Source organism: Cetorhinus maximus, chromosome 9 (genome assembly GCF_964194155.1).
Source record: "Cetorhinus maximus chromosome 9, sCetMax3.hap1.1, whole genome shotgun sequence".
NCBI classification, from domain to species: Eukaryota; Metazoa; Chordata; class Chondrichthyes; order Lamniformes; family Cetorhinidae; genus Cetorhinus; species Cetorhinus maximus.
This window is the reverse complement of record NC_135887.1, coordinates 10,928,242-11,175,589: the sequence shown is the minus strand read 5'-3', so window position 1 is coordinate 11,175,589 and position 247,348 is coordinate 10,928,242. Positions and strand designations below refer to the sequence as shown.

Sequence of the window (247,348 nt, the reverse complement as noted above, 5' to 3'; positions counted from 1 at the left end):
AAATGATGGGCAAGAACAACTTTCCACTTCCAGAAAGCCAGTTGGTGTAGATCTAGAGCCAATCTTTAAACACTTTTATATTTATTTACAGAGTTACACATGACAAGCATACACTTCCAAACCCAACAAACATAACTTTAATAAAAACAAAAGGCTAAAAGCTACTGCGGATGCTGGAAATCCAAAACAAAAACAGAATTACCTGGAAAAACTCAGCAGGTCTGGCAGCATCGGTGGAGAAGAAAACAGTTGACGTTTCGAGTCCTCATGACCCTTCGGCAGAACTGAAGTATAGTTAGGAGAGAGGTGAAATATAAGCTGGTCTAAGGTGGGGGGCGGGGGGAGAGAGAAGTTGAGGGTGGGGTGGTTGTAGGGACAAGCAAGCAGTGATAGGAGCAGATAATCAAAAGATGTCACAGACAAAAGGATCAAAGAGGTGTTGAAGGTGGTGATATTATCTAAGAAAAGTGCTAATTAAGAATGGATGGCAGGATACTCAAGGTAAAGCAGGTTTTAGTAAACACCTTGTCAAACACCAGGAGAGAAATGGAAAGCAATGAAGGTGAACAGGGCAGAAGAGACAGGCGGAAATCCTGTCGGAGAACAGAGCAGTACTTCTTCAGGGAGGGCATTTCTTGAAGAGAGGTGGCAGTCAATTAAACACAGATAAAAACAAAAAGAAAACAAAAAAAAAACAAAAACAAAAGCATAACTTTAGTCTGTGACTATTCACAGGGATCAAGTAAATCTCCAATGTCCACCATCTACACACAGCAAATATAGAATTAACAGCTATTATTACCTCTCTGAAACTGACCACAACCTCAGGATGTCAGGCATGCACAGATTAGTGAGGAAATCCTGGAGTACGGCCCTTAGGGGCTCCAACACAGGCTGTGGTGTGCACTCATCACCCCTCTCTCCTCCAAGGCTGCTAATCATGAAATCAATGATAACTTTGACTTTCCCACTCCCTCAGCATTGTTAGATACTCCATAAAAAGTTCCACCTTGTTCAATTAGATGTAACTAGTTTTTTAATATGATTAATAAAATCAGATGAACAGAATTTCCACAAAAAATAATTCAATGTTTGTGGAGTACTGTTAAATGATTAAATAGTTGATTTTTTTTAAAGCTTAATTTATTTAAAAAATATTCTTTCAGAATATTTTACCTTCTACCTTCACTCCAATCTTTAATTTGCTCTATGTAAAAATTTTTTTTTTTTTTTTACAGTTATAGTGCTTTTTATTTGTGGAAGGGGGTGTCCCCTTAAATGCAGGAACAGGCTTGGCAGCAAAGCTTTGTTGCAAATCTACTTTATTGAGCAACTGTCTGTGAAAGTTCTTTAATGTGATTGGCTATTAGAACAGCCTGATGACCTCACTGTTGTGAATTTCCAGTAAAGAACAGCCATCAGCTGTGGTACCATTGCATGACGGTGGAGCTGGAATTCCCACCAGAGACCACACAAGATGTCTCAGTGAGACTTACGTCATGGTCAATAGCAAGCTTCACCCCTGTCCTCAAACTCAATACTTCCAACAGGACTGCACTGAAGTGTCAGCCTAGATTGTGCTCAACTCTCTCAATTTGGAGTAAGAGGCAGGGGTGCTAGCAATGAGCCAGGACACACATATGGTACTGCAATAATGCATAGTGCGATTTCTTCTTAAATATTTATGTTATGTGCTAAACATACTTTTGATTGGTCATTTAGTGTATGGAAATTACAATATCACAATATAGGTACAGCCATGGCGAGGAATTTGGTGGGTGGAGAGAGGGCAAAGAGGCAAACACGTCCCTTTCCATTTTTGCACAGAAAATGCCACCTAGTGCCCCATTCCAAATACCTGAATTACCCTGAATGTTAATCCCCTTCTGATTGTAACTCTATGCCAAACAAACAAAATAAAAATCTGCTGATAATATCATTGAGGGGAAACATGAGAAATGAATTAGAGGAAGCCAAAGATGGAACCTGAGGTCATTCCTGAGATCTGCTTGTTTTCATTCTTTAGTAAGTCATGCTAAAAATGCGCCACCTAGAGTGAAATCTCTAAGCCCCTCAACAAGCGTATGGAATATCAACACCTATATTAATTACAATGACGATTAAAAACATCAAACATGCATGAGCCAAAATTAAACAGAAACGTTGGAAATATACAAAAGGTCAGGCTCTTTGCTGTTTATTGTCTTTTCCTGGGACTTGGCTGCCATCTGCTGGCTATCACATTTGGTGAATGATTCACCTTGATGCCTTTTGAACTTGAGACAATTTTCCAACTTTGTATTCCAGTGTTCAACTTTGTCCAAGAGTGCACCATCAGAAATTTGGGTGCACACTGCATGTGGTTTTCAGATCTTCAATTTAAATGATCCATAAATTGTGAGCAGCACTTGCCAGATTTCTTGACAACATGTTTCCAGTGAGGGTCTCAGAGGAGGACAAAGTCAGAAATTACCCCAATAATTTCAAGCCTGCAGTACCCAGAGCCATCCCTAGGGTACTATGTATTGGGGTGACTGCCCTGGGCCCCGCACTTTGACATCAAGGCTTCGACATCACGGTGTCAGATGTAATACAGCCTGTGGTACATACCAGCTGATTCGCTGTCTCTTGCACTCTTAAGCTCAAAACGAGTGTTTACTGGTGGATATAAGTGAATAAACGAAGCAGGTATCCCCTCTCCAAAACTCATTAAAGGGTAGAAGAAGAAGCAGATTAAAGCCACATGAACTAGGATAAATCCCTGCTAAGGTAGTGGGCCGGGGCGACTGGAAGGGCGGTGCATGCTTAGAACTGTCTGTCATCCTTGGAGATGGCAGTGCTGACCTTGGCGGCAGTGCTGACCTTGGCGGCAGCGGCGGAGCAGCTTTTATTCCAACTCTCATTCACTGCAGAGCGGCAAGATGAACTATTCCGAACAAGTTAATGTCTTTAAGGCCAGTCTATAGCGAGCGAATACCGTCCGCCCTGCGGGGTAAGTCACTCACTTGCTGTGTTTATTTTCAGTCCCGGGCAATTGAAACCCTCTGCTTCTTATTTTATTTTTCTTCCAGTATGCATTTGCAACTAACATTTGCCTAATGTTGGAAGGTGGACAGTCATTTTTAAAAAAAAATCGAACCATTTATTGCATCATGTTTGTAATTTTAAAAAAACGTTGAACACAGTAAATGTCCTCACTCCGACGTTTAGACTGGAATTTTCCAGCCCCCCAACGCGGTGGGTTCCCCCATGGCAGGCCCGGTGAGCCACTGAAATCTCCATTCACATTGGTGGGACCGGAAGATCTCGCCGGTGAGGGGCTGGAAAATTCCAGCCTTAAAAGTTTTCTCCAGTTGGGGTGTGTTAGAAACCTATAGAGATCATGGATTTCTCCTTAAAAGGAGAGCAAAAAATTATGTTCAGTCTTGGAAGCAAGGTGTTGTTTTACGTGCAACAGTTATTACAGTCAACAGTGCAGTACGTGCTTGTAACCAAGTGCTCAGTAGCTTGGACGCTGCTGGCGCTCCTTTTTACACACACACTCAGGGGCCCAGGCATCAGAGGAAACTTGTCTAAAAATGTTATGGGGGGCCTACAGCGTGATTTGCCTCAGGCCCCCCCATCCCCCTAGGAACAGCCCTGGCAGTACCACATTTTTTTTTATCATACTATTTTAAATTAATTGACTGAAGCAGACCTCGGCAACACTCCCGAAAATGGTAGCTGTGACAAACACCTGGCTATCTCTGTACAGAACTATAAACTGGAGAGGACTGTGACAGACAATGTAAGCTTTGTTGTCAGTCTAATCCATAACTCAGCAGTAACATGTCATTGACCTGCTGAAGTTAGTAATGACTCAGGAAATATTCCTTTATATGCCTTGGACCATCAAGGCATGAAGAATAAGGATTGCGGGCAAACCATTGGACTGATTTTCAGAAGTCACCACATGAGAAAATAGTGCATTTGAAGTCCGTAAGAGTGAAATCTGGGGCACTGCACTAACCACTAGACAGGTGTGGAGGGCTAGTAGGATCTGAATTTTCTTGCTTTGCATCTGAGACATTTGCCGGAATTCTCCAGCCCTGTTGGCGTTGGGTGTCATGGTGGGCGGTGGGAGCAACATGGCGAGAAGACCAAAAATCGGTTTCACACCGTTGTGAAACCAGTTTGTGATCATCCGCTCCACCTGTCAATGACAGGCCGCATTTCCCGCCGAATGTCGGGAACCTAATTTCAATATTTTAGCATCTCATTTTAAGCCCCGCTCACCAGTATCATCCCCACACTGGATCATCCAGGCACGTTGGCGTGCTTTCACAAGTGAACATAAGCGATGTGCACTGGCGAGCTGCATGTCGTTCGGGATTTTTGAGGTTTGTTTGCCTACCTTGCTTCAGGCAGCACTCTCAGTTATCAGCACCAGGCTTCACAGGCCGCACATCACTTTTAAGGGGGTTCACGTGCAGGTCTCTACTTACCAGACCAGCCGTCAAGTGGGGTTGGTGTTTCAACGGTTGCAGGGCTAGGGCCTGCTTGGGGAAAGAGGAGAAGTGGCCTCAGGCAAGGGAAGAGGCTGCAGAGCTCGGGCAGTACTGGGGAGGGAGAGTATCCCAGGGTGTGTGTGGGTGCATGTTGATCTGTGCAAGTGTCCCCAAGATGGTGAGGGCTGAGGAGGCAGTCTCCAGAGGAGATGAAGCCAGATGGAGATGTGAGGGTGTGTGTGAGAGAGTGAGTGGTGATGTCCCTTGAGCTGGCAGTGAGTGAGATGCCAGTGAATGTCTGAGGGGCTTGTGAGTTTAGAGTAATGAGATGGTTGCCTTACCCTAGTGGCATGGATGAGGTCATTCATCCTCTTTCTGCACTGGATAGCAAACCTCTTCTGTGCAGCGTTGGCATTGACCACCGCTGCCACCTCCTCCCAAGCTGGAGTGGTAACACTGATGGGCCTCCTGCCGCCAAAGCATGTGTACTTTCGAATGTATACTTTCAATTTACAAGATGACATCGTGGTGGCCCAACATGGCATCCAAAAGGTGTTCCAGGGATGTGTCAGAAAATCAGGGGATGCAGTCTTCTTGCCTTTTGGGGCCATATTTTCTGTGCAGCAGTCCTGGGCTGCAAGCATTGAGAGCTATGTGTGCGGTTGCAGTTCAAATATAGCGCCCAGCGTGAGGAAGCAGCGAGGGGACGGCGCGGCGGGCAAATTGGAGCAAGCCCACCAGGGAAAATGGTGCGTTTCCCGTGTCTCCATAAATAATGAGGTGAGAAGGCGACGAAATGGCGCGAAAACCCGCCACTGTGGTTGGTGGATAAAACGTCGTTTTACACACCTGCTACCGCACCTAGTGCAATTCTAGGATGATTCCACCCATCATGGCTGAAACTCATCCTACTAGACAGCAATGCCAACAAGGAACATCTTGGAAAGACCAATCAACAGCATTTTAATAACTCATCCAAAACACAGCTCATTCAACCTTGCAGCACTCTCTCCATTTTGCACTGGAATGTCAGCCTAGACTATTGTGCTAAAGTCTGAACCCACAACCTCTGACATAGAGAGATCAGTGCTACCGACTGAGCCATTGCTGCACCTAAGCGGCCAGTTGGATGAGCTATTGAATGGTGGCTTATGGAATTCTACCCAACCAGAAATGAATGATTTGAGGTGAAAAGGAGAGAAAATTGGCAGAAAAGAGGAAAGAAAATTCTATGGCTACTGTAACTTATGAGTTTTTTTTTGTTGAAACATATTCAACATAACCATATACAAATCAGTATAAACAATGCAGGTGTTTAATTCTCCTGCGGGCTAACATAGTGTTTCGATATGAAAACAAAATTGAGGTTTTCACATTTCTGACTGCTGCGGCTGAGCCAGTAGGGAAAACAGATGACAATACCCAGGAAAAGTAGCCTTTTAAATAGATATACAAGAAAATGAGGGGAGATCACATGAGCAATCTTTCCAATGTCAAAACATTTTAAAGGAGTGTCACCTTTGCAAATTTCCCTTTGGGTGAGCTGGGCCTATTCTTAGTGATATGTGAAGGATATGGAAATAAGTGTTATTTGGCCTATGATCTCACGTATTGTTGGTTAGAACAATTAGCGTTTGAAATGAAAATGAACTATTTATAGCTTTTGCATGATAGAAATCAGATGCACTGAATTCAGAAATCAAAAATTTAAGTACCATACTACAAATTTTAATGTGAAGACACACATATCAAGCTTCCTTTTAATTTTTATTACACTTAAAACATATATATGCAATGTTAAACTACGTACAGAAATAAAAAAAATGCATGAGTTTGATAACAATCAGAATTCAATGCTCTCTGTTCTACAGGGCCAAATTTTATAATGTTAATATATGAAAAAAGTCTAGCATGACAGAAAACTGTATCATGCAACTTCCATTCACCAACCTAAAAAAAGATCCAAAGTACAAAGAGAACAAAACCAGTTTTTTATGCAGCAGTGAACCACAACTTGCAGTATGTGGATATTATTCTGTTTCTCTGTAGGGCACGCTGATTGTTCATTAGCCACTCATAGTGTGATCACCTAAAAGTTTGACTTAAAAAAAAACAATGGCCAGTGCTGTGTATTTTTTGTTTTGCTGATTTATTTTAAATGTAAATTACATTCTCCACAGCACACACCAATTACTGTCTTAAAATCCACAGGAATCATGCTAATTTATGCCACTAAATATTGACAAAGTACATTTTCCTTCACAAGGCAGATTATAATTCAAATTTTAACTGGTAATGAAGACCATATTGCTAGGATAATTCCCATGGGTTACAAGGAAAAAACTGATGGTATGACCCATCATACCCTGAAGTTAAAATCTTTAACATAACTATCATAACTGCAGTCAAGTGTCATAATTCAAATGTCTGCTACTAAAAAATGAACTATTTAATGAGGACAAGATTGAATTTGTTGCTCCATTTTGCTAGAATCTTAAACACAACTAACAAAAATGCAGGCACATTTTCACAAGCAATTCTTACTGCTAAATACTGACTGCACTGCCTTCCCATGAGTGTTTGTTAGCGTACACTCCACAGCCAGGACTGTAGATATCGCCTTCGGGGATTACTACACTGAGGTGTTGAGCTGTAACCTACAGAACAAAGAGAAAAGATTAATTAAGAATCAGCTTCCTGTTTTAGTGTACATTCTATACAACTGCGTCTTATTTTCTTTTGACAGGATAGGTTTTAATTTATAACTGATTTACCAAGGTTATAATACTATTCGAATTTCATTTTGATCAGCTCATTCATGTTTTGCATTTATCTTTATATTCTTCCTGTCTACTGAACTTCTCTCTTTACCTAATCTATTTCCATATCCATTTTAAAATATTAAAAACCTTACATCTACTTCCAATTCTGTTAACTTTTCTATTATAAACTTCTGTGCTCATTTCTATATTGTAAACAGCCTTTGTGAACACATGATGCTGTAATTACACTGAGGCAGAAATTGATTCCCCATGTTCAGCGGCAGTAAAGACTACCACACCAAAACTGATATGCACGAGGAACATGCTAAAGCATTCCTCTCAGGTCTTCAGGAAGCCAGTCACGCCTCAGAAGGCAGTGCATCAGTCCTCAAGAGGATAAAAGTTGACCGGCAGGATGCTGTTAATACCATGATGAATCAAAGAGAGGGGCAGTGAAAGGGATTGGGAGAAAGGCAAGTAGTGGTCCATAGTTTCAATGTGCTCCTCCAAACTCCATATTCAGCCTTCAGTGCTACTTTAAAGGTTTGGCTCTTTTTGGTCTGAGGAAGTTGAATGCAGCAAGCAGTTTAAACCCACTTCACCTGAAGACGACATTTGGTTTTGGCTCTCTGTGTACAATTCTATGGAAATCAACTAGTCGTATATCTACTTTTTATGTTAAGGGTCAGTTAAACTTAGTTAGAAACAGTCTCTCTTCTGTCTCAGAAGATTATAGGTTCATGTTCTTTAAGTTGATATTTCAATGCCTTTTTTTCCAACAAAAAACATTAAGCCAAGGTCCATTCCATCTAATCAGATCCCATGAATAGCAGAGTTCTCCTGGTGACCTCGCCAACATTTCTCCTTCAACTAAACATCTACAGGAACTGGATATACATCTATTTTGTATTGATCTTGTGCAAAAATTGTCTGTTGCATTTGTCCACATAACAGAGACTATACTTCAAAGTAAATTACTGGCAGTGAAACATTGGGACATCCCAATAATGTGATAAGACACTATCAAAATGTAAGTTTTTTCTTTTTTTATACAGGATATAGAATTTCTTGGCAATTAGCTGACATACTTCTCAATAAATCTGCTGTAAGGATATCCCAAGCTGCTAATCACCTTGTGAAGATGATGTATAAAGAACATAGGAGTGCCTTGTTTGATTGAATTCTCATTTGATCCCACTTCTGACAGAAAACAAATCTGTCCAAAACTAAATGTAACCCCTACATAAAAATGAAATGGTACATGTTTATTGTTCGTGACATTATCTGATCCCTTTAATTGTCACATTGAAATCACTCAGCTATCAATTGATCTCTCTAAAATATTTGAACAAAACCATCCACTTTTTCATTCTTTTATTACTAGACTTATTCATTGTAATTTATGTGAAGATATCAATGTTACAGTGTTAAAGTAATTTTGCTGCCTTTTTCTACTTCGCCATTTTACATTTCAGCATCTAATTCATCTGCATATATTTTTATAAAGATCACAATGGCTGATACTTTGCATTGTTTGTTAATTTTAGCAACAAAAAAAATTAGCAACATAACCAGTGGAGTGATAGAAAGCACTGACTCCACATTTGTGTTTAATGCGGCTCTGGGAACATAATAAATAGGAGCAGGAGTAGGCCATTTGGCCCCTCAAGCCTGCCCCACCATTCAATAAGATCATGGCTGATCTGCCCAGGCCTCAACTCCTCTTTCGTGCCAACTCCTCACAGCCCTCATATCCCCGATATTTCAAAAATCTATCTACCTCCTATTTAAATACTTCCAGTGATCTAGCCTCCACAGATCTCTGAGGTAGAGAAATCCAGACATTCACTACCCTCTGGGAGAAGAAATTCCTTTGCATCTCAGTTTTAAATGAGTGTCCCCTTATTCTGTAACTATGTTCCGTAGTTTGAGATTGCCCCGCTAGTGGCAACATCTCAACATCTACCCTGTCAAACCCCCTCAGAATCTTGTACATTTCAATAAGATCACTCCTCATTCTTCTAAACTCTAATGAATAAAGGCCTAACCTGTTTAGACATTCTTGATAAGTCAACCCCTTCAACCCAGGAATCAGCCTAGTGAATCTCTTTTGAACTGCCTCCAATGCCAGTATATCCTTTCTTAAATACAGGGACCAAATTCCAACCCAAAAAGATGTTAATGGAAGATAGTTCCATTAATGGATAGTTAATGGACAGCAGAGAGAGAACATGAATTTTGTTTAATGCACAGCAGGCATTCTGGATGAGTGTCTTCTCTGTCTTGTCATTTGTATGTATAGAGTAAGGGTGCAGAGTCCTTGAGAAGTGTGCAGCAATTTGTACACATGAATTGTTATAGTACCTTGCCTCATCTTCAACACATTCCAAATTTCTTCACAACCAATGAAATATTTAAGTTATTATAACCAAATATGACACCAAATTTGCACATTGCAATGTATCACAAACAGAAAATGAGATGAACAATCAGTTGTGTTCTCGATTGCATCGGGCACAGGATTCATCCTGGAAGGTGCTAAGAGGCCTAAAAAGGTCCATTATGTGGGACTGCCTTAGTATGTAAGCGCCGTGACAACCTCTCGGGCACACATCCATCTTCTCTGGTTGTAGATCAGTTGTACATTGAGTGAATGGAAGCCCTTCCTGTTGATGAGAGCCATTGCCTGATCTGTGGGAGCCTTGATGGCCAACATGCATTCAGTCAATGATATGCTGCATCTGGTGGAGTCCATTGATGGCCCCAAATCCTATAGCCCTCTCAGTAATCTTGATGTAGCAATGAGCTGTGGACAGGGAAATGCCACAGACATTCCTAGAAGATATGTGGAGTGATCCTGAGACATAGAAATTCAGGGCCATGGAAATGTGTTATCACCACTTCCCATTGGGCTCAGGTGCTCCATCATAGCTCAGTGAAATCCTCAGTGACACTGCTACTCCAATGTTTACAGGAAGTAGAGCCTCTAATGATAGACCCTCTCTAGTAGGTAACATCTTTTGAACATGAGAAGCTGGCTGCCTGCCTGTCTATACCCTCCTTGTCCATGCCCCCCCATCATGATCCTGGTGTTTCTGGGTGCTGCATCCCTGCTCTCAGTAGCTGTGGTTCTCTCCCTCTCGGATGCTCCTCCTTATTGGAGGTCTCATAGCCTGTCTGAATGAGGTCCACAACAAATTGCTGCACACTTTTCAAGGACTCTGCCCCCTTGTTCTATACATACAAGTATCAAGTCAGAGAGGACACTCATCCACAATGCCCTCTGGGTTAGCCAAGTTCAACTTGCCTCCAGATTACTACTGCTGCTGCTGTCTATTCAGTATCATCCTCCCTACCAGGCCATACTACTTCTCTCAATGGTTGCTGACTGCAGCCAAGACTGACCTGCTTCCATTTAACCTGCGAGGCTCTGAAGTTCCGTTGTTTTTGGCACCCTTCACAAAATTGAAAAACAATGCTAAACTCTCCGTTAATTGCCTGCTTAATAGGCTTAATTACCTCTCCGCTGTTTTCGAGCATGGCCTCCTTCTGCCATCCCAGTCGCCTCTGGGAATATCCCCTAGTAGCGTGAATAGGCTTCCCGCCCACTGTCATTCAGTGCCATTTTTCCATCCCATCTACCTCCCAACCTGTTTCCAGTGTGCTGACAAAATCCCAGCCAACACTTCAAGCCAGTGATCTTTGATCAGAACTGGGAAACGTTGAACTGTAATTGGTTTTAAGAAAGTGAAAGAGAGGAGGATTCAAAAAAATGTGATAAGATGGAAGAAAGGAAAATTTGAGGACCGAATGTTTAGGCCCCAGTGTGGGCAGGCATGGAGGTGGACATATGCAGAATGGTGTGCTGGTTCCTCGGTCCTGTCCTGCCGTTGGGCCACTTTCCAGAGGCGTAAGGGGGAGGATAGGGCGGGCAATGGCAGATAATCGATTTATAAGTGCCTCAGTTGGCTAAGTTCTATTGCCGGAGGCTGACTGGAATTTTCTAGTCAGCCTCCAGGGCCCTGGTGGTGTCAGGAAACCGCCCAGCTGCCTGGAGGTGCACTCCTGGTGGCAGTATGGGGGCCAGACTTACAGGCCCTTCTTGTCTGCCTGGCTTCAGCTGCAGCCACACTGTGGAAGGGGTTCTCATCCTCAATGATAGCCTGGCTTTTTAAAAAAAAAAGCAGCTGGAGAAAAGCACCTGCTAAGGGCACCCTCTCCCTCTCTCTTACCTTGAAAGGCCAGCTTTTCTTCATTGCTAGATGGCTTTCTGTTGACCCTCTGGCTTCAAGAGCCCGTTTGTATTTCTTAATTGGACAACAATCCTGCCCTCTAACTACAGATTAGCCAATTCATGGAAAATCACTGATGAGTGGCTGTTCCTCATACAGTACAGATTTCCGATCCCCATCCGAGGCTAACAGTGGGGTCTTGAAGCCTGTGGGGAAAATTCTGTCCCAAGTGACAAAAGAGTTGGTGGTGCAAGGCCAAAGGGAATGGTAATGGGACAAATAAAGAAACAAAAGATGTGTCTAGAGGAGGTGGGAAGATAATCAAAGATTGAGTATTGAACACCTGGTCAGACCTGCTGTTAGTGAGCTTAGTGAACAATATGATTCTGAAGTATTAACATAGCAAGGCAGAACTGAATACTCAAAGTGGAACAAATCAATTTTACCTGTCCTATCCATTTCATGTAGGCATATGCTCAGTTTACAGATTGCAGCTATTGATGACAATTCAGCAATAAAACCTCAATCAGAACAATATTATGGTACATACAAGAGAATAATCTGGTTTAATGAATTGTATTGCATGGTAAATATTGCCCCTTCTTTAAAACACAGTTGTTTTCAATGCTTCAATCTATTTTTTTAAAACAAGTACGACACAAAAATTGTTTGCATAGATAACATCCATTACAGTGAAATCATTTGGTGCATTAAATATCAGGGTCTTTCTCCGATGTCAGGGCAAGTTCTACATGAACAGTGATGGGAATGGTCAGTACAAGTGGGCCATTGTTGAATACAATCCTGTAAAGTAAGTGGGGTATAACACAGTGGCAGCTGTGGAGTAGGCTAGTGCTAATCACACCTTCACACTATTTGCAGATGGTTTTGGTACTGCTCTACAGTGCATCTCACCCAAACCAAAAATAAAACTGCAGTTGTACACTACACATGGCACAAGCACAAGTTAAAATCTACTTTCTTGTTTGACAAACTCCAGAATGAATATTTGATCAGTGTGACCAAAGTCTCAGCAATAAACTGAATCACGATAACTATTGCTGAAACTTTCTACACTTACCTGCCTGTGATGATGTAGAAACATAAATTACAGGGATAGTCTGTATCCTCGTCAAGAAGGCATTATAAGCTACAAGACAAAAATAAGTTGTAGTCATCACTCCTTTTTCACAACTACAGTCTATTAATTTCTTCTTATTATCATCATCTTAATGCTTTGTATTCCAGCATTGAAGAACTTTATTAAAAATTCTGTATCTTTGGAACAAAATCATTGAAACCCATAATAATACAGTATAACTAATTGTTTGCAGTTCCCAATATCAACACATGGAATTTAAGAGGTTCTACAAGAATTATAAAATCCCATATAGGTGTGGGTTTTGGATGGTTAAGGCATTTCTAGAAGCTTACTAGTTGGCTGCTCAGGCAATCCAGCATCTAGAGCATTGAATTATTGCTTCATTTCTCATTTTAAGCCTTCCTATATTATGCATTGTTATCCATGCATAACACACCAATGACAGGACATATATTTAACCTGCTCCCTGGCACTTGGTAATGCTGCTCTTGATTCATTCATGAAGTATGTATGAGTCAGCCGAGAGATGTATGTCTCCTTCTAACTTCCTCTAAATTAGAGGAGCTATCTCCCTAAGCTTGGCCCCAGTCCAATTTGGCACTCTCCTTGTTCAGTTTGGACCAGGAATTCTCCTCCCTGTCATCTCAGTTTGACACGCTTCCCCTTCAGTTTGTGATGACACTTTTCATTTTTCTTCAGCTCATGTTGGCATCTTTCAATGGCCCTCTCAGTTCGCATGGCAAACTTTCACTCCTCACTTTCCTCAGTTCATGCTGGGACCATTCACCCCCCAACAGACCTCAGTTTATACTGGCAGATTTTATCCCTCCCCGTCACTGCAACAGTACTCCTTCCACTTTAACCACAGTGCTACTCCAGGAATGAAAGACTACTATCAGCAAGAGTTCTTGCCATTGTTTTTTGTGACTGGAATTTCTGATCTCATGAAACAATCATGAGAGTTGACATTCACTGCAGTATATCATTCCTATGACAGCAAAAATAGCAATGAGAGGCATAGTGGGGAGTGCAGCTAATTTTAATACTTCAAGGGAGTTAACAATGTGCATTAATACATACATTATTTATACTAGGCTACACTCATGTCCTTTCCCTAAAGAGAGGATCAGAAAACTAAAATATGAGTTTATACAAATCACTCTTGGCTCTATCTTACTGTTCAGCACAAAAGTTGCAGCAATTGGATTTGGTGGTTCATTGACTTTTTATTCCTGACACCTGGGGCAGAATTTTTCGCTGAGTGGGCAGGCACGTGCCCGACCCACTCGAGTGTAAAATGACATGCAATGACGTCAGGCGAGTGTCCCGCTGTCTTTGCACACTCGTGCGGTGGTCACATGCGGGAGTTGGAGTCACGCACACCATTAATTAACAGGCCAGTTAAGGCCCTTGACAACGCAATCGATGGTGATTTAACGTTGCCTGTGTGAGTTTTCGCTCGTCACACGGGCAGGCCACAATTTGCAAAACTTCATCCACAGGTGGGCTAAGAAGGGTCAGCAGCATTGTCAATGTGAGTAGTGAGGAGTTGTGGAGGTAACTTGCTGCTGGCGGCTTATTGAGACTTGGCAGCTTATTCTCTGATTGGTGCTTCATTCTTCCCATTTCCAGGCTTCAATTCTGGTTTCATTGGTGTCCTCCAGGCCCCTTGAGGATTCGGACCTTGAGGACCCTTCCAATTATCAGACAGCCTTCCCTTACCCTGGGATTATGGTCTCTGCTGACGGCAGCTCCTCCTCTGAGGAAGAGAGGGGCCGAAGGGAGAGGAGACCAGGTGTCCCAATGCAGCTTCCAGGGGAGGGACCTGTGGGAGAGGCGCAGGCACAAGGGGCACAGGGCCAGCAGGAAGTCCAAGGAAGAATGGGCTGCAGTAGACGCCACTATCTTGCTGCCAGGGTTTACAGGTGGCAACAGAGCTACCTCAATATGTCCAAGGCGCAATGCTGAAGGAGGCTCTGCCTCTCAAGGGAGACCGTGACCTCCATTGCCAGATGATCGGGCCTGAGATCAGCTCTGACTGTGTGGGTGGACACCCATGCCAGTGGCTCTGAAGGTCACAGTGGCCCTCAACTTCTATGCCTCCAGCTTTTTCCAGGGGTCAGTGGTGGATTTGTGTGGAGTCTCCCAATCAGCTGTCCACAGTTGCATCAAGCTGATGGCAGAAGCTCTGTTCAGGTGGGTATTAAGCTTCCTTCATTTCCATATGGATGAGGCCAGTCAGGCTGAGTGAGCCAGAGGCTTTGCAACAATTGCTGGCTTCCCCCGCATCCAGGGTGAAATCGACTGCACACATGTGGCCATCAAGGTGCCAGTGGGTGAGCCCGGTGCCTTTGTCAACAGGAAGGGATTCCATTCCATGAACGGGCAGATAGTGTGTGACCACAGGATGCAGATTCTGCAAGTCTGTGCAAGGTACCCAGGCAGCTCCCATGACGCTTACATCCTCAGACACTCCCAGGTGCCAAGGCTCTTCAGTGCTCCAACCCGACTGGATGGATGGCTTCTGGGTGACAAGGGCTATCTCTTGAAAAGGTGGCTAATGACACCTCTCCGCCACCCAAGAACACAGGCAGAGCAGGGGTACAACAGGAGCCATGGCTCCACAAGGGCAGTGGTAGGGAGAAACATAGGTCTTCCCAAGATGCGATTCCAATGCCTGGACCGTTCAGTGGGTGCACTGCAATACCCCCCCAGAGCGAATGTCACTGATAATGATTACGTGCTGCGCTCTCCACAATCCGGCACTGGCAAGGGAGGGACCCACTGGAGGAAGAGGATGTTGACACAGCTGCACAGGCCACAGAGGATGAATCCAGTAGTGAGTCAGAAGAGGAGCACTGTGAGGAGAACGCTGAAGGCATGCAGTCAGACCTCGGTAACCTTCATGGGGCAGGGACACCTTGATCCAATGGTCCTTCAGTTAGGCTGCCGCATAAGAACTACCAGCTCATGCCAGGGCTGCTTCCTCCATTGTGGATCGCAGAAATGACCCTTTCCTTGGCCCCCAAGATACACTCAGTGCCCGTGCAATAAAGGTTCGAGCCACCCATGTCCAGCGTTACATACTGGCCTACCATGCACCTACAAAATAAATGAAGCATTCTCAGGCCAATAACACAAAAGCAAACTTAATTTTATGTTGGAACTCACATAGTCTTGAACAGAAAAAAACCGGTGTTGGTAGTCACACCATTTAAAAAAACAAAATGGGGGAACAAAAGATCACCCATGACCAGTCCCCCTTGGCGGTTGTCCTCTGGCCAGTGGGGTCTGTGCTGGCTCCGCCTGGGAGGGAACAGCCAGTGCCACGGCTGGCATCTCCCCAGTCACCGCAGCCTCATCAGATGCCATGGTCCCTGGCAGAGGGGCGGAGGAGCTGCTGCCGTCATCCAGAGCGCCCTGAGAGGAGCCCGCAGAGACGACAAGCAGCTTGTGTGCCAACGTGAGGTCACTCTGGACCTCCCTGCTCACCACTGATGGATGGGCAGCTAGCTGGAATACAGGGTGCCCCATCCATCTCACACATGGACACTGATCAGCTGAGGTCAGTGCCTGTGTGAGGACTTGCAGGTCTGAGCGCAACCCCAGGAAACCCTGATTCTGTTCCTGGAGCAGCCTCTCCATGAGAGTTGCCACTCTCTCCATGGAGGAGGCATTGCGCTCAGCCATGAGGGTCAACGCAGTGCTCATGCTCTGCAGGGACACCTCCACAATGGAGAACATGGCATGTATACCCTCTTGGATTTCCACCAGACCCTCTCGCAAACCCTGCTGGATGTCCAGCACCTGCTGCCTAATGGACGACTCCAGTGTCCCATCATTAGCCGTCGACTGAGCATCGCCCTGGTCCCCAGCAGTCCTCCGACTGCCGGCGCCCACGGCACTCTCTGCCTCCGCCTGCACCTCAAACGAGTGTGAAGTGCCCTCACCAATGTGCACCGAGATACTATCCACCGGACTAATGCCCACCGAGGTGTTGGTATCTGCGCTGGTGCCTGCTTCAGAGAGCGGGTGTGACGAAGGTGCTTGGGGAGCATGGTGCTCCTCCAGTGTCGGGGGTGGCCCTTCAGGGTCCGGAGAGCAAACGCCTACTGGTGAACCTAAAAGGGAGAAGGAGGACATGTCATTAGTTAAAGTCATCACACTGTTACTGTGCATGCCAGGCGCCCTGGCGAGACCATGGAGATCTGCATCATGGTGCCCTCACCGTTTAATGATAAATGGGGACTCCAGGTTCGAGGCTCACATCAATGAAGAGATTACACTAGTATGGCTGTACAAGCCGAAATTCTCACCTCAGTGCACTGCACTCTTATCTTCGTATGACACCCCAGCCTCATCCACTTGACCGAGATGCATGATGCCTCTTGAGCTCCAAGGCCTCCTGCTCATAGCGGGAGAGGATGAGTAGGTGTGGGGGTCCTCCGCCAGTCCACAACCTCTCAATATTGTTATAGGATGTCTTCTCCTGAAAGGACAGAGGAGCACTGATTCGTCCACTCTGTACCTGCAGCGCCATTGCAGCCTGGCCAAACCCAGCTGAGGAACACCTTGCGGGGCACATCTGGGTTGTGGCCAAGACAAGGCACTGAGTCAAAGCAGCCAGGGCTCATCCCCTTGGCCAGCTCTGGAGAGATTGACAGTTGGCACTCACTCTTTAACACCCCTGAGCTCCACGGTGGTGGACGGCCAGCCCAGAACAACTGAACACGCTGACCCATGCCAACATGGTACTCACCCTTCCTGAGCGCAGCAGGTCATTGAAGTGCTTCTGGCACTGCACCCAGGTGCGCCGAACCACATTGTGGCTGCTCACCTGGGCTGCCACCTCCTCCTATACGCTCTTGGTCAGGTGCGGTGGCCTCCTCCTCCCATCTCTGGGGAAAAGGGTGTCCCTTCTGGCAGCCACCTCCTCTAGGAGGGCAGCGAGGCACTCATCAGAAAAACAGTGAGCTGAGTGCCCCTCCCGACCTGCCCTCAGCCTGGCATTTGTTGACACACTGGGCTCCATTCCTTGCAGCGGTAGACAGACATCCTTCCCTGGCAGCATTTCTGGGGCTGCCTGGGCCATTTTTAAACAGGCTGCCGGGCCACCATTGGACCTGGCGGCTGACATGCCTCCACTCCCGCTCAGCCCTTCCCGGCTAGTGACGGGACGCGTTTCACACTGGGCGGGCCTTAATTGGCCCGCCAGCGTGAAGTTGCGGTCAGATTTCTGACCACACCCGCCAAGGGCAAATTCTGCCCCTGTGTATAAATTCAGGTCAGATTGATGGGGTGAATACTTTTGCCAGCTAGAAGGATCCAATGAAATGCAATTTTGACCTAGGCCAATCAAGTTCTCAGTGGGAGAGGACCACCTCACACCAGTAATCTCAACCAAAGGGTCATAAGGATGGGTGATATGGTAAGTGAAAAAATTTGACACTGGCATCTTGGGGAAAGCCTTTCTGAGATTAGGGATTGGAAGTAAAATAGGGAGATCTTTGCTATCCATCTACTTCACACTACATCTGATAGTTGCAGCCATTACTCAGAATCTTTCAAATGAAGCAAGTTCTTTGTAATACTAATTAACACAATGCAATGAAGAAAATTTTGTAATTTTATAATGTAGCAGTGCACATCTGTCATCTGGGGATGTTTAGCAATTGAGGTTCTTCTGAAAGTACTTTTCCAAACTATGGAAGAATTTTGTGCAGGGCATTGATGTAAATGTCAAGAGTGATCACAATGTAACAGTTGCTATTTTGATGGCGCTATCAGTAACAAACTGCAATACGTTAAGATTAAAAAGTACCATGTTACATTATGTTTTTTGCAACAATTGGAAGTGGCCCTTTTTCAGTTTTTTAAAACAAGGTGCAAAGACCAAATGCAGGAAGACTTTGTACTATCCCAGATCAGCGTGGGAGCCTGTCACCCCTATATTCTAATGCTCAGCTACACAGCAACACTGTTGGAGGGCTGAGAAGAAATGTCTAATTTTCCTGTGTGACAGTGAGAGAAAGTAAGATGCTACATATTAGGTATTTACCAATAAAGATAATGGCAGTTGTAGCCAGGACTGCAAACAAGGTGAACATCAGCACCTGGTAGGATTCCACTAGCTGGTCAAAGAAACTTGATTCCTCATAAAGTAACTCTCCTGTAATAAAAAGTAAAGAAGTTTCCTATTTCAATTAGGCTGAGATTATTAAACTGATCTATATGGGATTGTAAATTACAATCTGTATTTGGTTAAATCACATTCTGGTGATGGAAATGGCACAAATTAGAAACGGATATTTCAAGTGAGTTTCTAAACCACATAAAAATTAAGTTGGGAAAAATGCATCTTATATCCAGGTTGCCTGGCTACATTCAATAAATCCAAAATTACATACACATTAAATAACATTTAGAACTATACTCATTTTAAACCTGGAGCGTCTGGAAAAGTACTTTGCCTTGGCATCTATAGCAAAATGTTTGGATTTCACTATCAGGACCACTTATCGGGCAGAATTTTCCATTTATGAGACAAAGTGGAGTGGCGGCTGGTTTTGGCAGCACCCACCCTGCTGGCTGGAATGGTGGGAACTCACGCCTGATTCCACGCTTGGAAGCTCATTAATTACACACGGGCGAGTATTGGGCCGAATCATCTGGCACGCGGGAGCTGATTCGTCTGCCCACCGTCAGCTGATGGGGGTCGAAGGTCCTGGCGCCACGTTTAAATGCCAGTCCCAACACGTACATCTCTCTCCAGCCCACCTGTCTTCAGGACACGTACAGAGATGTCTTCCAGCCACAAGAAGGCGGCTGAAAGCCTCAAGAAAAAGGAGGCTTCATCCACCAGGCCCTGAACAGAGGAGTGCGGGCGCACAGGCATGTCCTGTATCCCAGACGTGGCTCCAGAAAGCACAGCAGCCTCACGTCTCCAGTCTGGGAGGCTGTCGCAGGGCAGGTGGGCGTGGCTGGCAACCGCGCCTAAAACGCCATCCAGTGCAGGAAGAGGATGAATCATTTCATCTGCTCCGCCAGGTTAAGTCATCCTTCAACTCCCTCCAATTACACACTCTCATCATGGCATCATGCACTCAAATGTCTACTCTCCTCAGGGATCTCACATGACCATTAGCAGGGGATAAATATCTACACTCATTCTCTCACAGAGACTTTCACATCACCACCATCCCATCTATCATGTTGCTCACACTCTGTCCTCTGGCCCTTCTGGGGAAGGCTCACCACATACAGAAGACATGCATCTTACCCAGCCTGTGCTCCATTTCTTCTCATCACATGCCTTTCTCCCTTCTTCATACAAGCCAAGGAGGCACACAACATGCGCAAAAGATCGCAGACCAGGGGAGGGACGGCTGACATTGTTGCTGTTATGGCAGGTGGATGGTAAATGCCAAGCTGCCTAAATCCCAGAAGTAAACTTGAAGCAGCTGCCATGACTATTTGCTATCTGTACTTATTTCGAGATGAGGGCTTTGAATTCAGTAAAAGAAGGCCATCGAGTCTTATAGGTTTCTTACAAAACTAAATTAAACCTTTATTAATAGAAGAAATTATTTTGAGCACATACATAGATCTACAAATTACTACTATGATAACTTCTAAATCCCCTAATTAATCTAAACCCAGTTACACCTCCGTTAGGGCAACCGTGAGACACAGATTTTAAAAGACCCAGGCAAAGGAGCACACAATACCCTGAACAGTCAAATTCAAAGTGAGTTTTTCTCAGCTTCAGTTCCTTGTAGACAGCAGCTTGAGGCTTAGATGCTGGAGGCTTTTCACACTCGTGCTAGATCTTGGAACGCCTGCCCTTACACACAACCTTCGCTCCTTTATACATATTTTCCCCATTGAAGGCAAATTCCCATTGTTTCATGATGTCTTTAGACTTTACCTAATAATAAAATCTATCATAGTACCAATTTTACCAGTAATCTTTGGGAAAAATAAACACACCGTTTCTTAACTTCTCCTGGCTAGGTGTAACATTTCACTCTCTCTTTTGAATTCAAGCTAGTCTGGTTTATTTAAAAATGCAAGGGCAGAATTTTTCATCCCGCAGGTGGACATGCGCCAGACCCAATCAGGAGTAAAATAATGCGCGATGATGTCGGGCGAGCTTCCCAACGTCATTGCCCACTCGCGAGAGTCTGCCGCGCGCCTTCCGACAATTAAGAGGCCTATTAAGGCCCTTAAGCTAGTAATTGAAAGCTATTTTTAGCTGCCCGTCCACCCTTATGGTTGGCGTCAGGCAAATAGGCTTGGCGGCCTTTGCACTTTTTTACGAAACCTCACCCAATGGGCGCGATGAGGTTTCCAACAGTAAATAAAAAAATGTTAAAAATGATGTGAAAACATTTTTATTATGTCCCTCTTCATGTGACTGAGTCACATGGGAGGACATGTTTATATAATTTGTAAAATCTTTATTTTTTCTTTTTCAAATTCTTCAGCTTCCTGAGGCAGCTCTGTGCCTTCAGGGAACTTTCAGTGCATGCTACCCTGTGCTTGCGCCGACTTCAGCGTTCGCGCGTCTCCTGCCCCCGCCCTGGTCATGCTGAGGCTCTCAGCGCGCGTTTCACAAGGCTGCCGTTAATTGGCCAGCCAGCGTGAAATTGCAGTGGGAGCCCAATCGTAGGCAGTGGTCCATTTCGCAGCCATTCCTGGGCTGCCCAACGAAGGGACAATCCTGCTCCAAATGTTTCCTTTACACCCGTTTTAAAACTCCCCCCATGTTTACCTACGTAACCTAGCTTATCTTCTGATACATCAAAGCCTTCAGACCAGCTGCCTTTAATTCAATTAAGTCCCATGCACACACACCCTCCCCCCCATAGACACAGACCCCACTATTACTCTACTTTACAAAGAATTCTAATAATATTGTGAAAATTATTATATCTTCCTGACAATTGCCCTCACTGAGTTTGAGGGGTTGCAGCCAAGCTGGCTGGGGAGGACAGGAATTACTCCAGTGGGGAGGAGGAGATGGGCCTCTTGCAGCAACCTAGCACAGATCACAGTTCTAGCACTTCATGAAATCCTGACAATCACAGTGACTCACATGCAGTCTTATAACCTCATGCTCATCAACTGAAACTCTAGACGGAATCGTCCCAGATTTGCACTAAGTGCGGTAGCAGGTGGAGATAAGGACCTTTTCTCCAATTACCAGAATTACCAGCCTTGCGGCAATGGCGGCTTCTCACGCCGTTTCATCTCAAACCTGCCACATTAATTATGCATTCCTGGGAAACACGCCGTTTCGATGGCAGACAGGCTCTCATTCATCCACCACTTCACATGCCGGGCGTCATATTTAAAGTGCAGCCGTGCGCACACCTCTCAGTGCTTCCAGCCCAGGGCTGCTGCATGGAAGACAAAATCGCCTCAAAAGGCAAAAAGACTGCAGCCACCCTGGTTTAGTGACGCATCTCTCAAGCATCTTTTGGACACCATGGAGGCCTGCCCCCACTCTGGCTGCAGGAGGGGGCAGCAGCATCACCATTCTGGCTTGGGAAGCAGTGGTAGGCAGCACCAACGCCCTGAAAAAGAGGACAGCCACTCAGTGCAGAAAGATGAATGATCTCATCCGTTCTGCCAGGGTAAGTCACTCTTCTCATCACTCTCAACTCACAAACCCATCACACATCCACAGGGATCTCACACCTCAAGGGACAACACCACTAACTCTCACACACCTTCACATCTTCATCAGGCTCATATCCTCTGAAGCCCACGTCCTCATCCTGTCCATGGCTCTGCTCACCATGCAAATATTCCACGCAGTGCCATGTGTCCTGCTCACACTCTCTCCATCTGTTTCCATGCAGGAGAAGCCTGCTCACATCAGCAGAGGTCCCAGACCGGGGGTGGAGTGGTGCACTCCTTCCTCCCTCTGAACTCCTTCCCTTCTTCCTTCCACCTCCCTTACACCTGCCTCCCCAGTTGCCATCTTCTCCCCTGTTACCCCGATCACACTATGGAGGAAGGAAGACGTGGGAGACGTACCCATAATGCTTTAATTGCTGAGGGGTTCCAGGAAGAGTAAAGTTAAATGAGGGCATTGGCTACATCTCTCCTAGCCCTCAGTGCCATTTACTTTCATCTCGGGATATCCAACCACTTGCAGTGAGAACAAGTTCTGCATTCACATTTGCATGTTCTGGCCTCATGAATTGTCATGCCATGATCTTTGCTTTGTCTGTAGTGCCCTGTGAGTGAGTTCAATGTGGGAACTGGGAGTCCACGAGGAACAAGAGCGATGTGAGAGAAGACTTAAAGCTTATGCCACCATCTAATAATGCTAACACTGATGTGACTGAGATGTGGACACGCTTTGGGATCCCCTCCTCCCGTGCATGTCCTGTCTTCTGCCGCTACCACTGAGAAGACACAAATGCCGCTAGAATATCAATGCTGATGAGCTTCCCTCACTCAATGGTGTTGCTTGAGAAAGAAGGGTTAGAAATGCTTGCATCACAAACTTCAAATAAAGATTTAAACACATCTCCCTGACTTCACACAAGGGTGCGGAGACTAGTTCAACTGAGGTTGACATCACAGGAATGTTAATCTCACAGTGGGACACTATCACTGAGTGGGAGGATGGCTAAACATCAACGCAAGAGGATTCTAAGGTACAAAATCACAACACCTTCAGTTGCCCAAAACCTTCACATAACCATCAAATGTATTCATAGAAGTACAATTTCTTTACATGTATAGCACACCCATGAACCAAAAGTGACATAATTTTTTTCTTAACTTTCCTAACTCTATCGCTATGCCTGGGTGCAGCCCTAACATCCTCAGCAGAGGTGGAGGCAGCCTGCTGACTGCTAGGTCCTGATGTCCTTGATGGTGACCTTGGCAGACGTCCTCTGGCGGTCTGAAACCTGAAGGGCCCGATATGGGTTACCTGCTCAGGTGCAGAAGCACCCTCAGCGGCCTGAGCAGCTGGGTGGATGGTGTCAGGTAGAGGGGGCTGTGAGCAGCTGCATAACCTTGGAGTGTCCTGAGAGGAGGCCCCTGGAGTGTCTGGATGATGCTCATCCTTCCTGTGAGTACCTGAGGGCCCTGCCTGACTCCTGCAGGAGATGGTGCACCTGGAGGGAGGTCACGGTACCTCATCTCCATGTCACCTACATCTTGATGGTGCCCACCAGGGTGCATGGCCATGGAGTGCAGGGTCAAGCTCAAATCTCAAGACCTGCTGGACCAAGGTCTCCATGGTGGTCGCCAGCCTTCCCATGGCGACCTCGAGGCGCTCGCATGTCAGAGCCATGACGTGAGACAGAATGTGGATAGGCTCTTCCATCATTCACTCTAGTCTGCTGAGTGGCTGTCAAATCTATGCCTGATGTTCTGCTGCCTGTCGTTGCATCTCCAACATTGAGTTGGCGGTAATTTCCAGAGGCTCATCTTCTGACTCTGACTGTGTGGGTGGCTGGTCTCCAGCAGCCCTCCGAGTGGCGGGAGACCTGAGCTGTCCCTGCGTCCAACTGCTGCAGGGATGAATCAGTGGGGTGTTCTCCAGAAAGTGAGCCTGAACCTAATCTATGACTATGCTCCACCGATGTGTGTGTCTCTGAGCTGGTGGAGGGTGCATGCGAATGCCATGACGGTTCTACTAGAGCTTCCTCTTCGGACGTGGTCTGGGGGCTCGGACTGGTGCTTGACTGGCTTGGGAGCTTTGATCTGCTGGTGCTTAGAAAATAGAGTTTTAGTTAATGAGCATGAGCTGTATAAGACTGCATGTGAATCACTGTGATTGTCAGAGTTTGATGAAGTGATGGAGCTGTGATCCATACTAGGTTGCTGGGAGAGTCCGATCTCCCGTTCCCCACAGGAGCAATTCCTGTCCTTCCCAGTCAACTCGGCTGCAACCTCCTTGAACTCACTGAGGGCAATGATGTCAGCCGTCCCTCCCCTGGTCTGCGATCTTTTGCACCTGTTGCGTGCCAGCTTCGTCTGTATGAAGAAGAAAGAAAGTCATGTGATGAGAAGGGATGGAGCAGAGGTTGGGTGAGACGCATGTCTCCTCTGTGTGGTGAGCCCTCCCCAGAAGGGCCAGAACATGGTGCATGATGGGAGTCTCCGTGAGAGAATGAGTGTTGCTTTGTATTCCCCGCTAATAGTTGTCTGAGCTCCCTGAAGAGAGTAGCCGTTTGAGTGCACGATGCTTTGATGAGAGTTTGATATTGGAGGGAGCTGAAGGATGACTTATCCTGGCGGGGTGGATGAGATCATTCATCCTCTTCCTGCACTGGATGGCATTTTGGGCTTGGTTGCCAGCCATGCTGACCTGTTCTGCAACAGCCTCCCTGGTTGGAGATGTGAGGCTGCTGTGCTTCCTACAGCCATCCCTGGGATACAGGACTTGCCTGTGCGCCTGCATTCCTCTGATCAAGGCCTGGAGGGCCTGGTGGGTGAAGCGGGATGCTGCCTTCTTTTTAAGGCTTTTGGCCTTCTTCACATGGCTGCAAGACATCTCTCCATGTGTCCGGAAGACAGGTGGGCTGGAGGGAGTGAGATTATGTGTTGGACTGGTGTTTAAATATGGCTCCCTTCGACCTGACAGCAGGCAGACAAATCAGCTCCTGACCTGCCCGGTGATTTGGCCCGATACTCACCTGTGCATAATTAATGAGCTTCCAAGCGCAGAATCGAGTGCAAGTTCCCACCATTCTGGTCAGCAGGGTGGGCACCGCTGAAGCTGCCCACCACCGCACTTAGTCTACTTAATGGAAAATTCCACCCTTTCTATTAAAGATTATTCAAGTAAGCCTCAAGAACTTCAGTTGCAAGATTGAAAAAAATATGAATTGGATACATTCATTAAAGGAAAGTTGCACATAAAAAAATGTTGTTGAAGGAAAAGACAATATTGCACTATCTGTGCTAAGTCTTGCCTGATGTGCCACCATTGCCACCGCTCCGCAGAACTATGACTGTCACATGCATCAACTGCCTTGTCAAGGGGCTGGATACACTGATATTGGTGCATGGTAATCCCTGCTGAAGAAGGCTAAAATTCGCAGTACTTAGTGAGTAAACAATGTTGGGCACAGAGTATAACTGGATAGGTTGACTCACCACAATTGCAGGTGATTGAGATCGGACCTAAGGATTGAATTAAATAAGGTAATTTAAATGCTTTTATACATTAAAAAAACTCAATTTCAAATGAAACTCACCAGGAGATCTTATACAACATTGTCTAATTAAGTTTCATTCATCCCTGATTTGTGCAAAGCTAGTTGATCTCATGGCAGGAGAGGCAATACAATTTACCTCAGTGTCACAGGTTAGGGACAGGAAAACTGGGAAGAGTTGTGCTTCTGATCACAATACAGGGATTCTTGCTGTGATAGTGCATGCGTGCAGATATCAAATGAAGGCAGGGTCAAACACAGCTATGACACAGGAATAATGTCCACTTTTGTTAGGTACTGGAGGGCGACCAGTGCTTGAAAAACTATGCCCTAGCAAAGAGTAAATGCTTTTGTGAAACAAGGCAAGGAGGAGAGAAGACAAGGAGGAATATGACTTATTTAAATATAGCACATCTAATGTAACACTAATTTAGATAAACATTTTTAAAAATAGGCAGCAGTATTGTAAACAGGTGTACTGCAAAACCTTGCCAGTTCCACTCTGGTTACAAATTGTTCTCAATGCACAAGGATTCTGGAAGATCAGTAAAATTCCTCAGGATTTTAACTTCATAAATCCCTAATAATACAATACTTTGAAACAATTACCTAGCTAACATTTACCTTTAATATGGAAAAACTTGCATGCAATTTAAAACACAGTTCACGGGCTGGGGATTTGCTTAAAACTGTTTTCATTCTGTTGCCAGACCTCACCAGAAATATGGCAGAAGCTCTGTTATTCTTGTAAATGGGGTATCTGCCATGCTTCTGGCAAGTTGCATTGATGAAGCAGGAGAAGCTCAGAGCAAATTTGTGGTCATGCATGGTGTCTTATAAATCTGATATATTTAGTACTGCACTCGAAAGCTTATAATGCCCAAAAGCCAAGGCTTTGTTCAGGAAACCTTTTGCAGTCTGAAAGTTCAATTCAACTGTGTCTCATCAATAGTTCTCTGATTGCTTACCTGCAGTTCATTCAATACTTTAACTGTACCAAAAACAGTGATGTTAACTGTTGGCTCTTTGCAACTAAGAGTCACAGCTGATTGGTTCATATAAAATCCAGGAATGAAAGGAATCTCTGTTCTTCCAACCTGTCCTGCATAATGGCCTCCCAGAACAGAAGCCTTTATAGATACATAGGTGTCTCCGCCTATACTTAACTCCCTCTGCACAGAGTCTGGTAGTTCTTTAATAGTGACGGTGCAGCTGTATTGGCCTAAAAATTGAAAAAGTTACTTTGTAAGTCTGATAGCGAAGTAAAGGACACTTGTTATAGACATCTACAGTTGCAGATTTTAATTAGTAGAATTTAAAAATTCAAAGTCAGGATTTTTCTTCTGACACACTTGATTTTAATTATTTAAAAAAATTTTCCATAAGGTTGTGGACCGTGCTTCAAGAACCTAATGGAACTTGGATCACTCATGTTCCTCTGTATTGAAGAAGAAGAAAAGGATCAGTCGATCCATCACAGAAATGCCAAACTGAAAAGTCATGTTAGTTGGCCACTATCATTGTCCACTGGTTCTTATTGCTCCCACTATACAGACAGAGGTGGTCTACTTCATCATAACCCTCGCCAATACAATAGAAAGTTTGCCTCCCTCATGCAGTAATAACTGAGTTGTGTCTGTTGCCAGGCAGTTGTGGGCACAACTCACAAGGGAGATCTTCAGCTGACTAAGATCTAAGGCCATTTACAAACCAGTCTTGCCATCCCTTTTGACAACAAACTCATCTCAGTTGATGGCTGACATGTACCTCTCAGTATGCTACTTTTACATAGACATTCCATTATATTGCTTCAAATCATTTTGAACAAGTCCCGTCATTAATAGAAAACACTGCACTGAAAATAAATCTGACCAGCGTCCTATTGCCTTTAGTGGGCATTAGGGGGAAAAAGCTAGTCATAGCTTCTGTTCTGTGGTCCCCATAACTAAAGCAGAAATCCTGAGAAGAATTTTTCCCCTGTCGGGGGGAAGTGCAGGGGCGGGTGCAGGCGCAGGCAGGCTGCCATTTTAAGTGCCAATTAAGGTCCGCCTAGCGTGATGTCCACCAGGAAGCGCTATGCGCGCCCTGTGCGGGGGGGTGGGGTTCCCTCAGCCGGGAGTGCGCTCTTTCACGCATGCGCGCAAAAGAGTGCACTGATCTCCCTGAGGCTAAGTGTTGTCTCAGGGAGAACGGCTCAGAATTAAAACTTTGAAGGTAAATGTTTAAAAAATTTCCCTGACATGTCCCCTTATGTGACACTGTCACGTGAGTTGGGACATGTCCATCACTTTAACTCAAACCTTTATTAAATATTTAAAAACCCTCATGAAACCTCATCCCGCCCGTGGATGAGGTTTCATGCTTTTTCTTAAGCTCGCCAGGGCTCCTGGCCTGCCTGCCAACCCTAAGGTTGGACGGGCAGCCCTGTCAATAACCTAATTTCTTTTATTAATGGCCTCAATAGGCCGTTGAGAGGTCGGCGGACACACAGCTGACCCGGCTGCGCCCCTGCTGACCTGAAAATGGAAATGACATGGTGTGACATCGGGAGTGCCACCTGACGTCATTTTATGCGTCGGCAAGCGGGCCCCGCCCCCCGCCCTAAAGGTCCTGCCCCTTATAATCTTTTGTTGTGTATGTCCAGGAAGTTCATTACCAGGTAATCTCTGTTACAGAAGCTGTTATTGTCCATGAAGATCATTGCTGGAACGAAGCTCAACTTCTAGATATTTGCTATGTAATTGTCTGTGTGATATTTTGTTGATTTGAGTCCATGACCAAAATTTGTACAAATTTATTAAGTTTTACAATAATATCCTTCATCATTTTCTGGTAACAATAAAGAATTAATATTGGATTCGTTTGGTCCAATATATAATATGGCTTCACACGAACAATTCCAGGATCCATAGCAATGTAAGAAAATCAGGTAACCAGCTTCTTTATGTACACATACTAACTTGTGTATAAATAAGTCAGTTAGTTTATGGCTGTCATAGTTTATTATGGAAGGAAATAATTAGCCATACTATGAGACATTGCCTGCATGAAACAGTAAGAGAGATCACATCACTCTGCAAGAGCTACGTTACTCACTTACCTCTATCAGCCAAGAATTCAGGTTCCACAGAGAAAACGGAGACAGCTAGGAACTGTAATACAATATTACTAAATCGCACAGAGCAGGCAAGGTTTGATTCAGGTTTTAGTCTTGACATAGCTTTCATTTGAGCAAAACTGCAGTCTCCTGGATGAATACAAAATAAACTGATGTCACACTGTTCAGTTGACTTCATGGACACATTAAGTGATTATTCACATGCATTTAATAGGCAAATACATAGGTTGCCTGATTGCACAGTTGAAATGGAGTGCTGCAGCCAAAAGCTGCAGGACAAATGTTCCTGCCTGTGATTCAGCATGAGCTCCTGATTTCAACCAAATCACTGGAAGAGAGGGAGGAATGTTAGTTCTATCAGGAAGGGAAATAAACTAGAACTGAAATCAACATAGGCTCTCTGCTATGCATTAACTTTTTGCATAACTCACTGAAATGTGTGGCTAGTACCAAAGTCAGACAGACATTCCTGTTGGGGATGCGTGCTAATTCTAAGGGCAGAATTTTACCTCCTGCGGGTGGGCATGCACCCGACCCGATTAGGTGTAAAATCGTGCGAGATGATGTTGGGGAAGTGTCCCAACATCATTGTGCACTTGCGCAATATTTCGCTTGGCGGGCACCTGCAAAAGTCGGAAGCGCACCCGCTGACAATTAAGAGGGCAATTAAGCCCATTAACGCCGCAATTGTCTCTGATTTTTCGTGGCCCATCCAACCTTACGGTTGGCGGATGGGCGAATCGGCCAGGCGGCCTTTGCATTTTTCATCAAACTTCATCCAAGGGCGGGATGAAATTTCCGTTATGAAATAAAATAACAATAAATATCTGGGGACTGCATTTTTATCAGCTATATTTTCAGGTGATTGATTGTGATGCATGAACCTTTTTCTGCAGCTTCTAAAACCTTTACTTGAGCATTTTCAGGTCTGGAGCTCCCTGAGGCAGCGGTCTGATTTCAGGGAGCTTTCTCGAACGCTCACCTGTGCCCATGGAAATGTTATCGCCCGGTCTCTTCCTGCCCCCACCCTGGTAGCACTGAGCCTTTCAGCGCGCGTTTCACGCAGGCTGGCTGTTAATTGATCAGCCAGTGTGAAATTGCGGTTGGCCATCCGTTTCCTGATCGTTTCCGGGCCGCCGATCACGCGGGCCTGCCAAGGGTAAAGTTCTGGCCTAATGGTTTCTTTTAAAAGGGCTCACTTGTGGTGATTTAATGGAATAACTTTGTTCATTCAACTGATATGAACAGGCATGTTTTCATGGAGAGGGACAGAAGAAAAAACTCATTAAAATTCATTTATAAACTGCAGAGTTTGAATGCATAAAATGCAGCGTATGAAAGGAGGAATTTGGGATGTATCAATGATTAATATATAAGGTTTTGTACTGAATATTGTGACCACGTCTGTTGTGAATAACCAGGTTGAAAATTTTAAAGAAGAAAGAACATTTTAGTGTAGCATGGCTAGTGGCATAACAAAATGTGGAAAATATTAAATTAGAAAGCAGAGGAAAACAGGGCTATTCACACAACCAGTGATGGAATAAGAAAATTCAGTGAACAACATACTTATCCAGAACAATACACCCACAATTGCTTCATTAAATATTCTCTTAAATGATTCTCATAATAGTTCCCATCTCTATCATTCTGTCCGGAAGTCCATTCCAAGTGTTGATCACCTTCTGTGTGATGGAAACCCTCCAGATGGCAGTCCTAAAGTTACTTTTTAAAAAAAACTAGTTTAAACCTAAACCCATGTCCTTTGTTCTACTTCTACTGCTTAATTTAAAGTAGTATGCTGGATTAATCTTCTGCACACCAATTGCAATTTATATATTCTATGGCACTTATTTCGAGTGGTGGCACAAAAGGGGCACTATCAGATAAGACAGCTCGTTATACAGAGTGTGTGATATTTGTTTCCATTGACTGCAAAAGAACTGAATATCAGATGCCACGTTTAATACTGCCTGTTTTACATTACTGCCCGAGATGAATTTCTACACCCATAAGTCCTCAATAGATATTTTGCTCAATAGAAAGGCGCCAAACTAATCATGTACTGTCAATTTCCCATGGTATTTCACATCAAGATGCAGTGCAGTCTTCTGGTGAAACAGGGTTAGAGGATGGGGGAATAACTGGACTAGGGTACACAAACATAATTCAGTTCTCATTTTAAAGTCATCTATTCAGTAATTTTATTTTATCTGATATAATTCCTATGTTCACATTTATAATGAAACATCCTAGATTAAGTTGTCACACTGTAATGGTGCCCTTTTGTAGTGCAGGAAATGCAGTTCGGCAAGCGTCTCTTAAGTCTCTTTTCACGACTTTAGTTTTCCACCTATATTTAGAAGCAATGAGCACTCACCCCTCAAACTGCTATCTTTGTTCATGGTAGTCACAAGAAATCTGTACACATGAAAATTAGGAAGACCAACTATGCATGTGAAACCATGAAAGGAAACAGTGGCTTTTCCTACACCTGTAACTGTGATCTGAAAAGGAAAAAGGATAATTATTACACAATGCAACCTATCCAAGGCATAAATATCAAAGGCTCCTGCGAAAATACTGCATGTAGTATATGATAAAAATAACTAAGGCCAGGATTTCCCGTCGGCGAATGGGCCCCGCTCGCCGATGCGTAAAATGACGCGCGGTGAAGTTGGGCAACTCCCGATGTCACCACACCCCATTTAAATTTTCAAGTCGGTGGGGGGGTCAGAAAAATCAGCTGTGCGCCCGCTGACCTGTCAATGGCCAATTGAGGTCATTGACAGAGACATTTAAGTAATTAATGGACCTGCCCGTCCAACCTTAAGGTTGGCGGGCAGGCCAGGAGCCCAGGCGGGAATTAGAACAAGCATGAAACCTCATCCACAGGCGGGAAGAGGTTTCATGTTGGTTTTAAAAAATTTAATTAAAGTCTTTTTAAAAGGTATGGACATGTCCCAACTCATGTGACAGTGTCACATGAGGGGACATGTCAGGGATTTTTTTTTCTATTTTTAGTATTTTTTTTTTACAGTAGAACTGATCTTCCTGAGGCAGCACTTAGCCTCAGGGAGATGAGTGCGCTCTTTCGTGCGCGTGCGTGAAAGAGTGCACTCTCGGGTTTAGGGATTCCCTCCCGCTTGCACAGGGAGCACATAGTGCTTCAGTGCGGACGTCACGCTGGGCGGGCCTTAATTGGCCCGCCCACGTAAAATGGCGGCAGGCACCCAATTGGGGACGCCGATCGGAGGCGTGCCTCCGCGCGCCCACTCTTCAACCTCCCCCACAACGGGGGGAAAATTCTGCATTTAAATTTTTTGCAAGTTTTGGTTATAATGGTCATTATACTACAGATACTTCACAACTGGAAATCCGAGGAGAAAGTTTAACTTCTACGTAATGAGAATGTGGTAAGGGAAGGAAAGAATTATCCCTGAAATAATGCCACTTTGTACTTATTGGTGAACCCTCATTCAATAGAGAGAATCCTCTGTGTACAACTGATTTAAACAAGGTAAACATATTGCAGTAGATTTCCACTAAATTCTATATCTTATCAACCATGATTATATAAAATATATAAATTAAATGATGGAAATCTTACGTCTCTGTAGGTTCTCACAATTCCTGGGACTTCGTAATAGACCATGGTTGATCCTGTGCTTCTCGTAACTCCCAATCCTGTGGTAGGATCGATCTGGAGAATTTCACTTGATAACAAATACCAGTTCCCAGGTTCACCTAAATAAATACTTCAGTTTTGATTACTACCTAAATAACCTAGCATTTTGAAAGACAACTGAAGCGCTCTTTCAGAACATATCAGATGCAGAAGCAATTTCATGTGTATGTAACATTCAGAATGTATTCAAATATCATTATTACCAAGAAAAAAATTAAAAGAAAATCATTATTTTCAAATTAACATCCTTCAGTGCCTTAAGGTTATAAACAGAAAAGATTTGAAAAGATGTAAAATTATACAACTAAATGTTAACTGGGACTGGGTGGTACGACACTGCAGCTGGGATTTTCTGGCCACTGTGCGACGGGTCCCGCTGTGGCGGGCCATTCAAATTCTCATTCATTTCGGCGGGACCGAAAGATCCTGCCGGTGGGAAGGCCCAGAAAATCCCAGCCACTATCTCTTGCACCATTTGGAGTGAAAACTTACTTTCTCGTATTGTTATAAGGATCATAGGTAAATTGAGTTTAAGCAATTTCAATGCAGCTCCCACCATACAAAAGACAACATCACAGAACTATTAAAAGAGCAAGAAACGGCAATAGAATAGACAGCTCTGATATGGAGTAGCTGAGGCACAAGTCTGGTGAACCAAATGGCCTCTGTCTTTGCTTAAATTCCTATTATCCTAAAAAACACAAATATAAATTGAGCAATCCTTGGCATAGCAAGGGAAAGCAGGTTGAAATTCACACTACCAAATCCACTTCTGCTTACAGCTCAAATAAAATCAGTTCTACTGGGAAGTCTATCCACATATTTTACTTAGGTATGAACTTTGGCTCTTGCTTCTGAGGACGTCAAGAGTTCAAGCTCTCCTCCAGTGGCTTGAGCATATAATTCTAGACTGATGCTCCAGTGCAGTATGGAGGGAGTGCTGAAAAATTAGAGTTGTTGTCTTTGGATGATACATTAAACTGAGGCCCCATCTTCCCTCTTCAGAGAGAATGCGTCTTGGGGGAGGTGGGGAGGGAATAATTGATAACCAATGGAGGTTGGCGACCTGTATTCTTTATTGTGTGAGATTTAGAAGAGAACTCCTGCTCATCTTAGCTCCACATTCAGGGAACTACGGGACCTTTCTTGCTGATTAGTGCCACAATGTGTTGTGTTAGCTCACCATGTGGTGGGTGAAACACCAGGGCATATGACCTTAGGGCCAACAGTTAGACAGCTGCAACCACAATTAATTGCAGCAGAAAAACACTTTTTTGTTATTGTAATGTTTCCAGCAAATTATCATGCTGTGCTGTTTTAAACCTTTAAAGTGATGAAGCGAAAATCTGTGGTTTCTTTTCTGTCACATAACTAACCTTCCTGGTTCACCAGCACGCTGCTGAAACATATTACATCACTCAGTATCACGTTCTCTGATATGTTAGGCCATATCGCATATTGGGTAGGTATTGGGATATAGTCTGCAATGCCAGGATGCTTGTTATCCCAAACTGCTAATAGGGTCAATCCTACATTGGCAGCCTGTGCCACATAAGTGTTATTCCTGGTACCAGGTCCAATCAGCAGCAGATCGTCCCTAAAGTGGTTAAAAAAAAATCTGTTAATCTCTTAGGCAATGAAAATAAATTGACTTTCCTTGTGTCACTCTAAAAATTCTGTGCTTCTCACATTATTTTTGCAGTAATCATTCCTAAGATGTAATGAAAGCTGTACCTATGAAGGCTAACTATAGAACTTGACATAACATTTTTACCTTTAGAAAACAATTTGTTACCAATAACAATTGTATACATTTGTTGGAGGCTTAGAGATCAGCAAAAATTATTTGTTGCATAATTCCTTCTTTCAGCTCAAAGGGTTGTAAACAATGTTCCTTTTAAGCTGTGCAGCAACCAGAAGACCTTATGCAGGCTGCATGCAAGTCAACCCCTTTAAATTAAAAAGTATGCATGCCAGCGCCAAAAAATTTGAAGGGGCCATACACTTAAATAAATCCCCAGCGCACTCCAAAATAATTAGAGGGAACATTGGTTGTATGTAGAATTATTTCATTCAGTTGATATGAATTTGTCTCACAAAAGGAATGAAAATTTGTTCCAGACTGGCATTAAGTTCATACCTTTGTTCCTGCAGAAATTTATTTTATTTTAAACTGTCATGATGGCATTCCTGAGGTACTTGATACCAGGTGGCACCAATATTTCCTTGGTGTCATTTATTGCCGATCGTGCCAACAAAATACCTATGATGTTCAGTCCCAAAGAAGATTAGACACCATCACAGTTCAGATCACAGCCTCTAGTCCTTTATTTGGAGTGTTTATTTTCTTTTCTGTATACTTTTTGTGCACTTAAGGCCTCCGCAGGAATTGGGGCAGCTATATTTTACACTGATAAACAGATTGGAAATCTGAAGACAAAACCAATCTTCCCATTCATATTCTATTATTTTTTACTCTTTTCCTTGTTAATGACAGGCTAAAATATTAGTGATTTACCTAAGGGAGAAAGCTTAAACTATGGACGGAACCGTCCCAGATTTGCGCTAAGTGTGGTAGTGGGTGGGAAAAGGGATGTTTTATCTGCCGGCCACAATGGCGGCTTTTCACGTCGTATCGTTCCATTCCTGCCTCATTAATTATGCATTCCCGGGAAACATGCTGGGTCGTTGGCGGGGCGGCCTCTGATTTGACCGCACTGCAGTCACCTCAGGCCTTCAGTAAACCGGTGCCACATTTAAAGGCTGACCCTGCAAAGAGCTCGCACTCTTCAAGAGATAGGAAACTGCTGGTGGCTGCCAATGGGAGGAAACATGCTGCCCCCAGATTTAGCGACACCTCCCTCGAGCGCCTACTGGATGCAGTGGAGGGCCGCTGCAAAGTCCTCTACCCCCGCACTGGGCGAAGACCAACAAGTAAGGTCACCAAACCAGCATGGGAAGCGGTGGCTGCGGTGGTCAGTGCCATGGCCTGCAAAAGAGGACTGCCAACCAGTGCAGGAACAGGGTGAATGATCTCATCCATTCTGTCAGAGAAGTCACTCTTCTCATCACTCTCTACTCTCAAAAGCCCATTACACATCCACAATGATCTCACACCTCAAGGGACGACACCAATAACTCTCACACATACCCTCAGATCTCATCCTCTGGAGCTCGGGTCCTCATCTCGGCCACAGCTCCGCTCACCACTGGAACATTCCATGCAGTGCCATGAGTCCTGCTCACACTCTCTCCATTAGTTTTCATGCAGGAGAAGCTGGTTGACAATAGCAGGGAGAGGTTCCAGACCCCTCTGAACTCCCTCTTCCCCCAACCCCCCAGACTCATTCTTTCATCCAAACTCCTCGACTCCACTCCCTGGACTCCTTCCTACCCCAAGACACCTTCCCCATCCGAACTCCCTCCTCCCGCCGGACTCCTTCCTTCCCCCTCCCCCTGACTCCTTCTTCCCCTTGTACTCCTCCCTCCCGCCGAACTCCTTCCCCTACACCTTTCTCCCCCCCTTACACCTACCTCCTCAGTTGCCCCATTCCCCCCGTTACACCCTCCTCTCCCAGTACTCCCAACCTCACCCCCACCACCCCAGTACACCTTCCTCTCCCACTCAAACCTAGAACTTCCTCTCCATCCTCTCAACGATCATCCATAGCAGGCCTTGGTCCAGACATTGACGTCCCGAAGCAGGCCCCAAGCATCAACGGTGACCTTCCACCTTCTGTGAGCTGCTTCGTGGTGGAGCCATGTCCATATAAGTCCACCCAGCATGTGATACATGTGTTCCTCCAGTGTCTGGTAGCTGTAGGGCTCCAGCATCTTCTGCTCCTCGGATGTCTGCGATGCAAGCAAGGCCCTAACGGTAAGTCCCATCGCACTTGTCAAGACGTGTTCTGGGCTGGCGTGTTTTCCCGCCAACATGGGCGGTAAATTTGACATGGGGGGGATGATTCTGACGAGCTGGGCTTATAATTAGATACAGGTGTATTAAAGTTAGTTCCCGATGTGTGGCGGGAATTGTCGCCATTGACAAGTGGAGTGGACGATCACAAACTGGTTTCACGACAGTGTGAAACCGATTTGTGGCCTTCCCGCCATGTTGTCCGCTCATGCCCGCCATGATGCCCTAGGCCAATGGGGGCGGAAAATTCTGGCTTATCTATTTGTCACAGTCAAGTCCAAGAATTGAGAAGTAAATGAGTCTGATACAGCAAACTCAATGATGGAGCTAAGGGAAGTGATGTGGAATCACAATGTTTGTCTTTATAAGGAAAGGGAATGGCAAGTTATGGAATCAATAATGCAATTCTTTCTATCCTTGCACTGACACTTACAAATGGAAAGCCACTGTTTCATTGCTGCTGTGCTCAACAATGCACCATCCCACCACACTATGGGGCTCCTGGGCATTATGTGCTAAGCTCCAGGCATACCAATAGGTAACGTAGATAATCTAAGCCCTGCATCATTATGTAATTCCCTTTAGACACATAAATGGTAAATTTGGACTGTATGAATTGACTCTGGGACAGATGTTGCTTTTATTTGCATGTGGAACATATGTTCTTCAGGAGGTGAATGTGGAATGAGGAAGGATATTAATTACTCATTCTTGATAAGTCTTTAACAAGAGTATCACCCTCTACCTGGCACTAATCAGTGATTATCACCAGATTTCCTTAATTTAACAAGAACACAACACGTGCTTAGATAAAGCTTTAAACAATTTTGTATCAATATAGACTCCTTTCACCTTTCCTTCAAGATATACTATCAGTCTATATATTCAAAAGTATTGCTCACCTGTTAAGGGCTAAATATAGTTCTGTGTTGTGTGCATGGAACTGGTCTCCACTGAGGTCATAAAAACTAACTGTAAAAGTCAATGTCATTCCAAGAGGAAGGGCAGCCAGCTCTTCGTTTTTGGCTACAAACAACTTTGGACTGGTGTTAATACTGAGATATGCCACTGGAGCCACCTAATATCAATAGAGTAATTCATTTCTATGTTGACTCAATGTTAATAAGCACTTAAGACTAATGTTAGCCAAGAATAATGACTGTTAAAAACAAGTACAGCAATTTTTCACAACTTTCAGCTTTGTGTAGAGACAACCAGAAGATTTAAGGTTTATTTGTTGTGGTACATTACCAATTAACAATTGTGGGCCGCCATAAACAATTACCATTGACAAATCTTCCTGCTATTGCTGGAGGGTGTATATCTTTCTAGCTGTTCACAGATACCAAATTTGAAAATAAACCGTTTATACACTGGTTATACACTGACTTTTTCCAATAGTTTTATGCATGGAGTGGATTATTGTTAGCTTCAAAATCCAGGAACAGAATTTTTCACATGGCGGGCGGGCTGGGCGGGAGCGGAGCAGATCGCCGCCCACGATGGGCTCCACACTACCATTTTACGCGGGGTGGGCCAATTAAGGCCCGCCCAGCGTGATACGTGACCAGTGGCACTCAGCACTATCTGTGCGGACGGGCGGAGTCGGGGCCAGCGCGAAAGAGCGCAAATCTCCCTGAGGCACGGAGCTGCCTCAGGGAGATTGAATGGATATTAAAATAATGAAATAAATAATTTGAAAATTTATTTAAACATGTCCCCTTGTGTGACTGTGTGACATGAGATGGGACATGTTTTTATTTTTATGAAAACTTTTAAATTTATTTAATAAAAGCTTTAGGAAACCTCATCCCGCTCGTGGCTGCCTAAAAAACACGAAGGTTGCTTGGGCTTTTCGCCTGCCTGCCAACCTTAAGGTTGGACGAGCAGTATTACTAATTACATGAATTGCTTTTTTAATGGCCTTAATAGGCCGTTTACATATTGGTGCGCGTGCGCCCGCCAAACGAAATATCATGGGGCTGCCCCCGCACACCAACTGAAAAATTCTGCCCCAAGTGTAAGGAGTGTAATGGTTGCCTCGGTCCTCAGGAAGTAGCTGAATAAAAACAAACACTGAAAGTTCTAAGTCTGGCCCTCAGTCAGTGCTAGATTAGCTGTTCTTGACCTGAATGATATATACCTGGCTTCAGTAATTCTGGGGAGGGGTGGGAAATTGACCAAATTACTTACTTCTGTTTGCTTTATATTGATTCCTACTAGACATATGGGCATCTGACGATAGCAGAATAACTTGGCTGTGACACACCAACAGTCAAATAGCCTGCTGACACTAAGGGCTGAATTTTATGAGGGGCATCAGGACCCTGATGTTAGGGTCAAAAACAGGTCCCTAGCCCGCACATGCAGAGAGTGGGTCCTCCTCAATAATTCTACACAGGAGGCCTCCTAATTGGCTGCCTGTGGATTCGTTGTATGGTGGATGGGCTCCTGATGCTGCCAGCCCAATCACAGGGTCACCAGGTCTGAAGCCTTAGCAGCGCCACCAGGAGAGGTGGTGGTTGCTGAGGAATGCTAGAGACTCCAAGAGGTAAGTACATTCCTGAAGGGATTGTCAGGGCTGAGTACTGCCTACAGCTGGCCCATGAGTCTTCCCCACCCCACCTCCATGGGCTGTTTAGCTAGCGTCATTCCGCCATTGGTAACAACATAAAATGACCCTTAATTGGGCCTTTAATTATTTAAATCCCGCAGCCTGTCCCACCTGTGGGACTGTGTTGGGGCGCCGAACTGACCCAGCTCCTGCACTCTTATGTCACCTCAGAGGCTGGTAAAATTCTGGTCTAACACTCCATCTCACTCTTGCACAAACAATTACTACTCAGATAAGGTATTGGCGGGTAGGTGTCACCTTTGGACTCCCATCATCAGTTTTCTAAGCACTCCAAATGTCTTGGATTTTGATAGCAAGATTTGTATGGGGAACAGGTCTACTACATGTCCTTAAGATAACGTTAATTGGCCAGCCAGCATGAAATCGCGGTTGGGGGCCAATCGCAGGCGGCGGTCCGTTCCCCGGCCCGCCCACCACGCGCGCCTGACCACCCGAAAATCCTGCCCATGATCTCCAGTTTGCACATCCACATTATAGCACAGTTGCGATCAGGACCACACTGTGCACATTATCGCTTTTCATTTTTGGGATCCAGTGAACCACACCATTTGGTAAAGCCATTTCTAATTTCACTACTAGAGTTAATATTCTGTCATGATGCTGGTTTAAAATGACTGTTCACACTTACATTGTAACTCACAAGACAAAATGGGGAAGTACTTACCCTCACTCCTATTACAATAGTTTGGTTCAGTCCAAAGTATTCGAGTGATGTTACTGTGAGTGCAGAAGAGCCAGTTCTGGGTCCAGATGTCAAGACACCATGTCCATCCTCCATTATGACAGACTTATTATGAGGACATTTGCGCACTTCATAGTTGACATAGGCTTTGCCAACCCTGTTGATTCCAAAAAGAGAACTTCAAAACTATAGTTTTAGTATAGGTATATAGGTTTACTACAGGTACATGTATATCTGCTTCCGTGCTATACTAAACATCTTATTGGGGTAAAAGGCTGATGTCAATTCAATTGATTTGTCAAGAGACACAGGGCAGAATTTTCATGGCCTTGTGAACTCTGTGATCAAGGTTAATTGGGGATCAAAAGCCCATACTACAGTGGGATTTTATGGAGCCTGCAAGGGCAGGAAACATGGCGTGCGGGGTGCTTGAATTAGGCAGGTGCCAAAATTTTGATTTGAAGATGGCGGGCTGAAATGCAGAGATTAAGTCAATGCTGGGCCTCATGCCGTCTTGGGGTGCATTCCCACTTGTAATACATTTGTATACCATGAATGCTCATTAGCGTGAAAACTTTTGTAATTACATCCTGCCTTCAAGTTAAAGTCAGCAGCACACAAGAATCTCGTGGCACTTGGTTCACGTTCATTTAAAAGTAGCGTGTGTCTAAGATCAGCAGTTTTCCTTGTTGAACTCTGTGGCACAAGGGAGGTGAGCAGGAGAATGGCAGCTTGCATGAAGGCTTGGAACTGGCAAGGGCGAGTCAAGGGCCATTTGTTGGGGGGGGAAGGGTGGTGGTGAAAGTTTGGGGTTTGGGTACAGGGAGGTGCAGAGAAGGGATGCAAGGGCAGTCAGAGGGTGAGGTTTGGGTGCAGGGAGGCATCACGGTCTATTGTGATGCTTGGACACCATGGAGAGAGACAATTTGGAGGGGACTGACACGGAGGTGGAGTTTAGTTTTGCAATAACAGTAGTAAGGGGTGGGGGAATGATGGTGGAGGGGTGTCTAAGGACCCTTCCAATAGGGGGAGGTGGTGGTGTAGTGGTATCGTCACTGGACTAGTAATCCAGAGACCCAGGGTAATGCTCTGTGTTCAAATCCCACCATGACAGATGGTGAAATTTGAATTCAATAAAAAAGATCTGGAATTTAAAGTTTAATGATGACCACGTTGATCCTCGTTAAAAACCTATCTGGTTCACTGATGTTCTTTAGGGAAGGAAATCTGCTGTCCTTACCTGGTCTGGCCTACATGTGACTCCAGATCCAGACCCATTGCAATGTGGTTGACTCTTAAATGCCCTCTGAAATGGCCTAGCAAGCCACTCAGTTCTCAAGGGCAATTAGGGATGGGCAATAAATGCTGATCTAGCCAGCGAAACCCCGATCCTAAGAATGAATAAAAAATAAAAGACCTGTGATGAATCTCGGACTTTGGGTGACCACTGGGGCATTCTGGCAGCGAGGCAGAGCCCCCCTGTAGCCTGTCCATAGCTGCAGCATGGTGGGTCCGTCATTAGGAACGGTGTGCCATAGTTGAAATTCTGCCCTATGGGGCTAACAGTCAAAGGGCTGTAATTTTCCCTGGTTTGATTAATTAGTGGCCAGAGGGCAGGCTTACTGTCCAATCAAGGATGGCGGGTGAATAGGAGGCCCACCAGCCCTGAAAAAGCAGCAGGCTTCCTGGGAGGGTGCCCCAAAATAAACAATTAAAATAAAAAGTGCCCTTAGCGTCTGGGCCACCATCGTGCATAGGGAACCCAAAATGGCCACCTGGGCTGCCACCAAGAGGCTGCCTTCAGGAAGCTACGCTGTTCTCTTGATGCCTCTGAAGGCTGACTGGAAAATTCCATTCAGCCTCTGACCATATAGGCCTCAACAGGTCCTGAATGAGCCTTAATTGGTCATCGGCTGCATAGGCCATGTCCCACATTCCGCCTCTCGGAAAGTGGTCTGTGGGCGAGATGGTGCCAGAAAACTGGCGTGCAATTCCGTGCCCACTGCCTCCGTGCTCACTTCCTCGAGGCCTAAAAACTCATCCCAAAAAAAAGCGATTTTCAATATTCCAGATACTTACATATTAAATATTGCCTTAGCATTCAATGTATGGGAGCTCTTAGCCAGTGTTTGGTGTAGGTTTGCAGCTTCTTTTTGTGGTCAGTTTAGCACATAATCCTACATAGGGTCATAACAAAATCCCATACGTGGGCTGGATTTTAATATGCTGTGGCATTAGGTGTTGCATTTGCAACTGTGCCACTCTGAAAATAGCAAATCTTAAAAGAAATCCCATGCTTTGCTTCATTGAGCCCACTTTATTTGCAAGTTTTTAAGCAACCACAGAAATAACATTTTATATACAATTTTAAATCGACAAGAAATGTAAGGAGGAAAACATTAAATTGTGCTGCTTTATGGGAAACCCAATTAAGAAAGAAAGCAAATGAGTAACCATATTGATGTGTTTTAATACATTTGTTGTCTGGTTTGGTCAACCCTGACATGGCCATGTTTATTGCCTTTAGAAGGCAGTTGTGAGCAATCACATTGAACTGTTGCAGCCCTTGAAATGATTATGGAAGGGAATTCTAGAATATTGATTCATTGTCAATGTAGGTATGGCGATGTCTAAGTCAGGATGGTGTTTGCCTTGGAGGGGAACCTGGAAGTTGTGGTATTCCCATGACATTACTCCACTTGTCCTTCTTGCTGGTAGACGGCATGGAAGGGAAGCGCTGTCAAAGCACTTCATCACTCCCATGATTCTTGTAGATGGTGGACAGGCTTTGAAAGGTCAGGTGGTGAGCCACTTGCTGCAAAGTACCCAATCTCTGTCTGGTTCCCATGGTGTTGATATTATGAGTCCACTTCAACTTTGGGTCAGTTAGTGATTCCCAGGGTGTTGATGGTGGATGGCTCAGCAATGTTAGTACTGTTGGTCACAGGGAAATGGCTGGGCTTTTTCTTGTTCAAGATGGTTCAAGAAGTGTCACTGATCATTTGTCAGTCAGTCCCAGCCTGACATGTGGCAGGATACAAGCATACCACATAAGTGCCTGTTAATGATGAGGTTATCCAGGTCCTGCTATAAGCTGCACTTGCTGCTTCAAGTGAAAGGAGCTGAACACTGGAATTGTTAGTGAGCAGCCTCCCACTTGAGCTTATAGACAGAAGATCATTGATAAAATAGCTGAAGATGGTTGCGTTGAGGATACTTCCCTGACAATAAATTGTTAATATCATGGTTTAGAATATATAGAAACTTGGTCATCATTACTCCAAGAAACAAACCAACTCGCCTAGAGGTCTCTAACTTTAGGTAGGAGTTTGGTGACATCAGCACTTCCTTTGCTGGTAGAGAGAGAGGCAAAAGTTGCAATATTCCAAAAACCTGCAGTGAGTAAAGGAAATTTCATTATTGTAAAAGTATCCTCATTAATCCGATCAACATGTATCCTCATTAGAACATAGAACCATAGAACACTACAGCACAGAAAACAGGCCATTCGGCCCTTCTAGTCTGTGCCAAAATATTATTCCGCTAGTCCCATTGACCTGCACCTAGTCCATAGCCCTCCAGACCTCTCCCATCCATGTATCTATTAATTTATTCTTAAAACTTAAGAGTGAGCCCGCATTTACCACGTCAGATGGTAGCTCGTTCCACACTCTCACCACTTTCTGAGTGAAGAAGTTCCCCCTAATGTTCCCCCTAAACCTTTCCCCTTTCACCCTAAAGCCATTAATCTGATCAACATGTACTTGTATTCTTGCATCACTCTGATGAGGCCAGAAAACACAATTCAGATTACAAGTGATGTGGTCAATTCTGAACAAAAAAAATGCAAAGGAACACGAAATTGCAATTATTTTTGAGCTTTTGTAAGAATCCTTTCCAATAAAATACATTAGCATTAAATAACTAACTGGATTCATGCCAGTAAGTGTGATAGAAACTATGTTCCGTTATTAATTATTTATCTTAACTATACTTATAGATTTTACTGAAGAAAATACATGGAATATGTAAAAATGCAATGTGCATAAGTGTGCTAGATTGCACTAATACTTCAGCAAAGATACATCAAAATGGGCCATCAGTTCTGCATCTTTTATGTTAGAAACTCACTTTTATCAGAATATAAAGTGTTGTTGGTCAATGGACTTTCTTTGCATACATTTTTTGATAACATTTATATCATAAATATATATTTAAAAAAACATAAAGCTATGTAAAAACATAAAAATCACACCCCTAGGCCATTGACCTTTGCAATATGGAATTAGTAAAAAAGCATCCGAGTTGATATGCTTTCTTATTCCTCTCTGGGATTCTAATAATCAACCTGAAATCAGAAATGGAGCCAAACTGCAAGCATAACCACACATTTAAGATCTCTTGTAATTCAGCATGCAAAACAACTAATGTATTTCACCACTTGAGAGTTGATCCCAAGTGGAGTCCAATTATTATTAAATTACAAAATCAATGTAAATGAAAACACAACATACAGAATTACCATAATCTGAATCTCATCAGAAAATCTGTCAGCATATCCTGCAAACTGTCCAGAAGATGGATTCTGTGCCTTTATAGTGACTTTCAAACCTGTTTTCCCTTCTGCTTTGCTGTACAGTAGCATGGCAAAGTTATGTTCTGCGGAAAGCTGTAAGGAAATCTATAAAACAAGCAGACGTGCTTCACAATGCAAAAATTCTTCATTGATAACAAAACGCTTATGAACTGTCATTCCTGTTGTAATATAGTCAATGAACACTTTTAGGACAATATTTTAAGATTCTTTCTTAAATACAAGCCAGAGAAGAAAACAGTTTCACTTGAAGGCTATAGAAGATGAAGAGAATTTAAATTTTGCCTATAAGGAGAACCAAACTTGTTTAGTATGTTCAATACTGAGTTGAGGTTTAAAAAGTAAAGAAAAACACTTGAGGGCAGCAGAGTGCTGCACCATATTAATGATCCATTGCAATACTCCTGTGCACCAAAGAGCAGGGATGGAAAGAAACTTTGGTGAAAGAGTCATCCAGGCTGCTCTTGTGCAAGCCCAAGTGTCTAGATCAATAATAGTAAATGTCTTCAGGCAGGTCACTAGTTTCTCCAGTCTAGGAAATGGTGTTTGGCCCAACAAAAGCTTGAGTGGGATGAAATTAAATGCATTTATAAATGAGGGAAAGTTAAAAGTCTGTCGCCAGGGACTAGAAGATAAAGCTACCTAATTTATATGGCCAGTCATATTACCAATGACCAAAACAAATGTTATTCTTTTTCTACTGCTGTTAGGTTCCATACCAAGGGTAGTTAAATATCCAGGTATTTTATGTCAGCAAAAAGAATCTGTATAAATAAAGACAACTTCAAAATTTAGAAATAAGTGGAGCTGCGATTTGACAAGAATGTTAGATATTCTGATTAATTATAAATACTGAATAACAATTTATACTTGACTGATCATTTAAGCCAAAACATTTGTTTTACAAATGAGGAAATAACAATTACCTCTGAGTGTCTGCTGACAAGCTCAATCACCTCCCGCTTTGTTGTTGTCCAGTGAAATGTCAGACCCGGTACTGCATTACCGAAGGAAAATGGAGTCTGGCAACTGGTGACCCCTATTGCATACACTGGCAACTGAAAAATTCAAATGTACCACATTTTACAACGTATGTATCAAACCATGTTAAGAATAAGGATTCATACATTCACCCAATTAGCTATTTATCCATAATGCTAATGAATAAAGAATTGATTTTGCAATAAAAGTGGTTAAATATTTAAAACTTAAAGGACAAGTACATCTTATTCCAATATTTTCATCAAAATATAATTTAGAATTCTTCTCTGTTTGTAAGATATTGTTGAGCAAAACATAGAATAGCTTTATGGTTATCTAATGTTCTCCTGTGCATTGTGGAACATTCTAGAGCTCTGGTCAAGGAAAATTACAAAATGACTCTGAGCAGTGTAAGTATGAAGCAATCTATTTAAGTTTGAATTATTCTGATCAAAAAATGTTAACATTGAAAAAGGTAATATATGTTGGACCCAAATTTCCTTGCTGTTTTTAATGGAATTGTGTATAGTGGCAGGGAAACCTCTACAGGACTGAAATGTGCAGACAGGTTTCCACTCAGTTCTGGCCACAAGGAAATGTTCAGGATCAGCATGTACCTTCAGGTTCTTCAACTGGTGATGTTGATTACCCACAGACTTGACAAGGGGGTTTGGCATTATAGTCACCTTGCCAGAGTGAATAACATCATGGAACCTTTTCCCGCGCTGAACAAAGTTCCGCCTCACCACACTTCATATATTCATGTTTTCAGCCGCCTCTATTCATGCCTGCTTGGTTTGGGCAGATGGTATTTTCCTATCATCTTCTGGAAAGAGGACCTCATTCCTCTTCCTCATTGCCTCAACCATCCAAGTCAATGTTTGCGAAGCACAGGTCAGCCCCGCCCTGAGTGCCAGCCCTCAGCAGCTCCTGAGATCCCTGGTACTTGCATTCTTGTAGATAAAACAAAAACAAAAATTGCTGGAAAAACTCAGCAGGTCTGACAGCATCTGTGGAGAGAAAGACAGAATTAACATTTCGAGTCCAGATGACTCTTCTTCAGAACTAAAGAGAAGTAAAAATATGGTGAAATATATACTGTTTAAGGTGGGTGGGACGGGTGAAGCTGGATAGAAGGCCAGTGATAGGTGGAGGCAAAGGAGAGATTGCAAAAGATGGCATTAACAAAAGGTCAAAGGGGTGTTGATGGTGGTGATACTGGCTAAAGGGGGTGCTAATGGTGACATTAAGAGTAGAAAACAGGATGAGCAAGTGCCAGATGGCCCTAGTGGGGGTGGGGTGGAGGGAGGGGAAGGTGTGGGAGAAAAGATCGAAATAGGCTAAAAGATGGGGATATAACAATGAATGGAAATAAATTTCAAAAATAAAAGTAATAGAAATAGGTGGGGAAAAAAAATATAAATTTAAAAAGTAAATATTTCAAAAAAGGGGATCAAAAAGGTGTGAGAATGGAGGAGAGAGTTCATGGTCTGAAGTTGTTGAACTAAATGTTAAGTCCGGAAGGCTGTAAAGTGCCTAATTGGAAGATGAGGTGCTGTTCCTCCAGTTTGCATTGAGCTTCACTGGAACATTACAGCAGGCCAAGGGCGGACATGTGGACAAGAGAGCAGGGTGGTGTGTTGAAATGGCAAGCGACAGGAAGGTCTGGGTCATGCTTGCGGACAGATGGAAGGTGTTCTGCAAAGTGGTCACCCAGTCTGCGTTTGGTCTCTCCAATGTAGAGGAGACCGCATTGGGAGCAGCGAATGCAGTAGACCAAATTGAGGGAAGTGCAAGTGAAGCGCTGCTTCACTTGAAAGGAGTGTTGGGGCTCTTGGATGGTGAGGAGGAGGGAAGTAAAGGGGCAGGTGCTGCACCTTCTGCGATTGCGTGGGAAAGTGCCATGGGAGGGGGTTGAGGTGTTGGGGTGATGGAGGAGTGGACCAGGGTGTCCCGGAGGGAACAGTCCCTATGGAATGCCGACAGGGGGAGTGAAGGGAAGGTATGTTTGGTGGTGGCATCATGCTGGAGTTGGCAGAAATGGCAGAGAATGATCCTTTGAATGTGGAGGCTGGTGGGGTGAAAAGTGGGGACAAAGGGGGCGCTATCATGGTTCTGGGAGGGAGAGGAAGGTGTGAGGACAGAGGCGTGGGAGATGGGTCGGACACAGTTGAGGGCCCTGTCAACCACCGTGGTTGGGAAACCTTGGTTAAGGAAGAAATGTCAGAAGCACTGTTATGGAAGGTGGCATCATCGGAACAAGTGCGATGGAGGCGAAGGAACTGAGAGAATGGGACGGAGTCCTTACAGAAAGCAGGGTGTGAGGAGTTGTAGTTGAGGTAGCTATGGGGATCAGTGGGCTTGTAACAAATATTGGTGGATAGTCTATCACCAGAAATTGAGACAGAGAGGTCAAGGAAGAGAAGGGAAGTGTCTGTGATGGACCATGTGAAAGTGATGGAGGGGTGGAAAGCAAAATTAATGCATTTTTCCAAGTCCAGACGAGAGTATGAAGCAGCACCGAAACAGTCATCGATGTACTGGAGAAAGAATTGTGGAAGGGGGCCTGAGTAGGACTGGAACAAGGAATGTTCCACATACCCCATAAAGAGACAGGCATAACTGGGGCCCATGCAGGTACCCATAGCATGGCTACCATGGTCTGTTTAAATTAGCCTGCACTTCAGCAGTCCCGCCTTCATTTTCCAGCCTATGCTTCAGCCAATTAAGAGCCTGTGCATTCAGGTGAGAATCCAATAAGTTTTGGTGCTGCAGTGCAGTGGTCTTAATTGCCACCTGATCTTTATATAGCCCTGTGAAAAGGGATGTAAGCTCAAACAATCAAGGGCCACATCTGCTGCACAGAAGTAAGATGGATCCTACAAGCCTCAATGTTCCCAGTATACTGGTCATGGCATTCAAGGCACCACTGCTAACAGTCATGACATAAATATAAGGATTGGGTATCGGTAGTTAGTGTCTAGGATACTGGAGGAGAACTGACAATAGCCAAACTGAGGGCTATAGCTCATGGGTCTATGAGCTGAATTAAGACCCTTGTTGTGAATACACATTCACTTCTGAAGGAGATGCTCAGCCACCATTCTGCATGACATGGAAGATGTTCCCGTGACAGCCTCATAGCTACAAGATTCCAGGTGGAATAATTTGAGACAAATTTTCACTAAGTTCTTTTCAGCTTTTGATGCAGGGGATGCTACAACACTTTCATTCTCAGCGTGAACATCTCATGAAAGGTGAGAAATCTCACAATGATCACGAGAGCAGCATAAGTTATCTTATGCCCTAATGACGAGGTCATCCTTGGAAGGCATAGTAGCCTTGGCAACATGTGGCTGCTGTGGAATGTGATTAACACTCCATTAGCACACATCCTCAAGCAATACCACATGTTGTAGTCCTTTCAACCATGGCTTCACCAAGTCAGTGAGCATGCCTGCTCTCAAGTGGCTGAAAAGCCAATGCATTCTTGGATGTACTCATGTCAGCATGACACTAGCTTAGCAAGGCAGCCCAAACAAAAAAAAGAAATCATCAATGGTTTGCGCATGGACGTCTCAGGAGGAAGCAGCATCTGGAGAACTCCATCTCTCCAACTGCCAGCTCTCATGGATGAATAATGCTAATAATGCAGAGGTATCATCTTGCCAGTGACCCCTAATAGACCTGTGCACATCAGGATGCAGTGTCCTTTGATTCTACATCATGCACCTAAAGCTGCGAGGTTTGTTTACATTGTCCTCAGAGAGTGCCTCACCAGGACCATGGTTTGATTAGTTACAAACAACTCGGGGCCCTGCATTTGTCGAAAACCTGCCAAGTTTCTGTCCTGGATTATCTTTGCATTAGGGAGAAACGTGGCCCAGTCAGTATTGACACAGCAGTCAACGACAACTTCTTCCCTTCATAGACCCTGCTGACGACTTAGGAGATGTGCAAAAGCATTGCTTTAAGAGCATGAGAGTCCTCGACATTGTCCAGCTCACAAAAGCCGATCTTTCTATACATCCTCTGTCGATGAGTGCACTGACTTCAGGCAATGACTTCCATATTGAGTTGTGTGTTGTGCCTTTACACCATGATCATGTAAAGCATTCTAAGCAGCCATCCAGGAGCAATGTCAGATCCTCACAGGTAAGGAGGCGGTTTCATCAAGATGAGTACACATCTCTGACATCACACATTCATACCCATCTTGTAGACAATTGTAATGTTCCCGGTTGATCCTTACTGCCCTAGTTCAGCGTCATACATGGGCAGAGTGGGAACAATGAATGGAATAACGTTTAGCCTTAAACGCGGAAATGATAGCCAGCTGCAGAAAGGCATAAAAGCCTATGGTCCTCGACATTTGATACTACTTTTTCCAAAAACTCACAGAATAAACGCTGTTGCAAAGAACACTTTGGAGAAACGGCTATAACGTTAGTCACAACAAATACTTGTGCCTTCCACAAACAGACATCAGTGCGACAGCAACAGGATAATCAATAATCTTGATGAGCAATTTTCCTGGGCCCAAATAATGTCTGCTGAGATTTAAGGGTGACAGGTGTACTATCATTGCCACACATGATGTACCTTTGCTGGTGTTGCAGCTGCTGAAATAAAGGCTGTGAGATTGTGAGAGAATTAATGCAACTGAAGATCCAGATGGGAGTTCACTGGTTGGACGGACACGGGGTGTGGTGGCACATGTTTGACTTTTGAATAAGCGCGGGACCTTCAATCACATAAATTAGCCATTGAAACTATCAGACTTGGAGACAGATTAATGCAAAATATATTGACAGAAGTGAAAAGTATACACAATGAGTGAACACCTGGGCCACCAGTGCGCATTCAAAACTTCTTAATTTTTCTAACCCTACTGCTAGATTAGATGTAGCCTCAACATCTGCAGCAGAGGTGCAGGCAACTTGCTGACTGCTATGCCCTGTTGTCTGAGATGACTTTGGCAGGCATTCTCTGGTGGCCCGAGGCCTTGAGGGCCCTGGTCTGCTAAGGGTCTCCTGCTCTGGGGCAGGTGCGTTCTCCTTGGCTTGACCTGCTAGTGTGGATGGGGTCACTGGCAAGGGGAATTGGAGCAGCAGGGCACCCTTGGAGTGTCCTGGGTGGATGCCCACAGAGTGCCTGACTAGCGTTCTCCTTTTAAGTGCCCAGCTGCCACCCTTCCAAAGAGACTTCGATGCACTTGCATGCCAGAGCCATGACATCAGACAGAAAATGGATGGACTCGTCCATCCTTCACTCCAATCTGCAGATGACTTCTGGCAATGCTGCCTGATATTCCCCTGCCTGCCTCTGCATCTCCAACGTTTCTTTTAGGGCCGATTCCAGAGGCTCGTCATCAGACTCAGCAGGGGCCTGGTTTCCAGCAGTCCTGAGTGTCAGAGACCTTGACTGTCATTGCCTCCACCAGTTGTGGACCCTTGTCAGTTGATCACCAGACTGTGAACCCAAACCTACTCTAGAACATGGTCCCACCCAGGTGCGTATATTTGCGCTGGTGGAGGGTGCAGTTGAACGCTGTGACGGTTCTTCATCAGATGGTAGGTCTGCTTTCTCATCAGAGGAAATCTGAGGGCTGGGGTTGAGTTGTCTGGAGAAGGATGTCCTTCCCCTTTTCTTCCTGGTACCTGGAATGGAGAGAAGAGAAAATTAGTGATTGACTAGGCAGCCTCATACATTATAGATTGTTGTATAGGTTTGTTCACTAGGTCTCACTAAGAGGTTCAGGGACTTGTAAGGTTGAACAGTAGTGTTTATTGGTAACATATAACTACTTACATATGTAGAAAATATAGCCCAGACTATGAGCTAACTCCATGATTATCTCTATACAGGTCTCTGCATAGTCTTTGACTGACTCAGGTCCATTGTCATGTGACCCTTTACATCGCACTGTGGGTGTTCTCCGATCCCACATTAACCTTTGCTACGTCAAACACTCTTATCGATCACTTACAGTCATTGTCCGCAAGCATTCAGTCATTATCCGCATGTTGTCGATGTATACTAGATGTACCCTTACTGGCTTGTTGGGGAAGGCCGATCTTGCGTTCTGCGCAAGAACGATCCCTATCCTCTCCAGCCAACTCTGCCGCCTGTTCCTTGAACAGTCGAACAAGGAACAGGAGTAGGTCAATCGGCCCATTGAGCCTGCTCCGCCATTTAATAAGGTCATGGTTGATTTGATAGTAACCTCAAATCTGCATCCTGCTTACCCCATTAACCTATCATCCCCTTGCATGCCAAGGATCTATCCACCTCTGCCTTAAAAATATTCAAAGACTCTGCTTCCACCACCTTTTCAGGAAGAGAGTTCCAAAGATTCACGACCCTCTGGGAGAAAAAGTTTCGCCTCATCTCCGTTTTAAATGACCGATGCTTTATTTTTAAACAGTGACCCCTAGTTCTAGATTTTCCCACAAAAGGAAACATCCTCTTCGCATCAACCCTGTTAAGACCCCTCAGGATCTTATATGTTTCAATCAAATTGCCTATTACTCTTCTAAACTCCAGCGGATACAAACCTAGCCTGTCCAACTTTTCCTCATAAGACAACATGCCCATTCCAGGTATTAGTCTGGTAAACTTTCTCTGAACTGCTTCCAACGCATTTACATTCTTCCTTAAATAAGGTGACCAATACTGTACACAGTACTCCAGATATGGTCTCATTAGTGCTCTAGATAACTGAATCATAACCTCACTACTTTTGTATTCAATTCCCCTCATAAGAAGTGATAACATTCTATTAGCTTTCCTAAGTACTTGCTGTACCTGCATACTAGCCTTTTGCGATACATGCACCCAGATCCCTTTGCACCTCAGAGTTCTGAAATCTCTCACCATTTAGATAATATGCTTCTTTTATTCTTCCTGCCAAAATGGACAATTTCACATTTTCCCACATTATACTCCATTTGCCAGATCTTTGCCCACTCACTTAACCTATATCTTTTTGTAGCCTCCTTATGTCCTCTTCACAATTTACTTTCATGCCTATCTTTGTGTCATCAGCAAATTTGGCAACCATCCCTTCATCCAAGTCATTTATGTAAATTGTCAGTTGAGGTCCTAGTACTGACCCCTGTGGCACATCACTCATTACGTCTTGTCAACCTGGAAAAGACCCATTTATGCCTACTCTTTGCATCCTGTTAGCCAGCCAATCTTCTATACATGCCAATATGTTACCCCCTATATCATGAGCTTTTATTTTCCGCAAAAACCAATGCATCAACTATCTCACTAGCCACTTCTCTTAAGACCCTAGAATGAAGTCGATCAGGACTCGGGCACTTGTCAGCCCGCAGCTTCAACAATTAACTCAGTCCCACTTCTCTGGTGATTGTAATTTTCCTGAGTTCCTCCCTCCCTTCCATTTCCTGATTTATTTAGCTGCTTCTGGGATGTTATTCGTATCCTCTATAGTGAAGACTGATGCAAAATACCTATTCAATTCATCTGCCATCTCCTTGTTTTCCATGTGTTGAAGAGTCATACGGACCCGAAACGTTAACTGTGTTCCTCTCCGCAGATGCTGTCAGACCTGCTGAGTTTTTCCAGGTATTTTTATTTTTGTTTTGAATTTCCAGCATCCACTGTTTTTTGCTTTTATCCTTGTTTTCCATTATCAATTCTCCAGACTCACTTTCTATAGTGCCAGTACTCACTTTGTTAACTCGTTTCTTTTAAAAAAATATTTGAAGAAACCCTTACTATCTGTTTTTATATTTCTGGTTAGCTTTCTCTCGTACTCTAATTTTTCCCTCCTTATTAATCTTTTAGTCATCCTTTGCTGTACCTTATATTCTGTCCAATCTTCTGACCTTGAGAGTCCTCAACTCCAGGGTCCCCTCTCCGGTTTGGGCTCTCTCCCTTTTGTCACGGGAGATCTTGTCCTGCATAAAGGCAGATGGATTGACTGTGAGCACTATGGATGAAAGAGCAGTTCAGAAGCATGCATACCTGTTGTGACTGCTGAGCCCTCCCCAGTAAGAGATTAAGGCGCCGTTTGTGCAGGATTTTACATGAGTTGGTGAGCTTAAAGTGGCTGGCAGTCAATCAGTGCTGATGTCCCATCTGCTGGTAGTGTGTGACATCCCTCTGGGCTCTAGCCCTTAGACTGCCTGATGCCCTTATGAGAATGAGTAGAATTTTCACTTACCCTGGCACAGCGGAGCAGATCATCATTTTGTGGCACTATAGGATAGTCATTTTTTGTTTGCCATGGGTGTCAACCTTCTTTGCAACCTCCTCCCAGGTCAGGTGGAAGGACCTCCTGCTCCCATCCCAAGGAAAGAGGACCTCCTGCTTTTCCTGGATAGCCAGGAGGAGAAACCCCAGGGAGGCTTTGCTGAAACGTGGTACTGGCAGTTTGGTAGTTCTCAATACCTTGGATTTCTTGTGCAACTGAACCCCTGGGCTGCTCCGAGTGCCTTCCTGAGTGCTGTTTAAATTGAGATAATGGCGGGGTGGACAAATCCCTGCCCGCACCCCCACGAGATTCGCCGAGCTCCTCATGGATGTATAATTAATAAGCTGAAAGTGGAAGATCGTGCAAGTTCAGCTGCCCTGCTGCCCAGCAGAAATCATGCCGACTTTCCTGCCCGCCACTGCACTTAGTCTCTGGAATGGAAAATTCCACCCTATGATTCAAATTATACATATATAATATGTTGTGTTCCGTGTTGTTTTGCCGTGAAAAATTAGTCATTCCTGCATTGAGCTATTTTTATAGAACTATACCTTATGAAAAATGCCATTTTATTTATAGTACAATCTTGATTTACGTGAAACATATAAAATGATTGCATTCTGTACCTGAGTTCCAGTCCTCAATCTAGTTACTGGAGCATGGATTTTTATCCCTTTTAGCTGAATCACGTTTACAGTCACTTCATCCTTTTGTCAAAACATAAAACTCAAGTTATTCTTAAGAGTGAATGTCACATTTATGTAGCCCTTTGGAAACTGTTGATCGACCTACGCAGCTTTGCAGCACACATACATCCCTGCCTTCTTAACAAAAATGCTTGTACACTATTTGAAAAACCAGTGCATGAAATGGGCACAGAATGACCACAGCACTCATAGGAGTTAGTCGCCTTTACTTATGTAATTTTTAGGTCTTCATTAAAAATCTACGGAATTTAAATAATAGCAGTCTGGTTTTTTAAATAAAACCTGCAAAGAAACTATGGAACACAAAGGGCACGATTTTAAGTGCGCCCACTGCCGGGTTTGCAGGCAGGGTGGCCCGTAAAATTCCCTGGGTTTCCTTCCCACCGCCTCCCACCCAGACCTGTCTGCAATTTCACAGGGGCTAATGGGCAAAGCTTAAAATGGTCCGGCCACCCTCACCCGAATTGAGGTCATTAAGTGGCCAATTAAAGGCAGGTTCCAGGACAGCCTCAATTATGAGGCAGGCAGGTTATCCCCTCTCCATCACCCTCCCCGCCCCCAACCACACTGGGGCCTGCCTTCTAGTCTCCATCACGGACCCTCTGCAATTACCTCCATCCTGACTCCAGAACTGACTTGCGAGACTGCTTGTAGTCTCAGCAGTGGCCACTGCTTCTGGTGGCACAACTGGGACTACAGACCTGCCAGACAATCAAACTGGCCAGTAACACTCTGCTACGGGACATCCTCCACAGTGAGGGGTGGGTGTCTCTTCGGGTGGCCAGGTGGGAAACCCCATCATCCTTTAAATTCTCCTTTTACAGCAGATCTCCGCTAAAAATTAGATGATGTGTTTATAATGTAGGTCTACCAAATCTGCCGTTCCTTCACTGTCGCTAGGTCAAAATCCTGGAACTCCCTCCCTAAAAGCACTGTGGGTGTACCTACACCACATGGACTGCAGCAATTCAAGAAGGCAGCTCACCACCACCTTCTCAAGGGCAATTAGGGATCGACAATAAATGCTGGCCTAGCCAATAATGAATAATAAAAAAAATGAGTTTCACATATTTCTTATTTCCTACTCATTAGAAATTACTGTACAAAGGCTTTACACCAAGGTAGAATAGGCTTAGCACGATAAGTGAAACACAGAAACGGATGTGAAGGTTGAACATATTCCTAATTCAAATTCAGACATCCTATCTCTGCCAAGTTTGCCAGAAGGACTGCTCCAAAACACTGACTGCCTTTCCCCACCCCAGGCATTTCTGACGCCTACCAGTGACATTCTTAAAACCACTGGAGGGAAGATCAAAACAACAGAAAACTGTTTTATTAAATATTAAATGTGTAATTTTGCCAGAATAAATAATGAAAATTAGTTATTTAAACAAATTGTACTTATTCTTGATATGAAACTGCAAGATGTGTGTACAGAAACACTGAACAATGCTTCAAGAATCACTAGTTAGATCATCTTTCTACAGTTACTGATATTTTTTTGGTAGTAGTATACAAAATCAAACGCAAACCTTCCAGTCACAGGTAACAGTAAAAATAAACGACACTCATTTGCTTTCGTTTGGGGAAAATTACAACAAGCCTCTGAATCATAAAATAAACTGATAATCCTCATCATCCATTCATGAGCCAAATTAGAAGTTGAGTCTTTGGGTGGAAATGTAATTTATAGCATACTCAATGGAAAAAAGTGGCATTACCTGAGAGAAAACAACCACTCTTCCTGTGTCATCGTCGACAGCTTGGACAATACCAGTCACTTTTGCCGTTCCCACCACCAGGGCAGTCAGCTGCCCTAATTCATTTACCTTGGCTATGGTGCAATTATTAATAGAGAAATAAATATTTGACTGTGGTTGTGGACCACCTTCAGACATCACCTGCAATCAATTGCAACACATGGATTAGAAAATGCCCATTTTCTTTATAGGACAAAGCTTGAAATCAACGCCGTGTCAAAATAAAACAGAATTTTTATTACTTTTCAGGTGAAAGTACTTTTTTCCAGATATCTTCCCAGCAGATTTAGCTTATTGTGTTCTCATATTTGCAATTGGCTCTGGGATGTGCATATGTGAAAAACACCAATTTAAAGGATACAGGAACCAATCCCTCACAATTTTATATTTGCTCTTCATGAATGTATTTTCCTCCCTATCTTTAAATCTTATTGACAACAAATCCATTTCCAGCCCATTTGGAGGGAGCGGAATTGATCCCAGAATGCTGCCATTCTTGATTTTTACTTTGATTTCCCTTCCCTGTTTAAATGACTAGTTTCCATTTGGTGCTGTTTTTTGATAGCACAAGATTAGAAATAAATGGAAAGGTGGGCATGAATCAATGTTGTGCTGCTCCATGGATCACTGCCATTTTTTTGCTTTAATAATATAGTACACTGGGTGGGAAAAGTTACCTTTCCACACTTGTATGTTCAGTGCAAGGGGGTCTTGTGGTGCAGTGGGTGTATCCCTGCCTCTGAGCCAGAAGCTCTGGGTTCAAATCCCACTCCAGGACTTTATGGCTAAGGAAGGTGTCTACATAATGTGGCCAAACAAGTTGACTATCAATCTACAAATCCCTCCAACATACGGTAAGAGTGGGAGTGATTCCAGGTCAGCTATGTAATGGAAAGAAATTGGAGCCTCTACCATCGCTATCCATAGCTCCAAGCTACAACATGCATGTAAAGGTGTATGTTGCCATATCAACTTGGACCCCCTTGGGGGGCTGGTTGGCTCAGTAGGCTAGATGGCCAGTGTGGATCAGATTGCTGCCAACAGCACAGTGTTTGATCCTTGCTCCAGGTGGAATGGATTTAGGACCTGCCTCCTTGTGCTACCCGTGGTGGAGATAATGGCGCTGTGCCTGAGACCTGCCTTTTGAACTCAAGATGATGAAGAATGTTCTGTATGCACATCAGAAACGCTTCAATAACTCCTGATACCTTTTTTACACAGAAAAATGTAAAATTTAAATGTTCTTCCCTTCTGATCAAATTTAGAACTATAAGTGTGTGATAAACTGTATTCACTAATTTAAATAATGGATATTGTTCTACAACAGGACATTCATCTTACACAGCACAGACAATAGCATTGCACACAATTATCAATGGAGGAATGAATGATCTGATGATTGTTAGAAAAATAAATTTGTATATATTTTCCACATATGTTAAGAATATTACCTGTGGTCACCCCAGTGGTTCAGCAGTCAACATGCTTACTTCAGAATTGCATGTTTGGTCTCAGAACCTTAACACTTGTAATGGGTTTCCCTGAGTCTTAGCTGACTTCTAATTTGAACTACCTTACAAGAAAGGCATTTAGCACTAATGGAGGAAGTTTTGTGAATGGTAAGTTACAGTCCACTATTTCAATGAGGAAACAAATGCATGGGAGGCACAAAGGTCATCTGGAAACACTTTGGGCCATCTTGAGGCATTTGCACTAAACAAATGCAAGTTCTTTCTTTTCCTGCAGGCCATTTCAGCTATCTCAATTAAGGTCAGTAATTTACTCAATGACGAAATGGAGGTCAGCCCAAACTATTCTTCTAGTGGCCCCAAGAAGATATAAAGCACAGTTCTGAACCTACTAACATCAGTTTCCTCATTTAATAAAACAAAAATAAGGCCAGTACAGTGTGATGGAAAACCAACATATAATGTTGCAGTTTATCGAGAGCATATTTTTAATATTTTATACAATTTACACAGTACATTCCAAGTTCACCATAAAGTTCCCAATTATAACACCATATCTATCAGAAATGTACATTGGCTCCTGATCCTTTTTATGTTAATTTTATGCTATAATTCTGAAAATGCTTGGCTCCATCGCAGGGTGTTTATAAATCCTGTATTCAAGCAATAAGTAGGCATGTCTGAATATTTTCTTTTTCTACATTCATTTTTATCCACTTATTTTTATTCATTTATCCACGGTTTTATCCCCCTTCTATCCCATTTTTTTCCCCCACCACTGTCCCCTCACCCCACCCCATCCCCTACAGAGCCATCTGTTACTTGTTCCATGTTGTTCTTTCACAAAATGCTACCCTTGTTCTGCTATTACCACATTCCTTTATGCCACTATCAGCACCCTTTTTTTTAGCACTAACCACTACCATTAACACTCCCTTTGTCTTTTGGTTCATGACATCTTTGTCAATCCCTCCTATGTCCCCACCTATCATTGGCTTCTATCTAGCTCCACCCACCCCCACCCCCCTTAAACAGTATAAATTTAATCACATTTCCACTTCTCTTTAGCTCTGAAGAAGAGTCATACGGACTTGAAACGTTAACTCTGTTTCTCTCTCCACAGATGCTGCCAGTCCTGCTGAGTTTTTCCAGCATTTTCTGTTTTTATGTCATGTCTGAATTTACTTACGTCTACTAACCTGCATCATACCGCCAATGATCAAAGTCACTTTCTGTGGGATTAGTCTAAAAGGTGGGAATACCTGAAGCCAATGCAAATTATAGGTTAGCATCACAAGAGCAATCAATTACAAAGCCTCATTCATCTTCTAATTTTTGCACACAAAAAACCTGTACACAACATGTACAAGTGTATTAACCTATGTTTATTTAGAAAACAACATGACTCTATGGTTCTAAGAACAAAGGGACAAATGTCAAATAAGAGACACAAAAAGCAAAATACTGCAAATGCTCAACATTTGAAATGAAAACAAAAAATGTTGGAAATATTCATCAGGTTGAGCAGCATCAGTAGACAGAAACATAATTAATGTTTCAGGTTGGGATGACTTCTCATCAGAATGTGACCTGAAAAGTTAAATCTGTTTCTCTCACAGATGCTGCCTGAACTGCTGAATGTTTCCAGCATTTTTTTGTCAAATAATTGGTGTTGTCACAAACTTCATGTGGCATGAAACAACAACAAATCAATAGGACAATTTTCTTCAGGTAACCAGGAAGTCTCCATTAGCTCCAAAATTGGTACTTCCACAAATATACTTTGGGCTGGATTCACCTCAAACTGCTAACAAAGGGTTTTGGTGGAATTTCTGCCTACTGTAACCTCAGCCCAGTTTCCTCTCTGGGACATGTTTACTAATGCAGGACAGTGAAATTTCCAATGTAAAGGCGTAAGTGTGACCAGTGCTGCAGTTGAACACCTCTTGCAGCACCAGAAGAGGCAAGAGCTGCTATTAATGAAGCAGGGAAGCCCCAAAGATTTACTTTACTTCTGGCGAATTCTCCCTAATAACCATGGGATCTCTGTAAAGAGGTAAGGGGCCCTGAACAGGGAGAGGAGTCCACTAATAAAGCTCCATTCTCCAACATGTTACTCAGCAAAATTACTGTCCCTGTCCCATGGCCTATGGTCAATATCCCCCCAAGCAAGGAAACCGGATGCAGCATTGAGCCCCAATTCCCACCATTATTACATGACATAGGCCAGGATTCTACAGTTGGCGTGCAGGGGTGGGCCCGACACATAAAATGACGCGCGATGATGTCGGGTGTGTGCCCCGATGTCATTGCGCTGTCTTGCGATGTTTCGTTCAGCAGGTGCACACCGGAGTCGGCTGTGCGTCCGCCGATACTTGATAGGTCTATTAAGGCCAATAACGAAGTAATTAATGTCAAGTTTACGCTGCTCGTCCAAACTTATGGTTGGCGGGTAGGCGAAAAGGCCAAGTGGCCTTCACGTTTTTTAGGAAACCTCATCCACGAGCAGGATGAGGTTTCCTAAAACTTTAAGGAATTAAATTAAAAGATTTTCTGAAAAATGAAAACATGTCTCATCTCATGTGACACAGTCACATGAGGGGACGTTTCATTAAATTTTTATTACATTCATTTATATTTTTCAAAAGCGCTTCAATCTCCCGGAGGCAGCTCCGTGCCTCAGGGAGATTGATGCGCTCTTTCGCGTGCATGCGTGGAAGAGCACAGGACCCGACATTCCCTCCTCCCCCTGCCCGCACAGGCAGCGCTACCGCTTGCGTATTACGCTGGGTGGGCCTTAATTGGCCAGCCCGCGTAAAATGGCGGCGTGGAGTCAATCGTGGGCGCTGGTCGGCTCCGCGACTGCCCCTGCCGAGCTCGCCCGATGCAGGTAAAATTCAGGCCATGGGGTTGTGAAGGAGCAACCAGCAGTGTTTGTACTAGAAGGAAAATTTAAGTGGGTGGTATGCCTCCTTGTTCCATTTTCCCAAAACCTCTATATTCCACCCAACTTGGGATGGAATGGTGAAGGAAAACCCACACCTTTTTCTTTGGAAGTAATTACCACAAATATTTCCCTTACACACAGGCAGTTACTTTGCTGTTCAGGGAAAGTGTCATTCTACTGAAATTGTGCAAAACATTCTCAAGGTCTTCAAATCCATTACTGTTTACACTGTGGTTAAACTAGATATGGTGATGCCAAAGCTAGCTAACTCGTATTCATGGGAACAAAAGGAAGCACACTCACTTCGATCTGACGTGGGGCAGAGCTCAACTTTCGACCATTTTTGTCTCTGACAGTTGCCACAAGGGTGGTTTGACCCAAAGCCACGGCTCTTACTAAGTAACTTGCAGCATGTTTATCTAAGTCAGTAATTGCTCTGAAAATTGAAAAGTTTATGAAAATGCTGTGATTTACAAAGTATCTCATAACCTGCCCATATATTCTCCTAGAAAAATGCTCAACACCAAACATTCTTCTTCAGTTTAGACAATTTGAGAGTTTGGATCTCTCCATAACTAATGTCAGCACAACTGGTATTAAACAGTGTCAACAGCATACAAGATTCCAAAGCTAAGAAAATCAGTTGGTTTGCTGGTTCTATGCAAAACTATGCTTATTCCTTCCCATGCCAATATGATTTCCACCTTTCAATCGATTGCAAGTTGAGGGACGCGAGGCGGAATCTTGTTGAGGTGTCAGGGGTCTCACCTGCTGGTGAAAGACCTGCGCTGCCTCTTTTTGGCAAGGTTCCGCCGAACTACAAGGCAGTAGTAAGGCCAGCTGTGGGCCTTCCCCTGGGTGGAAGACCCCCTACTGAGAGCTGCCAGCCTCCTTGTGCTCAGCAGCGCCACTTTGGAGGCTGCTGCAGGAAAAACACCTACCACAGTCCCAGGGTCACGGATTGACTCAGGCCACAAGTAAGTAATGTGGGAGGAGGGGGTTTTGTATAGTAGGGATCGCAGGGAGAGCGGAGTTGGAGCTTTGGCAGCAAGGATAGGGGTAGGCTTTCAGCAGGGCCCCCATTCCTTAGGTCAAGACCAATGATCAGGCACTGAAAGCCTTTGATGCAGGACACCTCTCCCCCCATATGAAGGTGACAAGCTGGCTGCACAGTTTTACCTGTTGTGCACACCACATGTCCACAGGTCCAACCCACACTGGCTTAATACCAGCATCGACAGGGTTAGGTCCTTAAGTGATCATCAATGGCCACTTGAGGGACTCAATAGGCAGCGGAGAAGGAAGGTCAACCATGGGCCTTCCCACCCAGGACTCAATTATGGCAGAGGTGGAGGGGTTCTGGTTCCCCATTGTCCTGCCTAATTACATGCTCTTCCTGACTCCATACTCACCACCAGGGTGGTGCAAACCTCTTAAGGTTGGACTCCGCCAAAAAATTATTAGATTGTACCCAATAAGCAGTGAGGAAAAAAATATCTATCGACCACACACATTGGAATTGAGAGCAGGATGCACATAATTTTTAAAAATTTTTGTTAATGGGATGTGGGTAACGCAACCTAGCCCAGCATTTATTGCCCATCCGCAATTTCTCTTGAGAAGGCGCTAGTGAGCTGCCTTCTTGAACTGCTGCAGTCCATGCGGTGTAGGTATACCCACAATGCTGTTACGGAGGGAGTTCTAGGATTTTGACCCAGCGACAGTGAAGGAATGGCAATATATTTCCAAGTCACAATGGTGTGTGGCTTGGAGGAGAACTTGCAGGTGGTGGTATTCTAGGTATCTGCTTCCCTTGTCCTTCTAGGTGTTATTGGTTATAGGTTTGGTAGGTGCTGTCTGAGGAGTCTTGGTGAATTGCTGCAGTGCATCTTGTAGATGGTACACACTGCTGCCACTCTGCACTGGTGCAGGAGGGAATGAATGTTTGTGGATGGGGTGCCAATCAAGTGGGCTGCTTTGTCCTGGATGATGTTGAGATTCTTGAGTGCTGTTGGAGTTGCGCTCATCCAGGCAAGTGGAAAGTATTCCATCACTCCCGACTTGTGCTTGTGGATAGTGGACAGGCTTTGGGGAGTCAGGAGGTGAGTTACTCATCTCAGGATTCCTAGCCTCCGAGATGCCCTCGTAGCTACAGTATTTATATGGCTATTCCAGTTCAGTTTCTGGTCAATGGTAAACCCCTGGATGTTGATAGTGGGGCATTCAGTGATGATAATGCCATTGAGTGGGGCGATGGTTATATTCTCTCTTGTTGGAGATGGTCATTGCCTGGCACTTGTGTGGCACATATATTACTTGCCACTTGTCAGCCCAAGCCTTGACATTGTCTAGGTCTTGCTGCATTTGGACATGGACTGCTTCAGTATCTGAGGAGTCGCAAATGGTGCTGAACATTGTGTAGTCATCTCCGAACATCCCCACTTCTGACCTTATGATGGAAGGAAGGTCATTGATGAAGCAGCTGAAGGTGGTCGGGCCTAGGACACTACCCTAAGGAACTGCTGCAGTGATGTCTTGGAACTGAGATGAGTGACCTCCAACAGCCACAACCATCTTCGTCTGCGTTAAGTATGAATCCAACCAGTGGAGAGTTTTCCCCGATCCACACTTGGTCAAATGCAGCCTTGATGCCAAGGGCAGTCACTCACACCTCAGGGAGCTCAGCTCTTTGGTCCATGTTTGAACCAAGGCTGTAATGAGGTCAGAACCTGAGTGGACCTGGCAGAACCCAAACTGGGTGCCAGTGAGCAGGTTATTGCCAAGCAAGTGCCGGTTTTTAGCACTGTTGATGACCCCTTCCGTCACTTTACTGATGATGGAGAGTAGACTGATGGGGCGGTAATTGGCCGTGTTGGATTCCTCTTGCTTTTTGTGTACAGGACATAAGTGGGCAATTTCCCACATAGCCGGGCAGATGCCAGTGTTGTAGCTGTACTGGAACAGCTTGGCTAGGGGCATGGCAAGTTCTGGAGCACAAGTCTTCAGTACTATTGCCGGAATATTGTCTGGGCCTATAACCTTTGCATATCCAGTGCCTTCAGCCGTTTCTTTATATTGCGTGGAGTGAATCAAATTGGCTGAAGACTGGCATCTGTGATCTCCGGAGGAGGCTGAGATGGATCATCCACTCGACACTTCCGGCTGAAGATGGTAGCAAATGTTTCTGCCTTATCTTTTGCACTGATGTGCTGGGCTCCCCCATAATTAGGAGAGGGATATTTGTGGAGACTCCTCCTCCACTGAGTTGTTTAATTGTCCACCACCATTCACGACTGGATGTGGCAGGACTGCAGAGCTTAGATCTGATCCATTGGTTGTGGGAAGGCTTAGCTCTGTCTATCACTTGCTGCTTATGCTGTTTGGCAATTGGTAGTCCTGCACTATAGCTTCACCAGGTTGACACCTAATTTTTAGGTATGCCTGGTGCTGCTCCTGGAATGCCCTCCTGCTCTCTTCATTGAACCAGGATTGACCCCCTGGCTTGATGGTAATGGTAGAGTGGGAGATATGTCGGGTCATGAGTTTACAGATTGTATTTGAGTACAATTCTGCTGCTACTGATGGCCCACAGCACCTCATGGATGCCCAGTCTTGAGTTGCTAGATCTGTTCGAAATCTATCCTATTTAGCACAGTGGTAGTGCCACATAACACGATGGAGGGTATCCTCAATGTGAAGGCGGGTCTTCATCTCTGTGCGGTGATCACTTCTACTGACACTGTCATGGACAGATGTATCTGCAGCAGGCAGGTTGGTGAGGATAAGGTCAAGTACATTTTTCCCTCTTTGGTTCCCTTGCTACCTGCCACAGACCCAGTCTAGCAGCTATGTCCTTTAGGACTCAGCCAGCTCAGTCAGTGGCGATGCTGCCAAGCCGCACTTGGTGATGGACATTGAGGTCCCGCACCCAGAGTACATTCTGCACCCTTGCCACCTTCAGTGCTTCCTTCAAGTGGTGTTCAACATGGAGGAGCACTGATTCATCAGCTGAGGGGTGGACAGTACGTGGTAATCAGCAGGAGGTTTCTGTGCCCATGTTGGTCCTGATGCCACGAGACTAAATGGTGTCCGGAGCTGATGTTGAAGACTCCCAGGGCAACTCCCTCCCGACTGTACACCACTGTGCCGACACCTCTGCTGGTTCTGCTCTGTCGGTGGGACAGGACATACCCAAGGATGGTGATGGTGGAGTCTGGGACATTATTGGTAAGGTATGATTCCGTGAGTATGACTATGTCAGGCTCTATTAGGCTGTGAGACAGCTCTCCCAATTCTGGCGCTAGCCCCAGATGTTAATAAGGAGGGCTCGGCAGGGTCGACAGGGCTGAGTTTGCCATTGTCGTTTCTGGTGCCTAGGTCGATGCCGGGTGGTCCATCTGGTTTCATTCCTTTTTTGTGACTTTGTAGCAGTTTGATACAACTGAGTGGCTTGCTAGGCCATTGCAGAGGACATTTAAGAGTCAACCACATTGCTGTGGGTCTGGAGTCACATGTAGGCCAGGCCAGCTAAGGACAGCAGATTTCCTTCCCTAAAGGACATTATTCAACCAGATGGGTCTTTACAACATCAACAATGGTTTAATGGTCATCATTAGACTTTTATTTTCAGATTTTTATTGAATTCAAATTCCAACATCTGCCGTGGTGGGATGCGAACCTGGGTCCCCAGCGCATTACCTCTGGGTCTCTGGATTACTAGTCCAGCGACAATAAAACTATGCCATCGCCTCCCTTTATAGCAAAAAGTGAGTCCAGACAGCTGTGTTGCCTGCCCAGTGCCAGGGTTCAGGACATCTGTTCAGGGCTGGAGAGGAGCTTGCAGTGAGAGGGGGAAGATCCAGTGGTCGTGGTCTATGTAGGTACCAATGCCATAGGCAGAATGAGGAAGGAGGCTCTGCATGGTCAGTATGAGGAGCTAGGTACCAAATTAAGATGCAGAACCTCAAAGGTAATAATTTCTGGATTATTACCTGAACCGCATACAAATTGACATTGGACAAATAAGATTAGAGAAATGAATGTGTGGCTCAAAGACTGGTGTGGGAGAAGTGGGTTCTGGTTTGTGGGGCACTGGCAGCAGTATCGGAGAAAGTGGGATCTGTACCATTGGGATAGTCTATACCTGAACCGTGCTGGGGCTGGTGTCCTTGTTGAGTTGCATAACTAGGGAAGTAGAGAGGGTTTTAAACTGAATAGTGGGGGCAAGCGATCAAGTTTGGGAAAATGTAAACCAAAGAATAGAGAGAAGGCAAGGGAGAAAGGTGTTTATATGGGAAATGATAAACAGACCATGACAGGAAGAGACAAAGAATACAAATCTAACAGTAAATCAATAGATAAGGCCAGATGCAAATAGAAATGAATAAATACGATCTGATAGCCATTATAGAGACATGGCTACAGGATTTCATAGATTGGGACCTGAATATTGAAGGGTACATGACATTTAGAAAGGACAGGAAGCTAGGAAAAGGTGGAGGGATGGCTTTATTGATTAATGATGGTATCAGCACATTAGAGAGGGGTGACCTAAGTTCAGGAAACCAGGATGTAGAAGCAGTTTGGGTTGAGATGAGCAATGATAAAGGCAAGAAGTCGCTTGTGGAAGTGGTGTACAGGCCCCCTAATTGTAACTACATGGTAGGACAGAGTATAAAAGAAGAGATAATGGGAGCTTGTCAGAAAGTTACAGCAATAATCATGGAGGATTATAATCTACATATCGATTGGAAAAATCAGATGGGCAAAAGTAGCCTAGATGAGGAGTTCATAGAATGTTTTTGGGATAGTTTCTTAGAACAGCAAGTTCTGGAGCCAACCAGAGAGCAGGCTATTCTAGACCTGGTATTGAGCAATGCGATAGGATAAATTGATAACCTCATGGTGAAGTCAATCCTAGGTAGCAGCAATCATATGATTGAATTTTACAATCATTTTGAGGGAGAAACGAGTGCAGCCAAAACTAGTATTTTAAACTTAAATAAGGGCAATTTTGAGGGTATGAAGGCAGAGCTAGCTAAAGTGAACTGGCAAATGAGGTTAAGGGATAGGTCAATAGAGATTCAGTGGCAAACATTTAAAGGGGTATTTCAAAATATACAAACTGTATACATTCCAATGAGAAAGAAAAATTCCATCTGTGGTTAACTAAAAAAGTTAAAGACAGTATCGAACTTTAAGAAAAAGCATATACACAAAGACGGATGGCAGGTCAGAACATTGGAAAGAATATAAAGAACAGCAAAGAATGACAAAAAGATTAATAAGGAGGAAAAAATTAGGGTACGAGAGAAAGCCAGCTAGTAATATAAAAATGGATAGTAAGTGTTTCTATACATATTTAAATAAGAAAAGTTAACAAAGTGAGCGTTGGTCCTATAGAAACTATGCCTGGGGGATTGATTATGGAAATTAGAGATATGGCAGATGAATTAAACAGGTATTTTACTTCAGTCTTCACTATAGAGGACACAAGTAAATCCTGGAAATAGCTGTAAATCAGGAAATGGAAGGGAGGGAGGAACTCGGGAAACTTACTCACCAGGGAAGTGGTATTGAGCAAATTGTTGGGGCTGTGGGCTGACAAATCCCCAGGTCTGGATGGCTAGTGAGATAGCTGCTGCATTGGTTTTAATTTTCCAAAATTCCCTTGATTCGGGGAAGGTTCCAGTAGATTGGAAAATGGCAAAATTCGATATTCAAAATGGGAGGGAGACAGAAAGCAGGAAACTACAGGCCAGTTAGCCTAACATCTGTCACAGGAAAATGTTAGAAGCTATTATTAAAGAAGTAAGGCACTTAGAAAAATTCAGGCAATGAGGCAGAGTTAACATGGTTTTGTGAAGGGGAGATCATGTTTAACTAATTTATTGGAGGTCTTTGAAGGAGTCACATGTGCTGTGGATAAAGGGGAACCGGTGGATGTCCTGCACTTAGATTTCCAGAAGGCATTTGATAAGGTGCCACATCAAAGGTTATTGCGGAAAATAAAAGCTCATGGTGTAAGGGGTAACATATTGGCATGGATAGAAGATCAGCTAGCTAACAGGAAACAGAGAGTTTGCATAAATGGGTCTTTTTCTGGTTGGCAGGATGTGGCAAGTGGTGTGCCACAGGGATCAGTGCTGGGGCCTCAACTTTTTACAATTTACATAAATGACTTGGATGAAGGGGCCAAAGGAATGGTTGCTAAATTTGCTGACGCCACAAAGATAGGCAGGAAAGTAAATTGTGAAGAGGACATAAGGAGGCTACGAAGTGACATAGATAGGTTAAGTGAGTGGACAAAGATCAGGCAAATGGAGTATAATGTGGGCAAATGTGAAACTGTTCATTTTGGCAGGAAGAATAGAAAAGAAGCTTATTACCTAAATGGTGAGAGATTGCAGAGCTCTGAGATTCAGAGGGATCTGGTTGTCCTGTTGCATGAATCATAAAAGGCTAGTATGCAGTTACAGCAAGTAATTAGGAAAGCTAATAGAATGTTATCATTTATTGTGAGGGGAATATATTACAAGATTAGGGAGGTTATGCTTCAGCTGTACAAGGCACAGGTGAGACCACATCTGGAGTAGTGTGTACAGTACTGGTCTTCTTATTTAAGGAAAGATGTAGATGCGTTAGCGGGGACAGTACGTAGTAATCAGCAGGAGGTTTCCTTGCCCATGTTTGACCTGATGCCTTGAGACTTCATGGGGTTCGGAGTCAATGTTGAGGACTCCCAGGGCAACTCCCTCCCGACTATATACCACTGTGCTGCCACCTCTGCTGGGGTTGCTCTGCCATTGGGAGAGGACATACCCAGGAATGGTGATGGTGGTGTCTGGGACATTATCTGTAAGGTCTGATTCTGTGAAGATGTTGCTTGACTCATCTCCCAATTTTGGCATTAGCCCCCAGACGTTAGTAAGGAGGACTTTGCAGGGTCAACAGGGCTGATTTTGCCATTTCCAGTGCCTATATCGATGCTGGGTGGTCCGTCTGGTTTCATTCCTTTGAGACCTTGTAGTGGTTTGATACAACTGAGTGGCTTGCTAGGCCATTTCCGCGGCTAGTTAAGAGTCAGCCACATTTTTGTGCATCTGGAGTCATATGTAGGCCAGGCCAGGTAAGGCCGGCAAATCTCCTTCCCTAAAGGACAATAGTGAACCAGGTGGTTTAATGGTCATCATTAGACTTTTAATTCCACATTTCTATTGAATTCAAATTCCACCATCTGCCATGATGGGATTCGAGCCCAGATCCCAGAGCATTATCCTTGGTCTCTGGATTACTAGTCCAGTGATAATACCACTACACCACCACCTCTCAATAAACACAATCAATAGGTAAAGCTTCCCACTGGCACAATGAATTCAGAGAATTTCCTCAATGTTATCATTATTCTTACCCGTTAGCCCTGCTTCTCTTTCTCATCTTTATCTTTTATTTCTGGATCCCTTCAGTTCCATTTCTCTACCTCTCCTTTTCACTTATTTTTCTTTCTCATTTCCTTTCACTTGTTTTTTTTTCTCTCATCTGTTTCTCCTGTTTTCTCCCCCTCCCCATAGGTTCCTTTATTTCTGTCCTCTCTCACTTTAAACTTTAGTTTTAGATTTTCCCTTTTGTACCTGAAATGAGATAGACTGGTCACCCTGTAACTCTTTTGAGTAAACAAAATAAATTAAATTAACAAAATTGGGGACAAATTAAAAAGCAGCCCCTTAAAGGGAAACTGCAAAAACAAAGACAAAATTTAAAGGAAACTCTGGTCACCCTGTATTAGTACCAACCCTTGACAATGGGTGAATTGGGTGAGAGTCAGTGGGCTGAATTTTACTTGTCCCTGGTCTCCAGCAGGCATTTCCCATGGTGGGGGGCACGCAAAATTGGGTGGGCGTCCATCCCACCATCTTCCCGCTCACCCCCATAATAGAGGGGGAAGGTGGGCACTGAAATCAGCAGCTTGCCCACTATATTAAAATGACCAATTAAGGGTCAATTAGGCTTGTTATCAAGCCCATTGGCCCTAATGATAGGCTGCCCACACCATAATACATTTGGTGTGGGCAGCAGGATGGGAAGGAAGTGGGGCAGCTCGCTCTTCAGGGGTTGCGCTTTGCCAATCACCCATACACTAAACCTCCACTTCCTTTCTGCCTGTTCCCCCTCTTAAACACAACCCCTCCCCACCACTGCCCCTCTCCCTCAGGCTCCCAAACCCTCCCAGTCCAAGATCCCGACTTACAGGTTCTGGGGATCCTCAACCTTGGCTTCCTCTCTTCAGCTGCAGTCCTGGCAGCTGCCACTGATGCCTTCCTGGCGCTGCTGGGACTGATGGAGCTGCTAGCCAATCGGATTGGCTGGCAGCTCCAGAGGGTGGGACTTCTGCCAAATTAGGGTGGAAGTCCCACTCAGCCCATAAGGCAGACCAGGAGATGGATGAGAGGTACTGGGACAAGACAGGTTTTAGGCCCTCAAGTTTGAGAACCCCAGCAGTAGTAAGTAATGAAAGCTTATATCAAACTATATAGCTTGTGCTGCAAATGAATGTATTTTGCAACAAAAACAAGTTGTAGTCTTTGAAAGAAATATGAATTTCAGTTCTGATATTTTTAGTTGGTCTTTCTAAAATGCCTTTCTCAAGCAACTACACCTTCTGAATCTTGTTCGATACTTACTCTAAGGTGACAATTGGGGAAGCTGCCTGTAAGCTCATGTTCATGTAACGAAAGTATCTGTTCAACAAGGGTTTCTTGAAGAAATCCAGGACTCTGACATTAACTGGAACAGACCTTCCAATTTCAACCTGTAGGTTCGGATATTGAAATAGATAATTTAGTTACAACTTCTGGCTCATTTTCCAACCATTGTCTCAATTAGATTTCTTTGCACCATTCGTTGGGTGAGAGATTTGTCCTCGAAAACCTCCACCCATCAAAGTGCTATTGATCTAAATACAGGCATCAGGAGTACTAGTTTAATATTAGGTCACTAAAATTTGTTCCCAAGAAAGTTAATGCATGGAGCTTTAATTTCTCTGATGTTACAGGTAGGGGAATGTAACTTTTATTCCATCAGAAATGAATTTAAACTGCTCAGTAGTAGAAATCGCTTAGCATGACACTTTTCATCGCATTTGTATATCTACAATAATGTATTTACCTTGTGAATAAGGTCTAGCTCAAAATCTGATATATCTGAAACATAGATCTCTGCTCTGGCTGGACCTTTGCATGTCAGGCATAGGTCATATGCTTTCATTGTCACAATTCCAGTTTGTAGTGGCCTTATCTGTAGCAACAAAGGTAGGGGTGTCAATGCAAGCAAAAAAAAATGTAGAAAGACTTTTTGAGAACTTGATACTAACTTGTACATAGTTTTTGGCCTCAAGATATGTGCTAGTCAAAATCTCAGTGTCAGTAGTGTTAACGAAAAAATATCCAGAGCCCTCAGTTAAATAAATTATTTCCTAAAGAAAAATAAAACACAAGTTACTGGCATTATTTTGTTTACAAATACACAAATTCAGTCCATAACTCATCACAAAAGAAGGAACAAACTTAATTTATATTGTGCTTTATTATGTCCTCAGGATGCCCCAAAGTGCTCTTTCAAGCATAATCACTGTTGTTATACAGGCATATGCAGGGTAGCTAATTGGCACAAAGCTAGGACCTGTAAACAGCAAATAGTTTAATGTCCAAAACAAAAACAGAATTACCTGGAAAAACTCAGCAGGTCTGGCAGCATCGGTGGAGAAGAAAAGAGTCGACGTTTCGAGTCCACATGACCCTTCAACAGAACTGAGTATAGTTAGGAGAGGGGTGAAATATAAGCTGGTTTAAGGTGGGGGGCAGGGGGAGAGAAGTTGAGGGTGGGGTGGTTGTAGGGACAAGCAAGCAGTGATAGGAGCAGATAATCAAAAGATGTCACAGACAAAAGGATCAAAGAGGTGTTGAAGGTGGTGATATTATCTAAGAAAAGTGCTAATTAAGAATGGATGGCAGGACACTCAAGGTACAGCTCTAGTGGGGGTGGGGTGGAAAGACTGACAAGGTATTAGTTGTAGATTTAAAAATAATGGAAATAGGTGAGAAAAGAAAAATCTATATAAATTATTGAAAAAAACAAAAGGGAGGGGGAAGAAACAGGGTGGGGATGGGGGGAGGGAGTTTAAGATCTGAAGTTGTTGAATTCAATATTCAGCCCGGAAGGCTGTAAAGTGCTTAGTCGGAAGATGAGGTGCTGTTCCTCCAGTTTGCGTTGGGCTTCACTGGAACAATGCAGCAAGCCAAGGACAGACATGTGGGCAAGAGAGCAGGGTGGAGTGTTAAAATGGCAAGCGACAGGGAGGTTTGGGTCTTTCTTGCGGACAGACTGCAGGTGTTCTGCAAAGCGGTCGCCCAGTTTGCGTTTGGTCTCTCCAATGTAGAGGAGACCGCATTGGGAGTAACGAATGCAGTAGACTAAGTTAGGGGAAATGCAAGTGAAATGCTGCTTCACTTGAAAGGAGTGTTTGGGCCCTTGGACGGTGAGGAGAGAGGAAGTGAAGGGGCAGGTGTTGCATCTTCTGTGTGGGCATGGGGAGGTTAGTCTGCTTATGGTGGTGTCAGCTGAGGGAAGAATGCTATCTGAGCCTTTGCTGGGATCTTTACGACCACTTGAACAAGCAGATGTGATCTCAAGTTAATGTCTCATCTGAAAAAAAACAGGAAACAAGTCCCCTTCCTTGCCCCTATCATTTTTTGGGATACAGGCATTGCTGGCAAAGCCAATATTTATTCCCCATTCCTAACTTCCCTTGAGAAATGTTATGGTGAGCCACCTCCTTGATTATGACTGAGTGACTTGCTAGACCATTTAAGAAGCAACTTAAGAGACAGCCACATAGCTGTGGGTCAAGAATATCAGCCAGACCAGGTAAGGATGACAGAGTTCCATCTCTAGAGGACATTAGTGAACCAAAGGGCTTTTGTAGCAATCCAGTAGCTTCATGATTACCACTACTGATGCTAGCCTTTTATTCCAAATTTATTTAATTGAATGAATTTAACTTCTCCAGCTACCCCACTGTACGATTTTAACTTGTGTTTTGGGATCATTAGTCCAGGCTCCTGGATTACTAATCCAGTAACATAACCACTATACTACCACATGCTTTTAGACCTTCCGCTTGCAAAAAAATCTACTGATCTCAGATTAAAAATGATTAGAAATAAAAACTTGCATTTATATAGGGCTTTTCATGACAACCAGATTTGTCTCAAAGTGCTTTACAGTCAATGAAATACTTTTGAAGTGTAGTCACTGTTGTAATGTAGGAAATGCAGCAGCCAATACGTGTACAGCAAACTCCCAAAAACAACAATGTGACAATGGCCTGATAATTTGTTTGCGTGATGTTGGTTGAGGGATAAACATTGGCCAGGGCGCTGAGGATAACACCCCTGCTCTTTTACAAAATAGTGCAAACTGAGCTAGCATCTTTTGCTTTTTGTGGGAGGTGGGAGGAGTTCCACAGTTCTACCAGCCTTTGCGTGAAGAAGTGTCTTAACTTTTCTTCTAAATGGTCTGGCTCTGATTTTAAAGTTATATTCCTGTATCCTAGATTTCCTGACTAGCAAAATAAGTTTCTCCAGCTACCCTATCAATTTCTTTCAAAATTCTAAAAGCCTCAAACGGATCCATACTTAACCTTCTCTATGTCAGGCCATATGAGCCAATCTCTCCTTATAATCTATCCCTTAGAGCCTGGTAATAGTCTGGTGATGCTGCACTTCATAACTTCCAATTCCTAATAATATGTCCTTTTGAAGGTTGGATGCCTAGAAATGTATACAATACTCCAGGTGAGGCCCAACCAGAACTTTGTATACCTTTGTAGCAAAATGTCATCCTCTTTCTATTCTAACGTTCCAGTTCTAAAGATTAATATTCTATCAGTTTTTATGATTTTCTCTTGTACCTGAATACTACATTTTCGTGATTGGTGCACGTAGGGCTCTTTTGATCTCCACTCTCCCTAACCATTTAAATAATATATAATAGTCATCTATCCTTTTTTGGTCCAAAAATAGATTATCCTATATATACACCTGTGTTGAAATCCATTTGCCACAGTTTCGCCCAGTTAATTCATCAATGCCTCTTTGTAATTTTATATTCTGAAGTACACTACTTATTATACAACACCAATTTTTGCGTTAGCGGCAAACTTGGAGAACTCCACAATGCAGCTTACCAAAGAAATTAGAAGCTAGATTGTGTGTTCAAGTCCTGATGAGGCAACAATCGGTGGCTTTCTGACTTAGAGGTAACACTGCTATAAACCAAGTAAGATTGACACTCAGCTTTATGATGAAATATGAGGCTGAATTTTCATCTGGGTGGACAGGTGCATTTCAGTGCGCGAATGGCCAAACTTTGATTTTTTTGGGGGGAAGAAATCCGATTTTCATCTGTATTCCTGACCCCATACCATTTTCCTCTGACCTTTTGTTTTAATCATTTTTGGGATGTGGCGTTGCTGGCTAGGCCAACGTTTATTGCCATCCCTAATTGCCCTTGAGAAGGTGGTGGTTTTGAACCACTGCAGTCCATGTGATGTAGGTACACCCACAGTGCTGTTAAGGAGGGAGTTCAGGATTTTGACCCAGCGAGTGAAGGAAGGGCGATATATTTCCAAATCAGGTTGGTGAGTGGCTTGGAGGGGAACTTCTAGGTAGTGGTGTTCCCATGTATCTGCTGCCCTTGTCCTTCTAGATGGTAGCAGTTGTGGGTTTGGAAGGTGCTGCCTAAGGAGTCTTGGTGAGTTTCTGCAGTGTAGATGGTACACACTGCTGCAACTGTTCATTGGTGGTAGAGGGAATGAATGTTTGTGGAAGGGGTGCCAATCAAGCAGGCTGCTTTGTCTTGGATGGTGTCAAGCTTCTTGAGTGTTGTTGGAGCTGCACTCATCTAGGCAAGTGGAGAGTATTCCATCAAGTGGAAAGTATTCTGTTTTGAAGATGAGTCATATGGACTCAAAACGTTAACTCTGTCTTTCTCTTCAGAGATGCTGTTGGACCTGCTGAGCTTTTCCAGCACATTTTGTTTTTGTTTCAGTAGTCCATCACACTCTGACTTGTGCCTTGTAGACAGGCTTTGGGGAGTCAGGAGGTGAGTTACTCGCCGCAGGATTCCTAGCCCCTGACCTGCTCCTGTCGCCACTGTATTTATATGGTTGGTCAGGAATGCCTATTTTGCAAAACACACACACCCGCCCTTGCTGAGTTCGAGTACCCCATTTTAAATGAAACACGAAAATCAGATTTCCATCTGCATGGTTTAATTTATGATGATCAAATAAGTAAACTTCTGTCTTTTCCTACATGAGTTTCAGGAATCATTATCAGAGTATTGTGCATTGCATTCCAAAATTTTATTTGCTTAGAATTTGAGCCACTGGTTTATGATCACGAATTATTCAGTTTCTACAAATGGGAGTCAAGGATTTATACAACCATTTTTTGAACTGTATTCCTTCAATATTACCTATCGTCCATTTAATCTATTGGATTTTACAAAGATCTTTATTATTCTATAATTTTATAATATATTCTTGGACAATTAAAGTGCATCTTACCAAAATATTAGGATGATTGTACACAGTGAGATTTTTGGGTACTAAAGACACATCATCCACCAGCAACAAATCAATAGTAGCTGTTATTGGCAAAAACAAAACATCCTGCAGTACAAAACAAAAATACACTTATTGTGACATGCATATACAGGTGATATGGATTCAGCATTACTTAAAACAAAAATGCACTGCCAGAATTCATTTACTCTACAGGTACAAAGGATGCATGTTACACCACTGTAAGGAATTTTAAACCAAGAACTATTTCAGATCTACCTCAGATCTATCTGTCTGTGGATCTATCCCAGTATCTTGTAACCCAAAGGTGAAAACATCTGTTTTACTTTTGTTCTTTCTACAATAAATTAAATGTTTGTTTGATAAATTACCTTAAAAAATGTAATTCTTTAATGCCTGAAGTGAGGTGAGAGTGGCTGCCCTTTACATCACGGCAGCACTTGATAGAGTGTGGCATCAAGGGGCCCTAGTAAAATTGAAGTCAATGGGGAAAGCTGTCTACTGGCTGGAGTCATACCCCTCACAAAGGAAGAGGGTTGTGGCTGTTGGAGTCCAATCATCTCAGCACCAGGACATTGCAGTAGAAGTCTGTCAGGGCAGAGTCCTAGGTTCAACTACCTTCAGCTTAAGCCGGAGATAGCTGGAGCTGTTGAGAAGTCTTGGGCTGCAGCAAGCAGTTTTATTGTGAAGTGAATTCCATAGTAAAGTGGAAGAGGGTACAGGTGATGTTGGACACCTTTACTGAAGCTACAGCAGTCTGCCTTGTGTGATATTACTGGATTCCATATTTAAATATTTATAAGGGTGTGTTGCCTAGAAAGTGTTTACTTGTGGATTTGAACAAGTAGGGAGATTTTGGTGAATTATTTTGTAAGAGCAAGCTTAATTGTGTAACTTTAATCTTGTGTGCTTAAGTTTTCTTTTTTTTTGTTAATCAAACTTTTACTTTTAAGTTTTAAAAACCCAAAAGTCTTACTGGATCTCTTACTACTGAGATTGGTATGTCGTCTTCTCGTTCATAGAATACAAAAAAAAGGTTGTGGCCCCTAAGCCAAGTTTCCCTCTGAGATTTGGTTTGCACAGCAATTAACACTGGCTGCGGTCATAACAATGGTTAAAAAGGCTGCAACTTATCTCTTCCAATATTACCTCCTTCCTCACAATCTACTTTCTTTATTCATTCAAAGGATGTGGGCGTTGCTGGCTAGGCCAGCATTTATTGCCCATTCCTAATTGCCATTCAGAAGGTGGTGATGGTGAGCTGCCCTTCTGCAACTGCTGCAGTCCATGTGGTGTAGGTACACGCACAGTGCTGTTAGGGAAGAAGTTCCAGTATTTTGACCCAATGCCAGTGAAGGAACGGCGATATATTTCCAAGTCAGGATGATGTGCAGCTTGGAGGGGAACTCCCAGGCGGTGCTGTTCCCATGTATCTGCTGCCCTTGTGCTTCTAGATGGGAGTAGTCCTGCATTTGGAAGCTCCTGTCTAAGGAGGCTTGATGAGCTCCTGCAGTGCATTTTGTAGATGGTACACACTGCTGCCACTATGCAGGGAGGGAGTGTATGTTGTGGATGGGGTGCCAATAAAGCAGGCTGCTTTGTACTGGATGGTGTCAAGCTGCTTGTACTGTTGGAGCTGCACTTACCCAGACAAGTGGAGAGTATTCCATCACATTCCTGACTTGTGTTTTGCACATGGTGGACAGGCCTGGGGGAGCCAGGAGGTGAGTTACTTACCGCAGGATTCCTAGCCTCTGACTGCTCTTGTAGCCACAGAATTTGTATGGCTAGTCCAGTTCAGTTTCTGGTCAATCCTGATAACCCCCAGGATGTTGATAGTGGGGAATTCAGTGGTGGTAATGCCATTGAACGTCAAGGGGCCATGGTTAGATTCTCTCTTGTTGGAGATGGTTATTGCCTGGTACTTGTGTGGCATGAATGTTACTTGCCACTTGTCAGCCCAAGCCTGGATATTGTCCAGGTCTTGCTGCATTTGGACATGGATTACTTCAGTGTCTGAGTAGTGGCGAATGGTGCTGAACATTGTGCAATCATCAGTGAACATCTCCACTTTTGACCTTATGATGGAAGGTAGGTCATTGATGAAGCAGCTGAAGATGGTTGGGTCTAGGACACTACCCTGAGGAACTCCTGAAACTGAGATAATTGATCTCCAATAAACACAACCATCTTCCTTTGTGCTAGGTATGACTCCAACTAGCCGGGAGTTTTCCCTGATTCCCATTGACTCCAGTTTTGCTAGGGCTCCTTGATGCCACACTCGTTCAAATGCTGCCTTGATGTCAACGGCAGTCACTCTCACCTCACCTCTGGAGTTCAGCTCTTTTGTGCATGTTTGAACCAAGGCTGCAATGAAGTCAGGAGCTGAGTGGCCCTGGCAGAACCTAAACTGAGTGTCAGTGAGCAGGTCAGTTCTAAGCACTGTTGATGACACCTTCCATCACTTTACTGATGATGGTGAGTAGACTGATGGAGTGATAATTGGCAGGGTTGGATTTCTCCTGCTTTGTGTGTCCAGGACATACCTGGGCAATTTTCCACATTGCCGGGTAGATGCCAGTGTTACAGTTGTAGTGGAATAACTTGGCTAGGGGTATGGCAAGTTCTGGAGCACAAGTCTTCGTTACTATTGTGGGATATTATCAGGGCCCATAGCCTTTGCAGTATCTAGTGCCTTCAGCCATGTCTTGATATCACATGGAGTGAATCGAATTGGCTGAAGACAGGCATTTGTGATGCTGGGGACCTTGGAAGGAGGCCAAAATGGAACATTCACTCGGCATTTCAGCCTTATCTTTTGCCCTGATGTGCTGAGTTCCTCATCATTGAGGATGGGGATATTTGTGGAGCCCCATCCTTCAGTGAGTTGTTTAACTGTCCACGATTCACGGCTGGATATTGCAGGACTGCAGAGCTTAGATCTGATCTGTTGGTTGTGGAATCGCTTAGTTCTTTCTATCACTTGTTGCTTATGCTGTTTGGCACGAAGGTTGTAGCTTCACCAGGTTGACACCTAATTTTTAGGTATGCCTGGTGCTGCCCCTGGTGTAGCCTTCAGCACTCTTCATTGAACCAGGGTTGATCCCCGGGCTTGGTGGTAATGGTGGAGTGGGGGATATGCCGGGCCATTAGGTTACAGATTGTGATTGAGAACAATTCTGCTGCTACTGATGGCCCACAGCGCCTCATGGTTGCCCAGTCTTAAGTTGCGAGATCTGTTCGAAATCTAACCCACTTAAAAGGTGGTAGTGCCACACAACACAATGAAAGGTATCCTCACTATGAAGACGGGACTTCATTTCCACAAGGACTGTGTGGAGGTCACTACTACTGATACTGTCATGGACAGATGTATCTGCAGCAGGCAGATTGGTGAGGATGAGGTCAAGTATGATTTTTTAACTCTTGTTGGTTCTCTCACCACCTGCTGCAGATGCAGTCTAGCAGCTATGTCCTTTAGGACTTGGCCAGCTCGGTCTGCAGTGGTGCTACTGAGCTACACTTGGTGATGGACATTGAAGACCCCCACCCAGAGTATATTCTGCACCCTTGCCACCCTCAGTGCTTCCTTCAAGTAGTGTTAAACATGGAGGAGTACTGATTCATCAGTTGAGGGGGTACGGTAATCAGCAGGAGGCTTCCTTGCCCATGTTTGACTTGATGCCATCAGACTTCATGGGATCCAGAGTCGATGTTGAGGACTCCCAGGGGAACTCCCTCCCGACTGTATACCATTTTGCCGCTACCTCTGCTGGGTCTGTACTTCTGGCGGGACAGGATATACCTAGGGTTGGTGATGGTGGTGTGTGGGACATGATCTGTAAGGTATGGTTCCATGAGTATGACTATGTCAGGCTGTTGCTTGACTATTCTGTGAGACAGCTCTCCCAATTTTGGCACTAGCCCCCACATTTTGGTAAGGAGGACTTTGGAGGGTTGACAGAGCTGAGTTTGCCACAGTCGTTTCCGATGCCTAGGTCAATTCCGGGTGGTCTGTCTGGTTTCATTCCTTTTAGACTTTTTAGCAGTTTGATGCAACTGAGTGGGTTGCTAGGCCATTTCAAAGAGCAGTTAAGAGTCAACCACATTGCTGTGGGTCTGGAGTCACATGTAGGCAGACCAGGGAAGGATGACAGATTTTCTTCCCTAAAAAACATCAGTGAACCAGATGGATTTTTATGACAATTGAAAAAGGTTTCATGGTTGTCAATCATCTATTAATTCCAGATTTTTATTGAATTTAAATTCCACCAGCTGCCGTAGTGGGATTTGAACCCATTTCCCCACAGCATTAGCCTGGACCTCTGGATTACTAGCCCAGTGACATTACCACAATGCTCTTTTCAACTGGCCAGGGAGGCATCCAAAGTTAGGAGTTGGGCCTGTAAAGTCCATGAAAGGATTATTTTTTTGTTAGCTTCTTTGTGGGCTAAGAGAGCTTTAGTGTTTCCGCTTCTCTTCACCCCACAGCTTTGGGTGAGCCGACTTGGGCTTCCCCGTTCCACCTCCCCGACTGCAAAACTTAGCCGAACGTCAAGGACTGTTCCTTTAAGTTCTTGGCTAAGACTGCCTGCAACAGTAAATCCAACTCCTGCCAGTTATGCTTCCTACTGAGTTTGGGTGGCAAACTAACCTATGAGACAAAGGTTATAATCTCCTAGGTCTCATCCTGCAAAGAGCCAGATATTTTGGCATCAGCTTTAGCCCCTGTCTGCTTGATTCCTGCCAGGGAGTTTCAAATCAGGGTTCAAGTAACCCTTTCCTTCAGGTTGTATATTTTCTTACTGATTTTCTTTTCTCCCCTTATCTTGCTGAAGTACAGTATTGTGGTCACACATTGCCCACTTGTACTTTGTTCAAGTAGTCATTCACCCTGTGAGAACTTTGACAATAAGCAGACTATTTGACTGCAAGGGGTATCACTAACAATACTGGTTCTCTCCTGATGGGCTGTACACTTTCAGCAGAGGTTGCTGGATAGGGAATAGAAATGCAGAATTCTGCATTAATCAGGCAATATAATTTTAAAAGAATAGACAAGTTTTATAGTCAGAGAAATACACTCCAAATTTTCAAAGCAATTCCAATTCACTTAGGGATATTATTGATTTCATTGTGAAAATACAATTTACTCTGAGCACACATGATAAGAGTACAGAAACATTCTTTTCAAATTCTTCCAATGTACCTATTATAAGATTGACCAAAAAAATTCAAATCATTTGAGTTTACTGCACCACTTAAGTGGAAATGATTTTTAAAATGTACATTATTCAGGTATTTAAATATACTGATGGATTAGCATAGTTCAAAGCTACTTTATCATTAACTTACAACAGGTCTTTGGGCCATGTCAATACCAGTCTTTCGATAGCCGACCAAACATACTGAAATGGACACTGTTCCTTTCCTCTTGTAAACTATAACCATGCGATGACCTGTTGGCCAAAAAGAATGTACTATGGTAAATCTCTGAGTATAATATGCACTCAATTTGGGCCGTGAAGCTTAGGAAAATAAGTATAATATACATCCCCCACTTTTGAATTTCTTTAGGAGAAAACATTGCCATGTTGGATCAGATTTTCATTCTAGGATCCTGATTCCGATGCTGGACTGAATTCCAGGTCATGAACACGGAATTGCCAGCAGCAAGATTCTGGAAGTGATTGCTGAGGAGGCAGCCAAATAAGTGGCCGCCTCTGGGAGCCCCATTCAATTAAGGATGGCCGGCAGGCTCCCGAGGCTGGAGAATCAATAGGAGGCTCTCTAGCACTGGAAAATTGGCAGCCCCACTGTCAAAGGTAGGAGTTGTCGATGTAGCTCGGAAAAATAAGGGGTACCTCAAAATGGAGGTGCCCACTGAATACCTCATAAGAAGATAAAATAAAAATTGGTCACAGCTGCCAGACCATTATTGTGGAAGGCAAACCTGTCCAGCAGCAGCAGCCACGCCCATCTCGCAATCATGGTCACAGCTTGCTGGGGGCGGGGTGCCATGGAGTTCAGAAACAATTTATTCACATCCAGTGACAGTGCATGACTGAGATTTCTGCGATCTCATTATTACATTATGTGCTGACCCCCTGGTCTAATGCTAGGAGGTTGCCTCCATTCGCTGGCCTGGATGCGGCTTCAGCAGGGAGCTCAACTGCCGACTGAAAAATTCTAGTCACGGTCTGCACAGTGGTTTTCATAAGGGGCACAACTGGCTAACTGCCACTTGCAGGCGGGCAGATGTCTCATTCACATTTCCCTGTTTCCCAAAGCAGCCTCTTCAAAAATGGCCCTGAGGCAGGAGAACATGCCAGTAAATCGACACACCAGCTGGCAGTGGGAAATTGCAGTGTGCTTGTGCTGCTGAGAACTCATTAGACTATATTAAAATTAAAAACGAAAAGGATTTTCCAAAACCTGTGATTTGTAGACCCATGTTCCAAGTGTAATGGGGCTCACGCTATATTTTTATGAAACATATATATATATATATATATATATATATCATCATGGCTATTTGCTAAAATTTTAAAACTGCACAATGACCTTTTAAAATGACTGAAGCCATGTCTGGCTGTGACCTTCGAACAATAAGAGCTAATCTAGCAGTACTGAATAAATTTGTGCCTCGTTATCTCTGAAGAGATGCTACCAACCTTGTGGACTGCAAAGACCAGATTCAAAGGGAATTATACAAAGGCCATCTACGTTTCATAAACCAGGCCTGGCCACTGGAATCTACTAGTCTGTTAGGGCAAAGAGCCCTGCAACGTTCCTTTTTAATTATTCATGGTTGGAACATTAACAATCTCAGGGATACAGACAAAGAAATATACACTCTTTGTCAAAGCCAAAGTGGAGAGGAAGAAGTCAGGTGACATGACCCCCTAGCTGGAGGAAACTGTAATATTGCTTGTGGAGCTGCAAAACTCAGTCTGCCATCTTCCATCTAGCAAGTAGCAGCTCAGTAGAAGGAATCAGTCCAGGTTTGAATGCGTACTCTCATCTTTACTGTTTCTACTGGGACTTCTGATCTATCCAGCATCAGTTCAGCCTGCTGACCTCTGTGAGGGAATTCACCATTGGACTTTTGACTCTGAACTCACATGAAATAATAATTCTTTGCTCTGTGCCCTGTAAATCTTTCTTTCTCTCTCCCTCTTTTATTGTCGGAATGTACAGGGGGTAACGTAGCGATACCACCCCCAACTCCTAGGTTTTAAGTGTGTGTGAATAAACTAACCCTATCTCGGGTTTGCTGTGGGGTTATTAATAAAATTGGGTCACACCAAAACTGAGAGGTTGGGAAATGCGCCACTGCTTATTAAGGGGGAAATCAAAATCAAAACATTTTTCTGTTTACGAAAGTGGTGAGAGGAGAAATCTGGGCTGTTTAAATTAAACTTCCTCCTGTCTGCAACACAAGAGTAATTTATGACAAAGTAAGAGGTATGTCTCTTGCCAGAATTTGCGGATACTGTTGAGTATGCTTTAGAGTCTGTAACCTGAAAGTATAAAGTTTAATTTTTTTAAGTTACAAGAGCTTTTTGAGCATTTTCCTCACTTTGTGTCTTGGTAGTTTTGATTTCCCGCTGACAGCCCAAGGAGCTATAAGACCATTGGAAGTGTTTTCTCTCCAGCCAAAAATATCCCGTTAAAGTTATGGTATTTCCAAAGGGCATGCTTTTGTTCTCTATTTTAACAGAGTATGAACAGACACTATACTGAATGTAGGAAAGGAGAATGAGGCAGTATTTAAAGATCTACCTCATAAGAAAACAAACCGCTCTTCCACAGTATATGGGGGTTTGCTGTAAAATGGACTGTTTAAGTCAGTCCAACCACATCTCCACCTCACTGGTTGACACAATGCAACTCATTTATTGACATGCTGATGTCAATAAGCATTCTGGTATTCCACGATAACCCTTCACATTGGGCATCAACTTCGGTGGAGTGGCACTCAGAGTCGGATTGCCACGCTGCTCCTAGTTTTACTTGGAAATACAGCCGCTCTTTTCTTGCCTGATCTTCCGACTCAGGCCGGGTGAGAACTATTTAGTGCAGCGCTTTCCTGAGATCTTGTGTTGAGGGCTGGAGAGTTGGAGGTAAGGAAGCCACACCCCCTTTTTTATGGCTAGCTGCCGTAAAGCAAATAAGTTTAAAGGTCCAGCCACTTTCAGAAACCAGGGAGAAGCTACGGGATTGGAGGGTAGGTTCGGTTGGTCAGTTGGGGGAGTGGGGGCGGTGGGGGGCGTTGTCGGGTGGTGAGCGGGGGGAGGGGAGTCGGGTGGTAAGGGGATGGGGGTGCAGTACAAGAGTTACCCAGGAGTTAGAAGTGGTTTTAATTCTTCTAACTTTTCCTGGGTCATTATTCTGGTAAGACAGTTGGAACCATCCAAAGTTTGCGAATTATGTACTTTCGGATGGTTCCAATTCCAGGGTGATTGCCCAACAGAAGTTTGAACTTCCCAGGCAATTGCTGTGCAATCCTTACCTGGGGACTTCCTGGAGGGTCTCCCCAGCGCATCTTTGGGGTACCCCCCAGTTACGACACTCCTGGAGCTCAGAAGTTCCAGGCCAATATCTTTATATTTTAAAGTGGTTGTACTCAGTATACATCACCATGTAGCCTCTTCTGTCCGCTCCCGTCATCTCTTAAGAACATTTCCATTTGTATCGCTGGATGAAAACTGCCCAGAGAAAAGTTGGATGATTTCCAGTTAATTTGCAGTGAGGTAAAGTTATCAAATTTCCGACCATAATGATCAAATGCTGTCAGCTCCAAAATGGTGTTCCTGCAGAAAGAAACTGGTACCTATTCAAACAAAAAAAACCAAAAGTAAATATAAAGGTATGTATCACCTAAGAAACAAAGACTTGTAGTTCTTTAAGAAATTTTTGAAATGCACAATAACAAGTTGCTTATCTAGAATTTCTATAAGAGTTAGAAAAATACACTTCTTTATTAGAAATTATAAAACTAAAATATTGGACAGGTGAAAACTTCTTGACACTCATATAATCAACAATTCTTGTTTTACGTGAATCTACTTGGATAGCTTTTTAACTGAATCATATTAGGTACTTGCTTAATTTTACCAATAAATGTACAATATTTAAATGTCATTGTACGTAAATGTTGTGGGAACATTGCATGTTGTTAAATAAAAAACATTTGGCTGCTAAATTAAAGCTACCAGAATTCTGGTGTGTAACATAGTAACAATTGTGAATAGTGATGCTTCAATCTCTTCGATTTCCTACTACAATGAATGGAGATTAAAGGAAGTGCCGTTGGCATGAAAGTAAGAACATTGAAACAAAATTTTTATAATTTAAGTTAAATAGTAAATAGTATTCTGTCCAAAATTTTGCTTAAAGGTTTCCAATTTTCCTCGCATAAATTTAGGCCATAAACAATCAAAAACCACTAAACCTAACTTTCCTGAAATCAGTTTATACAATAATTCAATACATAAAGTAAATATAAAGGTATGTATGTATCACCTAAGAAACAAAGACCTATAGTCCTTTAATAAATTTTTGAAATGAACAGTAACAAGTTGCTTATCTAGAATTTCTATAAGAGTTAGAAAAATACACTTCTTACAATTATCAGAAATTATAAAACTAAAATATTGGACAGGTGAAAAGGTGACAGGTGATACATACCCTTATATTTACTTTATATATTGAATTATTGTATAAACTGATTTCAGGAAAGTTAGATTTAGTGGGTTTTGATCGTTTATGGCTTAAATTTATGGGAGGAAAATTGAAAACCTTTAAGCAAAATTTTGGACAGAATACTATTTACTATATTTACTTTATATATCCTTGATATATAGACCAGTTAGGCCAGACTGCTTTTGTGCTGCAAATTCTATGCAATACAATTATAGCTTTACATTTATATTCGTTGCTTGGAACGTTTCAATTGCGCTGGTTATATAATCTTGCATTCTGTTTTATTTTAGATTACTGTTTTTCATCACCAAATGTATTTGAATTATACCTCGCAACTTAAGCTTTACAAACAAAATTCTGTTGAACCTTACCAGCTGTTTGTTGTGTTGCAACAGAGGGCATGGAAGACCGAGTTCACGTGACTTGTAAACAGGAGCCAAAGTGACACTGGTAGGCACAGCGCAAACAAACTTCACTTTAACAGGCTCAACGGCTGGGTAAGGGTTCATTAAACTTGGATGATTACCAACTTTAAATGTCAAAAACTAAGGAGGAAAAATTGAAATGACAATATTCAGAAACCAATTATGCTTGAGATTTATTTTTAATTTAGGAAAAATAGTTTACACTCTAAATCTATTCACTTTATCTGGCAAAAATGACCAAGGAAATAAAGACATTAGCTTCATTTGTTTTATTGCCCCAATTCTACAGTCTAAAAACCTCAAAATTGAAAAACTTAAGTCCAACTCCAGTTCTATCATTAAAACAAAACTTTGAACTACTGCTTTCACAAGCTGTAAGGATGAACGATGAAACATATGGGGCAGAATTTTACATTCTCCCGAAGGTGGGTTGGCAGACAGGTGTAAAATTAGGTGAAATGCTATGGGCACAGTTCCCAATGCCTACCTGCTCATTCCTGATCCCACTGCAATTTTGTGAGAGTAGGGGAGATGTTTGGCAGCCCACCAGCCCTTGGACCAACTGAGGCTTTTAAGTGGTCAATTCAGGGCTACTTAAGGGCCTCTTTGTGCCCCGGTGCAAGATTTCCCATGACAGCAGAGGCCAGAGCCAAGTTTGAAGTCTGCCTGGTCTCAATCCTTCGGCTATTGGCAGGACTGGAGGTTCGTTCCTCGTTTACAACCCCCCCGGGCCCATCAGAGTGTTCCACCACTCTCCCCCCACACCTCGGGTTTCCCCTCCACCCTGGCCAGTGCAACCCGGTCACCACCCGCTTCACCCGGCTCCTAGTCTAGCCCTGCCAAAATACCCCCCCTCCCCCCGACAATATACCTCTCCATCTGGCTCCTGTGGATGATGTCCCAGTAGTGGCCACTGTTATGACCGATGCAGTTTGTAAAGTGGAGTTATTTTAAAAAATCCCAGGGGGAAACTTTAAACAACTGTCATAACCAATAATTTTAAGTGTTATGTTTGAGATGCGACTCTAAACTCAGGAATCGGACCACTAGTTCTCGAGGTTTTACATTAAACTAAATGAAACATTTTATTAAGTTACACATGGCTACAAATTACTACTGTCGTAACTTTCAACAAATTCCCAAACTAATCTCCTTGAAAGCAACAGCAATCCATAGACTTAACCAAACACCAGGCAAAGCATTTTCACCGTGCGAATTCAAAATGAGGTTCTTTTCACTGGAGTCAGTTGAAGGCTTGCAGCTGCCTTTTGATCTTACACTGCCTTTGCTCTGCACACCTGAAAACTACTGAAGTTATATCCTACCGCCACTGATTGAATTCAAATTCTCATTGTCTCACCAGCCTCTTTGAACTCCACCTTTTAACAATGAAACCCCTGTCATAGAACCAATTTTATTAGTAATATAAACATATGGCTTGGTATCTGGTAGAAAGGCGTCAAGTTTTCACCCCACTTCTTGAATGCTCTATTCAAAAAATGCAAATGCACACTATCTCCCTTACAAATCAAAACTAGTACATATCAAAGCACCCAGACTAGCTGGCTTTAATCCAATTAAGACAGGCCCACAGACTAAACCTCTATTTTAAATGAAAAATATTTTCCAAAATATTATATACATTAATAGCTTCATGACACCACTGCTTTTGATGGCACTGCAGGGACAAGAAATCTGTCAGCTATTTGATTGGCTGGCAACTCAGGAGATGGGACTTTCTCCCCAGATAGGGGTGAAAGTCTCGCCTGAGCCAACGAATGCCCCTCCAAGCGTCAAATGGCTAAGGGGCAACATCCTGGAGAGGGGCAGGCATGCCACCACCTTTGTCATGGGGGCTTGGGCAAGAGCCCCAGCACAATGTGAAGGAATAGGAAACAGAAATCTCAAGTTTTGCATTCAGCAAAATGAACAAGGGCTGATACAAGATCAAAGAAAAGAATATATTGCACTCCACGTAAACTAAAAAAAATGCCACTCTTCCCTGCCAGATAACAGCCAGAGGAAATATAGCTAGACACGCTTCTGTATACATGCTGATTATGCCTCTGCATCAACCATTCTGATCAGTGGACCAGGAAGATGTAAGGATCATAACTAGTTTCACAATAAATAGAATGCTGGAAATATACTGAAAGTCTGACAGCATCTGAAAGGCAAAAGGCAGATTCACATTTTGGACTGAGACAGAACAAGAACGAACTCCGATAAGTGTCGCAAACCAAAATGTCAGCCTTTTCCATGAAGGCCACCATCTACTCCCTCAACCTCACCCCCTCTCAACTCTTGATTACCCAACTTGCACTTCTATGCCCCAAGCTTGGTGATTTTGTCATTTTATTCTTAACCTATGCCATTACCGTCACTCATTTCAGACCACTCCATAACTTCCTTCCTATAAAGTCCACCCTTAGCCAATCTAATTTCTCTAATTACACAATTCATCTACAGCTTTCTTTTGCTTCCTGCAATCCTTAAACATGCAGTTGGGTAGCAATAACATGTTCACCTCTTTCATCATTAGCTGTTTGATTCACTTCAATACCATTGGCAGTACAGTATTGTAAGGTGACAAGTCAAGGTCACCCCCAACATCCTGTGCAACCTTGGCTGTGATTCAGAGTTGATTGCCCTCTCCATGATTTTATTTATTGCCTTTGACCCCACTGATCATTCTGTTCTCATCCACTGATTATTTACCACGGTCCAACTTCATTTTCATAGTCCAATTTGTCCCAACAAAGCTACTAAACATCATCAAAAGGTTTCTATCTTCATGTCTTCTACACTGTCCTAGGTCTCCACATTTTGTTCCATCCTATTCAACGCTTACATGCTACTGCTCAGCAACATTCTCTGTAAGCACAGGACCAGATCACCATCCAAATGGATGCTGATGACATTCAATTTAACTCTGCCATGCCCACTGACTTCAGGGCTGTTACACTTTCTGACTGCTTGTAACACTAAATGCAGAAAAACTCAAAATTTTCCTCAACTCTATGTCTCCCCATTAAATTTCTTCTACTTGATTTCTACATCATCACCTTTCTAAACATTCGTGTTCTTTTATGTGAACAGCACTAAATTAACCCGTTATGTTTAGGATTGGGGAATGACAGTCAATCTGGAACCTCTTCATGGAAGCCAGTGCTAAACAGCGTCATACCACCTTTAAACATACAAACAAAGGATAAAAATTCTTCCAGAAGCCGGGGAAGATTCAACCTAACAACCTCAACTCATCAAGATCCCCAAATGTACCCCATAGTCTATGAACAATTAAATTCCCATGAACCATAAATGTACATGGTCCTCAGCACACTATGGAAACAAACATAGCATGCACACTATGGAAACAAACATAATTCACAACTATTCACTTACAAGCACCATGTGATCAATAGAATGTTTATTTGTAAGTCAAATTTATAAAATAGTGTAATCACCAGCTTTGTTTGTAAAATTATATGGTTTAATTTTTATTTGACAATCCAAGTTCTTGTGTTGCTACTATTACAATCTCGGTAGAGACCAATGACTTTTGAAAAGAAATTTGAGCTCTTAGTTATTAACTAAAGAACAACACTACAAAATTTTACATTTTAAACAAAAACCTTTACTGTATAAGAATTAAACAAAGCAAGCATTACTAAGTTAACACTACATTTTGTAAAGATGTATACTTTAAACTGGAAAATCTCAACAGAAAGTAAACAATTATATTTTAAACCTTGTTCTATTTTTACTTCAACACAACAGTTCTCCTATAATTTCCAGGATCTTGAAGGTTCATTCTCATCTCTGGGACCAAACCAAGATACTCCATAGCTCTCAGAAATTCACTTTGATTCTCTTTAGTGTTTCAGCTACACTCCAAGATTTCTTGACATTCCACTAACATTCGGCTAAGCGCCCCCCCTCACGATTATGGACTCCCCAGCTCAAGCATGGGCCCCAATGACAACTCCTGTGTGGTGACTTCAAAGCAGAAAGCACTCTTGGGTTCTGATAACCCTCTGCTACTGGTTACACTTACTTTAAACCCTCACCCCCTTGCTGGCAGGCTTCTAGCATCTGACCCCAGTGGCTTCTAAGCACCAACTGACTCTTTCTGTGAGAAATCACGAAGATAAACCCAAAACAAAAAGGTACTTCCCTGCATAGCCTATTTCCATAGCAACGTGGCACACCTGGGATTTTCTAGACAGAAAGTTAAACTAATTATTTTCATTTCCCAAATCTCCCCTTTATCCTGGGAAATCATATGAATAATTTAAATCCTTTATCGAGAGCTGTAGACATCCCACATTCATCAAAAAGCTCAGAGGTTGTCTACTGTTTAGCTTCCAACAATTCCATTACGGCCTTAATAAATAAACATGGGGCTACCCTTTAATTTGTAATGACCCTAGGTTTGTCTGTTAGCATCTCAAACCAGATGTTCTTTCATTTATCCTATATTTAAAAATTACAATTTCCAAACTTAAAGTTACATTCCTAAACCATGTGAATCATAAATCAGATACTTGTAACATTGTGATTCATTTAATAACACCAGAAAACTGAATTTTACACCATTCTTGCAAAATAGCTCTTACCTGTTCTCCCACGGTTATACAAATTACTCTAAACCCGTGGTGATTTTTCTTTTTCACCAATGGAGCTCGCTGCTGTTTGATGATTATTGTTTCCCCCTTTTCACCATTCAAATCAGCAAAGAATCCTGATGGCTCCAATACCCAAGGTCTAGGACCCCCTTCGAACAGCATTTCTTTTGAAGAAGTCAGTGTCACTATAGCAACGGCAACTGGATCAATAGCCTGACATTAAGAGAATAGTAAACACCACTGAGCTACTCTCTTTGGATGAAATTTAAATCATTAACAAAAATAGACTCATTCTTGTTAGTAGAATCTTTATATCATGAAAATAATTTGTGAAATCGTAGCATTATAATTTGCACGAAGTGGCACTTGTCACACATTGTAGAAATAAACTTTGAAAACTATATTGGTCGACTGCAACAAAAATAAGCAGCATCATTGGCGGGGGATCAACAATGGAGAGCTAATATGCTGGATGATAGAAAACAGTTTGGTTAACCAAGTGTTAACCTCTGTTGCAACGAACAGCAGGTTGAGATGTACTAAAACATTTTATAGAAAGACATTGGTCGGAATCGTCCCAGATTTGCACTAAGGCTCTAGAAGGCTGGTAAGATGATGTTTTACCCGTCGGCTGCAATGGCGGCTTCTCACGTCATACCATCCCAAACCTGACGCATTAATTATGCATTCCCGGGAAACATGCCGTTTCCATGGCATTTCTCATTCGCTTACCATGCCATCTTCTCACCTCTTCATTATGCCGGGCGCCATATTTCAAGTGCAGCCGTGCACACACCTCTCAGTGCTTCCAGCCCACGACTGCTGTAAAGAAGACATGGCTCTGAAAGGCAAAAAGACTGCAGTCCCCATGTTCAATGACACATCCCTCGAGTGCCTTTTTGGCGCAATGGAGGCTTGCCGTGATGTCCTCTACCCCAGCTCTGGCTACAGGATGGGCAGCGACCTCACTAATCCAGCTTGGGAGGCAGTGGCAGCGGGTGTTCAGCACCAGTGCCCTGCAAAAGAGGAAAGCCACCCAGTGCCTCAAGAGGATGAATGATCTCTGTTCAGCCAGGGTAAGTCACTCTTCTCATCACTCTCAACTCTCACACTCACAAACCCATCACACAACCACAGGGATCTCACTCACTGCCACTTCAAGGGACATCACCATTCACTCTCTCACACACACCTTCATTGTCCTCAAGTCATCCATGGGCCCACTCACCACCCACACATGCCAGGCATACTTATCATCTGGCCTGGCAGGCATCCTGCTTACACTCCCCCATCTCTACTTATGCAGGACAAGCTGGCGCACAAGCGGGAGAGGTCACCTATTGGTGGAGGAATGCCTAAAATCAACGTCCTCACGGACTTTGAAAACAGAGCCATCCAGCTGGCCGGTGAGGATCTGGACCGTCGGTGGCGCTCTACCAAGTGAGGATCCAGCAGTGCAACATCTGTCAGACAACCATGCTTTGAGTGATGTGTCCTGTTTCACAGGCCTTTGCCATGCACTAATTATCTCTCCTTGCTTTCACAGGCACATCTAGGAAACAGCCAAGACAGTCCACAACCCAGGGCCTCCAATCAAGCCCCGAAGGAAGCTCAGAAGAGGAATCCGTTGAAACCCTCCCTGAAGACCCATCACAGCGCTCACCCACACCCTACACCAGTGCAGAAATACACACCTTGGTGGGACATAGCTTTATAGTAGCCTCGGGATCATAATCTGGTGAGCACATCGTACTTTCTGATCCACAGCAGGCGGCAGCAAGGACTTCCCAGATTCCGGCGGGCTTGACTTATAATGATACATAGATGTATTACAACGAGGTTCCCGATGGCCAATGGTGGGGAGCATGGCCCACCATCAACGGGCTGATCGGATGATCGCAAACTGATTTCACGACGTTGTGAAACCGATTACTGGCCTTCTCGCCATTTGTCTGCTCACGCCGCTGAGCATACATGATGCCGCCCATTGGCTGGAATTTTCTACTCCCATTGACAGCAGGTGTCATGGTGGGTGGGGGGAGAATTCGGCGGGAGGGGCAGAAATTGGTTTCACGCCAGCATGAAATCATTGCGGGATTATTCGATGGTGTCTGCCCATGGTGGATTGCGAATCCCACTGGAGGCTGGCGTGAACTCATTTTGCATCTTGCTAAAGGGATGCAAAATAAGGCCTGATCGGAATTGTCCCCCCCATGCGCAATTTACCGTTACACTGGCAGGAAAACACACCATCCCAGAACATGTCTGGAAAAGCATGACACGCACAAATCAGGACTTACCTTGAGGGCCTTGCTCAGATCGTGGCGAGCTGGGGAGATGATGCTGGAGAGCTACAGCTACTGGACCCTGGAGGAACACGTGCATCACATGCTGGGATGGATCCTCATGCACATGGCTCTGCCACAAAGCAGTTCTCAGGAGGTGAGAGGTCTCCACTCATCAGTTTTGACTTCGCCGAGGCTTCAGGACTTCACCATCTTCCAGGGTCTCCGTTGATGGTTTTGACCTGCTTTTGGAACTTCGCCATGGGCTGGTACGGATATCAACTAAGGAAGGGATTGGTGGGGAGAGAGGAAGGCCTAGGTGTGAGTGGGAGAGGAAGGTGTACGTGGGGGTGGGGGGAGTGCGGGGTTGAGGTTGGAAGTGGGGGCGCGCACAAAGGTGTCGTGGGAGATGAGGTTAGGAGGGAGTGAAGGTGTTGGGTGGTGGGGGGGGGATGAGGTTGGGAGAGTAAGGAGGGAGTATAGGGGAGGAGGGTGTAACTGGGAGAATGGTGCAAGTAGGGAGGTAAGTGTAACGGGGGGGAGGTTTAAGGGAGGGTTTGGAGGGGGGTAGGTGTATGGGGAGAGGAGGGAGTAAGGGGGGAGGAAGGAGTAAGGGAGCAGGGTGGAATGCCTGTGGGACGTGGAGTCAATGACTACCTCCTGGGGAGTGAACTCAGGGTGGGCCTGGTAGGTTGGAATGGTGAATGTAAGAGGGGGCAGAGGGAGTTGCTGGATGGGAGAGTGAGATTACGTTGGTACCAGTAGAAGGGACGGTGAGGGTGGTTGCTGGGGACATGAAGGCAAACACGGACCCTAGAGGTCGGAAGGACGAGGTCCGGGAGGTTAATGTGGATGTGGGTGTGATTTTCAGGAAGGTAGGGAATGTTCATGTTCACCTGCACATCCTGGAATGACAAGGGTTCGGGCTGTAGGGTAACGGTGGGGAGGTGGAAGGTGATGCTGGGGGAGGTGTAGACTGTGAAGGGGGAAAGAACATGTGTGACTGGGGGAGGGGAAAGGATGGGGGAGCTAATCAAAAACTTAACTACCTTGCTGTGCAAATCGAAAGTGAGCGGAGCTTCATGTTGGATGGGCAGGGGTGCTGCATGGGAGTGCAATCAGTGGGTGGGCGAAGATGCAGGTCCGCTCAGATGGACAACTGAAAGAGAACCCCAGTAGGCAGCACCGAAAATGCACGGGACAGTGAGATTAGTGTGAGGGATGAAGGCTCCGCATGCGTGGGAAAGTGTTTGCATCAGGCCCCAAAAGGCCCTGCCACATACACACACTTCTCCCTCCAGAATCACTCACGGTCCGAAAGCATGCAGCTGAACTGCTGCTAGTGGGGGTGATGCAGAGGGAGGACTCACAAAGCCTGTAAATGAAGCTGAAAGACAACATTGCACTTATTCAGTGAAAGTGAATTTATTTTCAGATTGTAAAGTGACAAAATGTGTTCACCCGTACAATCACTTGTGATCAGAATTTCTTAAGTTTTCTAGGTCTACCACTACTTTTAAGTGCTCCCCCGACATTCGCAGCAGGGGTGGATAGCATGTGCAATGGCTGACCCTGTTGCCACTGATGAGTTTGGCGTTATTCCTCTGGAGACCAGAGGCCTTGAGGGCCCCAGCTTGCTTTAGCTGTCCTCCTGTGGGCCAATTGCTCCCTCTGCACTGACAGAGAACGAGGTTATGGGGTGGGGGTGAATCACAGGCAAAGGGGATTTGGAGGGAACGAACAGCCTCTGAAATTCTTAAGTGGATGGTCAAGGGGTGTCCAGCTGCTGCTCCTCCTCTCTTGTCTTGGGGTGCCCTGAGCGCCCAACCTGACATCCTTGGAGGGATGTCGAGGTACCCCGTTTCCCTCTCGCGTTGTCACTGCAGGAATGCGCCTATGGCGACCACAATGACGTGCAGGTCTGCGCGCATCTCCTTGCTCTGCTGGATCAGGATCTCCATGGCAACTGCCATCCTTTCAATGGAGACCTCCATGTGAGCACATGGGCACCACTTCATCAGAGAGCAGGCAGATGCACTCCGCCGACTCATGTGCCATCTGTTGAGGGCTTCCAATAGCTCTGCGTAAAGCTCCCCCTCCTTCTGCTGACTCTCCACGATGAGTTGGTAGGCCAAATCCAGAAGCTAATCATCAGTGATGAGGTGGTTGAATTACCCTGGCGGAATGAATTTATATTCATCCTCTTCCTGCACCGGATGGCTGAAATCCTCTGTTCTCCGGTGGTGCTGACTGCCAGTGCCTCCCAGGCCGGATTGGTGACTGGGATGGACTTCCTGCAGCCGGAGCAGGGGTAGAGGGGGTTCACAGCAGCCTTCCACTGCGTCCAGCAGGTACCCCAAGAGGCATCACTAAGTTTGAGGGCTGCCATCGCCTTTGCTTTCTGGCTGTTTGTCGCCTGGAGCAGTCCTGGTGTGTAGACACAAAGTAGGCTGCACTCTGGTGTGCTTTAAATATGGCGCCTGGAACGAGGAAGCACTGAGGTCATGGCGTGACGGGCAAATCTGAGCCCACCCGCCAACGATCCAGTGTTTCCCATGAATGCATTATTAACGAAACAGGATGCGTCAGGAAGGGGACAATACAGTGTAAAAATCCACCATTGCAGCCGGCGGGTAAAACATCGTTTTTCACACCCAGTACCGCACTTAGTGCAAATCTGGGACAATTTCAGCCATTGTTATAATTTTCCCAATTCTCCAACTCCCAACCTCTTCATCCTCCACTGAAGCCACTAATTCCTTGCTGGATACAGTTTCATATGCATCAGTCGCCCTTTAGCACCTTGCCCATGTGGCTATTCTTTATAACCCACTTTAGCATTGCAAGCATTTGGACCAAAGGGGACACTGTGAGTGGAAGCCCTGGATGATTTCCCTAACTGTAGTGCCTCTTGGTTGAGAACAATTAACAGCACAGTCTGGGATCCTCCTGGTCTGTACCATTCAATAATCATTGCCATTTAAGTGAACAGCTGGGGAGCTATATGTCACTTTTTTCATGGCTAGGTTAAGTAATGTAGAGATATTTTGGCGCAGCATTTAATGGTAAGACTAATACAGCCCCTTACCCTTGTTGTAGGTGGGAGGATAATAAATAAGCCTTCCTCTTGCACAATAATGGAACTTTTAGTATGGATATTAATAATAAACAAATTTACTTAAAAACACTTTTACTTTTAAGAATCTGTACCAATATTAGGTTTTAAAACACCTAAGAATGTGTTATAAAATTATGTATAAAACATAATTGGTTTATATATAAACTGAAAAAAAATTATCCATTCAGACCATATGACACTAATGACAATGATTACCCTAATTAATATTCCACAAGACTTGTGAATATGAATTTGAACAGGTTAAAAAAAAAAGTAAATACACAGCCAAATACTCTACAAATTGATCTTCAAAGGAACAGAACAGGAAATACTGAATGGGGAGTGCGCTTTTAAGATGGTAATTATATACACTTGTGTTATTCCCATGTCCTGGTCACTAAAGTGCATATTTGAATCTATCATTAGTTTTTTGGTGTCTTGAACTGTATTTCAGCATTATTTCTTGTCTCAACCAATATGAATCACTGATTTGGAAGAGCTAAGAGTACCACTATCTCCCAAGTTAGTTCTTAAGATCTGCTATAGCGATAACAAAAATACCTGACCTGAGACTATGTTAAGTGATAGATTTAAAGAATGGTAGAATTTTACAGAGTTTTTCATGGTTTGGAACTTTCTACCTATAACCATGTTGCTTATAAGAATTGGACTTCAGTCTTCCAGTCAAAATTATTGATTTGTTTTCTTAGGCCAAAGGATAACATATTAGGATAATTTTACAGAGTCCTTACACTTTGTAGTGCATGAGATGTCAACAAACAGAAATTGTAGACAGCGGGCCCATGATTTTGTGTTTTATGCCTGTTGCATGCAAGCTATCTCAACCTTTGCAATGATTTTGGAAAAAAACATATTTTTTCCACTCCCTGTCCATTCTGTTTATATCTACATCCAGGAATACGGTTACAATGTGTCCTTCAGATGGGGGAGATAACCACTCTGTAAAGATTGGTGTCGCCAGCAAAATAACGTTACTTTTGATGACGTCTATCAAGTTGCAAAGGAGAAGAAACAGTGCAGCCAAGAATATTTTCCCAATGAACCCTTGTCTGAGAATGTGGCAAGACAAATGACCATTTATCACAGATCCAATATGTTCGTGTGTTCTTGGAGCAAGCTGAGGATCCAGCACAGCAGATAATTCAGAAAGGGCCAGAATGCCATACTCTATTAAAGCTCTAGAAGCTTTTATCCTTGTAACTCTGTGCTAAGCAGTGCAAAAACCCTGTGGATTTCAAAGCTGAGCACAAACCTTGCCTAGCTATGCTTTCCTCAGCTTATGACAGCTCGTCAAAAAAATGCATAACTTAAAGACGGGATCTCAATGTGAGTGCTCTTAATTAAGTAAATCTGACAAGAATTGTTCTTGAGCTATAAACTGGAGAATGCCTTTTTTATTGTAATTAACAATGTGCCAGGAGTAAAACTGTGCACTCAGAAGCCAGACTACGTTTGTGGGTCATTATGTTTAACTAAGGAATTTCTGGCCCTCGAATTTAACTAAATATTTTTTCTCAGTGTATCAAGATGACTCAAAAGAAGCAGCTATGTTCAAAGAGAAAATCAGTGAAATGGAGAATAATCTTCAGCATTAAATGCAGAATTTAAAATCTTTTTTTAAAAAATTCATTTTACGGGATGCAGGTATTGCTGGCTAGGCCAGTGTTTATTGCCCATCCCCAATTGCCCTTGAGCAGGTGCTGGTGAGCTGTATTCTTGAACCGCTGCAGTCCATGAGGTGTAGGTACACCCACAGTGCTGTTAGGGAGGGGATTGCAGGATTTTGACCCAGCGGCAGCGAAGGAACGACAATACGTTTCCAAGTCAGGATGGTGAGTGGCTTGGAGGGGAACTTCCATGGTGGTGTTCCCATGTATCTGCTGCCCTTGCCCTTCTAGATGGTAGCGGCTGTGGGTTTGGAAGATGCTGCCTAAGGAGCCTTGGTGAGTTTCTGCAGTGCGTCATGCAAATGTACACTCTGCTGCCACTGTTTGTCAGTGGTGGAGGGAGTGAATGTTGCTGGGACGGGTGCCAATCAAGCAGGCTGCTTTGTCCTGGATGGTGTCAAGCTGCATGAGTGTTGTTGGAGCTGCACTCATCCGGGCACGTGGAAAGTATTCCATCACACTTGTGCCTTGTAGATGGTGGACAAGCTTTGTTGCCGTGCATCTAACAGACTATATAACTTATAGGAATTGGTGAAATGCTGAGGAAAAATCAGAAATTTAAGTCTAAGAAGCAAAATAAAAGTACCATATTTTCTTACAGCACGTATGATCGGTAAGTGGCAACAGGAGAAAAGCTATTTAAATCAAACATTTTTGCATAATACAAAAAAGGAAAGATTATGTGGTTCTGTAAGATTCTTGATGACAAAGGACTATTTCTGGTTGGATTGGCAATCTTTCCAAGTACATTGAGAATGACAAAAGAAAACATGCACTATCACCAGCTAGTTATTTCCATCTTAAAAGACAATCATATGTAACCAGTATACTCAATTAAACTTTGGTTTGGTATAAGCATATCTATGTTGACTGCAATATTACGGTGTGGGGGCAAATTCTATCTTGGCTAGGATTGTGTCATAGATGCTTACTCTAAGCCGATGGTAAGAAGCAATTGTGATACTGCTGCTAAAATGGACCTCCAGAAATCCAGCACTAGCTGTTAGTACCGTATGGCCTGGTGTCTCTGCTTGAATGAATATCCCAGTACAGTGTGTAACATCTGGCTCCAATCTCCCTGGGAGAAAATTGTTGACAATTAGTGATAAGACTTTGATTGAGTAAAGATATGACCAAACAAGAGTAGAATTAAGAATATTGTGCAATATTAATTAATTTGAAATGCTTTTCATATTAAACATTATGCAGTAAAATGCTGCTTTAAACATAACAACATGAAACTATTTTGGTATCAATGTCTACTCAGTATGCCACAAAAACAAAGTGCCTTTAGTTTTTTTTTGGTTTTAATATTCTTTATAGTTGACCTAATATTTGGTTATTGTAAAGATGCATTAACCCACTTGTGTAAGCTCCTCACAGCACACTCAGAATAAACACCATAAAAATTATTAGCAGATCCTTCAAGGTTACCCAGGTGATAAACAACAGCAGAGATACTGAGCAAGCCCATAATTAATCTATTGTTAAAAAATGCCAATGTTACAACAGGCTTTACTTAGTAAAGCGTGCGCCCTTTTTTAAAAAATGAGCCAGCATTGATTTGTAATGGCTAAGTCATGTCTAGAAGAACTTTTTGAGGTGCTCACTATGGTAGATAATGGCATGTCAATGGATTTATTTATATGTACTCTGTCGGGATAAATGGAAGTGTTTGAAATTGGAGGCAACTATTTCACATGGCTTGGGAATTGGTTGAGATGTGGAGTAGGCTTAATGGGCGTGTAATCCAAATGGCAGGATATGATTCATGGCTCATCCCAATGTACTGGGACCTCAGCTTCTCACTAGGTTTATGAATGTCTTAGAAATAGACAGGTATGTATCCATGTTTATTGACAATATCACGTTAGGTGGCACAATGAGTAGTGTAGATGAGAGCAGAAAGATATACTACTAGGCTAACTGAGTGGGCAAAACTGTGGGAGATGTAGTTCAACATGAGGAAATGGGCAGTCATTGACTTTGGGCCCAACATAGATCAAGGTAAAGGCAAAAACTGCAGATGCTGGAAATCTGAAACAAAAACAGAAAATGCTGAAAAAACTCAGCAGGTCTGACAGTATCAGTGGAGAGAGAAAGAGAGTTGACGTTTCGAGTCCGTATGACCCTTCTTCAGAGCTTGACCTTCTTCGGAGCAAGGTATTTTCTAAATGGTAAGAAGCTGGGAACCATGGCGGAGTAGAGAGATTTTTCTTTATTCATTGTGAGGGAGGTCAGCATATATTGCCCATCCCTAACTGCCCTTGAGAAAGTGATGGTGAGCTGCCTGCCTGAACTGCTGTAGTTCATGTGGTGTAGGTACACTAACAGTGCTGTTAGGAAGGGAGTTTTAGGTTTTTGATCCAGCCATAGTGAACGAACAGCGATATAGTTCCAAGTCAGGTGTGTGGCACAGAGGGCAACATGCAGGTCGTGGTGTTCCCATGCACCTGCTGCTCTTATCCTTCTAGGCGGTAGAAATCGTGGGTTTGGAAGGTGCTGTCGAAGAGGCTTGGTGAGTTGCTGCAATGCATTTTGCAGATGATACACAGTGCCACCACTATGCGACGGTGGTGAATGTTTAAGGTGGTCCATGTACAGAAATTAAAAACTAATGGGCAGATGTAACAAAATAATTAAAAAGAGAATGGAATGTGAGCCTTCATCTCAAGGGGACTGGAATTCAAAGGGTGGAAGTTAAGCTACAGTTGTAAAGCTCTGGTTAGATTGCATCTGCAGTATTGCATTCAGCTCTGGGTATTGCATCTTAGGAATGGTATACGGGCCTTGAAAGCTGCTGTGCAAATTCATCAGAATGAAACCGGGGGTAAAATAATTCAATTCTGAGGACAGATGACATAGATTTGTATTTCCTTGAGTATAGAAGATTGGGGTGTGATACAACAGGTGTTTAAGATGATTAAAGGATTTAATAGAGTACATAGAGAAAAGCTACTTGCTTTGGTGGGAAAGTGCAGAACAAAGGGCGTACATAATCTTGAAATTAGAGCTAAGTCTTTCAGGGTATATCAGGAAGTACTTCTTCACACAAAGGGTAGAAGAAATCTGGGTGTCTCGCCTCAAAAAAAACTGTTGAGGTTAGGTCAATTAATGATTCAAAACTGAAATTGATAGATTTTTGTTAAGTAAGGATATTAAGGAAAATGGAACCAAGGAAAGTAAATGGATTCAGATCAGCCATAATTTAAATGAATGATGGAACAGGCTCGAGGGGTTAAATAACCTAGCCCTAACCCTGTGTTCCTGCTTAGTGCCCATACATTTACATAGGTACCACTTTCACCATCTTGTATTCGGGGAAATAACCCACCAGGTGAAAGGACTGCACTCTATCCAACTGATCCACAGGGAAAGCGATAACAATGTTATCCCTTATGCATATAGTATTTGATTAATACATGTGTGCACTGCACACCATCTGTTTTGGCAGGTGTCCCCTACGATAGTTTAGAAGGATCAAGCGCAACAAAGCCATAATGCTGTGGTAGCGTTCAGTTCTACACTAATTGTCATTCGCCTTGAATAGATGTTGCCTGGAGGTCACTGTGAAATTGATGTACAACTCTGCCACCTTACATCATGAAGCAGAAAATGGGACGGAAGCTTCTATTTTATATGTTCTGGCATAGGCAGAGAGATCGACAAACAGAAGTGCCAGTATTGTGATGGGTGCAAGCATAGAGATTCATGTGTCAGTTCAGCTGGAGAGGTAAAAGAGAGGGAGGAACTTGAAACAATTACAATCACCAGGGAAAGAGTACTGATAAGATTATTAGAACTAAAACCTGACAATTCGCCTGGTCTTGATGGACTTCATCCTAGGGTCTTATAAGAAGTAGCTGCCGACATAGCAGATGCATTGGTTTTAATTTTACAAAATTCCTTAGATTCTACAAAGGTCCCATCAAATTGGAAAATAGTGAATGTAACTCCTCTATTCAAACTAGGTGGGAGACAGAAAGCTTAACATGTCATGCAAAAATGCTGGAACCTATTATTAAGGGGGTTATCGCAGGGCAATTAGAAAATCTCAATGCAATCAGGCAGAGTCAACATGTTTTTGTGAAAGGGAAGTAGTGTTTGACCAATTTATTAGAGTTCTTTGAGGAAGTAACAAGCAACGTAGATAAAGGAGAACCTGTGGGTGTGGTGTACTTCGATTTCCAGAAGACATTTGACAAGGTGCCACATCAAAGGTTAGTACACAAAATAAGAGCTGATAGTGTATCGGGTAACATATTAGCATGGATTGGTTAGCTAACAGGAAACAGAGTAGTGGTAAATGGGTCATTTTTGTGTTGGCAAGATGTAATGAGTGGAGTGCCACAGGGATCAGTGCTGGGTCATCAACTATTTACAATCTATATTAATAGCTATGATGACAAGAACAAATGTATGGTTGCTAAATTTGCTGATTACATAAAGATAGTAGTAAAGCAATTTGTGAAGAGGACATATGGAGTCTGCAAAGGTATATTGATAGGTTAAGTGAGTGGGCAAAAATTTGGCAAATGGAGTATAATGTAGGAAAATGTGAACTTGTCCACATTGGCAGGAAGAATAGAAGAGCAGCATATTATTTAAATGGGGAGAGATTGCAGAACTCCAAGGTACAGAGGGATCTGGATGTCCTGGTAGAGGGATCAGGAAAAGTTAGTATGCAGGTACAGCAAGAGATTAGGAAGGCAAATGGAATGTTGTCGTTTATTGCAAGGGGAATAGAATATAAAACTGGGCATGTTTTGCTACAGTTGTATAGAGTATTGGTGAGACCATGTCTAGAGTATTGTGTACAGTTTTGGTCTCCTTATTTAAGAAAGGACTTAACTGCATTAGAAGAAATTTCATTCGACTGATTTCTGAGATGAGAGCATCATCTTATGAGGAAAGGTTGGGCCTATATCCATTGGAGATTAGAAGAATGAGAGGCGATCTTATTGAAACGTTTAAGATCCTGAGGGGACTTGACAGGTTGGATACTGAAAGGATGTTTCTTCCACCTTGTGGGAAGAGACTGGAGCTAGAGGACACAATTTAAAAATAAGGGGTCTCCTATTTAAGATGGAGATGAGGAGAAATTGTTTCTCTCAGAGAGTCTTGAGTCTGTGGAACTCTCTTCCCCAGAGAGCAGTGGAGGTAGGATCACTGAACATTTTTAAGGCTGATTTAAATGGATTCTTGACTGACAAGGGAATCAAAGGGGAAAGGAAATAGGAAGGAAGGTGGAGTTGAGGCCACAATTAAATCAGCCATGATCTTATTGAATGGCAGCGTATTCTCAAGGGACCGAATGGCCTACTACTGTTCCTAATTCATATATTCATATTTACTGCTCCTTCAAGAATTTGCCTTAATCATCCAAACTGCAACGAGAAACATTTACTGTATTTAAACAGCAACAACAGCAAGGAATAATAAAGCAAAGTGCAGGAAAAAGAAGATGCAGAAAGTGCAAACATGGCAAACTATCCATAAAAACCAAATGCATGCAGCCAAATGTGTTTTGGAACAAAATAAGCAATTTTAACATGAGTTCAAGAACCAGTCTGCCTTTAAGCAGTCTGCTTTACTCAGGCTGGTTCAGATTTTCTGACTTGCCCATTTATTGTGAAAAAATAGGTATTCCAGGCAGAACCTTACCTGACGACACACTGAAATTCAGTGTGGGACTAAATGTAACTAAATATCCCATGCTAGTAAGACTCACACCAGATTGTAGCTAAGTATTATTCTCAAATCATACATGGCAAAAGGCCAGGGTTTTCAATCTGAGCCTGCCAATGATGAGGCTCCATGCAATTAGTAGCGCCTTGGATAATTGTTTTAATGTCTAACTGTTTAAATAATATTAATAAATACAAATTATCCAGATTACAATTACTAAAGATCAAATAAAGCAATGCTTTTCTATTGTACCTTGAATGACTTCGAATACCCCTTGCTTGTCCATCTCCACTGCCAAGTTCATTAATGTGCAGTCATTCACTGGAACTGTTTCCATGGCATCTGTATCCAAGAGTCCATAAACCATGATAGGTAGGTCAAGGGTCTGACCAACCTCTATTTCTACTCGGGATTGGACAAACTCTATACTGACTGGCCTCAGAACGTTGACCTAAGGATCAGCCAAAACACTGATTTAAATCTATAACATAAACTAGAGTACATATAACTTCAGGTTAACTCATTTATACATCCCATATGGGGATGCATTCCTCCGTCTGAGCTCAGGCAACTATTAATTTAACTAGAAGGGAAATTAGGTGGGTTATTTTACAGGCACATGTCAAATATTCCAAAACCTGTTGTGCCCAGACAATCTAGTGCAACGATTTACAAACCCAGGAAAATCTCTTCAAGTTACTTTGGATAACAGAATAGTGGTGCACTATCGTTTCACTCCTTATCTAAACATCTGTATTTTTAATTTCAAGACTAAACATTAGGAAAATTCTTCACAATTCTCTAATTCCTGTAGCAAACTGAACGCCAGTTTTATTCAATTGATTAATAATACGTCAACCTTTAAAATGACCGGCTGGAGTGCACACAAATTGGAAAGGATTTCACTTACTGAATGCCCAATTAGTGTGTGATAACATATAATGCATTGTGCAGGTTTATGCCATGTTTCCTGCCAACTGCCAGGATGCCTTCATTCAGTTCTTAATCCCTCCTTTCTTTCACTCTGACTATCCGGTTTGAGGATAGCTGCTTGGGGACAATGGTTATTCTCTTCAGACCTGGCTAATGGTATCTCTCAGGAACCAAAGCACAGATGCAGCATTGTGGTACAGTCAGTGCCATGCCTCCACTTGAGCCACGATGGAACAGACTACAAGCACCCTGAAGCAATGCTTCTGCTGTCGAGATGGGTGAGATAGATGTCCTGTAGCATAGCCCCCCAAAGAGTCTTTAGAATCATCAATGTCTGCTCTTTGCTACACAACTTTGCTGCTTAGAAAAGCCAAGCTATTCAGCCAGCTGCAGAGGAAGATGTGGCAGAGAACTGCATGGGCGGCAGAAAGAAACTCACAATCATGAGGAAGAGCAAAGCCTTCTTATTCTTACAGCAGCCCATTAGGAGAAGCACTTTGGTTTTAAGGATATTATTCCCTGCACCAGATGTCCCTCCCAACATCAGTCCAGTCCTTCCAACATCCTTATGACTGCAGTCACTAGCCATAGCTGTATTACGTTCCCTCATTGGAAGCCCTGCAGTCTTCCATATCACAACTGTGGGCAATGGGGAAGAGGGAGTGCAACTCATAGGAGCATCAGAATAGGCAGTAGAGTATTGAAAGGCCTGAATCTTCTGGTGGGGTTGGGCCCTGCTCACCGATGCGTAAAACGACGCGCAGTGACATTGGGCGTGCGTTCTGATGTTACCGCACGTCATTCTGATCCTCAGTTCGGCGGGCGTGCAACAGAGTTGGCTGCGTTTGTGCCGAACTGTCAAAGACCCATTAAGGCTATTAATTAACTGATTAAACGGATTCTCATGGCTGCGCGCTCAACCTTAAGGTTGGCGGGCAGGCGAAGAGCCCAGGCGGCCTTCGCATTTATTATGAAACCTCATCCATGGGCGGGATGAGGTTTCATGAAGTGTTTATTAATTAAATAAAGTGCATTCTGAATATTCATAAACATGTCCCAGCTCATGTGACAATGTCACATGAGGGGATATGTCTGAGTAATTTTTTATTTTATTTTTAGCGATGTTTTATTGTTGAACTAATCTCCCTGAGGCACGGAGCTGCCTCAAGGAGATTTCTGCACTCTTTCGCGCGCGCGTGCAGTCCTGACTCTCCCTCCTCCCCCTGCCTGCACAGGGAGTGCTAAGCGCTTCCGGGTGCGCGTCACGCCAATTAAGGCCTGCCCACACAAAATGGCGACGTGCAGCCGATCGTGGGCAGCAATCGGCTATGCGCCCGCTCCCGAACTGCCTACCCGACAAGGAGAAAATTCTCCCCAAGGTAACAGTAGGAGTTTGCACCAGGGTGAAGTGTAGTTAATGACATTATAAAGATGATCTTTTTTTAAAAACATTTGTTGTACAGAATTTATTTAGTGAGTAACTGATGACCGCATTATGGGCTGGATTTTCGCTGCAGTGGCTGGTAGCTCGAGTCAAGAAATTTCCAGACTCGGCAGACCTGACTTTGTTTAAAGTGCCCCAAACGTCATGATTTGTGCTCCGGTCAAGGGGGTGGGGTTGAGGCGGGTGCATAATGGAGTTGGGCCCGCTGGCCCTGGAAGTGGAGCATAGGTGGCCATGGGAATGGCTGAGTTCCAAGGTGGGCTGGTTAGATGACCTGCCTTGGTTCTCTAGTTGCATTGTAACATTTTAGGCCCTCTACCCCTCACCAAAAGGTACAAAAAGCATTAGTGTGTTAAGAAAATATCTTTTAAAAAATTAATATAATTATTATTTTGAATAATTGGCCACCATCAGCACCAGTCCAACACAATTTCTCCTTATATCTTATTTCTCTAATTGCAAGTGAGATTATGGGACAACATTTTACAGAGAGCCCCTTGTACCCTCCATGTCCACTCGCCCACCAACCCCTTGGCCCCTTTATGCCAACACCTCAATGACCACAGCTGCCCCCCCACCAAGTCCTTATGTCCTCCATGCCAACTCAGCAAGTATCCACCGGGGCAGACCTCAGAAGCCAGGTTGAGATGAAGTTAGATAAAGTTCTAAATATCTAATACAGCCTTCACTATATTAAAAAAACCTCCCATTCAAACCCTTTAAATTTCAAATGGTTAATCTCTTATAAAAACAACTCTATTTATACCCCTAATTCTTTAATAACCTCTGTGAGCTTTCAATCAAACTGTGAACTTAGGCCCCCTGACCCCAGAGATAATTGTAGCTTTTGGAAATCAGCCAAGCATTAATAAAGAGCCCTTAGGGAAATGTCAACAAATAGTTATTAAAACTGATTAAACAGTTATTTTTCCTCTCACACCTGTTGCTTGTTTTTTTCTATTTTTAAAGGGCTGGGCATTTAAAAAAACTTCAGGTCAAGAGGTCATAACAGTTGAACAGACCTTATTGACTCTTCTATTCCATCAACTCATGACTCAAACACTGTGGATTAAAGCTCCTGCAACAGCCAAAATCGGGTCTATTTGAACTCCGCTCCCTTACCCTGCTGGCAAAATTGAATCTGTTGGAAATGGTGGCAGGACTTCCGAATCTAGGTCCTGGCTGCCATTTTTAAAGCTTTGCCAAGTTTTTACAACTCAGCAAAAATCCCACCCTTTGTGTTGATCTGAGAGCCCTATTCTTATGTTTGGGTTCGCTGGATGAAGGAGTGGCAGGACAGTAAGCTCGCTGACATCCTGAGAAGCATCATGCACCTCTCCTATGGAGCCAATACTATTTGTACTTGGCAGCACCTTAGCAATCCCACTGATTTGTGCGACAGCAGACATTGGAGTGCTTTGACATCTTGAAAGCCTTATCAATACTGTTCTTCAAACTTAATAAGTTGTAGGAATTGGTGGAGCTCATAGCCTTCATGACCTTAGTAAGTGAAGCCCTGAGAGATGCTACCACTGGTGCCAGGCACTCCTGAAGAGGGGCTCAAATGAAGTCTGAATAGTGATCACCATATGCTCTTTAGAAGACTGAAGTGACCTAACGCTATGCATGAATGTCATGCTCAAGTTACTTTCTGTAATACTGTATGGGCACATCCACCTTGACCATGATAAGCAATCCACTAAACAATTTCTGGTACACAGCTACTGCTTTTGAAAGCAGTGTCCTGGATGTTATCAACTTTGGGTGGAATTTTCCATGCGCATTGGCTTCGGGCATCATGAGTGGACAACATGGCGGTAAGGCCAAAAATCAGTTTCACACTGTTGTGAAACCGATTTGCAATTGTCTGCTCCGCCCCTCAATGGTTGGCCGCGTTTCCTGCCGCCGCACGTCAGGAACTTTATTTTCATACATCTACATGTCACTATAAGCCCTGCTTGGCAGAATCATCCCACCATGTCAAACTTACCATGTACACCAGTAGGAAAACACGCCAGTGCAGAACACGTCTTGACAACTGTGATGTGCAGAAGTCAGGACTTACCGTCAGGGCCTTGCTCACATCATGGTCATCCGAGCAGCAGAAGATGCTGGAGCCTGACAGCAACCAAACCCTGGAGGAATGTGCATCGCATACTGGGTGGATTCTGATGGACATGGCTCCTCCGTGAAATAGCTCATGGATGGTGGAAGGTCACCGCTGAGGGTCTGCTTCAGGACATCAGTGTCTTGGCCATTGTCTGCTACAGATGATTGTTAAAGGAGTGGGGCGGAAGGTCTAGCTGTGAGTGGGAGAGGAAGGTGTACCTGGGGTGGTGGGACAGGAAGGTTTAGGTATGACTGGGAGAGGAAGGTGTACCAGGTGGGGTGAGGTTGGGCAGGAGGGGGGAATGATGGTGTCGGGGGCATGGGGGGGTGGACGGAATATGGGAGAGGAGGGTGTCATGGAGGAGAATGCGGCAACCGGGGAAGTAGGTGTAAGGGGGTAAGTTCATAGGTGGGAAGGACTTGGCATGGAGGAAGGACTTCAGTAGAAGGGATTGCGAGGGTGGTTGGCAAGGACTTGGATGCAGACACAGACCCTGAGGGTGGGAAGGAGGAGGTCAGGGAGGTAAGTGTGGATCGGGGTGGGCTTCTTTGCAAGATAAGGAACATGCATATTCACCTGGACATCCTGGAGAGAAAAGGATTCTGGCTGGTAGGTGACGGTGGGGTGGTGGAAGGTGAAGCCAGTGGGTAAAGAGTGATGGGGGAAAGGACATGGGTGGCTGGGGGAGGGAAAAGGACGGGGGAGCTGAAAACATAACTTCATCAGTACCATGCTTCTAAATTCAAAAGTGAAAGGAGCCTTGTGTTGGGTTGGAACAAGTGCTGCATGGGAATACGTGGGCAGAGATGCAGGTCAGCTCAGATGAACTACAGAAAGAGAACCCCAGCAGGCAGCATTGAAAATGCTCAGGACATTGAGATGAATGTGATGGAGAAAGGATTCGTGTGTGTGGGAGAATGTTTGCATGAGGCTCTGAAAGGCCCTGCCACACACACTTCTCCCTCCAGAATCGCTCGTAGGCCAGCTGCGTGCAGCTGAATGGCTATTGGGGGCTGGGGGACGGGGAATGCAGCAGGAGGACTCACTAAGCCTGTAAATGAAGCTGAAAAACACCATACACATTATTCAGTGAAAGTGAATATATTTTCAGATTATAAAGCGACAAAATGTGTTCACCCGTGCAACCACTTGTGATCGGAAATTCTTAACTTTTCTCGGCCTACCACTTCTAGGTGCTGCCCAGACATCTGCAGCAAGGGTGGAGACAGTTTGTGCAATGGTTGGCCCTGTTGCCTCTGATGACTTTGGCATTATTCCTCTGGAGGGCCAAGGCCTTGAGGGCACATGTGGGCACTACTTCATCAGACAGCAGGCGGATGCACTTCTCTGACTCGCGTGCCACTCTGTTGAGGGCTTCCAACAGCTCTGTGTGATATTCTCCCTCCTTCTGCTGACTCTCCACGATGATTTGGAAGGACGAATCCAGAGGCTTGTCATCTGACTCGGACCTCACAGATGCGTCTTCCCTAGCAGTCCTCCGAATGCCAGGGAGCTAGGCTGAACCTGCCTCCTCTTGCTCCGGACACATTACCACCAGATTGCGAACCAAGCCAGCTCTAATCCTAGGTCCCACTGAGGTGTGTGTCTCTGCGCTGGTGGAAGGTGTGGATAAGCATTGTGATAGGTCTTCCAAGCTCTTCAAAGGAGATGTCCGCTTGGCTGGAGGCGAGGACCTGTTTGGAGCTGAGGGACTAGCTGGCTGAGGTGTCGGTCGGTGGCAGAGCTCCCAGTGAACCAAGGTCAGCATGATTAGTGCATGGCAGCAGAGTCAAAAGCAGGAGAGCACTCACAGTTGCAATGAGAGAGGGGTGATGTGGTGCAAGATCCTCACGTGGGTGTTTGCCGCCAACCTCACCATTGCTGCAGGCATGATCCATGTCCTCACCAGTCAGCGCGATGGCATGCTCCTCAAAGTGAATGAGGGGCCTTATGACGGCCAGTCCACCCCCCTGGTCTGGGACCTCTCCCTGCTGCTGTGAACCAGCTTCTCTAGCATGAAAACAGATGGAGACAGTGCAAGAAGGACACATGGCGCTGCATGGAATGTTTGTGTGGTGAGCAGAGCCATGGATAGAATGAGGATATGAGCTCCAGAGGATATGAGCCTGCTGGAGATAAGAGGGTGTGTGTGAGAGTTAGTGGTGTCGTCCCTTGAAGTGTGAGATCCCTGTGGATATGTGATGGGTTTGTGAGTCTGTGAGTTGAGAGTGATGAGAAGAATGACTTACCCTGGTGGAACAGATGAGACCATTCATCCTCTTTTGGCACTGGGTGGATGTCGTCTTTTCCAAGTCATTGGTTCTGACCACCGCTGCCACCACGTCCTATGCAGGATTGGTGACCTTGCTTGCTGGCCTTCGACCAGAGCGAGGGTAGAGGACATCGTAGTGGGTCTCCACTGCGTCCAGTAGACACTCAAGGGAGGTGTTGCTAAATCTGAGGGCACATGTTTGCTCCTTTTGGCAGCGGCTTCTTATTCCTTGAAGAGAGCTAGCTCTTTGCAGGGGCAGCCATTAAATATGGCACCTGATTCCTAAAGGCCAGAGGTGGCGGCTGGATGGGTGAATGAGAGGACCTGGCGTGTTTCCTGGGAATGCATGATTAATGAGGTGGGATTGGGACGATACAGTGAAAAGCTGCCATTGCAGCCAGCGGGTAAAATGTCCTTTTTTCCACCCACCACCTCACTTGGTGGAAATCTGGGATGATTACACCCTTTGTCCTTTACCTCTGGCAAAGCTGGTAAGCTGTGTCCTCTCCTCTTGTCTATGTGGGTGGTGTATGAGTCAGTACTGACTCCTCCAAGTCACTATCTAAAGGTCGGGGGTATCAATTTCTGACTCCTGCTGACAAGTTTAAGAGTGAGTGACAGTGACAGGGCATCTTTAGTTGCAGTTTCATCCTTCTCTTCTATTGCAAATGAATTTAGGGCATCATCTGGTATGGGAAAGAGTGAAGAAAGAAAATTGTTGCAGCTGGACTCGTTCTGGGTCTCCGTCCTGCTGGGTCTCCAAAGCAATCTCTTCAGCAGATGAAAGCATGTGAAATAAATTAGTCCCTCCTCCTGTTCAGGTTCTCTCTCTGATATTATGCACCAGCTTGTCCTTCAAGAGGAAAGGGACTGTGTTATTCAGTGCAGAATGGTTCTGAACATCTGCATGTGGGGCTAGAATAGTTTGTCTGATGTATGAAGCATTAAGTGTGTACAAGAAAGGACATCAATTGTGAAAGCACTGGCAGCATTTGGAAGTGCGACCTGGAGGAGGCCCATTGAAGGGTGTTGCAATGACCGGGTGAGAAGAATATGAAGTGGGGTGGGGCGGGGTTCAATGCTGTTGTGATGAAGGCTGTGCTGACAATGGTAGCAAAACTGTGATTAGGAGTCTTACCTTAGCAGCCTAGGTTAGGTCACTGAACTCTTCCTGTTCTGCTTCCAGGTCTGATGAGCTAAAGTTCTGGAAATTACCACCGTTTTCTCTTTTGGGATGCTTTTCTCCCATCTGATGTAAATGGGGTACTCTTCGATCTCCTTACTTCCTTCACTAAAACCTCCAGGACATTACTATAGGATCTTAGTGCTCAGTTATTATTTTATGTTTTCTATTACACAAACAGCCTTCAGTTAATGCCCACAATTAATACTGCACCTCTTACTTGAGAGATGCAGGTCAACCAAATGTATACCAGTCATTCCAAAGTGCCTGCCCTTACCCCCTTCTACATAAGATGTTCAATTACCAGCATAAGTCATGCTGACAGCTCCTGCATCAAATTCAAATGAAGCACAAACCTTTGAGTGAATGCTGTGTTATGTTAGCTGCCTGTTGAAAGCCCTTTAAAAAATAAAATAAAATGAAAATTTTGTGTGAACGCCAGAGAACAAAAGCCTAGATCTTCCAATTGGATTTACCTGACACCGGTGCTAACTCGTTTATTTTAAATGGGTTAATCTCAGCATTAAAATAACAAAAGATTGAAAGATCCAAGATTTAGTATTAAATAGTTACCGAGACCATTATTTATTACTTACTTGCATTGTGCCAAAGTGAATTGGATTTTCCACATCCCTAGCTTGTATAATGCTGAAGCCTCGGTTATCACCAGTTGCTATCACACCTTTTACTGTCACCAGAGCAACACTTTCATTACCTGATGACCATGTAAAGTTCCCACTTCCACCTTTAACCTGTGGAATACAAAGGCATGTTTAAGACATTTTATAAAACATACTTGTGCAGTCTATACAGAAAGAATTTGTTTAAAAACAAGTTAGGGATATTCTTCTGACCTTGTGCTCCAAATGGGGAGAACTTCACCTGCCAAGAATCTCATCTGTCGGGAATGCATAGTGGAAATTCTAGCATGTGACCTACTATTTTCTGGCTATGTACGCACAGTGAAATTTCTAGCAAACATTCATGGCAAGCAAGATTTCCCATTGGAAGCAATACATCAGGAAGCTAACCTTGTAACATGCAGTCTAAGCAGTCCTGTGTGTCTTCAGGTGTAATGTAAAACTTGTAACTAAATGTCAATTTTCTGCTGGTTTTTAAATGAACAGAAACAAAGTATAAGCAAAATACTTCACAGAATCATATGGTACAGGAGTCTATTTGGTCCATCATGTCTGTGCCAGTTTTTTGAAACAGCTTTCTAATTAGTTCCATTCTCCTGCTCTTTGACCATAGCCCTGTAAGTTTCCCTTTTTCAAGTATATATCCAATTCCCTATTGAAATTTACTTCCCCCCAAAAAATTCTCATTTTCCTATTACTTTTCTGGCAATAAACTTAAATGTGTGTCCTCTGTAGTTATTGACCTGCCTGTTGAAATAGTTTCTTCCCATCTACCCTGTCGAAATCCTCCTAATTTTGAAAACCTTTCTTAAATTCCCTGATAACCTCTGCTTTAAGGGGAAAAATCCCAGCTACTTAAATCTTCCCACAATTTCTTCATCCCAGTACCATTCTGGTAAATCTCCTTTGCACTCCCTCAAAGGCCCACTGTAAATTATTTCACTCTCTTCCCCCCATCGTATTTTGAATCACTTACATAGTGACTTGACACCTCTCTTCACTGTGGTTTTGATGTGATGCGCATCTGTCTTTTATTTGTGTAGATTATATAAGCTTCAATAAATCAAGGTGTAATTCATAGCATAATTGAGTCCCGGAGTGCACTACCTGAATTAGGTGCCGATAACTTCGGGGTTTGGGATGCCATGGGAACACAAGGATCCTAGGCTTCAAGATTATTGGTTCATAAATTATTACTTCTTGGTGGTTGGTAATGGGGACAACCAGTCTCTATAAAAAGATAAGACAAAAATAAAACAAGGGAAGTATTTTAAATTTTTAACATTTGTGAGCCTTGATCTTTACATCTATGATTTTACGCTTCAGTATAATAAATTGCTTTGACAAATTAAATGTCACTTTTGAACAGCCGCCAGTTTAAAACTGTCACTAAAAAATGGCTAACAGCAATTCTGGCACTACGTAAAATTGTTACTTAAGTGACCAAAAACTGTCAAAACAACGTAGCTGCTTAAAGATATATGTGAGTGATGTGTGTGTATAAAATTAAGTGCAAAGGTAACCAGTGAATTCAACATGCTTCAAATAGCTTCATATCTTCCATGAACTTGAAGAATATCAACAGGATTTTAGTGTTGGAGATGTCTAATTGGATTCAAAATGGTTTTACTCCATAAAAATACTACAGAATAGGGTTTATCTTTTCATTCATAAAAAATTAATTAGATATGTAATAAATATTTTAGATGAGTTTTACACTGTTTCTGTTCAAAGCCTTGGTGTACTTTGTTAAGTCACTCATATGAACATATGAATTAGGAGCAGTAGGTCACTCAGCCACTCGAGCCTGGTCCGTCATTCAATAAGATCATGGCTGATCTGATTGTAACCTCAACTCAACATTCCCACCTACCCCCAATAACCTTTCACCCCCTTGCTTATCAAGAGTCTATCTATTTCTGCCTTAAAAATATTCAAAGACTCTGCTTTCGCCGCCTTTTCAGGAAGACTCACGACCCTCTGAGAGAAGTCTTCTCATCCTTCTTAAATGGGCGACCCCTTACTTTTAAAGTGACCCCCAGTTCTAGATTCCCCCACAAGAGGAAACATCCTTTCCACACCCGCCCTGTCAAGACCGCTCAGGATCTTATATGTTTCAATCAGGTTGCCTCTCACTCTTCTAAACTCTAGCAGATACAAGCCTAGCCTGTCCAACCTTTCCTCATGAGACAGCACACACATTGCATGTATTGGTTTAGTAAATCTGCTCTGAACTGCTTCCAACGCATTTACATTTACAAAAGATATTTTTCCCTTCCCTTTGACGTTTAAGGTCGTTGATTGAGCATTTGGATGGACAACTTACTCCTAAGCTTTCACCAATGAATATTGATATTTGGAAAATAATTACTAACCAAAATAGGCACCAAATATTTCCTAAAACATCTATAACTGAACTTAATTTTCTGACAGATATGTTAAAAACTCATCCACAAAATTTTACCAAAATACAGGAAACCTGAATTTTTAAAAGACTGATGTTTGTAATTGCTGCAAAGTGCAGAATAATGATTTTGTGATTGACAGTCAGTTACAAAAGAGAAATAATATTCAATAGTAAATTCAACATATGTTGTGGAACTATATAAACATCATGAAAATAGGTGTGCTAAAAATCCTGTTTCAGGAAAGTCTGATTCATCAGTTTTGTTTTCTGTACCTATCGGAAGAAAGTTTACCATTTATTAATGTGGATCATGATGCCTATCCACTAATAAAAACAGTTCACAAAAAAGAAAACCAAACTAGTTTAAACAATTCCACTTGCGCATAATATGGAATAAAACACACTGGATGGAGCGCATTTGAAGGATTACACTATTGGCTTCTGATGAACTGCTTGGTGCAGTTTATCAATGTGTCTTGTAATAATTTGTGTATGACATTTGTTAAATTAAACATTTTATTCGTACTTCTCCTACTGTTCCAAATAGTGTAGCTTTAATTACTTCTCGCCCATTCATCGTAACGTCAACATAAAAATACGATCCGTTGATGGATCTATTCAGGGTTGTGAAGTAAAATTCTGGAAGGATAGTGGCAATGTTTAAATTCTGGAAGAAAACAAGATTCTGAGCATAAGTGATTATTTTCCACTATGTTTCCAAAAGCATGTTTCCCTTTCACAAATTAATTTGGTTTCACAACAATATCCTCTTTCAAATGCAGTGGTGTTAAGGTTGGAACAGATAATACATGTGGCACCCGAGACCTTCATAGCAACAATGCCATTCCTTAAAACTACAGGCCTTTACAATGAAATTACACTGTTATTTTGTATAGCACAGAGGATAGTCATATTTCTAAACATGGAGTCTGACTTTTAAAGTTTCATTTTTACTGGTTCTCTACATGATTTTCATTGCAGAAAATGTAATGATTCAATATACAGTACTATTCAAATATTGTACTTAATTCCAATTAAATATGGCAAAAGTTTACAAAAACAAGCTTTTCAATCTGACATAAGTGTACATGTTAAAACTACTGCTGACCAGTTAGAAAATTCCACTGCTCAAAGAACACAGCACTTTAACACAATTGAGTCCAGTCCTTTGTAGTTATACCTTCTAGCTATGCTTCCTGAAAGGAGTATTTATTTTCAGTTTCATCCACTGATGAAAACAATTTTTAAAAAAAATATTGAATTATTTTCTCCCCTTTAAGCTGATGAATGTCAGTGCTTTAGAAAGGAACTTTCTCCACTCTTTACTTTCAGTGGCAGCACTAAGTACAGTTAAGTGAAGTACAGCATCAACCTGTTGGGCACCTCTAATCTAAATTGTGCCTCAAAAATAAGTCAACACAAACAGCCATTACTGCACCAGCACAATTAAGATCATAAGTTACAAGAGTAGATGTAGGCCATTTGGCCCCTTGAGCCTGCTCCATTCAGTAAGATCTTGGCTGATCTGATTTTGGCTTTAACAGCACTTTCTTGCCTGTCTCCCATAACCCTTGGCTCCCTTGTCATTCGAAAATTTGTCTAACTCAGCCTTGGATACATTCAATGGCCCAGCCTCTACTGCATTCTGTGAAAGAGAACTCCAAAGACCAACGGCCCTTTGAGAGAAGAAATTCATCCTCATCTCGGTCTTAACTGGGAGACCCACTTATCTTTAAACCGTGTGCCCTTGTTCTAGATTCCCCCAGGAGACGAAACATCTTCCCAGCATCTACTCTGTCAAGCCTCCTCAGAATTTTATATGTTTCAAAAAGATCACCTCTCATTCTTCTAAACTTCAATGAATATTGAATAGGGCCTCCTGGAATGGCCAGAAGGGTACCAGAATCGTCATCAATCTCCCAGTGACCAAAGAAAGTATTCTGGGAAATTGGAATGTGCCTGCCTACTTGTTTACCAGTATCCAGCCTCGCATGTGTACAATAGTGTCATCATGTGCCACAACATTAGCAGCGAAGGTAGCTGGGGAAGTGTTCTATTTTGTTCACCTATCTGTGGTCTGAATGAAATTTTCCAAAACCCCACAGCAGTAGTAAATTTTGCATGCAAAGGACAGCTATTTGGAAAACTGTCCATGCACTGCATGTAATTTTCTATCCACCGAAATTAAGAGATGGAAAATCACAGGTTATGCAACTGCAGTCTTTTGATGTTGCACACTGCAAACAAGACCCTCGTGGCTTAATTTTTGACACTCCCGGAGGTGGGTGGGGGTGAGCCTGGAAGTGCTGGTGCCAAGTGATGTATCAATTTCAAGGAATCAATCTAGACATCGGAAATAATCACCAAGACGGGGGGTGGGGGGGGAGCGGGGAGTGGGACAGAAATCCTGTACTCCTCCCCATTGAGGACAATAAAACTTGAAAAACCCTCAACCCAGGATTGACTACCGAAGATGGAGCTTCCTGGAGATGGCAGAGAACTACAGCTGCAGGAAATTGCGACTCTCCAGTCAGATGGTCACAGAAATCTGTGCCCTCGTCATTGAAGACCTTGTACCCCACAGCACTGGTTGCCGTGCCCAGCCAGTGGCCATCAAAGTCTCTGTGGTCTTGAACTTTGCTTCTAGCCCCTCCCAAGGATCAACTGCAGACCTCAGCGGCATCTCAAAAATGGCTTCACACCATTGCATTTCATTACTCACCGATACCCTCTTTGCCAATGCTATACAGCATATATAGTTAACAACAGACACAGCCTTGCAGAGACAAATGGCATTCCGTTTCACTGCCATCACTGGATTCCCCTGGGTGCAACACATCATTGGTTTCACCCATGTGGCCATTATGGCACCCAGTTGGGGGACAGTGACGTCCATCAACAGAAAGAGCTCCCATTTCCTCAATGTCCAACTGCTCTGCGACCACAAGAGCTTCCTCCATGTGAGCACTTGCTTTCCTGACAGCTCCAGGACTCCTTCGTCTTCTGCTTGACTAGAGAGGTGTGGACCTTGAAACTGGCAAGGCCCTCAAATGAGACAACTCATCCAGGGATGAGCAGGAGGTAAGAGAGGAGGGGGAATTGGAGGCGAAGGGAGACAATGCTGAACAGGGAGGTACCCCTGCTGCTTGAGGAGATGGCCTCCTCCTGCCACTCTCCAGGAAGAAGATCTCCCACACAGCTGCTAGCATTAGTTCCAGGCTGGCATCAATGAAGTGAAAGTTTGCCTGCCCCAGTTGCCGTGCCTCCTGTTCCCCTATGACATCTTGATTTTCTCTGGTGAAATGGAGAGCTTTGGCACAAGCCACAGATCTCTTCCTCTTGACAACCAGCTGCCTCAGTGATGATTGCCATGGGGTATCTAAACGAGTCCAACAATTCATCTGACTCACCAACATTCCTGCACCCACTGGCTTTAATTTGACAGGAAACTTGTCTCCATATTAATTAAGTGCTCACCCCTATAAAAATCTGAACTTTAATCAAGTTCCCCTGGAGGCAGGTTTCTGACTCGAAAACCAATCCGGCTCTTGTTTCCTGCTTCTGTGGCAAAAATTCAGCCATAAGCGTGAGACACTCAATTTCCGCAGGAACATAATCAGCTCTGGGTTGCTTCTGTTGGAAGTGGATTTAGATTGCCAGTGTTACTTCACTTGGTGCTCTCACAGCGTAAAGAAAAATAAGACTATCATTCTAGTCTGAATTCATGACAAGATGCAAAAGGTAAACTTTTCCGTTAAGAAAGCATTATCATAATTCTTCTAGTTAAGCAGCTGGAAACATTCAAATCTTCCAACATACAGAAAGGAAAACACATTCAACATGCAAATTCCACAGGCCTGCTTCCTCCCATGTATGAAAAACATAAAAAAGATTCTGCTAGCAATGTTGATGGCTAGTCTGTGTACTAAATATAAATTGTTTATTGTCTAAACACTTGGGACAGAATCATCCGATCCCGTTGGCAGCGGGCGTCATGGCGGGCGGGTGTACAAGATGGCCAGGAGGCCAAAAATTGGTTTCAGGCTGTTGTGAAACCAGTTTGCGATCGTCCCCTCCACCAGTCAATGGTGGGCCACGTTTCCCGCCGCTGCACGTTGGGAACCTAATTTCAATACTTTAGCATCTCATAATAAGCCCTGTTCACTGGAATCATCACCCCCCCATGTCAAATTTACCGCCCACATCAGCGTAACTTCAGAATGGCGTGCTTCATGTCTGCCTTTAAAACGAGTGTACCTGGCAACCTGAACTCAAAGGAAACTTGGAGGTGAGTGCACACAACCTTGCTCAGCACTCATGAGCATCGCCTGTAGGACATCAAGGAAGAGACGCTGGGCATTCGGTGGGGTCACAGGCAAGGCACTTTTTCCTGGCTGGCTTTCAGTGCAGTGCCAGGGCAAGGGATGCAGTGGGGATCAGGACAGGGAGGGGAGAGGCGAGGCAAGGCAGCACATGCCGGGGGGCGAGGGAAGTGGCCACGCACTTGGAAAAAGTGGGCATTCTTCTGCAGCTGAGTCTGATCAGCAGCAGCTCCATTGACATGCTTGGAGTCGAGCCTCTAAAGCTTTTCTGCCCACTCAAGTAATGCAAAAGCATGAAAGTGCCACCAATTGCTGCAGAACCTTTCACCTCTTGGGCACAGACTGCAAATTAATGTGCATTTTAGGGGGCAGCAAAATAATTGGCCGACTGGGCAAGTTGTAGAATCCCCTTGCAAGAGGTGGCCGTGGTGCAGTCACTGGTGGAGGCAATCACAGCTGCTTGCAATGTCTTTGTTAAGGTTTGCACCAATATCCCTCGTGGTTCAGGCTGACAGTGCAGCCTTGCAGTGCAGGCTAGGAGGATGCCTGCGCCTGAGCTTGGGCTGACAAGTGACAAGTAACATTCGCGCTACACAAGTATCAGGCAATGACCATTTCCAACAAGAGAGAATCCAGCCATTGCCTCTTGATGTTCAATGGCATTGCCTTCAATGAATCCCCTATCAACATCCTGGGGGTCACCATTGACCAGAAACTGAACTGGACTAGACATATAAATACTGTGGCTACAAGAGCAGGTCAGAGGCTAGGAATCGTGCGACGAGCAACTCACGTCCTGGCTCCTCAAAGCCTGTCCACTATCTACAAGGCACAAGTCAGGAATGTGATGGAATACTCCCCACTTGCCTGGATGAGTGCAGCTCTTACAACGCTGAAAAAGCAGGACACCGTCCAGGGCAAAGCAGTCCGCTTGATTGGCGCCACATCCACAAACATTCACTCCCTCCTTAACTTACGCACAGTATCAGTAGTGTGTACCATCTACAAAATGCACTGCAGGAATTCATCAAGGCTCCTTTGACAGCACCTTCCAAACCCGCAACCACTACCACTTAGAAGGACAAGGGCAGCAGATAGGTGGGAACACCACCTCCTGGAAGTAAGGGTCAAAATCCTGGAGCTCCCTTCCTAACAGCACTGCGGATGTACCTACACCACATGGACTGCAGCGGTTCAAGAAGGCAGATCACCAACACCTTCTCAAGGGTAACTAGGGATGGGCAATAAATGCTGGTCCAGCCAGTGAAGCCCACATCCCGCGAATGAATTAAAAAAAAGTGAGAGCACAGTATGCAGTCCAGTGGCCGAAGCTGTGCCAATCAGTCACGTAGAGTAGGGTGGAGTTTCAGACAGCCATGAAGCGCACTACACACTGGCCATCCAAGTGGTGGCCAGCACTCTCCTGGATGCATGAAGGGGCCTTCAGACTTAACCAAGAGAGGCTCTTAGGACACATATGCTAACCCACACGTCTCTCGCTTTGATCCTGCAGGAGGAGAACATCAGGATCATGGAGCCTGGTGATTTAGCGATATGCCTCATAGCTTACAGGGAGCAGAGAAGAAGAGGAAGTGTGTGGCGGAGGAGCCTGGCTCAGCAAAGGGTGGAGCATGTCCCTCAAGATGAAGGGGCAGCAGGGCCTGCTACACACGCAGCTGAAGATCCAGAGAGAGCCGTCGCTCATTGGCACTTCACCAGCTCCAGGATCTATAGACGGTGCTTGTCATTCCTGCAGATGACTGAGAACCAGTGTCGCCGAAGACTGTGCATCTCTAGGGAACTGGTCGGTCATATATGCCACCTGCTGTGCCACTGGGGCATGGAGAGCATCCACTGCCAGTGGCCGTGTAAGTGACTGCGGCGCTCAATTTTTATGCCAGTCACTCATTCCAGGGTTCCACGGGTGACCTGTGTGGGATCTCACAAGCCTCCATGCACAAGTGTATCCAGGAGGTCACGGACACAATCTTCACGAAGGCACGGAACTTTGGGCATTTTGTCTGGGATCAGGAAAGCCAGGAAGCAATAGTGCTGGGATTTGTGCAGATCTCTGCTTTCCACAGGTGCAGGGTGCCATCGACTGCACTCATGTGGTGCTCGGATCTCTGTGGCAACAAGCAGTTAACTATGTCAACTACAAGGGCTTCCACTAGCTGAATGTTCAGCTGATCTGCGAACACCAAAACACATCCTACAGGTCTACGCACGATTCCCAGGGAGCGTCCACAATTCCTACATCATTAGCAGACCTCAGATCCCTGGCATTTTCCAGGGTCCACAGAGGCTGCAGGGTTGGCTCCGCGGGAACAATGGCTACCCACAGAGGACATGGCTGATGATGCCCATGCGGTGGCCTCAGACTGCAGCAGAGCAATGGTGTAACAAGGCTCACACCGCGACCCAGGCTTCGTTGGAGCAAACGATAGGCATTTTGAAAATGAGATTCCGATGCCTTGACAGGTCCAATGGAGCACTGCAATACAGCCCCCAGAGGGTGTCGCGCATCATAGTAGCTTGCTGTATGCTACATAACATAGCGCTGCGACGAGGGGCAGCCCTGGTTGAGGAGGAGATAGAACAGCTGCACATCTCTTCCAATGAGGTGGACATCGAAGGGGATGATGGTGATGAGGTCCTCGAAGGCAGGGATGCCGACAATGAGCCCATCCAGATGAGGCAGAAGTGCTTGGGAGGCCCTCATAGCTGCAAGATTCGTGGAGGATGATGATGAGATGCAGTGAGGACAGTCCTGACATCCTCACCTTGCATCTGTGAACATTTGGCTCCTGTGAGGCTGATGGCAGCACACATACCCTCAGTGCTCAGGCCCATGTCATGGGGACGCCCTAATAGTCACTAGATTCTAGGAGGATAATGACGACTTGCAGTGAAGACACTCCATGGATCTTCACACTGCCTCTGTGAATGTGTGACTCCTGTCTGGTTGAGGGCAGCTCACTTGCGCTCAGTGATCAGGGTCATATCATACAGACATAGCCATGAAACTTTAAATGCACCTGATCTTTTTTCAGCCTTCAGCACCTGACCTCTTCAGGAGCACAGCATCACCGGTCACAGATGCTGAAGAGATAGGGGACCAGCCCCACCTCAAAAGGTGCTGAGAGCACACAGAGAATGATGGAACTCTGTGACGCCTGTCCACAACATTCTGGCAGCCATGACAAGCACCATCAAGGTACAGGCATCACTAATGTGTCCAGTGAGTATGAAGCTGGACCATCATTTTAGTCTGAAGGTTACACACTGCACAGGGAAGAAGCCCTGGACTGAGACACCTGCCTTTATCTTGTACAGGAACCAAGGTTTCACATCTAAGTGGCATGAACACTGTGCTTCATAGGCAAGGAGACATTCTTGAGAGTTTATTTACAATGGTAACATTATGTACAAGTGATTAATACATGTGCCGACACTGTGCAACTACATCTTCTTAACCTTTAATCACATTTTGGTTTAATGTTTGTAAGTTTCCTTTAAAGTTTTTCCTTGATTTTACAGCTGACCTGATTTAGGGGCTGTGCTTGATTTATCCCTTGTTTTTGTTAATGTAGTTAATTGTTTTGACTCGAAAAGAGTTACATCTTCTTAACCTTCCTAACCCTGCCGCTATGTCTTGGTGCTCCCCAGACATCCACAGCAGAGGTGGAAGCAGCCTGCTGACTGTTACGCCCTGTCTGTAATGACCTTAGCGGGTGTCCTCTGGAAGGCTGAGACATGGAGGGCCCCGGCCTGCTTTGGGTGTCCTGCTGTGGGCCAGCTGCACCCTCCTCGGCCTGCTGAGCTGAAGCTGCGGGGGCCACAGGAAGAGGGATTTGGATTGGTCGGACATTCCCGGAGTCACCTGGGTGGATGGTACCAGGGTGTCAAGGTGCTGATCCTCCTCCCAAAGGGTGCCTGCCAGCCCCTGGCTGACTCCTTGAGGAGAAGGGGAAGCTGGAATGAGATCGAACTGCCTGGCACCCCTCTTGCATTGACACTGCTGGAGGCCAACTATAGCGTCAGTATCATGAAGAGATTAATGTCTTTAATGTTATTGGAAATTATTTTTTAAAATAGAGTTTAGTGGTGTCTGTGTGTGTGTCTTAATTGAATTAAAGCAAGCTGGTCTAGAGGCTTTGATGTATAGAAAGAAGTAGGTTTGAAATGGTAATTAGATAAACATGGGCAAGTTTAGAAACATAGGTGTCAACGGGCAATTTGCATTTTTAAATAAGTCATTCAAAAGAATGAGTAAAATCTTGCACCTAGCTAGAAGACGCCAAGCAATGTGTTTATTTTTTTCAGCTTACTAATAAAATTGGTGGGATGAAAGGATGTTATTGTTAGAAGAGGTAAAGTTAAAAGCCTAGTGATACAATGGAAATTTACATTCAAAAAGAAAGATACGAATTAAGGAGAAAAGACATTGTAAGGTAGGGGCATTTTAAGATTCAACAAGTGTGAGAAGCCTTAGCTGCTGTAGGCAAGAACCCAGAGCTGAAAGAACCTCATTTTGAATGTGACTCTCCAGGTTGTGCTTTGCCAGGTGTCTCTTTAAATCTATGGGAGTTACTGTTGCCTTAACGGGAGTGTAACTGAGAGATTAATTCGGTGATTTATGTAGCTACTATAGTAGTAATTTTGTAGACCTATATATACAATCTTTCTTGTATTAATAAATGTTTAATTTAGTTGTATTTTAAAAACCTCTTGAGGCTCAGTGGTCTTATTACTAGTGAATTCAAAGCCTGCATCTCAAAACATACAAATTGCAAAAATAGGTTATCACAGTTGTTTCAAGTTTCCCTCTGGGATCTGAACTCAGCCTTCACCATCGGCTGTGTCATAATATCAGCGGTAGAGTTTAGCCCGCGCAGCAGTGCAGAGCTGATGTCCTGCAGCAAGGTCTCCATGGCGGCCGACATCCTACCAGTGTTGACCTCAATAGATTGGCATGCCAGCACTATCACCTCAGACTGAAGGCAGACGGACTCCTCCTTTGTGCCTTATAATTTGAGGAGTACAGCGGACATCCCTTCCTGACGTTTCCAAGCTCGCCTTTGCAGCTCCAGCAACTGAGGCATGACTGAGTCCAGAAGCTCCTCATCTGACTCGGACTCAGCAGATTTCTGGCCTCCAACAGTCCTCCAAGTTCCAGAAACCTGGGGACTCCCTGGCTCTGCCTGCTGTGGATCAGACAGTGAGATGTGCTCACCAGTTTGTGACCCCAAGGCTGCTCTAAAATTAGTTCCCAATGAGGTGTGTATTTCTGCACTGGTGGAGGGTGTGGGTGAGCGCTGTGATGGGTCTTCAATTAGGATGTCATCAGATTCTTCTTCTGAGGTGTCTTCAGGGCTTGAGTCGAGGACCTGGCTTGTGGACCCCCTTGGCTGCTCCCAGATATGCCTGCAAAAGCAAGGAGAGATAATTAGTGTATGGCAGGGGACTAAGGAACAGGGGAACTCGCTCACAGCACGGTTGCACTGCTGGATCCTCACTTGATTGAGCATCACCGACCTCACCGTCAGTACAAGAACAGTCCAGATCGTCGTTAGCCAGCTGGATGCCTCTATTTCCAAAGTCTGTGAGGACGTGATGTCAGGCATTCCTCCACCAGTCTGCAACCTCTCCCTTTGTTGTGTGCCAGCTTGACCTGCATGAATACAGATGGAAGGAGTGTAAGCAAGATGCCTGCCAGGCCAGATGAGGAGGATGCCTGGCATATGTGGGTGGTGAGTGGTGCCATGGACGGGATGAGGACACGATCTGCAGGGCAGATGAAGGTGTGTATGAGAGCGTGAATGGTGATGTCCCTTGAACTGGCAGTGAGATCCCTGTGGATGTGTGATGGGTTTGTGAGTTGATAGTGATGAGAAGAATGACTTACCCTGGTGGAACGGAGATCATTCATCCTCTTTCAGCACTGGGTGGCTGTCCTCTTCTGCAAGGCATTGGCACTGCTTACCACCTCCCATCCTGGATTTGCCACCTTGCTTGCTGGTCTTCGCCCAGAGCAGGAATAGAGAACTACACGGCGGGCCTCCACTGCATTCAGTAGGCGCTAGAAGGTGTTGCTAAATTTGGGGGCAGCATGTTTCCTCTGTTTGGCAGCCATGACTTTCCAGCAGCTTTCGATCTCTCAGAGTGCTAGCTTTGTGCAGGAGATGCCTTTAAATATGGCGCCTAGATTTCTGAAGGCTGGGCAAGCGAATCAGAGGCATCCCCACCAGTGATCGGCGTGTTTCCCGTGAATGCATTATTAATGAGGCAGGATGCGCCAGGAAGGGAACAATATGGCGCGAAAACCTGTCATTGCGGCTGGCAGATAAAACGACTTTTTTCACGCCCGCTACCGCATTTGGTGAAAATCTGGGATGATTCCACACTTTGTTATTAACTATTTTCTGCTTTCCATTAAACTATGACGTGGAGTCCACTATTCCTTTCAAGATAAATAATGGAAGATTAGAACTAATATAATTATATTGTTAAAACATTACATGTATCTCTTATTTAATGAATCTCATTGTGATAACTAAATCTTGTCATAAGAAGAATGATCATAGGTAAAATGATATTTGATTGTCAGGATTTTTCCTGCTGAGCACTGAGTTCTTGGTGCGTGGAGCTTCGCCACAAGGAGTAGTTGAATTAAAGACCATTGCATTTTTTAGGGAAAAGGTGGATAACTATTTGCAGATGATGATACAAGTCTATTACATATGAAATATGGCACAGAAATAGGCCTTCGGCCTAACCAGTCCATGCCAGTATTAGGAGAGACCATGCAAGTTGCATTAGTTTTAGACTGTTCTGGCAAACAGCTTTCAAATACATGAGAGACCAAAAGTCCTTCTCAATGTTGTGGCAAAATCTCATATAGTGCATGCACAAGCTGCAAATAATCTGCTGTTACAATCCCCATAGAATCCAAAAACCTTTGAAAAGATATTTGAATTCCCAGTGGCCGACTTAAAGGGATTACACAACACTTCAGGTTTTAGGACTTATACTGTTACAAATAAACTAAAAGCAACATCAACTAAACATTACTTAGTAGGCAACTAGTACTCTAAACTACAGAAAAGATAGCTTTTTTTATCGTTGTCTTTATGCGACCGATAACCTCATACCACATAGATATTTACTTTCCAGAACGCTCTCCACAGGATGAAAACCTTTAAAGGACACAGTCCATAGTCACTCCCAGCTTCCAATGGGTCCACGTCTCTCCATTTCACCAAGTTGTAATGTCAAATGACTGACGAAAGGCGCTTCCCTTAGTTTTCAGAGAATTCCTGAACTGGCTACCAGCAGAGAAGCCCAGTCTGGCGATTTCTCCTCCAAGTCTCGCCAGGGCAAATCTTCCAGTCTTTACATTGCCAAGGGATGCGTCTCTTCAACCAGAGATGATCCTACCTCCCGCAATCTGCCTGGTAACTCACAGAGGACTTGCAGCGTCCTCTCCTCTGCTGACCACATTAGCTGCAGCCTTTTGTCTTTCTAAGAGATCTCTCTGTCTCTCTCTATTTGTCCAAAACTCAGAGGTGAAAGGACGTCCACAGTTAACCCAGCTGCTCCTGCCTTTGTCTCCAGGTGTGAATATTATGCACTTGGCTTTCAGCAAGTTTCAATCTGGGCACCCCCCCACCCCCATAGTAACCAAGCCATCCAGGCTTGTTGCTGAGCAGAATGCAAAGCATGAATTAAATTATATTAAGTTAAATTAAATTCAAATCAAAACACCCTCTTCACTCCTCCATTTTATCTTGAATTAGAGACATTCTCAAAACATAGTCATCTTATAAAACCTCACAAACACTAAATAAATAAATGCTACAAGAAAATCATTAACATAACCCAAAGATTGAATAGGACTAATGGTTAATATTAGTCAAGAACAAACAGAAACAAGTTCACCAAAGAGGCAAAATTGGGTGACCTAATATCTTACGTCAGATAAATAAACTTTATTACTGCTTTTGTCGTATACTTCCACTGTAAATTCATACTTTCTTCCTAATTCCAAAACCCATCTATCTCCGGGAAAGACAGAAAAACCTGGATGAATCAACAGGACAAATTTTAGAACAATCTACACACACCAAGCACTATGAATTTGAAAAGCTACACAAAAATCATAAAAACTTCCAGAACAACTGAAAACAGTATACAAAATTTTAAGAGTTTACAATAATACACCATTTGGATATTCTTTGCACTACACAAGACCAATACTTGAAAACCCAATGACCTCATTACTTATTTTTATGTACCCGTTATTATGTGAGGTGTGCAATTTATGAATCAATCAACAGAATTTATTTTTTTTAAAAAGCTTGTACTTATTTAGATTTTCAAAGTTCATTAAATGATCAATAACCACGACTAAGGTCATGAAATTATACTGCCCAAAACTTCAAATATTTGTATATTAAAACTACTTTCCATAAGGTTTATCATATGTTAAATGTTTCTGTTGAAACAGCAAAGAAATAAAAACACTTGCATGTGCTAATAGTTGAAAACTAATTTCAGTTAATGATATACTGTGGAGTTGGGAAGTACTGGACAACTTTATAGTATCTAATAATGGCATAAAATGTGGTTCAGTAGGCCTATGGCACAAGGCTAGCATGCACCAATGGTTCTAAAGTAAACTGTACAGAATTTTTTGGTGGAATCCCTCCTTCTAACCTTCCTAGCTTACTGGTATTGGAAAGCTTTAACTGCAGCATTTTTAGCTGCAGTGCAGAAAATCCAGTGAAACAGTGTCAGGGCTGGACTTCCACTTGCCCAATTGATTTTGGAAAAGTTTCTAGGTCTGCATTGCTTCACTTTTTGGTGGGTTCCTGGCATGATTGCTACCTGTGCTTGAAATTGCCACTTGTGGATGGGGGAGGGACAGTAAATGCCCGATGCTGTTAGGGTTAAGACACTGGAGCAGAAAAGCCAAATATCAACAATCTCTCTAGGCGCACCGTCAGGACGTTATCTCTCCAAATGTGCTGACCTCCTCACCTCCACTGCAACAGCGGCATGTAACAAAGAGAAAATCTCCACTTGATGTTTGCTACTGAACATCTTATTTTGTTTTATTGAATATTCTGGCCCTATGACATACAAAGGAATTCTGTGCAATACTAACCTAGAAAACCAGCCTCCACAACATATATTGTACAGTTAGGCAGATGAGAAAGTGCTTGCATATGAATGTCTATAATTTAGTTAAAGAGACCATAACTTCTTTCAATACTGACTACCAAATGCAAATATAAAATTGATAGTTACTGTAGTTTCTTAAGAAATTACCATAGTCCAGGTAAAATTTATGTTATTCAATGCATCATTAGTGTAATGGAAATTTTGTTAATAACCTGCCAACCAATAAACTAATATCTGACATTATGGACTGATTATACAATCCCAACTATGCAGTCCTGTGCTTGGCCCCGAGAAAGTTGAGTTTACCCTCTCGCACGAGGTTGGCTCAATGACATAATGTTAATATGCTCACAGCTAGGAGGGTCAGGAAAGCAGAATTTTTAGTGCCAGCAGCCAGTCAAGTGGTGAGAATGGTGATAATAGGATTAGGTAGGCAAAAGGCAGGCAACTGTCTTCCCTAAGGCCCCATTCCAAATAGACACTTGTGTGGCTGCAGTGCAACACAGGATTCCAGGCACTTTGTGGGGAGGCTAAAAGCAAAAAAACGGCGGATGCTGGAAATCCAAAACAAAAACAAAACTAAAAATACCTGGAAAAACTCAGCAGGTCTGACAGCATCTGCGGAGAGGAACACAGTTAACGTTTCGAGTCTGTATGACTCTTCAACAGAGTCATACGGACTCGAAACGTTAACTGTATTCCTCTCCGCAGATGCTGTCAGACATGCTGAGTTTTTCCAGGTATTTTCAGTTTTGTTTTTGTTGTGGGGAGGCTACCTAATTTCAATTTTGTTCCAACACTTTGTTGATGTGCAGTCTCCCAGTGTCTTTTGTGATGGCCTGTCACTTTGGGCCAATTTCAGTGCCTCAAACATACTGCAGGCCTTAAGCCTAAATTACTGGTAATATTGGTGGTGTGGTCTTAATGCACTTGCTTTATTTCCATTCCATACCAGCACTGAATATTTCTTCTGGAATTATGATGTATAAATAAAATAGATGGTTGCCAGTGAGATTCAAGTCAGCAACTGAATGGGGAATCTATGATATTCCCATGGCTGGAAGCTTGCAGTTCAAACTGTTTGTAACACTGTTAGAACCGCAAGAATTACATATTGCCTTCTAATTACTAGCGTTTCTATTATTTTCTCCCTATACACTCCTTGGTATTTCTTTCTCGTTTAAGTTCAAATTGTATTCCAGGACTTCCACAAATTATTAAAGCTAAATCTTCAGTGCAGCACCAAAAAATTCTGTACTGTCAGCTATTGTTGGGTGAGCCTGTCTATTCAGATGTACATTTAATATTCAATGGCATTATTCGATGAGGAGCCAGAAGTTCCTGCTTTTCCCTGGTCAACATTCTTCTATCAATCAACACAACCAACAACAGAATAACTGGTTATATATTTCACTGCTTCTTGTGGTATATTGGTGTGCTCAAAATAGCTGCTAAACTTCCCCACATACCGACCGTGACTGTACACCAAGAGTAATTGGTGTGAAGTGCCTTATTGCCATATGTTTCAGAGACATGTTGAGGCACTATATAAATACTTACTTTTCTCTTTTACCCATATTGTCAATCTACTGTATGAACAAACTTATGAAAAAATTCCTCAGCAACTAAAGATAAATTACTACTATCTTGACTTATATAATAAACACCAGTATGATTTTTAAGCAGGTACAGAGCAAATTCGTATTCTTGCATTGATTTAATTGGTCTAAGAGAAGTGAAAAAGAAAAATAGGAAAGAAACAAAATTAAAACAAGACAATAGAAAAGGCTTAGAAAATTGTCCTTTCTTAGAAAAGAAAAAGCATCCTAACCTAAGTTGACATTTTTTTAAGGAGTACTGTACCTGCGCAAGTGATTATAAAAGTAGCCACAAATTTTCTACAAAAATGGATTCTGGACTCATAATCCAGAAAATAACTTTTGACCCTAAAATTACAGCAACATTTTCAAAATGATTGTTTTTTTTGTGACTCTATGGATTCTTTATTTGAAATTAGCTGTTAAAAAAGTTGTATTTTCACTACAAAGTCAAGAATAGGTCAGGAACAGGAATTTCTGTTAGTTTGTCAAATCATTAATATTTGTGAAAAATAGAATATTTTCTTGCAAGACCATTCTATCAGGAAACCCTATGGGTAGATCAAGTTAATCTTGATCAGCTTTTGGCGACCATGCAGCAACTTGTTTTTCAGGCATCGTTTTAGCATAGCCCTTTAAATTGTTGATTCAATTACACATTAAACATAAAATATCACCTTTTGCCTTCACAATTTGTAATATAAAAAACCTATTCAACAAAAAGTCACATCAACAGCATATGTTTTGTAATATCATACCAACGCCTTTTGATGAACTGAAAGTGATGTTTTGCAGTCACGTGGATCCTTTTCATTTTAGTGGTTCTAAAATATGTAATATGTTAATCATATAGTTGGAAATAAGTTGGTCTGGGCAATACTACAATAGAAAGTAGGTATACAGAAAAAGGATACTCTTATACATAAGAACTAAGCTAGTCTGCCCCATCTGAAGTGCTGTAACAACGCAGGAGTCTGAATCCAGTTCTGCAACTCTTGTGTTCTCTGTACTGGAGTTCACTTGATCATCTTGTAATTCCAATCTGTACTGTTCTGATGGCATCTCAATTTCTGCAAGAGAGTATTATGAATGTGGAACATTTCAAATGATACTAGTTGAATGAGTGAATGTGCATTATGTTTTAATAGCTTCTCAAAGTTGTACAAGACATGTATCATTGCAGTGGTTTCATTAACAATTCCAGCTGAACTTAATGGCCAATGATTTATTTCCACCAAATTATTTTTATTAAGCTTTTTTATTCCGTTTAATATTTTAAATTTCAATAACTTTTTCTATCATTTTTTTCTCAGCATGTGGGCGATGTTGAGAAGTCTGCGTCTACCACCTATCCCTAGTTACCCTGAGATAATAGTGGTGGACTGCCTTCTTGATGCAGCAATTGTTTGTACAGAAGAAACCACTTTAAATGGCATTAAAAGTCAAACGTGTAGTATGGAATTATGGCCTCCCAGATAGGTTCCCTTCCCTGATGATTAATGAACCTGTTGGGTTTTTAATGACAATCCAGCAACTTCCACAATCACTTTCTGGTGCAAATCGACAAATTATGAACATATGAACAAGGAGCAGTAGGCCATTCAGCCCCTTGAGCCTGCTCTGGCATTTAGTAATTGCTGATCTGATAGTAACCTCAAATCTGCATCCCGCCTACCCCCAATAATCTATCATCCCCTTGCTTACCAAAAATCTATCCACCTCTGCCTTAAAAATATTCAAAGACTCTGATTCCACTGCCTTTTCAGGAAGAGAGTTCCAAAGACTTGTGACCCTCTGAGAGAAAAAAATTTGCCTCACTTCCGTTTCAAATGGGTGACCCCTTATTTTTAAACAGCGACCCCTTATTCTAGATTCTCCCACAAGAGGAAACATCCTCTCCACATCCACCCTGTCAAGACCCCTTATACGCTTCAATCAAATCACCTCTTACTATTCTAAACTCCAGTGGATACAAGGTTAACCTGTCTAACCTTTCCTCATAAGACAACCCGTCCATTCCAGGTGTTAGTCTGGTAAACCTTCTCTGAACTGCTTCCAACACATTTAGATCCTTCCTTAAATAAGGTGGCCAATACAGTCCACAGTACTCCAGATGTGGTCTCACTAGTGCTCTGTATAACTGAAACATAACCTACTTACTTTTGTTTTCAATTCCCCTCGCAAGAAGTGATAACATTCTATTAGCTTTCCTAATTACTTGCTGTATCTGCATACTAGCCTTTTGTGATTCATGCACTAAGACACCCAGATCCCTCTGCATCTCAGAGCTCTGAAATCTCTCACCATTTAGATAATATGCTTCTCTTTTATTCTTCCTGCCAAAATGGAAAGTTTCACATTTTCCCACATCATACTCCATTTGCCAGACCTTTACCCACTCACTTAACCCATCTGTATCTTTTTGGAGCCTCCTTATCTCCTCTTCACAACTTACTTTTCTACCTAACTTTGTGTCATCAGTAAATTTGGCAACCATCCCATCCATCTTTTCATCCAAGCCAATTATATAAAGGGTAAACAGTTGAGGTCCCAGCATTGATCTCTGTGACACACCACTTGTTACATCTTGCCAACCTGAAAAAGACCCATTTATGCCAACTCTCTGCTTCCTGTTAGCCAGTCAATCTTTTATCCAGGCCAACATGTTACCCCCTATACCATAAGCTTTTATTTTCCGCAATAACCTTTAATGTGGCACTTTATCAAATGCCTTCTGGAAATCTAAGCACAGTACATCCACCAGTTCTCCTTTATCCACAACACATTACTTACTCAAATAACTCCAATTAGTTGGTTAAACATTATTTCCCTTTCACAAAAACATGTTGAATCTGCCTGATTGCCTTGAAATTATCCAAGTGCCCTGCTATAGCTTCTTTAATAGCTTCTAACATTTTCCCTATGACAGCTAACTGGCCTGTAGTTTTCTGCTTTCTGTCTCCCTCATTTTTTTGAATAATGGAGTTACATTTACTATCTTCCAATCTAATGGGACCTTCCCTGAATCTAGGGAGTTTTGGAAAATTAAAACTAATGCGACAACTATCTCACTAGCCACTTCTTTAAAGACCCTAGGATGAAGTCCATCAGGACCCGGCATTTGTCAGCCCACAGCTCCAACAACTTACTCAGTACTACTACTCTGGTGATTGTAATTTTCCCGAGTTTCTCCCTCCCATCCATTTCCTGATTTATAACTGCTTCTGGGATGTTACTCGTATCCTCTATAGTGAAGACGGTTGCAAATTAAATGTTCAATTCAGCTGCCATTTCTTTGTTTTCCATTATCAATTCTCCAGGCTCACTTTCTATTGGGCCTACGCTCACTTTGTTAACTTGTTTCTTTTTTAAATAATTATAGAAACTGTTACTGTCTGTTTTTATATTTCTGGCTAGTTTTCTCTCACACTCTATTTTTTCCCTCCTTATTAATCTTTTAGTCATCCTTTGCCATTCCTTATATTCTGTTCAATCTTCTGATCTTCCCCCTATCTTTGCACAATTATATGTTTTTTTAAAAAGTGTGATACTATCCATCCCTTGGACTTTTTCTTCCTCGTTGGAATGTATCTATTCTGTGTATTCTGAAGTATCTCCTTAAATGTTTGCCACTACATCTCTATTGACCTATCCCTTAAAGTAATTTGCCAATTCACTATTTATTGATTTCAATTTCTCAACTTGCACAATGGGATTTGAACTGGTAACCCTGTGTTGTTAATCCAATAGTATACATTAACCAGGAGGCTACTATGCCCACCAAAATAAATTTTATGAATGGCTGCTAGCTCCTGTAGCAAACATGGTGACAGTAATGGTACCTGTCGCATTGTGATTCATTTTGGGAAAATGCCTGACCACATTGTCCAGGGCCATTAGGTATTACTTTGCCTCCTCAGATGCTCCTTTCAACAAAATTCATTCAACCCACAACAAAATTTACATGTTCACGACACTTTCAAGGGTTATAAACAGAATACATTGTCACTCATGGGCGAGACTAGGCTTGTCAGGCCATCATTAGATAGACTCTGCATTCCACAGCTGCTCGCCAATTATCCTTTGTGTATTACATCATTTCTAATCTTTGTGCTATATGTAGCTGCACTGTGAATACAGTTCAAGAATAATAATTCAATTGCTATTATCAACTACTTTGAAAAGGCACAGAAACGGCCAGTGCATACTTTGGGAACCTTCTGTTTCAGGATGCTGGTTATCAACTGGGATAAGAGTGTGATTTTTTAATATTCTTTCATGGGATGTGGGTGTTGCTGGCTATGTCAGTATTTATTGCCCATCCCTAATTGCCCTTGAGGTGGTGGTGAGCTGCCTTCTTGAGCCGCTGCAGTCCATGTGGTGTAGGTACACCCACAGTGCTGTTAGGGAGGGAGTTCCAGAATTTTGGCTCAGCAACAGTGAAGGAACGGCAATATATTTCCAAGTCACGGTGGTGAGTGGCTTGGAGGGAGGGAAACTTCCAGGTGGTGGTTTTCCCGTGTCTGCTGCCTTTGTCCTTCTAGATGGTAGCGGTCACGGGTTTGGATAGTGCTGTTTAAGGAGCCTTGGTGAGTTCTTGCAATGCATCTTGTAGATGGTACACATTGCTGCCACCGTGTCGGTGGTGGAGGGAGTGAATGTTTGTGAATGGGGTGCCAATCAAGCGGGCTGCTTTGTCCTGGACAGTGCCAAGATTCTTGAGTGTTGTTGAAGCTGCACTCATCAAGGCAAGTGGAGAGTATTCCATCACACTCCTGACTTGTGCCTTGTAGGTGGTGGACAGGCTTTGGGGAGTCAGGAGGTGAGTTACTCGCCACAGGGTTCCTAGCCTCTGAGCTACTGTTGTAGACACAGTATTTATATGGCTAGTGCAGTTCAGTTTCTGGTCAATGGTAACCCCCAGGATGTTGATAGTGGAGAATTCAGCGATGATAATGCCATTGAATGTCAAGGTGCCATGGTTAGATTTTCTCTTGCTGGAGATGATGGTTGCCTGGCACTTCTGTGGCGCGAATGTTATTTGCCACTTATCAGCCCAAACCTGGATATTGTCGAGGTCTTGCTGCATTTGGTCATGCAATCCCTCAGTATCTGAGGAATCGCAAATGGTGCTGAACATTGTGCAATCATCAGCGAACATCCTCACTTCTGACCTTATGACGGAAGGAAGGTCATTGATGAAGCAGCTAAAGATGGTTGAACCTAGGACACTACCCTGAGGAACTCCTGCAATGATGTCCTGGAACTGAGATGATCGACCTCCATCAACTGTAACCATCTTCCTTTGTGCTATGTATGACTCCAAACAGCAGAGAGTTTTCCCCGATTCCCATTGACTCCAGTTTTGCTAGGGCTCCTTGATGCCACACTCGTTCAAATGCTGCCTTGATGTCAAGGGCAGTCACTCTCACCTCACCTTTGAAGTTCAGCTCTTTTGTCCATGTTTGAAACAAAGCTGTAATGAGGTCAGGAGCTGAGTGGCCCTGGCAGAATCCAAACTGAGAATCAGTGAGCAAGTTATTGCTAAGCAAATGCCACTTGATAGTACTTATGATGACCCTTTCCATCACTTTACTGATGATCAAGAGTAGACTTGAGAGAGAGAGATCAACATGGAAGTAATGACAGACAGTCTGTTTATGGTTATAGTGTGTCATGGTAAGAAGATTGTGATGGGTAAGGCAAGTTCTGAAGCCTCAGCAGGTGACAGAATGGATCCCAGCTGGGAAAAGACTGGGGGGAATTTTAACTTGAAAGATCTAGTGGAGTTGGCAGCAGGTGGTGGTTAAAAACACTAACAGCTTCAAGCTACCAACTTCCGCATTTAATTACAGGCTGTTCAGCTGTATGTGAAAACCCTTCGGTATAATTAGTATGGCTGGCCTGGTAGTGGACACATCTGCCTCTGAATTTCCGGTATCATGGAATATAGAGATATAGTTACGTGGAATGTAAATATGAGGTACATTTCATATATAATTTGGACGTTCACTTTAGGATTGAATAAATGGTTACAATTTGTTAATGGGCAGAAAAGGGCTAAAAGTTTTTTTTATACATTTTGCACACACAGGGACAACTCTGAATTTAATTAAAGACAGATGAAGTGCTTCATGTGTTTAGAATTGACCGGAATTTTAAAAAGCCTTTTTCAGACTCAGGTACCTGATATGGACTAGTCTCAAGACTAGTGGGGCCCCCTACCCTCCACCCCTAACCCCACCCCTTGTAACTACACCCCTACCTCACCCCCTAGTCTTCAATCCCTTACCCACCGCCCATACTCCCAATAGGAAAAAACAATTCAGGCCAGTACTTATTTCCCAGTTTTTACTGTTTTTCGTTCTGGGAACCTCACCTCCTACCCACCACCAACCCCTTCCAGGTCGGGCGCTGGCCAGAACCGCAAGTGACATCAGAGGCCTGCACACTGGCAGCCCTGTGGTACCACGAGCAAGCTAAGTTTTGGACTGTGCCAGCTGGGAAGGAGAGACAGAAAGAGAGAGACACACAGGCACAGAGACAGAGGGAGAGATACAGGCAGAGAGAGAGAGACACACAGGGAGGAAGAGCCATGGACAGCAAGAGAGAGACACAGCGAGAGAGAGAGAGACAGACACATACACACAGGGACACCAGGCACAGACACAGAGAAATAGGCAGAGACAGGGAGAAGTCTTCCTTTTTCTGCTACTCCTACATGATGAAATCCCTGTGGCTTCAGCTGAGGTAGAGGCTGCTCAGATACCTGGTCTGACCGCTGAGATGCTCTTGGTTGGCATCCTCCAGCTTTGGAGCTCATGGGGGCCACACCAAAGAACTTGGCAGGGGGAGACTCAGCCATTGAGGCATAATGCAGCATATGGGACACTGACGGAAAGGCAACAGGTGAGAAGCAGAAACATGGTGAACAGAATTCCCATTCCATGTCATGGCCCACCTGCACTTCCCTGCTAACAATGAACTGGACAGCACTATCTTACACATCAGTGAAGCACTGAGGGGAAAAGGCTAGATCTTGCTCAATTGTTTTCAGTGTGGCACAGTGTGCAAGTCATTGGTGAGGGCCAACATGCACTTGCTGGAGTGCCACCTTTGATGCTTCATGCAGACAGCTACTCTTTCCATGGACAAAGGTATCATCACAAAGGCTTGCAACATCATGACACTCATGCTTGAGATGGATGCCTCCAATCTCTCCTCAAACTTACAACATGCCACTAGAAAGTTAGTCAGTATCTCATATTTTTTGTTGGTGCTCCTGAATTAACCTCCTCATTGACAGCCCTAGAGGTTCAGGCAACTGCGTCCAGCCGAGCAGAGCTGGAAGCATCCTGCTCCCTCTGGAGGGAATTCTTCACTGCTGTACCAGCCCCACCATTTACTCCTGGTCACTTGTGATGTTAGAGACACCAGGTGAAACCACAACTACCTGTCTTACAGGTCCCATCGAAGTGCATATATCTGAGCTTCTGCATGGTCTGCATGAATCTTGTGATGTTGCACCCTCAAAGTGGCATCCTCTGAGGAGTTTTCATCCTCATCCTGTGGAAGAACATTGTGCAGATCATCATATTTCACTGGCAGATGACACCAAGTCAACATGAGTGACTGTTATATACCTTGTAGTTGTGATTAATTCTGTCACCAGGGAGCTGGGTTGCTCTCCAACTCCGATAGCCATGTGTGTCAAGACTCAGTTTACCTTTAGCGCAATCTCCTTTGCAACAATCAGTATTGAGATGGTTGGAGGGCCGACTCGTTGTCTACCTCTCCCTGGTGCTCGGCCCTCTTCTCCTCCAAGTAAAGAAAGTACAGAGCTGAGTAAGAGTAATCAAAGGACATTAAAGATTGGCAGACTGAACTGGCTAGGGAAAAATTGCCTTTTCATAGTAGAGAAGCTGCTGGTAATTTAAGTGACCCCAGTTCAGAAACAAGTTTCGATGTTTTAAAGTACTCCTGGTTAGTAACAAAATTTGATCATGATGACATTAAAGCATTCTTTTTCTTTATAGCCTTTGAGAAGCTTGCAGATAGGTTAGAGTGGCCTGAAGAAATTTGGACTCTCCTGATGCAGGTCCAATTAACAGGAAAAGTCCATGAGATTTGTTCCCTGCTGTCTGCTGAGAGCTCTTCAAACTATGAGTAAACAAAAAATGCTATCCTGAGTGCTTATGAGTTAACACCAGAAACATTTCACCAGAAATTTAGGAACGTTTGCAAGAAGTCCACCCAACCCTTTCTTGAATTTGTAAGAACTAAACAACTTGCATTCGACCAGTGGATGTGAGCACTAAAAATTGACTACACATACGAGGAGATAAGATAATCCTGTTGAAGGAGTTCAAAAATTGTCTCCTGTACAGACTTAAAACCCATATAGAGGAACAAGAGTTTTAAGAGGCAGACAAGCAGCCATTATAGCAGACGAATATGAATTAATCCACAAATCTCCAACTCAAAATAAACTTGAGTCTAATAATTGTTACAAGATAGGGAGAGATAGGGTGGAGATAGATGAAGCAGGAACAGGCTCAGGAGAAAAGGAGAGTAGGTAAGAAAAAACAGATCAATATCCAGCTCTTAAAATGAGCAACCTGGATGGTAAACTAGCAGGGGCATGCCCAGTGTACTTTCAGCATGGAAAGCCTGGACATATGGGAAAATTATTGGCATTCCAAAAGACCAACAGGGGGTGCTACAGTCAAGACAGTGGCCTGGTCATGAGGATGGTGAACCTGTGCTCAATTGTAGCAGGGAAGGACCAGCAAAGCTACCAGAACCTTTCCCACAAAAGGAAAACAGCTTCCTCTGTATCCCAGGCATCAGGAAAAGAGATAACTACCCTCAGGGACACTGGGTGCCTTCAAACGCTACTTGTGCAAGGGCTGCTGATATGCCACCCAAAAGCAGAAATACCATAGTATTGATAAAAGGACTTACTGACAAATGCTTGACGGTTCCCTTAGTTAAAATCTACCTGCACAGTAAGTTGGTCACTGGTGTAGTGACAGTTGGGGGTGGGGGGATCAAGCCTATTGCTGGGAAATGACTTGGTGTGGTGTCAGTACTGTGTCCAGAACAGTCCATGGAAACTGGGGAATACTAAAGGGAACAAACAAAATTCTGCTCAGCTGCAGAGGGCTGAGGAAATCCCAAAAAGCCTACATGAGACAATATGGCAGTAAGGATTAAGGAGGTTAAAAGGAAAGCCAGTAAAATTTAAAGAGGCTAAAATAGAGCCAAAGGTGCTGGGATAGAAGCAGCAGAGGTTGAAGAGAATGCAATAGAGGTATGGTTAACAGAGACCTTCAAGAAAACTGGCCTCCTGGTAATAAGACTACAAGTAACTAATTTAATGACCTGCAGAAAGTCCAGCTCTTCAAGAGATTCCTGTAACAACTGAAATATGACTTTGGCTTTTAAATTCACTTAACTACACTAACCTCTTCTTTACCAGGCCTGCATTTTGTTGTTTTTCACAAAACAAGCTAATCACGTGAATTACTATTCTTTTGCTTATAACTTGTAAAAGTGCACTATTCTCTGTAACAATATTTTCTGAGTGTGTGCGCGTGTGAGTGACACGCATTAGATTTTTGGGTCAACATGGAAATAAACAATCCTCTTCGTTTAAACACACAAAAGGTTTCCAGCTGGTTATTTAAATTGTCCACACACTGAGAGGTTAAGAAACACATAACTCTTCCTTTTAAAAAAAATACCATGATCATGGACAGTATAGTAAGGGAAAAGGGGTTTCATTTCTCCCTTATCCTTGTCCATAACATGTTTGAAGTCTATCCATCCCCTGACAAGTCTAGGTGCTTCTGAAATTTGCAAGAGATTCTTCTAATATATGTCAGTGACCAGAAAGGTCAAGAAAAAACTGAGATGCATTGTGCACTCCAAGTATGTTTGCTTGTCTTTCATGAAACAAAACTGGCAAATGTCTTTGGAACAAATTGTCTCAACCACCTTGCAGGATATTAAATAAGTCAACCAAACATCTAATTTGCAAGAAATGCCATTACCTACTATTTTACTTTTAGCAGTTCAACATTACTGTGACATATTTTACCTTACACTCCACTAACTAAGATTAAATGATGTTAAGAAAAGAGGGGAAAAAATGAAACAAAATATTTAACTTAGGCGGGCAGCCTTAAACTTCCTTTGAGACATTTAACAAATATTTGCGTAGGAGCTGATAACATGATTCTATGTAAATATGTCAAACGATTCAAATTTTTTTGGCATGCATAGTACGATGCTTATGGTGCTCTTATGATGGTGGGGAGTGGGAGTAGTTAGAATTTGGGGTACCAGCAAACAGTATGAATTGTCTTCTCCCCAGTTGCTGTCTTGTTATCAAGAACAACAGAAGGAAGACAGAGAAGGAAAAGATATAAGCATGTGTGGGAAAAAAAGTGAAAGGACAGAAGGGCCAGCAAGGACAAACGCTTCATATTTTTGTTTCAGCCTCCCTTTCAGTAGCCATTCCAATAGGGCACTGTGCAACTATAGTACTGCTCAAGTGGCCTGATGGATTATGGGGCATATTTAATTGAAATATTTTCAAGGCTGCAATAGGCCTGTATACTGTCTGTTCACAGGCTCTCAGTGTCCTTCATAATGGAAGTATGCACTGCGCTGTATTAGGCCTCCGGATCTGGGAAGAAGGACATTCGCTATCGCATTATCCACATCACAGGAAACATTTCTGATAATTTAACAAATTAACTTAGAGGAAGAAAAGTTAGGCTAGTGCTTTCTGTTCAAATTAGTCTCTCATTCTTTCAAACAACAAGACTCACATTATTTCCTTTTTTGCAGAAATTATCAATCTTAATGTCTACATGGACTCTCAAGTCAGGTTTGCCTTGTTGCTAGGCTGCTTTAGTTACATCAGATGAGAAGTGACCAGATGCATCCCAGCACAGTTCTATAGTAAATTTCAAACAGCCGAAGTGGGAAATATGCATTTTCAAACAGTAGCATAATTTAATTGGTTCCAGCAGTCTCTCAAAGGCTCCCTGTCAGTTAGGGTTAGTTAGCAACTAGGTAGACCCAACACAGGAATCTCTATGTTAGCATTAAAATCAACACCTCCACAAAAATGAGAGATAATGGCTGGACTGTTTTTTAAAAAATAGTATGGCGGTATATTTTGAATGGAAAGTATTGTTCCTAGATTTTCTTTCGCCTTTAACGAACATTGAATCTTCTGTTTTTTGTCTAAAAATGGGTATGTCATTCTAGCACGATTGGGTAATTTTTTGAATGTGCACTAACTACTATTTGGATATGCCTGGCTTCCAGGCTAAACATGCCGCTGGCAGCACATTCAGGAAATTGGTTCTTATGAGGCATTAGTACTTGTTACCACAAGTTCTTAATAGTTGACAAAATGTAAGCAAAATTAGTGTTAACCCATACTGATATACAGGAAGATATCCTGAAACAACACTACTTATTTGTCCAGTATTCCTGTTTAGGTTTTCAAACTTCCCTCTGGAAAAGGGATCCCAGAGGTTTCACCACCATCAGATTTTTGCCTGTTCCTCCATTTGCTGATTTACTATATCTATATTGCTTTATACTATTGAACACTTTGCAATTATAGCATTGTTTTCCTTTAGACTGTTGGTGTTATCTTTCAGAATTTAGTAGAGGGGTCTGGCACATAAAGGGTTAACGTGGGGCTGAGTACAGCCTAAACAGTGATGCAAGAGAACACGTGACCTGCACCTAGGGGTCAGTGTAGCGTTGGACAGAGCAGCATGTAGAAGCACGCATGGGGGCAACTCCTAGCTTGGACCTTTATTGTACCCATGCATATAGTTTCTAGTACTTACTGGTGAACTACCTAAGGCTACGAACACCTTAAGATCTACCGGACTACACGTGACACCTGACAACATTGTGGCAGTGAAACATCAGAGACTGCAGAAGAAAACTGATGGAAAAATTAAAGAAGCATTCTGACCTGAAGAAAAGCTCAAAAAATGAAGGCGCACAAGGAAATCGCCAGAGAGAAGCTCCAAAGAAAGGCTTGGAGGCTGAAAGCAACAATTAAATTCCTGCCTGAAACTCCAAAGAATCCCATGGAAGTCCAGCTTCAATCCCATGGGGTGCAAAGTCAGCAGACCTAGCGGGGGGAGCTAAAGGTTTAAAATTCCTGGACTGAAAAAAGTTAAATACTGCAGTGGGCTGAAATTGTCATTTAAAATCAGTCCTAGAAACTCAATTCCCCAGTTGGCGCCTGAATAAGTGGCAGCCGAGCTTGCTACGAATAAAGAAAAAAATTTGGAAATTAATCGTAACTGAGTAGGCAGCTTAAAAAAAACCCAGCAAAAGCCAGATTTGACGCTTCAAAAGACCCAAGAACATTGCACTAAAGCGGGGAAGACTCTAACCAGTCAATCGAGGCAACCATTGTTGAAAAAATATAAACTCTGAAATTGCAAGCACCATTATTGCGGGAGCCCGCCAAAACGGGCAAGTGCGGGGAAAACCCTTTGAGAAGAAGTCTACAGTGTTTCGGAAAACTCTTAAAGTGGAACTTGCAATTTAAAAATTTTAACCATGGATCAGGAATCCACTCTTTTCAAGATCAATTTGGGCTTATCCAAGGTCCAGATCAATCACAAAATTGGGGACTATGGAGACAGAGATTCCTTAGATATATGATTGCTTCAGGTCTGCATAAAAAGACAGAAGCAGAACAAGTTATCACATTGTTTTATGCAATAGGCCTGATAGCCAACGACATAATAGCAAGACCAGGAATCATCAAATCTGAAAAATTTGATGACGTTTTAAAATCATTCGACGCCTATTTTGACCTCAGAGGTAACAAAATCCTTGAAAGGAATAAATCTAATAAACACGTCCAGCAGCCAGGAGAACCCGTCGACTCCTTCACTAGTGAACTGTACAAAATGGCTGAAGGCTGTGACATGAAATCTGAGTTAATCAGGGATAGAATAGTTTATAGGAGTGGTGGATGATGCACTCAGATATACTTCAAGCGAAGGAAGATCTTGAGAAAGCCATCGAGGTTGTCAGACAATCTGAAATCAGTTTGCAACACAGATCCCATTTTAAGGGGAGAAAGCAAACCACAGTACAAAGTAAACCCTACTGTCCAGCTAGTGAAATAGCACAGAAACAGGGACGCTCCAGGCCAAGGGAAGCAATGCCCTAACCAATCAATAAACTGACCATCCCAGCACTGTGGAGCAAAGCGCCCCCCACAGGTGTGATCAATGTCTGGCAATTTCAGCCGTTGCTTTCAACGTAACGAATATGGCACGGGAAGCTGTGCAAAGCCAAAACACCAGAATGCAGGGAGGTCCCAAGAAGATTGACGAGGTCAAGACAGCACACCAAGGACACACAGCCATGCTTCTCGGTTGAGGTCAAAGATCCTGGATTTTCATTCTGGATTGCGGACATCTCAGTTAATGGTCATCTCACAAACTTTAGTCGGACATGGGAGCCAGTGTTATGATCCTATCGGACAAAGAAATGTGGCTGAGACGCCTCTGGCTATGAACAGCAGACCACTTTTTGGGCCCAGAGGAGCCTGACTTTCAGTCATAGGCATGCTTCTGGAAACACTAAAGTATGACGGCAAACATATATTTGCGCTCATGCACATCATCCATAACCAGTCTTTTTCTCTCTTGACCAGAGACGCCCGTGTAGCCCTGAATCTCCTCAAAACAGATGTTGTCAAAACAACCACTGTCACAAATTATACAGAACTGGAAGTTCCCCAGAGCTCGAACAAGAAAGATTCTCTTGACAGGGACTTCAGCTATGAATTGTCTTCTCTCTTTGCACGGCAGATTTGTCCAGTTTCATTACAGGTGCCAGAAGCCCCTCATTGATCAAACCAGCCAACTATTCAAGATGGTTACCATGACACCTCAAGTAGATGACAATCAAGAGAGGAACCAGCAATAAGAGGAGCCTCAACCTTCGACTCTGATGCCAGCTGGAGAAACCAGGTATGCAGATGAGTACAATGCATTTGACGTAGTCTACTTGGACTTCAGCAAGGCCTTTTGATAAGGTCCCGCATGGGAGACTGATAACGAAGGTAAGAGCCCATGGGATCCAAGGCAATTTGGCAAATTGGATCCAGAATTGGCTGAGTGGTAGGAAGCAGAGGGTGATGGTCGAGGGATGTTTTTGTGACTGGATGCCAGTGTCCAGTGGGGTTCCAAAGGGATCAGTGTTGGGTCCCTTGCTGTTTGTGATATATATAAACAACTTAGGCTTGAATGTAGGAGGGTTGATCACTAAGTTTGCGGATGACACGAAAATTGGTGAGGTGGTAAATAGTGAGGATAGCCTTAGATTACAGGAGGATATAGACGGGCTAGTCAGATGGGCTGATCAGTGGCAAATGGAATTTAACCCAGATAAGTGAGAGATGATGCACTTGGGCAGGACAAACAAGACACGGGAATACACGATGAATCGTAGGACCCTGGGAAGTACCAAGGATCAGAGGGACCATGGTGTGCATGTCCACCGTGCCCTTAAGGTAGCAGAACAGATAGATAAGGTGGTTAAGAAGGCATATGGGATACTTGCTTTTATTAGTCGAGGCATAGAACATAAGAGCAAGGAGATTATGCTGGAACTGTACAAAACGCTGGTTAGGCCACAGCTAGATTATTGCGCGCAGTTCTGGAATCCGCATTATAGGAAGGATATGATTGTACTAGAGAGAGTGCAGAGGAGATTTACCAGGATGTTGCCCAGACTGGAGAGTTTTAGTTATGAGGAGAGATTGGATAGACTGGGGCTATTTTCCCTGGAGCAGAGGAGATTGAGGGGGGGACATGATTGAAATAGGATAGACAGGAAGGAACTTTTCTCCTTGGTGGAGGGGTCAATAACCAGGGGGCATAGATTTAAGGTCAGGGCAGGAGGTTTAGAGGGGATGCGAGGAAGTATTTTTTCACCCAGAGGGTGGTGGGAATCTGGAACTCACTGCCTGAAAGGGTGGTAGAGGCGGAAACCCTCATAACATTTAAGAAGTATTTGGATGTGCATTTGTGATGCCATGGCACACAAGGCTATGGGCCTAGTGCTGGAAAATGGGATTAGAATAGTTAGCTACTTATTTGACTGGCGCAGACTCAATGGGCCGAAGGGTCTTTTTCTGTGCTGTTGACCTCTGACTCTATAAACCTTGAGACCACAGAGCAGATTCTGCAATCCCCAGCACAGCATGACAGTGCCACAAATGATGCTGGAACCGAGTAGCAACCATCCATTGACAACAGCGCACCACACAGCCAAAGACAAAGATGAACTTACTACCAAGTCACACCCTCACAACAGGAAGAGCCATCCTCCATCCCAGTGTGTGTCAAGGTGAGCTGCATGAAGGGGAGAAAAAACCCACCATAGAGACGAGCCCAGAGTTCGTCCGCCCTGAAGAGGATAAACCAACCCGCTATCTATCATTACATTTGGGGAATTGACAAAGAGCAATTCAATGCCAGAGAATGAAAAAAGAGGATGAGAAGACACCCAGATGCCAGAACAACCTCCAATTCAACAACGTTTATCTGCAGCGTCAGAGCCCACCACTCCTCTGACAGTAGTGAGAAAAAATGTGGAAGGCCTTCAGACCACCTAAACCTATGAACTCAGAGACATGTAATTATGTAAATACATGGAGGACATACTGGGATAACTTGTAAATACTTTGGATAAAGATATTTACCTCGGTGGGAGGTGGAGTAAGGGTCTGGCACAAAGGGTTAACATGGGATTGAGTACAGCACTGTCCACACAGTGATGTAAGAGAACACATGACCCACACCGAGGGGTCAGTGTAGTGTTGGACAGAGCCCTGTGTAGAAGGCATGGAGGCAGCTCCTAACTTGGACCTTTACTGTGTTTATGTATACAGTTTCTCATAGTTAAATACTTACTGTTGAACTACCTAAGTTCCAACAAACTATGCCCAACACCTTACAACAGATAGGGTCTCTAGGAGTATCAATATCTGCAGGGAGTCCTGAGGAATGCATCAATATAGAAAACAGAAAGTTTTATGTCATATTACATAAATGTATTGTAAGGGTGGACGCTCAGGCAGAGATGTGAAGTATGAATTATTCATTTCCAATTATATAAGCCAAGCCACCCAATATGTAACTATTTAATGATAGGACATGTAGCATAAACAAAACTTTCAAAGATAATTAATGTCCTTGGCCTATTTCACAGCTTAAAGTAGAACTAAAATCTACAAATGAAAACACCACAGGGAACAAAGGATATGACTTTCAAGTATTTTCTTTCCAAGAACTTTATTTGCTTTTAAGTGAAAACGTACACTTGCTGATAAGACTATTGCAGAAAAAGGAGTAGTAACTAAACATCTTATAATCATATAAGCAAAATGTGTGCTTTGGCATGAAAGAATCTTCCACTGACTCACATTTTGGTTTTGGTGTCATACTGCGCCAGATGATCTGAATACAGGCTCCACAACCCCACATTGTGCATTTTCAGAAGGCTTGAGTATGTTCAGAATGGAGCACCCTTGAGCTGTAGAGCTTAGTCACTAGTTTCTCACAACTGCTAAGTGGATTTAATTGAGAGCCAAGGTGCTTTGTCAATTCCTGAGAATCAGAATGCACCTTTCTATGCTATACTGACACTGTTGTTTTTTGATTATCCAACTGCAACATCACAGATAATTTTGGATGCCCTGATGAAACAGTTAAATGCCATTCTCCACTGTGCTCTGGTGTGTGGGGTTTATCACAGGGCAAATACTTAAACTGTGACTGATGTACAAGACATGTCATTAACTGGTTTGCCTGGCATAACCAGATAGCTCCATGGAGATCCTGCTCCAAATGTGCAACACTTCTCCCAGTCAGAAGGACAATGCATAATGTGGACCAAGGTCCTACATCCTTAGGGGGTTTGATGGCTTCTCTCCCTCGTCATACTTATCAACATCGCCCGCACTTTCCTCCAAGATGGTGATCATTTCTAGATGTGATTCTGACGAACTACATCTGGAATGATTATCTGTTGACATAAAAAAGGATGCTTTCAGTTTCTGACTTGGGATGATCCAGTTACTGCAGACATTTTTACAACAAGTATTAGGTTAGGTATATCGAGAACAATGAATAAAATCAGAGGAAATCTACATTCCTATGGGAAAAGATTTTCTGTGCGTCAATGTGCAACAAATTTAATAAACCACTTACCATTTTGTTCCATATTGTGCACTAAGAAAATCTGCCGTCACAATTTGCAAAATTTCAAACAGCATATTACAGAAAGCTTTATAAACATTTGTCATGTTATCATATTTCTGTATCTTTTTTTGAAAAAAAATAAATACTTACTGGAATTGGTAGACTCCAAAGGCTGTCTTGTTCCGAAGACTAAATTGTTTTGCTACCCTTTTCAATGCACAACTGAGAATTTTGTTCAGACATTTTTTGGTCCCATGGAATTTGTTTTAATTGCATGCTGTTTTAATTTTGCATGCCATTTTAAATATGCTTTCTGCAGTCCTCTGCATTTCTTACACTTTGAAAACTACATGAAAATGGCCCTGTTACGGACAGGCAGGTGGGGGGTTAATTTAAACATTACTAATTTCTCCTCTCACCACTTGTCCGTAAACAGATACGTCTTTTGATTTGTTTCCCTCTTTATAAGCAGTGGCATATTTCCCAGCCCCTTGATTTTGGTGCGATCCAATTTCCTATTAATAACCCCACAGCAAACTTGAGATAGGATGAACTCAAAGAGTTAATTTATTTGCACACACTCAAAATTCAGGTAGTAAAGAGAGGGATAATGAAAAGAAAGATTTACAGTACAGAGACCACAGAGAAAATAAATGTTGTTTCACATGCGTTCCAGAGTCAAGTCCAATGAGGTATTCCTTCTCAGAGGTTGGTGGGTTGAAAACCGATGCTGGATAATTCATTTTTCCGGTGGTGTTAACTCTTAAATATATCAAGTACTTTATGCCAATATCACCTGTATTGTGGAAGATGTGCTTTTTGGCTCAGGAGATGAGAATCACAACTTGGGAGAGAGGGTGAGAAATGAGATAATACTTGTTGGCCTGAAGTGTCATCACCAATAAATACATTTTGTGTGTTGACAAGCCACTGAAATTGGAAATAGCCATGAGGATATCTATATATAAAAATATACAGTGTGAGATCTTAGTCTCCTGCAGCACAGATCTTCCAGCTGTCTTTTGTTCTGCATGTTTTACGTGTTACTAGTTTTACTACCACAAAGACTTCAGCTTTACTAGAACTTGGCCTGCCGGGTGACACCTCTTATGTTGCCATTTTCTGCTCTTTATTGACACATGATATACCAAGTGACTTCAATTTTGCTTGAATTTTAATAAATTCAACTTAACATCTGATTCAGTGTCTTAATTCATTGCTAAAAGTAAATTAGGATGCATTATATCAGAATATGTTGCTTTCGCAGCTCAGTTATGGCATGTATACTTAATGCAACGGTTTATAAAACTATTTTAATTTTGTTCCATATTATGCACTAAGAAAATCTGCCTCCCCAGTTCCCAAAATTTAAACAGCATATTACAGAAAGCTTTATAAACATTTTAGTCAAGTTATCATATTTCTGCACCTTTATGCCCAATAGGTTCATAACAGTTAATTTCAAGACTTTTTTTTACAGTCATAGCCAAAGGAAAGTATGAAAAGCAAAACAGATGGTCAGGATTTTGTTATTGTAATTCTATTGAGCTTCGAAGCAAAATAGATTCAGCAATTCCCTATTCTGTTGTTAGTGAAAAATTACCTGTCATTTTCCCATTTACAACTTTGGCAACTCTGTAGCGAATAATAGCTCCAATCAACAGGTAAATATCATGGGCTGGACTCAAAATAATGTTTTCCAGAATAATGACACGTATTACTGCAGCAGGAACATTCTAGACGAAAGAATCACAAGTTAGAATTAATTAAATGTATCTGTGTACACACGCACGAGTAAAAGAAATTTACTCCAATGTCTCCAAATCACCCCCACATGCTATTTCTGAGGCCATTGTACCTCTTATCCAGGTGTTTGGAAGTGCATGAGATAGGAACCTATTAAGGAAGTTCAATTCCCTCTGTGCAGGAATATTTGAATTCTGTCCAGTGCCCTCCCACAGCAGCAAGGCTCATATCAACATTGAAAGCACTGAGGATCAAACCTGTGTCCCTCGATACTATGGTACAGCACAATGATAATCTAACACATTGGTCAAAAGAATTTTTTATAAAAGTATTACTCCACTTTCACAAAGTGATTACAGGATAAATATGACATTGACTCATTTGTTAATTTGCTAGGATGTTTTATCACTACTTCAAAGGATACTGTAGCACAAAGACAGTGAACACTTTAGTATTGATATCAAGAATGAGAAATTTGGTCACGAGTTTTGAAAGGCACTGTTTAAGAAATTGGCAACAAAATATGCTTGCTTATGTTAGTGAATCATAGCAATTAGTTAATAAATTAACAACTTAGATATTAATGCACATCAGTTACTGGGTTTTCCAGATACATATACATAATGGATAATACAAAATTCCAAGGTTAGTTTTATTTAATAATTTATCAGAGTATAATAGCAAGTGCCAAAAGATTTTTGACACAAATAGTCTTTTAGATATGGCTACTAGTAAATAAGCAAACACATCACAACTGAAGCAGATTGAAATTATTTGAGAAAGGTGCAAGCATTATTAGCTTCCTACAATGATATCTGCCTAGGTCTCTTTAGAAAAGGTATACATTGAAAGAAAATAATTGCTACTATTTAAAAGGTCATCTAAACAGCTACAGTAGCCAAAATAAAATTCTAAATGACAAATAAACAGATATTCAAGTTGGATACAGTTCTTAGCTTTGTAGAATTTCATTTTGTGACCATTTCCTTATTTGCTGCTACCTCATTAATAAAGTGACATTCAGACTTAGAGGCCTTTAAAACAAATATTCAATTGCACGCTTATATCAATATTTGTGACAACACAATAAAGTAAATGAGGCTGCACTGCTGCCTCTAGTGGTTTGAAGACTCACCAAAAGTGATGGTTTTATTTAGAAACATCTAGATGTAGCACCATCTCTGACACTAATAAAATTTATGGGGTCGTATCACAAGAGACCATCATTGTGGCCACCAGGGGCATAAGCAGCTCAGGATTATCTACCACAAACAGGGCAACAACGTAGTTTTGGGCTAGTTGGCTTTTGCAGACCTTCTTTAACCATGAGGGAGAATCGGAGTCGTCTAGAACAAAGTTGAGTTCTGAACTAAAAACAGCAGCTTTGTTTTGAGTTGCCATGCTTCAGGAAATGATGCTTCATACAAATATGGAGCTATGCTGTTCTGCAGCAGCAGCAGTACAATCAATTTAAGATCCAAGTATGGAAACACTAATTCTGACAATCAAAAGCAACAACTTTCATTAGTATAGTAATCAAATGTAGAAAAAGATGCAAAAGATGTTTCAGAGGCATGATAAAACAAACTGACAGAGCCGAAGTAAATATGAGGAGGGCTGACCACATACTGGGTGAAAGCGTGCATCTCTTAAGGAAGGTCTTAAAAGTTGAAGCCATTAGAATCTTTTGGTGGGAATTTCAGTGTGGGGCAACAGCTACTTAAAAGCTAATAAAAGGTCCAAAATTCAACAATTACAAGAATCATTTATCTTCCAAGATACTAAGAAAGTAAAATGAATATATTTAAGAAATCACTTTCAAGAAGTACTTCAGAAAATAACAGCTATGCTGTTTAAAACTGTCCACAAAAATGTCCATTATGGCTCTGAACAATGGAAGACATTTTTATCTTTTCAGCAATCTTCCACTTCAATAAGTAATTGGAAAGCACTGCTTATAATATCTCCAGTAATTACCTTACATTTTGTATAATGCTACTGAAGCACATGTATTAAATCTTTTGTAGCTAAACCTCCAGCACTACAACCCTCCGAAAATTCTGGGTTCCTCCAATTTTAGTGCATTCCCAACTTCCTTTGCTCCAACAATGGCAGACGTGTCTTTAGCTGTCTAGGCTCTAAAGCTCTGGAATTCCCTGCCTACATCTACCTCTCTCTTTTAAAGACACTCCTTCAAATCTGCATCTTTGACCAAATTTTGGTCACCTGCCTTAATGCATCTTTCTTTGGTGTCAAGCTTTGTCTGATTATGCTCCTGTGAAATGCCTTTGGTTGCTTTACCATGTTAAAGGTGCTGCATAAATGCAAGTTGTTCTTGTCCGTAAATATTGCACACCTACACTTGCCCTGCAAATATTAAGTTTTGGCTGGCGTCTGTTGCAGTTTATTTCAATTTCCATGAGATGTGCAGTGTCAGGTTATAAATTGTAGCAATCTCAATTTACATAATGTTTTATTTCATCCATAGATCATGGCATATAAGTCGACCTTTGAAGCTTCGAAAAATCCTTCCAAGAACAGGGTTCAACATATGCTGATGATAAAACATCAGCCACCGGTTTTTGTGTAGGTAGTCGCCATTTAGAAATGTGGGGAAAAAACACCGGTAATTCAAATTAAATCAATGTGTTGTATTTTCTGCAAGAATAGTTTGAACCAAAATCATAACACATTAAAAACCATCAATTCATCATCTTTGGCATCCAACCCAAGAGTTCGCCGAATTCATCCCAAGCCACTTTAACAATGGCATCATCATAAGGATCCCATTCTGGATCAGATGTGGTGCTTTGTTTCATAATCATCCCTCTACAACAAATCACCTTCCTCTCCATCCATTGAATTGGATATCCTGCATTTTTAAAAAACCACCTGAGCGATTGATTGCTGGCAAATCAAAATTTATGGGCGTCTCATCAGTGTTGCCAAGGTGACATAATAGGCACTCATGTTTTTGCCGCTGTCTGATGATGAATCGCTGGAAACAAATTTTTTTTAATCAAGGTAGTTGGTCAATTTTGGTAGTTTCTGAGCGATCTTATCTTCTGCCAACAATGTGAGAGATTTTCGTTCCATGAAGATGCTACATCAACTAACTGTCACTTTGAAATCTTTGCTGGACTCAGGGTTTGAATTGCCTCAAGTGTGTAAATACATTGCATTTCTGGTGACAATATAACCATTATGATGATTTTCGAGGACCCATTCCAATACATGCTTCTCAAGATCAGGCCATGTGGCTGGTCCATTCTAATGACATATTTGGTCTTTGGCATCTTCTTCAGGGTGGATTCCCTATTCTTCCATTCTTGCATCAGTTTTTCACTAACACCAAATCCCCTCGTTGCTGCACAGTTTTTGACAAGTTAGCAAATGTTACAACTTTTAGCTTGAAACTAGTTTCGCACTTTGCTCTTTTTATAGGAGGACCCATTTCTGTTCATTGGTCGCCATGTGAAGTTTGCTGTGTGGTGTGTCTTAAACTCCTGTGCATCTTCTTGGCAACATAGCCTGTATCACCTGCTTGGTCACATTCGCCAATTTATGAAGTGAGTATAACCTTAACCATGAATTTCTGAGCTGAAAAATTGATGCTGACTCCTATTGCGAATATGACCCTAAACATGCATTTATTAGCTGAAAAATTGGTGGTGGGGGGTGTTGACTCATATGCCAAGTATAGGCCTAAACATGCATTTTGTTGCCGAGAAAATAGAATCATCTTATACACTAGGATTTACAGTATATTGTTTCCACCTAGGTCAACTGTATCAATCTAAGAGGTGATCTTCATCTCTGAAGAAAGTGACAAGACACTGGAGGGCTGAATTCTCAACAGTTACTGAACACCTCTATCCAGAGAAAGGAATCCAGTGTGCTGTTGAGCAGCAGAATGGCCTGTCCCAAGATTTTCCATTGTCTCCTCTCTCAAGCACTGTGAACATGTTGGAGTATCTGCAACAGAAGACAAGGGGACATTTTCATCACATCCTGAAGATCCTGCTCATATGAGCATATTCACCTCAATACTGTCTTGATTTAGGCCAGTTCCAACGAAGTATTTTATTCTCCGCATATGTCTTTTAAAATCATATCAATGTATGTGTATACATTATTGCAGTGCTTTCTAAAGGCAATGTATAAATGATTCTGTAGTATAAGGGTCTGGAACACATAGGGTTAACATGGAACTGAGTACAGTAACGCCCACACAGCGATTGATGCAAAAGAACACATAACCCGCACCTAGGTGTCAGTCTACTTTTCGACACAGCCATATGCACAACCAAGCACGGGGGACAACTGCTAGCTTGAACTCTTTGATGTATATACGTACATAGTTGTTGTAGTTAATAAATACATACAGTTAACCTGCTTAAGACTACGAAGACTGCATTAAGACCTACTGAGCGGTATCCAACACCCTACACGGTGGCAGCGAATGAAAAATCCCAAAAGCTCGCAAAAAAATGCAGAGAAAAATAAAATCCTACAAGACTAAGAAAAGTTCGAAGAAGCATTTTGACCTAAAAGAAAAGCTCGAGAATGAGACGTGGAGAGGAAAAATCACCAAGGAAAAGTTCCAAAGATAGTATTTGAACCTGAAGACAGAAATTTAAAATTCCTCACTGCAGCAGAAGACTCCATGGGATCTCTCAGAAGTACAGTTTCATTTCCCAGAGTGCAGTCAGCAGACCTAGCAGGGATGAGCTAAAACTTTTAAATTTTAGGATACACTCCGTCAGAAAAACCAGATTCCCGAGTCAGCACCTGAGCATATGGCGTCCTAGCTCACTCCGAGAAGAGAAAATTAATTAATCAGGAAGAACTAATTAACTAATTGCAACTAAAGAATCAACTTTAAAGACCTGGATCTGACACTTTCACAACCCTAAAACATAGCACTGAAACTGAAGTCTGCAGCTAGGCAATCCAAGCAGCCACTGGTTGAAAGTTTTTCAAGGCCGAACGCAAGCACCATTGCAGCTGGAGCCTGCCAAAACCAGGCAAGCGCGGGTAAGCCCTTTGTCTTCAAATGAATGGCTGCACCATCTTGAATTTCAGCAATTTCTTAAAGCTGAACCTACACTTTAAAATTTTTTAACCATGGGTCAGAAATCCACTCTTCCAGATCAATTTGGACTTATCCAAGACCAAGATCAATCACATTACTGGGGACTTGGGAAAAAAGATTCTTTAGATACATGATTGCTTCAGGTCTGGATAAAAAGATAGGAGCTGAACAAGTTAACACACCGCTTTATCTGGCAGACATGATAGCAGACAATATTAGACAAGGAATCATCTGCTAAATTTGAAGAAATGCTAAAATCATTCAATGTCTATTTTAACCTAAGAAGCAACAAAATCCTCAAAAGGGCTAAAATATTTAAGCACGCCCAGCAGCCAGGAGAACCTGTGGTCTCATTCGTTAATAATCTGTACAGCTGAAGGCTGCGAATATGGAGACCTAAAATATGAACTTATCAGGGATAGAATAGCTGTAGGAGTAGCGGATGATGCACTCTCAGACATGCTGCAAGTGAAGGAAATCTAACCCTCGAGAAAGCCATTTAGACTATTAGGCAGTTTGAACTGTGTGTGCAGCACAGGTTCATTTTAAGAGGAGAAAGTAAACCGCGGTACAAAGGAAACCCCACAGCCAAGTTAGTTAAACAGCACAGAAACAGGACAAGAGAAACAATGCTCTAACAGACCAGTAGAGCAACCATGCCAGTGCTGTCAAGCAAAGCACCCCCACAGGTGAGATTAATGTCCTGCAACTTCAGCCCAATTCTTTCAATGTAACAGGATTGGACAATTTGGCAAACTGTGCAAGGGCAAAGCATCTAAAACACACAGAAGTCCCAAAGATGATTCATGAGATCGAGACTGCATACCAAGAGGACCCACAGCCAAGCTTCTTAAGTCAAAGATCCTGGATTTTCATTTTGGAATGCAGACATTTTGGTTAACGGTTAAATTGGACACGGGGGCCAGTGTTAAGGCCCTGTTGGACAGAGAACCATGGCTAGTGACCGAACGGCTGATGCCACCCACGACACACCCACAAAGCAGGAGGCATAAAAGTCCTACTGAAAGGCACCCTGCACGCGATACTGAGGTACAAGAATGAAGGAATCCGAAAGAACCTGTTTGTGGTCCACAACCAAAATTGTTCACTACTAAGCCACAAAGTCTGTCGAACTTAACATTCTACAAAAAATTGACCTAGTAAACGAACAAGGGCCTGACTCCAAGTATAAAGGTGTACTCCTGAAGCTCTTTACAGGACTGGGGCAACTCTAACATGCATACAAGGTCACAATGAGGGAGGATGCTAAACCCATGTGCCTATTCATGTCACAAGAGATTCCCCTTCACTCATGAAACAAGTGCAGCAGCAGCTGGACAGGATGACAAACATGGGAGACATCTCCCCAGTCACACAACCTACTGAATGGTGCTCCGGGATGGCCCCAGTCCCAAAAACTGAACGGGTCCATCTGTATTTGAGTAGACCTGGCACAACGCAATAAAGCCGTCGCCTGAAAGTACATCCCATGTCCTCAGTGGATGAAAGCCTGACTAAAGTTTTGAAGAGCACGGTATTTTCAAAGCTGGACACCAAGTGGCTTTTGGCAACTTCCCCTTGATGAAGAGTCCAGGCGGCTGATCACATTCATTGCCTCCTTCAGCAGATTCTGCTTTAACCGCCTGCCATTTGGAATCACTTTGGCACCAGAAATAATTCAATATACAGTATCGGATATTTTGCAGAGCCACATGAACGATGCATTGATTCACGGTACAACGTGAAGGAACATGACAAGAGACTCACAGCAGTCTTGGAACACCTGCAGGAAGCAGGGCTGACACTGAATGAGAAATGCGAGTTCTCCAAAACATCAATTCAGTTTGAGGACACCATAGCAAACTGTCAGGTGTGTATGCTGCACAGGCATGATCAAAGGGAGCCCCTCATCCACACACAATTCCCCACCAGGCCATGGAAGAGGCTGGGCATCGACCTATTGTTTTCAACAGAAAGTCATTCCTTTTTGTGTTGGATCACTTTTCCAGATGGGTTGAGGTGAAGAACTATATACGACTAACAAAGAGGCAGTAATTGAGGCACTGAAAGAGATGTTCACGAGCCACAGCATCCCAGGTGAGATCATGTCAGATAACGGCCCACAATTTTCAAACGAGTGCAATTCACCACCACATCCGGCTTCCACGGCCGTACCAGCTCCCTGAGATACCCAGTCAAACGGGGGAGGCCGAAAGAGAGGTGTGAACTGTAAAAGTCCTCCTAAAAAAGAATGAGGACTTTCCCACAGCACTGCTATGGTCCCACTCAAACTCCTGATTGACAGGAAACTACACACACAACTTCCAATCCTACGGAAAAAACTGATGCCAGGTTGGTAACCAAGGATTACCAGGACATCCAAGCAAGAGAGGAGTCCTACAGACAGAAGCAGGCTTCTGCCTACAACAAAAGGTACCACACTAGGCACTTACCTGTTGATCATATCCAAGAGGGAAAATTGATCACGCGGTCACAACTGTTTTGCAATTTGTATTTCATTTCGAGATGCGTGCCCTGAAATCAGAAGCAATAAGACTACCACGACTTCAGAGATTTTCAGAAAACTAAATTAAAAACATTTATTAACAAAAGAAAAGATTTCAAGCACATACATCGGTGTACAAATTACTATTATAATAACTCCTAAAACCCCTAATTAATCTGGCTCTCAGTTACACCTCCGTTAAAGCAACAGTTAAAAAAAGATAAGATTTAAACAGACCCAGGCAAAGCAACACGATACCCTGGACAGTAGAAGTCGAAGTAAGTTTTCTCAGCTTCGGACCCTGTTGACAGCGACTTGACGCACAGAGGCTGGAGGCTTTTCACACTTGTTAGATCTTAAAATCCCTTCTCTCCTCCTGGACACATAGCCTCACACTCCTTTATCATCGTACCAGCTCTTTCAAATGCAAACTAACCTAATGTAGCACGCACGCACACACAGAGAAGCTACCCAAACCCCACTATTAACCTGCCTTTACAATAAACCACAATAATATTGAGGTTTACTATATTTTCAAGACATTGCCACAACAATGAAAGGATGACAAGGTCTGGATTAAAGGCCTCGAGAGAGAAAGAGTACTGTCATTAGGAAGGGCGATGACTGACCTCGGTCCTACCTGCTTGGCACCCCAGAGAGTACAGTCAGGAGAAACAGGAGGAATCTCCTCCTCATCCTTAGATCACTTGTTCCCATAGTAGAGTGATGAGACATCGAGGAAGATACCCAGATGCCAGAACAACCTCCAAATCAACAGAGTTTACCTGCAACGATAGAGCCTACCATTCCTCGACAGAAGTGCAAATGAGATAAGGAAGGGTTAGAAGACCTCCAGACCGCCTGAACCTGTGAACTCAAGAGATTTGAAGGGAAGAAAGGGGGTAGTAATAACAATATAAATACAAGGGGTAAACTAGAATAATTTGAAATACATTGGATAATACATTGGAGGTTGTATTATATGGGTCATCAGATATAAGATTAATATGAGATTGAGTACTGTACCACCCACACAGTGATGTAAAAGAACACATGACCCACATCTAGGGGTCAGTCTAGTGTTGAACAGAGCCGTGTGCACAAGCAAGCATGGGAGAGTTCCTAGCTTGAATCATTTACTGTATAAGTTATTGCAGTTAATGAATACATACGGTTAACCTACTTAAGACCATGAAGACTTCATTAAGACCTACTGAACGGTATCCAACACCCTACAACATATTCATTACACACCAATGAAAACATGCTGCCTTCACATTCATCAAAACAATATGCACACTCCTTTTGACTGACAAATTAGAACAATAAAACAGCTAATTTTTAAAAAATTGATTTCTTGCTAAATGAAAGGTTGCAGCACAACCAGTACCTTATATATAGCATCCTGCAGTCGTGTTTTCAGGTTAGCAGTACCAGTCATTAATCCAGATACAAGAATGATATCTCCCTGCTTTCCTTCTTTTTCCATTCTTGCTATATATGCAGGTGGTAAATAGGTGGACTCTGAAAATTTCATTATTCTGACGAAAATGCATGAAAAGACACAAAGTCATTAGTGGTTGTTAGTAGGAATTGTGTGTCTTGCAGAAATAACTGACAAGTTAACAAGCAGATACTTCAGTATGTTATATGTCAAAAAATCAGTTACCTGGGTCACTGTAATGCTCTCAAATCTGCTAGATGTGCATTTAGTAAATCTGGAAGACTCATTTCAATTTATGATAAGACAAGTGCTATTAAAAATCTTTATTGCAGCAGTCGAATGCATCACATGTTGACACAAAAATATGTTGTACTATAGAGTGTGATAGGAGATGGGGTTAAGCCTACAATTGCACATGCGCTGAGTTTCTAATCAGTCAAACAAGTATTTCTAAGGAGCACAGAGAAGTCTGAAAACAGTAATTATCCCAAGACATCCCCCAGCTATTACTTCAACAGCACATACAATAGAGGCCTTGGTACATAACAGTTGGGGCAGAATTTAATGGGTGTTGGTGTTTCCCACTCTATCACCCAAAGAGTCAACGGAAAATGCATCCCCACCAATATAGGCTGCCCTAGTAATAGCGGTCCTTAACTGGCCACTTAAAGGCCTCAACTGGGGCAAGGGTGAGCAGGCCATCCAAGTCCTCGCCCTCCCCCAGGAAAATTGGAAATAGGTCGGGGATGGGCGTGAGAACGGTGGCAAAGCCACCTGGGTAACTTAACGGGCCACCTACCCAGCAAACTTGCCAGCGGGGGTCCATTAAAACTCTGCCCTTGCAGCTTTTCTAATTCAGGAAGGATATACGACATTACAGAAAATTACAGAATGAGGAGAAAATATTTTCTAAAAACAAACATGTAAAAACATCAACCATCACTAGAAAAAGCAAATCACTTTGTTACACAAAAGTATATGGTTAAGACATAAAAGTGCTAGGAATATTAATTTATCCCTAACTGTACCAATAAAGAATACATTTACTGTATCAATCTATCATTTCTGTTTTCTAAAAGTGGGTCCTATAGTCAATCAATGGGAAGATACTGAACTACTGTTCTTTCAGATTTTAAAGTAATAGCCCAATTGCTGCCTACCTAATTTTACTTGGTGATTCTGCAATATTATCCATGTCTTCATTCTTCATAATGCTCCATTCAAAAATAAATCCTTCCAAACTGCTAAAAGTATTGCCTTAAAAATAGGTAGAATCACTCCATTATACATTAATATCACGGTGAATAAAGCTGCATTATCTACATAAGTGATAGTGATCACAAAATTCATTGGCAGCAGAAAAATCACAAGATAACAAGAAATAGGAGCAGAGGGAGGCCACTCAGTCCACTGAACCTGCTCCACCATTCAATAAGATCATGGCTAATATGATTGTGGCCTTAACTCCATTTTTCTGCCTGCCTCCCATAATGCAGAGAGAGAGAGAGGCGGAGAGAGAGAGAGGCGGAGAGAGAGAGAGGCAGAGAGAGAGAGAGGGAGGCGGAGAGAGAGAGAGGCGGAGAGAGAGAGAGAGAGAGAGAGAGGGGGGGAGAGAGAGAGAGGGGCAGCGAGGGGGGCAGAGAGAGAGAGGGAGGCGGAGAGAGAGAGGCGGAAGCGGAGAGAGAGACGGAGAGGGTAGGAGAGACGGAGAGGGGAGGAGAGACAGAGAGAGGGAGAGAGAGGAGGAGGAGAGACGGAGAGAGAGATGGGGAGGGGGAGAGAGAGAGAGGGAGAGAGAGATGGGGAGGGAGAGAGAGATGGGAAGGGAGAGAGAGAGCGCACACGTCTCACTCCCAGTCTCAGGGCTCTGTCACCCTCAGCCCCACACAACAACCCACTCTCAGTGGGTAAGGATGAATGAGTAAACACCTCGAAACCGGGAGTGAGCCAGACAGACACATACTCTCACCCTCCTACACTCAAATGGTCATTTTTATTAATTACTCTTTTTTAAAAAATTATCAATTTATTGTTTTGACATTGCTTTATTTTTGCTCAGCAAGTTGTTTCTTTTCTTCATATTCAACATTTTTTTGAAATTCATGCATCTTTGCAAAATCTGCTCATCGGCCCCTTGAGTGAGAGGAAAATGGAAATGTGGCCCCCACGCAAAATCATTGGACAAGCCTGCATTACATCTGCTAGTACCCCTTTATCCACCCTGCTTGTTACATCCTTAAAGAACTGGAATAAATTTGTCAAACAATTTCCCTTTCACAAAACCTTGCTGACTCTGCCTGATTGTATTATTGTTTTCTAAATGTCTTGCTACTGCCTTCTCAACAATGGATTCTAGAGTTTCCCAATGACAGATGTTAGACTAACTAGTCTATAGTTTCTTGCTTTCTGTCTCCCATTTTCTTGAAGAGATGTTACATTTGCAGCTTTCTAATCTGCTTGGACCTTCACAGAATTTAAGGAAGTTTGGAAGTTTACAATCAATGCTTCCACTATCCCTGCAGACACCTTTTTTATGGCCCTAGGATGCAGACCATCAGGTATAGGGGACTTATCAGCCTTTCGTCCCATTAGTTTTCCCAGTACTTTTTCTCTAGTGATCATGATTGCTTTAAGTTCCTTCCTCCCTTTTGCCTCTCGATTTTCTACTATTCTTGGGATGCTTTTTATGTCTTCTACCACGAAGACAAAATACTTGTTCAAAGTCTCTGTCATTTCCTTGTTTCCCATAATTAATTCCCCAGTATCACCCACTTAGGGATTAATGCTCACTTTTGCTACTCTTTGTTTTTGTCTCATCTGGCTTGCCATAGTTATGTGACCTCCATCATGAGGCACAGGGCTGGGGGAGTCATCTTGCATTCAGTTCAATAAAGACATTACACTGCTTAGTCTTTGAACTTATATTTCTTGCTGGTTTTCTCTCGTACTCTAATTTCTCCCTCTATTATTTTCAGTCATCCTTTGCTGGTTGCTACAATCTTCCCAATTTTCTGGATTACCAATAATCTTTTCAAAATTGTACATCTTTTCTTTCAATTTTATTCCATCCTTAACTTCCTAAGTTAGCCATGATGGTGCATCCTTCTCAGAGTCTGTTTTGATGTGTGCATCAAAACAATGACTACATAAAGGAATGCAGTGTAACCTTATTATAGTAAACACTAATGCAATATTTGTTCATAACAAAGCGTGCCCCTCATGTTAGCTTTAGTGCTATTGCAGTTAACAGATGTGTTCAAAAGATAATAAGGGGAACCTAGATAAGTAGATGAGGAAGAAAGGAACTGAAGAATACTGACAGGGCTAAACAAAGAGGGGTAGGAATTGGCTTGTGCGGAGCATAAACATGGCACAGACCAGTTGGGCCTAATAGTTTGTTTCTGTGCTGTAGGCTCTATGTAATTATGTAAGATTGTGACTTTCATGTTCTCCACATCAGATATGTGAATTTTAAAATAAAGAAAGTGCATAGTTATAGATGTGATAAATGCATGTCAAAAGGATATTATGAAGAACAATTCATACCTTCCTCATCCAAGGCTCTGACTGTTAATTTTAAAAGAGAATCATCCACATACAGCTCTCGTGTTGTTGATACAATTTCAATTTGATTTATAATATCAACCATGACATCACAGCGTAACACTTGCCCTGTGACTGAAATGAAAAGAAAGTGCATTATTGCCTTGCAGACCTCTCCCAATTTAAAATCACTATTCCATTTAAACAATAAGCTCCATAATTTATTTATACATGAAAATAAATATTATTTTTCAGTTTCACTTGCCTCGTGGCATCACGCCCCATCTCAGGCCAATAAGGTACAAAAGTGACTTGCTGCCTGCTGCTTCAGAGGCACAAAAATTTTAGAACCCAGTAAAGGTACCATTTAGCACCAAAAACAATTTTTTTTGAGAATGTAAAGTTGTCTCAGTTTGACTCTACTTCCCAAAATAATAAGCATTCACAACCAATGTCTGTCGATTTTAAAAGCTCAAAGGAAAACGTTTGCACCCTGAGGAATCCCATTATTTGTTGTCATTTCATGCTTTCTTTCCTGCTTATAGCACCCATTAAATCAAAGGCCTACAACAAGCCAATAGTGCACACAGAGCAGACAATTGGTATTTCACCAACTACAATATACTGGAACATCTGCTGGTACTATAGATTTTATGACTGGGGGATTTTAAAAGCCCATTCCTTCAAATACTAAATGTTATACTGCACTGCATTGCAATCTTTCCAGTTGTATTTTCAAATTCCGGCCAGTCCTTAAATTAATCAAACTAATAATACTGTGAAATAGACCTGTTTCCTCAGCTATGATTATGCTGGTGAGGCGAGTAGGCTGAGTTGAGCGAACAGATATCAATGCTGTATTGGAACATTCAGTATCATTCTGATATATAGGTTCAATAGTTGCTACATCTGGTCGTGTTGAAAACCTGTAACATGAAAAAGAACTATGTAGGTCTTTCACACTACATTAAATTATTTAGCTGCATTTATTATACTATATGTATCAACTGCAAGACCTAATGATTGAGTTGCAGCTTTTAATCAGGCAATGTGAACTTTAGCACAAATTCAAAATTTATCTCACTTAAAATAGAATGAATGCTGAACTTTAAGTTTGAATAAGAATTTAATCATTTAATAAACACCCTAACTTTAATTAGCACTAAGGCGGCATTTATCTGGACCAAACCTTCTAAGCAATGGAATTACACTATCAGATAAACGTGCAACTATTTTAAGTATGTTGTAAGAATTTAAGCAGTTGATATTTTGGTTATTTTGATTTTTATGATGTATTCTCCTAATTTTAATTACGCATGGCCACTTTAGGCCCAAGTTTAACCCCACCTTATATAAAAAGTATGTCCATATTTAGGATTTAACCATATTAAATGATATAATTATAATTGCTGTGTCCAACATGCATCAATAGGTTAGGGCATCATACTTCAAAAATGTGAGATACACACTTTCTCTGCAAGATCTGCAACTGGGATCTTTGAAGTCCATCTGACAGGGCCAAAGGGCTTTGGTTTAACATCTCATCTGAAAAATGGCACTTCCAACAGTATGGCAATCCATCAGTATTGCACTAAAGCTTCATGCCAAATTGTGCACTCAGGTTACTGGAGTAAAGAGAAGGTTGGAACAAAAGGTGATTTTAGTTAAACTTACTCAAGGGGTCCATGTGCATTGATCTTTGAAGGCAATAGGACATATTGAGAGTGTAGTTAGCAAAGGATATGGGATCATGGGCTTCATAGAGGTATTGAGTTTTCTCCTTTTTAGGCAGTCCCACAGGATCAAGGATGACTTGCTTCCACTCCAGTTTGATGGGTTCTTAGTTGGCTGTTAAGTCCAACGCACAATCTGCAGACTGCCATATGCAGGGCAGGTGGTGCTTGTAAGATCAGGTAGATGAGTTATTTGGAGGTTTGTACACTCTCTCCAATGTCTCGACTTAGTTTCTGCCTGTTGCCAATGAAGTCTCTCGATGTGCTCAGTTCTTCCCCGCATGAACCTTCTCCATTTTGGTCGGTCACAACCAACTCAAAGGAGTCCCTGGCAGGTATGTTTGACCTCTTCAGAGATGCTTTGTTTCCGCAGTCCTCCAATAAGTTTCCTGCTGTGGCTGGAGTTCCAAGTACAGCAGTTGCTTCGGGTAGCGTCAGGCATATGAATGACATGTAATGCCCAGCAGAAGGTATCAAGTACAAAAGCAGGGAAGTCAGGCTGAACCTGTATAAAGCCTTGATTGCACTACAACCAGAGTATTTGTCAAGGTCTGGTCACCACACTTTAGGAAAAATATGAAGATCCTTGAGAGGGTACAAAGGAGATATATCAGAATGATTCCAAGGATGGAGTTAGTTATAAGTTTGAGAAGCTGGGGTTGTTCTTCTTGCAGAAAAGGAGGTTGAGGAGAGATTTGATAGAGGTGTACAAGATAATAACATTTTTAGATAAAGTAGACAAAGAAAGTCTGTTCCCATTAGCCGGTGGTACAAGTGCTATGCACACAGATTTAAGGTTTTTGGGCAAGTGATGCAGGGGGATATGAGGGGGAACTGTGATCTTTACCACCTAAGGAAGACCAGAGCAGCCGACACGTGGAACAACACCACCTGCAAGTTGCCCTCTAAGCCACAAACCATTCTGACTTGGATCTATATTGCCATTCCTTCAATGTCATGAGATCAAAACCCTGGAACTCCCTTCTTAACAGCACTCTGTGTGTACCTATACCACATACGCTGTAGGATCATTACCCCTTCTCAAGGGCAATTAGGGATGGGAAACAAATGCTGGCTTTGGCAACAACACTCGCATCCCATAAGATGAATTTTAAAAAAAGAATTGGTCTGGCAAGTCATTCAGTTCAGAGCAACTAGGGATGGGTAATAAATAACAACCTTGCCAGTCACACTCTCAGGAGGTTATTTGAGGAGTAGAAAGAAAACCTGTAATGTCAGCTTTGAAAATAGCTGAATGGAAGAGGACATAATAGAGGTACATAAAACATTACATGGAGAGGGACTATTAAAGACATTTTTACAAATTTCCATTGATAAGTTCCTGTTTTGGACTGGTGAATTGATAGATACCTATTTGTTTCCAAATTTGAGGAAATAAAATTTCAATTTCTCGTTGTCTCCTTACCAAAAAAAATCCAAAATGCTTGTGCGTCTACACTGTGAGCTGTATATGCTTTGCTAGCATCATGGCTGCAATAAGCACAGGTCCACGGATTCAGTTTTTGACAAGGGAGAACTTGAAGGTTGTGCAACTGGGATTGTTTATAAGGCGTCCTGGACCATCTTATGTTATTGCTGTAAGGACTATATTCTTGATACTACAGCAATCATCAGTTTTTCATTCCTATGCTAAAAGAACAAGTGTACTAGCTGAAATAAAAACAAAAAATGCTGGAAATACTCAGCATGTCAGGGATATTTGTGGAGAGAAACAGAGTTAATGGCCAGAATTTTTCCATCAGCGAGTTGGGGGCAGGGCCCGCTCACCGACACGAAAATGACGCGGGATGACGTTGGGGGGAACCCCCGACGTCATCCAGCCCCAATTAAATATTCAAGAAGGTGGGAAGACTGTGAAATCAGCTGTCCACCCGCTGACCTGTCAATGGCCAATTGAGGCCATTGACAGGATAATTAAGCCAATTAAAGGCCCTGCCCGTCCAACCTTAAGGCTGGCGGGCAGGCCAGAAGCCCCAGCGGGCTTCTGAAAAAATACCTGTCCCACCCCGCCCCCCCCTTAAACCAGCTTATATTTCACCTCTTTTCTATTTTTACTTAGTTCTGTTGAAGAGTCATACGGACTCGAAATGTTAACTGTGTTCCTCTCCGCAGATGCTGCCAGACCTGCTGAGTTTTTCCAGGTATTTTTATTTTTTCCCATGAAGTCATTAGTCAATAAATAGTTGTGGATGATCATTTTGTTTTAAGTCCTTGCTTGTTTTCTTGCATTTTAACAATATTCAAAATAAGCACTCCTTAAATTGAATTTACTCTAAAGAACGTTGGGGAAAAGTTTTTACCCCACTAACTTACTTTTTAAACAGTAAAAACGTAATAAAAACAGGGATTTTAGAATGATAATAAAAACTATCTTTAATGATCTTTATAAATTGAGCAGAAAAGATGAACCTGTAGCAAAGTTTAATGTTACAGGACAAGATCTTACATTGATAAAAGGCAAACTTAGAACTGATTATCAGGAGGGACTTCACCACCCAGGGCAATTAATACCAGTAACAGTCTTCCACTAGGCAAAAGCTTGAGAACTATTCAGCTTTCAGTTGAAAATTACTCCCAAAGAAGACAACCGAATTAGACCAATGACTTGTGATTTCAAATAAAGATACATGTGTTATTTATCAGACAGAGAAACATTTGATTCTTCAAGAGAGCAACTGTGCTATTTCTTTCGGTCCTCTTCCAATTTCAGTACAAAAAGCAGAGACTGAAGTCATTTTTTTTAGTCTTTCACTACATTTACGATAAAACTTTAAAGTGCATGCAAAGTTGTTTGCTTTACAGCAACTATAAAATTGTAATGTAAAAGCAAAATTCTGGGGCCGACCCAAGTCTGGAGAAAGGTGAGATTTCATGCAAATGTTGGAAAAAGAAATAAAAACAAATGTTCAACGGCTGAAAGAGGGAAGGAAGGTTGCTGTTTCTGGTGTGATTCCTTTACTAGAGCTGCACTTGACACATTATTTCCCTTTACCGATGTGGATGAAATTTCCACCATTTTTAGATTTTACTCTTGGTATAGGATTGTGCCTATTAAAACGCAACTTGAAAATGTGCTTGCAAAATTTGAGAGTTTATTCTAACATCATGTGATCATTGTCATGGAAATAGTCGATTGTGGAAGTGGACTCCAATATTAGGTAGGGGGTCAACTGACCTGGGATTTGAAGGTCAGATAGCATATGCTGCAACCTCTCTCGATAGAGTCATAGAATTTTACAGCACAGAAAGAGGCCCTTTGTCCCATCATGTCCGCGCCGGTCATCATGCCCCTATGTACTCTAATCCAATTTTCCAACACTTGGCCTGTAGCCTTGTATGCTATGGCATTTCAAGTGTTCATCTAAATATTTCTTAAATGTTGTGAGGGTTCCCACTTCTACCACCCTTTCAGGCAGAGTTCTAGATACTCCCTACCCTCTGGGTGAAAAAAGTTTTCCTCAAATCCCCTCTAAACCTCCTGCTCCTTACATCTATGCCCCCTGGTTAGTGACCCCTTCACTAAGAGCAAAAAAGTTTCTTCCGATTGACCCTATCTAAGCCCCTCATAATTTTGTATACTCAATCAGGTCCTCCCTCAGCCTTCTCTACTCTAAGGAAAACAATCCCAGCCTATCTAGTATCTCTTCATAGCTGAAACACTGCAGCCCAGGCAACATCCTGGTAAATCTCCTCAGCACCCTCTCTAGTACAATCACATCCTTCCTACAGTGTAGCCATCTACACATCTAGTCACCTCCTTGAAAAATTCAATCAAATTTGTTATACATGATCTCCCCCGACAAAGCCATGCCCACTATCCTTGATCAATCTTTGCCTCGCCAAGTGGAGATTAATTCAGTCCCTCAGAATTTTTTGCAAAAGTTTCCCTACCACTGATATTAGACTCACTAGCCTATAGTTCCCTGGTTTATCCCCATCACCCTTCTTGAATAATGATACCACATTAGCTGTCCTCCAGTCCTCTGGCATCTCTCCTGCAGCCAGAGAGGATTTGAAAATTAATGTCAGAGCCCCTGCAATCTCCTCCCTTGCCTCCCACAGCAGCCTGGGATACATCTCATCTGAGCCTGGGGATTTACCTACTTTTAAGCCCGCTAAAACCTCCTCCCTCTCAATGCTAATTTGCTCAGCTATATCACAGTCCCCTCCCTGATTTCTATACCTATATCGTCCTTCTCTATAATGAATACAGATGCAAAGTACTCCTTTAAAACCTCACCTACACATTCCAGCTCCTCAGGCAGATTGCCAGTGTTTTTTTTTTAAGTAACCCCCTGCACTTTATATACTCCTCTACGGCTTCCACTGTTTTGAGCCCTCAGTATCTAACACAAGCTTCCCCTTTTTTACCTTATCCAATCCAGTACATTCCTCCACATCCAGGGTTCTCTGGGTTTGTTGGTCCCGCCCTTCACCTTTGCGGGAACCTGTTGGCCCTGCATGCACTCTCGCTAATTCAGGTACTGTAGAAATGTTTGTTAGAAAATGTGTTTTCAATAAAGTTAGCTCAGTTACACTGTCGACGGCCTGTGTGCATCACTGAAACAAAAAATAAGGCATGGTGTCAGAAGTAAACTAAATGCAACAATGAACATTCTGAAACCACCACCAGAGGTCAGTTTGGAGGGAAATCTCACCAAAAACTGGAGGTGGTTCCAGCAGCGATTCAAGCTGTACCTCACAGCGACAGGCAGTGATAAAAAAAAGACCCTTGGATAGTCTTCCATCCTTCTTCATGTAGCAGGGGAAGCAGCCCTAGAAGTCTATAAACACATTCTTGTTTGAAAGTGATGAGAAATGAAATGGCTTGCAAGAAATAATGGAAAAGCTCGAAGCCTATTGCAGCCCTAAGAACAACATCATGTATGAAAGATACCGACTTTTTATGTGCATGCAAGGTAGTGATAACATTAGTCAATATGTAACTGAGCTGAGAATTTGGAGAGCTTGAAAAAAATCACTTATCCAAGAGAGAATAATTTGCGGGATCTCAAATAACTCTGAGAGAACGACTTTTGAGAAGTTGGTCTCACGTCGGAGAAAGCAATAAATATCTGCAGAGTGGCAGAGACAACATAATGCCAGATTAAACAGATGACAATAAGCCACACATGGTCAAGCAGTTAGATGCAGTTAAACAGAAACAGCCCCGGGAAAGGACAAATAGACAGCCTGAAGGTAAAAGGAACAAAACTGCTATTAAAACATTTAAATGCAGCTGACACGGAACAGAGTATTTACCACATAGTTGTCCAGCCTACAGAAAGCAGTGTAAGAATTGTGATAAACTAAAACACTTCACAAAGATGTGTAAATCGAAGAAAGTGCACATGGTTGCAGATGATAACACAGACACTGAAACTGAACTTTTCATTGGTGCAATAACAACAAATTCCAAAGTGGAAGGTTCATTTAAAAAATGCCAACATGATGGTAAATTTCAAGCTTGACACTGGTGTACAAGCAAATGTCATTCCTATAAGCCTGTATCGTAAGATAGGCAAAGAAAAACATCTAACTCAAAGAAAAGTGAAGCAGTCTATTTATACAGGTGAAAAAAATTGCAGTAGAAGACAAGAGCACACTTAGAGAACTACAAAAAACAGTCTTAAGTACTTCCATTCATAGTGGTGAAAACCTATGCAAAACCCATTCCTGAAATCAAAGCTTGTGAAAATCTGAAGCTAATCAAGAGAATAATAACAGTCATTACTGATAACATACTGAGTGTGTACAAAGATGTGTTCCAGAGGTTTGGTTGCCCAAAAGGAGAACACACCATCAAGACTGACGAAACTGTGATGCCCAAAATACACCTGCCCAGGAAAATACCAGTAATGCTGAGAGGCTAACTGAAAGCAGAGTTGGACAGAGTAGAGAAACTTCACATCAAGAAAACTGAAGAACCGGCAAAGTGGGTTAATCCAATTGTAATTGTAGAAAAATCAATTGGGAATCTACGAGTCTGTCTGGATCTCAGAGACCTAAACCAGGCAGTACAAAGAGAGCAGGTCTGGCATCATCTGCAGAGAGGCATACAGTTAACGTTTCGAGTCCGTATGACTCTTCATCAGAAGAGTCATACGGATTCGAAACGTTAACTGTATTCCTCTCCGCCGATGTTGTCAGACCTGCTGAGTTTTTCCAGCTATTTTTGTTTCAGATTTCCAGCATCTGCAGTATTTTGCTTTTATATTAGTACAAAGAGAGCATTACTAGCTGCCCACAGTAGAAGAGATCATGTGATAAGATGAGAAAAGTCATGACAGCTCCTCACACCCTGCTTCCTGTCAGGACTCCATCCCATTCTCTCAGTTCCTTCACCTCCGTCGCATCTGTTCTGATGATGCCACTTTCCAAAACATGTCTTCCTTCTTCCTTAACCAAGGTTTTCCACCCACGGTGGTTGACAGGGCCCTCAACTATGTCCGGCCCATCTCCCGCGCATCCGCCCTCACACCTTCCTCTCCCTCCTAGAACCATGATAGGGTCCCCCTTGTCCTCACTTATCACCCCACCAGCCTCCGCGTTCAAAGGATCATCCTCTGCCATTTCCACCAACTCCAGCATGATGCCACCACCAAACACATCTTCCCTTCACCCCCCCCCGCTGCTTTCCCTAGGAATCGTTCCCTCCACGACACCCTGGTCCACTCCTCCATCACCCCCTCCCACGGCACCATCCCATGCAACTGCAGAAGGTACAACACCTGCCCCTTTACTTCCCCCCTCCTCACCGTCCAAGGGCCCAAACACTCCTTCCAAGTGAAGCAGCACTTCACTTGCACTTCCCTCAATTTAGTCTACTGCATTCGCTGCTCCCGATGTGGTCTCCTCTACATTGGAGACACCAAACGCAGACTGGGTGACCGATTTGCAGAACACCTTCGGTCTGTCCACAAGCATGACCCAGACCTCCCTGTCGCTTGCCATTTCAACACTCCACCCTGCTCTCATGCCCTCATGTCCATCCTTGGCTTGCTGCATTGTTCCAGTGAAGCTCAAACAAACTGGAGGAACAGCACCTCATCTTCCGACTAGGCACTTTACGGACTGAATATTGAGTTCAACAACTTTAGATCTTGAACTCCCTCCTCCATCCCCACCCCCTTTCCGTTTCTTCCCCCTCCCTTTTGTTTTTCCCAATAATTTATGTAGATTTTTCTTTTCCCACCTATTTCCAGTATTTTTAAATCTATACCTTTTATGCCCTTTTAGTCTTATTTCACCCCACCCGCACTAGAGCTGTACCTTGCGTGTCCTGCCATCCATTCTTAATTAGCACATTCTTTTAGATAATATTACCACCTTCAACACCTCTTTGTTCTTTTGTCTGTGCCATCTTTTGATCATCTGCTCCTATCACTGCTTGCTTGTCCCTACAACCCCCCCACCCCCCCCCCAACACTTCTCTCCCCCCACCTTAAACCAGCTTATATTTCACCCCTCTCCTATTTTTACTTAGTTCTGTTGAAGGGTCATGAGGACTCGAAACGTCAACTTTGTTCTTCTCCGCCGATGTTGCCAGACCTGCTGAGTTTTTCCAGGTAATTCTGGTTTTGTTCTGGATTTCCAGCATCCACAGTTTTTTGTTTTTATCTTCTTTGCCTTCACCTATCACTGGCCCTCTATCCAGCTCTACCTGTCCCAACCCCTTCAACCAGCTTATATTTCACCTCATTTCTATATTTCCTTAGTTCTGATGAAGAGTCGAAACGTTAACTGTATTCCTCTCCGCAGATGCTTTCAGACCTGCTGAGTTTTCCCAGCTATTTTTGTTGTAGAAGTGATCATGTATAAGCTAGCTGATGCTAAATACGATTCAGTCTTGGATGCAAGTTCAGGCTTCTGGCAGGTCAAGCTGGATGAACGCAGCTCCTATCTCTGTACCTTCAACACACTATATGGGTGATACAGGTTTTTATGCTTAACTTTTGGTATTAATTCAGCTCTGGAGGCACTCCACAGAACAGTAAAGCAGCTGTTTGAAGGATTAGAGGGCGTGGAAACCTATATCAACGATGTGCTGGTCTGGGGAATCTCATGAGAAGAACACGACCACAGAATGAGGCAGGTGCTGGCCAGAGCTAAAGAAAGGAACCTCAAGTTGAAGAAGGAAAAGTGCAAAACAGGTCTTCATGAAATCAAGCACCTGGGACATGTGCTAACAAGTGAGGGACTGAAGCCGGCCTGAGTAAAATCGAAGCATTCATTAACATGCCACCCCCAGAATGTAAGGAGGACTCAGAGAGGTTTTTGGGAATGGTGACCTATCTTGGGAAATACATTCCGAACGTGTCAGGCCTGACAGCACCTCTCAGAGAACTTCTATAAAATGTGGAATGGCACTGGGAACAAAGTTACCAGGAAGCTTTGACCAGTCTGAAGAGAACACTGACCAGGCACCAGTAGTAAGGTATTACGGTGTCAGTCAGCCGGTCAGGATCTCAATGGACGCTTCAAAGACTGGTCTGGGAGCTGTCCTCTTGCAAAATGAGGCACCAAAGGCATACGCTTCAAAGTCAATTATTCAAACACAGCAGCATTATGCCCAAGTAGAGAAAGAAATGCTGGCAATTGTGTTTGGCCTAGAACGCTTCCCCTGCCAAACTACATCAAGTCCCAAATATCCACAATCCAACGGAATGTTGGAACGTACCATACATATCTTAAAACACTTGTTGAAGGCGGCAAAGGCGAACAGAAAGAGATCCCTACCTGGCTCTGCTGGATTTCAGGAATACTCCATTACAGGGCATTGGATGATCTGCAGCACAGCTCCTGATGAGGAGAAGACTAAGAACTAAGCTTTCAACTGCGCCCTAACTGTTATTTCCACTGCTAGTGAGCTACAGCATGCAGGACCTGCTTAAACTGAAACAGCATTAGCAGAAACAGTACTCTGATCGAGGCACCCGACCTCTGAACCTGGGAGAGACAGTGAGGATTCAGCATGAAGGGATTTGGAACCCTGCTGTTGTCACAGGAGAACCAAGGTCTTACATAGTGCAGACTCCAAACGGACAACAGTACAGGAGAAACTGGAAATTCTTACAGAAAACAAATGAAACACAACCCTGCTCTGAACCAGCAAGTGTAGTTGAAGATCAAAAAACCATAATGCACAAGTGAAGCAACAGACTTTTAAAAAATTCAATCACGGGATGTGGGTGTCTTTGGCTAGGCCAGCATTTACTGCCCATCCCCAATTGCCTTTCAGAGGGCATTTTTTAAGTGTCAACCACATTGCTGTAGGTCTGGAGTCGCATATAGGCCAGAGCAGACAAGGACAGCAGTGGCAGGTTTCAAACCCGTGCCCCCAGAGCATTACCTTGGATCTCTGGATTACTAGTCCAGCGTCAATACCACTAACCCATCGTCTCCCCCAAATAACCAGACAAAGCCTGAATCCTGAAAACTATCCAAGGGTTGATAGTGACACAGAGCTGGAGAAGGCCCCTTTGTCCTTCAAAATCGCCTGTCACCATTCAGGACATCCAATGGAAGAATTATGAAAAAACCACAGATACAGAGATGGGTAAAAGACAAAATAGACTGATCAAAACAGAGTGAGAAAGAATAGATTAAAAAAACTTTGTGTACTTGAGCTGTATAAAAGTTTTTTTTAAAAAAGGGAAATGTCATGATAATAGTTGATTGTAGTAGTGGACTCCAGTATTAGATACTATACAGTATGTTACTAGATAGGGGGGTCACCTGACCTGGGGTTTGAAGGTCAGATAGCACATGTTGGAACTTGTCTTGATAGAATTCAGTTACTGCAGAAATGTGTTCATGTTAGGAAAATGTGTTATCAATAACGTTAGCACAGCTACAATGTCGACACCCGTGTGCATCATTGTCTTTTGTTTTGTTTCAATCATGTCCTAGTTCGACACAGGCCTATTTTATCTGTGAAACACTTATTTTGGCCAGTCTGCAATTTATCTCAGTATCTCAACTCTTCTTAAGACCAATTACAGTTCTAAACACGACCACAACTTCTCTCAGTCGCGCTTGCAGAAACCAGAAACCTAACCTCCAAAAAGCACCCATGGTCCTAAGCAGCTGGCAGCTTTGAAATGCAATGAAAACACTGGACCTATCAGTGAGCAACAATTTTACATTTACACAGCACCTTCAACGTCCCAAAGTGCTTCACAGGGATGACTATCAAAACAAAAATCCGACACAGAGCCACATAAGGAGATATTAGGCCAGATGAGCAAAAGCTTGGTTAAGGAGGTTGGTTTGAAGCAGCATCTTTGGGAGGGAGGGAAAATCCAAACATGTTGAGCCAAGGGGCCGTGCCCAATGAATAGAGCTGCCTACTCGTCCTTTTGCAAGCTGGAAAAGCGATTTACAATCAAAATGAACGTCAAATATCCCATTTTCCATTCATTCGTGTACACAAGGGTTTAAAATGCCTTCAGAAAACAGCACTTATAGAAATGGGAGCACATGGCACAATGAGGTGGAGTTGACTAAAGCACTTGGGGTGGGGGGGGGACTAAGTCATTGGGCTCTGGTCTCCCTCCCGCTCAGGCCATGAAGAGTTAGTTTGCAAGGAAGGCGACGTCCCCCCTCCTCCTCCTCCTGCTGAAAGGACAACTCAGAAACTGCTCACCATCCGTAACACCCTTCGTCGGCCTCCAGGGTAAAATTCACCTTCACGGCTGCAGAGTAAGGCAGCAGGACTTTAGGGACGTTCAGCTTGGCCCCGGTGGAATAACGGAAAAGGACGGCCAGGTGCAGGAGCCGGGCCCAGAGGGATGTCGCCATGGCAACCCGGGGGAGGGGAGAGCGCGGGCCGAATAAAACGATAGGAACAGAAATGTAGGGGTTTTTTTTAAATAAAAAAAATGATTTGGGGTTCGCGATCGGGGGGGGGGGGGGAGAGGTGGACAACTTTCAACCGAGATGGGCTTCCGTTGAAGCTGGTCGGTTGTTGGCGGGGGTGGGGGTGATTGACAAGTGAAGAAGGCCTGGAACCGACCACAAGGATCGAGCGACCCCTCGAGCGCGCGGGTCTTCAAATTGGCCGCACGCGGGAAAAGGTCACGTGTTTCCCCCAGTCTTCCCGGCGCAGCGCCCTCCTGCTGGCTGGGATGAGGAAAGTGCCCACATTTCTTGGCGCCAGAGAGTCGTCGAGGGGGTTGGATAACGGTGAGAGAAAAAAAAAATGGGACGTTTGTTATTTTTTTCCGCATCTTCCAACGCAATCAAACTGCAAGGATTGAACCAAATGCCAGTGTTTAGTCTCTGATTAATTTAAACTTTAACCTAGATAAGTATATGAGGGAGAAGAGAATGAGGTAAAGCTGATAAAGTTGGGTGGAGTGGGAGGGAGACCCCGGTTGCAGTTGGGCCGAATGGCCTGTTGCTGCACTGCAAATTATATTTAAAAAGGATTAAAAATGATTCTGGGGGCTTAGCTTGCTCCCTAACCTACAAGCTTTGTACTGTCACAAACCCTTCATTAATTATGTTACCATTGTATGGGAGGGTAAATAATATGAACATAAGGGGTTGGTCTCTCAATTTTTGGTTAGAAATTCCAGGCTATTGTGAATGTGTGAGTTAGATAGATAGATAGATAAATACACTTTGATGTTAAATCTGGTGGTTGAACGGACCCAAAATAGTTTATACAATGGTCACACAGTGACATGGACTTATTCCTGCCCTCTACTGCAAATTCATGATAGGCATTCTTCTCTGTCTCTGCTCCAGTTAAAACAGGTGTTGCCACCTCCAACCTGTTCATGCTGTCATTCCCCAAATTCACAGAGGCACTCTTCCCCATTAATCCATGCTGAGAATCTTTTCCCCTTCCCTTTTTAGCTCACACGGATATGCTTCTTCGACCTCATCTGCGCCTTCTGGTTTACACTGGCACTGTTATCCCTGCTTCCTCTATCTAGCTCACTGAAGAACCTATTTCATTCCTTTGCCAGTCACACCGGCCCCTTCCACTTAGTTCGAGTAGAGCTTTCCCACACTCATTCATGTTGGCACCCATTTCCCTTCCCAGTTCACATCTTTCCTCCAGTTTAAAGAGCTACTTTTTGCTGAAACTCTTCAATCCAATTAGACTATTCTCTGATTCTACTCTCACCCTGACTTGAGGCTGCTGGTTGGGAATTTATAACTAACAGAAATGACTACAATTGATGTCTTTAAAAATGTTGGCATTTTTAAGTTGTACTATCTTTGCAAAAATAGAAAAAAAGGATGAATTTATTTGACTTTGGGAAAGACAATACATGGAATTTATATCAAAAATTGAGATGCAAGTCAGAGCATAAAGTGCTCAATTCAGTTATCAGGCCAGTGTGCATTTCTGACATCCTAATAAAAAGAATAATATGTAGACAGCACAATATATCTATGCCATCATGAATTATTTTACTAGTTGGTGTGTGTATTGTAGTAAGTTCAGTTATAATAGGTTTGGGGCTTTTAAAAAATGTCCTTAATCATGGTTTTACATTAAATTCAGTTTTTACACATGTGGCTCATCTTAAAATCAGATGCAAAACAAAATGATACCCAGAGCAGTGCTGTTTTCTCCATAGCCAGGGAGTCAATTCCTTCAGGATAGGAGTGGGGTCCCACACAAATACACACAATCTTTCTCAATTGGGAGCATCTGCAGAAACCTCTGTGAATACACTCAATATCACCCCTTGTTCCATACATTAGAAAATGTGTTTGACTGGAAAAAGAGTCACCTGCCCTTAGTCCCTCTAAGTAGCTGAACTGGCAAAATCCTCTTGCTGTCCCAGAGTAACCCGAAATAATTCAATGGGACACCATTAAACCACATTTTACTACAGAATTTCTGAGGTAAATGTAAAACGTTGAACCAGGATTCTAAAGCAAGGAGAGCTAGTGAACACTTTTTTAATAATAGTATTTCTGAGGAAAATGCAAACTCTTCAGACAGTGGATTTCAGACAAATAATAACCTGTGAGCTCATATATTCTTCACACCTACAGTATTAACAGGTGATATTTCATGCTGCTAAGTATTATACTTAAAATATTTGCAGAGACAAAATCAAAAAACTGCGGATGCTGGAAATCCAAAACAAAAACAGAATTACCTGGAAAAACTCAGCAGGTCTTGCAGCATCGGCGGAGAAGAGCACAGTTGACGTTTCGAGACCTCATGACCCTTCAACAGAACTAAGTAAAAATAGGAAAGGGGTGAAATATAAGCTGGTTTAAGGGTGGGGGGTGTGGGGGGGTTGTTAGGACAAACAGTCAGTAATAGGTGGAGATGACCAAAAGATGTCACAGACAAAAGAAAAAAGAGGTGTTGAAGGTGGTGATATCTAAAGGAATGTGCTAATTAAGAGTAGAGAGCAGGACAGGCAAGGTACAGATAGCTTTAGTGGGGGTGGGGTGAAATAATACTAAAAGGGCATAAAACAATGGGTGGAAATACATTTAAAAATAATGGAAATAGGTGGGAAAAGAAAAATCTATATAAATTATTGGAAAAAACAAAGAGGGGGAAGAAATGGAAAGGGGATGGAGGAGAGAGTTCAAGATCTAAAATTGTTGAACTCAATATTCAGTCCGGAAGGCTGTGAAGTGCCTAGTTGGAAGATGAGGTGCTGTTCCTCCAGTTTGCGTTGAGCTTCACTGGAACAATGCAGCAAGCCAAGGACAGACATGTGGGCATGAGAGCAGGGTGGAGTGTTGAAATGGCAAGCGACAGGGAGATCTGGGTAATGTTTGCGGACAGACCGAAGGTGTTCTGCAAAGCAGTCACCCAGTCTGCGTTTGGTCTCTCCAATGTAGAGGAAACCGCATTAGGAGCAACGAATGCAGTAGACTAAGTTGAGGGAAGTGCAAGTGAAATGCTGCTTCACTTGAAAGGAGTGTTTGGGCCCTTGGACGGTGAGGAGAGAGGAAGTGAAGGGGCAGGTGTTGCATCTTCTGCGTTTGCATGGGAAGGTGCCGTGGGAGGGGGTTGAGGAGTAGGGAATGATGGAGGAGTGGACCAGGGTGTCACAGAGGGAACGGTCCCTACGGAATGCCGCCAGGGGGGGGTGAAGGGAAGATGTGTTTGGTGGTGGCATCATGCTGGAGTTGGCGGAAATGGGGGAGGATGATCCTTTGAATGCGGAGGCTGGTGGGGTGATAAGTGAGGACAAGGAGGACCCTATCATGTTTCTGGGAGGGAGGAGAAGGCGTGAGGGCGGATGCGCGGGAGATAGGCCAGACACGGTTGAGGGCCCTGTCAACTACAGTGGGTGGAAAACCTTGGTTAAGGAAGAAGGAGAACATGTCAGAGGAACTTTTTGAAAGTGGCATCATCAGAACAGATGCGACGGAGGCGAAGGAACTGAGAGAATGGGATGGAGTCCTTACAGGAAGCGGGGTGTGAGGAGCTGTAGTCGAGGTAGCTGTGGGAGTTGGTAGGCTTGTAATGGATAGTCTATCACCAGAAATTGAGACAGAGAGGTCAAGGAAGGGAGGGGAAGTGTCAGAGATGGACCATGTGAAAATGATGGAGGGGTGGAGATTGGAAGCAAAATTAATACATTTTTCCAGGTCCTGACAAGAGCATGAAGCAGCACCGAAGTAATCATCGATGTACCGGAGAAAGAGTTGTGGGAGGGGGCCGGAGTAGGACTGGAACAAGGAATGTTGCACATGCCCCATAAAGAGACAGGCATAACGGGGTCCCATGCGGGTACTCAAAGCCACACCTTTTATTTGGAGGAAGTGAGAGGAGTTAAAGGAGAAATTGTTCGGTGTAAGAACAAGTTCAGCCAGACGGAGGAGAGTAGTGGTGGATGGGGATTGTTCGGGCCTCTGTTCGAGGAAGAAGTAGAGAGCCTTCAGACCATCCCGGTGGGGGATGGAGGTGTAGAGGGATTGGAAGTCCATGGTGAAGAGGAGGCAGTTGGGGCCAGGGAACTGGAAATTGTTGATGTGACGTAAGGTGTCAGAAGAATCACGGATGTAGGTGGGAAGGGACTGGACAAGGGGAGAGAGAAGGGAGTCAAGATAGTGAGAAATGAGTTCCGTAGAGCAGGAACAGGCTGACGTGATCGGTCTGCCGGGACAATCCTGTTTGTGGATTTTGGTTAGGAGGTAGAAGTCCGAGGTTGGGCGACTATCAGGTTGGAAGCTGTGGATGGAAGATCTCCAGAGGAGATGAGGTCAGTGACAGTCCTGGAAACAATGGCCTGATGTTCAGTGGTGGGGTCATGGTCCAGGGAGAGGTAGGAGGAAGTGTCTGCGAGTTGACGCTCAGCCTCCGCGAGGTAGAGGTCAGTGCGCCAGACTGTGCTCTGTCTCAATTTCTGGTGATAGACTGTCCACCAATATCCATTTCAAGCCTACCGACTCCCACAGCTACCTTGACTACAGCTCCTCACACCCCGCTTCCTGTAAGGACTCCATCCCATTCTCTCAGTTCCTTCGCCTCCGTCGCATTTGTTCTGATGATGCCACTTTCAAAAACAGTTCCTCTGACACGTCCTCCTTCTTCCTTAACCGAGGTTTTCCACCCACGGTAGTTGACAGGGCCCTCAACCGTGTCCAGCCCATCTCCCGTGCATCTGCCCTCACGCCTTCTCCTCCCTCCCAGAAACATGATAGGGTCCCCCTTGTCCTCACTTATCACCCCACCAGCCTCCGCATTCAAAGGATCATCCTCTGCCATTTCCGCCAACTCCAGCATGATGCCACCACCAAACACATCTTCCCTTCACTCCTCCGGCGGCATTCCGTAGGGATCGTTCCCTCCGTGACACCCTGGTCCACTCCTCCATCACCCCCTACTCCTCAACGCCCTCCCATGGCACCTTCCCATGCATACGCAGAAGATGCAACACCTGCCCCTTCACTTCCTCTCTCCTCACCGTCCAAGGGCCCATACACTCCTTTCAAGTGAAGCAGCATTTCATTTGCACTTCCCTCAACTTAGTCTACTGCATTCGTTGCTCCCAATGTGGTTTCCTCTACATTGGAGAGACCAAACGCAGACTGGGTGACTGCTTTGCAGAACACCTTCGGTCTATCCGCAAGCATTACCCAGACCTCCCTGTCGCTTGCCATTTCAACACTCCACCCTGCTCTCATGCCTACGTCTGTCCTTGGCTTGCTGCATTGTTCCAGTGAAGCTCAACGCAAACTGGAGGAGCAGCACCTCATCTTCCAACTAGGCACTTTACAGCCTTCCGGACTGAATATTGAGTTCAACAATTTTAGATCTTGAACACTCTCCTCCATCCCACCGTTTCTTCCCTCTCCTTTTTGTTTTTTCCAATAATTTATATAATTTTTCTTTTCCCACCTATTTCCATTATTTTTAAATGTATTTCCACCCATTGTTTTATGCCCTTTTAGTATTATTTCACCCCACCCCAACTAGAGCTATCTGTACCTTGCCTGTCCCGCTCGCGACTCTTAATTAGCACATTCCTTTAGATAATATCACTACCTTCAACATCTCTTTGTTCTTTTGTCTGTGACATATTTTGGTTATCTCCACCTATTACTGACTGCTTGTCCTAACAACCACCCCCCACTTAAATTTCACCCCTTTCCTATTTTCACTTAGTTCTGTTGAAGGGTCATGAGGACTCGAAACGTCAACTGTGCTCTTCTCCGCCGATGCTGCCAAACCTGCTGAGTTTTTCCAGGTATTTCTGTTTCTGTTCTTGTTTTTAAAATATTTACAGTTCCAGTAGACATTGTTTACTTTTAATTTGGTGTCTTGTGAAACATAATGCATTGAAATTCACAGAATGTAATTTTATTTGTCAAAGATTCTGAAAAACATAGAAAACTCTACATTTTCTCTTTTCATACAAGGCAACAAATGCTATTAGCAGCACCAACAACTTTAATGAAAAGAACATACATTCCACTAGTTCAGGCAGATCTTTAATATCTGCCTATCATCCCAGTTGGGATTAAAAGGGATATATAGTTACATTTACCCCTCCCTAACAAACTAAATGTAATGGTAATACAGCAGATTCTCCTTAGATATTCTATATTCTGTTAAGGACCGGAGTGTCACTCATAGAGTAACTCACCTCTTTCATGCTTGGTTTTATAATATTCTGGGCCAGCTCTTTGTTTTTTTATGGAACAGAATAAGCTTAGTGTAGTGAATGCTGCAGCAGATGTTGCAGGAGTTGCCTGTTAATGAAGAAGTCACAAGCAAAACAGTGCACACTGTTATAATAGCTAGGTTGCTTTCAGATGTCATAAACATTGATCACTCACCTTGTCAATCTAACCTTTAACAGATGTAATGAGTTGCATCAGTACTTCATAACAAGTCAATCAGTGCGGTACACCACTATAAAAGCGAACTGAATGTGTTCATTAATAACCATGGGTTATTGCTGCCTGTTGGCAAAACTACAGCAAATATATATGAGAAATCTCATTCCTCATCTAGGAGGAGCACAGTGCTGCAGCTGGACATTTCTATAAAGTATTATTAGTAAAATAACATTAAACAACAATCGCAATGCTTCATTTAATTCTACAAAAGTAGACAGGATATGACATACAAAAATAGTGATGCGGTTCCCACAATTACGCAGAGTTCACACTTTGACATTTTGGGACGGGGTCTAATCTATAGGGACAAATGTTAAAAAGCCTTGCATTTAATATTAATAAAAGTTAGAGAAAAAATTGGGACTGGGAGTAATCCACAAAAGCTCTGGAATGCATTAAAAAACTTCCAGGATTGTTCGAACAACACAAAGCTCCCACGTTCCCACTTTTCTGAGTTATTCCAATAAGCTACAAATTGCACAGGAGAGAGTTAATGCTGATTCCTTTCTTTTTATTTTGCTTTAGGCATCTGACATTCATTTATGGTCACGTCTTTCGGAATGTTTGGCTTGCAAGATAGAATTTCCTGTTTAGCAAGTTTTGGAGCAGCAAAAGGCAGCAGGTGAAATGCAGTCCCTCTGAAACGTAGAATAAATATCCTTGAAGAATGTGAAAAATGCAAAATATAAATTCTTTCCATCTGTTTTACTTCTTACAAATTATGGATATGTTGAAACAGTTCAGTAGAATTTTATTTCTGCTTTGATATTGCACTTTATTTAATCAGTGGTGTTGGTACGTTGATAGGTAATGCTAACATATTATAAATACTACCTCCTCAATCTCCTTGCAATACAGTAGAAACTGCCTTTAAAAACGTCAGAGAGGAGGGTTACACATAACTGCTGTTTCCATTTTGAGTAAACTGTGGATTGTAACCTTTTGACATATGATATGCGCTATTACTACACACATCAGTATCCTACTGTTCTCCACTGCAATTACTGTTTATACTTAAGTAAAATGCAGATAAATTAGTTTTGTTTCAATTGTAAAGGTAAGTTTTAATTCTACAAATGCAGTTAAACACAAAGTGCTTAATGCAAACATAATGCTATGAAGTCATCTGCACAAGGACAGTAATTATTGTAGCATAATTAAAGATTAATTGTTTTGGCATTACATAATGTGAGTATGTCAAAGGTCCTATGTACCTCACCCAAGTAGCCAGAAATTATGCACGAATTTAGACAGTGAGATTTTCTGCAGGAATTACATTCTCAATCTTGCCTAACACCAGCAGGCTAAGGCAAAAACTTCTTAAGGAACTTCTCTACTAACTCATCCCTGCCATTTTCATGTATCCTGTCAGAGGAACCTTAAGCCTATAAAATGGGCAGGACAATTATTATTACCCTATAATAGATGTGAATACATCATATAGTGGATTTCCCAGCATTTCCAGTGTTAACATCTCCGGGATAAAGGGCATGTTTGTCCCTGCATCTGACATTGCTATGATGGCAGAGGCACTATTTCATTGTTAAGGGGCTGGAAGGCCCTGTGCAATTAATGGTAGCTCAATCGGTTGCACAGGTGAAGGTGCTTTTGAAAAAAAAGTTTACAGGTTTTTAAATATCTTAAGCGCGAAGGATGCTAATGACACTATACTGTGGCAGGCTTCCATGTCCACCTGCACATGTTTCCCACATCTGCTCCAGGCAGACTACTTGACTGAGGCCTACCAAAGTTAATACAGAGTAGCCTGACTCTGGAAAATTGGTGAGCATCACAGGCACATCCTCATGGAAACTCCTACCTCACTAAATGCATGCATACCAGGATTCCACAATTGCAGAGTCCACGGCGTTGGCAGATTACTTACCACAGCCGAGCCCAATTTTGCCCTACACCTGGACACCACACATCTGAACTTTCAGCAGGGATTACTGGATAGTGTATTCAAGGCAGGAACCTCAGGTCTTTTTCAGCTCCCTAACCCAGGAGCACAGAAACTAACTCTAGCTCCCCGATACTGTCACAGCAGCGATCAGCTAACTCAGCACAGACTGGGTATGAAACATGAACCTTCCTTGTTTATATTGTTCATCCGGTGACTGAATAATTTTGCTTTACTTTGGGGGAGCTCAGTAGGCCTCCTTAATTGTATTATTACACTTGTATCATTCATTTCCTGTATTACTATGAATTATAAGAAAACGTACACTGTATTTATCCCTACAATTACAACATTTTTTTTTTTTATTTACAATTCTTGTCCTACTCAATATCACCATTTTGGCTATTAAAGAATAATACATATTTTACTGGCTGTGTTATTTTCTTTGTGAAGTGGCCATAAGACTCATCCCATTATATATATTACATTAGAAACGCAATCTTGGACAGGCAGCTGTGTTAAAATGTAAGGTACCCTGTTCCAAGTATTTAGTTCAGCCTTAAATTAATTCAGCGAATCTGTTTCCATTTTAAACCAGTGTTTTCAAATGCACAAGTCTTTTAATCATCCACAAACTTTGTGTTATTGTTCCCATTCTGTAAGTAGTGCTTCGGCTTCCTGAGGAAATCTGTGCGGACCAGACGGTAGAAGTAAACCAAGATCATGATGTTCATTATATTCAAGGATAGACTGATGTAGCCTGCGTTTGGGAGGACGTTTAAATTCTTCATCATGAACCAAGTGAGGTAAAACTGAGAAGATAGCCGAAAAACAATATAGGTGAATACGTTGATGTACTTGTTGTAGTGGTATAGTTGAGAGGTCTGTGCATTCGCCAATTTTAGAAGCAGTCGGGTGTGGAGGAAAATGCTGTTTATCTCAACGAACAATGCAACAACAGCACCAGCGACATAGTGGTGGCTCAGCACAATATACAGGAATGTGGAAATTACCTGAGGAGAAAAATGCACCCTGTTAGATAGCAGCAGTTGGGTTCTCATTTTGAGCAGTTCTACTCCCATATATTCGTACCAATCCTGGCTAGGTTAACCATAATTCTTGTATAGTTTTACTTGAAGTATTACGTCTCCACTGTTATAAACTCATAATAACATCACTGGTTGTCATAATTTTTTTTACCCACAGGAAACCATTTCACACTGGGGTACAGGCCTGAAATCCAAATATATATACATACAATATAGGAAAATTTGCACTTAACATCTTGTTTATATCAAGTTTACTTCATATCGTGGTAGTTAGACTTACACAAATAATGTTTTTGAAACGTTTCTTCCAAAACCTGAAATTACCTCCATCATTACCACATTAACCCCATCATTTACCATCTTAAGAGCAGGATTTTCAGGCTCCTCCAGGAGTGGGAACTGAGACGGAGAGGGCCTGAAATGCTAATGTGGCCAGCATGCTAGTTTCCCGGTGCCAGCCATTTTAGTGGAGGCAAGATTGGGGCTGGAAGTGCTACCCATCCCCATACAGCAGGTAGCCAATGCAGTTCCTTCAGAGCCTTGTTAACTGCAATTAAAAGGAAGCCGACAGGAATCTTTCCGTCATCCTCAAGTTGCCCAGACCAACGGGGGGTGGTTTAGCTGCCTGTAGGCTGGCACAGGGTGGTAGGCTGAATGGGGGGGGTGGGGGGGAGGGGATGCTGCACTGCCTATCTCGGTGCGAGTGCAGCCACTGGAGGCCTGGCTGAATGCACCATTTTATAATTAAAGTTTTCAAAAAGCTGCTGAGAGGGCACTTCTATCTTGGAAGCACTCTCTCAGTTACTTACCATAGAACCATAGAACACTGCAGCACAGAAAACAGGCCATTCGGCCCTTCTAGTCTGTGCCGAAATATTACTCCGCTAGTCCCATTGACCTGCACCATCTATTACAAGCTGGTGCTCCTCTCAAGATGGAAGGCCTCTGGCTCCCCAGCTTCGAGAGCACTTCCACTGTCCTTGATTGGACGGGGAACCTGTCTCCATGCCAATTAAAAGGGATGCCTCTGTAAAAATCCTAATGAGTGACTGTTTCCCCGCGGGTTCAGCACCCGGAAATAGACCCGACACCCATTTCCGGTCCCCTTGGGAAAATCCAGCCCTATGAGTTTATTCTGGTGTTGCATTACTCAAAGTAGGTTCTACTCTTCTTAATTTAAAGTTGCTTAATTCAAATTATCAGATTAATTTTTTTCAGCATAAAGTTGCTGCGTTATTTTCATTGTTTAATTCAGAGTAATAAATAATTTATCAATATCAGCATAAAAAGTGAGTCAACAGGAGTGGACCGTCTCTGGAAACAATCCAAATTTGATAAACCAGTACACAAATAAACATTTTAAATGCACTACTGATTCTTTTCACGGTTTAAGTGGACACCCACCATAATGCTTTACCGAATGTAATTTGCAATAATTAAGTACATGCAAAAAAAATTTCACTGGACTGGAATTTAAAGTTATTTTCACAGAAAAGGATAAACCACACGATTGTCTACTCCTTGGAGATTAATAAACACAAAATCTTTTGGGGGGGTGGGGGGAGGTGGGCAGGTGTGCAAGGGGTGCACTATTTCCCAGTGTGCACTCATAGTGGTGAGACTCTACAGTGAGAGTGTACATTCGTCTAATTTATCAGCTCGGTGTTGGAAACGAATCTGAAACATCAGGAGTGTTTTGTATGTAGCAACGTGTGAAAGAATTCAAGCAATTCCACTTTTTCAGCATAATAGTCTACAGAAGTTCTTGCAAGACACTTTACCTGGTTTATTTATATAGAAGGATGGAATAGCATGACGTCATTGTGGTAATCACTTCGTGGATTACATTGCATGCAATGCTACTTCCAATTTTATTTTTACTGTTGTTTGGATCAAATGAAGTCAGCCTCCAACCTGTAGTTCCCAAGTTTGATCCCAGATCAGTGATGAGTTAGCTGATCTCAGCCAGAGCAGCAGGGGAGCTACAATTGCAAAGGAGTAGCATTGGTGGCAGTGGTCAAAAACATCCAGCGTTGCCAGGTGCAGGAAACTTTGACTCATTCACAATTTGCTGTCAGGCGGGACTTGTCTGTGATAAATTCTACAATTGAACCGCCTACAAACTAGCCCCACAAATGAAAGGGAGCAACTGGTACAGAACCCCAACACCTTCAGGAGAAAACATGAAAAACATTGATTTTTTTTTAAAGCAAAATCTAAAAGGCAACGCAGGGTAGGCGCACTATACACAAACATGTAGTGTTTTTGCCCTTGGGGTGTGCCAAATTAGCCTGTGCTACGGTAACCGGTTTGCCTCCCCTAGGGGATCTTGACATCAGCAGAGTGGGGAGGGAAGAAATGTGCTTTTCCTCTGCTCTTTCAGAACCAGCAGAGGTGCAGGCTGGGACTCTGGATTTTCGTGATGGGTTGCCATTTCCAATTCTTCACTAGATACTCAACAGCCTCCTTGCTCTCCTGTGGCCCCTTATTGCTCTTGAGCAGCTTCTTAATGCTCAGCCGGCCATGCTACAAAGTCTGGCTGCACTTGCATGACTTCTGGCTGCTCTTCCCATTCTCCCATGATTTTCACTACTGTGCCTGCTCTTACATTGTTCTGGTCCCTACTTTTGTGGGGTTGCGGTGGGGAAGTGTAGGGGGAGCACTTGTAGAGATGGTAATAGATCACAAAAAAAACATGCTGAGTTATTTTAATGTTAATGTTTGATGGATTTAAATCCTTTAATGAAAGATAGGGTTTGAATGCCTCTTTTCCACAGAGGGTCTTTTTCAACAGTTAAGATTCTAAAGGAAAAAAGCACTTAAGGTATTGGATTCGATTTTTCTCCTTTAGGATTTGGATATAAAGCATTGCAAGGGGGGAGCACATGTAAGAAAATATCGCTGTCATACATGAACCTAACGGAGTTCACCCAACATTCTGACTATTAATTAAAATGGACAGAAAGTCTGGTGGACTTTGTTAAAGATCAGTTACCTTCCTGATAGATTCCCGCATGTTAGAGGCAACTGAACTCAGTCTGTAATTAGGGGACTTAAAAACATCTACTTTAAAGGATTGTGGGTTTGTTTTTATTAGATTTTGGCATGTGGGAAACACCAGCATTTATTGCCCTAAGGGCATTAGGAGTCAATCACAGTATGGGACTGGAATCATGTGTAGGTCTGACCTGGTAGGGTGGCAGGTTTTTTTTTCCCTGAAGGACACCAGTGAGCCAATTATAACAATTATTATAACAATACAATGATAACAATATGCAGCTTTCATGGTCATTACAAGATTATTTGTTTCAATTTTACAATTTGTAATGGCAGAATTAGAACTCATGACCTTTGGGTTGCTAGTCCAGTAGCCTACAAAGATGGCTTCATTTGTTGTTGACAATTATTTGAATAACATTCATTAAGGATGTCTTTACTATCTTTCCAGTCTTGAAATATCAAGCTTGAAGATAATTGGCAGGGAGAAACGCAGTAACATTTTTTTAAAACTTCCTTAAGTTATCAACATTTTTAACTTTACTGGGGTCCAATATTGCTATGGTTTGATTCCCTTATGCACCAATTTCCTCATTGTTCCTCTTGCTGCCCAGGCATCTCTTTTCCTCCAAAAGTGGAGGAAATGTGTTACCAATCAGTCAGCATATCTGAAAGTTTGGATGCAACCCTTCATTAGAAAACTACGTTCTGATGTAAAGCCCACCAAAAGACTTAATTATGTTTCTTTTTGAGATGTTGACCTACATTGCATTCCCAGTTTTATGGCATGCTTTAGCATTTTAATTTCTGGCATTTATTATTTACCATCCATTTTTATCCTCATTGTCAAGATGTTATTAATCAAATTGTAGCACCACTGAAGATGGATAGGGTGCAATTTTAGCTGACATAGCAAGATTATATTTGCATGTACATTCAAAAAATCTGAACTAAACCATTGCCTTTTAAATGAATTTGCCAATTAAAGCACTGTCGAGTAACAGGGGTCCTGCTGCAGTGAGGTGGTCTAACAATGGAGTAACTTGGGTTCAGTAGAGGCTGAACAATGGAGACAGTGTGACACTACCAGGAACAATTTAAAGCTATAGTACCACAGACAGTACAGTTCTGTACCACTGTCCTATTCAACTATGCAGCCTTAGCCATGGTTATGCAGCTGGACTCCACAGGAACACAATTCACTTTATTTAAACACTACAGGCTGTTGTAGCATTTGAAGTGCACTGTCATTTATTTTCTCCATTTTTACTCTCCCTCCTTCAATGCACTCTCATTAGCAAAACTGTCAGCTATTTAGATTTGCATTGAGTGTGTTTAGGACGAGTCCTTGTTAACATATGCAATTATAGCTCATACTGTGGATTAAGAACATAAGAAATAGGAGCAGGAGTAGGCCATTCGGCCCAAGCCTGCCCGCCATTCAATAAGATCATGGCTGATCTACCCCAGGCCTCAACTCTTTCTTGCCAGCTCCTCATAGCCCTCAACTCCCCGAATTTCAAAAATCTATCTACCTCCTCTTTAAATACTTTCAGTGATCTAGCCTCCACAACTCTCTGGGGTAGAGAATTCCAGATATTCACTACCCTCTGAGAGAAGAAATTCCTTTGCATTTAAATGAGTGTCCCCTTATTCTGTAACTATGTCCCCTAGTTTGAGTTTCCCCTACTAGTGGAAACATCTTCTCAACATCTACCCTGTCAAGCCCCCTCAGAATCTTGTACGTTTCAATAAGATCACCCCTCATCCTTATAATGAATAAAAGTCTAACCTGTTTAGCCATGTCATGATAAGTCAACCCCTTCATCCCAGGAATCAGCCTAGTGAATCTTTTTTGAATTGCCTCCAATGCTAGTTTATCCTTTCTTAAATACGGGGACTAAAACTGTACACAGTGCTCCAGGTGCAGCCTCACCAACACACTGCACAGTTGTAACAAGATTCTTGCCAATTTACTTTCATAATCAATTTTCACCCTCTATTAGCTTTTTAGTCATCCGTTGCTGGTTCCTAAAAAATTCCCAATCCTCTGGCCTACTAGTTTTCGCCGCTTTGTATGCCTTAGTTTTTAATTGGATACTCTCTTTGGCCGCCTTTGTTAACCATGGGTGGTTCATCCTTCTCATCGAGTCCTTCTTTTTGACTGGGATAAATTTTTGCTGAGCGTTATGAAATATCTGCTTAAATGTCTGCCAGTACTCATCCACTGACCTTCCCCATAATCTGTTTTCCCAGCCCACTTTAGACAACTCTTTCTTCATACCTCTGTAATTGCCCTTATTTAAGTTGAGGACACTGGTTTGAGACCGGGGTTGCTCGCCCTCAAACTGAATTTGAAATTCTACCGTGTTGTGATCATTATTCCCTAGAGGATCCTTAACTATGATATCGCTTATTAATCTCACCTCATTACACATTACTAGATCTAAAATAGCCTGTTCCCGGGTAGGTTCTGCAACATGTTCCTCTAAGAAACAATCCCTGATGCACTCTACAAGTTCATCTTCCATGTTCCCCCTGCCAATCCAGTCAATATGTAGATTAAAATCACCCATGACAATTGTAGTGCCCTTCTTACACGTCTCCATTATTTCACGATTTATACTATGTCCTACTGTATACTATGAGGCAACTCTTCGGGGGCCTACAGACGACTCACACCTGTGACTTCTTCCCCTTGCTATTCCTTACTTCCACCCAAACTGATTCCACCTCACGATCTATTGCGCCTATATCACTACCCACCACCGCACTGATACCTTCCTTTATTAACAAAGCTACCCCACCTCCTTTTCCTTTTGTCTATTTTTCCAGAACATCGAATACCCTTGAATATGGAGTTCCCAGTCTTGGTCACCCTGCACCCACGTCTCTGTAATAGCTATCAAGTCATATTCATTTATTTCTATTTGTGTCGTCAACTCATCTATCTTGTTACAAATGCTGCATGCATTCAGATAAAGAGCCTTAAGCTTTGACTTTTTTACCATTATTGCTCATTCTGGTTCTAATTTCTGCTGCACACTTCCGCTTATATTTTCTGCCCCTTCCTGTCACACTTTGATTATCGTTCGCCTCTTCACCAACCTGCTCCTCTGCTCTCTCATTTCTTTTTGATTTTTTAAACTTCCCTTCAATTGGACCCTCTCCCCCACTAATTATCCAAATTATTCCAAATTTTGCAGAGGAATATATATTAGCATCATTAATGGTTTGCAATCTGTAATTCTGTTTTTAGATTCTCTTTTTTGATTTTTGTTTTTAACAGTGTCATGGCATGCATATATCAATTAAGGGAAAGACCAACTCTATGATTAAGTATCATGAAGTACCCAAAGGTAAAAATTAACTTATTTTTAAACTCATTAACATTTGTCTTTAAATGTACACATTTGAGGTTCAATCATGGACAGCTGTTGCCCTCCGATAAAAACAAAATACTACGGATGCTGGAAATCTGAAATAAAAACAAAAATGCTGGAAAAACTCAGGTCTGACAGCATCTGTGGAGAGAGAGAAACAGAGTTAATGTTTCAACTCTGTATGACCCTTCTTCAGAGCCCATTACCCTCCATTGTTCTGTGAAGGTGCATATCTTCTGTGGAGCACATGATCTGTGTAAACCAATGTAGTAACAGCGCGGGGAACCTGTACAGGAGAGTTCTTCTTTAGTTATGGAGTTTGATGCACACGTGTAGTTGCTGCTGCTGTCTTGTAAATAAAGTTAAATGTTTCCACAAAGAAAAGTTGTCTGAAGATCAACTCTATAACAAACTGGCGATGAGGATAAATTAGATTCGGTGCTGTTTCTTGCTCAGCGATTATGAGTTTCTGAGTTCGTTAAAATAAAAGAAAGGAGGTGTTGGCATAGGGGTATTGTCACTGGACTAGTAATCCAGAGACCCGAAGTAATGCTCTGGGAGCCGGGGTTCAAATCCCACCACAGATGGTGGAATTTGAATTCAATAAAAATCTGGAAATAAAAGTCTAATGGTGACCGTGAAACCTTTGTTGATTGTTGTAAAAACCCATCTGCCCTTTAGGGCCTGGTCTGGCCTACCCCTACACGAGTCCAGATCCACAACAATGCGGTTGACTCTGAAATGGCCTAGCAAGCCACTCAGTTGTATCAAACCGCTACAAAGTCACAAAAAAGGAATGAAAACGGATGGACCAACCGGCACCTAGGCACCAGAAACAGCAAAATCAGCCCTGTCGACCCTGCAAAGTCCTTCTAACTAACACCTGGGGGCTAGTGCCAAAATTGGGAGACGTGTCAAGCCACAGCCTGACATAGCCATCCTCACGGAATCAGACCTTACAGATAATGTCCTGGGCACCACCATCACCAATCCTGGGTATGTCCTGTCCCACCAGCAGGATAGACCCAGCAGAGGTGGTGGCACAGTGGTATATAGTCGGGAGAGAGTTGCTGGGAGCCCTCAACATAGACTCCGGACCCCATGAAGTCCCATGGCATCAGGTCAATCATGGGCAAGGAAATTTCCTGCTGATTACCACGTACCGCCCTCCCTCAGCTGATGAATCCTCCATGTTGAACATCACTTGGAGGAAGCACTGAGGGTGACAAAGGCGCAGAATGTACTCTGGGTGGGGGACTTCAATGTCCATCACCAAAGAGTGGCTCAGTAGCACCATTACTGACCAAGCTGGTCAAGTCCTAAAGGATATGACTGGTAGACTGGGTCTGTGGCAGGTGGTGAGGGAACCAACAACAGGGAAAAACATACTTGACCTCATCCTCACCAACCTGCCTGCAACAGATGCACCCGTCCATGACAGTATGAGTAGGAGTGACCATGGCTCGGTCGTTGTAGAGTTGAAGTCCCGCCTTCACATTGAGGATACCCTCCATTGTGTCGTGTGGCACTACCGCCATGTTAAATGGAATAGATTTCGAACAGATTTAGCAACTCAAGACTGGGCATCCATGAGGCACTGTGGGCCATCAGCAGCAGCAGAACTGTATTCAATCGGTACAATTGATAACCTCATGGCCTGGCATATCCCCCGCTCTACCATTACCATCAAGGCAGGAGAACAACCCTGGTTCAATGAAGAGTTGCAGGAACAGCACCAGGCACACCTAAAAATGAGGTGTCAACCTGGTGAAGCTCTAACACAGGACCACTTGTGTGTCACATGGCATAAGCAGCAAGTGATAGACAGAGCTAAGCGATCCCACAACCAAAGGATTAGATCTAAGCTCTGCAGTCCTGCCACATCTAGTCGTGAATGACGGTGGACAATTAAGCAACTCACCGGAGGAAGCGGCTCCAATCATCCTCAATGATGGAGGAGCACAGCACATCAGTGCAAAAGATAAGGCAGAAGCATTTGCTACAATCTTCAGCCAGAAGTGCTGAGTGGATGATCCATCTCGGTCTCCTCCGGAGGTCCCCAGCATCACAGGTGCCAGTCTTCAGCCAATTCGATTCACTCCACGTGATATCAAGAAACGGCTGAAGGAACTGGATAGTGCAAAAGTTATGGGACCTGACAATATTCTGGCAATAGTGCTGAAGGCTTATGCTCCAGAATTTGCCGCACCCCTAGCCAAGCTGTTATTTTTTTATTCATTCACTCTCCTCTTTTCCTCCCCCGTGATTTTATTTGCCTGAAAGAAGAACGCAAGACATTCTATATATTGAAATCAATTGTCTGTGGCTGGCTCAAAGGGATCGATTCTGCCAAACTGTGGCATTTCGGGTGAATATATTTTTTTAAAAATTCATTTACACGATGTGGGCTTCGCTGGCTGGGCCAGCATTTATTGCCCATCCCTAGTTGAGAAGGTGGCGGTGAGCTGCCTTCTTGAACCGCTGCAGTCCATGTGATGTAGGTACACCCACAGTGCTGTTAGGAAGGGAGTTCCAGGATTTTGACCCAGTGACAGTGAAGGAACGGTGATATATTTCCAAGTCAGGATGGTATGTGCCTTGGAGGGGAATTTCCAGGCTGTAATGAGGTCAGGAGCTTAGTGGTAAAAACAAAAAGCTAAAAGCTACTGCGGATGCTGGAAATCCAAAACAAAAACAGAATTACCTGGAAAAACTCAGCAGGTCTGGCAGCATCGGCGGAGAAGAAATCAGTTAACGTTTCGAGTCTTCATGGCCCTTCGGCAGAACCAAACTGGGCATCAGTGAGCATGTTATTGCTAAGCAAGTGCCACTTGATAGCACTGTTGATGACCCCTTCCATTACTTTACTGATGATCAAGAATAGAATGATTGGGTGGTAATTGGCCAGATTAGATTTGTTCTGCTTTTTGTGTACAGGACATACCTGGGCAATTTTCCACATAGCCAGGTAGATGCCAGTGTTGTAGCTGTACTGGAACAAACATGGGCAAAAGAGCTGAACTCCCAATGTGAGGTGGGAGTCACTGCCCTTGACATCAAAGCAGCCGAGTGTGGCATCAAGGGCGCCTAGCAAAACTGGAGTCAATGGGAATCAGGGGGAAAACTCTCCATTGGTTGGAGTCATCTCTAGCACAAAGGAAGATGATTGTGGTTGTTGGAGGTCAGTCATCTCAGCTCCAGGACATCACTGCAGGTGATCCTCAGGGTAGTGTCCTAGGCCCAACCACCTTCAGCTGCTTCATCAATGACCTTCCTTCCATCATAAGGTGAGAAGTCGGGATGTTCACTGATGACACAATGTTCAACACCATTTGCGATGCCTCAGATACTGAAGTAGTCCATGTCCAAATGCAGAAAGACCTGGACAATATCCAAATAACATTCATGCCACAGAAGTGTCAGGCAATGACCATGTCCAACAAAAGTGAATCCAACCATTGCCCCTTGAAGTTCAATGGCATTACCATCATTGAATCCCCCACTTATCAACATCCTGGGGGTTACCATTGACCAGAAACTGAACTGGACTAGCCATATAAATACTGTGGCTACAAGAGCAGATCAGAGGCTAGGGATCGTGCGACGAGTAACTCACCTCCTGACTCCCTAAAGCTTGTCCACCATCTACAAAGCACAAGTCAGGAGTGTGATGGAATACTCTCCACTTGCCCGGATGAGTGCAGCTCCCACAACACTGAAGAAGGTGGATGTCGTCCAGGACAAAGCAGCCTGCTTGATTGGCACCACATCCACAAACATTCACTCCCTCCAACACCAATGCACAGTAGCAGCAGTGTGTGCCATCTACAAGATGCACTGCAGGAATTCACCAAGTCTCCTTAGGCAGCACCTTCCAAACCCATGGCCACTACCATCTAGAAGGACAAGGGCAACAGATAGATGGGAACACCACCACCTGGAGGTTACCTGATGGTAACTCACCATCCCGACTTGGAAATATATCGCCGTTCCTTCACTGTCACTAGGTCAAAATCCTGGAACTCCCTTCCTAACAGCACTGTGAGTGTACCTACACCACACAGACTGCAGCGGTTCAAGACAGCAGCTCACCACCACCTTCTCAAGGGCAACTAGGGTTGGGCAGTAAATGCTAGCCCAGCCAGCGAAGCCCACATCACGTGAATGAATAAAAAATATACATATATTCACCCGAAATGCCACAGTTTGGCAGAATCAATTCCTTTGAGTCAGCCACAGATGAGTGGTCTCAATATATAGAATGTCTTGCATTCTTCTTTCAGGCAAAGAAAATCATGGGGGGGGAAAAGAGGAGACCGATTCTCCTGAGTATTTGTGGGAGCAAGACCTACAGTTTAATTCGAAACTTGATGGCCCCCAGTGCCCCAGATTTGAAGACTTTCTGTGAATTAGCAGACCTTGTTAAGGGGAGTTTTCAACCCAAGCCCTCTCAGTCACAATGCAAAGGTTCAGGTTCGATTCATGGAGTAGAGCTCCGGGGGAGACAATTGCTACCTACATGGTGAAATCAAAACAACTAACGGAATATTGTGATTTAGGTGAAACCCTGAATGACATCCTCATTAGTATGTGGCGTGCAGAAAGACTCTATTCACTGAAGATTGCTGGCTGAAGTGAATCTTGATTTTAAGAAAGCGTTAGAAATAGCATTGGTGATAGAAAGTGCTGTAAGGGATTCACAAGCAACTCAAGGGGTACAAAATGGCGCCGTTTTCCTAGTCAGGCGAGAACAGATAGCCGAAAGTGGCACAAAAAGCTGAGACTCCGCCGCGAAGTGGGAAACAGCCCCGCTAAGTGAAAAATGAGGGGAAACAGCTTTGCAACTAAATCGAAAAATAACTTTCAGCAATGTGGAAACAATTATTCTCCTAGCGATTGGCAATTTAAAAAAGTAGAATGTTCCTTTTGACACAGAAGTGGACACATAATGAGATAGTGCAAAGCGAGATTTAAACAGGCCTCCAAACAACAAACGAAGTCCAAGGAAGTCTATAGTGTAGAAGAGCCAGAAACAACCAATTCTGACATTTATTCACTACTCAACATGAAAGTTGGGAAGACAGAACCAATATTTGTTATAGTGCAAGGGAATGGTAAACCCTTAAAAATAGAAGTAGACACAGGTGCTGCTACCATTGTGATAGGAGAACACACTTTCAGATATTTAAGTAAAGGCAATCAACAATTAAATTTGGAACAAACATCTGCCAAGTTGAAAACATACACAGGCGAAGAAATCCAAGAGCAACTGTCATTATATCATCAGAGTAACAGTTCATTATAGACACCAATTGGCACAGCTACAGTGATGGTGGTAGAAGGTGAAAGGGCCAAGCTTTCTAGGGCATGACTGGTTGAAGGAGATTAAATTAAACTGGTCCGAAATCTTCCAGTTGCGAGCAGCAGGACTACCAGAGCAGCTAAAAAAAATATGACACCATCTTCAAGGATGAACTGGGAAAAATCCAAGGCCTGCAGGCCAAGATTTACATGGGCCCAGAAGCAAACCCTTGCTTCTTGAAAGCAAGACCGGTGCCATACCCCGAGAGAGAAGGTTGATGCTGAGCTGAACTGGCTAGAGAGGCTGGGTGTCATAAAAGCAGTTCAGTTCTTAGAGCGGGCAGCACCCATAGTCCCTGTCCTTATACTAGACCAGACCATCCAGATCTGTGGGGACTATAAACTAACGGTCAACAGAACAGCCAAACTGGACAGGTACCCTATTCCCAAGATTAAAGACCTATATGCCAAACTAACAGGACGGACAACGTATACAAAGCTTGGCATGAGTCACGCATATCAGCAACTGGAGCTGAATGACGCCTCCCGGGAATTCATAACCATAAATATCCACAAAGAGTTATACTAATATACACGCCTGCCCTTTGGTGCTTCCTCAACCTGTGCCATTTTTCAAAGGACAATGTAGAGCTTACTATAGAGACTACCTCAGATTGTAGTCTACCTGGACGATGTACTGATAACTGGATTCACAGGAAAGGAACACTTGGCCAACTTAGAAGTCCTGAAATGATTTTTGGAAGCAGGAGTACAACTGAAGAAGGAAAAAATGCACTTTTTAAGCAAATGAAGTCATTTATTTGGGCCACCAGACAGATGCCCAAGGGTTACACCTGGTTAAAGAGGAGGTTAAAGCAATAAGAGAGGCATCTACACCCAAGAACACCTCTGTACTTAAATCAAATTGAGGGATGATAAATTATTATGGGCAATTTCTGTCAAATTTATCCACGGTTCTAGCCTCTCTACATTCACTGCTAAGAAAAAACCAGCGTTGGTTTTGGGAGGCACCCTAAAAAGAAGCCTTCATGAATGTAAAACAGCTCTTACACTCTTCAAATGTGTTAGTGCATTATGACCAGACGAAGGAATTGGTGCTAACCTGCAATGTGTCCCCCTATGCAAGAGAATGATGAACATGTCCCAATTCCACAGAAGCTTGTATTAGTGATGAATCTTCTAGACTCTTCATCAGTCTGTGCCAGGCAGATAAGAAACTGGATGAATCGTGATCCTATCCTGTCTCGAGTGAGAGACCAAGTGTAACATGGTTGTGCCAAGAATCAGTCTCCGATGAATTGAAGACGTTTTTCAACTAAAGACATGAGCTGAGCAGTCAAGATGGTATTCTATTATGGGGTGCATGGATAGTAGTTCCTGCACAAGGAAGGGAACCACTTTTAGTAGAGCTACACAGTGCCCATCCAGGGATTTCCCGAATGAAGACGATAGCGTGGAGTTATCTTTGGTGGCCGGGGATGGATGGCGATATTGAAAATGTGGTAAAACACTGTGTGCAATGTCAACAGCTGCAAAAGTTGCCAGTGGCAGCTCCATTACATTCATGGGAGTGGCCTGCTAGATCCTGGGTGCGATTGCACATTGACTACGTCGGTCCTTTCCTTGGAACCATGTTCCTACCGATTATAGATGCTCATTCCGAGTGGTCAGATGTTTATGAGGTAAAGTCGCCAACGTATGGCGCTACTATAGAGAAACTACACCAGAGCTTTGCCATCCACGGATTGCCAGAGGTAATCGTCTCGGATAATGGTACTGCATTTATGAGCGCTGAGTTCCAACAATTTATCAGCCTCAACGGTATCAACCACGTGAAGACTGCACCATACCATCCGTCATCAAACAAACTGGCAGAAAGGGCAGTACAAACTTTTAAGGTGGGAATGAAAAAGTTAACAGGTGATTCATTGGAGACCAAACTTGCTTGTTTCCTATTTCACTACAGAACAACCTCCCACACTACGACAGGAGCAACACCTGCAGAATTACTGATGAGGCACCGTCTTCGGACAAGACTAAGCCTAATACTTCCCAATTTGGAGGGGCAGTCGGAAAAAATTAAGGGAACCAAAAAGCAACTCATGATTTGCATAGTCGTGAGCGAGAATTTACTGTTGGATAAACAGTATATGTAAAGAATTTCGGCGGAGGACCGAAGTGGTTACCTGGTAAAGTAAGTTCTGTGACTGGACCATTGTTGTAACGTGTGGAAGTGGAGGGATGACCCGTAAACATGTGGATTTAAGAAGAAAGAAAGATACCCCAACAAAATAATGTTCCAACCATAACCATTACTAAACCAGTGGTTCCTGTTGAACAAAAACAAAAATACCTGGAAAAACTCAGCAGGTCTGACAGCATCTGCAGAGGGATACAGTTGACGTTTCGAGTCCGTATGACCCTTCATCAGAACTAAGACATATAGAAATGAGATGAAATATCAGCTGGTAGAGGGGGGTGGGACAGGTAGAGCTCGATAGAGGGCCAGTGATAGGTGAAGGCCAAGAAGAGACTGCCAAAGATGTCTTGGACAAAAAGGGGTGTTGACGGTGGTGATATTATTTAAAGGATGTGCTAATGGGGACATTAAGGGTAGCATTAAGGGTTCTTGTTGAAGTTGCTCAACCAAGAATAGACATGCCCAATGTCTCTGTCAGAGTGGAAGACACTGAACTGCATGTGCCTAATGAGGTACCTGATGTTAATGCGGTTCCAGATAATGTGTTTCCTGCAAAAGAATCGGAAGTCATGGAATTATGACGTTCCACATGGATCAGGAAATCACCTGAAAGACTGAACTTGTAATGTCATGACCTGTGTAAATATTATGTCATGAGATAAATATCCTTGTAAATACAAAATTATAGAAAAGTTAAACCCATGATTAAATGGTGGAGCAGACTCGATGGGCCGAATGGCCTAATTTCTGCTCCTATGTCTTATGGTCTTAAAGGGGGAGGAATGTAGTAATTATAGTTTTGGGAAATGTAGGACTGTAGCTTTAAGAATAATTTTGTGTTGTAAGATCACATGATCTGTGTAAACCAATGTGTTAACAGCACGGGGAACCTCTACAGGAGAGTTCTTCTTTAGTTATGGAGTTTGATGCACATGTGTAGTTGCTGCTGCTGTCTTGTAAATAAAGTTAAATGTTTCCACTAAGAAAAGTTATCAGAAGGTCAACTCTATAACAGCCACATGCACAAATTTTAACAGAAACCACTTTTTGTGCACTGAGTATTGAAATTACATGCCCACTGACAGTGATAATGACTCATTTTTTATTTCTTAACATGAGATGCAATCTAGTATTCCAATTAGCCACATGTGACTCATGCCTAATGTACTGGGAAATGCTGTTTTAACATAGAAAAATGTCTTGAGGCCCTTTGCAGGGATGTAAAGTATAAAACAAGACACGGAGCCAAAGAGGAAATAATAGGAAGGATGAACTTGCGGTCAAAGGAGTGGTTTGAAGAATGGTGTTAAAAACAAAGAGGGAGGTGGAGAGGCAGAGGGGTTTAAGGGAGGACAGTGCAGAACATGGGGCTAAGATATCTTGAAGTATGGCTGCTAGTGATGCGGTATTGCACAGTGCTGCACAGAAGGCCATCATCAAAGAACTGGGTGGTTGTTGGAAACCCCCCTCCACCCCCCAACACGGGAGGGGGGAATGGCAGGGCATGTGTTGGAGAGGTTGTCATGGCGCTGGAAGAAGTTTCAGCAAGAAAGAGTGCTTGACCATGAATGGATTGATCATAGCAGCTACAAATAAAAGTTTAAACCTTATAAAGATATATTCTTGTTTTTAGTCAATCTCAGAATACAGAGAACCCTCCCCAACCCCACCCCACAAAACAGTTCTAATGATAACTTTATACCAATTGAAGAGAAGGGATTTTAAGACTCAGATATCCAGTAAACTTGCCCAATACACATGGGAACACCACCACCTGGAAGTTCGCCTCCAAACCACTCACCATCCTGATTGAGAAATATATTGCCATTCCTTCACTGTGGCTGGGTTAAAATCCTGGAACGCCCTCCCTAACAACACTAAGTGTACCTATACCACAGGGACTGCAGCGGTTCAAGAATGCAGCTCACCACCACCTTCACATGAGTAATAAGGGATGGGCAATAAATGCTGGCCTAGCCAGCGACACCCACATGCCTTGAATGAATGAAAAAAAGGAAGTTTTTTTCAAATTTATTCTTTCATAGGATGAAATGACGATAGTGTGAAGACCAGCATTTGATGCCCATCCCTAATTGCCCTTGAACTGAGTGGCTTGCTAGAGAGCAGTTAAGACTCAACCACATTGCTGTGGGTCAGGACATTAGTGAACCAGATGCATTTTAACAACAAATTGACAATGGTTTAATGGTTACCATTTCTAAGACAAGCTTTTCAATTTCAGATTATTAATCAAATTTAAATTCTACCAGCAGCTGTGGTGGGATTTGAACCCTTGTCCCTAGAACATTAGACTGGGCCTCTGGATTATTAGTCCAGTGACATTACCACTACACCACCATTTCTCCTTTGATACCAGTAATTAAGGACACCAACTTTTAACATCTTTATTCCTGCTTGCAGCATGCTACAATTTCTATTTCTCAATACACAATCCCAAATGATTGCATTTTAATTACATCCAGGCTAGCTGCATGTAGTAAGTACACACTTGGCACAAATCAGTTGTGCTTTAACACCACACCATACTTAGCCAGGCAGGCACATCGAAAAAACCTGCTGTTTTATGACATCACTACAATAATTAAGCAAAATAGTCAACAAAAGACCCTGAGCCATCTAAATGTTAATTGATGTATAATGTACAAATTAACTACAGATGTTTCTGGCCCTTTTGATGATCATCCCACATTTTGTTGAACTAGCTGAAGGCATGTCTCCACCAGAAATGACAACATATAATCATCAACATATTTTTCACATTTTAAGATATTACACCTATTTCCTAACAAGAACCCGCTCTACCAGTCAATAGTTGCATTACTCCTCTTTGTAATTTGCTTATTAATTGTATACAATTTCTGGTGCTCTTCAATGGCCTGCCATAATAATTGGAAAAAATAGCAAGGGCTTTGATATTTTAATTTTTATAAACTAAGACCTTGAAATAATGCAGCACAAATATCAGCTCAATGTTTTGGTCTAAATTCCTCTATTTGCTAGTTGAATGTTGATGCTTCTGCTAAAATAGCAGCAGAAAAAAAGTTCAACAAATTTCACAGCTGAAGTATTTCTCGGGCCCGATTTTTGTGTAGGTCCAGAGAAACCATGAGTTGGGCCCTTTTGAGGTTTTCAAAATGCAAGCTCACTTCCGAACCTTGTTCCTGCTATATCTTGTCTCAGTGACATGGGTGGGGAAGACTTGGGTTTTGCAAGCCACGATACAATGTGGGACAGCAGCCCTGCTCCTAACATTATTCTTATGACCCCAACCTCACCCCTCACATCCTCCTTAACCCCCTACTAACTCCCTTGCCCCTTCATATGCTTCATGCCCCCTCAAACTCCACCTCCACCCCCACCCCCCCCACCCCATGTATCATAGTCACTCACTCAGTATCCATTATGGGCAAACCTCAGGAAATCTTTGAAATGGACATTAAAAAAAAAAATAACAATCTAATGAAGTTGTTGTCCAAACACACTTCATACTGAAAAAACTCTCAATTCATAAAAGCGATTCAAAAAAATTTAAAACCTGTCAAGTGGTCAAACAAACAACTATTCATTTACCGCATCAAAAACAATTCTTAATAACAGTTAATCAAAATGTGCTGAGATGAATGGTTCTGAAGCTTTTAAAACTCAGCCAAGCATTCATAATGGGCTCAGCTGTTAAAATGAATCCCAGGAAATCTAAACAATGGAATCCATTGAAACTGAAAAAAAAAACAGGTGGCTTTTTTTTCTAAGCTATGTCAAATATCATGTCAATCAAAGCATGTTTCAAGAACAGGTACTTTTTTTTCAGATAAGGGAAGTTTTTTCCCCAATTTAAAAAGGCGCTGGGTATTTAAATCACTTCAGATTATTACACTATTAGATGCCAAGCATTGTGTTCCTCAGTTTTGAATGCAAAAGATTACTTTACTGCATTTCAGCACTTAATATGGTTAATGTAATGGTCAACTTATGTTTCAGGATGTTTCCCTGTGATGAATCACTGGAGCTAAACGCGTCTGCATTACAATGCAGCATCTAATAGTAACATCCGAAGTTGTGAAAACATTTAACACTTACTTGTTAGAATGTTCCCGATGCCTCAGCAGGCATCAGCCTGTAATCACAAACTCTCCAATGAGTTGGGCCTTTTTTTTTTAGGGACTCCAAAACCCACACCAGCACATGAAAATAGTAGTTGGGGGAGAAAATTTAAATTTCAAATAGGACTGACAGTGGCAACCCTGACTTCAGAAGAGGTGCATGTGGGGGTCACAAACCAAGGCCTTCTTGACTTGTGAAAAGGGCGCATGAAAATGGCGCTAGGTTGGGAAGGGAGAGGAAATTCCTTTTTTGCAGTCAAAAACTTTAAGATTTCAGGTTTCCCAGGCTCCATTCCCACTCCCATCAGGAGATGGACATCCGCCCCCTCATGTCGGAAAGATGCCCCAGAATACAACACAGTGCAGAGGAGAAAAACAAAATCGGCACTAAGATGGAGGAAGGGAACTGGCAGATATTTAGACTTTTTTTGGGAAAGCAGGACGGCAGAATCACGTCTAAGGTATTAGTGCATTAAAGGGCGATTTTTCCCACCATTGTGACCCAAACTTTGCCCTCTGTAAGCACATATCAGAGATTCCAGTGCAAGCCACAACCGATTTTCTGACCATTTAAAATGTAGTTGGAGAATAATCCATAGCAAGCACCAGATTTCCTCTCTGTGCTCTCAGTGGGCAAGCCATAGGTGCATAAAATGAAAAAAATACCCATGGCATTTAGACTCTTAATATTTGCATAGCATAATTTCAAGAGCTAAATGTTGGCATCGGTTATTTATTTTGCCCTCAATGGCATTATATCTTGCCACTTTTAAATTAGTCTCCTGCTCTTTTAGATGATAACAGAAATAGCATTGTTCACAATTCTACTAATATCACAAGGGCGTATGTACTAAATAGCCTTTTCATCCATCTTCAGTGCATTCAGCAAAATGGTTTTACTGTTCTCTAGCAATTTCCTCAATGTCTTGCTGAGGGCTGATTGTCATTATGTAAATTTATCTGCAGCCTGGCTGATCTGTAACATTCCAGTCCGCGGTGATCTTATGATTAACCTACATACTAATGTTAAAATTTACATGACAGATTGTCAGCAACTTAAAGCAGCCAAAGCCTAAAAATAAACTTCAGGCACTTATCTAAACATTTTATTGCAGCAATGAAATACTGTACCTCGAATGCTAATGTTTATAATACTGATTTGTAAGTCATACGACTGAGGGTACTGAATTTTTTGGGTACCAAGGGTTCTTCCAGTGGTAATATTTTAATCTTTTATTGTCATTTTTTTCTGTCATGTATATTAAGTCTGTCATCTGTTATGACCACTGAACCACTGGTCTATTTCTTAACGAATAAGTAGGGGTAAGTATTTAAGTCTGATTTTTCTATTTCCCAGTTTAATTATTCACCAATTATAATATAGATAACCTCGATCCCAAATTTCAAAGTTACATTTCAGCAAAAAAAATCTACAAGATATGTTCATGCACAACAATATGAGAAGCTGAAAAGTAAAGTTTGTCATTTAACAAGCATAGAAAACATTTAACATAAAATGCACACTCACCCTGCCTCTCCCTCCCTGACACCACATACCCCACCCTCCCTGCCACCTTCCCGCCCCACCTCCCAGCCTAACCGCAAACTACACGTTGCACATTGCACTCTGCCATGTTTCTGAACATACACCCTTCCTCCAACTGAATATACCTGACCCTCCCAGAACGACAATTTTCTATTTTTTTTTTAAGCAGCACAGGAACACCAAAGACCAATCCCACATCCACGAGTCTTTCTGCTGGATTATTATATATTATTATTATTATAATTTCCAAGGAGCATTTCCACGTTCTCTCTCTTCCCTTCATGAAATTAATAAAAAGGAGGAAAAACGAACACCAATTGCAGAAAATTTGTACCCTCCCTTCCGATTCTGAGCTTTATCTACACGCTCCTTTTTACTGTTTTTTTAACTGCAGCCCGCTCCCTCCTTCAGTCGTCCACCCCACCCCCACCCAAGCAATTGTGCAGACACCACAGCAAATAGCAGGAAAAGGCCCAGACTGGCAAATAAGAATACTGCTTCGAACTGGCCTTGTACACCTTAAAATGGAACACCAGTAAAAACTGGGAAATGAGTGTACTGGTCCAAACTGTTTTTTACCTTCTGGTAGATGGTGGTGGGGGGGGGGGGGTGCTGGTGGTGGTGTGTGTCTCTCAAAAAAATAAATGATAGGCATAGATTAAAAAAAGAGCAAGAAAGAGAAAACAGTGAGGGGTCAAAAGAAAGAAACCATATTGACTGTGGGAAAGAAGAGAAAGGCACCAATGCTCTGTAGTTGGGGACAGTGCGGAGAGAGAAATTGTTAAGCAGGGAAGAGGGCCAAAGTGAAAGATATGCACTAGCAGAGGTGGTGTTGGAAAACAAAAAGGGACAGAAACTATATTGTCGGATGAGATGCTAAAATGAATGGTTGAAAAATTGTGTTCAGCACACTCCCTACTTTTAAATACATACTTTTGGCAGGCATGGCTCCCCACTGACAGAGTGACTCATAAAATTAGCCCCTGTGTTGCAATAGTTGATAATGCTGTCAGTTGCTATAACAACTGATGCTTTCTCAATATTGAGCATGTGTGCACAAGCGAGAGATAGTTAATGCAGGCCTTAAACCTAGTATTAGAGCTTTCACAGAACTGATTTACTCTTCCAGCATAATTTATTTCAAAAAGTACAATTTTAACTTAAAGGCTGATCTGAACTGTTATGTGGTATATAAGTTACACGGTATAATTACCAACATATGGTGCAACAGGAACTCCCATGATGCTCTAGACTGGCCATTCATGACGATATCAGCCACATCTTGAATGAAATAACCTGGAAGGAACAGGTCAAAAAACCATTAATTTGTTATTTAAAAGTTATATTGGACGAGTGCTGTAACACACTTATTCAAATAGGTGGATCATGAAATAACTGAATGGTTTAAGAAAATAGATGCAAAAAAACATGTTTCCCACCCACATGTTCAGTAGGTTCACCAGCTGCTGTAGATCATAAGGCCAGGAAGCCCCGGGCTTGACCTGTGCTGAGTTAGCTCATCGGGGTGGAGTGCAGTTTGCTACAGCTGGTCTCAGTATTCCTGAGGGGGGGGAGAGGAAGGGGGTGCGGAAATGGCTAGGGTTGCTGTTCCGTATTGCTGTCCAGTGACTTTGCTTGAATTCACAACTGTAAAAACAGGATTGCCTTAGCTCCTGTTGTTGAATGATCTTCCAGTGTTCACTGTACAGGCTGATATGGGAGGAATGATCATTGTACAAGATTCACAGCCTTCTTAAAAAAAAGGAGGAAGGATTCAAATCAGAGGGGTAACAGTCAAAGTTGAAACCTCCCCAGTTTACTTAATGCACATGGATTTTAATTGTGCACTTGGCATTAGGGCTGCCCCTTGATTTTTACTATTCTGTATTCAATTACATTTGAGCCAGAGTTATAAGGAATGAACTTGCACTTGTATAGCACATGATTACCATGTCCATAGGGAGTTCACAAGTATTTCAGTACCAGTTATTTCTTTTCAAGTGCAGTGACTATTGTTTGTCAGGCAAACACAGCAGCCAATGTGCACACAGCTAGGTTCCACAAACAACGAACAGATAAGTAACTAGATTTATGGAGGAGGTGGTGGCGCACTGGTAATGACAAACAGTCCAGCTAATGCTCTGGGAACACGGGTTCAAATCCCACCAAGGTAGTTGGTGGAATTTAAGTTCAATTAACAAATCTGGAATTAAAAGCTGGTCTTAGTCAAGCAACAGCCTGACATAGTCATACTCACTGAATCCTACCTTGAAGACAATATCCCAGACACTACCATCACCATTACACTGGCAGGACAGTGCACAGTGGTATTCAGTCGGGGGGGAGTTGTGCTGTGAGTTCTCAAACTTGACTCTGGAAGCCATGAAGTCTCATGGCATCAGATCAAACATGGGCAAGGAAACCTTTGCTGATTATCACCTACCACACCTTGCACCCCCCCACCTTAGCTGATGAATCAGTACTCCTCCACAATTCCAACATCACTTGAAAGAGGCACTGAGGGTGGCAAAGGCACAGAATGTACTCTGGGTGGGAGACTTCAATGTCCATCGCCAAGAATGCTTCAGGAGCACCACTACTGACCAAGCTAGCCAAGGACATAGCTGCTAGACTGGGTCTGCAGTAGTCGGTTGAAAGAACTACTTGGCCTTATCCTCATTAATCTACTTGTTGCAGATGCATCTGTCCATCACATTATCAGTAGGAGTAACCACTGAACAGTCCTTGTGAGACAAATCCCATCTTCACATTCGTGTTGTGTGGAACTACCACCGTGCTAAATGAATAAATTTAGAACAGACAGATCTAGCAACTCAAGACTGGGCATCCATGAGATGCCACGGGCCATCAGCAGCATCAAAATTGTATTCAACCACAACCTGTAACCTCATGACCTGGCACGGCCCCCACTCTACCATTACCAGCAAGCCGGGGAATCAACCCTGGTTCAATGAAAAGTGCAGGAGGATATTCCAGGAGTAGCATCAGGCATACCTGAAAATGAGGTGTCAACCTGGTGAAGTTACTACACAAGAGTACTTGGTGTGCCAAACAGCGCAAGCAACATGTGATAGACAGAGCTAAATGATCCCCAAACCAACAGGTTGGTTCGAAGCTCTGTAGTCTTGCCACATCCAGTCATGAATGGCTGTGGATATTTAAACAATTAACTGGAGTAGGGGGCTCCACAAATATCCTCAATCTCAAATGATCGGGGAGCCTAGCACATTTGTGCAAAAGAAAAGGCTTAGTCAGAAAAGGCTTCAGTCAGAAAAACAGAGTGGATGATCCATCTTGGCTTCCTCCTGAGGTCTCCAGCATTACAGATGCCAGTCTACCGCCAATTCGATTCACTCCAAGTGATATCGAGAAACAGCCGAAGGTACTGGATACTGCAAAGGCTATGGGCTGTGACAACATTTCGGTAGATCTAGCCGCACCCCTAGCCACGCTATTCCAGTATAGCTACAACACTGGCATCTACTCAGCAATGTGGAAAATTGCCCAGGTACGTCCTGTCCACAAAAAGCAGGAAAAATCCAACCTGGCATATTACCGCCCCATCAGTTTACTCTCGATCATCAGCAAAATGATGCAAGGTGTTGTTGGCAGTTCTATCAAATAGCACTTACTCAACAATATCCTGCTCACTTACACTCAATTTGGGTTCTGCCAGGGCTACTCAGCTCCTGACCTCATTACAGCCTTGGTCAAAACATGGCAAAAAACTAAAAAAAAAAAGAGGTGAGGTGAGAGTGATTGGCCTTGACATCAAGGCAGCATTCGACTGAGTGTGGCATCAAGGAGCTCTAACAAATTTGAAATCAATGGGAATCAGAGAGAAAACTCTACACTGTTTGGAGTCATGCCTAGCACAAAGATGGTTGTGGTTGTTGGAGGTCAATCATCTCAGTCCCACGACATTGCTGCAGGGGTTCCTCAGGATTGTATCCTAGGCCCAACCATCTTCAGCTGCTTCATCAGTGACCTTCCCTCCATCATAAAGTCAGAAGTAGGGATTGTTTGCTGACGATTGCACAATAATAATCACCATTTGCAACTCCTCAGATACTTTAACAGTCCATGTCCATATTCAGCAAAACATTTTTTTTTAATTCATTCACGGGATGCGGGTGTCACTGGCTGGGCAAGCATTTATTGCCTATCCCTAATTGCTTTTGAGAAGGTGGTGGTGAGCTTCCTTCTTGAACTGCTGCAGTATCTGTGGTGTAGGTACACCCACAGTGCTGTTAGGAAGGGGGTTCCAGGATTTTGACCCAGCGAAAGTGAAGAAATGGCAATATATTTCCAAGTCAGGATGGTGAGTAGCTTGGAGGGGATCTTCCAGGTGGTATGTTCCCATGTGTCTGCTGCCCTTGTCCTTCTAGATGGTAGTGGTCGTAGATTTGAAAGGTTTTGTCTAAGGAGGCTTGGTGAGTTCCTGCAGTGCATCTTGTAGATGGTACACACCACTGCCACTATGCATGGGTAGTGGAAGGAGTGGATGTTTGTGGAAAGGGTGCCAATCAAGCGAGTTGCTTTGTCCTGGATGGTGTCAAGTTTCTCGAGTGTTGTTGGAGCTGCACTCATCCAGGCAAGTGGCGAGCATTCCATCACACTCCTGACTTGTACCTCGTAGATGGTGGACAGGCTTTGGGGAGTCAGGAGCACTGTTGACAATACCTTGCAACATTCAGGATTGGGCTGATAAGTAGCAAACAAAATTCGCACCGCACAAGTGCCAGGCAGTGACCATCTCCAACAAGAGAGAATCTAACCATGACATTCAATGGCATGACCATTGCTGAATTCCCCCACAATCCATATCCTGGGGGTAACATTGACAAGAAACTGAAGTAGACCAGCCAAATAAATACTGTGGCTACAAGAGCAGTCTGAGGCTGGGAATTCTGCAGCAAGTAACTCACCTCCTGACTCCCTAAAGCCTGTCCACCATCTACAAGGCACATGTCAGGAGTGTAATGGAATACTTTCCACCTGCCTGTACAAGTACAACTCCAACAATGCTTAAGAAGCGTGACCATCCAGGTCAAAGCAGCTTGTTTCATTGGCACCCCATCCACCGCCTTTAACATTCACTCCCTCCACCACCCATGTCTAGTGGCAGCAGTGTGTACCATCTACAAGATGCACTGCAGCAACTCACCAAGGCTCCTTTGACAGCACCTTCCAAGCTCATATCATCTACCACCCTGAAGGGCAAGGGCAGCAGATGCAGTGGAACACCACCACCTTCAGGTTTCCCTCCAAGACACTCACCATCCTATCTTAACTATATCGCTGTTCCTTCACTGTCGCTGAGGCAAAATTCTGCAGCTTCCTCCCGAACAGCGCTGTGGGTGTATCTACACCACATGGACTTCAGCGGTTCGAGAAGGAGATCTTCTCAAGGGCAACTAGGGAAGGGCAATAAACGTTGGCCTAGTCAGCACACTCACATCCTGTAAAAAACTAAAAAACTGTTTTTGGTGATGTTGGCTGAGGGAGGAACATCGTCTAAGGCATTAAGAGAAATCCCAGCTCTTTTTTTTTCAAAAAGACTAAGGAATCTCATACATCTGCTTAATTGGCAGACAGTGCCTTGGTTTAACATTTCAAATGATACAGCATTTTGGTTACTGCAGCACTCCCTCGTATTGCACCGAATTGTCAGCCAGTGTTTCCTCTGTGTTACACGGATGCACAACCATGCAGCCATCTGGAATGTACTGCGCAATGCAATAAACAAGCTGCGCACAACAAAGAAATATTAGAGGGAGCACCGGTGTTGGCTGGGTCTAGATATAGTGGGCCACGAGTATGAATATTGAGTCATAACAGCATAGGGCTTGAGTGTGATAACTCTCAGTCAAAAAAAAACTGCTAACATTAACTGTGGAGAAAAAGAAGAAGGTTTTTTGGTAAGATACTGGGGAAAAAAATTAGTGAGTCTTGTGGCATATTTCAATCATTCACGAATAACTATTTATCAAGCTTGGCAGATCTGGGAGAAACATTATCTCAGCACATACTGGGCTTTGTGGAAATGTACCTGATATTGTCATCAGTTTCCTGAGGTTATACTACACATTCTAGAGGAATGCTGAAAATGTGACTGGCTGAGGAACAGCAATGCAAACAAAAACAATGTAAAAGAAAATAGAAGATACCTGAAACATCATTCTAAAAGTGGTAGCAAACTTAGTTTGTTTTAGTCTTTGTTGGTGAGTTATGTTAGTACACCATGATGCATACTAAGCTTAAAAGTCTTCATTCATAACCTTGACCTACCAGAAGTTTCAGCCATTGGGTTGGTCTGGATCAAAGAACATTTTCAGGGTTATTAGGTATTCCTGGAGCTTTGGGCCCAGAATCTGCAAAAAATCTCCCTAGCTGCTGTGATTGCTGTAGCTCACTTGGGGGAAACACAGCCAACTGTTCCTTTGCAGGGCAGAACTCCTATTTGTCATGGACTCTCCAACAGCAGATTTCCCAGTTTCCCTCTCACCAGTACCTAGTCTGGTACTGGCTGTTCCATACGATGCTTGGGTGCTTGGCTGATTCGTAGCTCAAATTGGAAGTGCATACTCATCTGCTCTGGCCTGGCGCTAATCTCCTGTCTGTCCTGATTTATCTTGCATCACTTTTGTTGTAGGGTGGCCGAGTTGTACTATTAATGACAGGGTTGACCTGCAAACACTTCTTGGGTGGAAACTTTAAGTTTATTTACAATATACTCAGCAGCAACTACACATGTGTTTTCAACTCCAACTCGTACTCTGACTGTGGAAGTAGCCTGCACTACCTCCTATTGGTTGCTACAGATCATGTGATCTTCCTTAACAAATATTCTTAAAGGTGCATTGCACACTGAATAAAACCATAATTACTACATTCCTCCTCCTTTAACTCGGATGTACATATATTTACAAGTACACATTTTTCAATACAACATAATACTTACACTGGGTAAGGAAGTTCAGTCTTTCAGGTGGTTTCCTGATACGTGTGGAACGTTGCAGCTCTACAACTTCAGATACTTTGTCAGGAACCTCCTTTTCCAGAGTAGCCTGAACATCAGGTGCTTCGGTGGGCACTTGCAGTTCTGTGTCAACTCTTACAGGAACATCAGACATGTCAGTCCGGGGTTGAATATCCTCAACAGGAAACGCAGACCCAGTCATGATCACTGGTGGAAGCAAAACTTGGTGATTTGTCTCTCTCTTCCTTAAATGGTCCACATGTTTATGGATGACCCAGCCTTCCACCTCCACGTGGTAAGATAGAGGTCCAGGCACCACACTATTTCACCTGATAACCACTTTGGTCCTTCCCTGAAGTTCTTCATGTATGCCAGCTCTCCCACAGTAAATTTCTTCTCGCCAGTTGTATCTAACTTTCTGGCTTGCCTGACTCCTTTCCACCTTCCCCTCTAAATTCGGCGTTAAGCTCAATCTCATCCTGAGATGGCATTTCAATAATAACTCTGCAGGTGTGACACCTGTTGAGTGAGGGGTAGCGCTGTAATGAAAAAGAAAGCGTGCTAGCTTGGTTGCCAAGGAATTGCCAGTTAGCTTTTTCATGCCTGCCTTGAACATTTGAACCAATCTTTCGGCCAGTCCTTTTGAGGAACGGTGGTACAGAGCAGTTTTCACAAGAACAATACCGTTGAGACTAATGAACCATTGAAACTCAGCATTCATAAATACCATGCCGTTATCGGAAATGACTAGTTCTAGTAGTCCGTGGATGGCAAAACTCTGACATAGTTTCTTAATTGTAGTGACTGACGTTGGTGACTTCACCTCATATATGTCCAACCACTTTGAATGGGCATCAGCAATGAGCAGAAATATTGTTCCCAGGAAAGGTCCAACGTAGTCAATGTGTAACTGCACCCAGGGTCTACCTGGCCACTCCCATGGGTATAATGGAGCTGTCACTGGCAACTTTTGCAGTTGCTGGCAATGCACACAATGCTTTGCTTAACTCTCTTTTTCGCCATCCATCCCAGGCCACCATAGATAGCTGCATGCTATGGTCTTCATTCGGGAAATTCCTGGACGGGCAATGTGTAGTTCAATTAAAAGTGGCTCCCTTCCCTCTGGAGGAACTATCACTCGTGCTCCCCACAATAAGATGCCCTCCTGGCTGGATATTTCATGTCTTCTGTTGAAGTAAAGTTTCATTTCATCAGATACGGGCTCCTGTGACCAACCATGTAGTTCTTGTTCTTGTACTCGAGATAGGACTGGGTCCCAACTTGTCCAGTCTCTGATCTGTCAAGTACATAACGGCGAGGAATCTAAGAAATTTAACAGTAAAACAAGTTCCTGTGGAACTGGGACATGCTCATCATTTTCTTGTAAAGGTAAACGACTAAGAGCGTTTGCGATTTGATTGCCAGGCCTATGTTCGAAAGTGTATTTGTATGCTGCCAGAATTAAAGCCCATCATTGTATTCTTGCTGAGGCTATGGGTGGTATAGTCTTGTCCTCACTAAACAATCCTAGCAATGGTTTGTGGTCTGAAATGATTGTAAAATGGCAGCTGTGTACGTAATGGTGAAATTTCTTGACAACAATGATGACGGACAGGCCTTCTTTTTCAATCCGCGAGTGGTGAGCGTCCTTGATATGTAACCTATTGGCCGTTCTGTGCCATTGTCCATCCAATGAGAGAGCACTGCGTCCACTCCGTAGGGAGATGTGTCACATGTCAGCACCAATTCTTTCGTCTGGTCATAATGCACGAATAGATTGGATGAGTGCAACAATTGTTTCACCTTTATGAAAATTCCATTCTGGGGCGCCTCCCAAAACCAACATTGGCTCTTTTTGAATAGAGAACGCAGGCGGGCCAGCACTGTAGGCAAATTTGGTAAGAACTGCCCATAATAGTTGATCATTCCTAGGAACGATCTGACTCTGAGGCATTCTTTGGCGCAGATGCCTCTTTTACAGCTCTCACTTTCTTATCAACCGAGTGGAGGCCTGTGATTCTACCCGGTGACCCAAATAGATTAGCTCCCTCGCTTGGAACATGCACTTATCTTTTTTTAAGACACACTCCAGCTTGCAAGAAATGTTTTAAGACTTCTAAGTTTGCCAAATGCTCTTTTTCAGTGAATCCTGTCACCAATGCATCATTTAAATAGACTACAACCTGGGGCAGTCCCTGCAGTAAACTTTCCATTATTCTCTGAAAGATGGCACAGGCGGAGGAGACACCGAAAGGCAATTGTGTATATTGGTACAACCCTTTGGGGGTATTAATTGTGACAAATTCCCTGGAGGCATTATCCAACCCCAGTTGTTGATAAGCATGACTCAGGTCAAGCTTTGTGTACGTTGTCCCTCCTGCCAGCTTAGCATACAGCCTTCAAGTTTTGGAATGGGGTGCCTGTCTAGCTTAGCTATTTTATTAACCATCAGCTTGTAGTCTCCACAAATTTGGATGCTTTGGTTGGGTTTAAGGAAGGAGACTGGGCGCTGCCCATTCTGAGAACTGAATAGGTTATATAACGCCCAGTTCCTCTAGACTGTTCAGTTTACTTCTAACCTTAACTGACATTCACCATTATTCAATATCTGAAAGTATGCTCCCCAATTACTGTAGTGGAAGCTCCCATGTCCACTTCCATTCTAACAGGTTTGCCATTTACTTTCACTGTGATAAATGTTGGTTCTGTCTTTCCAACTTTCAGTTTAAACAACGAGTAAATGTCTGAATTTGTTGTTTCGGGCTCTTCTACATCATAGATTTCATTGGGCTTCTTCTTTTGTTTACAAGCGTGCTTGAATCTTTCCTTGCATTGCCTCATCGTCTGTCCATTTCTATGACAATAGTAGCATTCGATTTTTTTAAACTGCCAATCGCTAAGACTGATTGTTTCCACCTCGATTAAAATTATTCTTTGAATTCGCTGCTAAGTTATTTTTCTTTATTCTTCGGCACTTCTCGGCGGAGTCTCGCTTTTTCGCACCTCTATCGGCTGAGGTTTCCTGCCCGATGTGGAGGACGGTGCCATTTTCCGCACCCTGTATTGCTTTTGAATCTCTTACAGCGCTTTCCGTGGCCAGTGCTATCTCTAGCACCTTCTTGAAACGCAGTTTCACCTCCGATAATAATCTTTTCTGAATAGTGTCCTCATTCACACCACGCACTAACCGATCTCTGAGCGTGTCATTTAGAGTTGTACCGAACTCGCAATGTTCCGTTAGCCGCTTCATATTTGCCACGTAGCATGCAATTGTCTCGCCTGGGGCTCTATTTCATGAATTAAACCTGAACCTCTGCATCATGACTGACGGATTTGGTTGAATGTGACCCTTCACGAGATCTACCAATTCATCGAAATCTTTGAATCTGGGGCACTGGGTGCCATCAAACTTCGAATCAAGCTGTAAGTTTTGTTCCCACAAGTACTCAAGAGGATTGCCTGCCTCTTCTCTTTACCCGTAATCTCGTTCGCTTGAAAAAAGAACGTGAGGCGTTCTATGTATTGAGACCAATCATCTGTGGCATATTCAAAAGGATCAATTCTCCAAAATTGTGGCATTTTGAGAGGGAATAACTTCTTCAATTCTAATGGAGCTTGTTACTTACAATCACTGGATGATGTACAGTGCCGATTTCTTTCTAACTTGATTTCTTCTGTTCAATCCTGCTTTATCCTCTTCGCCAGTTTGTTGTAGGGTGGCCAAGTTGTGCTATTAGTGATAGAGTTGATCTGCAAACACTTCTTGGGTGGAAACATTAGGTTTATTTACAATATACTCAGCAGCAACTACACGTGTGCTTTCAACTCCAACTCTATCTCTACACTGACCATGGAGGTAGCCTGCGCTACTCTCCTATTGGTTACTACGGATCATGTGAGCTTCCTTAACAAGTATCATTCTTAAAAGGTACATTGCACACTAAATAAAACCATAATTACTACAGCTGTCCTCTTTAACTTTTCTCTCACCAACAACTTTGTTTCAAGGGATGCTCCAAATTATGGCAGGTCTGTTTCCCAAGCATGAAATAGTTTAATATGGGTGACCTGTGTGCTAGCAAGGATATTCAGAGTGGGGTTTGATTTGCACTGATTTGATGGCACTGACTCTGCTCAAAATCATGCATCTGAAAATCGAGCGTGTTGTTAATCAGACGGGTAAAGTGGGAGACCTCATAATCTGACCTGCCCAGACCAACCACTGGCAGAATCTGAGCGTGTTTATTGCCATATGAATATTTCAGATTGCCAACAAATTGAGGAAATTGAAGAGCAGACAATTTCCAGGAAATTAAGTCTGGCTGAATATTTTCCAAAACCATAATCCTGGAAGATCCAGTTAACCTATAAACTCACTATTTGATTTAGTTGTTTCTGCACAAAAAAGCTTTTCAGAACCACATTTACTGCATTTCTATATAACAAGATGCTCCTCTTGGGGAAGCAGTTTGAAGAGATGTAGGACTATTGTATGAACAAGTCTACACCACCTGCCAATGGAATGCCAAGTTCTGCTTCATCTTTTCTTCCACTTCATAGATATCTTTCCTGATCTAATCAACATTTCTATCACAATGATGGTGTCTTATTGTTTGTGAAAAGGATTTTTATGCATAGTTTGGAGTCAATGTTTACATCAAAGTGGAGGACCAGCTTCTTTTACATAAGATTTATAAGACGATTTTCAGCCCTGGCTCGGTGCTGAACTGTGGTACTTGTGGCTTAAACTTCACAGACAGCAAGTATTGTGGAGTTTCTCGAAGGACATTATATAATTCCTGCATAACATAAATTGTTTGCTTTTCACAAACAATTCCTGTTGGGGCTTTAAATGGCCAGCAGCCAACAACGGATCCCTTTTCTACCTAATTCTTCATAAACTGGGCTCTCTGTCTCAGAATGTCAGTTAAATCAATTACTTTTCATGATCTGGCACAGATGGTTTAGTTGTTAAGAGAAATGGTTTAGTCGTTAAAAGAAATGGTTTAGTTGTTAAGAGAAACGAACAGTCAAATAGAGGTTTATGGAAAAAGCATCCTCAAAACATTCAGCACCAAATGGATGATATTTGTTTCATGGTGTAGGATTTTACCGTCATATATTAAGTTACATTTGCAATATTTATTTATAAATATATGTGCAAAATTTATTTCATCCAATCCTCAAAGCTGATAATATCACCAATGATTGAAGACACATTTTCTGTACACACAGATTTACTGCTTTCACATTTTACAGGATTAAATTATGAAGCAAGATAAATTGTTAGTTTCTAATAATAAAACTTCAGGTTACCACTTCATAAAGTCAAGGACTGTGGAATGTTTATCTTTATGTCTAAACACATCAGTTCATGGCACAACTATCCTCATGACTTAACATTAATAAGGATGTTTTAGATTCTGTTTCTGAGGGAATACCCTTACGAATTGGTTTATAAGGCAACCTTAACCTCAAATCAAAGTAACTCTTTCTCCAATTACTAGGGTTCTTTTAGTTGTTGTGAAGTGGGGCAATGCTGGCAAGGCTATATTTATTGCCTATCCTTTGTTGCTTTTCAAGGATGGTTTTTTTTTTGGCTATTTGTTTGAATGAGGGTGTTAATTAGGGAATTTCAGGGTTTTGATCCAACACCAATGAAGGAACATTGGAACAAAAACAGAAAATGCTGGAGAAACTCAGTAGGTCTAACAGCACCTATGGAGAAAAAAAAAGTTAACATTTTGAGTCCTTATGACTCTTCTTCAGAGCTAAAGAGAAGTAAAATGTAATGAAATGTATACTGTTTAAAGGGGTGGGGGTGGAGCAGGTGGAGCTGGATAGAAGGCAAGTGATAGGTGGAGGCTGAATCTCTTCTGTGCCTCCATCTATCACATTTTACTTCTCTTTAGCTCTGAAGAGTCATAAATACTTGAAACATTAACTCTGTTTTTTTTTCTCCACAGATGCTGTTAGACCTGTTGAGTTTTTCAGTATTTTCTGTTTTTGTTTCAGATTTCCAGCACCCGCAGTATTTTGCTTTCATCTTAATGAAGGAATATTACCAGATTGAGAGAATTGACCCATGGAGAGAGATTGAGCAGACTAAGCCTATATTTTCTAGAATTAAGAAGAACGAAAAGCTGATCGAATTGAAACATATACAATTCTTAAGGGATTTGACAGGGTAGATACTGGCTGGATGTTTCCCCTGGTTGGAGAGTCTAGAACAAGGGGTCACAGTCTTTTTTAAATAAATTCGTTCATGGGATGTGGGGATCACTGGCTAGGCCAGCATTTATTTCCCATCCCCAATTGCCCTTGTTCAGACCACATTGCTGTAGGTCTGGAGTCACATGTAGGCCAGACCAGGTGAGGACAGCAGATTTCCTTCCCTCAAGGGCATTAGTGAACCAGATGGGTTTTTACAACAATCGTTTCATGGTTATCATCAGACTTTTAATTCCAGATTTTTATTGAATTCAAATTTTATCATCTGCCTTGGTGGGATTCAAACCCTGGTCTCCAGAGCATTACCCTGGGTCACTAGAATACCAGTCCAGTGACAATACCACTCTGCCACCGCCTCCCCCGAATAAGGGTTTGACCATTTAGGACTGAGATGACTCAGGGGGTTGTGCATCTTGGAAACTACCTACTCCAGAGCCATGGGTGCTCATTGAATATATTCAGGACAGAGATTGAGAAATATTAGGTGTTAAGGGATGTGGGGGTAGTGGTGGAATGGAGGCAGATGATCAACCATGATCTCATTGAATGACTGAGCGAGCTACTCCTGCTCCTATTTCCTATGTTCTTATATATTTCCTGCATGCTTAAGGCTCTGTTAACACAGTTTGAATGAAGTTTTACAAATAATCTAAGGAAAATCAGCTGAAACGACTCCATGATGTTTATTTGTCTTTGTGAGGTCATTCACTATAATGGTCACATGGTTACCAGAATTCATTGAGCTTCCATTACCTTCTACTAGTAACAAATTATTATGAACTCCAACCTCATAGTCCTCAACCACATACTGTCTGCTCCTGCCTCCTTCCCAAAATCCACCAACAGGACTGCCCTGGTACGCCCATCATTTCAGCCTGTTCCTGTTCCACAGAACTGATTTCTTCCTATCTCAACTCTATTTTTTCTCTCCTTGACCAGTCTTTTCCCACTTACACCCCCAATTCTTCCAACACCATACACTGCTTTAGCAGTTTCTGGTTTTCTGGCCCAACAGGGATGTGCCATTTTTCTACACCTCTATCCATCAGCAGGATGGTCAGAGAGCTCTCTATTTCTTCCATGAATGGAGGCCCTACCACTCCCCACCTTTTTCCACCTGGTTGAACTCATTCTCACATTGAACAACTTCCCCTTTAACTCCACTCACTTCTCCAAATAAAAGGTATTGTTTTATGAACCCATATGGGTTCCAGTTAAGCCTGCCTTTTTGTGGGATATATGGAACATTCTTTGTTCTAATTCTATTAAGGTCCCCTCCTACATCTTTTTTTCTGGTGCTTTGATGACTGTATCAGTGTCAGTTCCTGCTCTGGCCCTGAACTGGAAAATATCACATTTGTTTCCAATTACCTCCATTGCCTTCACATTTCTTGACTCATTCCTTCCCTTCCTCTATCATCTCTATCCCCATTCCTTGGGATAGGTTAACCACAAATATCCACTATAAACCCACTGTCTTCCACAGGTATCTCAACCAAACTTCATCACACCCTGCTCCTGTAAGAATTCCATTCTCCCATTTTCTCCATTGCATCTGTTCTGACCATGCAACCTTACAAATCAACATTTCTGGTATGTCTTCCTTTCTCCCTACAGTGGGTAATGGGGTCTTTGTCAGTGCCCATTCCATTTTCCATATTTTTGCTCTCACCCCTTCCCCTCCCTCCTCATGAAAGGGTTGCCCTTGTCCTTACATTCTTTCCCACCAGCCTCCACCTTCAGTATGATGCCATCAAACACAGCATCTTCTCTCTTCCAGCATCCTGAAGGGACCATTCCTTCCACGAGATCCTGGTCTTCTCCTTTATCACTCTTAATAACCCTGCCCCTCCCATGGCACCTTTCCATGAAAGCACAGGGGCTGCTACACCCAACCTTTTACCTCCTCCTTTCTCATCATCCAAGGTCGCAAACACTCCTTACCAGTGAAGCAGTGATTTACTTGGACTTTTTTTAATTTAGTGTACTGTATTTGCTGCTCACACTGTAGTCGCCTCTACATCGGGGAGATGGGGTGACCGCTTTGTGCGATACCTCCGTTCAGTTGGCCCAAACTGCCAGTTGCCTGTCATTTTAATTCTCCGCTCCACTCCCACTCTGATCTCTGTCCTTGGTCTCCTACACTGTTCCAATGAAGCTCAATATAAGCTTGAGGAACAGCATTTACTCTTGTGATTAGGCACTTTACAGCCTTCTGGACTCAACGTTGAGTTAAAAATTTCAGATCATCACTACTGACTAATGAAATTCCCAGAAAGTGACACAACTGAAAAGGTTACATGATTACAATTCGTTAATTATATTGATCAAAAGGGACCTGTTTTTTTTTTAAATTGTAAACAGATTCAAGATATATTATTATAAACTATCCTCCTGTACAATAAGCAAAGAAAACAATTGAAAGTGAAACTGTTAAATGTAAATTTAAAAGGAGTATTCATTACCTCATCTGTAAAATAATAGTTATTTGTGTCATTATGTTATTTTGTCACATTCTATGTTCAAGCAGTTTTGTAAATTATGTACTTTTGTCTGAAAGCACAAACAGTTTGCTTTCTGTGATGCTGCAATTTGTTTACTATCTTGGTTCCCTTTCAGTCTTCTCAGAACGTTCTTTGCATCAACTGCTTTCTTCCAAAGAAAATGCATCTTTTTATATAATTACTCAATCTTTCCTCCCGTTATTTTTCCTAGTCCAGTTTTGCTTTTCCACGTCTGACCCATCTCCACAGAAGTTAATTTCAACAAAGCATTTTTAGATTTTTCTCTTGTAAGAAACAGCATTGCCTTAGATTTAGAAAGAGCTGTGAAGAGTTTTCACTCTAACAGAGAGCTTGTAGTGGCAGCTGGCACTATTAGAAGGAGGGCAGTAGCGGGAGATAACATTATGATGGGGATAAAGAAGTGGGAGATGGTACTTTGATGGAGAGAAAACCAGTTGTTTCTCTCCACAAATGCCATCTACAGAGTTAATGTTTCAATCAATGATCCTTTCCTCAGTTCTGATGGAGGGTCATCGACCTGAAAGGCGAGCCAGGGTTTTCCAGTCTCGCCCACTGCGGGGCCGGAAATTCCTGCCCGAAGTCAACGGACCTTTGGCTGGTCCGTCACATTTTCCATCCTGCCCGTGACAATTCCCGCCGTGGGCAGGACCGGAAAATCCCGGCCGTTAACTCTGTTTTTCTCTCCACAGATGCTGCCCGACCTGCTGTGTATTTGCAGCATTTTCTGTTTTTGTTTCAGATTTCCAGCATCCGCAGTATTGTGTGTTTGTGTTCTTGTAGCTGTAGATGGCACTAGAATGGAACAGGTGTGGTGGGAGATGGCACTCTAGGAGGAAAAATAGGAGGCACAGGCCCTCTGATGGGGAGGGACAGGGAGAAATGGGAGCTGTAAAAGAGTACCCCTTGGCCCTGACGGTGATTATCAGCAGACTTCCAACAATCTAGCCAGAAATGCTAAGACCAAATGTTGTACCCCAACTTTCACTCAGGCTGAGATCAGATAACCTTAGAAGATTGGGTATTGAACCTGGGACCTTCTGATCGGTATGATTTAGTGACATTTTGGGTGGTATCATCAACCCTGCATGAAGCAGAGTTTTAGTGGGCACCACTTAATTCATGTTTTTTAGCCTGCTCTTATATACTACAAACTTCTAAGAGCAGATTAAAAAAAAACAATAATCCTAATCCACTTTTATTTTACTGTGTCACAAAACGCACCTGGCTAGAGGAGAAACTGAATGCTGGTGCTCTGTCATAAGCCAAGGTACAATGAAACTGTGGGCTGATGAAGACTGGTTATAAGGGTCTGCAAAGGAGGAGTTGACTTGAAGATTCTGGTAATGCTGAAATCTGTCACAGGTGCAAGTCTTTTCTTCTTTAGATGAATGGGGCAGTACTTCATGCTTAAATGTACTGGCGCTGTATTAGTGCTTGCCTCAAATGTATTCATTGAGTTTGTGATAATGTAGCCAGCCTGTCACAAAATGTTAAGCTGTCACACCCCATCAGCAGCAATTTCAAAGAGTAAGCCTCTCGGAAAACAAGATATCCTATTATTAATTTTCATAAAACAATTTTCAGAAACAGCAGTTAAAAGGTACATTTTTGTTACTGATCCCCAGATAAATTAAATTTGCATTTATGTACAAGCCATGTATGATTTGGATCCCAAGTTCCCTTGTGGTGAAAAGAATCGTTTTAAAATTCTTCCAATAATCAGAACATAGGAATGTAGGAAAGTGCAGGATCCAAGTGATGCTGCAGGCCATCTGGCCGAACCAAAAACAAGCTCCAGTCAAGCACCAACTTCTTTGCTATCCATTTAGTTCTCCCTTAAATGTCTCCATGTTATCTGCTTCCAAATATTCACCTTTGTTTGCAGTTATGGTGAAAAGATACATTTGCACATAAGCAGATTTCTGAGCTTGGTTTACATTTTGATTGACTTTTGTGGGGAGAAAAATGCGTTTCTTGTTTTAAACTAGATCTGTCCAGTTTGTTTTTTTTTGTATTGATTCTCTGGATGTGGGCGACACTGGCAAGGCTGAATTCACACTCCTAATTGTCTAGAGAAAATGGTTGTGGGCCACCTTGTTGAACTGCTAATACAATTGTTCATCATGCATTCAGGAAACGTTCAAAAAACATTAGATAACAGCTGGGTGAGCAGAAAAACATCCGGTTAAAAATAATAGCAGCATTAAGACAAGCTTTCACACATGATAAGGATTTTGTAAAAGCCTTTAGATCAGGGTTAAGACTGGGACTAGTAAGGCAATTTCTGGGATCCCATGTTACCAGCAGGGAGCCATGATCGCAGGGAGATAAGACAAGAACGTTGTACCCCTGATTCTCCAATGTACAAACCTATGAGCCCAACTCCTCCTCTGGAGGGTAGGATTGCTTAGTTACCTCCAGTGTCTATTCACCCAGTTTGTCCCAGGTAACCTATATATTTATTTAATGCAATGCGATTTCTCAACAGGTTTCTCAAAAGGACAATTTACCAAACACGCTTTACCCCAAAATTCCATTTCATTTCAAAGTGAAACTACAAAGGTTCAGTTTTGCAGAAAACATATCATGCAGATTTTTTTTTTTTAAAAAGCCTTTCTTCTACTGCTATTCTTTTAGTTTGGATCCTGACAGGTTAGCCTCCATGTACTATCTTCTGGCATTTACCCTATGAAAGCAAGTGACCTTATCCTGGCAGCAGCCTTACAGACACAGGGAAGAACTGTGCTTACGAGTCTGGAGCTGGGATAAGCAGGCTGGTTAAAGGAGTGGAAACACCCAGAGGATCTCCCTAAATACAAGTTCTTGTGTGAATCCAATTAAGGGAATGCTAAAATTGAAAGCTGCTTTTGAGGGCTTTAATCGCCTGTTTAAAATTCACTTGAATAAATTAAGAGAGATGCAATACTGAACATAAAACGAGACTCCAGCTGCAGTGCACAGGGAGGAGTTATTCTTGTTGTTATTCTGCTGTGGTTAGTATTGGTATTTGCTGCATGGTGCCAAACCTATAAGCTTGTGTGGCTTTCACGAAGGAATCTAGCTCCAGCAATATTACAACTGCAAGACAACAGAAAGAATGCCAGTTTAAAACAACAGTTTTCCAATTTAAAATTGGAAATTTAATATAACTTTATATGACAACATCACAGCATCAAATATAATGAATTCCTAATTTGTAGTGAAGTTATTTCATCATGCAATAAAACAAATATTTAACAATTAGCAGGCTAATATTATCAAATCACTATGACCATTGCCACCCCACAAATTATAAATGTATTATAAAGGAGTCTTATAAAAGCTGGGAGATCTGTCCTGTGCTACACATTACAGTCTCAAGCTTTGAACAAGCAACTAGCTGTGGATGAAAGCCATTATTTTTCATACTGCCTATGACATTCTTTATGACTGAGATTCTCACCTGTGGAAACACAGACGAGCAAGTATGAAAAGGAACTTTGGAACGTTAAAATTTCAGTTAACATTTCAGGAGAGTTGTATACGCTGCAAAAGAGAAAAAAATAGAGACATGTTATACTGTTGAACTCTGTTTTACAGAAACCAAGTTGTACCACAGTGTCTGGTGTAGGGCTCCGAAGTTGGCTAAATTAACCTGACTGCACTTGCTTAGAGACTGCACCTCCTGTATTAATAGGCCGTGTTACTTACTGCAGACAATTTCCTTTTGTAAACTCATGCTTCACAAAGAATTGCTTTCAAGCACTTTTCAATTGCATTTTAAAAAATTTGCTTTTGGAACGTGGGCAACACAGACGAGGCAGTATTTACTGTGGGACTGGAATCACATGGAGGTCAGACCAGACAAGGATGGCAGGTCTCTCCCTGAAAGATGACAATCTGACAAGTTTTCACAGCTATCTTTTTTTGGTGCCAGCCCACAAGATAACCAGATTTATTGAATTTAATTAGCTTGGGGAGAACTGAACTCATAACCTCTCAGTAGCTAGTCCACCACTATACTAAGGACAATAGGGTACATATTTTCATGGGAATCCATGGGTAAATTTCCAGTATATGTCACCAAAAGCTTAATCGCTTCTCTTTTTCTACACCATTTTTCTTGACATTGTCTTTACCATTTGGAGGCTCCATGTACGACTCCCTTCAACATACTGCAATGTTACTCAACATATATTTTACTATCTGTGAACTGCACACATCTATTCCCAATTTTATTCAAAGAACTGTATTCTTGCAAATCCAAATTAGGTCAGGTTCCAATTCTCTATCTACATTCAGATAATTGCAAGATTTTTCACTGTGATTGTATCCTCACATTCCCAGGGCATTTTCTCTATCCATTTACTATATCAGAAAATGGATGTAGTACAGGACTTTGTAAAAAATATCATTAGAAGATAAAGCTGGTTAGCACTGTGACTCCAAACCTAACACCCTGCACTAGGCAGAGGGAGCACGCAGAGCATGACAGATAATCCAAAATACCTGGGCCCTGTATCAGACAGGCAATTAAAAATTCATTAGTATCAGGTAAATTAAGGTGATTAAGAAGCAAACATAGCACTGAGGTTCAATTCTAAAGTGAGGGAAAGAATTGAAAAGCAGCGAAGTTAACGTTAAATTTGTATGGAACATTGGTTGGACCACATTTGGAGTTCTGTGATCAGTTCTAGTCCTTATCAGAAGAAAGGAGTAGCTGCAAAAATGATTTACTAGAATGATATCAGAACTAAGAGCTAACACCCATCAGGAAAGACTGAACAGGATAGGGCTTTTTTCTCTAGAAAAGAGAAGAATGAGGGGTGACCTGATAGAAGATTTCAAGATTATGTAAGAGATTGATAGGACAGAGGTAAAGAAGGCAAGACCAGAACTAGAGGCATTAAATAGAAGATAAACACTAATAAATCTAGTGGGGAATAGAGGAGAAATTATCTACTTAAAGAATGATTAGAATGTAGAACTCACTGCCACAGGTATTATTTGATGTGACCAGCATAAAGGGGAAGCTAGATAAACAATTGAGGAAGAAAGGTATAGAAGGATATGTTGATGAGGTTAGATAAAGATAGCTGGGAGGAGGCCCATGTAGAGGATAAGCACCTGCATGGACCTGTTGGGTGGAAAGGCCTATTGCTGTGCTGAAATTCTTTGTAACTTTGAACTTTGTAAAAATAATGTAATCAATTACTGGATATAAACTTGAGGACATTAATATAATGAATACATTCAAACTAAGTCCAGAAAAAGATCATTCTGTCTGACCATTTTCTGGATTCTCTTTGAGGAAGTGACAATTCCAAGTGCTATAGTTGTGTGTATTAATGCTTTCAAAAATCTTCGACAAAGTTCCACAGCAAAAGCCAAGACTGAAGCCTAATGAGGTGGTTTTTCAAGGTAAAACCTAGGAATGGAGAGGTAATTGGCTGAAAGGTAGGAAATAGAGGATATTTGTTGTTGCAGTGATATCAGCATGGAGGAAGATACTGGGCAGAATCGTCCCAGATTTGCACTAAGTGCAGTAGCGGGCGAGTAAACGACAGTTTACCCGCTGGATGCAATGGTGGGTTTCCATGCCATATCATCCCAAACCCGCCACATTAATTATGCATTCCCAGGATACAGGCCATTTCGATGATGAGTGAACTCCGATTCGTCTGCGACACCGGCACCTCGCCACTTCATCACACCAGGCACCAGATTTAAAGTACAGCCATGATTAGTGCTTCCAGCCCAGAAGACATGGCCCCGAAAGGCAAGAAGGCTGCAGCCATTGAGTGAATTTTGGACGCCTTGGAGGCCCCACTGTGATGTCCTCTAGCCCCACTCTGGCTGCAGGAGGGACAGCAACATTACCATTCCGGCTTGGTAGGCGATGGCAGTGGTGATCAGTGCCAATGTTGCACGGAAGAGTTTGGCCATCCAATGCAGATAGAGGATGAATGATCTCATCCGTGCAGCCACAGTATAGCAACCATTTCATCACTCTAAACTCATGCACTCAAACCCATCACACATTTACTGGCATTTCACTGGCTGCCAGCTCAAGGGACAACACCCCCCCATTCTCACACACATACCCATATGGTCTCATCTCCTCTGGAGACTGCCTCCTCAGCCCTCACCACCTTGAGGCCACTTGCACAGATCAACTTATGCACCCCACACACACCCTGGGATACGCTCCTTCCCCAGTACAACATCTCGACCTGCAGCCTCTTCCCTTGCCTGAGGCCACTTCTCCCCCTTCCCCAAGCAAGACCTTGCCCTGCAGCCACTGAAAAGCCATATATGGCTGATCTGGTAGGTAGAGACCTACCCGTGAGCCCCCCCTAAAAGTGATGTGGTGCTGCCTGTGAAGCCTGGCGCTGATGACTGTGAGTGAAGACCGAAGCAAGGTAGGCAAACAAACCTTGAAATCCCGAGCAAAGTGCAGCCTGCCAAGTGCACACCTTATATACGCTGTTGTGAAACACGTCGGTGTTTTGTCCACTGACATGGACGGATGATCCAGCTTTTGGGGGGGGGGGGGGGGGGTTAGCCCAGCGGGCTGGCCTCATAATATGCTGATGGCGGGGAACGCAGCCCGCCATCAGCAGGCGGAGCAGACAATTGAAAACTGGCTTCCCGATGTCAAGAAACCGATATTTGGCCTTCTCGCCATATTGTCCCCCACACCACCGAGTACGCCCGATGCCGGCAGACATGGAAAATCTCAGCCATATATCAATGTCAGCACCCCTTGATTCAAAATTTTAGTTTGTACTGTTCAGATTTTCAGATGACACCAAACTGGGGAGAGCAGAGTTGAATCTGAAGAACCAGACAGAGAATGACAAAATGAGTTAGGTTCAATATGCAAGTGGGTGGACGAAACTTAATATGAACAAATGTAAAGCATTGCATCTAAATGGAAAAGTAAACAATAAGCAGTGTCAAAATAGCTAAGCATAATTTGACAGAGATTCAGGAAAATCAGTTGACTTGACACTCAGCTCTAGAGCAGCAATCAACAATGGAAATAAGCGTACTGAGCTATAGAATCCAAAAAAAAAGAATAAAGGTCAGTTTAAGTCATGCTTAAATTCTACAATGCTCTGATGGGACCACACTTTAAATTCTGTGTCCGGCCCTGGCTACTGAGACAAACAGGAAACACCAAACATGTCAACTCTCACCACTTTTCCACAAGTCACATGTGTTTGATACCCATCTTGCCTTAAACTCAGAGCACTGTTGCATCAAGACTACCTTACCTGTCTTGCACTGTGGCAGCTTGCTGCACTGTGTTTGTATTTCACTGTAACCTGCTACAAATCGAGAGGGGTAGGATGACTAACAAGTCAGCCTTTCATGAAGCAAAGTTTTACATCTGTCTGGATGAGAACCAGACAAACATGAAGAACATTTATTAAAATCTCACAGGGAGCCTGGAGTTGAGTTTGTAGAGGACAAACATATTAGTCACATAGTATCATCAACCAAGTGAAGGATTAGGGATTCAGGTGCAGAAATGCTAACATTTTATAACTGGCAAGGGTTTATAGGAATCTCGGAACAATGAAGCAGGCCTGCATATTTTTTGAGTAATGCCTTGGAAAGAGTTAGTCTAATGTTTGGGCAGTGCGTGAAATTCCAGTTTATCAAGAGTTAATACTCAGTGTTGTCACGAATATATTGAAAAAGGTTTATGTATTTCTGAAAATTAGGACCTTATTACTGGAGTGCTGACATTGTGAGCGAAGTTTACTAATCAATTTACAGAACAAATTTCATCCACACTGACTGCATTTGCTTTAAAAACGTAATCTATTCTACTGAAAGACACTAACTTCAAATGTTTAAGTGGACTTCCAATCTGGTTCACACTTTGCGATCTTTAAGCTGGTTCACAGTCATTTTTATAAATGTTAACATGTCCAAAAAACAGCATTATCCTGCAAGGAACACCACTCCTTGGCCTCCAAAAATTCAGGAGTGAACGGGAGCTTTGTCCCAGGGACCCACACAGGGACTGCAACCTTGGATATCACTAGGACCCTCAGTTGTTTCAGCAAATTTTGGAGAGGCTACTTAAAGGTTAACATCTCTGAGACTGCTCAACCTGGAAATCTGATGCTGAGCACCAGAGGAGTGAGTTAAGGGAAAAGACTGGTGAGACTTAGGCTTTTCATTCTCGAAAGGAGGCAACTGAATGGCGCCCTCAGAGATATTTCAGATTGTAAATGGTATAGGAAAGACTACTTCAAATTAAACTTTGATAATAAGTCAAATTAGGGCTACTATGATTCTCCTTCAAATGAAGAAAAAAATATCAACCCAATGGATTGGACATCTGGGTAGGTTAATGGAAATAAAATCCATTTTCAAGGAACAGTCCAATGCTATGGTGAGGGAACTGTGGATTTTTAGAAACACAGAAACAGAAATAGGGCAGTCAACCTGTTGTGCCATTTCCTTAAATCATGGCTGATATGATATTTCAACTCCATTCACCTGCCTTTGCTCCATATCCCTTGATACCTTTATCTAACAAAACTAAAGAAATGTAGATGAGCTAAGATCAGCTGAATGGCCTTTATTTCCAGACGTACCATGCAAGCAATAAGCTCCACTTAACAATTTGCAAGGAATAACTTTTAAAAACTGTAGATGGAAACAGTTTTAAAAGAACTTGAATTGAGCCATATGAATAGTGACTCTCTGGGAGAAATAAGCATTATAGTTAAAAGCATTCATTTTAATGAGCTGGGGAAAAATTCTGGTACTTTCATTTTTTTCTAATTTTTCGGGCAAAGTAACCAGCAGTGTGATTCTGATTGCTATTTTATTGCCCCTTGAGTTTGTGACATTAAGCACTAAAGAATCTTCTTGAACTTAACAGCAACTGGAGTTTATTATCTACTTCTTATTTCTAGCCGTTGTATAACTGTTGTTTTCAGAATTATAATTCGGACTCATTCGGTCATCTGCTTGAACATACTGATTTAGACAGCTGCTTTGACCAAAACGAGATAAAGCCTAGTTCCAAAGGAAAGCAAACGCAGATTCTTATTGCATAAGGGAGCAATCTAATTATCAGCAATGTGATTATGGTAAAACAACGAAACGTGTTTTTTTTTGCAATGCTCAGTGACACCCTGGCTAACACTGAGCTTTCCAACATTCCTAACTACTGATGTAAAATAACAGGGAAAAAATGAATTTGAATGCACATTTTACATATTGTGAGGCTCCTAATTTTACTGCTCCTGCTTGATCTGTAACTTGGATTTGTTTCAACTGTTATTACTAGGTTTGTTGCTACCATAGTAACGTGCCTTGCAAGGTCCTTCACTATGTTTACGCAAAGAAAGGGCTTGCAGTTATGCAACACCCATCGCATCCTCAGGATGTCCCATAGTGTTTCACAGCCACTGACGCACTTTAGAAATGTAATCACTGTTATAATGTAGTAAAACACGGCAGCCTATGTGCACACAGCAGGATACCACAATCAATAATGAAATAAAGGATAAGGTAAGCTGATTCAGTGGTGTTGATTGAGGAATGCTGTAGGCCAGCAGACGAGGAGAACTCCCATGCTTTTCTATCAATACTGCCACAGAACCTTTCACCATAGAACACCTTAGAGGCTCTTCATTTCAATATCTCATTTGAAAGACTGCTTCTATCCGTGCAGCATTCCCTCTGTACTACACTAAACTGTCAGCCTAGATTGTATGCTCAAGGTTCTGGAGTGAGTCTTGGATTATGACCTTCTGATTCATAGGCAAGAGTACCACCATTGAGCCAATATTGACACCTCAGATCATGAGATACGGCATGACTACATAATTTCATTTGACTTTAAAATAAATGAAATATGATCAATGTCTAAAAATCAAAGTTGAGGCTGAACGAATATAAAGTCTCCTCTCACTGCATGCAAGATTAAGCTTGACTGCTTCAGTCCGCTTTCCAGTGGGTCCAGGTGTTAAAGCTCAAAATTACACATAATTTAACAATTAGAGAAAAACTTCACTGGCGCGGCATAGGATGTTTCTCAGAGGTTCCTGGGGTACTTTACGCTTTGCCAGATCAGTGCTGTGTGAAATCTCGTGGTCGAAGGGTAGATTTTGCTGTGGAGCTCAGATCGAACAGGCAGTGAGCAGAGACTGATGAAGCTCGCTGGAAACCCGAATCATTTTTAAGGTCAGGCCTCCTCACCATAAAAACCAACGTGCTTCCAGCAATAAAGGAATGCTGATAGGCAGTTTGTTGATCATTGGTGGGGGGAACCCATCATCCCATTTCAAGAACTGAGTTGGCAGCGGACCCTCAAGGGTGATTGAGTGCATTGACAATTCAGGGGCTAGGGGCAGTGGAAGATCTGGCAGCAGCCAGGAGGATTTTTATGGTGGGAAGGTCCCCGCGGGACCACCAAAAATCAACCACTCACCTGCAACCAGGCCTTTTAGCGAGCAGCCTCCAGCTACTCCTTTACAGAATAAAAGCAAAATATTGAGGATGCTGGAAATCTGAAATAAAAACAGAAAATGCTGGAAATACTCAGCAGGTCCAGCAGCGTCTGTGGAGGGAGAGAAAGTTAACATTGAGTCAAATATGATTTCTTCAGGTGAAGAATCATATTCGGCTTGAAACACAAACTCTTCACGGATGCTGCCAGACCTGCTGAGCGTTTCCAGCATTTTATGTTTTCATCCCTTTACGGGATGCTGGTTTGGCTACATTCCATGCAGTATTTGGGCAAATATAACGTGTGCTACGCAGTTTAACTTTAAAATTGCATTAGGGCCTTATGTGCGACATCAGGCCCCAATTTATATACAATAATGAAGATATTACCTGATATCGGCAGGAGTCCTGCCTATTTCTTGGGTGATCACACCGAGCATGAAGGGGAGTACACATCCCTGGAAAACATCTCTTTTCACATCCGCCAATCAGGAAAGGTTCCCTCGATTCCTATTTTCTATCTCCTACATTTTAAAACCAAATCCATGCCTCAAGGCTGCCTTCAATTCTGTGCACTCTTATTTTTGCTAATAATCTCGTTCAAAATCTTATCAAATGCCTTTTGAAAAGCCTAATCCATAGATACCTCTCTTTCCACCATGAGAGTAACCTCCTCAAAAATCTCAGCTAGAATGCTCAGTCCTACCCCACCCAAGTTCACCCTTTGGTCCGTTCATACTTGTTCAAATGCTCATCACTCTGTGATAAAAATAGAAAATGATGAAATTGCTTAGCAGTTCTGGCAGCAACTGTGAAGAAAGAAATAAATAAGAGTTAATGTTTCAAGTCAATGACCTTTCATTAGAACCGGGGAAAGGAGACAAATGGGAATCCAGCCTGTTCTGATGAACGGTCATTAACCTGGAACATTGACTCTGTATCTCTACAGATGCTGCCTGATCTATTCAAAAAAGAGATAGTCCTGCCATAGTCAAGCTAGGGCAAACAAATCCAGAGCTCCCTGGATGACAAAAGAGATTGAAATTAAGATAAGGATGAAAAAGTATGCTTATGACAGATGTCAGATAGAACATAAAATTGAGGTGCAGGCTGAATATAGAAGGTTCAGTGGGGAGGTGAAAAAACAAATAAGAGAAGCAAAGAGCAAGTATGAAAAGAGACTGGCAGCTAACATTCAAGGGAATCCCAAAATCATCTAGAGGCATATAAATCGTAAAGGGATGGTAAAAGGAGGAGTGGAGCCGAATAGGGACCAAAAAGGGGATTTACGCATGGAGGCAGAGGACATAGCTAAGGTATTAAATGAACACTTTGTATCTGTCTTTAGCAAAGAAGAAGGTGCTACCTAGGCCGCAATGAAGGAGGAGGTATTTCAGATGCGAGAAGGGTTTAAAATTGATAAGGAGGTGGTATTGAATAGGCTCTGTACTAGTTGATAAGGCTCCAGGACTGGTTGAGATGCACCCAAGGAAATGGAGGGAAGTGAGAGTGGATATTGCGGAGGCATGGGCCATAATTTTTCAGCCTTCCTTAGACTCAGCGGTGGTGTCAGAGGACTGAAGAATTGCAAACATTACACCCAGTGACTATAGTCCAGTCAGTTTAACCTCGGTGGTGGGAGCCTATTAGAAACGATAATTAGGGACAAAATTAACAGTCACATAGACAAATGTGGGTTAATTAAGGAAAACCCCGGCATGGATTTGTTAAGTGAAAATCATGTTTTACGAACTTACTGGAGTTTTTTTTTTGAAGAGATGACAGCGAGGGTTGATGAGGGCAATGCTGTTGAGGTGGTATACGTAGACTTCCGGAAGGAATTTGATACACTTCAAAACAGACTTATGAGCAAGGTTATAGCTCGTGGAATAAAAGGGAGAGTAGCAACATGGATACAAAATGGCTGAGTACAGGAAACAGCGAGTAGTGGTTAATGGATCTTTTTCGGGCTGGAGGAAGGTACGTATTGGAGTACCCCAGGGGTCAGTGTTGGAATCCTTGCTTTCCCTGATATATATTAATGACCTAGACCTTGATGTACAAGGCACAATTTCAAAATTTGTGGACGATACGAAACTTGGAAGCATTCTGAACTGTGAGAAGAATAGTGTGTGGTGATTGCTGCTTTGAGGCCAGCCTTATTAAATAAGGGTCACGTGGTCAGAACAGCCAATCAGCACCGAGCATGGGGAAGCTTATAAGGGACGGAGTTTTCCTGGTCTAGAAAGTGTACTATAGCCTTGCTAGGGGCTTGCAGCTAATCCAACAGCTCTGTAAATAAAGTTCATTGTTCAACTAAAGAAGCTTCGGTAGTACATCTCTACATCTGGCGACGAGGATAAATGATCCTGGCGCTGCCTCTCACCCTACAACTGAGAGTATCCCATTTTGAAGAAGGAAAAAAATATATACTCACCAGGATGCCTCTCTTTGGGAGGATCGATCCATTTGACTCCTCCACAGAGGACCAGACTCAATACATTAAGCACCTCGGGTTTTATTTCCAGGCCAACGAAATGGGGGAGGAGGCAAAGCGCAAAGCAATTTTCTTGAGCATCTGTGGAAGTCAAACCTACGACCTTATTTGAGGTCTCACAGCCCCAAGCGCGCCCGACTCCAAATTATTCAGTGAGCTCGTGGATTTAGTGAAGGGCCATTTTCAGCCCAAACCATCAGTCATTATGCAAAGATTCAAATTTAATACAAGGGTGAGGGCCCCAGACGAATCAATCGTGAGTTATATTTCTAAATTGAAGCAACTGTCAGAGAATTGTGATTTTGGAGTGACCTTGAACAATGTGCTATAGGTTTGGTTAGTTTTTGGCGTGTGCAATAATGCCATTCAGCGTTGATTGCTGGCAGAAGTCGATATAAATTTTCAACAAGCAATGGAGCTAGCGCTGGCAACGGAAAGTGCTGAAAAAGATTTGCAGGAGGTACAGAACTTGCAAAATGGCACCGTTTACCATTTAGGGTGGGAACCTGCAGCCAGGTCTGGTGCTAAAACCGGAGAAATAGCCTTGAAGCGGGAATCAACCCCAATCACCCATAAATCAAAAAAATGTACCGGAGGCAATCAGACAGCGATCCTGAAGCTGAAATGTTACTGATGTGGGGGTAACCACACTCCTGAAACATGTAGATTTAAGGAGGCCGAGTGCTATTACTGTCGCAAAAGAGGACATTTGATAAAGCAGTGCAGAGCTAAGTGCAGACTGCCAAGTAACCAGCCAGCAAAGATGTTAGAAGTACATAATGTGAAAGAGCCTGAAGTAACTGATTCTGACATTCACTCTCTCTTCTTAATCTTAAAGCAATCAAGGCAAACCCTATTACTGTCACAGTCCGCATAAACGGGAAACCTCTAGTTATGGAGGTGGATACTAGTGCATCAGCCATAGTGATGGGTGAGCACACATTTCAGTACCTGAGAGAAGGTGCCCAACCCTTAAGCCTGGAGAGAACTTCTGCCCAGTTGAAGATTTACACGGGAGAAGCCATAAAAGTAAAAGGCACCTCCATGGTACCTGTGAGCTATGGGCAGCAGTCAGCCCAGCTCCCAGTAATAAGAGTGACTGGGGAAGGACCGTCGTGATTGGCTAAAAGAAATCAAGTTAAATCAATCCGAAATTTTTCAAGTGCAGGCAGGAGGACTGCTAGAATTGTTGAAAAAAAATGACATCGTCTTTCACAACGAATTAGGAAAATCAAAGGCTTGCAAGCCAAGATTTATGTTGATCCAGAGGCAACTCCCCAATTTTTTTTAAGGCAAGACCGGTACCATATGCCTTAAGAGAAAAAAAGTGGATGCTGAGTTAAACTGGTTGGAGGAACTAGGCATCATATAGCCGGTTCAATTTTTGAATGGGCAGCACCTATCGTCCCTGTACTGAAACCGGATAAGACCGTCTGCATTTGCGCTGATTATAAGTTGGCGCTTAATTGGGCCACCAAGTTGAAGAATTGAAGACTTGTACACAAAGCTGGCAGGAGGTCAATCCTACACTACATTGGATATCAGCCACGTGTACCATCAACTCGAGTTAGATAACACATCACAGAATCATAGATTCACAGAATCACACAGTGCAGAAGAGGCCCTTCGGCCCATCGAGTCTGCACCGGCACGTGAGAAACACCTGACCTACTTACCTACCTAATCCCATTTACCAGCACTTGGCCCATAACCTTGAATGTTATGATGTGCCAAGTGCTCATCCAGGTACTTTTTAAAGGATGTGAGGCAACCCACCTCCACCACCCTCCCAGGCAGTGCATTCCAGACCGTCACCACCCTCTGGGTAAAAAAGTTTTTCCTCACATCCCCCCTAAATCTCCTGCCCCTCACCTTGAACTTATGTCCCCTCGTGACTGCCCCTTCAACTAAGAGGAACAGCTACTCCCTATCCACCCTGTCCATGCCCCTCATAATCTTGTACACCTCGATTAGGTCACCCCTCGGTCTTCTCTACTCCAATGAAAACAACCCAAGTCTATCCAACCTCTCTTCATAACTTAAATGTTTCATCCCAGGCAACATCCTGGTGAATCTCCTCTGCACCCCCTCCAGTGCAATCACATCCTTCCTATAATGTGGCGACCAGAACTGCACACAGTACTCCAGCTGTGGCCTCACCAAGGTTCTATACAACTCCAACATGATCTCCCTACTTTAGTAATCTATGCCTCAATTGATAAAGGCAAGTGTCCCATATGCCTTTTTCGCCACCCCACTAACATGCCCCTCCGCCTTCAGAGATCTATGGACACACACGCCAAGGTCCCTTTGTTCCTCAGAACTTCCTACTGTCATGCCGTTCATTGAATACATCCTTGTCAAATTACTCCTTCCAAATTGTATCACCTCACACTTTTCATTCACCTAACCTCACAATTCCATCTGCCACTTCTCTGGCCATTTGACCATCCCATCTATATCTTCTTGTAGCCCAAGACACTCAACCTCACTGTTAACCACCCGGCCAATCTTTGTGTCATCCACAAACTTACTAATCTTAACCCCCACATTGTCATCTATGTTGTTTATATAAATGACAAATAATAGGGGACCCAGCATAGATCCCTGTGGTATGCCACTGGACACGGGCTTCCATTCACTAAAGCATCCTTCTGTCATCACCTTCTGTCTCCTACAACTAAGACAATTTTGAATCCACCTTATCAAATTATCCTGTACCCCATGTGCATTTGCCTTCTTTATAAGTCTCCCATGTGGAACCTTGTCAAAGGCTTTGCTGAAATCCATATAAACTACATTAACTGCACTACCCTCATCTACACACCTGATCACCTCCTCAAAAAATTCAATCAAATTTGTTAGGCATGACCTCCCTCTGACAAAGCCATGCTGACTATCCCTAATCAAACCTTGCCTCTCCAAGTGGAGATAGATTCTCTCCTTCAGAATTTTCTCCAATAGTTTCCTTACCACTGACGTGAGACTCACTGGCCTGTAGTTCCCTGGCTTATCTCTACAACCCTTCTTAAATAGCGGAACCACATTAGCTGTTCTCCAGACCTCTGACACCTCCCCTGTGGCCAGAGAGGAATTAAAAATTTGGGTCAGAGCCCCTGCGATCTCCTCCCTTGCCTCCCTCAGCAGTCTGGGACACAAATCATCCAGACCTGGAGATTTGTCCACTTTTAAGCCTGCCAACACCTCCAATACCTTGTCACTCCCTATATCAATTTGCTCAAGAACCTCGCAGTCTCTCTCCCCAAGTTCAATATATTCATCCTCATTCTCATGGGTGAAGACTGATGTGAAGTATTCGTTCAACACTCTACTGATGTCCTCTGGTTCCACCCATAGATTGCCCCCTTGGTCCCTAATGGGCCTTACTCTTTCCCTGGTTAGCCTCTTCCCATTGATATACCTATAGAATATCCTGGGATTTTCCCTACTTTTACCAGCCAGAGCTTTCTCATATCCCCGCTTTGCTCTCCTAATTGCTTTCTTAAGCTCCACCCTGCACTTTCTGTACTCCACTAAAGCCTCCGCTGATTTGCTTCCCTTGTACCTGCTAAAAGCCTCTATTTTCCTTCTCATCGTAACCTGAATATCTCTGGTCATCCATGGTTCTCTGGGCTTGTTACTCCTTCCTATCAGCCTAGAGGGAATATGTTGAGCCTGTACCTTCACCATTTCCTTTTTGAATGCCCCCCCCCCCCCCCCCCCCCCACCGTTCCTCTGTAGATTTCCCCACAAGTAGCTGTTCCCAGTCTACCTTGGCCAGATCCTGCCTTATTTTACTAAAATCCACTCTCCCCCAATCCAAAACATTTTTTTTGCAACTTGTCTATATCTTTGTCCATAACAAGCTTAAATTGTACCATGTTGTGGTCACTATCACTAAAATGCTCCCTCACCACACCTCAGCCACCTGTCCAGCTTCATTTGCCAGAATTGGGTCCAGCACTGCACCGTCCCTTGTTGGACCCTCTACATATTGACCTAAAAAGTTCTCCTGTACACATTTCAAGAAATCCACTTCATCCAAGCCCTTAACATTATGTCTATCCCAATTAATGTTGGGAAAGTTGAAATCACCTAATATAATTACTCTATTGTTTGTACACACCTCCGCAAATTGTGCACGTATTTGCTCAATTTCCTGCTGACCATCTGGGGGTCTATAATAAACACCTAACAATGTGGCTGCCCCTTTCTTATTCCTAAACTCTACCCACAAAGCTTCATTCGATGCCCCCTCCAAGATATCATCTCTCCTTACTGCGGCAACTGACTCCTTAACTAATAATGCAATACCTCCTTCTCTTTTACCCCCTCCCCTGTTTCGCCTGAAGATTCTATATCCCAGAATGTTGAGCTGCCAATCCTACCCCTCCCTCAACCACATCTCAGTGATGGCTACTATAATCACAATTCCACGCGTCAATCCTCACCCTTAACTCATCTGTTTTACCTGTATTACTCCTGGCATTAAAGTAGAGGCTATCCAGCCTTGCCTTACTCCCTTGAAACTTAATACATCTGTACTCCCTCTAACTTGATTGTTTTACTGTATTATGATGTGTCCCTATTCTGCTGACATTCTGTGTCCCCTCCCCGTGCCGAATTAGTTTAAACTCCTCCCAACAGCACTAGCAAACCCGCCCACAAGGATATTAGTTCCGCTCTGGTTCAGATATAGACTGTCCCGCTTGTACAGGTCCCACCATTCCCAGAAACAGTCCCAGTGATCCAGGAATCTAAAACCCTCCCTCCCGCACCAACTCTTAAACCACGTATTCATCTGCACTATTCTCATATTTCTGAGCTCGCTAGCACGTGGCACTGGGAGTAATCCAGAGATTACAACCCGAGAGGTCTTGCTTTTTAGTCTACTGCCTAACTCCCTGAATTATTGATGCAAGACCTTATCCCTCTTTCTACCTATGTCATTGGTACCAACATGTACCATGACCTCTGCCTTATCACCCTCCCCCTTCAGGATGCCCTGCAGCCGTTCAGTGACATCCCAACCCTGGCACCAGGGAGGCAACACACCATCCTGGAGTCACGTTGATGGCCACAGTAGCGCCTATCTGTTCCCTTGACTATAGAATCCCCTATTACTATTGCTCTTCCTCTTTTCCTCTCCTCCTGTACAAACAGGCTGCTTGTGGTGCTAGAAGCTTGGCTCTGTCTGCACTCCCTGGAAGAACCAGCGCCCTCATCATCCTCCAAAATGGAATACCGATTTGCGAGTGGGACCCCAGGGGGCTCCTGAACTACCTGCCTGTTTCCCTTGGACTGCCTAGTGGTCACCCATTCCCTTCCTTCCTCAAGTCCCTTCAGCTGCGGTGTGACCACCTCTCTAAACATGCTATCCACGATGCTCTCAGACTCGCGGATGCTCCACAGTGTCCCCAGCTGCCGTTCCAGCTCTGAAACCCGAACTTCCAGGAGCTGCAGCTGGACACACTTCCTGCACACATGCTGGTCCCGGGCACTGGAAATGTTCCCAGCTTCCGACATGGAGCATGAGGAGCACACCACGGCTTTGAGCTCTCCTGCCATGACTTATCCCCTTCAAATTAAACCTTTTAAATCAATTACTCTAGGGCCCTTCTTTCCTGATCCTTGTTACTACAGAATATACAAACTATAAACCACAAAAAGACCTTAAACTATAAGCAATAAAAGGAGTAAATACTTAACCGACCTTACCCACTACTTACCAGTCATTCCTTTCCCTTGTAGCCTCTATTGCTGTAGCAGAGCAAGACCACTCTCTGAAGATTTAAGAAGTTGGATGGCAAAGAAAAAATGCAAAGAGCACCTCTTCTCCTTTGCACCGAATTCCCACTGTGCACCAAATTGCCAATACCCACTCTCACTCTGGCTGTGTCTCACTCAGGATGAGGTCTCTCCTCTGTTCGTGTGCATACCGGGGGGTATGTCACAATAAACACTCACAAAGGCTTATTCCAGTATATGCGCCTACCTTTTGGCGTGTCCTTGGCATGTGCAATATTTCAAAGAACAATGGAGAGTTTGCTACAGGGTCTACCACGGGTTGTAGTATACCTTGACAATGTCCTCGTAACTGGATCGACAGAGGCCGAGCATTTAGCAAATTTAAAAGGAGATATTAAAAAGATTTCTGGAAGCTGAAGTCCACCCAAAAAGGAGAAATGCACTTTCCAAGCCACCGAGGTTATCTATCTGGGGCACCATGTGGACGCACAAGGATTACACCCCATGCAAGTAAAAGCTAAGGTAATTAAAGGAGGCGCCTTCCTCCACAAATATCACCAAACTCAAATCATTTTTAGGGATGGTAAACTACTATGGGCGATTTTTACCCAACTTATTGACTGAACTGGCCCCCTTGCACATACTGCTGAAGAAATACCATTGTTGGTCCTGGAAGGCGCCACAGGAGGCAGCCTTCCACACAGTAAAACAACTGCTGCACTCCTCAACCTTGTTAGTGTACTTTGACCCATCTATAGAATAGATATTCACTTGCGATTCCTCTCCTTATGGCGCTCGTGCAGTGTTGTCCCGTGAAATGGACGACGGCTCTGAGAGGCCAATAGGTTACGTATCAAGAACCCTCTCTGTGGCCGAAAAGGGTATTTGCAGATCGAGAAGGAAGGACTGTCAATAGTCTTCGGAGTTAAAAAATTCCACCAATACCTACAAGGCAGGCATTTTACTATTGTCTCCGATCATAAACCGCTTTTGGGCCTTTCCAAAGAAGACAAGGCTATCCCGCCAATAGCCTCGGCAAGAATTCAGCAATGGGCATTAATTCTGTCTGCCTACAAATACATTTCAAGCACCGACCTGAGATACACATAGCGAACGCAGACACCCTTAGCCACCTACCCTTGCAAGAAAGCATCTCATGTACTCCTGTACCCCAAGAAGTCGTCTTGCATTAAATTTTTTAGACACATCACCCATCTGCATGAAGCAGACCAGGAATTGGACCAATCGAGATCTGCTTCTGTCCAAAGTGAGAGACCAGATGCTTACAGGATGGTTAAATGAGCCAGTCTCCGTGGAAATGAATCAATTTTTGACCCGCAAATACAAATTGAGTTGCCAGGATGGCATCATACTCTGGGAGCAAGAGTAGTTGTTCCTGTCCCAGGCAGGGAACTGCTCGTACCCGAATTACACAGCACTCATCCTGGCATTTCTAAAATGAAAATGCTCGCCAGGAATTTCGTGTGGTGGCCTGGCATAGATGCAGATATTGAGAAGTTAGTCAGGCACTGTCAACAGTGCCAACTGCTACAAGAGATGCCAGCCGCAGCATCACTACACCGTTGGGAAGCCGACCATGGATGCAGATCCATATAGACCACGTGGGTCCATTCCTGGGCACAATGTCTTTGTTCATAATTGATGCACACTCAAAACGGAGGGAGATTTTTGAGGTGAAATCATCTACATCTCATGCTAGCATCGAAAGGTTGTGCCAATGCGTTTCGACTCATGGATTTCCCAACGTTATCGTATTAGACAATGGAGCCATATTTACAAGTGCTGAATTTCAAACCTTCATCAATCTAAACGGCATTAAACACATCCAAACTGTGCCTTACCACCCAGTGTCAAATGGGACTGGCCAAGAGAGCATCCAAACTTTCAAGTCAGGACTACAAAAATTGTCGGGAGGAACATTGGAAACCAAAATCTCATGTTTCCTTCTTAGCTTGGCTACCGCACGACTCCGCATGCAACAACGGGAGTTCCACCAGCAGAACTGCTTATGAAGCATCGTCTCAGGCCAAAACTGAGTCTCATATTTCCAAATTTCCCAGGGAGGGTAGAGAAAATCAAGCCACGATTTGCATAGCAGAACCCGGAAATTTATAATGGATGAAGCCATATATGTAAGAAACTTCAGTGGTGGTCCAAGTTGGATCCCAGGAATTATTGTCTGTGAGACTGGACCCCTTTCATATCAAGTAGACGTGGAAGGCCGGATCGCTCGTACGCACGTGAATCACCTGAGGAGCAGGGAGACGCTTCCACAGTCAGTGTTGCCACCAAGGAATGTTATTGAACCCATAAGCACTGAAGTACCTGATCGACATGTTATAGACATAACTGATGTCTCCATTGAATCAAATAGTGATGAACTGCCTGTGCCAAAAGAGGTACCAGTATCGCAGTTTCTGTTAGTGTTGATCCTTTGGAAGAGCCTCAGGCTATAGAATTACATCCCTCTACCCGGAACAGAAAACCCCCTCAATGACCTGATTTGTAATTACTGGACCTATGTAGATAAGTGTGTCATCTGAATTCATGCAAAGTGCCAGTGTGATTACTTTAAGATGTTTGATATTGTCTTCTATTCACCTATATAAAGTAATTTGTGTAAATAAGGAAAGTAAAACAAGGAATTAAAGGGGGAGGGGTGTGGTGATTGTTGCTTTAAGGCCAGCCTTACTGAGTGAGGATCACGTGGTCAGATCAGCCAATCAGCATCGAGCATGGGGAATCTTCTAAGGGGTGAAGTTTTCCTAGCCTAGAAAGTGTACTGTAGCCTCTCTAGAGGCCTGCAGCTAATCCAGCAGCTCTGTAATAAAGTTTGTTGCTCAACTACAGAAGCCTCTCGGTAGTACATCCTTCCAAGTGTAGGCTTCAAGGACTCAGACAAGTTGGCGGAATGGGTGGACAGGTGGCAGATGAAGTTCAATGTGGAGAAATGTGAAGTGATTCATTTTGATAGGAAGGACATGGACAGACAATAAAAAATAAAGGTTACAACTCTAAAGAGGGTGCAGGAGCAGAAGGACCTGGGTGTATATGTGCATAAGTCATTAAAGGTGGCAGGACAGATTGAGAGTGTGGTTAAAAAGTATACAGTATCCTGGGTTTTATTAACAGGGGCATAGAGTACAAGAGAAAGGAGGCATGTTGGACTTGTATAAAATACTAGTTAGGCCTCAGCTGGGGTATTGCTCCCAGTTCTGGCTGCCGCACTTTAGGAAAAATACAAAGGCATTGGAGAGAGTGCAGAAAAGATTCACGAGAATGGTTCCACGGATGAGGAACTTAAGTTATGAAGCAAGATTGGAGAAGTTAGAGCTGTTTTCCTTAGAGGAAAGGCGGCTGAGAGAAGATTTGATAGAGGTATTCAAAATCATGAGGTGTCTGGACAGAGTAGATAGGGAGAAACTATTCCCATCTGGGAAAGGATCGAGAACGAGAGGGCAGAGATTTAAAGTATTCTGCAAAAAAAGCAAAAAACAACTTGAAAGAAAACTTTTTCATGCAGCGAGTGGAATGGTCTGCCTGAGCGTGTGGCAGAGGCAGGTTCAATCGAGGCATTCAAAAGCGAATTAGGGTGTTAGGTGAAAAGGAACATTGCAGGGTTATGGGGAGAAGGCAGGAGAATGATACTAAGTAAATCGCACATTTGGAGAACCTGTGCAGAACTGATGGGCTGAATGGCCTCCTTTTGTGCTGTAGAGATTCTGTGAACTGATGTTTCACTGTAGTTTGTGGTTTGTCTGTAGTTAATGCAGTTTCCCTTCCCCCTTCTTGAATAAAGCAGAGACATTTCTAACGTGCAATTTACCAATCCAAAAGAACATTTCCTAAAACCTGGAGAGCTTTGGAAAATTACAATTAACACATCTGAAATTTCCTCACGTATTCCTAGTAAAAGTTTTCCATAATCAATTGCACAGTTGTCCTTTGGGTAACTCACATTGTCACCTCTATATTTTAAAACACCAAGTACTCATTTAACAAGTCTTCCACTTCCATGCACCCAAGAATTCCCTTCAAATATTCAGACTCCTGGGGGCCCCATGAAAATACTGATGCATTCCTAAGGTCTCCTTGGAAATACAGACACACATACAGACATACAGAAAATACTGATGCACTCCTAGGGGTCTCCTAAAAATACTGACCCACCTTCTGACAGTTTCAGTGAATGAAAAGAATAGAATGCAACCAATTGTTGAATTTCCAATTTTTGGCAGTAAGCAGTGTTAGAAATCATATGCTGTTAATAAAAAGACTTAAACCAAAATCTGATGACATCCAAATAGAAATCCGCTTACTCCACTGACTGTGCGTAAAACCCCTTGTGGATCCCTTGGAATCTGTAGGCTCCAGTTTTAAAATCGACATTGTAGAGTTCAGGGGGTTGGACCGATGTTGTAGAGTACAGGGGCTGAGCTAACGTTGAAGTATAGAGTTGACAACATTGTACCTACGTTGTAGAGTACAAGGGTTGAACCTACTTTAGAGCACTGAATTGAACCTGCATCATAGAGTACAGGTTTGAATCTACCTCATACAGTAGATGGGTTGAACCTACTTGAAACAGCAACATTATGATATCGCCAAGGTAACCCCAATGATAATATCTTTTCAGCCAATCAGGATTCAACTTTAATAGAGGGTTTTCCACATTGCAACTAGGGTACTCAACCTTCTCAAACCCGATTGTAGAGCTCCTGCCATAATGAAACCAACGTGTTAGTCCTGTTTTATCTTTTAAAAAAAATGGCAAAACATAAATTAATATAATCAATAAAACTCCTATGACGGTTTAAAAAGTAGGATGGTCTGGATGTAACATTGGACAGAGAACACTGCTCTCATATAAAAGGCATTTTACAAGGATGCCTACAGATGCCAATAACGCCACAAGTGACTCAGATTTTAAACTCGAATTGTGCTGACAACGAAGGAAAGTATTGGAAACACGCTGCGATTAGATTTCCCCCCCCCACCCCCCCTATACTAAAACCATATTCCTGTCGGCTGCGCTTCTGCCCCCCTTAAACGTGCATGTGGATGGTTATTTTAAGCAACGTACCACAACAAAGCCCACGGTCCTGTGATTGCTGAATGCACAAGGGAGACGCTGAGGTTGGTCCATCTCCAAGACTTGGTCCTGTTCCCCTCGACTTGCTTAGGGGGGAGAGTGAAACTCTGCGTCCGCAGGAGGACCCGCAGCGTCTTGAAACTCAACGCAAAGAAGAGGATGGACAGAATGGGGTGACTCTGGGCAATCATGGCTGGAGGAGCGGCGCCGAAGGAAAGCAGCGCTTTCAACTCAGTGGGAGCGGCGCTGGAAACGCCTCTCTCCCTACAGGCGAGGGCTGGTCCGTGCTCTCTCCCCGATCCCTGGTTGGTGGAGAAAGGCCGTCCCACAGGTCCTGATTGGCTGCGGCGATTTGGAAACGCATTCAATTGGCGAGGGGACAATGGGGGAGATCGCATGTATTACAAAAGCCAGCGAAAGAAGCACTTCAGTCAAAGTGTTGGGGAGTTGGACTGGAGGTTTTGGGTGGAGCGTTGCTCCCATGTTGAAAACCAAATTTTTTTCTTATCACAACGTATCCCAGCCTAACGTTGGGTGTCTATATAAAATAGAAGGGTGTCTATTTTACAGTTACTTTATGTTATATCAATGTCACCAAACTTGCACCCTGGTAACTTCAGCGTTTATAATGCAAAGGGAAGCCAGGCCACTGATGGACATGGAGTTGTAAATAACTTTTGAGGTTCTGGACAGAAAAGTGAGAGCTCGACTGTGAACCGGTTTTAACACATGTAAAAAGTCTCCGGTTTCACAGGAGTGAATCTCACTCCAGGTGACTTAAATTTGACATCCGACAAACGCACCAGGCGCAAAGGGGTGTGTTATAGGATATAGTTGATGTCCAAGGGGGATGAAAAGCAAAATACCGCGGCCGCTGGGAATCGGAACTCAAAACAGAAAAATGCTGGAAACACCCGAGTCGCCTCAGGCAGCAGCTGTGAAGAAAGGAAGTTTCAGTTGATGGACCTTCCGGCGGGATCTTGTATTGTACATTTGATGTCATTAACCAAAATAAAGTGAATGGTTTAAATTGCAAGACTCGGCTGACATACGGCTCGCTCCACCGGGAGCACAGATCAGAAAATCAGTCGTGGAGATCGGCATCCACAATTCATGATGTTCCTCATTTTACAGTCATTACAGTCAAGAGCTGAAAATTGAGAGTTCCTTGTATTGGGAGTGCCGGGTACTGGGAGTGCCGGGTACTGGGAATAGCAGGTACTGGGAGTGCCAGGTACTGGGAATAGCAGGTACTGGGAGTGCCGGGTACTGGGAGTGCCAGGTACTGGGAATAGCAGGTACTGGGAGTGCCAGGTACTGGGAATAGCAGGTACTAGGAATGCCGGTGTTGGGAGTGCCAGGTACTGGGAATTCAGGTACTGAGAGTGCCAGGTACTGGGAATAGCAGGTACTGAGAGTGCCAGGTACTGGGAGTAGCAGGTACTAGGAATGCCGGTGTTGGGAGTGCCAGGTACTGGGAATTCAGGTACTGAGAGTGCCAGGTACTGGGAATAGCAGGTACTGAGAGTGCCAGGTACTGGGAGTAGCAGGTACTAGGAATGCCGGGTTTTGGGAGTGCCAGGTACTGGGAATGCCAGGTACTGGGAATGCCAGGTGCTGGGAGTGCAAGGTGCTGGGAATGCCAGGTGATGGGTGTGCCAGATATTGGGAATACCAGGTGATGGGAATGCTATGTATTGGGAATGTCAGATACTGGAAGTGTCAGATACTGGGAATGCCAGGTAATGGGTGTGCCAAGTACTGGGAGTAGCAGGTACTAGGAATGCTGGGTGTTGGGAGTGCCAGGTACTGGGAATGCCAGGTGCTGGGAGTGCAAGGTGCTAGGAATGCCAGGTGATGGGTGTGCCAGATATTGGGAATACCAGGTGATGGGAATGCTATGTATTGGGAATGTTGGATACTGGAAGTGTCAGATACTGGGACTGCCAGGTAATGGGTGTGCCAAGTACTGGGAACGCCAAGTGATGGAAGTACCAAGCGATGGAGCTACCAGGTGATAGGAGCGCCATTTAAATGGAATATAATTTCATTGAAAGTTACATCCTTCTGGTACCCACCCAAGGGACCATATATGAGCCTAGACCACAAATTTTGGCACCTAATTTAAAGATGGAGATACCGCAGCTTGGCCCAAACTTCTCCTTACCCCACCTGCATCTATTCTCCAGAAGATGCATGAACCTTATATGTGCTGCAACCCAACCCAGGGAAAGATCAATTGCAATACCACCACTTCCACTCTATATGTCCTCCTAATACAGACTAGGGATTGGATTTAGGACTTTTTGTTCTGTATGGCTCAGAATTAAACTGTGGCTCAGTGAATGGGGGGATGATGTGCTTCATTTCACTGTTTAAATATAAATTGGCATTGGCTGATGTACCTAAATTGCACATACATTATAATCAAATCTTTGTAAACTTCAAAATTAGCCTGGATACAGCTGAAATATTGACGTGAGATTTGTTGCAAATCACAGAGCTGAGAGCGTACATGCCTCCTCACTCAGTAGTGCAGCTGAATGGTCACCAATGCTTGCTGACACTACATTCTCCTGCACAATTGCCTTCTCTTGATCTACCATTGCTGGGGCCAGCAAATCCCTTACAGACCAGCAGTGTCACAGGTTCGATTCCTAGTTAACGCTCAGTTGGTTGATCTCACAGAATTGTTACGATGCAGAAGGAGGCCATTCGGCCCATCGTGTCTGCACCGGCTCTCTGAGTGAGCATTATGATTCAGTGCCATTCTCCTGCCTTTTCCCCGTATCCCTCACATTGTTTCTATTTGAATGATCATCTAATGCCCACATTAATGAGCAGAATTTTGCCCTTGATGGGCGGGCGGGCCCGGCCGACTCGGCAGCGGGCGGGCAGCTGATCGCCGCCGCCAAAATGGGCCCCGCCGCCATTTTAAGTGGCCGGGCCAATTAAGGCCCGCCCAACGGGAAGCGCTATGCGCTTCTTGTGCAGGCGGGGGGGGGGGATTCCCCAACTGCCAGAGTGTGCTCTTTCGCACGTGTGCACGAAAGAGCGCACATCTCCCTGAGGCTAAGTGATGCCTCAGGGAGATCGCTGAAAGCCTGGCAAATACAAAAAATAGAACAATAAAAAATTCATTAACATGTCCCCCTCATGTGAAAATGTCACACGAGGCGGGACATGTTAATGAAATAAACAAAAACTTTATTAAACGTTTTTAAAACCGCTATCAAACCTCATCCCTCCACTGGATGAGGTTTGTAAATAAATCACTTACCCGCCTGCCCATTGGGCCCAGGTGCCGAGCCGAGAGGCACATGGGCCCCTCAAAATCCTGGTTGATTGGAGAGTTAATGGCCTTAACAAGGCCTTTAATTAATGGTGGGCGCCCGTCCCACTGCTGAGTGCGCCCGCCGACCGAAATATCGTGATGTCACGCGCGCTGACGTCGGGACGCTCGCGTGACATTTTAAGCGCTGGCGTGCAGACTCTGCCACCCGCACGCCAACCAGAAGGTTCTGCCCAATGCCTCGATTGAACCTGCTGGGCTTCTCTAATGCATTGAAGAGGGGGAAATTTCCCAAAGCTCCTGTTCCATTAATTAACCCCGTTGAAATGACAGGTACATGGGCCTTGGATAAGAAACAAAAACAAAAATAGCTGGAAAAACTCAGCAGGCCTGACAGCATCTGTGGAGAGGAAGACAGAGTTAACGTTTCGAGTTCTTGGGTAAGAACCGGGTTCTGCGGTATGTTTTATGGTGAACAACCTGCTGACACTCTCGCATAAAGTATAGCTGCTGACATTTGATCCATCCAATGAATCTGATATCCAAAAATCGCTAAGAATCAAAAATAAAAGCTGGAAATTGAGAACAGTGGGCATAACACCTGAAAGAGAAAAAAAGTTGTAATACATAATATGCACCACTAGGGGATTATATTTCTCCGGTTCAGAATAATTGATAGCATAATGAGGTAAATTAATTCTTATTGCAGCTTGTGCTAAATGAGAGTTAATTTTTTTAGCATACTGGGAAGTCATTGCTACTCAGTGTGGGTTAAATGTGAGGTTAAATGCAATACAGCGCACAACTGAGGAGTCACAGTTACAATGAACGCAAATCAATGCTGATGAGCTTAATGAACTGAAATCTGCAATGCATTGACTATTTCTTCAGTGTAGTGTCTGCTCCTTTAATGCTTTTTATTCAGATTGGCACAGATAAAAGTGCAGGAATTCCTATCTACCCAGGAGGCCCTGCATTGATTCACATACATAATCATAACTTATTACCTATGAAAATAAGAAACTTTTGGAAACTGTGAAATTATTATAGAGAAACATAGAAAATTGTAGCAGGAGTAGGTCATTAAGCCCTTCAAGCCTGCTCCACCATTCAATATGATTATGGATGATCCTCTATCTCAACGCCATGATCCCGCTCTCTCCCCATAGACCTTGACACCTTTAGTGTCTAGAAATATATTTCCTTCTTAAATGTATTCAGTGACTTGGCCACCACAGCTTTCTATGGTAGAGAATTCCACAGATTCGCCACCCTCTGAGTGAAGAAATTTCTCCTCATCTCAGTCCTGAATGGCCTAACCCTTTATCCTCAAACTGTGACCCCTTGTCCTAGGCGATCCAGCCAGGGGAAACAATGTCCCTGCATCCAGTCTGTCCATCCCTGTCAGATGTTTGTACGTTTCAGTGAGATTTCCACTCATTCTACTGAACTCCAGTGAATACAGGCCTAGTCAACCCAACCTCTCCTCATATGACAATCCTGCCATCCCAGGAATCTGTCTGGTTGAACCTTAGCTGCAGTACCTCTATGGCAAGCATATCCTTTCTTAGGTAAGGAGACCAAAACTGCACACAATACTCCAGGTGTGGTCTCACAAAGGCCCTGTACAGCTGCAGTAAGACATTCTTGCTCCTATATTCAAATCCTCTTGCAATGAAGGCCAGCATACCATTTGCCTTCCTAACTACTTGCTGCACCTGCATGCTTGCTTTCTGTGACTGGTGTACAAGGACATCCAGGTCTCTTTGTACATTTCCCAATCTATCACCATTTAAATAATACTCTGCCATTCTGTTTTTCCTACCAAGGTGGATAACTTCACACTTATCCATGTTATACTGCATCTGCCATGTATTTGCCCACTCACTCAACATGTCTAAATCGTCTTGAAAACTCTTTACATCCTCCTCACCACTCACATTCCTGCCTAGTTTTGTGTCATCAGTACATTTGGTTCCCTCATCTAAATCTTTGATATATATTGTGAATAGCTAGGCCCCAAACGCTGATCCCTACAGTACCCCACTGGTCACCACCTGCCACTTTGAAAAAGACCAATTTATTTCTACTCCCTGTCTCTTGTCTGTCAACCAATTCTCAATCCATGCCAATATATTACCCCCATTTTTTTGTTAGTTTTGCACGCTAACCTCTGATGTGGGACTTTATCAAAAGCTTTTTGAAAATCCAAATACACCATATCTACTGGTTCTCCCTTATCTATTCTACTAGTTACATCCTCAAAAAACTCCAGTAGGTTTGTCAAACATGATTTCCCTTTCATAAATCCATGTTGACTTTGTCTAATCCCGTTGATATTTTCTAAGTGTCCTGTTATCACATCCTTTATAATAGACTTTAGCATTTTCCCTACTACTGATGTTAAGCTAACTGGCTTGTCATTCCCTGTTTTACCCCTCCCTCCTTTATTAAATAGTGGGTTTACATT

General features: G+C 43.1%; 2 protein-coding genes across 2 annotated transcripts; both read right to left on the bottom strand.

Moving 5' to 3' along the window:
- Window positions 1–8,309: 8,309 nt before the first annotated feature.
- Window positions 8,310–173,383, bottom strand: LOC144684288 (nuclear pore membrane glycoprotein 210-like). The gene is made up of 40 exons (XM_078547916.1): window positions 172,793–173,383; window positions 161,180–161,316; window positions 160,394–160,525; window positions 158,008–158,104; window positions 156,794–156,944; window positions 147,660–147,792; window positions 129,695–129,850; window positions 127,166–127,234; window positions 125,972–126,078; window positions 114,201–114,341; window positions 112,375–112,497; window positions 111,223–111,378; window positions 102,937–103,135; window positions 92,206–92,234; window positions 89,897–90,118; window positions 85,224–85,397; window positions 83,788–83,980; window positions 80,500–80,603; window positions 75,127–75,231; window positions 70,870–70,971; window positions 70,665–70,793; window positions 70,181–70,308; window positions 60,804–60,936; window positions 58,753–58,815; window positions 56,046–56,225; window positions 54,241–54,321; window positions 45,333–45,464; window positions 44,335–44,493; window positions 43,114–43,205; window positions 39,795–39,969; window positions 37,398–37,573; window positions 33,956–34,176; window positions 32,502–32,638; window positions 31,272–31,398; window positions 28,874–29,020; window positions 26,742–26,995; window positions 24,430–24,589; window positions 18,642–18,752; window positions 12,563–12,631; window positions 8,310–8,488 (listed from the first exon to the last, which is right to left on the bottom strand). The coding sequence occupies exons 1-40, from the start codon at window positions 172,945–172,947 to the stop codon at window positions 8,325–8,327; spliced, it is 5,523 nt and encodes a 1,840-aa protein (XP_078404042.1). The 5' UTR covers window positions 172,948–173,383; the 3' UTR covers window positions 8,310–8,324.
- Window positions 173,384–178,987: 5,604 nt separating this feature from the next.
- On the bottom strand, window positions 178,988–241,874 carry tlcd1 (TLC domain containing 1). The gene is made up of 4 exons (XM_078548029.1): window positions 241,578–241,874; window positions 221,210–221,292; window positions 203,222–203,304; window positions 178,988–182,403 (listed from the first exon to the last, which is right to left on the bottom strand). The coding sequence occupies exons 1-4, from the start codon at window positions 241,775–241,777 to the stop codon at window positions 182,011–182,013; spliced, it is 759 nt and encodes a 252-aa protein (XP_078404155.1). The 5' UTR covers window positions 241,778–241,874; the 3' UTR covers window positions 178,988–182,010.
- Between the last annotated feature and the right edge of the window lie 5,474 nt (window positions 241,875–247,348).

Bases quoted from the DNA above. Each gene is read 5' to 3' on its own strand.
- LOC144684288 (XM_078547916.1), bottom strand. From the start codon at position 172,947: ATGGCGACATCCCTCTGGGCCCGGCTCCTGCACCTGGCCGTCCTTTTC. The intron at 114,342-125,971 runs GTAAGATATTAG...GTTTTCTTCCAG, and splicing joins ATAAAGTTTATTTATCTGAC to AATTTAAACATTGCCACTAT. The intron at 34,177-37,397 runs GTGAGCAATACT...TAACCACTTTAG, and splicing joins CTATATTTAGCCCTTAACAG to GGACGATCTGCTGCTGATTG.
- tlcd1 (XM_078548029.1), bottom strand. From the start codon at position 241,777: ATGATTGCCCAGAGTCACCCCATTCTGTCCATCCTCTTCTTTGCGTTG. The intron at 221,293-241,577 runs GTACGTTGCTTA...TCTCTTTTGCAG, and splicing joins GGACCGTGGGCTTTGTTGTG to CGTATACAACTCTCCTGAAA. The intron at 182,404-203,221 runs GTAATTATACCG...TTTTCTCCTCAG, and splicing joins TCCTGTTGCACCATATGTTG to GTAATTTCCACATTCCTGTA.